The 243793-nt window shown below is 43.1% G+C and overlaps 19 protein-coding genes, 1 long non-coding RNA gene and 1 other non-coding gene across 30 annotated transcripts in view; 14 read left to right on the plus strand and 7 right to left on the minus strand.

Moving 5' to 3' along the window:
• LOC125006133 (G-protein coupled receptor 22-like) overlaps positions 1 to 16075 on the plus strand; it is a 16364-nt gene extending 289 nt beyond the window's left edge. Inside the window, exon 2 of the mRNA XM_047581892.1 lies at positions 12368 to 16075. Within this exon, the coding sequence (XP_047437848.1) occupies positions 12479 to 14029 (1551 nt within the window). The 5' untranslated portion in view covers positions 12368 to 12478 and the 3' untranslated portion in view covers positions 14030 to 16075. The remainder of the gene's footprint in view (positions 1 to 12367) is intronic.
• A 3077-nt stretch (positions 16076 to 19152) lies between these two features.
• trnaf-gaa lies at positions 19153 to 19225 on the plus strand. The gene has a single exon. It is a non-coding gene; the product is annotated as a tRNA-Phe (tRNA).
• Positions 19226 to 23941: 4716 nt separating this feature from the next.
• LOC125006792 (inositol hexakisphosphate kinase 2-like) lies at positions 23942 to 45940 on the plus strand. 2 transcript variants are annotated; one of them, XM_047583186.1, is made up of 7 exons: positions 23942 to 24026; positions 27904 to 27968; positions 40427 to 40913; positions 42431 to 42665; positions 43291 to 43475; positions 43873 to 44048; positions 44453 to 45940. In XM_047583186.1, exons 3-7 carry the CDS (start codon positions 40649 to 40651, stop codon positions 45128 to 45130), a joined length of 1539 nt encoding a protein of 512 aa, XP_047439142.1. In that variant the 5' UTR covers positions 23942 to 24026; positions 27904 to 27968; positions 40427 to 40648; the 3' UTR covers positions 45131 to 45940. The 2 variants fall into 2 exon arrangements, with proteins under 2 accessions (XP_047439142.1, XP_047439143.1); XM_047583187.1 differs by having other exon boundaries at positions 24022 to 24133.
• An 11378-nt stretch (positions 45941 to 57318) lies between these two features.
• Positions 57319 to 62271, plus strand: LOC125006818 (protein transport protein Sec61 subunit alpha-like 1). Its single transcript, XM_047583232.1, has 12 exons — positions 57319 to 57482; positions 58318 to 58385; positions 58498 to 58563; positions 58671 to 58749; positions 58962 to 59093; positions 59257 to 59366; positions 59618 to 59771; positions 59868 to 60028; positions 60121 to 60318; positions 60858 to 61049; positions 61133 to 61209; positions 61298 to 62271. Exons 1-12 carry the CDS (start codon positions 57476 to 57478, stop codon positions 61482 to 61484), a joined length of 1431 nt encoding a protein of 476 aa, XP_047439188.1. The 5' UTR covers positions 57319 to 57475; the 3' UTR covers positions 61485 to 62271.
• Positions 62272 to 63638: 1367 nt separating this feature from the next.
• Positions 63639 to 66254, plus strand: chchd4a (coiled-coil-helix-coiled-coil-helix domain containing 4a). The gene is made up of 3 exons (XM_047583566.1): positions 63639 to 63800; positions 64191 to 64289; positions 65052 to 66254. Exons 1-3 carry the CDS (start codon positions 63779 to 63781, stop codon positions 65414 to 65416), a joined length of 486 nt encoding a protein of 161 aa, XP_047439522.1. The 5' UTR covers positions 63639 to 63778; the 3' UTR covers positions 65417 to 66254.
• A 2-nt stretch (positions 66255 to 66256) lies between these two features.
• On the minus strand, positions 66257 to 71055 carry si:dkey-202e22.2 (netrin-4). The gene is made up of 10 exons (XM_047583565.1): positions 70183 to 71055; positions 69220 to 69692; positions 68879 to 69148; positions 68557 to 68683; positions 67986 to 68174; positions 67609 to 67825; positions 67393 to 67520; positions 67230 to 67298; positions 66977 to 67147; positions 66257 to 66828 (listed from the first exon to the last, which is right to left on the minus strand). The coding sequence occupies exons 1-10, from the start codon at positions 70298 to 70300 to the stop codon at positions 66692 to 66694; spliced, it is 1899 nt and encodes a 632-aa protein (XP_047439521.1). The 5' UTR covers positions 70301 to 71055; the 3' UTR covers positions 66257 to 66691.
• A 9487-nt stretch (positions 71056 to 80542) lies between these two features.
• dnah1 (dynein, axonemal, heavy chain 1) lies at positions 80543 to 107917 on the plus strand. Its single transcript, XM_047582303.1, has 77 exons — positions 80543 to 80549; positions 80685 to 80862; positions 80983 to 81133; positions 81227 to 81359; positions 81444 to 81605; positions 81720 to 81975; positions 82088 to 82242; positions 82333 to 82544; positions 83067 to 83365; positions 83537 to 83687; positions 83842 to 84035; positions 84212 to 84434; positions 84559 to 84678; positions 84776 to 84858; positions 84989 to 85130; positions 85343 to 85498; positions 85632 to 85830; positions 85941 to 86194; positions 86622 to 86834; positions 86939 to 87103; positions 87238 to 87359; positions 87462 to 87567; positions 87670 to 87849; positions 87964 to 88104; positions 88215 to 88378; positions 88492 to 88605; positions 88683 to 88871; positions 88969 to 89074; positions 89255 to 89368; positions 89453 to 89602; positions 89717 to 89803; positions 89916 to 90102; positions 90189 to 90280; positions 90372 to 90526; positions 90621 to 90798; positions 90897 to 91091; positions 91189 to 91308; positions 91772 to 91924; positions 92027 to 92128; positions 92226 to 92366; positions 92494 to 92654; positions 92758 to 92915; positions 93153 to 93326; positions 93439 to 93468; positions 93677 to 93855; positions 94095 to 94325; positions 94434 to 94630; positions 94923 to 95058; positions 95191 to 95399; positions 95488 to 95659; positions 96305 to 96496; positions 96579 to 96689; positions 96825 to 97010; positions 97117 to 97308; positions 97486 to 97653; positions 97741 to 97932; positions 98159 to 98290; positions 98365 to 98490; positions 98639 to 98758; positions 99419 to 99568; positions 99662 to 99822; positions 100317 to 100542; positions 100691 to 100886; positions 101007 to 101158; positions 101270 to 101466; positions 101562 to 101706; positions 101950 to 102108; positions 102597 to 102728; positions 102872 to 103042; positions 103811 to 103990; positions 104186 to 104362; positions 104777 to 104947; positions 105121 to 105251; positions 106195 to 106339; positions 106530 to 106736; positions 106936 to 107170; positions 107533 to 107917. The coding sequence occupies exons 1-77, from the start codon at positions 80543 to 80545 to the stop codon at positions 107652 to 107654; spliced, it is 12372 nt and encodes a 4123-aa protein (XP_047438259.1). The 3' UTR covers positions 107655 to 107917.
• A 192-nt stretch (positions 107918 to 108109) lies between these two features.
• Positions 108110 to 120165, plus strand: mapkapk3 (MAPK activated protein kinase 3). Its single transcript, XM_047583562.1, has 10 exons — positions 108110 to 108855; positions 113018 to 113157; positions 115474 to 115538; positions 116240 to 116319; positions 116418 to 116544; positions 116697 to 116772; positions 116880 to 117004; positions 117862 to 117947; positions 118052 to 118132; positions 119444 to 120165. Exons 1-10 carry the CDS (start codon positions 108553 to 108555, stop codon positions 119597 to 119599), a joined length of 1239 nt encoding a protein of 412 aa, XP_047439518.1. The 5' UTR covers positions 108110 to 108552; the 3' UTR covers positions 119600 to 120165.
• Positions 120166 to 122697: 2532 nt separating this feature from the next.
• On the plus strand, positions 122698 to 135927 carry LOC125007006 (6-phosphofructo-2-kinase/fructose-2,6-bisphosphatase 4-like). 4 transcript variants are annotated; one of them, XM_047583559.1, is made up of 14 exons: positions 122698 to 122882; positions 128239 to 128355; positions 128446 to 128542; positions 128616 to 128682; positions 128777 to 128851; positions 128936 to 128992; positions 129087 to 129208; positions 130468 to 130675; positions 130756 to 130902; positions 130997 to 131101; positions 131663 to 131792; positions 132842 to 132904; positions 132992 to 133056; positions 133657 to 134476. In XM_047583559.1, the coding sequence occupies exons 1-14, from the start codon at positions 122828 to 122830 to the stop codon at positions 133714 to 133716; spliced, it is 1368 nt and encodes a 455-aa protein (XP_047439515.1). In that variant the 5' UTR covers positions 122698 to 122827; the 3' UTR covers positions 133717 to 134476. The 4 variants fall into 4 exon arrangements, with proteins under 4 accessions (XP_047439515.1, XP_047439514.1, XP_047439517.1 ...); XM_047583558.1 differs by lacking the exon at positions 133657 to 134476 and adding an exon at positions 135146 to 135927 and having other exon boundaries at positions 122700 to 122882; XM_047583561.1 differs by lacking the exon at positions 122698 to 122882 and adding an exon at positions 126834 to 127119.
• Positions 135928 to 137654: 1727 nt separating this feature from the next.
• On the minus strand, positions 137655 to 140119 carry LOC125007008 (actin-related protein 2/3 complex subunit 4). The gene is made up of 6 exons (XM_047583563.1): positions 139968 to 140119; positions 139206 to 139324; positions 138828 to 138939; positions 138640 to 138735; positions 138300 to 138470; positions 137655 to 138192 (listed from the first exon to the last, which is right to left on the minus strand). The coding sequence occupies exons 1-6, from the start codon at positions 139968 to 139970 to the stop codon at positions 138187 to 138189; spliced, it is 507 nt and encodes a 168-aa protein (XP_047439519.1). The 5' UTR covers positions 139971 to 140119; the 3' UTR covers positions 137655 to 138186.
• A 326-nt stretch (positions 140120 to 140445) lies between these two features.
• tada3l (transcriptional adaptor 3 (NGG1 homolog, yeast)-like) lies at positions 140446 to 145578 on the plus strand. Its single transcript, XM_047584220.1, has 9 exons — positions 140446 to 140604; positions 140909 to 141150; positions 141254 to 141501; positions 141654 to 141759; positions 141864 to 141999; positions 142345 to 142448; positions 142549 to 142655; positions 144734 to 144925; positions 145020 to 145578. The coding sequence occupies exons 2-9, from the start codon at positions 140941 to 140943 to the stop codon at positions 145210 to 145212; spliced, it is 1296 nt and encodes a 431-aa protein (XP_047440176.1). The 5' UTR covers positions 140446 to 140604; positions 140909 to 140940; the 3' UTR covers positions 145213 to 145578.
• A 12620-nt stretch (positions 145579 to 158198) lies between these two features.
• LOC125007114 lies at positions 158199 to 162063 on the plus strand. The gene is made up of 2 exons (XR_007112654.1): positions 158199 to 159010; positions 160558 to 162063. It is a non-coding gene; the product is annotated as an uncharacterized LOC125007114 (long non-coding RNA).
• On the minus strand, positions 160837 to 170605 carry LOC125007113 (RNA-binding protein 38-like). Its single transcript, XM_047583715.1, has 4 exons — positions 170166 to 170605; positions 168065 to 168188; positions 167330 to 167384; positions 160837 to 162776 (listed from the first exon to the last, which is right to left on the minus strand). The coding sequence occupies exons 1-4, from the start codon at positions 170376 to 170378 to the stop codon at positions 162434 to 162436; spliced, it is 735 nt and encodes a 244-aa protein (XP_047439671.1). The 5' UTR covers positions 170379 to 170605; the 3' UTR covers positions 160837 to 162433.
• A 1379-nt stretch (positions 170606 to 171984) lies between these two features.
• On the minus strand, positions 171985 to 178913 carry rae1 (ribonucleic acid export 1). Of its 2 annotated transcripts, XM_047584065.1 has the most exons (13): positions 178762 to 178913; positions 178098 to 178216; positions 176992 to 177096; positions 176779 to 176871; positions 176603 to 176689; positions 176429 to 176515; positions 175026 to 175097; positions 174832 to 174939; positions 174618 to 174724; positions 174407 to 174482; positions 173320 to 173514; positions 173131 to 173216; positions 171985 to 172594 (listed from the first exon to the last, which is right to left on the minus strand). In XM_047584065.1, coding segments are annotated over exons 2-13 (1107 nt in total). In that variant the 5' UTR covers positions 178188 to 178216; positions 178762 to 178913; the 3' UTR covers positions 171985 to 172593. The 2 variants fall into 2 exon arrangements, with proteins under 2 accessions (XP_047440021.1, XP_047440020.1); XM_047584064.1 differs by lacking the exon at positions 171985 to 172594 and having other exon boundaries at positions 173127 to 173216.
• A 2511-nt stretch (positions 178914 to 181424) lies between these two features.
• On the plus strand, positions 181425 to 190521 carry LOC125007444 (bone morphogenetic protein 7-like). 2 transcript variants are annotated; one of them, XM_047584276.1, is made up of 6 exons: positions 181425 to 182017; positions 185427 to 185682; positions 188698 to 189053; positions 189144 to 189217; positions 189306 to 189416; positions 189508 to 190521. In XM_047584276.1, the coding sequence occupies exons 1-6, from the start codon at positions 181612 to 181614 to the stop codon at positions 189655 to 189657; spliced, it is 1353 nt and encodes a 450-aa protein (XP_047440232.1). In that variant the 5' UTR covers positions 181425 to 181611; the 3' UTR covers positions 189658 to 190521. The 2 variants fall into 2 exon arrangements, with proteins under 2 accessions (XP_047440232.1, XP_047440233.1); XM_047584277.1 differs by having other exon boundaries at positions 185499 to 185682.
• Positions 190522 to 190673: 152 nt separating this feature from the next.
• Positions 190674 to 195411, minus strand: LOC125007443 (ataxin-1-like). The gene is made up of 3 exons (XM_047584275.1): positions 195272 to 195411; positions 192750 to 193879; positions 190674 to 192270 (listed from the first exon to the last, which is right to left on the minus strand). The coding sequence occupies exons 2-3, from the start codon at positions 193773 to 193775 to the stop codon at positions 191890 to 191892; spliced, it is 1407 nt and encodes a 468-aa protein (XP_047440231.1). The 5' UTR covers positions 193776 to 193879; positions 195272 to 195411; the 3' UTR covers positions 190674 to 191889.
• Positions 195412 to 197486: 2075 nt separating this feature from the next.
• On the minus strand, positions 197487 to 200231 carry LOC125007445 (trichohyalin-like). 2 transcript variants are annotated; one of them, XM_047584279.1, is made up of 11 exons: positions 200096 to 200231; positions 199836 to 199994; positions 199464 to 199596; positions 199154 to 199204; positions 198845 to 198907; positions 198689 to 198745; positions 198512 to 198565; positions 198336 to 198400; positions 198191 to 198248; positions 197786 to 197805; positions 197487 to 197706 (listed from the first exon to the last, which is right to left on the minus strand). In XM_047584279.1, exons 1-11 carry the CDS (start codon positions 200140 to 200142, stop codon positions 197499 to 197501), a joined length of 915 nt encoding a protein of 304 aa, XP_047440235.1. In that variant the 5' UTR covers positions 200143 to 200231; the 3' UTR covers positions 197487 to 197498. The 2 variants fall into 2 exon arrangements, with proteins under 2 accessions (XP_047440235.1, XP_047440234.1); XM_047584278.1 differs by having other exon boundaries at positions 198336 to 198565.
• Positions 200232 to 204499: 4268 nt separating this feature from the next.
• si:ch211-253b8.5 (dysbindin domain-containing protein 2) lies at positions 204500 to 215919 on the plus strand. The gene is made up of 4 exons (XM_047582578.1): positions 204500 to 204787; positions 214739 to 214891; positions 214968 to 215111; positions 215189 to 215919. Exons 1-4 carry the CDS (start codon positions 204745 to 204747, stop codon positions 215443 to 215445), a joined length of 597 nt encoding a protein of 198 aa, XP_047438534.1. The 5' UTR covers positions 204500 to 204744; the 3' UTR covers positions 215446 to 215919.
• A 1391-nt stretch (positions 215920 to 217310) lies between these two features.
• cdh27 (cadherin 27) lies at positions 217311 to 223589 on the plus strand. 2 transcript variants are annotated; one of them, XR_007112591.1, is made up of 16 exons: positions 217311 to 217410; positions 217725 to 217847; positions 218015 to 218164; positions 218418 to 218559; positions 218648 to 218811; positions 219099 to 219230; positions 220094 to 220276; positions 220361 to 220728; positions 220815 to 220957; positions 221045 to 221269; positions 221350 to 221571; positions 221665 to 221786; positions 221866 to 221952; positions 222088 to 222188; positions 222895 to 222972; positions 223075 to 223226. XR_007112591.1 is itself a non-coding variant. In XM_047582574.1 (16 exons), the coding sequence occupies exons 1-16, from the start codon at positions 217387 to 217389 to the stop codon at positions 223288 to 223290; spliced, it is 2469 nt and encodes an 822-aa protein (XP_047438530.1). In that variant the 5' UTR covers positions 217312 to 217386; the 3' UTR covers positions 223291 to 223589. The 2 variants fall into 2 exon arrangements, 1 of the variants encoding a protein (XP_047438530.1); XM_047582574.1 differs by having other exon boundaries at positions 217312 to 217410; positions 222088 to 222177; positions 223075 to 223589.
• A 39-nt stretch (positions 223590 to 223628) lies between these two features.
• LOC125006502 (protein LSM14 homolog B-like) lies at positions 223629 to 227183 on the minus strand. Of its 2 annotated transcripts, XM_047582576.1 has the most exons (8): positions 225704 to 227183; positions 225437 to 225600; positions 225180 to 225309; positions 224889 to 225077; positions 224709 to 224786; positions 224401 to 224535; positions 224179 to 224305; positions 223629 to 224088 (listed from the first exon to the last, which is right to left on the minus strand). In XM_047582576.1, the coding sequence occupies exons 1-8, from the start codon at positions 225828 to 225830 to the stop codon at positions 223932 to 223934; spliced, it is 1107 nt and encodes a 368-aa protein (XP_047438532.1). In that variant the 5' UTR covers positions 225831 to 227183; the 3' UTR covers positions 223629 to 223931. The 2 variants fall into 2 exon arrangements, with proteins under 2 accessions (XP_047438532.1, XP_047438533.1); XM_047582577.1 differs by lacking the exon at positions 224709 to 224786.
• Positions 227160 to 241976, plus strand: LOC125006501 (transcription initiation factor TFIID subunit 4-like). Its single transcript, XM_047582575.1, is given in 16 exon segments — positions 227160 to 227183; positions 227185 to 227914; positions 228246 to 228379; positions 228669 to 228788; positions 231068 to 231157; positions 231306 to 231428; positions 231679 to 231768; positions 231879 to 232091; positions 234874 to 235015; positions 235104 to 235206; positions 235374 to 235543; positions 235629 to 235759; positions 236366 to 236491; positions 237159 to 237215; positions 237315 to 237437; positions 240634 to 241976. Coding segments are annotated over 16 exon segments (2529 nt in total). The 5' UTR covers positions 227160 to 227171; the 3' UTR covers positions 240799 to 241976.
• The last annotated feature ends 1817 nt before the right edge of the window (positions 241977 to 243793 follow it).

Genomic DNA, 243793 nt, shown 5'->3' on the forward strand with positions numbered 1-243793 from the left:
GTGCAGCTGTTTATTTTTGCGACGAAACGTTTTGGCGTAAAATGCGCAGCGCTTGACCAGCATTTGGGCAGCCTCCATCAATCCTTTAACTTCGTTTGGCAATTAAACAGTAACAGTTCTTTGTTATTGCAGTGATATAATATCACTTATTGGAGGCTCTGGTTAACTTTTGTAAATGCTTCAGTTGAACTTTTACGCAGCGTATTTTTATACATATCCGCAGCTTTTCTTTAATATACACAACTAATTACTTATCATATCTGTAACCACTGCGCGTAATGCCAAATTACATCCAACTTTATGCGTTCATTCGGTCCGGGTCTGGCTGTTTGCTGCCTTTTCTGTGCAGTGCACATATGTGGATCCTATAGCTCGTCGTTCAGCGCTTGGCACAAAGAGCAACACGAAATATCGATTTAGCAGCGGAATCTGGGTTTTATTAGAAACCTGGGGCTGTGTGTGGGAGTGGGTGCTTGACACAGTTACGGGCTCCGGTGCTGTGTATTTCTCCCACGCTCCTGAGGGATTCCTTACTGCAGTCCGCTGGAAGCATCTCACCGCGCACATCAAAGTGCGGCTGACTGTTGTGGTGTGTGCGTGTGTTGCATTTGTGCTTTGTTGCGTGTGCCAACAGCCTCGAGGACAAACATGCCTTAAAAATATCCTTAAAACGCGTTAAACACTCACAGTCACTGCCCGTCAGGGTGCGTTTAGCTCTGATCGTGGCTTCGTGATTTATGGTGGCGTTCACTGGCTGCAACATGAATTAGGATAAAAATAAGTAGTGACCACACATGTACAGTTTACCTTGATTTTTATTCTCTCCGCGTTATTTTCTTCCTTTAGGTGAAAAGAAAAAACGAAATATCTTGTTTCTGGTTTTCAAACATATATTAACGTTATTTTCTATGATGGTGATTTTGAATATGTTTACATTTGTTTGTTTACATCAATAATCTGCACATTAAACAGTGAAAATAATCGAAATGATCCATATTTAAGTATTTAATTAGGGCTGGCACCGGCCAGTGAAACAGATTAAACACATTAAGGTTTTGCCAGATGGAGCAATATGCTGCGTAGTGACAGAGCTGTAATCTGCCATGACAAAATAAATAAGTTCATGCTCATTCCACATGCTGGATCCAGGAGTTTCTACCTCAGCTGTTCATCTCAGACAACAATTAGTTAAAGAACAACTGAGAAGACGAATGAACAAAGGACTAAGAAAGTCTCTGGAAGTGACAGAAAACAAGTAAGAGGCATAGGACAAGATGAGGAGCAATCGGTGGCAACAGTGTGATGAAAGCGTTAGGTCTGAGCTGTGTCTCTGCTGTGCACGGCTTTGATTGTGAGTGTGAAGGTGGGAACCAGATCCTGAACCTCCACTGTATGTGCATGTGTGTCTCTGCGACTATCTCGCCGCTGCCAGATACCCAAATGGATTAACTGTCTTCTAATTGCCTCCTTATGCAGTTAAGCAACCTCATCAGTTTTCATCATGTGGCTCTCAGTCATTGTCAAAACTCACACCTTTCTCCTTGGCCCTTTTCTCTTCTTGCCTCCCACCCCTTTTTTTCAGCTTCTTCTCCCAGCTTAAGGTTTTCAACAGCTGGCTATTTCAGGTCTGTGTTTCATCTCTGCATATAAATAATTCAGGTAACAGGACAACATAAAGGTCCTCAGCGAGAACCTGAACGCTTTTCTCAAAACTGAATTGCCCATCTAGCCTTCCAAAAAATCCGCCTGAATAATGCATTTGTTTCCCAATACTGAGAGTATTCTGGTCAGTGACTGATATGGCAATAGGTGCACTCCCTAAGCGTGCGCAAGTTATCTCTTCCATCCTCCTCCTCCTGCTGTCGTTTAAAGATAGACATGCATTAAAGATGAGGAAGACGTTCTGAAGAAGCGAAAAAGACTTCTGCTCGAGTCTGTCTATAGCCTCTCTTGGAAACACTCTTCTTCTTCTTCTTCTTCTCGGTTACTCCTTTTCCAGCCTCTCCTCAGCTGCATTATGAAACGAGCCAAACGTATTTATGACTATGGCAGATATTATAAGTGGATTTTGGCATAAAAAGTATGGAGGCAGCTTTGACAACTGCCATATTTAAGGGTTGTAAAAGCCCTCGACAGGGGGTCAATAAAGCAATCAGAGTGAAGCAGACCCCTGACCCTGCCCTCGCGCTGGTGACATCGCACCGAGGCTTAGGATGAAGTATTTGTTTGTTTATGTTGTCATTTTCCTCTAACGCAGATTCGAAATTTAGTTTAAGTGTTTTAGCTGAGTATTTCTGCACATAAGAAGCATGATACTACTGTTTTTGATTTGTATTCCGCTCCTGATAAAGCCCACGGGGAATAGTCACATACCTTCAATTTACGACACGCACATGGTTAGCACACCATCAAACAATTTTGATTTCAGTGAGGTCTTAAGTCACCGGGAAGAGAAAAACATCTCTCATATCACGGTGTGTTAAACTTCTAATAGCCACAGAAATACAGTGCGGTGCTTGTTTTTCTACCTTCCCATGACTGTAATTCCTGATGGTGCTGCTCACACGGCGGTGCAGCCCAACACCAAAATGCCTGATATGATGCTACAAGTACGATCACATAATAATGAAAGTTTATTACTGACCATGGTAACGGCATTGGATGTTTCTCACTGTTTCACCATCATTATGTGGCGTTATATAGTTTTCATCATCCTGTGGCGTTGCATCAGTTGTCATGGAGATGCATGCGCTTGACCAGAAGACCTCATGATGCAGTTGAAAGCTTTGGGAAAAAAAAAAAAAAAAAGTGAGCGCTGAGTTAAGACTGTTAAGTTCAACTCACAAATTACTACAACCTGCATAACATTTTCCAGCTTCTCAGTGTCATATCTGTCAGTGGGGGGGTGGGATATTGTGCTCACCACAGCGTATCACCTTAATGTACCAGTCGTGTGTCGGTGGCGCGGCTGCTCTGGGAGGCCTCCCGCCGTTTTTGTGTCCATAACTCTGTATTAAATTGGCATACTTGCAACATCCACTGCCCCTGATAACACTTGACGTGATAATAATTCGAAGGCTGAAAATGTAGTAGTAGTAGTAGTTGTCCTTACATTAAAAAGGGCAGAGTCGTGACATGTTAACGGCAGCTGAAGTCAGATTCGCTAGGGGATCATGTGTTTGCTCTACATTGCTCCCGCCGGCGTAGAAACAACTCCTAACATTTACGCCACTGCTGTATACTCCAGACACTCATCCTCTCGGCTTTCACCTGCATGTACGAGGACCACTTTCTCTTCACTCAGCAGGTTTCCTGTCGTACAACTAACCGCGTGTGTGTGTACGTGCGGTGATACCGACGCGTGTGCCGTGCTCTCTCAGGCCACTTGTGCTGAGGACGAGCAGTTGGCTGAAAATGTTTTGCTCTGACATTTTGTCTCCGTCATGGCCTGGTGACTGGAGAGAGCGCTCAAATAACAGCTTGATGTCTCAACAGGGAGTCTGTTTACACCCGTGCGTGCGCACGCACGCACACACAAAGGAACACACGCATGCTGACAGCTGTTTATTGTACAGACTGAATGTACATGTCCTCGTGTTGGCTTCAGCCTTTCTGTTGTGTTGTTACTCACCCCCTCATCCTGCAGACTCTCAGGATTGATTGCTGTCATTTCTATTCTTCTATTCTGCGCTCCTTTGTGTCTCGTGAGGATCCAAGCTCTGCAAGTTTGTGGTGGCATTGTCAGAAGAAAGTGACTGAGGTTGCCCTTTAGCGCAAAAAAAAAGAAGAAGAAGAATCAGATCTACGGAGATCTCACATGAAACAAAGACGTCGTCCTTATGATTTTACTGGCACGGCCATAAAAACTTCTGTAATACCCTTATAATCTTATTACGTAAACATTAGAATAAAATATGACCCATTAACTGCCCATCCTGATTGCTCCTTTTCTTCTGTCCTGCCACCGCAGTGACATCTGACTCACTTAACAACAGTGCACGACAGAAACTTTACACTTTCTCCACAGCTGCCTTCGGTTGACTTGACGGTCTGATTAGATTTTCAGGAACCTTGCTGCATAACTTTGCATCCTAATGAAGAAACACAGATTTTTATTCACACTGCTATGAGCATCTGATCCTTTAAGAGATGGGGGGGCATGTCAACCAACATATGTTAGATGTGGAGAAACATTTATGTGTTGAACTTGCTTAACATTTTAATACAACAGGGATGATGGAATTAATTAGAGCTTGCAAACATCTAGTTCTGTTGATGAAGTGATGAATGTTTGAAAATGCAAACAAAAGATCATTTAGGAAACAAAATAAGCTAAGGTTGATTTTAGAAAACATTCTAGCTATTGTAGCACTTTTGCTACTTATTGTGCTTTACAAATAAAGTCTGATTGATTGATTGGGGGTGTGCATTGATGTCACTGTCGCCTGGGGCCTCGAAAAATTAAGCCGGAAGTGGGCGGAGCCTGCGGTCACCATGTTGGATGAGCTTTACTCCGCCTACACTCGGATACTCCAAATATGGATATGGGGGTCCTGTTAGGGCGGAGCTAAAGCAGCCTGAAAGTTGAAACCCGCCTACCCATCTCTGTGTTAGCTCAGGCTACCGAGCTATCGCTATCCGAGGTGCTAAACACAGTAAAACCACAGTGAATGTATCAGTAAATACAGCGAGACCGGGAAAATGTGGACTATCAGATCAAATTAAGGGCAACTTAAGGTATGACTTCATCAAAAAATATAACATAAATTAATGTTACCTGACACTAAATGTGAACCGCTGCCTGGATTTCTGTTTCTTCCTGATGCAGCGATCCATTTACTTCTCTTTTCTTTAGGAGTCGGAGATATCTGTAAAAATATATCTCTGACAGCTCTTTTGTCTTTTTTAAAAAAATTAATTCTACAATTTAAACGCAATTAAAGCCTGTGATTCAAGCTAACGCTGCTAATCTCCATGTTCAACTGTCACTTTTTGCCACTCAGTGGCCGTAACCATGGAGACTTCGCTTGCGGTGACGTCACGCGCATGCCCTCTTTAACAATGCAATGTAAGAGGATAATCTCCTGGTCAAACTCCGCATCCTAAAAGTTATATATTGCCTCCCCAGTTAAGGTAAATAAATAAGTAATTTATTCGACAAAAATAACGATGCAGTTAAATCGTGTTTCATCCAGTCAGACCGTCCTCTGTTACGGAGTCCAAATACCGTATTCGGAAAGGCACCCGAAGTATTCGTAATGTTATATCAGCTAGCTAAATGTCCTCATGTTAGCGTGGGCCTGCTAGCATGCTAACAATGTTAGCATTTAGTCTAGAAACACATGAGCATGGATGTAACCCATATATGTCATTATTTGATGGCACCTAATTCTAATAAAATGGATAAGTGGTGTGTATGAAAAGGTTTTCCAGTCCATACCATGATATATCAAAATGTTCCACATGTTTCTGTCGTTTTGAGTCCATGGAGCATGTGCCCACTCGGATCAAACAAATTAGAAGAATTTGATCATTTTGTGGGAGTTGTAACGTTGATTTATTCCTGGACACACTTGGGCGGTCACCCGTTCATGACAGTTTGGGTGGTGAATTTTTATACTCACTTAAATGATGTCAAGGCTTCAAGTAACGCGTCCTTAAGGGCAGAGTTGGTTTGAGTGACGGGTGGGTGAAGTCGCATTTTGCCTTGACGTCCACCTCCACCCATTTGGCCATTTTTGGATAAGCTAGGAGTTGGGTGAAGTCAGCCAAGCCAAGATGATGGACAGCACACTGAGTTTCAAAAGCTCTGTAAGAAACCAATCAGTTACATCCCCCAGGGTTCGTCCATCTTCATGTACAGTCAGTGGTAATTCACTGAGACTGAGACTGAGAACCTTCACAGACGTACAGTCAGTGGTGTTTACTCCTTAGATTTAACATTAAGATGTAATCACAAAAATGAAAGTAAGGAAACACTAATTTAATGGATGTTAAAGGATCGGGCCGATTTTATTGTTGGAGGTCACCAGTTTCACAGACATCTCTTGTAAAGTGGGGTCTCTTAATAAATCCATTAAAACCATTTGTTCTGCTTAGATCACCACTGGGAGCACAAGAGTAATGGGTCCAATTTTTGTTTGTCAATTTTAATGGTTTTTAACCATTTTATCTTTTCAAGTGTGCATCATAAAAGTCAACAGTGTTCCAAATAAAGGCCCACATAAAAATGTATCCCCCATTCGCGTCCTTTTCTTTCCTCTCCTCCCAGTCGTCATTTTGACAACCTGTTACATCAGCTTGTCTCAGGAACGGTGACATTATCTCCCCTGCCATTCCATCTTTTTAATCTTTGTGCTGCTGCTTCGGGGAAATGCTGATGTGTCTATAGCGGTTCAATTATAAATACTTGTCACACACTTTCTGGTTCTGTGCCCCAGAGGGGAAAAGGCTGCAGAGCAACATGTACATAATACAGTATGTGTGTGTGCCACTGGTGAATTATTTTGTGAATTCACTCCTCTGCCGAGGCTTTGATTCATTGTTAGAGTGAGAATGTGTCCATTGTATTGTCAGGTTAGTCTTTGCTGTTCAATACTTGTTTTGTGGCGACTTGGTCCTCAACATGCATTCATTTCCTACATTTCCCAAAATGACATTCAAAGTTAATATTTTGATAATGAAGCTCTCAGAAAAAAACAAAGAGAAACAACAAAGAGAATCTAACTTCTGCACTGCTTAAAAGTCATAACTTTCAACTTAATCTCGAACAAAGTTGGTCTGTTGCCAGCCATTACAAAATATTTACAAAGAAAAACACAAACATCACAAAGATGTCACATAAAAAATAACCCTTTTGATAGCAATTTACATATAAATGGAGCTAAAATGAGATTAAAAAACAGCCAGGGGGTGGCTATCCCAGAGGAATCAAAAACAAAGCATTAAGACGTTTAGAGAAATAATGTCATTTGAATCCATGCTCAGCGTTAGATGAGAGGATGGTTGCCACTCTCAGGTCTGCAGCCATCGTTGTTATCTTAGCATAGATTAGGAAGTTTAAATAAGGAGAAACTCGCTCACAAATTATCATGTTGTATCTCACTGGTATAATCTACAACAAACAGATTATACAAATTATATGTAATAAAACATGAGAAATTAAATGTTGTGATCAGAGGAAGCACAGGAATTGGTTCTAGAAAATCTTATAACCCCATAAAACTTTTTTGTTGTTGAGTTTTTGTATGATCAAATACAATATAACAATGGTGCTTTAATGGTGCTGGTTAGGAGATAGTGTTACGTTTGGGCAGAACCAGGTCAGCTGTTTACTATGGACTCAGAGAATAAAAGCAAGAAGAAATTTCTTTTGTTTTTGGACATTTGTGTCAAGATAAAAGCAGAAAAGGGTGCGTCAACCTCGGTGCTCTAAGTTCCCACAATGTGTGTGACTACGAATTGTGTACAAGATCAAACTGTGTGGGTACAAATGTTGACTTTGCCTTTACACCTGAATCTGACTGGACAACAACCAAACCATGAGGCAGAAACTGTCTGATCATGGAGCAGATGGTTCCAGTTGCCTTTTTAGTTCCTCTGCAGTGAAAGGTGCAGTATGTTTTCACAGTGGACTCTGAAGGTTCTTCCCAAGCAGGTTTATTATATGTAAGGTGAAGGCGACACGCTCAAAGGTCACAGGCTCCTCGTAAACTCAGTGTCACACACACTAGGTAGTTTCCACTACAGTTTTTCACACAATAAAAGCCATATTTCAGTAAAGTACAAACGACCCTTGTACGTGTTTCCATTCGCAAATGAGCTGTGACTCTCGTTAAGTCTCATCTCGCAATACCCCAATTCTCTTAAATTCACGCGAGACTTCCTTTTGACGAAGATGGGCTTCAAATGAACTGGTCACATGACCCTGTGCGTCATTTCCAGTGATGGGAAAATGTGATTCCACTGGCCTTTTGATATTGATATGTCTGAAAAAACACTTCATGAGAGCATAAAAGTGTATTTGAGAGTTTTTTTGAAATGTAGGCGTTTCAATTACCTTTTGTTTAAATTGTGAAAGCCCTTAAAGCAGCAAGTGATGGAACAGAATTTTATATATTATTTAGTTTTTTTGCTTCATCTTTGTACAAAAATCCAAATACATACCACACAAATTTTGCAACATGCAAAAGAGATTTCTCTTCGATATTTGTGGCTCAGAATCCAATCTGTTGTCATAGCTTCGTTTACAGCATCTATGCCGAGGTGGACATTAGAGCGGCGTCACTCTCTGCAGCTGACGCTTGTGAGAGGAAGACGACAGGTGTATTTCCCTCTAAATTCGGGATTCAGGCTTAAAAATGACATCACAGCATTCCAGGAAATGACCTCCAGGTTGTCACTCTCATCCTCATTACTGTCATTGACAAGCTGTTGCAGAGAAGGCGTTGCATAGAGAGAGAGAGAGAGTACAAGCCCTCATTCAATACCATCACCTTGAAATAACATTTTCCTGGTTGTCAGCATGTAATGGTCTAAGTGAGATTATTGGCTTCTGTAGAGCTAGAAAACTGTCACACGCATGCTGTCATCTGAAGCACCCCCTGCTGAAGATCTTCCACGTGCAGATGACTTAATTACCAAACCATCTTAGGAAATGCACCTAGTTTTACACAAGCCTGCTTTCGTCACACAGATAGTTAGGGTGGGGGACTTAGTGACAAGATTTTATCTGGATTTAAAAGTGGACAGAGCCTTTACTACGAATTCTGATTTGTTCTTGTTCTCAAAGAGAAAGAAAATTTCTTCCTAAACAGCTTGTGCATAAAGTAGAATGTGAAAAAGCTCATTGGTCTCCAGAGTCAGGCAGGAGGATGTTTAGTTGAAGAAGGGTCATAACGATTGATTTTCACACGTCTGTTTTCCCTTTAACGCCCTTTGGAAGTTAACCTTTTAATTTACAGAGAGATTAAACCGCTCTGTTTGTTTCGAAAAACCAATGTGCCCGAAATGTTTGATGTAGAAAGCTTAAGAGACGGCTCTAAAAAAAGAGCGCGTGGAAAGCGTGGATCTAGTGTTATAATTTGACCAGAATGTTTCTCTGCCGTAATATCCGTCCAACCTGAGAGTCTAACCTTTGCCGTGCTCCTGCAGCTTTCTCACAAAGGCAATCACGAGTGAAGTCTTTTGGGACAAAATGGTCTTTTGGGTACTGGAGACAACCAGCAAAGCAGATAGAGGAAGTGTGATGTAAGACTGTAGAGTGGAAAAAAAAAAACCTGCCACCTCTGCTCCCTGGGACATCTTGTTTACCAGTGCCTCTGGTTCGCCCCCTTCTTTCCCACTTCCTCCCCTCGCTCTGGCGCTCGTTTCAGACGCATACTTCCAGGTGATGCCCGCTCCTCGTTTTGAGCCGCTACTTCTCCCCGAAAAATCTACATTTCCATTTCCCCCTTCGTCCTCCGTCCTCCGTCCTCCATCCACAAACACCTGTTACCCTCTGGTGGCAATCAGACAGTTCGCAGATTGCGCCAGCTGGAAACTTCTAACAGGAGTCAGGAAAAGTGGCTGCAGGGCTGCGTTCAGGCACACCATCAATTCTTCACTCAGGGTTTTTTCTTACCCCATGTTTTTTTTTTTTTTTTTTTTTACTTTGCCCAGTGCCACTCCTTTCCTTTCTATATATATCCCTCTTTGACAGTTATTTATAGAAAGGCCCTTTTTGTTTCGATGAGATGAACTTTTATTACTGAACATAATTAACGGGAGACTGGTTACAATCATCAATGACTTCTGTTTCTTCTTTACACTCATTGTAATGTGGATCATTGAAGGCAACATGTAAAATATCTGTTTTATTTTTACGTATGTCTGTTTTAAATCTGGCTGGTGCATTGACTCTGCCACGCTGTTGTCTCACTGTTGCTAGCATGCTGCCACCAAAGAGCTCAGCATCACACACCTCAATGCTATGGTACCTGTGGCCTCATTAATCTAGTCCCTTGTAGTGTGGTTGCCTTGGCAACAGAGGCTGGTAAGGAAAATGAGTCCATCACTCAAGCGAACGTCGTCTTGTTGCTGGAACGGACTCGCGCGGAGGTTCGATATTTGAGAGCGGCGCCGCCCGAGTCCTGGGCTTCTGCGCTCGCACGTCCGCCATCAAACGCTTCAAGAAACCTGACGCTGGGAGTTTCATTCAGCAGTTATAAGGGAAAAGAAGCTGCTATTGTGATCATTCAATTGATTTCCCGCAGGTGCAATTAGTTCCCTCACCCCACCACCCCACCACCCCACCCCAATCAATGACAATCGGCTGTGTTTTACGTCCTGACTTTAACCTGTCGGTGTAACAGCCAGACACTAGTCCGTGTTTTTGATGAGTATATCTGAGGATCTCAGACTGGGTCTCACTGTGGAGACAAGAACAACTGTGATAAATGACAGCAGCTAACGCCAGGCGTGACTGTTCTGATCCCAAAAACAGTAGTCAGCATTTTTAAACAGGAAAGAGTGATTTTTTTCCACTCTCCATAATGTCCTTTATCTTGATATGAACTCGAAGATTACTTTTAGGTTCTTGTCTTCGACTTTGTCTTGTGACTTCGTCAGCCCTCCGACTATTTCTAGACTTGCGGTGCTTAGCGACAATAAGTCAGTTACAGCACATGAAAAACTCTCTGTCTCTACACAGTGATGCGCTAATGACTGCCTACAGCTAAATGTTAACAGAACAAAAGAACATCAAACACAAACTATTCTGGTCTGAACAAATCCATACGCAACAAAACTGAACCGAACCGAACAACAAAGTATCTTGGATTAGCCGTAAGCCCAGTTTTGGCTTCCAGTATCCACAAAGGCTGTCTGCGAGGACTCCCATCTGTACATTCGGAGCCTCTCCCTTGTCCCCCGCACTTCCTGCATAAAGCATAACTCGACCCATTCTGTCGCACAGAATTTTTCTTTCTTGCTGAGATATAGATGAGATGATCTGCTGGTGGCCCTCCTCATGTTTTTACTACACAAAGAAATATGGAATCGGTTGGTTTGGTTAGGAATAGTTATAGCCTCGCTCCTTCAAGACTACACATAAAACAATCTATAACCAAACATGAAAGTACAAATGTGTTTGCCTCACAGAGAAATGCAACTGTGTAATGTGTTGAAACTATTTCTGGACAAAATCCTGAACATGTTTGCTGTAAAAGTTGATGAGTTCATGAACAGTAACGCTCGGCAAAACTGCATATTGTTACCGGTACATTTTAGTTTAGTTGTACATATTAAACTAACAAGATACATGCACATAGCTAGTGCGTACAATCGGACGTAATCCATCGGGGGTTTTCTGTGTGGAGTTTGCATGTTCTCCCTGTCCCGTACAAAGACGTGTCTCAGTAGGTTAATTTGTGATTCTAAATTGGCTGTAGGTATGAGTGTGGTTTCCCTGTGTTAGCCCTGTGTGATAGACTGACAGCCTGTCCAGAGTGCACCCTGTTTCTCACCCGATGACGGCTGGGATAGGCTCCAGCCCCCCCGCCTGCCACCCCCTAGAGGACAAGCGGTTACAGAAAATTAGCGAATGAGTTGTTTTTGTTAGATTTACCTCTACTTAAAATTTTCCAATTTGCTATATATTTTTTTCATTGCATTAAAAGCCCTAAAAGCTGCATTATGATCAATAATCCTCTCTGTCCTCTGCAGCTTTTCCTTGTCATTTTTTTTATTTTTTTATTTATTTTTTTTTTAACAACCATACAATTTTTCATGATAAATTGACTCTTCTGACGCTAACGGAAATTAACTTAAGTAGTTATTCGGTTTGGCACGGACCCTCGGCGACACTTAATAAATATGCTCTTTTTGGCACGGGATTTATTTCTAGGCGGAAATATTTTAAACAGCGGTCAGCTGCAGCTGGCAGAGGAGAGATTAGAGCCAATTGTGTGTAACTTTGCTGACTGTGACGTTTTTTGCTGATCTACTGAGGGCGGTTGATTGCCTGCGGGTCTGATTACTTTGCTTCATTCAATTTGGCCGTTCCCCTGAGCTCCGGTACACATTAGTGATGGCCTGTTGTGGTGGCCTGTGGTCCTGACAGCTTGTGTGCGCGTCTCAAGCTGCAACTGTGCCAAAATGGTAATAAGTGATGCTGAAAGGAGACCGACTGAAGGATAGACAGATGCATAATGCAGCACCTGTTCAATCTGCAGATAGTAGGCTTGCTACCTGTATGCAAATGCTTTAGATAGATAGATAGATAGATAGATAGATAGATAGATAGATAGATAGATAGATAGATAGATGGACTTGCTGTGAGAGAGAATAATGTGTCAATTTCTCTTCTGTTTCCACTGTGTCTCCCCAGTGTTGTCACCAGGCCGTTTTTCATCCCTGCATCATGGAGGCTCAGCCAGGTGCATCATGGGAGCTCATCAGCGGAGTGACGGACACAATATATGAGGACTGAGAGGTCGTCATGGAGACTGGCAGCTACACCTCGGGCCCGGCCACCACCGACTGGGTCGGGACGGCGGGCGGCCTGGAGGGAATGGACATCCTTCAGGACCAGGAGGGAGGGGTTTCCCCCGGCGGCCCGGCGTCCTGGCACCTGCCGCACTCGCTGGGCTTCCAGGTGTCGCTCACCGCCTTCCTCATGCTGGAGCTGGTGTTGGGTTTCAGCAGCAACCTGACTGTGCTGGTGCTCTACTGCTCTCAGTCCAACTTGGTCGACTCCGTCAGCAACATGGTGACCGTCAACCTGCACGTGCTGGACGTGGTGGTGTGCGTGCTGTGCGTGCCCCTCACGCTGGTGGTGGTGCTCCTGCCCCCGGGGCCGAACCTGGCCCTGCTGTGCTGCTTCCACGAGGCCTGCGTCACCTTCGCCAGCATCGCCACGGCCGTCAACATCCTGGTTATCAGCCTGGACCGGTATGACATCTCGGTGCGGCCGGCCAACAGGCTGCTGACGACGCGCAGAGCGACGCTGCTCCTGGCCGCCGTCTGGGTCACGTCGGTCGCCGTGTTTTTCATCCCGTTCTTGGAGGTGCAGTGGTCCAGTGAAGAAGAAGAAGAGGAGGAAACGGGGCAGGTGACACCCTTGTCTCTGTCCTCGTATGGCGCCGGCGCCACTGTGGTGCCGGCGCGGCGCAACCGGACCTTCCTGTGTCTTGGCGGTCACGGCTATCACACGGGCATGAGTGTGTATTACCACCTTATCCTCCAGATACCCATCTTCTTCACCACGGTGGCAGTCATGCTGTTCACCTACTCCAGAATACTGAGAGCTTTAAACATCCGCATTGGCTCCCACATGAAAAAGAATCAGCGGTTTAGGGGCCCCTCCTGCAAGGGGCACCACAAAAGACAGAAAAACGGGAAAGCGGACCTTAAAATGAACGACGGCAGGGAGGTAGCGGGGGAGCAGTGCACCATCGACGGGACCAAGCAGCTCAGCCATCCTCCCCTCATCCCTTCCCTGTCTCCGACCCCAACAGCTACCTCCCCCCCTGCCATGTCCTCTTCCGCTCCGCTCGTCGCCTCTGACATAGGCGCCGCCACCCCCGTGCCGGCGACCATGGGCGTCCAGGCCTCCGTGTCGGCCATCATCGCGCTGCGGCGCGCCGTGCGACGACACCGGGATCGGCGAGAGCGCCAGAGGCGGGTGTTCAAGATGTCCCTCATTATAATCACAACCTTTCTGGGCTGCTGGGCCCCCCTCTCCGTGACCAACGTGCTCATCCTGGGCATCGGCCCCAGCGACGTCCTGGTCAGCCTGCGCCTCTGGTTCCTCGCCCTGGCGTACGGCACCACGGTCTCCCACCCGCTCCTCTACGCCTTCACCAGACAGAAGCTACGCCGCGCCCTCCGCGCCAAGGTCAAGAAGAGGGTGGTGTCCCTGCTCCAAGTCGACCCTTCGCCGGGGGGCACGGTGATACACAACTCCTGGGTGGAGAAGAGAAAAACCAGCCGGCAGGTGCGGCTGGAAGCGAGCGATGGTACTGACCGCTGCCTGGCAGAGGCCCTGTGAGACGGAAACACACACACACACAGTCGGGCTGGCATAATTAAAAACCAGGAAAGAGTCACAGGTGTGCTCCATTATGGAACTCAATGATGCGAGAGGCCAGTGTAGGAAATGTGAAAAACACATTTCCACCCCTGGGAGATGTTTTAATGTAACCACCAGCAGCAAACCTCTGATAAACACGGCTAGCGTTTAGCCTCAGGCTGCAGAGGAAGCGGGGTGCTGTCGTCACCGCGGAGCGCACAGCCTCTGCAGCTGAAGCCAGCCCCACAACAAACAGGTGTATATAATTTTTCACTTTGCGAAAAAAAACGGAAAGTCAGTTTAAATATGGAGCCGCGTGATGGTGCGTTCTCGGAGCCGTGTTTACATAACCGCTCCGGAGAATGTGTTTAGCCAGCAGAAATATATGATCTGCCTCCCACTCCAGTGCTCCAAGGCAGCTTTAAAAAAAAAAAAAAACGTTGATACACTTCAAGAACTTAAGCCCCCCTCTTTGAATGTATTTAATATTATGTCTGCCTTAATTCTTCTATGAAAGCTTGGCTAAATGTTATGTAATGTATTCTGAACAATACGGGAAACAGGTTTGATGTTCACAAGAGGGACGCGATGACTACTACGTGATTTTATGTTGATATGTTGTAAAAGCATCAGGGTGCAGAAGGGTCAGTCCACTGGGAGAAGGATGAGAGACGCGTCAGAGATCAATTAAAAGTATGATATTTTACGTTAGCATAAGAGATTATTATACTGTCAAATGTTACAGTGTTTACATACGATTTTGCAACACTATAAATGCAACTCTTTTATTCCTCAGTTTATATCGAGTGGTGTAAGATCTGACTTGGTCTTACGGACAATCTGTTTCTGCCAGTTTTCACATTTTTAGCTAAATTAAGCTAACCAGCCTGTAGCTTTATTTAGAGTCTTCTTTTTTTTTTTTTTTTAAATATGAGAAATTTCCTTATCTGACTATTGGGTCAGATGAGAGGATCATATTTCCAAAAATGTCAAGCTACATTTGTTTGGGGATTATATGTGTGAAGACAGCAAGAAAGTTAGAGAGACACTGTAAAATAGATAAAAATAACCAGATAAGCTGTTCAATATAATGCAGTGTAGTGCCACATTACAGTCTCTAAAACAGTCAAATAGTATTTATTAAAGGTCTGTTGTTCCGCATTACATTTACAGTTTCCCCCGCGACTCAGTCTGGAGGATGCAAAAAAAGCAACGTCCCTCATGTACATGTTGTAAATACTGACTGGATCTAAATTTATTACGTGTGAAATCTGCCGTACAAGTCACTTGGTGTGTATCGGGGTAATAGACTGACTTTTTAGCAGATCGGAGGAGCGTTTCCAGTTGCAGCTGCCTCATCTCTGTGTCAGCGCGCAGACATGTGGTCCCATGAGGTCAACGCATCCTCTGGGTCAGGGGTGTAACTGTCAGTAGGACCGAACATTGACATATTGCTGAGATTATTAATAGAAAGAATGTGTGTTGCTGCAAAGCTGCACTTAAACTGAGGGTCATTGATGTGGCCATGTGACTCATCACGCACACAATTACTGAATGTAAGCATGTGAAAATCTGCTATATTATTAATTATTATTATTATTATTATTATTATTATTATGTATGTACACCAAGGATATGCTATCTTTATAGTTTTTCTCCATTGTATGGTGAATGTATCACACAACAGTGAGTAAAAATCAATAAATATGAAACAGTGAGGTCTGAATGTGCTGCCTTTGTTGTGCGCTCACATTTGTATGTTTTTGCTTCCGGCCTTATGCAACCAAAAAAAGTCTAGGAACCCCTGGTCTCGATGGAAGCTGTGATAACTGCATGTTTCTGCAGGGAATTTTGATCTGAGAGAGAGAAAAAATAAAAAATAAAAATGTGCCGTGAGGACAATGTACAACTCCGTCCATTTAGCCCACATGATTATTATCTCACCACCTAAAGGGAGGACGCCAAGTGTAAACACACTTTATTTTGCACACTACATTGTTAATAAAATCAGAAATCAGCAAATCACATGACGTGTGGGTGGTGCCATTTGTATGTGTTAATTTTAGTATAATCTTGCCATGGCTGGTAAATAAATAAATAAATAAATAAAAATCTCTCCTGAACTGGCTATGCACGCTCTCATATGAAGCCACACTTCAGTGGGTGCAACCACGTTGAATGTGAGTGCCCCCTCTGTAGGCGCTCAGCTTCCTACCTCGCAGTGGCAGCTCTCCTATAAGCAGAAGCTCAGAAGATGCCGCGTGCTGTTGGGAAACTTTGCGTAGGCTTTGCTGCGTGGGAGGGAGGCGCTACGGACCTCTGCAGTATAGGAAAAGAAGGTCAGCTATGTGGGATGCATCCTGCAGGGCAAAGTAGGCCAATTCAGCAACACTTATAACCTAGAGAGAACGATCAAATTCATACTAATACTTAAGCTGGATGATGTATTTTTATATAGTTTGGACCTGTAAATCGTAAAGATGGGCTATGTGCTATTTTAAACATAAATATATAAATAAACATATCGATTTTATAGATTTAACTGAAGGGCGACCTCTACAGTTGTTATGTGACATTGCGTCACTCTTGAACCTCATCTGTTAGATAAACAAAGGTCGCGAGTTCAATCCCAGGTGCTTCCTTCGTAAAGCTTCAGCTTAAGGGATTTTGTCGGCATTATGTCACCTTTAAATTCAAAACATTTAAAATGTCAGCGCTTGAGAATGACATTGAACATTATCAAGTTTATTTGAATGCTTAATATTGTTTGAATTATGGTTGTGGGATGTGATATTTTTCGTGAGTATTGTTTTAGGTGTTTAAAATATTGTTTACCATTAGATTTTCTGAATTGGCTGAATAATAATGACGAAAATGGATAAAATGGAAAATAAATATTTTTTTCTTCATATATATAAAGAAATAAAGAAAAGTGTTTGTTCGAAAAGCACTTCTGTAAAATCAAATATGTGTAAGAAAGACTGAAAAAAATATAAAATTAAATTCAGAGGGCGGGGTGTTAATCTGTATAAGGACACGCAATCCTTGAACCAGCATCTTCTCGAGGGCACTGAGAGATAAATGCAAGCTGGAGTGGAGCAACATTTCTTCCATGAAGTTTAGATTAAACTGGTTTAACAGGGAATTTAAGGAATTGATGTTCTCAGCAAAAATGCCTTAAGGTCGAGGTTCACTCAAGCAAACGATCACAACTCCCCGTCTTTACAGCCTTGATGTCTGTGAATGGCCAGTCAACAGCTGAGAGCAATATGGGTACAGAACAATGGGTGCACCAGTAGCTATGTCACCCCAAAACTGAGCATCCTGGAAATGTTGTTTCAGAAATGGTTTGTTGACACATAATGGACACGGTTTATTGATGTGGAGAGGACAAGGAGCCATATTAGTAGTTTGATTTATGCTTGTGAGAGGCTCCATAAAAAATGTCACTTTTCAAATACTTGATTTTTTTTTTTTTTGACTGATTCCTTGAATAGTAAATTACACAACTTCAGACAAACCCCACTCGTTGTGTTGTTGCTTTGGGCTGTAGCAGCATGCTTATGAATGATATATTTCCTTGTAGTAAATTGAGTTTGGGACAGCAGAGCAATAAAACTGAATGATCATGTCGTATGCAGGAGTTGTCAGGGGATGGACAAGAGCCGGAGTACAAGAATCGGGTGAACGGCTTCGTCTCATGGTGCTCTTCTCGTCAATACAGCTAAAACCGAAGAGATGATGGTGGATTTGTGGAGGTCCAGGCCCCACCTGCAGCCTGTAACCATCCATTGGTGCAGATGGTGGTTCAGACCTGTAAGTACGTGTGTCTGCAGCTGGATCACAAACTGGTCTGGTCGGCTGACATAGAGTCAGTATACAAAAAAAGGTCTCTATTTCCTCAGGAGGCTAAGGTTGCTCTGGAAGAAGGTGCTGGACATGTTCCACCAGTGCTAGGGGCAGAGAGAATATGTATAAACTTAAATATCTTTCATATCTTTGACTGTTTCTATGTGATGAAGCTACTGGAAACCAAATTTCCCACAAGATAAATATAGGTGTCTATCTATCTGACTATACCTGGAGTCTCCTCTCGACTCCGCTCCACTCCGGCATCATGCTTGACGTCCTCCATAATCGCCTCTCTCCTCCCTCACCATCTGGAAAGACGTATCACAGCATCTGAGATAAAAATCCACACAGTTTCTCGGGACCAGAGATTTGGACTTTATGGTTTGAACATCGTGACTTGCAGAAGTGCAGCTTAAGCTGAAATGGATGTTTTCAAGATATTGTTGTTTCACCTGTTGGACATTACACGACATCTGTATAGGTATGTGTATAGTGTCACACTGTGTCATTCTCTCAATTGTGAAGTTGGGGTATTGTATGAATAATGAACAGACTAAAACGAATTTCACTCGAATGTATTAGGTTAGATTAGATTTACCTGTGTTGTCATTACGCAGGGTGCAGAGACCGAGACAATGAAATACAGTTAGCATTTAAATAACAGCGCAGAAAAGGTTTTATCTGCATAAAGTGCAGGTCTGTACAGAGGTGACAGCACTAGAGTTTGAGCGCTCCTATAGTATGTACACAGTCAATGTACAGACTGTGCAGTGTTGACACGATATTTACAGGGTATCTAAACATACTGGGGATTATCTGTTGCTTTCTAATTCGGTATTTATTGTTGCTAATGAGGAAAATAATGAAAAAAAATCTTTTTTTGTAATGATTGGGCCCGTGGTTCATATTATCTTGTGCTAGGCTGACCTCTGGTGGGCACAGTGACAAATTGCAACTGTGAGTAATACCAGAAGAGCTAAGGCGTGCAAAGCACGTGAAAAGTGCGTCCTATCTGTCTGTCTGTTAGTTTTCAATTCCGCTAAAGCAGTCAACTTCAAAATGTTAGATCGCTGTACAGTGTTATGTTATAACATGCATATACAAGTACTTTTAAGGTCTCCGACAATTTTTGCAGCAGTACATCGAAAAGCCGACAGATGGCAGGACGAGTCTAAAGTCCGACCACGACCTGTCGATCATCGGCCACGCCACGCCTACAAGTGACGTATCGACACCCTCGGAGCTCACCAGCCGAAATAGCTCAGTTGGGAGAGCGTTAGACTGAAGATCTAAAGGTCCCTGGTTCGATCCCGGGTTTCGGCAAAGCGTATGGGCATCACATTTTTGAACCAAATTTTTGTCTCGAAGTTTAAATATATATAATGTTGAGATTAACACTGAGAATTGTCCTGACATTTTTTTTTATTTAATTCCATTCAAATTTATTTATACGTTGTCAATAACAATAAAAATTGTTTCAAGATGCTTTTCAAAACGGTGGGAATTTTAACAGGAAGAAACCTTGAGCAGAACTAATATGGAGGGACCCATCTGCCTAAGGCTGGACAATATAAACATACATCTGTCATAGATACATACATCTTAAATCGGAGTAAGTTGTTGTTTCTTACGACTCACATTTAAGAGTAAACTAATTTGGTCACAGAAACAGCGCAGGAGGTAACAGATTGGCATGATTTGCTTCAACAGGTTTCTGTTAGGTATAGCTGAAACACTTTGGCACTAAATAGGAAATTATGCAACAAAATGTGGCTTCTGTCACACGTTTAGGTCACATGAACACAGCCGGGCTGCAGCGGGTTTCTAGGACCCCCTATAGTTCATTTGGAAGCTCTGGCTATGTCTCAGCTGTTCTAAGCTGTCTGCGTGCCAGCTAGGGCGTTTTGAGGCAAGAGAGCCTCGGTCCAAGCGAGCAGGTCCAGGCCAAGGGACACCAAACAGGTCAGGGATTTGCGTCATTCCCATTGAAACCTGAAAGTGGCCCGCTGGCTCTCTGTGGTAATGTGCTAATCAGCACTGCATTGATACTGAACAGACAACACAGGAGATTGACAGGACGGTACAAAAAAAAGGTGCAAACTGTTCCGGTGTTCTGCAGGCCTGTGTGTACACAACGTCCGCACACTTGCAAATAATGCCAAAGGTGTTAGGAAGAGAAACAAGAGGGAACTGAAACAGTTTAATGGGACTAAATGGGTCACACAGTTTAGACTTAGCCGTAAGCACAGGGCTTCCTGCTAAATGAAACACGCAGTTCGCTACGCTCATGTGTCTCGCTTGCTTGCTTTTAAAAGTAGGTAGAATCAGATAAGCCAAGATGACTGGTTGCAGATAAGCGATTGATTTCTTGGGAAATTACAGCTCAAGAAACAGACGAGATAAGAACATGGTGTGAGCAGACTAAAAAAAAAAAAAAAAAAGAAAATTAAAGAGCACCATATACTTAAATGAACCATTCTCTGACAGGAACAGTTTTACTTAATATGCATACAAAGTGAAGTCTGCCCTTTCTTTTGCTGCCATCATTTTAAAGCAAAACTTCTAAGAACACGAGTCCTGAACCTGATCGACAGCTGACAGTAGGAATGGACTCTGTTTACACCACAAACATATTGAGATACTACACAACAATATGGTTTCTGGTGGTGATATAAAAATAAAATCTTAATCTCTATCCTCTGAAAAGTAATACACACAACTTCCTGAAAATATTTGTTTCTGAAAGAAGTACATTTGTGACAAAGCTAAGGTAAAAAAAAAAAAGGTAAAAGGTAAACGGTACTCCTAGCTGTCAGATATTACAAACTAAGTGTGTCTTTCCCATCCCCCCAGGGATGTTTCACTCTCTCATTTGTTGCTGTGTAATGTGTTATTCTGAAATAGCCTTTGCTGTGGGTTATGCAAGCTTTCCCTCTCTCCCTCTTTTCATCGCAACTTGCTGCATTGGTGGTTTTGTTCCCGATGCTCTTGGAGAGCTACAAAGAATTCCTGGAAATGCCAGTCAAGCTCAAAGCCAATTCACTTTGGTGGCTGAATGAAACCTGCAGGTGGAGAGAGGTCCGGACAGCTGGACGGATGGACGGGCGCGGGGAGAGGATGTTTTTGCTCTAATTAATCAAACTCTATTCAGCTCCCACAGACGTCTCAGTTAATTTGGCATGGTCTCAAGGCTTGCATAACGGGGGCAGCAGTCTTCCCGGTAAACGAGCGACGCATACTTTTTGAAGATATGAGCAAAGTCTTATATTTATTTTAAATAGTAGAGTGGTTAATGTTATGAGCCTTGATTCAGACTTTGCAAATGTTATTTTAAAGAGTAAGATTTAAACTTTTATCCACAAGGACTGCAGAGATGTTCAAACCTCCCTGTCTCCAGCAACTTCCTTCATCTCCTCCCTGGGGAACCCCTGCTGCTCCCGGGCCAGCTGTGACGTACAATATAATCCCCCCCGAGCAAGTCCTGTGTCAGCCCTGGGGTTTCCGCTCAGCTACACCCAAACCTACACTGGATGTAACTGTCGCCTTTTCACTCATTAACAAAAGCCCGCGATGAATCGTGCTCTTGGGAAAGGCCCTTCTCCTTAATCTAAAAAGCGGCATTTCTCTGAGAGAAATGTGACCTCACTGTGCCAAAGGTCCGTCCCATGATAGAACCAGAAGAACAACACTGTCTTTAACGAGGCGAATTGTTTTCACCCAGTCTCCATGATAGATGCCTTAGAATCCTGTCTGTGTAAATCACAGATAAAAAATGCTGAAGGAAACGGGGCATGGCTAGAAATTCATCCGCTTGCAAAATTACAGATTGTACAAATGTATAATAGCAGACCATTTCAATGTCATGATATGAGCTTTGATTATTTCACAGGTGGAATGAATGCTAGTAACGTTATGACGTTAATAGCATTAATAATGACTTCAATCCATTTAAGTGAGCCAGTATCAGAGCTGCAATTCTGCGAAAGAGGTTGTCAAACAAGCTGACTGACTCCAGCTTTCGACAAGATAACACGACGCTGACGTGTTGCAGGGAATTCTTAACCTGTTTATCTTGTTCTAGAAAGGATTTAAAAAAGAAAAAAAAAAGAAGTCACTGATACCAAAACCACAGAACAGATTTTTTTTTTGTTTTCTAAGATTGTCTTTCTGAGGAGGCCTTCTGACATAACCCACCACGATGCATGCAGTCCCAGTGTGACAAAAGAAGGCTGTGTGTGGATACAAAGTGTGACCTCGCCTTTGTCCTTTGAGACAAAACGAGGCATTGTCTTCTCAGACCGACTGAGTAGAAAGTAACAAACCCACTCAATGTTCCTTGAACGAGCTCCAAGGACATTAGGGGGGGGACTCGTTTCTCTGGGTCAGTCTGCAAAGATGTCGTCGTCCGGATCGGTGTTGTTCTTTCCCTGCGCTGAGCTGACCTTCGCAAATGCCTGGGTGCCAATCGACGTCATTATATCAAAGCTGCAATTGAGAGAAGATTGCTGTCATTGTTCTTTTGTTCTCTGGGAAACAATGTTGCTGAAGAGGAGGCTCATGCGTGCTTATGTAACGAAAAGAAAAATTCTGCTTATGTGGTAAATTTGTGCATGTTTTTTGGACGATTGTACAAGAAATTTAAACAAATTAGCAAGAATAACAAAAAAAATGACATAATTAATAGTTTTCTGTGCTGCAGATTTAATATCATCAGAGTTCATCAAAGTTTATGAAATTGTTGCTTCCTTTTTTTTTTCCCCACTTATAGCCGACAGTGTAGCAATCTAGAGGATCACATGCGGGTCAGTGGTGAGAACGAATGTGCAGCTTACTGTCCTGGACTTTCCATGTTCCCAGCCAGATGAAGTTCGTTGACATCATCCTCTGCAGACTGACAGTACCAGGTGCACCGGTCCCCTCTGCGGACTTCCCAAGTTAAAATCTCAAACGCATCACATTCACATGTTCATATGTTCACAGAGGTCTCACGGGTTAATGACTTGTTACCTAACGCACCAATGCCAAGAAGAGCATTTCAGAGTTTTCCATGTTAAGATTTTCAGTCTTCCCCTTTTCTCTCGTGCAAATTGTGTGTGTGCGCCGCTGTGCACGTGCACTGTTTTTCTCACATGGGCAATGCATTGGTGGTTTTCCCACCATCTGTCAAACGCTTAGTAGATGTTCAAATTTAAAATAGAAGTAATACACCAGGGAGAGAATCTGAGATGAAGGTAAACACTTTCGGACGCAGAGAAAGTGTCTCCCCACCCCGTTCCTCACCCCCCCCTCTCTGTCTCACTCTCTCAGTCTCACACAGGCACACACACACACACATACACACAGCGTTTGTCTATTCATATCTGTCTGGAGCCTGGCTTCTTGCCCCACACTCTCTGCAGGCTCAGGTTCACGACCTGTTATGTAACTCTGCTCCTCAACCATTGTAATAGATGTCAGACATGATTGCCTCTAATATAAATATTGTAATACAGACATTTGGCTGTCACTTATAGGCAGTGTCGACTTATTTCAGTCCTGCATGTGTTGCTCATGTCAGTATTGACAATTAAGTTGTTTTTGACTTATTTGCCAGTGGTGTAACGTACTAGTTGATCTGTAGTGGAGAAAATACAGAAATACTTCATATACCACAGTTAATAAGTGTGTATTTAAAATTTTCCTTTTGCAACTTTAATTTTAATTTGTGCAAATACGGTTCATATTGACAATATGCACATACATAGACTCAGCATTTAAAAAAGAGCCGTCTCTATTTGCTTTTGACTATGTCAAGTATTTTTAAGTTTACAAATGCATTGTATCCTGTGCCAGTTTTTTATATTCACTTGGAATCTGTGAGATAACTACTGCAAAGAAGCCATAAATTGAAAGTACTCAAAGAAAATTCATTTATCCGTTTCCACCCACTGTCCTCCTCCTCACTTTTAAAAAACATTTTTTTTTTTTTTTAGCTCTGTGGTCTCTATGGCTGTTGTAGGCCCCGCCCCCTGGTTGCCATAGCATCAAAACAGCCACTTCCGGAGTAGGGGGCCAATCAGAATCATCCTGGCAAAACCGGAAAATGCACACGAGGAGGGTCCGTTAACCAACAGGGGGAGAAGAGGTAATGTTTAATTTGAGCACAGCTCGGCCTTCCTGTGTAGTTACACTGTTTGGAGACTGATCTGTTGTAAAAGTAACGTCATGGAAAATATCTACATATCGCCGAAGGTAACGAACAAAACGAGACCGACCAGTTTTGGGTTATTTACCTGGGCTGACACTTTCTCCGTAACCAAGGTTACTGGCTAATTTAACAACGGTTAGGTTTGTGTACTGTTAGCATTAACTGTGAAGACTGAAAAATTATTACTTTTTTTTTTTTTTACCCGTCAAGAGTAAGTTTGCAAGTACTGTATGTGAATGGAAAATATATGTGCAATGAAAGTTAGCTAGGGGGAGACTGTTTATGTAAGTGTGATAGTCTGTGATAGTTGTATTAATAAGTATATCTGCTAATATCTTCTAAGTTTCTAGTTGCTTAATTTGCTGTATGTTTATTCAATCAAAAAATAGATTGATCTCTAAAATACCAGACATCATTTGACATATTTTACATCTTTAACTGCCTTTTTTTTGTTAAATCGACCGTATAAAACTATAATGTATTCAGTTACAATAATAGAAAAGAGCAGAAAACTTTCCCTAAGGAAAAGTTCTGAAATCACATAGTAACACAAATTAATGGCCTTTTTCACGTGAGTCCATTAGAAATAATGGGAGCCTCCCTTAATGGATATGACTCCTGTTTAGCCCTTACATAACACAAGATATGCTGAGGGTTCCCTTACATGCTTATGGTCTTGCATGGCAGGCTTCCCCCCCATGCTGCGATAATACAGCCGGGTGGTTGCATTAATGACGACAAGCTCTCTTCAGTCTAAAAATAAATTTTAGCACGAGATATCTCTCAGTCATTTACTCATTTTCCTTTGCCACGGCGCATGTACACACACCGACACAAACATGTTTCATCATCTTTAGCACTGATGTAATTCAGTGAGTCACATAGTCATGATAAATGTTTTGTGTATATATATATATATATATATTTTTTTATATAAATCCTGCACCACACTGTGAAGAATGATTGTGTTTGATTTTAGTGATCTAACAGCAGAAATAGGATGTAGTATTCAAAATTATATTACTATTTTTGGTCAGTAGTGACCTGTACTAATTGCTGTGTTTTCATTAGCCTACAACACGCCCTATTTATCGATACAGGGAGCAGGCCTTCTCCATATATCAACAGTAGTGGCCCATAACATAGAAATGAGAGGATTTACATTCAACTGACAGCACCACTTATAGGTTTGCTCCATGTGCTGTCTATAAAACATGGCGCAATCCAACACACCCGTCCTTTATATTCCCTCGCTTGAAAACAAATTAGACTTGGACTTCGACAAACTTTAATGATCCACAACGGAAATTAATTGGTCGTAGTAGCTTAATTGTTACAAACAGACGAGCTGTTAAACAGCTGGACAGAGTAAGGAATAAAAGAAGTTCTGTCGTGTTCACTATGGGAGAAGAGCTGAATCAGTCTGCTGGGGAATGAGCTCTCTCTCTAATGTTTAGTGTAGTGGATGCGATGGATTGTCCATAATAGAGAGCAGTTTATTCAGTGACCTCCTGTCCTTCACCGAGACAAACGTCTCCAGTTTCCTACCAATCACATGTCCAGCCTTTTGGATTAATTTGTTGGTCATACTGATGTCTGTTTTTGCTGCTACTACTCCCGTAACAAACCTCAGCAAAATTGAGGAAGCCACTGAGTCTACGTTGTCTCTGCAGAGAAAATACCGGTGTAAGATGTCTTTCTGAATCGAATCATAAGGAACAAAGATAAATTGGACATAAAAGAATACAGATATTTTAGAATTATTTGACAACCCACCAGCTGGAAATTTTCCCCAGTGGCGTACATCCTGGATGAGGTCACACGCAGGAAACTTTCAGTTCTGGTAAAAAGTGATGAATAAATCCCAAGATGCTACATAAACTTTATTTGTTGAAAAGAGGTCATAATTGGGAGCAGCGGTAGTCTCTAATAGACTGTGCCCTGCAAAAATGCTTACGAGCTTGCTCACTACAAGGCCAACTTCATGGAAAGTCCAATTCTTTGATCACATGACACACACACAGCCCGTCCTCGCTGGACAGATGTGTACTTTACAGTATTACAATGTTGGGAAAGGCATTTATCCAGTTCTGGATCGCAAGTCATGGAGGGTAACCGTCCTAAGTCTCAGTTTGACTTTATTTTAAAGGAATTTCAACAATCCTTGCCTTTGTAGTGGCTTTTCTCCTTCGATTACCCTAACTCGTAAACCACAACACGGCTAGCATCTCATTCACTGATCCCCTAAAGGCAGACATCTTTTTTGGAGTTGTCATTCATCTCCTGTTAATCTCACAAACCCCTGATCTGGGAGCTCTCGTTACACGTACTCATGTAGCCACTGCTCTGTTCGTTGGCATAGTTGCTCACTGGGATTTGTGAAGTTTTTAAGGGCGCTTTTAGGAAAATATGTTTTCATTTTGTGTTTTAGGGCATCTTTCAATGTCCCTGTGTACTCTGAGTTGTGAGATGTGGTCACATACTTCACTGTTCAGGTAGATGTTGTCACGGTGAAAAAAAATGCAAGCGAGGGCAGATATATTTCATACTAATCAGGCTACTAAAATAATACCAAATATGCTTTTTTATCAAAGGCAGCGGTTGCATTAAAACCTCATACACAACACTGCACAGAAAAGCTTCCATCTAGGATAAAAAACAAAAAAAGAAGTAGGTAGAAACAGAGACTTGATACTGGATATGGTCAAGAACCATGTCAGGGAGAGAAGGCAACACCGTGACGCTGCTTCAGGCCAAAGAATCAAAGAAAGGTGGCAGCCTAGAGCCAACATTGCTTCTTTGACCCCCCTGAATAATTCAGGTACTTACCCTGATCCAACAGGGCTGCGTTCCCTTTTATGACTGCGACTTACCAGTTAGTCACCAGCTTTCAGTCATGGAACGTGTGACGAGTTTTAATCCTGAGACTGAACATCATAATCTCCTCACCAGCTTAATTTTTTTTTTGCTTACTTATTGTGAGAGCAGTTTGAAATGAGGACCGTGGTTCTGCAAGGTTCAGCATTGGGATGGATTGTTGGCCCGTGCCAGGGAAACCAGTTGGACAGAGAAGGTATTTGTCATTGAGAGGACACTGCATGAAGCCTTTCCATTCAAGTGGCCGACCTGCTCTGAGTGGCTATGGCACAATCCTGGGCCTTTGCCAGCGTCATTCCTCCTTCCACTTCACTCCCTGTAGCTCACATCCTAGCATTCAGGCAGACTTTTATTTAGTGCCCTTCTTTTGAGGGATTAATGAGTTTATATTTATCCGCTATTCCCACTGTGACTGGACTGCCCAAGTAGTTATTGGTTATGCCAGGTGTATTTATGTGGCATCTGACTAACATAATGTCCCACATCTCTCTACTGCGAGGACTTTTCTCCCTCTCGATAAGCCCGGGACACTCTTTTATCTATTTTTGCCACTGAGGGTCCTGGTTTCTCTTTGTGATAGCTTCCAGTTATAGAACCGGAGCACCCAAAGCATTGTTATTCCCTTCATTGTGTGGCCTACATCTGACCAGTTAGGGAGTCTTTCTTTCTAGCTGCATTAAGGGTGCACCTTTTGAGAGTCAGGCGGTATAAATAGTTTGATTTATAAGTTCTCACAATAATATCCCAATCTGCCTTTGTTTGCTCCACATGGGCAGATGAACAAAGTTGGAATCGATGTTGTCAGCACTGTAATAGCATCTACCATATCAAATATTTTTTGTTTTTAATTTTAACCTGGAAAAATGAAAAGAATTATTTGTAATTGTATTTGTAACAGTTTGTAAGTCTTGTTAATGTATTCGTGTGTGATTTACAGGTAGATGGAGCCTAGCCGTGGTTCTTTGTGCACACTGAACAACGCCACGGTTGTTACATCTTAAGGTAGGTCTTTGATTTTTAATATTTTGCCCCAAGTTATCATGACTCCTGGGACTCTTTCATCATCCCAGATCCGATCTTTAGGCTCCTTTGCCTTATGCAAAACACTAGATGTAAATGTCCTCATCAGTTGGAGTATTGTAACTTAACACCACGAGAAAAAGTTAATCAGGGTTTGGGTCAAAATAAATAGAACGATAAGGATACAGACCCTGGTTCAGGTAGGGGGTGAGAGATGAGGATACAGGACTGAACCACGACCTGCACACCCAAGTGCAAAATGAATCTACAAAGGGTCTTGAGGTTGCCCCGCTACATGCGGACTTGACCAGAACCCGGACCAAACCACGTAGCAATTACTAAAACTACTCAGTCAGCTTTGCCTTTAGTGTGCTTCCCAACCAGCATGTTCCCTCATTAGCCACAGCCACTCCTTGCTCGCTCTGCTGCCAGGGACATGTTGCGACCCTCTGGCTTTTCCAGCGTATGCCTAGCTCGCTTAGGAGAGCAGGATACAAAACTATCCCATTTCCAGAAACAACATAGAACCACACATCCACTATATCCACTACTTATTATATATTTTATATTAGTAAATATAGAATAAACAATCCAGTCATCCAATTGCAGTCGAAGTAATAATTTTGCCAGACTGGTATATTCTTATCCTTTTAAACCTTTACGATTCAATAAGCTAATGCATTTACTAATCTGTGCTAGTTATTAAGTCTAATTAAGTCACAGTCCGTTTCATCAAATAAGATACTGCACATGAATCTAACAAGGCCTTTGCTTCATCATGACAACTCAGCCCTCCATTTGTGTATGTGGGAGCTCTGAAAAGTAAAATGCCTTTTTTTAAATCATGTGCAGGAACTCATAATTCAACTCATTAACAAGAACAAAAGAGTAAATGTTCAGTGAGTTTACAAGTTGAATGCCGGTGACCCTGCTGCTGGTGTCTAAATGTATCATATCTTATTCTTTTGCTCTGAAATAACCTTGATAAGTTTCCAGTTTTGTGGGTACACTTCCTCTCACGGCCCTAAGCTGGTAACATGACATACAGACACGACGATAAATCTAAAACTAATTTTCATTAGGTTTCTATCTAAGTTATCTCGTCCAAGAACCTTATCTTACTTCATTTGGGAGTTTCTGTCTGCACTATCTATTCTAGCTACATCTACCAACCACTGATATATGTGATATTTGAATTATATTATAGTTGAATTATCAAACCACTGTCATATAACTGGAGAGACAGACTTATTGAAATGTGATCATTACCAGACAGCATTGTGTTCATTAGCCTTTGACAACACAGCAGACATTCAGAACTGTCTCTACATTACATACGTTTCTGCCTCTCAGCATTATTTATTGTTTTTTCAGGTCATTGTAATAGGCTAACCTGATTTACTTGATTTGCTTCCTAGTACCTCAACTGACATAGTCTTTTTTTAAACCCTGTTTACAGTTTTACCTGAGAAAGTATGCAAATGAAGCAAAAGTGGTTTAAAAAAAACAAACAAAAAACAAACAGATACAAGTGGGGTTGAATGATGTTTCTTCTGTACATCATCACGATGTCCTTTTTTCTGACCCTCCGTGGGCTTTGTGTGTTCTCCAGTCACCTCTTTGGAACAACATCAAACATACCCATCAGCAACAATTCAGAGACATTCCTCAGACACATCACCGCAAACCGCATGAGCCTTGCCACACTCTTGATAATCCAGCTAGCCTACCACCTGCGGTGCTCATTATCCAGGTGCACAGTTTTATCTCAGGACAACAAGCACACAGTAATGGGACTCGAGTCAGAGGGTTATTTCAATTTTAGGAGAACTAGGAAATGAGAGGTGAATAGTGGGTATTGAAGTTGACAACATATTTATATAACCCAATAACATATTTTGTTTCAGAACGGATGTTTCCTTCTTTAGACACCAGCTGCAGTGGACATATTTTGTGTGTTTGCTGAGCAGTCTGCTGCTTTGAGGGATGAAGTGCTTATTACAGTGGTTTGAATGCTGTGGTTTTGGAAAGATTGAGGACTGGATGTTCAGTTGTCAAAGGGATAGAAATGATGGCTGCATTAGTGCAGCAAGGGGTGCAGATTTTTGCCCGGAGGGGGTGGGGGGGGGGGGGGGGTCTTCAGAGGGGGATGTGGACGGACTCTTCTTAATCCTCTGACATGTGCGTTCTTCCTCACGTGCACACACAACCACTGCACTGCAGAGCTGTCTGTGGCACTTACACAGGCTGCACTGCTGCCAGCGCAGCCCACACTGCTTTATAACGGCCAACGTCCCTGCCCACTCAAGCCGTAAACCCACTATGCATTTCATTTTCTCACTCCGAATTTCTGTGCTGATAGTGGTAGGTGGCCATGGTAGATTGTGCATTGACCTACATATAGTTTTAATAAAAGTTGTTAAGTGCTTGCTTGCAAATAGAGCGTGTGTGTGTGTGAGTTTTAAAGCATACATCGCTGTAGAACATTTGACAAAAAAGTCGCTTGCTCGGCACCTGTATATGTGTATTTTGGTTGTGTCACCACATAAAAGGGGTCCAATATGTTTCTATTGGACTGCACCAAAGTGTAACTGTCAGGCCGGGACTCGAAGCAGCACTCAGGACTCAGTATGCAGAGATGACTAGGGACTTTAATTGGAATGTACAGAGATCCCTTACAGAGGGACAACAAATGGCCACAAAAATTCCTGGACGTAATTCAAATCAGGGAAAACAAAAAAACTCTCCAAAGGGAGGAAAATTCAAAATGAAGAAACAATTCATAAAATAAACACAAAACACTCCGAAAGGAGGAACCTCAGAACTGAGGAAAAAGGCTAAGAAAAGACTAAACAAATCAAAGTAATCTCTCCGAGAGGATTCACAGGCTTACATGAAAATTACTTGGGAAGAAAACGTGAAGTGAAGCACGAGAAGGTTGACGAAGACGACACTCTGGCACGAGACAAGGGGAACACAGACTACTTAAACACATGGAGGGAAATAGGGGACAGGTGGACACAATCAGGAATCAGGGAAGACAATCAGACTGGTGACACATGAGGAAGGGCAAGTGACCTGAAACAAGAGGAGAGTTACTTTTCAAAATAAAACAGGAAATGACATGACAAAACAACCCCAAGACAAGACACCCTCACCACGGTGTGACAGTAACCAGCCAACATGTCAATATTGCAGTGGTCCAGTGGACTTGTGTGTGATAACCTCTCTTGTGTCCATCACAGTAAATATATTTATGTATATGCTTGCTTGCAGCTTTTTAGAGACAGAGCACCAAGCTCCACGTTGTGAGGGCCTTACCATACCGTATTAAGTTTTTGCACGTGTGTGGGCTTTTTCCAAGGATTAATATTCATCTGGGCAGCAGTCACTAAAGCCAATGACTGTGTGCTTTCTTCATGCCGAGTTGGTTTACAGTATTAGGTGTCCTGGGAGAAGTCGCAGCTTGTCTTCTCGCTGCAATGATCATATTTCTTTTAATATGGTGATATTAGATTTCAAGCCGTGGCTTTGCTTTTGCCTCAGTCTGGGCTGTATTAGGCTTCACTCGTTCTAACAGTGTTCACTTCTTCCTTGTTGTTTCCTACTTTCCTACTTCCTAAAATATTTGCCCGGTTTTAATATAAGAGTTATTTTTGGCTTTGTTTGTATTTGTTTGTTGTGTGGTTGTTGTGTAAGCGTGGCTTTGTTTCATCTTTTGCACATAAATATTAGGCATGGTTTCATAGTGTGCTGTCACCATCGCCACAGCCTATCCTTTTTGGGTAAGAAATAGCTGCGTCCAAATTTTGTTTGGCTAGGCCAAACAATGTGAGTATATGCAAAGAGGGGGCATGCCGTTGTGTTTATGTCAGCTCCCTGCTTTTTATAGTCCGCGATAAGGTGTATGAGTGCTGTTATTTATTGTGAGAGAGGTGTGTGTGTTTATATTTGGTCTACGGGATGTGCCAGTGTGCTGGTGATTGCGAAGTCCCTGATCCAGTCGCCTCATATGGGGCGTTAGAAGGCAGGAGATGACAAACCTTGGATGTGAGGAAATGTCAAGGATACACGTGGACACAAGCACACACACATATTCCGAATAGCTCAGTAGCATGAGAATTTCTGATATGTAAGCCTCTGTGTCAGGTTGATATGAAAGGCATGGGCTTTGATTATTTTACCACCTTGACACCTTTCTTCCTCCTAAGACCATTCGTAGGACTCCGTCTCAGTTTCAAGAACCCTTTCAACTTATCTGCGGGGAGGTCAATCCAAACTTCTCTGCTATTTGCAGCTTTTATTTCCTTCACCCCTTCTGATCATTCACCAGATAAAAGTAAAGCCGTGTCCACATGTAAAGCGATCCGCTCATCTACCATCTCCTTGTAGGTGAAACAAGCAGAGCTTTCCTTCTCGTTGCTACTCTCTCTCTCCTTTTTTTTAAAAAAAGTCGTGGGAACCAGTCCAGAAATATGTGGGGAACTGTGTGCTTGTGTCACGAGTCAATCATTTCCATCAGTTGTCGCCTCAAGTTTGTTGCCTCACAGCTGACATTGGTTTGACTTGCTGCTCTGTGTTGTTCCTTCTCTGCATCATCAACATTCGTTCGTCTCTTGTCACTTTGTGTGTGCAGCCCTTGAGGCTTTCAGCATCTCTGTATAAACCTGTTTAGGTTTATATGGAAAACCCAGACACAGAAATCTATTTATTTGCTTTTATTTTATTAGAAAAAACTTTGCGAACAATGTCTCCTTTCAAATACTGACCTAGCACTGTCAAATAGTGTGACTAATAAGTGAGCGTGCACCGAATAATTAAAAAGATTCAAAACATTTTTAAATGATTTCTGTGTGTTAATCAAGACAGTTTCTTTTATTTCAAAACATTGTTTGCATCGGTTATATTTTTGTGGCTAAATTATTGTGAAGTCTGGCTTCCTACCTGCAAGGTTAAACGAATGCAGACTCTGAAACTGTCTCAGACATAGAGACACTCCACTTGACTGCATGATAACTGTGTCTGAAGCTGGTCTTGGACCAGAATTGTGATGCAAAATTTAAAGACAAATTACTAAGATGTAAAAGCAACTGATACACACGTTGTTGTTGCCTTTTTGCAACTGCAGCATCTGCTGCGTATTATCTTAGAAGGCTTTCAGCACCCGCACTGTTATGCCACTGCATGTAAAGCTAGAATGTGTTGAGTACTTGTATTGTTGACATACACCCAAGTTGAAAACTGTATCTGGCCTGGCCTGGCTGGGTGCTTGTGAGTGATATGTAAACAGGCTCCAACATGTAACTCACCTCCAAGCTTTTTGCCGAACATGAAGGGACAATAGTGAACATAAACTTTGATTTAACTTTTTTTGGACCGTGCTGGTTTGATTTTGAGAGAAACACATACATGCCCTCTACTTCTGAAATATCTTTTCCTATTCATGGAAATGACTGCTTGCTTAATTTCAAATTCTCTCGAAAGTCTGTGAAGAAAATAACTTATGTTTTCCTTAAGAATTGAAGACGTTTTTGTGCATGGTCCATATAACAGAAGGTCAGCCAGAGGTTTTCTTCCGCTAAAACATTGTATTTTAGGGGAAGAGAAGAAGCTTCTCTGCTGCTCTGTCTCTGCCCTAACCCCCACGCTTTGGTTCCTAGAAACTGAACTAAAGAGTGTGAGTTAGTTCTCAGCTACAGAGGAGAAACACAGCCAAACGACTCTGGAAATAGTCCAGTCGAGGACTGCGTCGGCCAAATCCTAGACACAAAACAGCAGACGGAATATGAGTTTAATCGGACTGTTCAGGCAGTTTGTGAAAATAATAAAAAAATGTATTCTACCAAAGTAATGATTGGTTTAACAGCTTAAGCTGATGTCAGTTTATGTTTAATATTTTTTTTTCGACAACAAAACCCACTGTGTGTATGAGGCATTCAGCAGTTCTGTGCCAGACTAGAGCTGATTAACTGTGTTGTGTCACTGGTATGGAGGCAGCTCAATCTCTGTCTAATGAGTCGGTGTGACAATGTGTGCATGCGTGAGACGGAGTATGTGGCGAAGCCAAAATCCAGGAAGTATGTGACGTCCACGTTCCTGTATCCTGCACAGTCGTTGAGCTTCCCATCTTTATAATACTGCTGTAATTCAGTGACTCATCATCCAGTCACTGTTGGATTAGCGAGTACTAAGAAGACCTCACAATGCTTTCAAAGAGAAGCATTAAAGCATTAGGAATCCTCTCGTCTTGTTTGTCAGTCCTGTGGGTTCTTTTTTTGTAGTAAATAAAGTAAAAAGAGACAGCCACCTCCTTCGCCAGAGTCTTCAGACTCTGTTTGGGTTGGCATCCCTTTGCTCTTGGCACCATTGCAAATAATTTGCCTTGTTAATGCAGCTTTGTTTTTCGCTGTCAGGAGATTGATGTCTTCCAGGACAAGTTCTCGCTTCTTCCTTAGAACACTCACACTCGCAGCTGTAATCCTCCTCCCAACTTTGTGCCCATAAGTTGTACCTCACCAACCGTCTTTATTTTTGCTCGCCTGCCTATCTTCAACCTTTTACATGACATATCTTCAGTTTTTCCCATTTCTATTACACTTTCTATTTCCCTGAACCAACAACAACTACACCCGGGCTGTAGAATGACAATCAGTGTTTGTTAGGGTAGACATTTTGTCATCTTAGAAAAAAAAAAAAAATACAGTTAGAACAAGATTAATGCTACCCCTCACATTTCAATTACCAGTCAACCTAGCCAGGACCGTGGACATCCCATACCTTAATGCAGTTCAGCCATTATTAATGCTGTAGCTGTGTTTTGAGAGTCAGAAAGGTATTTTTCAGTGCACTATTAAATGTTAATCCGTGCTCATCAAATCTCTCAGAGCTGTCCACCATTTACACTGCTTGCTTCCAGTTAAAGGCAGTGCTTCAGGTATTTAAACATGCAATAATTTATACAATGTTATCCTTTGTCTATAAAGTTGTTATTTGAAGCCGACCTGTCTGGAAATCGAGCCCAGAAATCTCCACACAGGTTATTTTGATTGCTGAGTTAATTTGACCAGCAACTCATCAAACCTTAATTTCACTTTACACACTGTGTGTGTGTGTGTGTGTGTGTGTGTGAGAGAAGACCTCATTGCTGATTGCTGATACCTCCTACCCATCGCTCACAGACATGCACATGCATTTAAATATCACACAGTAAGTCATAGTCACAGTGTTTTATCATGTATAGTGGCAGCCTAGCTCTGTGTTGAAGATATGTTTTGTCACTTGGTTTTATAATCATATCCACATTTATGCTAGTGTCTAAATGCACAGTATATTTCAGTGATGAGTAGAGAATAAACGGATATCTGTGACTCATCTATACAGCCGTGTTGTTTCAGATACCAGTGAGGGAAGCTGTAAGCTTGTGCCTGCCCTTGCTTTTCATAGTGGTAGCCAATACATTTTTTCCTTCCTTTGTTTGTTGCATTTGGCATGGCGCAGACTTCTTTTATTAATAGCTACTCTGTGTCCTGAATTGCCTATGGCATGTGGTATTTTTAGTGGGGGATTAGGTGTTTGGTGACCCACGAGGATTTGGTTAGCGGGTTTATCTGGCTTGATGTGATGTGAGGAGATCAGTCTGGAAAATGACCCCGCAAATCTCCACCCAGGTAAGATCAGTCTTTTTCCACTTCCCCCGCGCCAGCCGCCAGGCTAGGAGCGTCTATATGTGTGTGTGTGTGTTAGGGTGTTGAGATGATTTGGTCTTCGTATGCAATTTCTGCAATGTATATATTGAAATGACACACATGTCTGCATGTGTGTTGCCTTCTGAGTGTTTTCTGCACAGGCACAGTAGTCTCTTTCCTTTTTGGCCATTGATCCCGGAAAATCCAGACTCATGCCACCTCATTAAGATTATTTGTTTCCTCCTAAATCTTGTAAGACTCTTGTAGCATATAATGTGAAGAGTATAAAAACACCCAAAATAGCACTGTTGAACTTGGACAAAATTCTAAGGATGTGCCAAACATTCATTTTGTGCATTTACACATGAATGGGTTAGTCGTTTATAAGATTGTTTCTCTGTTTCCCCTGTGGTATCTTGAATTTCTTTTAGACCTAAATGCACACCTATATTAGCGTCCACCTCTAAAAACAATGACTACGTAAGGGCAAAAGAGAGACCTCACCCTGACCAGCCCAAAACCAGACCAGCACAAAATGTCCAGACTGTAAATATTAAGATGGTTTTATGTTTTCAGCTCTTTACGTAAAACAATTGATGTTATAATACCACGCCTGCTTTAATTTAAGTATGTCCGTGTACATATAATATTGAAAGATGATATTCCAAGTAAAAGATCATTAATTTAACGACTTTCTGAAGTCTTGTCCTCGGAGACATTAGAAGATGCCTTATATCTCCTCTCTGTTGACGCTCTCCCAGGCCTTCACTGGAGCCACCTTCAGCTCTTCCTCATTGTAAGGTCCATCTGCAGCTGAAACACAGGTCAATTAGATTGAGATTTGGTGACTAACTCAGCCAGTCTGCAAAATTTAACCTCTTTCATCACTTTTGCCATGAAAGATGACTGTCCTGGTGTATGATCAGTTGTCACCCAATGAGTTTTGTTGTACTGGGCTGAATCTGAGCCCACAGAAAGTCTCTTTTATATCTCCACATCCATTGTGTTGCTTCTGTCAGTGGTGAAGCCATTAGTGCCGGTCAAACCGAGCATCACCTTGTTTGTGTGTGAGTGAGTGTGAGGTGGTCATGAGCTGCACCGTTTTTGTCCTCGCTGTCAGCTTTCCATCACATTGATAGTGGCCGATTTTTTCTTTCACCTTTTTGTTTGTTTTTTAAACTGCAATCTGTCCTTTCTTTTATTGAGGTCTGCCTTATTTTGGCATCTCCGTATGGTTCTGGTCATGAAGATTTCTTTTGATTGATGAGAAGGAAAACATGTGCACTCAAAAAGGTGTTTTCTCAGTTGTTTTTAATAATATTCTCTTCAGTTGCATGGTCCTGTCTTTACTCAATTCGCGTCGATCCAATGTTTCAAAGTCTTTTACATATGAACTGATGTTTTGTCGTTTAAGAAACTTGGAGTGTCCAAGTTTCTAGCGACTGAACCTTCACAATTTTGGCATTCGGTGTTGAATGGAAATTAAATGTTGTACAGCTCTTTGAGTGTTGATGTAAATGTACTCAAACTAAAGCTCACAATTGGAGCTTAAATGCTTGCACTGCCTGGAGATCAAATAATGTGTAACTGTCCAAATACTTGCTGAAAAGCTGCCTGAAGGTGCTACAGCCTTGGTTCAACAGAACATAGACCTGCTTGATATGACACCTGCTTATATGCTGTCTCCTTAGCTGCTGTGTTACCACAGAATTAAGATGATCTTAATTACCTCCACGGGTCAAAGAGCGGAACATGCGTGAATAAAAGACCTTTGCAATAGCATGAGTTTCAGGATAAAATGTTTGTTCTAATAGTAGCAATTATCTCTCATTCTTTTCATATCATTGCCTCCGAGACTCAAGAGGTGACTATAGTGAACGTGTTTGTTGGCTTAACTGCCATCACCACTTCATTTATTACAGTAAGTTATATGACAACACCTACAGAAAAAGTGTTGAATACCAGTAACTGAGACGTTGGCCTTTATCTTTGCTATTCTCACTATTGACCGACCTTTCTACTCAATCATTGCACCATTTTTGTTTATTGTGTGTTTTATGGGCATTCAGAATGACTCTTCTTTAAAACTCGTCTTAAAACCCATTTTTATTCCTTTGCGCTCAGTCCAGTGTGAGAGTCTGCCCTTGTTTGGTGCTTTTAGTTCTTTCTTTTATTATTATTATCATTTTCTATTGTTTTTTTTTTAATGTTTTTTATTATTTTATTGCTTTTAATTGTTTTGTGTCTTATGCTCTTATTTTATTCATGTGCAGCACTTTGTCTCGGCTGTAGCTGTTGTTTAAAGCGCTATATAAATAAAGTTGACTTGAGGTGAGAGTTTCTTTCGTCAGGGTCAAAAAAGATCTTATCGGGAAGCATCTTCTAACCACACAGCTGTTGCGGCTGGAGTCCAGCTTCCTGTCACCTGCGCATTTCAGCGTCTTTGTTAGTAACTGTCACGTGGTTCAGCACAAATGTGAAAAGCCCTGCTAACTGCCCCGTGCCGTCGCCTACGTGGCCCATTTCTTTCAAGGTCACAGTGGCCATTCGACTCTCACTTATTTTTATTCCTGTCAGTGTCTGTGTAATTTCCTCCATGCGGTTATTATTAGTCATTTTCCAATTTGGGCTTCGGTTGCATCATGCGCCCGTTAAATCTTATTGGAAACATTAAAAAGTTTATTGCTTATTCCATTAAACATTTCAAATGATTTGCATACATCCATGAATCTTAATGTCCACGCCTGTTCGCAGTTGTGGGTGTCAGTTGCGGGTGTATTAAGGATGAGAGGAGTGCATGAACTCTGACAGCTCCAAAAAAGAGGTGACCTATGTGTTTAAATGCGGACGTACATAACGTTTATAGCGCTTGTTTTGCTGCGGCCAGACCTGTCCTCAACTGTTCGTCTGAATAGCGACACTCCGGCATCTTGCATTTAATCTCCTGCCAACTGTCAGTCATTTGCAGCTCTCTAATTTTAATATAGCAGGCAATGCAGGTGTTGACATTGACATTGTTTCGTGTTTGCACAGCAGGACAAACACATGGTCGTAAAATACTGATGTAATTAAGGGTCCTAATGCCACGGGTCAGTGTTTGCTTCAAGCCGTTAGCAGGTATTATTATAGAATATTACTATATCAAATCAGGCGTTAAATCTTGTGTAGCCACCTGACACACAAAAAAGAAACGTGTCAGTGACAGCGTCTGTGGTTAGTTTGGCTTTACTGACACAGAAATAAAGGATCACATGGAGTTGGAGATTACAGAACCAGCAGAAAATGTCCCTGATAAGGAGCGTGGTTAGAAGAGTGTTCGCGGGTTGCAAAGGTGCCTGTGTGCTATTTTTGAGATACGTGGATATTTAAGTGTAACGTTGTCTATTTTCTGCTTGTTTGCCGTGGCCAGTTTTGCCCTTGTGTTCCAAGAGGCAGGATTAGAGAGATTAGTGCCGACTCTGCTGGTGACAAACTACAGCACACACAAATCCACGTACACAAGTAAAAAAACAAAACAACACACACACACCACAAGAGATGCAAACACGGAGGCTTACGCTTAACCATCTTACATGTTTCTGTAACAATACACTTTGAATTTATCTGTGCTTTCCCACCAGCACTTTAAAGGTGGACTCTCTCGAATGGAGACAGCAGATAGCGTCTGGACTCATCAGATGTCTTTTGTCTGCCATGATAATCTGTATCAAGAAAAGACTGGGAGGGTGCTACATGAGGATTATAGTTTCCACCCTTGTCTGAGCACAAGCTCAGCCCAGCACGTCACCCCTGCTCACCTCATGTCATCTTGACCATGACCTGATATTTGAAAGAATCCTCGAAATTGAAAATGAGGATGTTGCTATTCCACCGCAACTGATTTTCTTGCTCTATCAGTGTATTTGTACAGTATTTAGCTACATTCGAGTCTTTTTTTCAAAGGTTAAAATATGAATTATTAAGTATTAAATTGCAGTTTTTAGCATCAACAGAATTGAATGATCGTTTGGTAGCTTAACAGTAATTCAATACACTAAACAATCAATTAGAGCTGTCGGTTAAACATCACCACGAAAGCACGGCCATGTTTGTACTATGCAGTGTAAAATGTGTGAAGAGCATTTCTAAGCAAGTTTCTCTCAGGGCACATGTTTAGTCTGTAGCTTTGCTCACATTTGACTACTGTTTGCATGTCTGCGTTTCCCTTCACCTGACTTTATATGAGGAAATAGGACTGCTTGTTCTGTCAGCTTGTTAAAGCCCTGCTGTCACACAGACAGAAACAGCTGAGTTCAGCTTCACCCTCCGCTCTTGTTTTCATTCTTCCTTCCTCTCTCCCTTCCCCCCCAGACTCCCTCCTCCCACCGCTGTCTTTGTTTGCTTGCTTCTTTGCCTCAAAGGGTTACCACCCAACAACCTGCTTTGGACGCGCGTGATTGGTGGACTGCTTGTGATGGGGCGGGTCGAGCGTCTGGCTTGTGAGGGCTTTACCAGTCGAGAGCCAGCTCTCAGCTGTCAGAAAGCGTTCGGTCTGCAGCGGAGCCACAAGCAGGATCTGTCTCTGTTTGCCTTATCTGCTGCAGTCGCGTATATGTCCATGCCTTAGAATTTAAAGGGCATAGAACTACTTTCTGTTTCCACTCAGCTACAGTAACCGCCGCACAAGGCGCTGAAAGGAATTAAATAGCCACCAAACCAGAGCTGTCTGTTCAGTCTTTCCTCCATTTCCTCCTTTCTGTCTTTGTTTTCGACCAGGCAGAACCCCTGACAGCACAAAGCAGACCCTCCTCACAACAACAGCCTCTGAAGACATCGTGGGAATAACTTGCACAAACCTGCCATCTCAACGCGACGCACCAGGACTAGTCCTCTAGTGGATCTGCAGCTTTCCCCCCGTCAGATACGGCCCCCACCGCATTGTGTGTGCGTGCGTGAGGAGGCTAATGCCCGCGGTAGTGTGGTCAGGGCCAGAGGAGGATGAGTCCGGCTGTCGAGGCTCAGGCCCAGGAGGCCATGGATGCAGAGGAAAAGCAAAAGCAGCAGCTGCAAAATCAGCTGCAGCACCAGCAGTGCTACATGGATAAAGGGGTGATGCTTGAGCCCTTCGTGCACCAGGTGGGGGGGCATTCCTGCGTCCTGCGCTTCGGGGAGCAGACCATCTGCAAGCCCCTGATCCCCCGCGAACACCAGTTCTACAAGAGTCTTCCTGCTGCAATGAGGAAATTCACCCCCCAGTACAGAGGTAATGAAATCTTTTATATTTCTAACCTTTGTGTTGTTGGTGTGTTGTGTTAATATGCATGTTTTTTTGTTAACCTTACACGCATGTGTGACAGGGATTTGATTTCCAGAACCTACTCATAACTCTGCAGGTTGTGTAGACTTTGAGATTTTTAGGAAACCGAGCTCCGAACAGTGTGCATACCTTAGTGTTGTTTTTATGAGGCTGTACCAAACTGAGCCACAAGAGGGTGCTGTAGCTGAGACCTTCAAAGCCTCCTATAAACTGTACAGCAAGTCCTCTTTGTAGAAGGCTGCACTAAGACAGGTAAGTCAGGTGAGCAGAGGGGTGCTACCGTTTTTTTTTTCCCAGCACAAGGCCGGCGTGGAAAAAAAAAGATGCAAATTGAAATTAGCCCTTGTTCTGATCCCAAAATAGGAACTGGAGGAGGTCGCCTAGTAGTCGACACAAGTAGCGCTTCCACTTTGTGGATTAGTCGACAGGTTTGACCGAGTCATCACCTCAGCTTTCAAGAGCAGTGGGCGACGTTAGCAAACAGGAGGGGTCACGGTGACTAAGAATCTGTCTCTGTGTCACTTTCCACCCCAGCGTGCTGTGGCACGTAAATGTTACCCAAGACACGGTCTCATGGCCCAGTTCAGCTGGTTCTTTTGTGTCCCCAGCAGAGAAATGTAAGATGATACACAGCAACTACTTTCCTCTGATGACCCTGAAAGCCCCGCTACTGCTTCAGACATTCCCCTCCGAGATACTGAGCTGCAACATGAACTCATGTAATCGTGGAATGATGAAGTCAAACTCGTGCCTTTCTCCTTCTATTGCATTATTATATTTTGTGGCATCTCAGCACAACATATAACAACACAAAATAATACATACGAAAACAAGAAAGAATAATGCATCATATCTACAATAAACAGATAAACACATACATATAATACCTAGGCACCTAGGAGTTGTCCCCAGCTTGTCTTGACTTCTCCTTGAGCCGCACTAGTGACACCATAAGGAGGAAAGGGTGTGGCTGTTTAGGACATAAACAAATGGGAAATCATGAAAATTTTTACTACGCTTGCTGGACTTACTGTGCTGTTGATCTGGGAGCTTCATTTTTTTCTCAGGCTTTGCTGTCACACTGATTTTAATTTGTCATGGTCTTTTTCGGAGCTGATACTAAGTTAACATCGGTGGTTTTTGGTGGTTTTTGCATGACGTGTGTTTCTGATCGTGTGGTGTGGAGGTGAAATTGATGGAAACGAATAAACATTATTCTGACCTCAATTTGGCATCCTTTTGTCTTTTGTGCTTGGACTGTTATTTGAATATACTCATACACACATACATAAATCCGTGTCTGTATTCACGCACTATTTGTCCAGGTGTTACACGAGCGCAGGTCGCTTGTCTCATCAGCTTTATTGTGCTCTGATTTTCATTTCGTTAGACATCTTTTTCTTCACTGCTCAATGAAACCAAGTCTGAAAGATTAGGACACTCTGTCTCCGTTCTCGCCTCAGGTGTGGTGTCTGTGAGCTTCGAGGAGGATGAAGAAGGGAATCTTTGCCTCATCGCCTACCCCCTACACAGCGACCCCGCGGCAGATTTAGAGAACAAGGACCCCTCGGCCGACTGCGAGGCCAAGAGCAAGGTGCTGACGTGGGGGAAAATGATGGCGTCCTCGCTGCTTGTGGACAGCGAACATTACAGCAAAGACGGCCGAAGCCGCCATTTCCGTAAAGACAAGGACAAGAGGTGAGACAAAATCAAATGGCCCAACACACATGGCTGTTGACTTGTTACCCATGATAATATAGAGCGCGTGGCTGATGCATCAAGTCATTTTCTTGTAGTTCACCTAAGTAAGATTTAAGATGATGCGGCCGTTATGCAACTGTGACGTATTTAAACTGATCTTTAGTTTTCCGTGAATGGTTGAGCTTTATTCTCAAGGCTCACGTTGATGCGACTAATGACGCACACATTGACTTACACATACATCCTAAGGCAAAACTGTCCCTAAATACACCAAAGCGCTGATCCTTGGCCTTGGCAGCCACAGGGATGGTCACAGTTTCAGGGTTATATAACTGCAGTAGATGCAAGTGCATTAAACTAAAAACTTTGACACCAGAAGTGAAGAAACGACTAGAAGAACAATACGGGTTTATGATTAAACACAGGAGACTGATGTTTGAACGCATGAGTGATTGTGAGAGAAACTACTTCTCTGAATGCCTCTTTTTTTATGCCATTATTTTTACGCTCTGCTCTGTCGTAGTTTAAATATTTACACATGCAATAGCTGAGACAGTTTTTTTTTTTTTTTGCTTTGTATGGAAATCTAACGAGGATCTTATTCTCTGTCTGTCTCGTTTAGTGTTCACAAGCTGCAGGAGGACATGGAGCTGGAGTGGCTGCAGCAGGCCGAGGTGCTCTATTACAGACTGGATCACAGTCACAGCAACGCCGTCCCGCAGCTGAAACACAACCCATGGAGCCTCAAGTGTCACCAGCAGCACCTGCAGAGGATGAAGGAGAACGCCAAGCACCGCAATCAGTACAGTATCCTTTTCGCTGACTGACGGCTGCACTGTTATCAAAACGTCTTCTCAACATTTAATATCGCAGTGGAGTGAGACGGCAATAACTTGAGATCGTGTCTGAATACATCAGAGTTTTTCCGAGCCAGAAGACATGACGTGTGTCCTGGGCCCCGAACGACCAGAACAATCCAACACCTACTTATTTAAGACAACTCAAACGGTTATATGCTCCTATCACTTCCTTCTTATCACTATGACTTGATATATTTTGTATATATACAAGTTCTAGCAAAATAAGAAAAACATAAGTAGAGGGAAAATCTTTTTTTTCTTTTAATCTGGCCTCAGATTAAAGTTGTAAGATGATTAGTGTGGACGAAAGCCATGGATTTCGGCTCCTTAACTCATTTTCACAGAATTCATTCTGCTTGAAAACCTGACCTGGCGACACACCGTGCCATGTGTGCTGGACCTGAAGATGGGCACGCGACAGCATGGAGACGATGCCACCGAGGAGAAGAAGGCCATGCAGATCCGCAAGTGCCAGCAGAGCACGTCAGCTACGATAGGAGTGCGCCTCTGCGGCATGCAGGTGAGCAGATTAATAACACCTACTTCTGTATATTGAATTTAAGTCTGCAGCCAGTGGAGAGTTGCCTTGTTGTAATACTAAGATCTAGGGGAAACTTCTAGACTAGGTCTAAAAAAAAAAAAAAATCCACCTGCCAGCAGCTTTCTGTGTTACACATTATACATTAGTTAATCTGTACAAAACCTACAATGTCAAATCAGCAGTTTGACTCCAGAAAGCAGTTTAGAAATTGTTGTGTATGTTCTGTATTTCCAAAGTTTGGAACAGTTCATTTAGTGATCGGATTATTTAGAATTTTACTTGCAACAAAGGACGGTGGAATGAATCAAGTTTTATTTAAATTTCTCTCTCTGGGAGTTTTTCTGCACCTTTTCTAACTCCTCCGCGTATTTCCACCACTGCAGGTCTACCAGTCTGACACCGACCAGCTGATGTTCATGAACAAGTACCACGGCCGCAAGCTGACCCTGCCGGACTTCAAGGAGGCTTTGTTCCAGTTCTTCCACAGCGGGCTTCGTCTGAGACGTGAACTCCTTTCCCCGGTGCTGAGCAGACTCCGAGAGATGCAGGCCGCCCTGGAAGCCTGCGAATCCTACCGCTTTTACTCCAGTTCCCTGCTCATCATCTACGACGGGGCGCCGCACAGAAAGCACACACGAAGACGCACTGAGGGTGGACTCTCTGAAGAAGAAGAAGATGAGGAGGAGGAGGAGGAGGATGAGGACGAGGACGAGGAAGCCGGACCAGAAATGGAAGAGGAGGAGGAGGAGGAGGAGGTGGGCGAAGTCGCGGGAGCGCTCGGCTTCCCACACAATCCCTCCACATCCAGCGACGCCAGCAGCAGCTGCTCCAGCAGCAGCAGCAGCAGCAGCGGGAGCTCAGGTATCAGCCAGACCCGCCTGTCCCGCTCAGACCCCCACAGCCCCATGGTGGACGTGAGAATGATAGACTTTGCTCACACCACCTGCAGACATTACCGGGAGGACAGCGTCGTCCACGAGGGCCAGGACAGTGGCTACATATTTGGCCTTCAGAACCTGATCACCATCATCTCCGAGCTGGAGAACCACAGCACAGACTGAAGACATGCGTTCAGACATAGAGGCACAATAAAAAAAACAAAAACTCTCTGATCCTTGGAAGAACAGAGGGGAAGCGGACTACATGAGTGGAGAGGGATTTCTTCTCTCGTCTATGTTGTAGCTGGTCTTTGCAGTGGACCCCTTCCTGTTTCTGTCATTGGTGCTTTTAGATGTTTCTGTCGTGTGTGTTCGTCTCCAGGACAAGATAAGGATCCTCAAGTAACAACAGACGAGCCACCTGTGTGAAGGATGCAGTAATTCACCCATTGTCGTCATTCGGTTTTAACTGACTCAAGTGTTTAGAAAAGGGCTCGGCAGCCAATAAAAGCAGTTTGACGTGAGACAGCAGATATGTTTTCCTTGTGTCTGATTTCCAAAGAAGGTGTAATAATTTTGCACACGCAGACATGCACTTAAAGACGTTTTTTTCTGAGCGAGTGTGTGTGTTTGGGCTGAGACAGGGCTATTAAAGAGAACAAAACGTGTGAGGACGGACTGGAAGGGATGAGAGGTAGTGAGCTCTTGTGTTTTACCTGCCTGTTCATCTTCATCCAAGATTCATATATATATTCATATAGCTGTCAGCGACAGATGATATAGAGCCATTTATTTATTTGACATGTTTCATAAAATAAACTAAAAGTTAAAAAAAAACAATGTGAATGGAGAGTACTACATTCCATGTTATTAATGTTACAATAATGATATTAATAATATTGTTATTTAACATGTTTGGATACCTCTATCTTGTATATCTGTGTTGTCCACAGTTTGTTGGAGGAGAAAATTAAAAACTCTGGTTTGTGTTAACATCTGTGTCGTCTTTCATCGCTTGTGGGAAAGGACATTTAGTCTCTGAGATATCGTCCACGTGTGTCCGACTCAGGTGGAATGTAAATGTCGCCGCAATCAAATTTTATGTAAATACGCGATGGCTGTGTTTTCTGTGCATGAAGCAAGTGACCTCTTTCTGAACGCCAAGCCCATGATGAAACATTAATTAATATCTCCACAGACACCCTGGAAACTATGATGGGCCTGTAACTCAATACGACCAGGCACCGGTGGGACACCCCCCACCCCCACCCCCACCCCCAGCACCTGCTTGGAAGAAAAATAACTGGCACACTACTGTAAATACATAATTTGGTGGAGTCCAGCCAAGAACCAGCACACAAACATATCTATAGCCTTGTTGTTGCCGTCGGTCTGGAAGGATTTCTGTTGCAGAGAGATAACAGGATGCCTCCGCGGGTCCTGCTCGCCTGAGGCCGGTCTGAGGCCACACATCTGCTCCGGTGCATGATGTAAGGATCACCAGTGGTGGAGAAAGGCTTGTTAGAAAGACATTGGTTTGTGTCACTGCTGTGGATGAACCAGTCTGTCCTGTCTGAAATATGCTACACGCTGCTGGTACTGCCACTCAAATATCAAATCTATATGAAGAATGAAGCACTGGTTCGTAATTTAAGTGCAATTTTAATATACACCGTTGTTAATCAGAACTACACACACTGTTCTCTCGCACCGTTTGAGGGTTTTTTTTTTAGTAGTTATAGTACAATATGTCTAGGAGGCCGTGTGCCTGAGTCGGATTCTGCTGAAAATAGTGACCTCCTGCATATCACCATCTGCCACATGCATGCTGGGTTCTGGCCCGTGAATACGTTGCTGTATTTCTGTGTGCAGACTCCTCGTTGCTGTAAACACTAACGGTACCGAAAGAAAATAGTGTATTTTTTTAAATTTAAATGACTACGTGTATTTAATTTGCATCATCTTAGCCAGCAATAGGGGATAACTAAGTAAAAATGTTTCCGTCCTGTCCTCAAACGTCCCGTTCGTTGGCGTATGCATATTCTTCACACGCCCTGTGATATTCTCAGTCAAGGACCTACTCCTTTAATCCCCTTGGAGTCCGGGACACCGCGGCGTAAGGTCGAGCTTTTCACCGTAACCCAGTAAAGGGCTTGTCCAAGCAGACCGACACCTAAATCTCCAAGAGTCAGTGAAGGATTACGGGAGGTTTATTAGCCCACGCTGTAGTTGCACTTGTGAGCCATTCAGTCTCCAGTGTTTGGTCTGTTTAATGGACTGTTAGAGATCAGCCGCAAGAGCCGCTGTCAACTCTGACCTACATGTGATGTTTCTGCGCGGAGTGACTGCGGTCGGACAGAGAGATTGATGGATGAGAGGATGGAGAACATAAGCTCTCCAACATGCACTGTGCTGGGAGGAGATGGGGGGGGGGCTGGTAACCAGTGTTACATAACAGCCTTTGGGTCAGTGGGCTGGTTCCAACCATGAAAATGATCGCATTCTTCCACGGTGTAGTGTGTGTGATGTGTTTGTACGTGACACTGTGCACGCATCCCAAAAATTCACCGTTATCCCATACCACGATTCTTGCGTTCCTCTCCGCGTGACGTGTGTGTTGTGTGCATCCCCGTCCTTGTAACCTGCCGCTTTGTGAAGGTTGCAGTCTTAAGTGGAGCGCTTGCATAACAGTGGTTAAAATCTCCATGGCAACAGCAGCCGTTTGCCCGGGAATGAAATAGTGTCATAGTCTTTCCTGGCTACCGGAGTCACGGCGCAGTTCATCAAAAATGTTTATACACTTTCTGTCGCGTGTTGCTCCGACATCGGTCACCAGACGCGGTTCATGTTTGCACAAGAATCATTCTGCAGTGGTTCGTGAATGACGTACAGACCAGTGACAAAATGAAGGAGAAGGTGCACTGCATATTACAGTAAAGTGCTTAGCATTATATTACACAGCATACCGTGTATAAAAAACTAAATCAACTGTCCAGACTCAAATGATTTTGGATTTGTACCAAAGTGACAAAGAGGGGAGGTCTGAGGCCTTTAAATGCCCTTAAATACTCCACTGGCTCATATTTCTATAGAAACAGTTCCTGATTAAGATCTGTGGGTAATGCATCAGCAAGAACAAACTGAAACGTTTAACTGGGACTGAAAAAAAAAAGTCATGCTTCCTCATATTCTCAACAAGTTGGTGAGGCATGTGATCGCCTTAATCCTGTGATGAAACATGTGATGACGGTGTTTATATTTATAGGGAGCACGGAGTCTGATGAGTATGAAAATGATGTGGACCCAAACTCAGTTAGACACGGATGGAAAATCTGACATGTAAAAGAAGCTGGACACACACCAACCCAACATAACAGAACGAGCAGCGAAGAAGGCTGAATGTGGCCGACTGTGTCGACAGTGTCAGGGCAGGTTGTGAGTGAACGCAGCACCTGCCAAGAGGGGAAGTGACTCTGTAGTCTGCATTGATCATTGCAAACGTGAAACAGGAAGAGCTGTGAGACTGTGGTTACACAAACTCATGGTGAGCTCAGTCTTAAATCCTGTCCATATATATATATATATATAATGTTCTGATAAACCTATCACATATTATGACTATTGCTGTGTTTCCATTACCCCTAGAAATGTCGGAATAAAAACAACAGGTAATGGCCTACATTTCGAAAAAAAATAAAAAATCTCTCAAATATCGCTAAAGCATTTTTATGTTCTCGTGATGTGGTTTTTCAGACGTACCGTAATTCGCCGATGGATAAAATTTAAACGTGTGGCTGAACCATTGACTATATGCGGAAAAAGCTGCCATTACGGTAATTTTGACGCACCGCTGCTGTCGGCTGCAATTTGAAGGGGGCGACGCAAGACCGGGGAGACCCAGGAAGAGAGGGTTGTTTGGAGGAGTATGTTGGTAAAAAAATAATATAATTATACCCTTGAGTTGTCACGAAGGTCTTCCAGGCAAAAGCGCAACTTCCCAGTGTTCATTTTGAATTTTGTCAATGGAGCAAACCACTGTGAGTTACGGTAATTTTACATACCGCGTGCTTTAACGGATCAGCAGCGATGCGTTCAGGCTTTAAAGGGTTAGGAGAAAGATGGGATGTCGTGAGATGAGACTTTATGAGAGTCACAGCTGGTTCAAACACGTAGAAAGTATCACAATTTCAGAAATATTGCTTTTATTTTGCAAACAACTAATTGAAATGCTACCCAGGAAAGTTGTGAGCTGTGGCAATGACTGTCAAAAAAAAAACGAAAAAAAAAAAAAAAACCTGTGCATGGAGGTTAACATTTTATGACTTCTTTCCCAAACGTTGCTGCCAGTCTCTATAATCCCTACTGCTGATGAATAAGGGATTATTTTATCTTCTTCATGCTCTTGTCACTTATGTTTCTCTACTTGTACGTGAATCCATTAACCTGGAATCAAAGTGATTTTTCTCAAGCGAATGCTCCACCGTAATTCAAGATGCTCAGTCAACGTACCAGCAATGCCGCCGGTCTGGCACACACTGCAAAAGTCTGCAGACGCTCACAGATGGGCCCAGGGCTGACCTACAGCTTTGGTGTCTCTGTCCTCAGATGACCCTCTCCACTTCTGTCAAAACCTCAAAGAGAGAATAACTCTGGGAAGGTGTTTAGCTGCTTCACTGGAGCAACCGAGGCACACAGAAGCTGCCCTGGCAGTGTGCGGTAGCCCCACACCTCACCAAATATGAAGCCATAATTCCATTACGCCGCTTTGAAGAAGTCATCCTACACCAACCGAAGCATGAAGTCACCCTTGTGCGTTTACTATCGACTCAGGTTCTTATCTCTTCGGGGATTACCCTTTCAGTAATCTAATAACCGCGAAGCACTTTCACTGATTACCCTGCGTTAAGGCTGCTAACTCTTCCACTGGCATTCAGTGTTCAAACTCCTGCAGCTCCACTTTCCTCTCAGCTGATTGATGTTTGCAGGCCTTGTCCTTGACTCTTAGTCCAACAGGGATACAGCGCACAAACATTGGGAAACACTCTGAGCTTTCTATTTTTATTCCCGAGTGTTTGATATGTAAGTCCTCGGATCTATTTTTACTTTCCCCCCCTCTTTTGAATGGAATCCTGATGAACTGGAAGTAATTCCTCATAAACTCCATCCACGCACTTTGTCACGTGCACACAAATTCTCAAATCTGGAGGTTGCTTTGTAATTAATGAACCCAACCGTCCGAGGACTCTTACATGTGATCCCAAGCATCTTATGTCTCACTGCGTCCTTTCACTGCCATCTCAGAACAGCTCCTTTATGTGTCACACAGTTCACGTGCACGCTGCAGCCCGCCGCTGCCTCGAGCTGTGAATTCAGAGAGAGAGGAGGTGGGGGTGGTGGTGGGGGAACTAGCAATCTGTTGTGGCCAAGGTACGCTGCTGGTATTTACTTGCACTAACCGGACACAGCACCAGTTGGAAATGTCAAAAATCTCTGCGCTGAAGCCTTTTCTGCAGGCACAAACACCACTAAATTCCTACTACATAATTCTAAGTAGGACTGGATGAAAACATTATTTAGTTTCTAGGCAACTTATTTTAACAAGAGGAAGCAAACTGGACATGAAATTCTCATTCATGCTGACATCACGAGGACAGAGAGCCAACAGTGCACCTGGATCAGCTGTTTTGACAGGTGTTAAACTGACTTTTCTTTGCAGTCTCTGCACAGGCATCTAGAGAAATGGGTCAGAAACGCGATGAGGGAGCGGTGGACCAAAGAAAGACCTTGTGGAATCGACCTCTCCGCTCTTTCTCGCTCAGGAAGATTATGCAGAGAAGAAGAAAAAAAAAAAAGGAAAAAAGATTAAGATGGTGATGGTTGTGGGGATTAAGCTGCTGACCTGCTTAAAAAATCCCTGTATGGTTTGATTAGAGTTCATCCACCAGCGAGGTATGTTTGTGTGCGTGTATATGTAGAGCACCTGCTCCTACAGACAACTGTGAAGTTCATCGCCAGGTTGGAAGAGATTAGAAAGGTGCGATTTGCTCTAAAGGACTGTGTGACGACAAGACAGCGGGAATAACTGCTGCAGGTGAATTCACAACACAGCTGTGTGTGGTGCTTTCTGTGCGTGTTTGATTCGATGTAGTATCTAAAAACTGGTGGCAGGTGGTCTAAAAAGACAGCTCCCGAGCTCAAAAGCTGCAGTCCGTCCTCTTCTTTTTCAATACACGCCTTAACAGTAGGACTAAAGACCTTTAATAAAGATGCTAAAAGTTCAGCTCTCCATCGTTGTTAAAGAAATTCTGAATTTCTTGTGATCAGTCCAACTCGTGACGTGTCATGAAAACACAAACGCGGAACAAAACTGGCCGTCTCGAGCTAAATGCTAATGCTCACGTGCTTCCGATAACGTGTCAGTCCTGGTCTGCTTCCCACGCTGTCTAACTTAGTTTAACTTGTGCTAGTAGCTATTAGCTCAGTAGCTCTCAGCACGGGGGCCAGCTGAGGCTGATGGGATTGCTATTAGATTTGTAGGAATATAGTGTCAAATCTTGAGCAGATGAGGACGCTAAAGACAAGGACAGGAAATCCAGTTATTACAGTTCGTCTTATGGGAATGTTTGAACGTTTATATATTAGCATTTTTAGGCGAAGGATCCCCAAACTGATGGAGAGATTAAGTGGGGACCCCCTACCTACTATATGTGTTCTATACTAAACTTGGGCTAGTGCCATTTACATATATACAGTATTAGTATCATTTTGCATGTAATATTAAGCTATCCTTTACTCCTTTACTAAAATTTGTTGGATTCATTTTAATTTGTAGGGGAAAGTTGAAAAAGTGTCTCGACGGACCACCTGTTAAAAACCTGTGCATTAGCAAATGTCTTATGTTTCATTTCTTGAAAATGAGTCCTTGTGTCTCAATGAGATTTACCTGTATAAATAAAGGTTGAATAATAACAATAATAATAATAATAACAATAAATTATTTAATCCTGGTCCCTCCAGCACTAGTTGAGATATCTTAGTCTGGACCAGAATGATTGTCTCTACATGTGGCCATAGCTTGGCAAGAAGTTATTATGTTTATGTGCCATTGTACTAATCCACCTAACCTTGATGGTTTTAGTCTTGTCACACTTTACTGTGGCATGCATTTTAAATCCTTCTCATGCAGAGACAAAAGATATAACAACAGTTTATGGATAAACCCAGAAACGGGTGTCACGGCGCCCCGTGGATGATTTATGAATTAATCAGAGCAAATATTACACCATGATGTAATAGAAACTAAAGCAGATTTATCATGCCAGAACCTAAATCATTCCATTAATCAAATCCTCACTCTCGCTTCATCCTCCCTGCTCGCACATACACACTGGAAGTTAAACCGCGTTAATGCTAACAGGACCCACGTCTGGTGGGTTTGCATCCACCAGATTGACTGAAAGTGACCCCTAGAGCACGAAACATGGTAAACACATGGCATAGAGGCTTTGATTCACTGTCCAGCCACAGAAAGAGCCAGAAAAATCAAGGATGAATGCAAAAATAGGGAAAGCAAAATCCGGCCAAGATGTAATTAGAGAGTTACATAACGGCGGCAGTGACGCTGTCTGCCAGGCACCGAGCCTCCAGTTGGCCTGAGGCTCCTGTTGTACCCTCGGCATGCCGGTCCACCCTGTCAAACCCATTTACACTGACCTCTTAATTACTGTAATGAACCATCGCAGGCTCAGATTAACACCAGACGCACTCTTTATTAAAGCTCACCCATGAAGGTCAAATAAAAAAAGACTTTCTCTCCTCAGATTAGTCTTTGGGTGTTACTGTGACAGCTACACTGCCACGGCCTCCACTGGATTAGCCCTGGATTACAGGAGTTCGGGCTTTCGGGAGAAAAATAGATAAATACTGTGACTGCGTAAAATCATTGTGAAACACTTCATTGTCAGGAGTGGTTGCCAAAAACTGCCTGTCCACAGCACTGGCGTGGTTTCACTGACAGACAGGTGCCAGACGTGGCGTTGTGACAAGATTGTTATGGAAAACAAGTCGCGCATTACCGCCAAAGATTATAAATCACCTCTTCCAGCTATATTGGGATTCACTTAAACCTCTGCCCATTATGCCGCTATAACTCTATCCGCAGTGATGGGTTTACGTAAGATCTTCACATACACTCAAATAGCTTTTGCGCGTACGTGTACATTTCGTGTGTAGTCCCAGCTGGCAAACAGCTCAGGACGGACCTTGAGACCCCTGTCGGACAGGAATGTGTCATGATTATCTACACAAAGACGGGCCCACATCTATGTACAGTATGTACAAAATGTAAATCTGTCCAGACAGACGGTGGACGCTGCCTGATAGACCACGGAACCCAGTTAAACTACGAGAGTTGTGAAAGCTTCATGTATGTGCATGAGTGAACCACATAGATTTATCGTTCCCATGCCGCTGACCTCCATTGTGTTTCGCTTCCAGCTGTCCTGTCGTGCCATTTCATTTCATTTTCTGCCGGGAAAGATAACCCACTAACTGCAGAAGCCCGTCTATGTTTACGTTCGCCCCGTCTCTAAAAATAAGGAAGGCCCGGTCTGACTCATGTGGAGCAGACGCAACTGAGCCGACCGGCCGCCGGCATCATCACCATGTAAGTGTTCCTGTTCAGATATCAGCCTCCCACACCTCGGGCGCACACATCTGTGTCACTACACAGCGTCAGTCTGTGGAGGCATATGTGTGCGCTTGTTGTGTAGGCGAAGATCAGTGTGCCGCGCGCTTTACTATGACAGTGAAGTTGAAGGGCGTTCCGTGGGGCTTGATGATATGAGACGTGTTTTATAACATGCGCCGTACAGTTTACATTTACGTACAACATTTCTTCGCTCCTGCATCTTCTTTTCCAGAAGGCATTATAACAAGAAATGTACTGAAGAGCTCTGGTTGAACAAAAAATAGTCAGTTATCCAGTTTACTTATGCTAACCAAACAAATTTATACCTCTCTGGGACTTAATCATCTTAGTTTCTTCAATAGACTAAAAATAAGTCAATTAACTGAAAGAGTAATGATACAGAACAATAGCAGCACTAAAATTACATAAAATTCCCAAATGCTCTTAACTGAGGTTGCATGGAAACATCCTGTGCCCAGTTCTGAGGATATTTAGCAATGTTCCTCATGACACTTTGTACATCACTCAGCCTTTGTCAGTGAGAAGCCTCACAGAGTTATATTTGGTTTCACCAGACACAATTATCAGCTGCTGGGAGATGGACTGAGGCTCCTCATCACCTTCACAGACACAGTTCATTCACAGTTGCAGTGAAAATGTATAAAGTTAAACATCCTTTACATGGTACCACTGTGCCTTATTAGATCTTTTAGTGTTAATGAAAGGGCTCACGCAGAGTTAGATTTAGTGGATTTAAAAGACACCGAAGCACCGGAGCCAGAGTCACGATGCGATGTGTCCTCTTACGTAGTCCTTATGCAAATTTAAAATGTAAATAGTACGGCCAGCGTCTTTTCCATGGTTTGGGGTTCGACGTGTTGCATAATAAAGGTTGCAGACAGACACGATGTCCTCCACGGGGAAACACAGGCACACTTTTACTGCAGGGGGGAAACATTATGAGCAAGCTACATCAGCATTTGTTTTTTTTTATCCTCCCGTCTGAAAGATGATAAATATTTGTTTTTGCGTTGTCACAGGTTATTTGTGTCGTCTGGAGCTGGGGGGCTGATTGCGCTTTTTTTATTTGAGGCCGTTATCGTTAAAGTGGCACCGATTTAATGCCAGTTTGCTGCTGATTCACTCATTTTCTCACAATAGATTCATGGACGCATGCAAACTAGTCAAAACATTTCACAGCATTTCAACAAATCAAACATTGGCCTCTTCGAGAATGACGGGAATAGCTGTGCACTGGACGAAGAATATAAGCTACCACTGAAAGCTGAAGGGTGTCTTTTGTGGTATTTGGTTGTCTTCACCTCTGAGTTAGCTCACAGCTCTCTGGCCATTATGTAACAACGTGAACAAATATCTCTTTATCTGAGGGCAGATGACTCCCAATTGTTTGCCACTGTGTGTGTGTGTGTGTGTGTCTGACTGTTTCTCTGTATGTGTGTTTTCTGCCAAAAAAAAAAAAAACAATCAAGTCACAGATGACAGTAGATTAGATAGTAGAGTTTAGGCTGTTTCAATGTACAGGTAGCTGACAGCCACGTCACCGTGATTCTTTCAATATTATGGATCAGTGGATGCATGTGCTACCAACACTGTCTTCGCCCAAACTACGTGCCAAGAATTTGAAAAAGTAAAAGAAAGAGATAAAATCTTCTCATTACACAGAAACGTCCCATTCACACAATGCAGTCCTCTCCTGAGCAGCTCTTTATTCTGCAGTGAGAATCATAACACAGGTGTCCTCTGCTTATTGACCTTCTAAAGAAAAGGGAAAGTTCACTTAAAATTTAGTCAGATGGAAACTGAATCTCTGGGACACTTTGGCAAGAAAAACGACTCATCCTGTTCCCATGTTGACGTTGTTGCTTTGTAGAGTGTTTTTTTTTTTTTTTTTTTTTTTGTATGTGTAGAGACGGCTTTTAGTGAAAGCAAACATTTTGAATTCAATGTATTATTAACAAAGTCCACCCAACTGTAAAAGTACATGCAGAGCAATGACCTCACTTTTATTGGATCATTAGTGTAATTGCATTAACTTGTGGTTTTATCTGATGGAAGTGGAGCCTTGATTCTTTACATTCTGGTTCCTGGAAAAAAACAAAACAAACAATGTATACATGTACAAATACACATAGGTCCGTAAAATAAAATGACATATCATATAGATCATAGATAATCTGGTCAACACAACACGCAAACAGTGTATAAAGACAATCAGTGAACGTTGTCAGTCTAATTGCGTATGGCTCCATTGTTATGTGAAATTGTCACGTCTTTTTGCACCAGAGTTTGAAGAGAGCGTAGGCAGAGTCGTTCTGCACTGAAGCAACACTGAGCTCTAGTGGTGAGCAGTTAACGCTGAAACACAAACATCCAGTGCGTTATTTCTTAGTTACTGGGTGTGACTTAGAAATGATCATGAAATGTGGAGGAGTCTACATTGGGAGTCCATGTCCTTATTAGAAGATCATGTTTAAACCACATACTTTCTACTATTGTGCTGATTTTTTTTTTCTCATTTTATCATAGAAACACAAACAAACAACAACAACAAAAAAGTTTATTTTTTTTATTTTTAGGGGGACAAACCCAAAAACCTAAGAATGGACTGGACACACCTATGGTTCACAGACATTATGATGTTATTGATCCACATTAAATGACAATAAAATCCATGTATTTGGCTTCATAGTCACTTCTCCCTCAGAGGGTTTCGGCTCACTGGAGGAGTTACAACAGCTTCCTCACTAAAATATTACCACACAATACGATGAATCCAAAACACACCACCAACTTTATTTCAGCAAATTAAGTTGCACAATGAAAATAAACAAATAATTAAAGTAAATTAAAGAAAAAGACAAAAAGAAAAAGATAAAAAAAACAAAATAATACATAAATAAATAAGGCACATCCATAAATATTATACAATAGGAATTTTTACAGTTCAAATGTTAGTAGCCTAATAAATTCTATAATTTTCTCACATTGAATTACCACTTTTTTTTAAAAAAAAAAAAAAACATTGTTGAAAGGAGGAGCGTGTAGTGTCCTAATTTCTGCTAGTATACTCATTTAATTTTGTAATTTTATTGTGAATATTATTTAAAAATAAATAAAATTTAAGAAGTTTTGGAAGGATGTGTGTTGGGGCTCTTTGACAGAAATAAGGCAAATCCTAATGAAACATTCACCATTAATCTCATTTTATCACAGGCGAATTTTTACATTCATAGATGTAAGTTTACACACAAAATGTCTACATCTGTTGTCTTTTACAGCGAGGTTGAGCAATATATTGTTTCCATTAAGTTCTCCCTTAATGTGTGTGATCAATATAATATTTTCCTGTAAACTCCTACGGCCCCGGCATCCTGTATGTTAGATTTTGTTTTTCGTATATTTGTGTTTTGATGTGATTTATATGTTCTGTAATTGATACGTTTGTTAAATAAAGTTTGAGTAAAAAAACTGAGCCAGTGACGCTGATGACGCAGTTCTGGGGCGCCCTCTGTCGGATGGGAGGACTCTGACTTTAAAGCGGTTAATTTATGAATATTATCAAATAAATTAATGTATTTTCTGAGCTGTCCGTGTTGTTTTATCACCCCGGACTTAGTGTGTCCACGGCCAGGGCTTACGTGGCCTGCAGAGAGCAGCGGGTGGGCTCCGTGAGTCCCGGAGAAGTGACGTGTTTCAGCGGCTGCTCTGGTGACGTGTCTCTCTCTCTTTTCCACGGAGCGGCTGGATGGAGCCACACTGAATCCACGCAGCGCTCAGACTGGTACCAAAAACACGGCCGAAGACGGACTAAGGACACCATGGGGAGTACGTGAGATCACTTTCTTGTCTACACGTGTCGCGGGTGATCTTAAACACCCACTGTCTTTTTTTTTAAATTGTATTAATTACGAACAATAATGGGCACAAGCTAATTGGCTAACCTTGGGCAGGTTAGATGGCAGATACCGCTAGCTCACAACAAGCGGCAAGTTTACTCTAATTGAATTAAGATTAGCCCAGACCGTTCACCCGTTATTGTTACCGTCTTATTTGTGTGTCCTTTTCAAGAGGATGTTTCTAAACTTCCTCTTTTAACACGATCTGTGATTGAATGCTAGTTAGCATCCCGCTAGTATTGGCCGGATACACTGGTGAAGTGGGGGATTTTCTGCAACGATAACTCTGGGGTCTCCTCGCTTTTATGGCGGCACATTTTGATGTAGTTTAGCATGCACGATGGAGTAGGTGAGTTGCTGAAAAGAAGTGAGAAGTGTGTGTGTGAAACCACTTCGCTGTCAAAGCCAGCTCCGGCTTTGATTGACAGAGCTAAAAATGGTCTGAAAGTGACTACACGCTGGTTACTAGTTGGCCTTAACCATGCTCACATTTAAGTTTCTGTATTCACATACTACTGCTGGAGCTCACTCACTGCTTGTTGCAGCATTAGCCATCCTCCAGACTGCCATGTATGTGTCTACAGCTTTGTTGGCAGCTGTTCAGCTGATGGCTAGTGATGACGTAGCATGCAAACTTACCTAGTTCTAGGTGACCAAAAGCGCCACTATTACTCACACGTAAAGTAAATATGCCAGTCTTAAAGTTTTGTGCCAATGCACCATCACTTTGGTTTAGTTTTAACATGTATGTTCTCTCTGTGCAGTTAAATTTTTGGAAGTCATCAAGCCTTTCTGTGCGGTCCTGCCAGAAATCCAGAAACCAGAAAGAAAGGTTTGTTCTTTTGTTCTAAAGTAGCTTTATGAATGCACTGTGCACACGTGATTAAATATAAATGTAATCTAATCTGCTCACTCTTTTTTTTTTCTTTCTTAAAACCTTGCAGATTCAGTTTAGGGAAAAGGTGCTATGGACCGCCATCACACTCTTCATCTTTCTTGTCTGCTGCCAGGTTGGTATCTGTTGACGACAACCAGCCTGCTTTTAATGCTCTTGATTGATGGTGATGGTTCTTTGTGTAACAATGAGTTTACATCTTATTTTTTCTTCTTCGTTCAGATTCCACTTTTTGGCATCATGTCATCAGATTCAGCAGATCCTTTCTATTGGATGAGAGTCATCCTGGCTTCCAACAGAGGTGCGTGCATCTGTTAACTTGGTTCTCACAGAGCTCTTTTCAGTCCTCTGCAGCTCTGAAATAATCTAGTTCCACTGTTGTTATCAGCAGTGACGCAATCCCATTATCACATGTCAAAGGTCAGCAGTTGTAGACGCATTTGCATCGGTTTTGATCGTGTTGCAGGTAGCGATGCGGACTGTGTCGTTAAAGCTGCCTTCTTTGTTCCCCAGGTACTCTGATGGAGCTGGGTATCTCACCCATTGTCACCTCAGGCCTCATCATGCAGCTGCTGGCTGGTGCCAAGATCATTGAAGTGGGAGACACTCCAAAAGACAGAGCCCTATTTAATGGAGCTCAGAAATGTAGGTATTATTACACTCCACGCTCGCTATTTTTAGAACATGCCTCACATCTTTTGAAACCTTGAAGATGTCTTTGAAACTTTGAAAAGTCCACATTCCTCATCGTCGTTCCGTGAAGCCGGTTTTGCCAATTTCAAAGATGTTTCTCTCTTTACTTCTGCAGTGTTCGGAATGATCATCACCATCGGACAGGCCATTGTATATGTTATGACTGGCATGTATGGAGACCCCTCGGAGATGGGAGCTGGAATATGCTTGCTCATCATCATCCAGGTTAATATAAAAGGCCACTGCTGCTCCTGGTCTAAGATATAAATGATACAGTGTTGATCAAGCTCTTCAGAATGTTTTTATATTTATATTCTCTACATTGATAAAGACTTACGATGAACAATATGACTCCTTTTTATTAATATAAATAGACTGTGATAAGCTGCAACATGATAGACTAGAAGATAATTGTTTCATATATTCTGCTGTCTTCTTGTCCTGTCGCGGTTCAAACCCCCTCTCTGTGTCTTTAGCTCTTTGTTGCAGGCCTCATAGTCTTGCTACTGGATGAGCTCCTCCAGAAGGGCTATGGTCTTGGATCTGGTATTTCTCTCTTCATTGCTACTAACATCTGTGAGACCATCGTCTGGAAGGCCTTCAGCCCCACCACTGTCAACACCGGCAGAGGTAAGCTCAAACATTTTGAAGCTGCGTGATGGCGAGGGTTAGTGTCTCTTCATCTGTTTTACAAAGCCTGACCCTGTGTTTTTTTTTTTTTTCCAGGTACTGAGTTCGAGGGTGCTATCATTGCGCTCTTCCATCTGCTGGCCACCCGCACCGACAAGGTCCGCGCCCTGAGAGAAGCCTTCTACAGGCAAAACCTGCCCAACCTCATGAACCTCATCGCCACCGTCTTTGTTTTCGCAGTGGTCATATACTTCCAGGTGAGCTGACAACGTGGCAAATGTAGTCATGCCCCAACCTGCTTTTATTGCACTGAAAGGAAAATGGAATTAAATGATTATTACTTCTACAGGGCTTCAGAGTGGACCTGCCCATCAAGTCAGCCCGCTACCGTGGTCAATACAACACCTACCCTATCAAACTGTTCTATACCTCCAACATCCCCATCATCCTGCAGTCCGCCCTCGTCTCTAATCTCTACGTGATTTCTCAGATGCTTTCAACACGTTTCAGTGGCAACTTCCTTGTCAACCTCTTGGGAACCTGGTCTGTAAGTACATAATCGATTTGATTTGTCTCTAACATATCCAGTCCATGTCACAGGAGACTATAATGAGGAATTTAACTGGTACTATTGCTATTGTAACACAAAAATTATGAAAATTAGACAAATTAGATGTCGGTCTTTGCACATATTTTTTGTGTGCAGCTATATAACTGTACAACAGCCTACTGCAGTCAAATTGGTGGTGGAAATGCATAAGAAAAACAATAATATCATATAAAGCAGTGACACTTCAACAGTGTTGAGCGTGGGGGAGATTCAAGTCACGCTTATGTCGATTGAGAGATCCTGTTTTGCAAATGTGGTCATCCAGTGCAAGGAAAAATTGATTTTTACTGTTACTGTGATACTGTTTTTGAGATTTTGAGACTGTGATATTAAATGCTACCAAGACTTTCCCAGTCAGAAATATCAAGATTCAGGATTACTGAGAGCCCCTTAGTCCCCAGGGAAATTTCCCCGATTACTCGACCCACCTCTGCTCTAATACAAGTTTATCTAACTGATAAAACATTTGTGTTCAGGACACTTCGAGTGGAGGACCAGCTCGGGCCTACCCAGTGGGAGGTCTCTGCTACTACCTTTCCCCTCCGGAGTCGTTCACTTCTGTACTAGACGACCCGGTTCACGCCGTCATCTACATCGTCTTCATGCTTGGTTCCTGTGCCTTCTTCTCCAAGACCTGGATTGAGGTCTCAGGATCCTCTGCCAAAGATGTAAGTGTGTGGCATCAGTTTGGGCAGTGAGTCCCATGTTAAAAAATATCCACTAAATTAAAACTCATTTTGTGACTCCAAAGGTGGCAAAGCAGCTGAAGGAGCAGCAGATGGTAATGAGGGGACACAGAGAAACCTCCATGGTGCATGAACTTAACAGGTACGAATCAAACTCAGAAATGCAATCTCAGGTATTGGATTACATCTGTGTTCTTCAATATTTATGTGTTTGTCATCTGTACCTTCAGGTACATCCCCACAGCTGCTGCATTCGGTGGGCTCTGTATAGGAGGGCTGTCTGTCATGGCCGACTTCCTGGGTGCCATCGGCTCAGGTACAGGAATCCTCTTGGCCGTGACCATCATCTACCAGTACTTTGAGATCTTCGTGAAGGAGCAGAGCGAAGTCGGCAGCATGGGAGCACTGCTCTTCTAGAAAAATATCATCGGACGCACATCAGACACAAAGAATCCACCCTCATATTTTTTTTATTTTGCATTGTTTTTGCAATTTGTACAATCAGTGTATTTTGCTGCTGGGATTGGTAATTTTAGTCCATCACATTTGTTATCCAATATACTGCTCTTGAGTCTCAATGTCGAGTAAACAGTTTAAGTTACTCCCAGGGCTGAGAACAGTATTGTTCTTTCTTTGGTCCTTTTTATTCCAGTAGCAATTACCCATCTCTCTGCAGGCTGCCTAAATCCCCACTGACTGTCTATCAGCTGAAGAATGCCTACAAGCACAAACGTGTGAGGTGCCGTCTTTAACTTACCTCAGGCATTGTTCATTGCATCATGTTATTTAAAGCTGGAAGCACTGTGTCTGGACATTTCTGGGGAGCTGAAAGAAAGCCATGTCGTGTTCATCACCTAGCCAACATGCTTGAGGTTTTTTAGTGGCCTACAGTAGGGTTTCTGATTATCTCAGACAAACTGTTTTTCACTTTTGATTTTAAATCATGGACTAAGTTCATCTTCATTCTGGTCTTATGTAGGGCACAGTGTTCGTCCTCCGTCTCTGGGTCCTCAAAGGAAAAGTGTTTGTCTGTGTCGTCATACTCTTTTATTCCCAGACTGATTCGCTGCACAAAACTGCCGAGATGGTCGGGATGAGGGTGGGTTTGATAGGGATGAAAAAGGGGTTTCATTTTCGTTTTTACTTTATGTAACGAACATAATTGTGTTATTAAAAAAAAAAAAAGGATTTGTTTTCCAACACATTTGGAAAGTGCGTTCTTCATTCTTTTGATAACTGCTAAAAGGAGACTACATGTGGGCTAGATAATGGAAGCAAGCATTCAAATTACCTTTAGCACAGGTTGTGCATGTCTTTTGATTTCGACACAATAAGACTGAATAAAATATAGCCAATACAAATGCTATTTACTTACAAGAGCTGCAAGTTCAGTTTTTAGTTGTGATTTCAGATTCAGCCACATTTACACTCATCTCTAATTTTCTACGAGAGTATGTGAGATTTAAGATGAACCAGATACAACCAGTGCTTTAAGGCAGTAGTTAAATTTAGTGAGAGCTGGTTCCTTTGAGGCTCCCCAGAACTTTACCATTAGAGGGCAACAGACTCATAGCACTGGAGTTATATTCGGCACCTACTGATTATCAACTGTTTTTCTAGCGAGCCAAAGCGCACACCCTCTAACCATACGAGCCATTAACAATAATAAGGGAAGCAGTTATTAAAGTTACTGCCGGTTTCTAAAGGCAAGGCAGCTTTGTTTATGTTGCACATTTCATATACAGGGCAACTCAATGTGCTTTACATTAAAAAGGTGAAGACATACTATTAATAAAACTAACACTGAAGAAAGGGTTATAATTAACAAGTCATGATAGGAACAACAAAAACACTTTGAGGGGGGAAAGCTACACTGATGTAGGGCATAAAATAAGAATTCAGAAATTCTTTGAAATTATGATAAAGGGGGATCCACTGTAAATATGAAAACCTCAGAATAAATAAGCTCAGCATAATTTTTTTAAAATTATTATTATTGTTATGATTATTATTATATAATATATATCTATTTCACTAAACTAAGTTTCACTCTGTATTTTCCTGTTGCTCATCCATGTCCTCACTGCTCTTGCTTTATGGTACCACGGAATCATAATCAACATTTAATGGACAAACTTTAGCCCCAAAACGTCATAAAAAATAACTGGTAACCAGAGCTTAATGAGCCAAAACCTCTTGTTAAATTTCATTTTAAATTATTCCCAAACCCAACGATTGTATTAATATATAATAATATATCATTAGCCTACTAACATAATTGCCTAAGCCGTTTTTTGACTAACTGTTACAATATCATTAAAAATACCAATGTTCTTGCTAAAAATATTTTTTCTTGTTGCAAAACATTGAAGGCAATTATGCTATCAGGCTAACGATATGTAAGTATAAGTAGTATCATTGTACTGTTTAATTAAATACATAATAACAATAATAATAATAAAGGCTTGTGACGCGTTCTTATGATAATTATTTTTAATTTGTTTTATTTGGAGTAAAATTGTTGGTTTATTGAATTAAAATAAGACGTGACGTCATATTTGTGCGCCCGGCGGGGCCGCATGTGAACAGGTCAGAGGGGCAGTCTGACGCCGGCTAGCCTGTCAAATGAAACCCTTGTTGAATAACTTCTCGTATTCTCGTCATTTGTTATCACAAAGGAGGGCGACCGACGCACGAAAACACCGGCAGACATGTCGTACTGTAAACAAGAAGGTAATTACTTCCTTCTTTAATTCATTTTTTTCCCGTCTGTAGTTTGGCAATGTCATAAAGCTAGGCTAACCTGCAGGAAGAGCGATCCCTTACTGTAGCTTTCAGGTCAGCCGAGCCTTACTATTAGCTGTCGTAACGACAGGTTTACATCATACTCTACTATTTTCTTTATAATTCAATATGCTGCACCCTGCACTACTTGGACATGTAAGCTTACAGATCAGGAGAGATGTGAGCGGTCATCCTGTTGGCGCTGTCAAGAAAATTAAAGCAAAACAGGCTAACCTCAGCTAAAGCGCTATCACGGGGGTCACTGTCAGCAGTAATGTAATTTGTAGCACTATTAAAAGAATGTCTAATCTGTGTATTTGTTGTTTATTTGTGTTTTAGGTAAAGATCGCATCATCTTTGTGACCAAGGAAGACCACGAGGCTCCCAGCAACGCTGAGCTGATCGCCGATGACCCCGACGATCCTTACGAGGAGCAGGGTTAGTCCTTTAGTTCTCCTGGACCTGGTTTCCAAACAGTTATTTAGTTATTTTACTGTTAGAAAATACAGGACGTTATAACAAAGTGAAGACTAGCATAACTTGATTATTACCCCTTTAAGTGAAGAGATGAGCAAATTCTTTATTTTCCGTAATGCACGTTGATCACAATGCTGTTTCCATTCCACCAAAGAGTTTTTGGTGCTGATGACAATGCCTATTTATTTATTTGTCATCTGAAAGCTCCGTGCGTATGAATGTCTCATGTTGGCCAAATAACATGTAATCAAATCTAATGTCATGAGTTATCAGTGCACAATATTTTAGTCTTCCTATGACCAATTCTGAAATCCTTCAGCTACATTAGACGCTCCCTGTCCACATATTTTAAACTTTGATCTTTGCTCTGTGAAGTTTGTATCCAAACACTGACCCACATATAGCCACAGAGACACTGTTATCTTTAGAAAGCTTCTTCCTAAAAAGAGAGAAGACCTTGTGGGACTTGCTACATGTTTAAAATTGGTCGATTGCCCATTTAAAGCTCCTTTGGTTACAATTCCCTTTCTGTTAATTGTGTGTTTGAGACGACAAGTATCACTCAGAGTTAAGGATGATTATTTAACCAATTCCAAATGGAAATAGCACTTTAGGAAGAATACACTGCATAAATTGCAAATTTGCACAAAAAATGGTAAGAAACTCACACAGAAAGCAAGTTTAAGGCCTTTAACTCGTATGTTTCTTTGGCTGTTTCTTTAGGCCTGATTCTGCCAAATGGAGACATAAACTGGAACTGTCCCTGTCTGGGGGGCATGGCCAGCGGCCCGTGCGGCTCTCAGTTCAAGGAGGCTTTCTCGTGCTTCCACTACAGCAAGGAAGAGGTGAAGGGCTCCGAGTGCATCGACAACTTCCGCAACATGCAAGAGTGCATGCAGAGGTACCCCGAGCTCTATCCCCAGGAGGAAGACAAGGAAAGCTCCTCCCAAGAAGAGTCCAGCTCTGCTTCTTCGTCCGCCGCCTCGTCTGACAATTCTGCCTTATCATCTGAGATGGACTCTTCTCAGGTCTCTTCAGTAGTCTCTTCTGACAGCACTTCACCTACAGACAACCACGCCGCCAGCTAAAGTCAAATCAGTCACCATCCGCAGGCTCTAGTTGTTTTTGTACAAACACTGCCCGGCATCAATGAATCTCCTTGAGTAGTTGCGATTGGTCCTTTGTCCCGTTCAAGCCTTTGGAGAGGGCTCACTGACACAGCTCTGACACTCGTGGGAAATATTCACAGGCCATCAGGGGAAGACTTGCTGAGAAATGTAGCGTTGGTACAAAAATACAGGGTGCTCATTTTGCTGAGAACTCAAATATTATTGAATGATATGATTACCGATATTGGGCCGCGCTGATGTCTGCAGGGACGTTGGCTAAAAGACTCACTTTATATGCAACAGAAATTTAATTTGCTGCTTGTTGTCATGTTAGTCAGGAGTGTGTTAGCATCCTGAATGTGTGTTGGCCGGTTTAATGTCAGCTGGTCAGTAGCACTTAACACTGCTTCAGAACTAATCTTTAGGGTAAGACGTAATCATCCTATGGTTTAAACAGAGTCAGCTTTTTACTTCAGCCAAATCCTTCTACCTACTTTCCGTCACTTGAGACCAAACACATGTAACTGGCAAGAATGAAAGGCTGCTGTCAGAATATCTGTGCAGTTTATATGTCATAATGTTTCTAGGAGCGCTCGTGGTCTTCTTCAGGAACTTCAGGGTATCCATCCTTATCTGTCGCTGCACGAACAATGAAGTTGTTAATTGGCCTGTTACATTCACCGCTGACTTCATTTGGTCTTTTTTCCTTGTCCCAACACTGTTTAGAGTCTTTAACTGTGGTTAACAACCAGTATCATCCAGGCCTTAAAGGACTGCGTGGTTTTCTCAAAAAGATTAAAATGATCATTTAACTGTTTCAACTTCTTTTTTTTTTGTTTGTTTGTTTTTTAAAGCCAAAGAACAGCATCCCTATAAATTTTGTGTGTGTATGTGCAAAAAACTTTGAGATTTATTAGATAGTGAACAAAAGAGGGATAACACATTGGAGAATAACGCGGAGAGCCCCAACTGGAAATGAACTGTTCACGGCCAGCGCCCCCGTATGTGATGTTTACGAACTAAACCTAAACTTTTCCAGTTCACATACAGTATATATACATATATGACAAATCGTATGTACTTGTTGATATAAAAAAAAGGTATAATATTCATAGCATATCTGCTCCAACCATAACAAATATACTCCCTGAATATCTTGGATTGCAGTGATTTTCAGTCTTTTTTTATTTTCTGAATTGTCCACTGACTCGTCAAGTCCTCTGGTGTGTGTCCTCTGTTCCTGGATAATATGCATCATAGGCATCCGTTCCTCAGGCCCTCTGAAATAAATAGACCAAGTCGAGGTGTCCATGGCACCACCACACTCTGCATGGTGACCAGCAAACGCCCTGTTCCATGCTCCTCTGGTCCTGCTAGCAGGTAGTCCACACCTGTTAAAAAGAAAAAAAGTAACCTTCTATAAACTGATTGAATCTAATAATAACTGTTTTTTTCTGTGTCAGTTTGTTGTCTCTGTTATTTATGTTTCAATGTATGTTATGAGCCCATTTTCACTATCATGTATAGATGATGTCTTACCTGGGTTTAGTATGGGGCAGGTGCAGCCACGACTTGTCCAGGACAGAGGGTAGATGCTGATTGTCCCCAAGGACAGCGGCACCTGGCCTGACTGAAGGACCTTGCGGATCTTGACCTGCACTTCTGCGTGGCTGCCTTTGTCATGAGCGGACAGCACGCTTGCCTTGATCACTGTCATGGGCCACAAAGAGAGAAGGCTGAGAAGATGTTCCCAAGCGTCAGCCAGGCTGCGGAAAATCATTTCATTTCTTACCATAATCATGTTTGTCCTTGCAGAGTTCAGACATGCTTCTCAGCTTTTTCTCTTTACACCTGCACTTCCCTGTGTGGAGACACAGAGTTGTTCTTTGATCCCTTTTGTACCCTGACACTTTGTGATTCAACAGTTTTAACCATCACAATGCAGATAAAGTCACCTGTGTGAAGCAGAGCGGAGACTGCGAGCTCCTTCGACCACTGTGCATCTTCCTCCGTTGGGAACATATGATCCAAATCGGGGATTTTCCCGCCAATGGGGACGTTTAACACTCGATTATTTGTGTAGCTGTAAAGGAAGAGCATCATATCACATAAGTCACAGCCCTTTTTTCGGTTAAATTTTCTTTTAGAAAACTGATTCCCGCCCATAATACCTGTCCAGACACTGGCCAGTGGTTGGATCACAGCTGTGTGGGCAGGCACAGGCTTTGCAACCCTCCTCTCCGAAGCCCCAGTAGCCGGGTGCGCAGTGGCTGCAGCTTGTGCCCCCTACACCAGGTTTACAGTGGCACTGGCCACTCCTGGGGTGACACCAGGGTCCTTCCTCTCCAGGTGGAGGAGGCAGAGAGCCCCTCGGATCACACCAACAGCCTGCGAATGTACGGGTTTGTAAAAGTTGTAAATTTCCCTCTTATTCTGAAATGAGTTTACAAAGATGCCAGCAGGTGGAGCTACGAGGCGTTTTTAAGCGTCCCTTTCTTTGAGCTGAGCACACATCAGGTAATACAAAATGACAATGAGTGGCAGTTACGTGTGCAGGCGTGGGGGGAGCCGAGGGGCTGGGACGGATGGCGGTGGTAGCCGTGGCGACACCGCTGGCACCTGCGGCCGACGGTGTTGTGCTGGCAGTCCTCACAAACGCCCCCGCTGGTGCCGCCGGAGGAAAGCCACGCCCGCTGAGAGAAGTGACACTGATCTGCGTGGCCGTGGCACTCGCACTCTTGACGTGAGAGAGGTGGCGAGGAGAAGGAAAGGGAGCAAGCGTCAGAATATGCAAGTCTCTGTGTTTAGTTTGTGTGTGTGTTACGTTGTTATGCAGACCACAATTTAAAGATCCTCAACAAGCTCGGGGTCACGTGACCAAAGGTGACCTAGCCTACCCACACAGCTGAAGATAATGGCTTCAGTGGGGTTCAGTTGTTTAGTCTGGTAGAGTTGCTTTACTCCTACTTACAGGACCTGATTTATGTGGTGCATCTTGGCAAAATGTGAAAGCGTTGCATAACAAACGAGCCCACGCTTTAAGCATATGATAATGGAAGAAAAAAAAAGTCTCTGTTTGCTGATCTGATGTCTGTGCAGTCCCGTTGGTGGTCGCTTACTCTGGCATGGGTTGGACTCCCCGCTGCTGCCGTTAGCCGGCCTCCAGGGACGATCATTGTAGAGCGGGGCACACTTCTCACAGTGATCTCCTGCTGTGTGGTGAGTACACAAACACCTACCGAACACCTGGGAGACACAACCGAGGCTGCTTAGTCACTGACAGAGATAACATGCACCCAGGCAGGTGGTGGAAAGTGAAAATCAAGATTAAATCAAGATACTGTAAGTAAGTTTTTAACTTGAACATGAATGTATAGTCTACGTGTAACTAACACACTTTCTGTCACAGTCATATACAAACACATGGGCTGATCTACTCACCACATTACTGTCCTGTATTTTGTCGTGACTGCTGTTGTATGGTACACAATGCTCAGCGTGCCCGTGGCACAGGCAGGTCCCTCTGGCCTGTAAAGTGTAAATAGCATAAGGTGCTGGAACTGGACTTTCTGTGGCACTCAGAGATGACGGACAGCGCTGAGCTTTCAGCAGTCTGATGCGGAGATTTGTGAGGGTCAGGCGGGCGAGGGCCTCTGGACTGTAGGGGTCGAGTGTTTTAGCGCCGCTGGGGTCCAGAGTGCGTAGTATTATCTGGGATTAGAAACAGAGTGTTAAATAGAACTGAATCAAACATTCTGATGATGCTTCACGCCTTCACTTACCTCCCCACCACTGCACGGCGCAGCACTTGTGTAACGCGACGTACACACTGAGCCTGGCTGGTCAAAGTCGTCGGGCAAACCAAACTCCACGCTGCAGTTTTGTGCAAAGACTTTGACGGGTCCCCAGGTCTTTCCAAAGTCAGCAGAACGTTCAATGGCCATGGCGGCAGGCCGTGGCGACTTGAACACCAGAACCACATGAGACAGACAGAACTGTGTCTCCAGATCCAACCGTATTTCATCCTGGTTCCCCTGCACGGTGGTACCTCCACCTGAAGCCCACCAGGTATCCGGATGTAAGAAAGAATCATCAGTCATGTGAGCAGGCGGGTGAGTGTCCTCCGGGCAGGGGTGGGGGCATAGGTGAGGATGGACGGTGCTGTTCCCACAGCAGCTTGAGAGAGTGAGCAGAGTCCTGCCACTGGCCAGGTTTCCTATGGGTGGACTACAAGCGCGGTCCGCACATCTAGAAACTGACAGAGAGGGTGAATGAGAATGAAATTCTCTGTAGCAGTGATTTATCAGATCAGTGGTTTTACATCCTGTGACAGAAATGCTTTCACTGAAGTGCTAGCACTTTGCAGCACTGACATCAGGGACAACACCAAAGTCCTTCTCTTTGTGCTTTCCATGAATATTTAATCTGCCGGACCATTGTGCCACAGCTTCTGCTGTCACAGAATCCTGCCCTCTCTCCACTGCACAGCATTACAACTCTCAGGTTACATGGAAATGGAAAAACACGAGGTATCAAGTCTAAGAGCTACGTGTATGGCTTTTACTTTTAAAAGAGAAACAGCAGTTGGGATCTCTCTGCAAAAGATGATAAGCCATGACTTTTATAGACAAGTAACGCAACATGGCATTATGACTACAAACATCGCATGCAAACAGCGAGAAGAGCAGCGTTCAACAACACAATTCGTTAAAATAACATCGACCCAGAAAGATGATGCGCCTCACCTGCTCCGCTCCAAGCCACAAACAAGAGCAGCCAACTGAGAGCCACCAGCATCCGATGCCGACTTGCCCCAAGCATATTAGACACCGTCATCCTCGTTTCTGCGGTGCTTTGCAACATTCACGGTGCGATAAGCGCCTTCCCGCAGAGATCAGTTCCAACATCATGTGTAGCCTATTTTACAGACAAACGCATTTCTCTGCCAGTGACGCAATGCGCAAAGTGTCCAGATGAATCCAGGATTGTATTTGCAACGTCCTCCCAGGGATAACGCGTACAGCTGAAGTTCAAACCATCCTCGGGGACACTTGGGGCGCCTATTCGCGCTCCAGGTGAAGCAAGAATGCGGGTCGTCGGTATGTCTAAGTTTGTCATTTGAAAAATTTTCTTTGAGAAACGACAATTTTTCATCTGATTAACATTTGGGATCCTCCGCTTTTGCGCCTACCTTAACTTTGTATGAGCTTTCCATGAACTGCCAGACCGCTCGAGGGATTTGTGCGTTCAGCGCCCTACGCGTTTACGCACAGGAGAGGAGTATGCGCTGCTTTTATATATGGGTCCACTCCGCCTACACGCACACACACACATACACACACGCACACACTGCGCTGTTGCTGTACACTTAGAACACTGAAACAAAATTACTCTTTTCTCCAGACTGCTCGCCATTCATCCATGGTGACTCTTCCAAAGGTCGTGCGTGCGGACTTGTGACTGGCACGGGCTGGTCAGCGCGGTTAATGTGAACCAGCCGCACTGCGCATACCAGCTAAACCAGGTCCCTCCACTACCTGGGGCCTCGTAATAGGCTAGGAAATTAGTTTATATGCTTCTGTCCTCCTGTTTTTCAGCTGCAGTAACTCGAAGTTACAATCCCCTTTGAAGTCAAGCACGAAGAAACCCGAGCACAAAAACAAAAATAGTCCTCTGAGCAGTTATTTGCAGCTTGATGAGCATTGTGGCACCAAAGGAATCTGGCAGGTTGGAGTTTCATGCAAATGACTGGGACGAAGAAAGGAGCCTTTCTCCTTTCTGTCTGCCTGCCTGGATAGATTACTGTGTCATTTCTCATTATAACCATGTATAATAAACACATGGTCGGATACATGGCAGTTCTACTTTTTAAATTATTTTCAACCACTGGAAACACACGGTCCCTTGCTGAGCTTGATGCATTTTCCCTCTGTGGTGCACGCATTCTCTAAGTTGGAAGGGTAAACACAACGTCTCTTCAGTTTTATGGCTTAACTTCAAATACACGGGCTCAGAAGATTGGAATAGACGCACGGAATTGGATTGGTTTCCATAAATGTCTCCACTGCCATACAAATTGTTTACAGACGTGCCTCCTCGGTTTTCCCAAGAGTGGAGATCAAAACCAGCATTACTAAAGACCAGCATGGTCTAACGGTGATGATGATCTGTGTCATCTGTACTCACAAAAGTACTATGTTGTTTTAGAAGCATCTGGCAATTTACCCACATTATTCAAACGTCATCAATCTGAATTTGGTTTGTGCTGCTACTAAAAGTTTTTTTTTCGTTCCACATTCTTATGCCTCCTCTGTGATTTCATCTATGTCTGTTTTGCCCTTACTGTTTCATCCCTTCATCTTTCTGTCCTCCTCCTTAACAAAGTACAGGCAGTAATACCCACAGGGCGGTCTTCATCTTCACACATGTCAGTTTTTCCCTTTTGTCTCACCTATATGCTAAGAATAACTTTATAGGGAGAGGGGTCATGCCGTTTACGAGGGATTGGCGGTTATCTGGTAATACAAGTGGCATACAGATATAGGTTCTGTCTCTGATTTAGAGTCTGGCTCAGTGGGATGCACTGAAATGAGATTCCCATGCTTTCACAGGTTGCACGGGGAGGACCTGTGCTCGCTGGTATGTCTAACGGGGAGTGCTAATGGACAAAACATAACGCGAGTCATCGGTGTGGTCCAGCTGCATTTTCAGGTTCTGGAGGAAGTTCATATATATATGTGTATATATGTGTGTATATATATATATATATATATATAGTGTTTTCTGATTTCTAAAAAGGCCACAAAATTGTAGGTTTCATTAAATGTAAGTGGTAGGTTTAAGGTCAAAATTTGCAGCAGAGCTGTAAAAACCTTTTTTTTAAGAGCAGCACGGGTGATTAGAAACGCCTGCAAATTACGTTTGGTTGCTCATTTTAGCTTCCAAATGCAAAGCACATTTAAGTGTGAGCAAACTCAATTGTAGTTAAATGTCACTGTCTTTGATACTGGAATGCACAACCATCCACATCTAATGAAGCGTTTAATTAAAACGCGAGCATATAAACAAATAACCTAAACAAGGGTTGCGCTCTGAAAGCAGAATCCAGTATCTTTCAGCAAACACGTTCTCTCTATATCCTCATCGAGGCTCCAAGCTGTGAGAGGTCAAATACCAGCCAGGAAAGGTGATGGGGATCTCCTACCTGCCCCATGACTGCCTCTCTAATTGCTCCTCTTTCTCTCATTTACAGAGCTTAATGGGGGCCAGGGGTTAGCGGGTCAGACGAACAGAGACCTGCACTTCCCACCCTCACTGTTCGTCTTATACGTTCATACGTGCGTGCGTCGCGCACACCGTGTCACTCCTCACTTCTCCGTTTTCATAGCTCCTCCCGATCTTCCAGTGCTACATGTCAACTCACATGTTTTCCCGTGGATGAAGAGGATTAAGCTTCCTTTCGTGACCCTGCTGCATGTAGGCCTCAAAGGCCAACAGGATCAGACCCTGATTTGTTTCTCCAGTCTAATTTAAAAAGTCTCTGTTTTGTTATGGCTTTTTTTTTTTTTCTCTCCTATGGAAATATTCAGTATGATCTCATGTGATGTTATCCACTGGCCGCAAGAGCAAACAGTAAATGCTTTGGCTGATACGGGCAGCTTGAAGTTAAGCGCTGAGCTCAGAGTTAATCGTCCTGTTGAGTTTTTGAAGATACACATTTATAATATTTCACAGGATGAACTACACAATATTGATGCCTGATACCGAGCTCCAAGAAATTCTGTATTGTGCACTCGAAAACGAGTCCTTAAAGCTTTAAGCTGAAAACTTTAGAAGTTGAAGGTTAAAGGGGATAGGTCAATAGCAAAGGTCTGTAGTTCAAGTCCAAATCAAAGATAAGGATGCATCCTCAGGATTATTTGAACTGGTCTGTTGTTTGAAGAGAAAGAAAAAAAAAAGACCTGCCTCCTCACTGCGGCCGTTCGTTTGCAATGATCGTCATGGCACAGAGTCGTGTTCAATAATAACCACACGGAAACCTTCCAGGTAGTTTGCTAACTCGTGCGCTCGCACTTTTGCTTGGAGTGTGTGTGTGTCTGTGCTTTTGGCTGCACGGTTCCTCTTTGATGTGAGAGAATGACACAGATTAAGTTGTCAGGCCAGAAAACTGATAGAGGCCAGATGAGGCACGATGACAAATCAAGTCCTCTCTGAAGTGCTGGAGCATGCTGCCAGACCAATTCTGGCTTATGTGTGGATTTGTGGGTGTATGTTCATGGAAATGTTACGGCTATAAACTCTCACACATGTGTACATGACAGGATACTATGCGGAGCTATCGCCATTTACTCTTAATTAATTCTCAACAAGAAAGAATTTCAGGAATGTTGAGTGGCTCGCTTGAAGAGGCTTCAGCTGAGTGTTGATGACTTATATATCGGCGAAACTCCTGCGTAACATTGGACAGCGTATTAACCTATTAACCCAGAAGCACGCATTCCTGCAGAATGTCTACGTCTGATTTCTTTATGCCCCTTTATAACGAGAGCAAGATTTACTGTTGTGTGTCACCATGTAAACACACTGTCACTCTGACAAACACAAGCATGGCCACGAGGAACAATTGCTGCGTCCGATAACTCGTTCCATCTCCCGCCCACATAAACAAACCGGAGATGCCAGCGCACGCACTAGTTTTGTCCCACAATAACACGAGCTGACATGTGTTACAGATTCCACCGCTCTCCTGTTCTTCCCAGCTTGTATTCACACACCCAGCTAGATGAAACATACTGGCTGAGTTTATATAATGATTTACGTTGAAGGTCCCAAACAACCTCAGTGTATCCAAAGAAAACTGAGTCACATGAAGAAGGAACACAAACTGAGGAAAGACAACAGAGTAATGCGGTGTGGACACATGACCTAATGTCTTACGCAAACATGGTTAAATAGACCTTAACAGTTGTATTAACGTTTTTTAACTCCACATCACTGAGAATCTCCCTCTCTGTCGAACATTTTTATGACTCACGGGGCCCGCCTTTGTTCCCCCTCCAAAAGTCACACTAAAATATGGAGCAAATGAGAGGAGAAATCTAATACAGCTGCCTGAGGTCCCAGGATGCAGGTCTGGGGTTCCAGACTGCTTCTCAAGTCTGGCCACTCTTCTTGCTCTGAGGCCCTTCTCAGCTCATTAAATGCGTCTTTATTGGCATGCCAAGTCCACCTGTGAGTCATCCAGCCCCGCGATGGCAGCTTCAGTGTGTAGTGCAAGGGTCGCGCTGTTTGACAACAGCTCCCTGCATGACCGAGGCAAGGTCAAAAACCGAATCTGCACGGAGGCCTTCGTGCACACGTTTCTGGTATCTGCTTTGCTCTTGTGAAGCGCGTAGTCACAAAACACTGTGACATTAATGTGACATTTGCTTCCCTTGTGGTGGTTCTGTTTCACCTATGAGTGACATTCATTGACAACAGTATCTTTGGCACTTTGAGCAGATTATTTCAAGCAAAGGAGCTTTGAAAATGGGCTGAGTGATTATAAGAGTAGATGTAAATGATTCTTGACGGTCTTCAGGAGTTTGAGCTCCTTAAAGTGCAAGGGTTCTTCAACGGGGACCCCTACCTTCCATGCTAAACATGACATAGTGCTATCTATAAATATATACATAGCACATTATTATTATTATAATTTTGTTTTCATTAATACACAAGAGGAGATGTTACAATCCCTCGTGCCATGATCTAAGGCAAAACTCCCTTAGAAGCCAGGTCCAACTGGACAACCAACCAGCAGACCAGTGGTCAGCTACTAACCATGTCAGAAACGAGATACAATTAGCCTAGCCACAGAAATAAAAAAACACCAGCTAATTAGCCTAGACACCAGCAGTAGGTAACAGAGATGATGGGAATGCAACTACACTCAGACCAGGACATCTCATCCTATTGCCTATGTCAGAAACGAGATACAATTAACCTAACCACAGAAATAAAAACACCAGCTAATTAGCACCTAGCTAGCCTTACCTTTAGCATGCTCCCCAGTTAGCATCCTTCCTCTGTAGCCACAACCACTGGCTCACTCATTCCACTGCCAGGGACATATTATTTACGGCAAGTATTCAGTATTAAGCTATTCAAATAATGCACAGGTTCAAATATTCATATTTGTTGTACTTCACATATGTGTAACAGTAGGGTGGCCATATATGTATATATGTAGACATATATATATATATAGAGAGAGAGAGACATATAAAGAAAGTAAAGCAAAGCCATCCATTTTGGCCTCATGGGAGTGAGCAGCACCCTCAGCTTGTCTTCTCTAATGTTACAGCGTACGTCTGGGATTTCACCTTGTGTGTAATATGCGACCCCGTGATTGGCTGGGCAGGGATATGGGCGGGGCCTAATGCGTACAGATCCACAGGTGTAGTGTGGCGCTCTGTGAGAAATGGTGCACTGTTGACACAGCTCCTGTATCACTGATTGAAAGATAACTTCTTCTGCCTCCATTTATCCCTTCACTAAAATATGTTGGTTTCATGTTAATGTGTAGTTAAAGAAATTTAAATTTGTGGGACAAAATTTTTAAAATATACATAAAAATGTCTAATCAGGCAAAGACTTTGCGACACCCCACCCCCCTGCAGTACCTCTGCAGACCCTCTAGGGCTCGCGGACCCCCTGTTGAAGACCTGTGCCTTAGAGTCTTAAATAATGAGATTTTAAAGTCTTGGGGAAAATAATGATTTGCATTTTTTTGTAGAAATCTGAACGGGTCTTTCCTGGAAACCGCTTATGCAAAAATAAAATGGCACTATAGCACGAGGGTGTGGTTGGATTGTGGGTTTCTGCAAAAGAGAAGAGGTATGTGGGGCTATGTGAAACCACTAAGCCATCCTGGCTCACCCAACAATGTGACAGTGAGAGAGGGGCATAGCCAGTGTTTGATCCTATCGGCCAACATCTGGCCCTCAGGAGGAGCTAAAGTTAGCAGCACATGCTGATGTCATTAGCGTAAAATAGGAGTTGTATTCATATAAACAACAGCTCTGTACTGTAAAAGTGGGAGAGAGGGGCGCAGAGGAGCGGGTAATTATTTAAGGACTTGACGATAAAGAGATGAGAGGTTTTACATCTGTGTGATTATATAAGTGACTAATATTGAAGTTCTTCTTGTTCTGCCAGATCCTTTGTGTCAGTATACTCCAGGGTAAATCAGTGCTGTAACATTTCAAAGTTTAATCAGTTCAATCACGTCCCTTCTCCGCGGTGGGCTCCCGGGTCCAGAGATGGCGGCAGTATTGTCAGACGAGCGCTGGTAGGAAACTCTGTTGTGAGCAGCGCTGCTTCATCAGAGACTTGTGGTTCTTGTGGTTTTCTTTGGAAGCTCTTTGGGGCCGGATCTCCTCACTCACTTAATCAATAGCACCGGCATGTGCTAATCATTAATAAATTGTTGCGGCCAGGAGGATTTAAACGCGAGGCCACTCTGATATGATAATTTCATTATTAGATGTGGGTTGTTTAGATCCTTGGGGAAGTCTTTCATTTCCATTTCCCCTTAGGGTGAGGTCATCGCTTTGGAGACCGAAGCCAACGAAGCGGAAGACGTCTCACTAAACATTTCAACAGGCACATCTTGATTAATGGCTAGACTCAGACCCAGTATTGTAACATCCCTAGCATCCAAGTGAAGTCATTTTGTGTACTTCACCTTTGCTCTTTGGCTTGGCTGTAAAAGCATTTGGTTCACGGCCTCCCTGACAGGGGTGAGCACAGTAATGAGAATCACCCCGTGAACCCTGAGACAAGACTACAGCCTCAGATTCACACAGACTCCACATCCTCCGCGACTTTCAGCTCCTCTCCCTCAAACTTAATTCATTCTTGTGTGCGTGGCAGGGTGTCCTTCACAAGCGACGTGAGCTTTCTGACAGTCGTTTGTGCTTTGGCTACCCAGTCTCCACAGTACAAGGTGCATCTGATCAGCTGTGGGAAACAGACAGAGGTTATGATGCCCTTGTGGCCCAAGAGTGTGGGGATCGCGTGGGTCAGTGAGCTTTTTTCCCCACCTTGTGGACAGAATCAAGCTGCCATGAGGGTGAAAGTAAGATTTGCACATGAAAGGGTGCACTCCAATTATCCTATCATTACTGCCATTGCCATCACTGTCCATAGCAAGGGCAGCATGGGATGTGAGTGTTCAGGTGCTTATCTGCTGAGAACGATGCCATGTGACGTTTCTGTGTACATTTACTCAAACGTTTCAGTACTAAACTCTCAGAGGCTGGAACTGTGTATTTTACTTTGTAAATACTGACATCATTACATTTTTTCTATTTCCACTTCCCTTATCATTGTCAAGACAATGCAGTGGTACATAAGTCCAGCTAAGGCTCAGAGTTGAGCAGATGGGTGGCACGGGTATGAAACTCTTCTTCAGCCTCTCAGTGTTTGTCCTCAGACAGTGGAAACACCGGCCTGCTGACAGTAGAGAGAAGAAAGAGAGAGTACAGAGGGGGGGCTGGGCTGTGCCGGGATGTTCTTGGCCCTTAACCTGCAGCGTTTTGTATAAATGTCTTGCAGGTCTGGGAGGGGGGTGAAAGTCTCCGAGGAGTCTGATGAGGTGGAGACTCTGTCTGGCCTTCTTCATCATGGTGGTCAGGCTCAGTTTCTTGTATACTGACTGGCCAAAAAAGAAAAAAACCACCTGGATTTAACTAAGCAAATAGGTACAAGCCTCCTATTGGATAAATACTGCATGGGTGATTATCTTTCAGCAGGCAACAAGTTGTTTAACCCAGCTGACAGGCAACAAGTAGCTTCTCATCTGTTAAACAACCATGTCAAAACGCACATTACCTCAAGCAGAGAAAACATCTAAAGAGATTGAAGCAGAAAGTACTAAAATTGAGTTGTCCAATGCATAATTTAAAAGTGGAGCAGGGATAGTTTTGAACCATCATCTTCCAGGAAGAAATGTGGTCAGAAAAAAGAAGAGAGGCAGATGAAGTGATGCACCCATCATGCCCTAGTGTCTACTGTACCAGCCTGTGGGGGCAGTGCTATGATCTGGTGTTGCTGCTGTTGTTCAGGTCTAGGTTCAGAAACATTATGTCCAAAGAATGAATGAAGAATCAGCTGATTACACGAATATACTGAACGACCATGTTATTACATCAGTGGATTTTTTCTTCCCTAATGGCATATTCCAAAACGTCAGGGAGCATGAGACATCATCATATCTGTTTTTTTTTGTTGTTGTTTTTTTTTAAATAGTCTGCACGCTTTGACTGGCTAAAGTGACTACAACTTTCAAATATGCAGTAGTCTGATATTAGTAAAATTATGGCGTAAATTAAAATAATAAAACGAGGCCTGGTTGCTCGGCAGGAGCATAGCGACACATCCTCGTCTCCATGACGACCGTTGCCGCGTCCAATATTTACATACCGGTAGTTAACTTCCACTTGAAAACTGAGATTTCCGAAAGCTTTCCTCCGCTATGTTTCAACGAAGGAAAATATACTAAGGGTTGCGGGTTGCAGTTCACCCTGAAATAAGGTAATGTTGTTGTTGTTTTCTGTTGCTCACAGCGCGTATTTATTTGTTTACCCACTCAGAGAAGTGATTTGTGGAACACGTAGGCTAAAGAGCTAACACTAGCTACACTATCTTACGTTTACCGATCAGTGTTAAAACCAGTAATAAAAAAAGAAAATCCTTTTTTACTACTATAATTTGAAAGCTGAGGTCACATAAGCTGACATGTTTTAGCCTTTAGTGGATACTGTCAACGTAACAGGCTTTATTTGCACCAGTAACATTGTTTTCCAGTGTCAATTCAATCTAACGCTAGAGGATAGAGGAAATCAATCAAATTTTATTTATATAGCACCGTCAAAACAAATAAATGCCATTCGAAATGCTTTACAATTTGATTTGATTTTGACAATTATGTATATTAAAAGTGAAACAAGTATTTGGACTAATGCACACTCATAAAGAAAAGGGTTAGTTTAAATAATGAAAGATCAGTACTGATATAAAGATCAACAGCCTCAATTAAATAAAACAATAACAAAGATAGAAACATAGTAAAATATAAAAACATTAACGATAGAATGAAATAGAATCAAACTCTCAGAATACATAGAAAATAAGAGAGGTACAAAGTAACAACATAGTAAGTAATAACATAGAAAAACTATAAAGCTGCAGAATAGAATAAAATGACTGAGACTAGAACTATGACATGGAAGCCAGATTGAAGAGATGGGTTTTTAACTTTTAAAATTGTCAATATTTATAACTCCTTTCAGATCCACCGGCAGGCTGTTCCACAGTTTTGGAGCGTAGTGGCTGAAAGCAGCATTGCCAAATGTTTTTATCTCACTCTGTCGAACAGTTAAAAGAGAGGAACCAGAGGATCTGAGAGGCCTTTCTGGTTCATACAATACAACCATCTCTGAGATATAGCCTGGTGCAAGTCCGTGGAGTGCTTTTAAAACTAATAAAAGAAAATCAATATGAAAACAGGCAGCTAGTGTAAAGATTTTAAAATAGGTAATGTGTGCTCTCCTTCTGGTCTGAGTGAGAACTCGTGCTGCAGAATGTCTTCGACTTGTAGAGAAGCAGATAACTAAATCCCTGACTCATACATGAAATGTCTTACTGTTTTACTAGAAGATGGAGAAGAAAGATTTGCCTGGTTTTGGGGCATTCATACCTCACCCCCCCAGAAAGCCTCCAGAGCCCAAACCTCCAACTGCACCTCACAGATCCAAACACACCTCGGCCAGAAAATGCTGTTTGACTGAACAGAAAGGCATTTATTCAGATGCGATCAGCACATTTAACCTCCAGGTAAAAGAACACTATGTTAGCACATTCATTTGCCTCTTCTGATTCTAACAGCTATTATATTGTGAGGCATATGTAAAATGTGGTGTTGCTGTTGTGACCTGATTAAAAAAGAAATAAATAAATAATCTAGGATTTTTTTTATGGTTTAGTCAGGTACAGGAAAACTTGAGAGCAAGCAGAATTCACTGGGCCAGACCATCCTCAAATTCACTCATCATAAGTCACTAAATGGTAAGTAAAATGAAATTATATTAGGAATACTGACATTTAAACTGATTATTTCCATATACAGAATGCATTCTATAAGAGTAGCATACTACACTCGTCTACAAAACATTTTTGTGCTCCTTGTAAAATCTGAAATGTGCAGGTAAAACTATCAAGACTCGATCTGACCAGCGTAAGCCCACTGAAAAGGATAACCATGCACCGCAGACTACACAGGAGTCACAGAATTCATACTTCTGCCCGGGTGGAGATGCACCCAAAGTCCAAATGCCATTCAAAACCATTTCTGGCCAAATCCCTCGCAAGCTAGAGATAGAGAGGTATGTACTGTTTGTGCAGTACGTTTGGGACGTAGCTGGTTCAATAAGGTCCTTTATTTAAATATTGCTAAATATAGCTGTAACTTAACTATGACTTTTATACTTCTTCTCTTTCAAAAGACGTCGAAGGGAGTACTTGAAGTTAGATATTGAACAGCTCCTGGCAGAAAAGGGCATAGACTCTAATCTCCTAATGATGGGACATCTAAAAGATGGTGACGAGGGTGTGACCACACCAGGCAGTTCTGTGTCGGCCTTCCTTCCGCTAGAGGTGAGTCAGCTACTGCTCCTTACCATTGCAATGCCATCTCATATTTTGGTGTTCATCGGTACCGATGCACGCATTTCTTATGTTTTTCTTGAGATATTTGACAGTGATGAATATGACTGCCGGACACCAGACGACTGGCTTGCCCTGGGCAAATCTGAAGGATTACCTAATTACAAACCTATTCCTGCAAAAGCCTTGCTGCCTACAGATGATGAGACTTCTCCTGGTAAAATGCCCCTATTTTACTGTGTAAACAAAAAATTTACATTTTATGTAATTTTTTGATGGTGCTCTCTCTTTTCTTTTGAAGATTCTCCAAGAAGCCCATCCACGAAGTACAGCTGGCATTTGGTTGGTGTTCTTGAGTATAGTACAGAGAAATGTCAGTACCTGGTACAGAAGGTTCACAGGCAGGCAGATGGAGAAGAAAATCATACTATGAAGGAACAACGCAAAAGGATTAAATCCCCAGGTTGGTTTTCATGTCTTTATTTTCATTATAGTAACACAGTGTTGTCTCATATATTTCTCCACTCTCCCTGTCCATAAACTGCACGTATGCTTTCTATCACCCTGCGCTGCACAGAAATAAGCCCCTTGCAAGGAGGTAGTAAGTACTGGGTACCCAGGATCAGACTGCTATTCTGTGCTGAGGACCCACGTGTCTTTGTTGAACGGATCCAGTTTGCCCTGCGCTACAGGGAGAACACAGAGGCTCTGCTGCTCTACAACTTATCAGTGAAATGCATGCCCATTTGGCAGGGGACACCGTCTCTCAGTGCCAACGACCTCCAGCGTATCAAAAGTGTCACCCTATCAGCTCCTGGCCTCAAACTGAAAGTGTGAGTAGTGTCTACGGCTGTAATTTTCTAGCAATTTAGCATAATTAGTTGAAAACGAATGATCTCTTGAGTCGAATTGAAATGGTTAACAAAGATAATATTATGTGTACAGTTTGGAGAAGTGTATAAGGGACTTCGAGAAGCAAATCAAACTGGAATACGACCGCACCATTAACCGCACGACCTTTGACAAAGTAGTGATGAGCTACCCTGAGCTTTCACACATCACCCTGCCACAGATCGAACCTGAGTGTGTAGCTCAAAAATGTAAGTTAACCATATATTAGTGTACAAGAAATGTTGAATCAGCCAATACGCCGCATTAACATGCAACACTGGTTTGTTTCATCTGCCCAGGGTGCCCTCCAGCCCATTACTTCACCTATGAGAAGAACAGAGCTGCATTTGTTTTCAGCTCCCTGCTGACAAAGTCAGAGGTGATCTCTGCTCTATCTGAGATACAGTCTGAGTGCAACAAAGTAGCAACGATGAAGCTGTTCAATATCACCTCGATGAAACCTCTTCGTCTGGACGAATTTGAAGTTACACAGTCTCAAGTGCATACGCAGGTACTGAATGGAGACTATGGCGGTTACTTTTATTCTGTTAATAATAAAATAATTTAATTTCTATGGCAGAGTTCATGCACATAATGCACGAAAAGAGAATAATGTAAAAGCACAAAATCATAGTGTATACAAGAGAACATAAAACAATGATAAATTAATTAAAATATGATCATCTGTTTATCTTATTAAATTCAAAAGACAGGACAAGACTATATGAAAGAATTTTCCAATGAAAAATACAGCTGAGAAATGTTTGTTGTTGTTTTTTTGCCAAAAAGTCTGTCAGCTGACTCAGGGCTATTAAGAGAATTAAGAATTAAGACAGGCCTTTTACTTTTTCATTTTTTATGCTAAAAGCACTTATGCTAAAACATCATGATTGTGACTTATAGCCATAAGATTAATATTTGTACTTGGGGAAGGGCCACACAATTGCTGCTGTCACCTTGGAATTACCAAAAGGTGAAACTTTCACACTTGACTGTCCCGTGAGTAAAATAGCCTCTTTTCCTTTTCCTCCAGATGAACATATATCTTAAGGAGACATGGATTTCCGCGCTGAGCAACAGCGTCCGTTTAAACCTGGCGATCGTTGGCAAGGGCGCATACAACATAAATGAGTCTCGCTGGGACATTTACAAGACTTCCAAGTTGTGCAAACTGATGGCTGTGGTGCGCTTCAAACTGCAGGACAGCCTGCGCTACCTTGTGCAGACTTCACTGGCCAGCCTGACTGAGTCGGTGCTGGACGCCTGTCAAAGTGTGATGACATGTCCTCAGGACATGGTTTGGGGAGACGACCTCATCACTAGTTCCTACAAGTAAGATAAAATACACCTGCCCGAATTTCCATATTTCCACATAAATATACAAGTAACATATGAATAAATTTACATACACTAACATAGTTAGCATGACATGAAAGATTTCTGTGCTTATATTATTCATTTGTCATAGTCATTTGTCAGTAATATTACATTATCCATATCTAGGCCAAAGAAGAATCCTTTGTTCCTGCTGGAGTTGGTTCTGGATCAGAACGGGGTTCATTACAGCACTCCTCCGGAGATCTTTCCAACAACTATTGTTAACCTGTTTGACAAGGGTATTCTAGCCACATACAACGTACCGCAAGTCGAGAAGGTGAAATGAAATCTGTTCTCTCCTAACTCACTCAGCATTAACAGAATTGAAAATGTAATAGGATGATGTAAAAGATCATAATTCAGGTTCTTGTATCCTGTTTTGGTGATAATGAGAGATTCAATCATTTAATTATTATTTTTCTCTCGTCCAGTTTGTGATGCAGAAGATGTTCATCAGCGCTGATCCGTTGCTCGACACGGTGAATTTGTGGGAAGAGGAAGTAAATGCGCTGAGAGAGAAGATTCGCAAAGCTTTGACACAAGCAGCTATACCTCTCAAGGCTTATGCTGCTGAATATGAGAAACACTTAGAGCTTCACAATTTGGACATGGAAACTTTTCTTGAGTAAGTTTTGTGTTTGAAATGACGTTTTTGCGTTTTCACAAATCCCCATGAAGTGTACGGATGTGAGCTAGTCAGGGTCCTTCAGAATGCATTCTTTATACTGCTAATCGAATGGGATCCTGCTCTCCTGTTAATATTTCATCGTTATTGTAAATCCTCAAACATTTTGTTGCCAGATCTCATAATGCAGAACAGACACCCCAAGAACTGAAGAAAGAGGCGGAGCAGCATCTTAAAGAAAGGGAAATGCTTAAAAGCTCCTTGCCATCCTCCATCGTCATTGGTCCATTTCTTGTCCGTGTAGAGGCTGTACGCACATCTCTCACAACAAAGAGAAAGGCTTTAGCTGAGGCACTGCTGGACCACCTCGCTCTGAAGCTGAGTAAGCAGATTGAAAATGTAAGTCCTTTGTTTAAAGGCCTGGAAACACTGGTGTTTTTTAAATATATTGTGATCATTTGTCATTACACATTCACATTCCCGCTTTTCACATTGCAATATGAATGTTGTTTTATGTGTTAAGGCCTGTGAAGAGTGTAACGTTATGAGCAGAAAGCTTCATGAGAAACCCAACAGCATGGAGGATCTGTCTGAAAAGAGGGACTGGATGAAACAAGTCCCAGAGCAGCTCAAGAGTTACACGGTACAGAATAAAAGGATGAAATGGATATTTTTGTTATACATATTATGTGAATAACTACTTGTAAATGCATCTTATTTTTCCCACCTGTCCTCTTCAGGAAATTCTCGGAAAGATCCTGTCTGACTATGAGCTAATAGAGGAATGTTTTTACAGTTTTTCAAATGAAGATGTTAACAAAAAGTAAGTGTAATATCATCATATGAAAACTAAATTGGGCTGTATTTTAGACTTTTAGTCTTTATTTTAGGATTTATAGTTGTTACACTGATAAGAGGGATCTGTGATGTTAAATTAACTGTTGTCTGTGCAGGTGGACAGCTATTGGGTGGCCTCAAAGGATAATCACCTTAATGGAAACAACAGCAAAACAGCATGAGGAGGATGAGGAGCGATTCCACAAGATCCATCTAGTTGATCAGAACAATCTTGAGGAGCACATTGTCTCTCTGCAGGTCTGAGACAACCACATTTTGTACAACAGTCACTTAGCACAATGTCTCACATCTGAGCTCTGAATCAATTGTGATTCATTTTCGAGATAGCCCTGAGTTTACAGCCTAATTTAGACATGTCTGAGGGCAGGCTGGTCTTTTTGTGTAGGTTCACTTAAGTATGTTGATGCTGCTACTGCTGATGAAGGTTCTAAAAAATTCTGTTTGTGTAGATGCTTGTTGCTGGGTTTGAGGGCCATGCAGATATCGATCGTGCCCATGAGATGGCCACTGAGGTCAGGCGTACGACCAAGCAACTTAAGGAGTGCCAGACTCTTGCCCAGACCTACAACACCAGAGAACGTCTGTTCGGTATCCCTGTCACAAATGTGAGTGAAGAGAGAAGGCGTCAGACAAACTGATTTTTCATGTAACTTACTTATTCCAGCAGGTTTCAAAAGGTAACAAGAACTTGCATTTACCCTGCTTTTTATAAGAGTGAAATCTAAATCTCTTTCACAGTATGATCATCTGCACAAACTGGTAAAGGACTTCCAGCCTTTTAAAGATCTATGGAGCACCACTTCTGATTGGTTCCGGTGGAAGGAGAGCTGGCTCAGTGACCCGCTGTCTTCCATTGACCCTGAGCAACTTGAGCGCAATGTCAACGATGTTTACAAGACCATGCACAAATGCATCAAACAGTTCAAGGACATTCCTGGTGGGTGACACATCTATTACCATTCAAAGGTGGCAAGGTGAGGTGCGACCGTTAATGTGACTGACCTTTAGTTTGCCTGGTCTGCTCCTTGTGTTTAACAAAAATACTAGATTGCCAGATGGTGGCAGCTACAGTCCGAAGCAAGATCGAGGACTTCCAGCCTTACATCCCTCTAATTCAGGCCCTAAGAAATCCAGGAATGAAGAGCCGTCACTGGGATATGCTTTCAAAACGCATTCAGATCAAAGTCAAACCCAAAGCCAACTTGACCTTCTCCCACTGCCTGGAGCTCGGCCTACAGAACCATGTGGATGACATAGCTCATGTGGCTGAGGTGGCTGGGAAAGAGTACACTATTGAACAGGTACCTTAGCCATACCCTAATTATGTGCTGTTTGGAATGGAGTGAGGTTAAGAAGTATTATGCTTTTGGGTTGTTTGTCTATCCATTTCCATGTCTCATTCTTGTCACTGTGGTGTCTTATTCCTCAAATTTGACACAAAGATTCAGGAACAGGATGCGCTAATTAGTATTTGGTGGGCAAAGGTCAAAGGTCAAGGTAACTTTGACTTCATAAAACACATCATGGTCCATGATCTTCCAGTATCTCAGGGAAACCAAACCAGCACAAATTAAATATACACTCGGACTGATGAATGAAATGATTAGGTGGTCATTCTTCATCAAAAAGCAGCCGTTGCTCCACTCACTTATGCTCAGTGATAGCGTAGGAATATCTTCACTTAAGCTTGTGCTGTCTTGTTTTTTTTTTTTACACCTTCTCTCCCAGGCCCTGGAAAAGATGGAACAAGAATGGGCGACAGTAATCTTCGATGTGCTGCCCTACAAGGACACAGGAACTTACATTTTGAAGAGCCCAGATGAAGCGTCCCAGTTGCTGGATGACCACATCGTCATGACACAGAGCATGTCCTTCTCGCCCTTCAAAAAAACTTTTGAGGGCCGCATCAATACCTGGGAGAGCAAGCTCAGAATGACTCAAGTACACGCACACACACCCTATGATGACACTTAACGGTCTTGTGTCTTGTAATGTGATGGTGTAGTGTCTTATGTTGTCCTGCTGCCCTCTTCTGGTACATATAGGACGTGCTGGAGGAGTGGCTGACATGTCAGCGCTCCTGGCTGTACCTGGAGCCCATCTTTAGCTCTGATGATATCAACCAGCAGCTGCCGGTCGAAGGAAAAAGATACCAGCAAATGGAGCAGACATGGAGGAGAGTCATGAAAAGTGCCTTTAATAATCGAAAGGTCAGAATTTTCACAACTTTTTCAATTTGATGATGATTTGATGATTTGGTGTGGAGTGTTTTGTAGGAGCGTAGGACTAGATAATAGAGGTGGTTGTGTTTTTTTTCCCTCTGTGTTTCTGTGTTTATGTCTAGGTGATTGAGCTGTGTCCTGATGCTCGTCTATTAGGAAAACTAAAGGAGTGCAACATACTTTTGGAACAGGTGCAGAAGGGTCTCAGTGAATACTTGGAGACAAAGCGAGGCTCCTTCCCCAGGTATGCCACTGTGAAGCTGCCCTTAAAACATTTTAGAAATCAGCTTCTTATGATAATGTATTTGTTAGTCTTTTTATTTATTATTTATTCATATGTTTGTAGGTTTTATTTCCTGTCAGACGATGAGCTGTTAGAGATTCTGTCCCAGACCAAAGACCCTACTGCTGTTCAGCCACACCTGCGCAAGTGCTTTGAAAACATTGCACAGGTTTGCTCTTGCCTGTTGTCTCCTTAATCACATCACTCATACAGTATATTACATGAAATGTAACGCACATTCCTCATGACTAAGACATCCGTTGGTCTTTAGCTTCGGTTTCAGGCAGACCTACAGATCACGCATATGTACTCTGGGGAAGGAGAGGAGGTGAAACTGTTTGTGCCAGTGAGTCCGAGTGGGAATGTGGAGGACTGGCTGAGGGAAGTGGAGAAGTCTATGAAAGTCACTTTGAGGGATAACATTGACCGCTCACTGAAAGACTACCCTGAGGTAAGGGAACCTGCCTTATGATAATATTTGTTATGTTTTATACTCTTGAACTTGTGTCTACGTAACGCTGAGGCTTTTTTAGTAAGATGTCTTTGTGTCCACTTGACCTCATAGCAAGCACGTGTAGACTGGGTGTTACTGTGGCCTGGTCAAGTGGTGATTGCTGGCTGTCAGGTCTTCTGGACTGTTGAGGTGTCTGAGGCTTTGGAGCAGGGAGATTTGGCAAACCGCCTTTATCCCCAACTACAGACACAGGTGTGGGCAAAAATAATAATAAAAAAAATCTATTAAAAAAGCTATATTTTTATCAAACATTGACCATTATTTTCTGTTTTTCTTTATACTGACATGTTTTGTCTGTGAAGCTGGGTGACTTGGTGCAGCTGGTGAGAGGACGTCTGTCCAACATGCAGCGAGCTGTGTTGTCTGCACTTATTGTCATAGAGGTCCATGCTAAGGATGTAGCGGCCAAGTTGGTGGAGCAGGAGGTCTCAAGCGTTAACGACTTTGAGTGGATCAGCCAACTTAGGTTAATTGTTTTCCTGTCCTTAGAGTCTGCTATTTCATTAAAATCTGACATATTGTTGCTCAGACAGTAGCGTTGCACTGATCTGATGTTTTTTTTTGTTTTGTTTTTTGTAGATATTATTGGGCAAAGGATGACTTATACATCCGTGCAGTGAATGCAGAATTTTTGTACGGCTACGAGTACCTTGGGAACTCTGGACGACTGGTGATCACCCCACTCACTGACAGGTAGTCCTTTAGTCAAATATGTATCCAACTGAATGCCATGCACTCCTTTGACGACGCCAATCTCTGGCTTTTTCCAGATGCTACCTGACCCTGACTGGAGCTCTACACTTGAAATTTGGAGGGGCACCTGCAGGGCCAGCAGGGACAGGAAAGACAGAAACCACTAAGGATCTTGGAAAGGCTCTGGCCATCCAGACGGTAGTTTTCAACTGTTCTGATCAGCTGGACTTCATCGCGATGGGAAAGTTTCTTAAAGGACTGGCCAGGTAGAAGTTAGTCTGAACGAATTTCAGAGTTGCTGTCGAATGTCACAACGCATGGCAACATTCAATTGTGATTCCTTTTCTATCGTTCATTTTTCAGCTCGGGTGCCTGGGCATGCTTTGACGAGTTTAATCGTATTGATGTGGAGGTTCTGTCTGTGGTGGCTCAGCAGATTACCACTATACAAAAAGCCCAGCAGCAAAGGGTAAGAATCCGATTCACTGAATATTCACACTATGTTATTCACTGTACAGTAAAGTCTTACTGGTATTTGACTGAAACACCACTCAATATTTTTATACAGCATGTGTTTCAGATAATTTAAAATCAGTTATTAATGCTAACTAATAATGTGTAACTTTTTCTGTGCATGTTGTTTCTTAAGGCGGAACGATTTGTGTTTGAGGGGGCGGAGATCCCTCTTGTCCCTTCATGTGCTGTGTTTATCACCATGAACCCTGGTTATGCTGGTCGCACAGAACTTCCTGACAATCTAAAGGTCTGAAATAACAGAATTTAAGTAGCTGTGTAACTCTGAAGATAAGCAGACTGGGCTTCAACCAATATGATTTATCTTGTGCAGGCCCTGTTTCGCCCTGTGGCCATGATGGTCCCTGACTATGCCATGATAGCTGAGATCTCGTTGTACTCATTTGGCTTCAGTGATGCCAAAGTTCTCTCCAAGAAAATTACTACAACTTTCAAGCTGTCATCTGAGCAACTCAGCTCTCAGGTATAAGTTAATTGTAACCTCTGGGACGTATGTAGGACGTAATGTGGTTTAACTGGTGACAAATGTATACGATTAATAAAATATGTGTTCACCATTGCTTTTATTTGCTCAAAGGACCATTATGATTTTGGCATGAGAGCTGTGAAGACTGTGATCTCTGCAGCTGGAAACCTGAAGAGAGAAAATCCCAACATGAATGAGGTCAGATATTTTTTCATCACCTATAGTAGCTATGAGAATCTGTGAGACACATTTTTAATGAAAATTACAATACTTAAAAAACGTATCCTTCTATGATCTTGCCGTCCTCCAGGAGCTGATCTGTCTTCGGGCCATTCAAGACGTCAACGTACCAAAGTTTTTACAGGACGATCTGAAGCTCTTCAACGGCATCGTGTCTGATCTTTTCCCTAAGACAAAACAGGAGCCAATCGACTATGGCTCACTGGAAGAATCACTGCGTAATGTGTGCACTGCAAAGAACCTCAAAGATGTGGATGGTCAGTTGTCTCTGGAATCACAGAAAATGTCAGCTTTTATCTTTCCGTGTGCAATGAGTACAATAACGGTATCGTGGTGGTTGCAGGGTACATTAATAAGTGTATTCAGCTGTATGAAACGACTGTGGTGAGACATGGTCTGATGTTAGTGGGACCCTCTGGATCGGGTAAAACCAAGGTGAGTCGTTTACATCTTAGTAAAGTGTATGCACAAATTTGACATTTATTTTCCTCTGCTCTCATATTTATATAAATGCTGTGTATTTAAGTGTTATGAGGTACTAGGTACAGCAATAACATCTCTGAAGGGCCAGCCCTCTGTGAGTGGTGGCGTGTACGAGGCTGTTCAGACGTATGTCCTCAACCCAAAATCAATCACCATGGGACAGCTGTATGGAGAGTATGACTTGCTCACACATGAGTGGTAAGAAAACTTTGACCTCACACAAACTACAGAACAAATGAAGAAGACAGGTTCACGGACATGACTTTTTTGTCCTTTTTTTTTTTTTTTTTAGGACTGATGGTATCCTCTCATCTCTTATTCGTGGAGGGACAGCAACTATGGACAAGGAGAAAAAGTGGTACATGTTTGATGGGCCAGTGGACGCAGTGTGGATTGAGAACATGAACACTGTGCTGGATGACAACAAAAAGTTGTGTCTTAGCTCTGGAGAAATCATAAAGCTCACTGATGTAAGATGAATGCTGACATTTCTCAAGCATGCATTTTCAGACAGTGTGCTGCCTTGTCTCCATAGCACATCAGCACATTTTGTGTTTTTGTCTTGCAGGTGATGACCATGATGTTTGAGGTGCAGGACCTGGCAGTGGCATCCCCAGCCACAGTGTCACGCTGTGGTATGGTCTACTTGGAGCCCAGCATCCTGGGCCTCGTTCCCTTCACAGAATGCTGGCTCAGGCGGATCCCTGAAGTCTTAAAACCATTCACAGAGCAGATGAACTTACTGTTTGCCAGGTTCCTGCAGGTGAGAGATGTCGGAATAAGTGGGCTTTTCCACCACAGACCATATATAAACATTGCACTGCTCTTATTTAATTTGTTTTTCTACATTCTTTACACAGGATGCCATTACGTTTGTCCGCACATCAGTGAAGGAGGTCATCACATCTCTGGACAGTAACCTTGCCTGTAGTCTGCTTAAACTAATGGACTGCTTCTTCAGCCCTTTCAGTGTTAAAGAGGTTTGTCTTCACCCTCTCTGTTAGTGTGACAAGATAATCAATAAAATAACTCATAGCAGTCGCAACAGTTTGTGGTAAATATTAAGTTCTTATAGTAAGATGTACATCTACTTTAAAACAAACTAAAAAAAAAAGGTCAGGTTATGTAAATTAATATCATCATTAGAAAGAAACTCTGCAGCTCAAAATCATTTCTTTTAATAGTTTACATTTTTTTATTCATTTTTTATGGCATATTTAGTCATATTATTTTCCTGATCAAATCCTATAAGTTAATGAAAATACCATATGTGCTCTGCACATGCAGAATGCTTTTTCTCATTCACAAAAAAGTTTGTCTGCTTATCGTGCTATTATTCTACATTATTGTGCACCTGAGCCACAGCTGCACTGTATGTACTTGCAATGCATGTGGGACTATTGCCAACTGTTCTCCCCTAACTAATCCTTCACTGGCTTTTAGAATCTACCACCTCAAAAGAAACTGAACCGTCTGAAGGAGCTGATCGAGCCCTGGTTCTTTTTCTCTCTTGTGTGGAGCGTAGGAGCCACAGGAGATGCAGCCAGCAGCCAACGCTTCAGTGTCTGGCTCAGAAACAAGATGGCAGAAGAACAAGTCAGATCACCACTTCTGCTTTAGCGTCCAAGTTATGATGTGTTTCAAATTTAATCTGTGTTGATTTCTGGTCTTGTTAATTATTATGTATTTGTCCTACAGATACAGTTATGTTTTCCAGCCGAGGGCCTGGTGTATGACTACAGGCTTGATGATGCAGGGATAAGTTATTCAGGGGATGATGAAGAAGATGGGGAAAGACAAGTAAGCAGAACATCTTTAAATATAGAGATTGTATTTAAACTGCAGCCAAGATTGTCAGATACGTTTTTGTTGCACTCATCTTTTGCCTGTGTTATAGGTCCAGTGGGTCAGCTGGATGAAAAATGCACAAAATGTTGTAATCACCCCAGAAACAAATTATGCCGACATAATTGTTCCAACGGCTGACACAGTGAGGATGTCTTTCCTAATGGATATGCTTTTGACCAATAAGAAACCTGTGAGTACTGTTCATTTTGATTGAATCTGTTTATTTCAAATAAATGATAGAAAACATGAAGTTGTTGTTCCGATACTTTTTTTGTGTAAAGGTTAAGTTATGTTTATTCTGGTTTGTGTGACTCTAGGTGCTGTGTATTGGGCCGACTGGCACAGGAAAGACCCTGACCATGTCAGACAAGCTGTTAAAGAAAATGCCTGACGAGTACATCACACACTTCATCATGTTCTCTGCCCGCACATCAGCCAACCAGACTCAAGATTACATTGACAGCAAACTGGACAAAAGGTAGGTATCCGCCCTTAACCACAGATGAACTAACTGTATGATTAGCAATGCAATCGTATGTTTGAGACTTGACCTGTGATGCATGCTTGTGCTTGTGTTTTAGGCGGAAAGGGGTATTTGGACCTCCTATAGGGAAGTTTTTTATCCTTTTCATTGACGACCTAAACATGCCCATGCTGGAGACCTATGGTGCTCAGCCTCCTATTGAGCTGCTGAGGCAGTGGATGGACCATGGAGGCTGGTATGACAGGAAGCAGATAGGTGAGAATACTCAAGTATTTTGCACTTCCTTGACATTGTTGTATTACTGTTTAAATGTGATGAAATAAACTGTCAGATTCTGTTATACTAAATGTACACCGTTGCTCTGTATTATACTGGCCCTACAGTATAAAGCACGTACGTTGCATGACCAAGATTTGTGTCTTGCTACACTATATTGGACATGTGTAGTACTCATGTGAATTTCTCTGTGTATTTCCTGCCATTTTTACACAGGTACTTTCAAGCATATAGTGGATATCAATTTTGCCTGTGCCATGGGACCCCCAGGTGGAGGGCGAAACCCCATAACCCAGCGCTTCACACGGCACTTCAACTTCCTGTCCTTCACTGAAATGGAAGATGCCAGCAAGAAAAAGATATTCTCTACAATTCTAGGAAGTTGGATGGGTGAGTCCAGGATGTGTTTGAATCTCTTAGTGTTCGGTCAGTGGTTGCAGGTTAGAGTCTACCTTTATTAGTTTGTGAAAAAGTTTCTAACGTAATCTTTGTTCTCTTTCAGATGGAAATATGAGTAAAAAGGAACCAGGCAGTAAGTCAGGGACTCAGAGAAAGGAAGTAAAGTTAGTGGAGTTCATTTAGTACAGGGGACACAAACAAGGCAGCGCAAAATATTTATGGCAGATATTAAGAAACAGCAAATATGGAACAGTGCTTGTGAGATGTCTCTGATAAATATTCTTTCCACATTTTACATTTTCACCAATATTTATCTCTTCAATCACTGTGTTTTTCATCAGGACCTGTGCCAGCAATTCAGCCACTGAATGAGTCTCTTGTGGATGCCACTATCCGAGTCTACGCCACCATTACCTCCCAGCTCCTCCCAACTCCAGCCAAGTCTCATTACACCTTCAACCTCAGAGACCTGTCCAAAGTCTTCCAGGGCGTCCTCATGGCTGAAGCTGGCATGATAGAGGTACTCAGATCGACCGTGGTTAAATAACAATTTAGTAATTAAATTAAAGGACCTTTAAATTCCCTATAGAGACTATTAGTGGTGAACTTTACAAGCAGTGCAGACCCAGGCAACAGGTGTGACAAATATATTTTTGTTCCTTGGATAATAAAAATGAATTATGGAATCTGAACGGAAGGAAAAAGATTGAAAAGATTGGAATCCTCTGTGTAAACGTAGCATTACTTTGGTATTTTTAGAGTGAAGTACAGCTGCTGCAACTCTGGTACCATGAAAGCTGCCGGATCTTCCAGGATCGTCTAGTGTGCGCTGAAGATAGGGACTGGTTCAACAGCCTGCTGAAGGACTGTATTCAGGAGTTTGGCTGCTCCTTTGAAGAGGTTGTACCCTGCTATCCTGTTTTGTATGGAGATTTCATGATTCCTGGAGCTGACCCCAAAGTCTACACATTCATAGATGACACGGAAAAGGTTAGTGATGCCTGCCATCTTGAAAATATTTTAGATACGTCTGTTTTTACATATGTAATCTTTTTAAACCCAGATTAATATTTAATTTCTTTACATTATACTGTCTAGTTGGAGAAAGTGATGGAGGAGTACATGGAAGACTACAATCAGACCAGCATGACCAAGATGAAGCTGGTGCTGTTCATGGATGCCATCCAGCATGTGTGTCGCATCAGCCGCATCTTACGGCAGCCCCTGGGCAATGCCCTGCTGCTCGGAGTGGGTGGCAGTGGGCGCCAGTCACTCACTAAGCTGGCCTCATTTATGTGAGATTTGCACAACTCTTTCAATACTCATGCTAACGTTCTTATTATTCTCATTTTCATTGAACAGTTCTCTTTTTGTTTGCATTTTTTAAAGGATCGTGCTGCTGATTTATGCATGTTTTCTATGCATTTTGTCTATTTGTATGCCCTTTACTTTCATTTCATGGCATTATTTATTAATTCAGAGTCTCTTTTAAAACTCATGCATTGTTTACATGGAATATGCAGAAACTCCGGTGTAGTCTAGTGATGTTTTGGACCAGTTTTTCACAATGCATTTGTCCATATTTAGATCGGAATATGAGTGTTTCCAGATTGAGCTGTCAAAGAACTACGGTCAAACAGAGTGGAGAGAAGACATTAAAAGCATCATGCTCAAGGCTGGCCTCCAGGGCCAGCAAATCACTTTCCTTTTTGTAGATACACAGGTACCTCTTTCACTTTCATACCCTCTTATTTTAAATAAGTGCAAATTGAGCTTAAACAATAATATGCATCTCTACTTGCTCCACAAAACACTGATGTATTTTTTATGTCACTGCTGAATTTTCCATCACCAGATTAAGAGTGAGTCATTCCTGGAGGATATCAACAACATCTTGAACAGTGGGGATGTTCCCAACCTGTATGCAACAGATGAGCAGGAGCGAATCCTGATAGCAATGAAACCAGTGGTACAGGACCTGGGCCAGCAGCCGACTAAAACCAATCTTCTGGCTGCGTACATCAGGAGAGTCCGCAGCAACATTCACACTGTACTCTGCATGAGGTTGATCACAGTTTCTGCTCAATCTTTTACGATTCTTATTCTCTCTCTTTTCCACTCCTAATATTTCTCTCCGTTTGTTCCTCTGTAGCCCTATTGGTGAGGTGTTTCGTGCACGCCTGAGACAATTTCCCTCACTGGTGACATGTTGTACTATTGACTGGTTCAGCGCTTGGCCAGATGAGGCTCTGCAGGCTGTGGCCACATCGTTTCTTAATGAGTTGCCGGAGCTAGAGGCTAGCCCTACGGCTTTGAGAGGACTGGTGAGGATCCTATGTGTGTCTGTCAGTGAGCTTTATTGACACATGTCCATGCTCTGACACATGTTTGTTACTAAATAACAATATGTAGACACAAACTTAACTGTTGCTTTCATGCATACATGGCAGTTGTCAAGGACCAACATTTGAGATAGGGAAAAGATTTTATGGTTTTCTGTTGCATTGGATAATTGGTTATGATACTGTGTAGTGTGCATAGACATCTTATTGTTTTATTTCTTAGGTTAAGTAATCAAATAAATTGAGTGTCAATTCTGATTCCTAGCTTGTTAAATCATGAAAGTGCACCACACTGTGCATAACAATTTATTGACCAAATTTGATGTGCATAAAGTATTTATTTATGATTCAAGGGTGGCCAGATTTGTGAATGACACAGAGAAGATGCTAAAAATGGACAAAAACTGTAGTAAAAAAGAATCACCTTAAGTGATTTATAAGGCAATAATATAGACAATATTAACACAATAATTACCAACATGAACAGAAGTTTATCTTTTTATCATCCATTTTATAATTATTTGTGTTATTATGTATGTATAAACCACGTATAAAGAAATAACTAAAATGCTGAAATTATTTTTTTGCAAGTATAATTCCTTTCTTATTGATTCATTTTTTTTTCAGACATTGATGTGTGAGAAGATTCACCAGATGGTAGCCAGAAAGAGTGAACAGTACCTCGCTGAGCTATCTCGATACAACTATGTCACACCTAAGAGCTACCTGGAACTGCTCAAAATCTTCTCAGATCTCATTGGGCGCAAGAAGCAAGAGTTGTGTGGTGCTCGTCAGCGCATGAAGACCGGTTTGGACAAGGCAAGGCACGGAATTATAACAATAATTCGATGTATGGTTTGGTTATAATTTGATAAATGTATGCTTTATGGTGGTTCTGTAGCTTCTTAGCACAGCTCAGGATGTGAGTAAGATGCAGGAGGAGCTGGAGACGATGAGACCTCTTTTGGAGGAAGCTGCAAGGGAAACTGAAGTCACAATGGAGACTATTAAAGTGAGTAGTAATAGTGTGAGTCACACAACATGCATGTACTTTGACTGTGAAATGTACTAGACACTAAATGTATATAATTCCTTTCTTTATAAAAAAAAATTGAAATAAATAATTTTGTCTTCTCTGTGTTGCCAGAAAGACACGGTGGTTGCAGAGGAGACTCGTAAGTCGGTGCAAGCAGAGGAAGCCAAAGCCTCAGAGAAAGCCCGTTTTGCAGGAGCCATCGCAGCAGATGCCCAGAGAGACTTAGACGAAGCTCTGCCTGCCCTGGATGCTGCCCTCACCAGCCTCAAGTCACTCAACAAGAATGACGTCACAGAGGTCAGGGAGTTTTGAGATGATTGGTCAAGATATCCTTCAAACACTACTGCAATGTTGGCTTTCATCATATGTACAATATGACTATAATTAGATCTTTTTTCTATAGGTGCGAGCCATGCAGCGACCACCCCACGGCGTAAAGCTGGTTATTGAGGCAGTGTGCATTATGAAGGGCATCAAACCCAAAAAGGTACCTGGGGAGAAACCTGGCACCAAGATTGATGACTACTGGGAGCCTGGTAAGGGTCTGCTACAAGACCCTGGCAAGTTTCTGGAGAGTCTCTTCAAGTATGATAAGGTAGAGCACATGTCTAGTGAATTTACTGTAATGATGTTGTACGTATAAATGTTGTAATAGACTCCCCAGGACATAAATAGTTGATTTAAAGTTCTGATGTTTTAAGTTTCAGTGGCCGATACTGATTGTGTCAATGAGTTGAATTTCAAACAACCTGTTCTTCTATGATTGATGCAGGAGAACATCCCAGATTCGGTGATCAACTTAGTTCAGCCCTACATAGACAATGAAGAATTTCAGCCAGCCGCCATTGCCAAGGTTTCCAAAGCGTGTACCTCCATTTGCCAGTGGGTGCGGGCCATGCATGTGTATCATTTTGTGGCCAGGGCTGTGGAACCTAAACGGGTAAAAGCAAAACTCCACATTTAAGCTGTGGTCTTGGTAGCAAGTTAGAGATTCATCAGAACATTAAAAATGTAAATATTCTTGCAGCAAGCTCTTCAGGAGGCCCAGGACGATTTAGCAGTGACCCAGAAAATCCTGGATGATGCCAATGAAAAACTGGCAGCAGTGGAGGGGGGCATTGCCACATTGCAGGCCAAGTACCAGGACTGTCTGGCTAAGAAGGAGGAGCTGGATAACAAGTATCAACTGTGTGAAGCCCGGCTCGTCCGAGCAGACAAGGTCAGGAAGAGGGAAAAGATTAGATAACACGAACATCTCTGATCTCCAGAAAGACCAGTAAAGCAGTTAGGAAGAGTAAATAAATTAGAAAAGAATATACATGGCATGTCTATTATGTTAGATACATTACAGGACCATAGAAAGTGCAGTGTAATAGTGTCTTTGACGAATAACTAAGCATATTTAACGTTTTGATAACTCACCACATTGCATTGATCTTCTCCAGTTGATAGGTGGACTGGCGGATGAAAAAGTGCGCTGGAAGGAAACTGTGCAACATCTGGATTACATGGTCAATAATGTAGCAGGTGACGTGCTTCTGTCTGCAGGATATGTGGCATACCTGGGACCCTTCACTGTAAGTCTCTCCCATCACCATTTTGCAGGATTGCTCAGTTTCCATCTGTTTACACATTTTTTTTGTGTGTTCAGGGAGAGTACCGGGCTGCCATGGCAGACGAGTGGATGCACTGTTTTAAAGAGTTGAGTGTTCCACATACTGACGAACCCAACCTCATCAACACTTTAGGGAATCCGGTCAAGATCCGCTCCTGGCAGGTCAGAGGATGATCATTAGCTGACCTTCACGACTGAAGCAGATTAAGACTGATGTCATCTGAAAATCTGAATCTCTTTGCTTGTGATTTCTGTCGCAATCCTTTCCTGTCTCAGTTGTAATCACACTTTTTCACGTGTCTATGAACAGATTTCAGGTCTGCCCAAAGATAACCTTTCGGTAGAGAATGGCGTGATTGCCCAGTACTCCCTACGTTGGCCGCTCTTCATTGACCCTCAGGGTCAAGCCAACACATGGATCAAAAACATGGTGAGGTCTTTTTTTCTGTGTAAGGATCTTGTGTAACTGCAGAGGGTGCCAGTGAGACAAAATGACCAAAAGCTTTTAGTGTATCCATTTACACAACATATACACTCACTAGACAGTTAACTTTGTGAAATCCAATGCACGTTAACAGTCCACAAATCTGTAGCGTCATGAAGGTTAGTATTCAGAATTTCTTTAAAATTGCTAAGAGACCTGATTCGACAGTGTTTTTAATTTGGATCTTGTAGGTGGTACCACTATTTATTTGTATTGTGTTTTACCAACGCCCTTCTTTTAGTCAGCAGGTTAGGTTTAATAGCAGAAACATGTTTAATTAAATGGCGTTTAACAGCACCACAAAGTACATCTTCAAAATTCATCATCCAGTTGAATAAACTTTCGTACACAGTTTCAACATAAACTAAACATTAGAACAGTAGAACATTTTTCACTAGAGTACCTATCAAGCTGACTTACGAGTATATAGTTTATAATGAATCTTAGTATTAAAAGTTGGTGCAGCAAGTATCCGGTGCACCTGTTTAATGTGTCATTAAAATAGATTAATTACCTGCTTTGGGTGTCCAGGAAACAGTAGTAGTTTTACACACCCACGGCTGTATTGAATGTTTATTCACGGAATTGCTTTCTGTTGTTGCCTAGGAGCGTGACAATGGATTGGAAGTTATGAAGCTCAGCGACCGGGACTTTCTCCGTAGTCTGGAGAATTCAATTCGCTTCGGCAAACCCAGCCTCTTGGAGAATGTTGGAGAAGAGCTAGATCCAGCTCTTGAACCTGTCTTGTTGCAACAGGTCATAAAACACACACATCTATTACAAAAATTGCCTGTTTCAACATTGTTCTCTGACTCATTCGTCTGATTAACTTCAATCCCCGGCTCATAGACATTTAAGCAGCAAGGCAGCATGGTTTTGAAGCTGGGTGATTCAGTCATCCCCTACCATGAAGGCTTCAAGATGTACATGACCACAAAGCTGCCTAACCCACACTACTCTCCGGAGGTTTCTACCAAAGTCACTCTCATTAACTTCACTCTGTCACCAAGGTAACACTCATTTCAAACAGATAAAAGAAAAGGTGTTTTTTCTGTTTTGTCATCCTTTCAATCTGCACTGGTAACAGTTTATTGAACCCAGTAGGTGACAAGACCGACCATCTCTGAGTGGAACATGTTGTTGCTTGGAGCTTGTTTTAGAGCTGTTTCTGTGTCTCCTTGTCTCAGCCATTAAAGTCTTGCTTAAGACCCACATCTGAAGAAACCTGAAAAATGATATAATATTTTTTTTTCAACAATTGTTTGTTTAACCAGGGATTTATCATTGATGTTTTATGTTCAAAGCATCCAGTAGTACCATGCGAAAGTATTAATAATGAGATTTGATATATTGTGTGTATTTGATTTACTGTGTTTGACAAGTGATAGCCTCCTCTTTAGGTCAAGTCTAATCTATTCAGAATATTTTACCACTTGTCGACTTGAATTGAATTTTTATGTTCATGCCTTAGACCAAACTGACTGTGATTTCTGTGTTTATTCAGTGGCCTGGAAGACCAGTTGTTGGGTCAGGTGGTGGCCGAGGAGCGTCCAGACTTGGAGGAGGCAAAGAACCAGCTCATCCTCAGCAATGCTAAAATGAAACAGGAGTTGAAAGAAATTGAGGATGAGATCCTGTTCCGTCTCAGCTCCACAGAAGGAAACCCTGTGGACAACGAGGAGCTCATTCAAGTGTTGGGAGCTTCAAAGATCAAAGCTGGAGAGATTAAGGTCAGACATGGGGAGAGGTTAATCTCTAATATCACAAAACAAGGAAGTGTTTTTTCGTCATAAAGTCCAGACTCCACGTAAATGATTCTTCGGTGACATACAGTAGCATGGTTGCCATTTATACTGAGATTTCTTGTTTTACTTGCAGGCTAAAGTGATTGCAGCAGAAAAGACAGAACAGGACATTGATGCCACCCGTCTGGAGTATGTGCCGGTAGCTGTGCGCACACAAATTCTCTTCTTCTGTGTATCAGACCTGTCCAATGTTGACCCGATGTACCAATACTCTCTGGAGTGGTTCCTTGGCATCTTCATGGCTGGCATTGCCAATTCTGAGAAAGCAGGTAGAAAGCAACTTTGGTATATAAGAATTGAAGAACTGTCATTGATGTATTGTACTAAATACACGTTTAAAAAAACACTCTCTGATTTCAATTTATTCTTTCTTGTTATGTTTCATACAGACACAGTGGAAGAAAGAATCATCAACATCAATGAATTTTTCACCTTCAGCCTGTACAGCAACGTATGCCGCAGCTTGTTTGAGAAACACAAGCTCATGTTTGCCTTTCTTCTGTGCACGCGCATCATGATGAACGAGAACAAAATTGACATGGTGAGCGAAAGGACGGACAAGATCTGTCATCTTCTTCAGGAACTTATACAATAGTGGAGTTAATTGAGAAAAAAGTACATATGATGAATCTGTGATGTGTCTCTGTGGCAGGCTGAGTGGCGCTACCTACTGTCTGGAGGAATGCCAGTCCAAGAGCTGCCCAACCCAGCTGTAGGTTGGTTGTCTGAGCGCGCCTGGCAGGACATTTTAGGACTCAGCAATCTGGACAACTTCAGCAGCCTGGCAGAGAGCTTCACCGAACATCTAGAGGGCTTCAAGAAAATTTTTGACAGTAACCAGCCTCACAGGCATGAAAGGACTATGCACATATTCAGTTCTTTACGTCGTTAGTACTTATTCATTATCTAACACTGTGTGGTTTTGTGTGTGTGACTGCATAAAGGGAGCCCCTCCCGGGAGAGTGGGACACCATGTTGGACTCATTCCAAAAGCTGTTGGTGCTGCGCTGTCTGAGGGCTGACTGCCTTGTTCAAGGCCTGCAGGACTTTGTGTCAGCTCAGCTGGGACAGCGCTTCGTAGAGCCTCAGGTAGATCTTCTACCCAAGACCAAAATGTCTACTGGTGACAAAGTCGTTCTTCTGTGACAGTAGCTTAAAACTGTGTTGAGACTGACATTGTAATCATAGTTTTCTTTATGTTAGCTTGTCTACGACACTGCAGATGGGTATTGCAAAAGCAACTATTATAAAATAGTAGAAAATAATTTCTGTTTTCCATACAGCATGCAACAGAAATATTTATGTTTTGTGTCTCACTACACTTTTCCACAGACATCGGACCTGTCTGTGGTCTTCACGGAATCATCTCCTTCCACCCCCCTCATCTTTGTCCTGTCCCCTGGTACTGACCCAGCAGCTGACCTCTACAAGTTTGCTGATGTCATGGAGTTCTCCAAGAAAATGAGGGCCATCTCCTTGGGTCAAGGCCAGGTCAGCATCAGTGGGAGGCCTGCAAGTTCTCACTTCCTTCCTCTCTTCCTCTCTTGCCCAGAGGGAAAGCTGCAAATCACTTTCTAACGGAGCCAGGGCATTTTAATTTTACTTGTTAAAAATGGACGCCTGGGTGCTAATTATTTCCTTTATTTCAGACCAAAAGCCAGGACAATGGATTATATTACAGATCCTAGATTCCAGGGTTCATAAAAGAGCTCTCAAATTACCGCAAAATATCTCGTGTCTGTCTTTAAGACAAATGCAAACTTACTCAAACCTTAAATCTTACTGGCAATATTCTCCTAGCAGCTATCTAGTGCGAGTAGTAATTATGTGAGAAGGCTTTGAATTTGGGATGAGAGCTTCATTCCATAATGTTAACTATTTCATAAATAAGTTTCAAACCATTGGGGTATCTTGGTTATCCATCTCCTCTTACTGTTTGGCCCTTTCCTTCATTCTTTGCTGCTGTTTGTGTGGTTCAGGGACCCTGGGCTGAGATTATGATGCACGCCGCCATGGAAAAAGGCCAGTGGGCTTTTTTCCAGAATTGTCACCTGGCACCCAGCTGGATGCCTTCCCTGGAGAGACTCATTGAAAACATCAACCCTGTAAAGGTAAGAACATACAGTATATTCAAATGAGCAGGAGTACAGGAAACTATTTTAGATTAGCCGAAAACACTAGAGCTTTCTAATCACAATATGAAGTACAACATTTACTACTGATGTGAACCACATGCCTCTTCTCCTTCCAATAGGTTCACAAAGACTTTCGTCTGTGGCTCACGAGTCTTCCCAGCAATAAGTTCCCCGTGTCCATTCTCCAAAATGGCTCCAAGATGACCATTGAACCTCCAAAGGGCATTAAGGCCAACTTACAGAAAACCTACCTTAGACTTACTGATGATTTCATCTCTACTTCCACCCAGGTTTGCATGTCCCTCAGTCACCTTCCCACGAGTCTACGTTGCACCTTATATGTAGTACCTCATCATCACTTATGGTTGATTGAAAAATATGTTTCTTTGGATCTGTTCTGATATGAAATAATCTGGTAAAATGTTATTGAATACACTGTATACACCGTTCAGGCATAGCATCATGACCCCTGACAGGTGAAGTGAATAACACTGACCATCTTGTGATGACACATGTACAGTGCTCTCCTGGGAAACATCTGGCAACATCTGGCATTTGTGTGGCTGTTACTTAGACATGTACCACCCACCTAGACCAGACCAGACACCTGCACCCCATACCAATGACACTCCTTGATGTCTGTAGCCATCCCCTGAAGGATGCAGCCTGACACAGACACACACACAAAAAAGGTTTAGGAAAAATTCAAAAAACATGAAAAACAACACAAGGTGTTGACCTGGCCTCCAAATTCACTAGATCTAAAATGACCAAGTGTTTGTGGGTAGATCCATACAGGCCCCTCCCCTCTGCCCATAAGACCCAAAAGCCCCCGCTAACAACACTCTCCTTCCACACATCACAAGACACAAGGCCCATGTCCATTCTCTGATGAGTCAGAATAGTTTTGGCATCAAAAAGGGGGACCGACACAATATTAGGAAGGTGGTCATAATGGTAGACCTGATTGGTGCATAATATAATACCTACATTTACAATAATTTATGTAATATGTCAACTTATTCCTCTCCTGATTGTGTCTCTTCTTTTTAATCTAGGCCGCACACTTCAAGTCTCTGCTGCTGTCTCTCTGTCTGTTCCATGGCATTGCTCTAGAGCGAAGAAAGTTTGGTCCTTTAGGTTTCAACATCCCCTATGAGTTCACAGATGGCGACCTCAACATCTGCATCAGCCAACTCAAAATGTTTTTGGATGAGTATCAGGACATTCCGTTCAAGGTGGTGCATCTGTATTTAATTAGCTGGGAACAGTAGCTCCACACTTCTTCTGATTTAACAGTTTAATGCCATTATGAAGAGTGGAAGTAAAAGCCATAAGCAGAAACACAGGCAGACAGGGGATGTGTGTGTTTGTATTTGTGTGTTGGATTTGTTCATCTGTCTGTCTACCCTTTTTGTCCTCCGCCTGTCCAGGTTCTAAAATACACTGCAGGTCAGATTAATTATGGCGGACGTGTGACAGATGACTGGGACAGGCGCTGTCTGCTCAGTGTGCTGGAAGACTTCTATTGTCCCGCTGTTCTTACTGATGATCACAGATACTCTTCATCTGGAGTTTACCGGCAAATAGACACTAATCTGGATGTCAAGGTTAGATAATCACTGCAGCATTTACAAGATTAAAAAAAAAAAGGGAAATCCCATAAGAAACAAGTTCCCAAAGAACAGTAAAGATTGCAGTCAGTGCATTGATAACCCATTTCAAGACGCCATATGACAGTGCGTATACTTCCCCATTGTGTGATTCAGAGTTTCCTTTCTTGCTGCTATTCACAAACAAGAAAATGTAAATACGGTAGTGAGACCGCAAGTATTTGTCGTGTCTATAGTTACACAGATGTAGACATTTTACAAGCCGCGTCGGTACGTGCGCATTTTCCGTGAAAGTCTTTAAACTGAGGCTATAAATGCAGCCCGGTCACGTCAGAAATGCTGCTTTAAAAGTTCAAATCACACCTTGTCAAATGCTAACCTTACCTGTTGTCATGGCAATTCTGATCCTAGGGCTATTTGTCATACATCCGTGGCTTGCCCATCAATGATACACCTGAGATCTTTGGTCTCCATGACAACGCTAACATCAGCTTTGCCCAGAATGAGACCTTCGCCCTGTTGGGAGCTGTGGTTCGTCTCCAGCCTCGAGCTGCATCTGCTGGAGGCAAAAGTCTAGAGGAGGTACAGATACAGAGGGACTGGACTGATTTTTGCTCTTCTGCTGTCTTTAATAGTACTTAAATAGTACTTCTTAAATCATATTGTTGCGTGTATTTATATGTTAATTAAATACAATATTGTGAGGTGCAGTCTATATAATGTGCTTTCTGTCTATCTGTCCGTCTAAACTATAGATAGTGGAAGAGATAGTGGGAGGCATCGTTGAAAAGATCCCTCAGTGTTTCAGCGTTCAGGAGGTGACTGAAAAGTACCCGGTCAAATATGAGGAGTCCATGAACACAGTGCTCATCCAGGAGGTCATCAGGTAACACCAGGCTGCACTATAAGGCAGCACCCAAACTACACTTTGTGTGTTAAACAAAACGTCATTCCACTCTGCTAGTGTGCAAAAGGGTCTTGAAGTTGAAGTTCAAATAGTGAACAACATAGAGATTTAAAATTAAGCCGTCCTCAATGGTAGAGTCTACTGTATTAGAATCAATAGAAGAGAAAAATATAGAACTTTGTTTAAGTTTTGAGCTAAAACATTTACATCTTAGGATGTAAATGTAGGATCAGAACCCGAGCTGTCAAATGTCACAGTTAGGAACCTTAATTATATTGACTGCATAAGTAATGTGCTATACTGTAATAATACCAACTCTTTCATTTGGTATAAGCCAATGTATCCTGTAATGTCAAATTGGAGGCCACTGCTGCTGAGTCACTGGTATCGACCAGTCCTGTCATCTTTCTGCAAATATTTTATGCTCCTTTTGTTTTGTGGTAATAAAAGCTTTTATTTTTTCCTTTATGAAATGTTTATGTCATATTCATGTCAAGCACTATTAGGATCAATGGAGCAAATGGAACCTTTTTCCGTCTTGCTTCTGTGTTTGGTTTGTGTATCTGCCAATAGATTCCATCAAGAGATTTGTGTATTGTTTTTACTCAGACAGAGAAAATCATTTATGCTTTGTATTTGTACATTTATGCACCTCATCTGAGAAATTCTTGCCAAGTAACCATTTATCAGAGGATAAGGAAAGATGTAAATGTAATTCCTTCAAGTATATTTTCCAGTGAAATGTGACATCTGTCTTAAACAAAATTATTCCACTTCTCCATTGTTGCTCATTTTCTGCATGACTTATGAATTGTTATGTATTTGTCTTTGGAAAACTTTGTTGTAATTATACATGAATAACTATAGTCTGAGTAATACTCAGCTATTAGTGCATTAAGTCATTCTATCTTCTGTCTTTCAGATATAACAAGTTGCTGGACGTCATCTCTCAGAGTCTCAGTGATATAGTGAAGGCTCTGAAGGGTTTAGTAGTGATGTCCTCAGAACTGGAGCTGATGTCCCGCAGCCTGTTCAACAATGTGGTACCTGATATGTGGAAAGCTAAGGCAAGACACGCACAAGTGTTATTTTACATTTGATTCCCTGGTGTCTGAGATTGTCGCATTTAAAAGCACCATCTTTTCATTTTAATTATAGAAACACAAATTACCACATAACTTTTCTTTACATTAAAACATTTCTAAAAAGCTGAACTGTGCTACTGAAGCGCGACTCTCACTCTCCCTCTCTGTCCAGGCCTACCCGTCTCTGAAGCCCTTGGCCTCCTGGGTGTCAGACCTGCTTCAGAGGATCAGTTTTCTGAAGAGATGGATCTATGACGGCATTCCACCTGTGTTCTGGATTAGCGGCTTCTTTTTCCCGCAGGCTTTTCTCACTGGAACCCTGCAGAATTACGCCCGGCGCTCTGGCACCTCTATTGACACAATTGGATTTGACTTTGAGGTCAGATAGTTGGCTGTAAACTATTTTTACCTCACTAGCTTAAGATGTGTTCATTTATATTTCTCAGCTCAACATTACAAATTTATCTATTAATGTCTGTGCGACCATAAACACATACTTTGTTTCTACCACAGTTGCTTTGAAACGTTAGCCTTTAATCGTCGCCACCGACTGTGGTTTCTAATACCTTCTCCCTTAGGTGGTGGTGGAGTCAGTGTCAGAGATAACAGAAATGCCAAGCACTGGCTGCTACATCCACGGTCTGTTCCTAGAGGGAGCTCGCTGGGATAACAAGGCAGGTCAGCTCACAGAGTCCCGACCCAAGGAGCTCTACACGCAAATGGCCGTCATCAGGCTGATCCCCGTGCCCAACCGCAAGCCTCCGTCCTCTGGAATCTACATCTGCCCCATCTACAAGACGCTCACACGAGCTGGTCAGTACATACAGTCCCCGAGAGCCATAGGACTCATCTATAATACAACGAACAGATTAGTTAGCTCGCGTCCTGCTTTTAATAATCTGCCTGTGAAAGGGCCCGGGTTATAACTAGGTGTTTTTGCTCCCTCAAGTGTTTGCACGTATCTCTTTTGGTGGTTTTATCACTCACCCGAAATAGACTGTAGTTGGAGTCGTGTTTCACGAAGCATCTGAAAGTGCAGCTCCGTATTTTCCACCCGCAGCACGAAGCCAACACCTTGTGCTGCCCCTTTGGGCTCCTCACAAACACTGAAGTCAGTGCAAGGATATAAAATGTTTTTTCTCTGTGTCACTTTACTGCTCCGTCTGCTTTTGTAGGGACTCTGTCTACTACCGGTCATTCTACCAACTACGTGATCGCTGTGGAGCTGCCAACAGACCACAGTCAGGGACACTGGATCAAACAAGGAGTTGCCCTCATCTGTGCACTGGACTACTGAACACACCCACGTGCAAAAACATAATGCTTGACAGCCCATAGGATTGATGACTGCAATTACAGTTGCTAAAACAAAACCAAATCCGTTTTATTCACTAAATAATAATTCTCTGAAACCATCCCCTAGTCTGTGTAATAAACTTTTCCCCCCACAGCATTAACCTCATATGATCTCAGATTATTTGTTTTGACAAAATCACTTGCTGCATCCTTTATGAGCATAGAGTCCTCCTCCTTACAGCAGCATAAGTGTTAATTTTGCTTATTTTCTACACAGCTGAAAATAAGAAAAGTTAAAATCTCTGTTGATCCCCGAGATGAAAACATGCGCACTGCTCCTTTAAGGGCGGCCGCTCAGGGGCAGTTGACTAAAAGTACGACTTGACTGAAGGAGGGTGGTGCTTAAACAAACAGTAACGGTGAGTGGCCATGTGAATACAACTAAAGGACTCAAGATCAACGGGAAACTGAGAACACCGGAGTCAACAGATTGCCGTCACCAGTCTTTTGAACACACCTGACTGGATTTTTTTTTTTTTTTATGTGATTTGGTATGCGCTAAATAATTTTAGATTTCTCTGAAGAGACAACACTGACCGGTAAAGTTGACAGGGCAATTAAAACCATAATAGGATAGTTACAGGGGATATTTATAGGAGTTAGCTGTAGCGAAGTTGAATCAAGTGTGTTCTGTGTTATAAGCCGCACTGAATATAGATCAGACTGTGTGGAGGTTTCCGTGCTCTGGACGGGCAGGTGTGTCGGTGGTCCTGATCCGCTCCGCTTTTACGCGGCACTTACCGGGAGGACAGCAGGAGTCATCGCTTTGTTGTGGTGAGTTTCTCACGGCTTTCTACCCCCCGTGAGCCGCCGCCGGTTGACAGCGAGTCGGCGTGAACATGCTACAAAATGGAAACGGAAAGGAAAACCCGGGGCAAGCTCCAAAGGCTGATGATGAGGCAGAGTCGGACTCCGCGGCTGTCGAGCCGAAAGAGGACCAGCCCGTCCCTGCGGACACTGACAAGAAGGACGCGGTCACCGAGTCCACGCACTTCCCCATGCCCGTTTACCCTAAACTGGAGATAAAGCGCAATGCAGTGACGGACGATTATAAGATCTCCAGTCAAGTTCTCGGCTTGGGAATCAATGGCAAAGTCCTTGAGTGCTTCAACAAGAAGACTGGAGAGAAGTGCGCACTGAAGGTACTGGAGTCACACTCACTGACAGTATAAGTACAGACATATTTACATGTCATGTCTAGAAAAAACCTGCTAATTAAGCATTTTGTTTGCCTATACAAACATTACTGATCCTTAAATGTATCTTTCACAATGTCTAGAAATTATAGCCTGTTTGTTGTCTTGTGTTCAACCTGATCAATACCTTTATTTATATTACAAGTTGTTCCTCTAAACTTTAATAATTATAAGTTGCACATGAGTTCATTGAAAAAAATAATTAATAATCCGGGTTGAATGTTCATGTTCAGTCTGTGGGTTTAAGAAAGAAGGGTTTGACATTTGCCTACGCAATGAATCGAGAACTTTGGCCTTGACCGAGGTCACATTTGGCTCACAGACATGCAGCACTTAGACTAAGCTGACTAATAAAACCCATCTCTGCGATGGTGTGTAATTCTCCTTTCATAGTGAAGTGGTGCATCTGTTTCGGACTCATACGCAGAGGTGTGTGTTCCGCTTTTACCCACCGTCGAGTCTGCCTGCTGCCCACTGAACTCACATGTGCTCCATGTGTGCAGACGGGGATGTGATCACGGTGAGGTGTTTCCTGGAAGTCCAGCCTAGCGCTGGACCAGCTACAAGTTCAGGGGGCATGTGGTCACCCAGCCATACAGGCACGTGGATTTCAACAGTGATGCCTTATTCTGGGAGCAGTGGAAACTCGGGCACCCTCTTTACGCATGCATAGACTCACGCACGCAGGAGTCGCAAGGCTGTCACCTGTCACCGCTGGGCCGCAGACTCAGAAAGATTTATGGGCTTACAGTAATCCATCTGGATCTGAGCAGCCAAACCAGGCAGCAGCAGTGTCACAGGGAGAGCTGTGGGTTAGAAATAGAGACAAACGATGACAACGGAGATAAACTTCAGAAGAAAATAGGGAATGAAGCAAAAGATTGAGGGCCAAAAGGGACAAGGTGCTTGATGGCATCATGTCAGTGTGGGACACTGGGAGATTAACAATTACTGCTTAGAAATATCTACGGAGGAAACAATTTAAAAGAAAATGTATGTGGTCGAAAAATCTGCAGACTTCTTGCTGAATTTAATCTCAGCCATTTTTCCAGAAATGCTAACAGAACGGAAACAGAGAGATGTTCACACAGGACCACGGCACAAAGGGGTGTCATCATGTAACGACTACTGTAACTACAATCCAGTCTGGCCTTCAGTGTAACCCAAAGTGGAGAGAAAGCACAACAAACCCACCCCTGAACCTCATCTGTTCTCCGAAGAACCTGAACGTTTGAATGTTTTAGAGAGGACAAATGAGACAGTTCGTTTTCTCTCTTCTCGTTCTTCTGCCGTGTGTGAACTGAATTGCGCTGTAAAGTGACAGGTTTGAGTGTGCACTGTACCTGTATCTCAAGGCAAATAGAAAGTGTTTAGCGTGCAGGGGGTTAAAAGTGTTGACCAACTCGCTGGGTTTCTAATTAAGCGTTGCTCTGAGCGCTAAACGTAATGGATGGTATAGGTTTAATCTACTTTGCAGCAGAGCTGGAGGGGAGCCATCTTTTTAATGTAATGCGGTTACAGCCATCAAGATTCTTTTAACTTGGATCCGTCTGACTCTGGGACGCACTCACACAAAGCTGTGTTATGTTTGAAAGGCCCTTTCGCGCGCCACCATTAACTCATGCCATTAGAAGCGCAAGTCTGGCCAGCAATTGTTCCATTTTAGCGCCCGGAGTGCCTTCCAGATTAGCAGTGTGAGCAGCACGTCTGCGTGAAGACTTCCAGTCGCAGAAAATTTGTCCTTATTTGAGTGTGATCACCTCTGTGGTCAGCCTCCTGGCATGCGTGGCACTCATTTCGGTGTCCACCAGAACCCACAGACCAGACAGACTCTCTGTATGGTATGGTTTGACACCACACGCAGAGGAAAACTGCTCTCAGATCTCCCTCCAGGCACCGGTGCTTCTAACTAATCACTGTCAGAGGTTTGGGCTTAAAGATTGCCGTGAATTCGTCAGGGGTTTGGGGAGGTTTTAAACCTCAATGCGGATACTTGTAGCATTAAAAAGAGCTGAAAGTTGTCATCCCCGCTGTTGTCTTTAGCTTTGACAGCACGGAGGAAGTTTATGCGTTTATTGGTTTGTTTGGACTTTCACTGGGGATCTTAATCACAGGGTTTTGTTATGAACACACTGAAGTCTTGGAAAATCTGTACACAAAAACACGCTTTGGGTATTTTTCTTCGCTTGAGTTGAATGTTTGTAGTCTAGCGACAGGCTTTGATCAGTGCTTTTTTTTTTTAGTTATTGTGACGCAAATGATGCGGTTCAAGGTTCTGCTGTTTTGGTCGGTCCGTCTACCACCGTGATCCAGTCGGTTTGATCAGTTTGCTGATATTAGCATTTAGCACACGGACAGAAGAATAGCGCTGGAAAAACTGCATATTACTTTCTGAACCACAGCACTGACAACTTTATGAGCAGTGCTTTATTGTAGAAGTTGTAAAGATAAATCACAATTTCATGGAGATAGAAGACCCGGCACTCTGGCATGCGCTAATATTTAATAGAGTGTAAACATGTTAGAGCAAATGAAGTGTGTGCTCAGTGAGATTCTGGTAAGGGGGTAATGTGTTGTTAAACACAATGGGCTTTATCAGACGACGGTGTGTGTCTCCCCGTGTGTTAAGCCTCCACTGACACAGAGTGTTGGGATGTGGGTGCCCGGTTTCTACGCCTTCTCACCTAAGAACAGAGTTCACTATAACCGTCTCATTCTTTCACGCCTCTGTCGGTCTCCTCCTCACTATTTCCGGTGTGTGTTTAATTCACGCAGTCCTTTTTTTTACGACAGCCAATTCTGGTTTCGGTGCCGGAAATTAAGGAAGCCGCTCACAAACTGTCATCACTGACTGAAGTCATAAAGCCATAAATGTCCCCTGCTACCTGCTCGCTGGTTCACTTTAAGTCAAGTCCAGTGCTCGGGGGCTGAAGAAAATAGGACACGTACAACAGACAAGTTAAGCCACCGGAAACCCTCGACTTCTTCTTTCAGCGCACCGCTCGGAGCTCCTCACTTCCTCTTTAATATTAGCCGGCTAAACGCGGTGTCGTTGCGATGTTTTCAGTTTTTCAACCCTAACTTTCACCCGCCGGCTAAATCTGAAAACGTGATGTTTCAAAGTGGGCACAGATTTATACGTGTGCGTCTGCCGTGCTTCAGTGAGTCAACCTCTCTGTGTGCGTTTTGTGCTCCGGACTTGGTCCGCGACCAGACCAGCCCTGTGATCAGCAGGGGACCACTCCATCACTGTCACATCCAAAAATACACCGTGACCGTGCGCTATGTCAAAGTCTAACACCTGCTGTGTGTCTGTGTGTGCACGTGTGCTGCATTTGCTTATATCAAACACACATCCTGCCATGGCACCGGGCTGCCTTAAAGACTACAAGTGTGTACTCAGCTTTCAGGAAGCGTAGAAAGGGTTTTTAAATGATTGGAAATGAAATGAGTGTAGTTACAGCTAACTTTTTGTCAGCTTTAACCAAGTCTTTTTCATATGTAACAACACGTGCTTCATCTACCACATAACTGACACAGACTTGTGCCCGTGAGGCTTTTTTAGATGCTATGAATGTTATGGTTTACTATTACAGAGTTAATATATTGACAGATAGTGGAAACTAATAATTACATCTGATTCCTTTAAAAGCTGCCGGTTTATCCATTGATCGCGGCTTTTGAAAGCCAAAATAGGTGTAGCCTGTTTTATCTTCATCCTATAACACGGCTATAACGTAGTAATAGTAAAATAACATAGTAATAAGAACACAACTAGACAAAACAAATGTTTTACGTTTTGTTCTTTTGAAATTCCTAGTTGCTAATCAGTTTATTGTCGAGCAGCTGTCTTTCCTATAATAAAAATGTACCACTTACAAGCCAGTTGTATTCAAAACATATTAAATAATCAAACCATATGTTCATGCTGCATTACATTAGACTAAATGCTCCATATTTATATGTATTTAGTTTGTTTTAATTACAGCTTTGCATTGAATCTTAACAACAGACACTATATTGTCACTGTATACACAAATAGGACTTTGCCAATGCTAAGGTTTCACCATTTATTAATTTGGTATCCACCGTTCTACGCTTCTCGCAGATTCTCTACGACAGTCCCAAAGCGAGACGGGAGGTGGAGCTTCACTGGCAAGTGTCGGGAGGGCCGTACATTGTTCGCATTCTGAACCTCTACGAGAACATGCATCACGGCAAGAAGTGCCTGCTCATCATCATGGAGTGGTAGGACTCACATTTCACCGCTTCACCAGTCCGTTTACACACCCTGACCTGCCCGCTTGCTTTCCAGGGCCACCGCGTTTTTCCTGACCGCAGCTTTCAAATTGACTTTCATACGAAGCTCAAAACAAGGCCGCTCCTCATTATTCCTTTTAAAGCTAACATTGGGTTGGGGAGACATGCTTTCCAGTGGACGTGACGATGAGTCATCTTAATGGCAGACGCAAAACTTCGGAACAGAGTTTACACTGAGTGCACATTCCCTTCAAGTCTGAGCTCTGAGTAGGAGTAAAGGTTTACAAATAATGAATGAAGATGATCTATATGCGGCAACAGAGCTCTTCTGAACAAAAGACTCCAGAAAAGTGAAACATACTTAGTATTTCCACTTGAGAAAATAGGTCAGAAGTTAAGCCAGCACACAGTTTTCCACTGGAAGTTTTGTCATTTGCTTTGTGAGCAAAATAGTAAATGAAGGTTTACAACACGCCCACGGGTTTTTCCAGCCAGATACTATCACCCTTACAAGTCAACACTGTTTATGATGCTTTAATCACGAAGACAGTCATGACACAAACTCAAAAATAGAACTGTTGAGGTTTTTATTGTGAGTATAAATAAAGCACTTGTTAGTTTCTGCTGGGAAAAAAATAAATTTTATCAGAATTTCCCGTAACTCTGGTACAAGGTTGCCAGATTTACTAGATTTGCTGTACATCGCCACGAAGAAACGGAGGCACACACACGTGTCTGGACTGACATAACATAAGCTGGTGTCACGGAGGGCAGAAGATTCATGCGAGCTGAAGGTCACTTCACAAGATCTGACGCTGGGGAGACGAAGTGAAGACAACGGGAGCAATGAAGAGACAGACGAGATTCCATCTGGGACTCGTGTGTCATGACGAACTGTTCATAACAATTGGCTGCGCATGTGTGTGTTTTCTCTGACACACATGCATGTCTTTAAACCCTCCACTTCTCGCCGTTCTAAAGGGGAAAACAGAATAATTTAGAGGAAAAGATAGTAACCACAGATAGTAACCACTAAAGAGAAATGATACTCCCTGCCTTCGTCGGAATTTTAGGCAGTGACCAAATTTTCTTCTCAGTTGCTGGCACAGCAGCTGCTTGTGTTTTACTGGTGAAGTGACCTTGTGTGTGTGTGTGTGTGTGTGTGTGTCTGTGTGTCTGTGTGTCTGTGCCTGCGCTCAGTACACAGGCAGTGGAAGATTCACTGGAGCTTCCTGTATGATCGAGCGTGACACTACAGTCCACTACTGACAGCCACACAGTCACAATCACCCTCGCATATCTCAGCTCTCTGTTAATCAGTCAACCACAAAAAGTACGCTCTTACTAAACGCCCATAAAAGTGCAGACGAATCTCGCTCGCTGTTTTCTGAGGAACAGAAGGGAGACTTTCATGTATCAGCGACGCGTGGTTGTGAATGTGGGGTAGTGGGAGTGCAGATATCTGAGTAACAATGCGTGTTTGGTGGCCGGACTCTCTGAACTATTAAATAATTAGGCTGTAGCCACAGGTGGGAAAGGTATCAAAATAAGTAGATGAGTTTCAGAATTAAAAAAAAACAGTTTATGAAGCTAACAACAGAGATGCTTTAATAAAACCTGCCTTCATGAAGGTTATGTTATTCGGTATTTTGTGACTGCACTGGTTCTACCTATGTAAACCCACTAAACTGTCAGCTGAGAATACGTCTACGTACTAGTAGTGTTGTTAAATATGTGTATTATTCCTAATTATTATATCAAGCCATACATAAATGTAACCACTGCACTCCTTTATCTACCTTATCTGCCTAGAAACTCAAAGCTTCAGCTCTGCTCGGAGAGAAACGTGCGTGTTCATGCAGTGTAAATGATTTATTGCTGCGGACTTTCTAAATAGTCACCCTCATAAATTGGTTAAATGTAATTAACACAATCAGATACATCCGTTTTTAAATCATCACGATTAAAATTTATTTAAACCAGTTATTGTTCTGGATGGTCAGAGTTTGAACAGATGGGATTTAATTAGTAAATCATTTATTTTCATTTATTTACGAATAAATGTTAATACAAATGTGAATTATTTGGAAGTCATTGTTCATTCAGTCTACTTTATACCGGAGGACTTTATTAATAAATTACTACACTGACATAGAAAAAAAAAGTATAATTGATTGGTATTAACTGTGGAATTAACCAGGAATATGTTTATTAAACCACAATAATACCCATAATTCATTGAAGATGTTATCAAGATTCCTACATGGATACATTTCAGATAACTCTCTGTCTCTGTGTGTTCAGTATGGAGGGAGGAGAGTTGTTCAGCAGGATCCAGGCCAGAGGAGACTCGGCCTTCACTGAAAAAGGTGAGGACTGTTGGCGGGTGGGGATGTGTGAAAACACACAGCGACATGAGACACGTGTCTTTGCCGAATAGGACGGCACATGCACGTTAGTTCCTGTCAGCCACAGACGGTTTAGTAGAAGCGAAGGAAGCAGCTGTTTATAAGCGGCCGTACAGCTGGATATGATGGAAAAGCTCTGCTCGCGGACTCTGAGCAGTGACACGGATTTTGCAGGAAGAATCAATCCCCTCTTACGTCCAAACAATTCCTCTCCTCTCTATTAAAGTTGTATGATGTTTACCACTTCCGCAATCTGCTGCCATTACTGTCAACTTTAAATTATTGTACGGTTACTTACTCTCTGTGCATCTGTACCCTACACATGATTTTTTCTTCGCATATGACAGTTAATTTAATATAAATCATAGATAATCTATTTGGATATTTCACTTACTACATACTGTTTTAATGTGTGCCTACTTAATAAATTCGTATCCGTGTTTCTGCTTTTAATTTTAACATTTAGCTTAGATTCCTACAGGAATCAAAAAGGTCTTATGATTCAAATCCTTCTACATGAACATAAATGAACCCTACCAAGGAGTTTATTCCTCTTTAACGTAACTTTCATCTTCTGCAACATAATCTGTGTTTTAACTCTTGTTGTGTAATATTAGAACTGCTTCTGGTTTGAGAGAGTGTCTTTATCTGTTTCCTCCCAGAGGCGTCTGAGATTATGAGGGACATCGGCACGGCCATCGAGTTTCTGCACAACATGAACATCGCTCACAGAGACATTAAGGTATGCAGAGATCACAATCAGCGCCCAAATCACGCAGAGTGTAATGCAGTTCTAGATAATTTAGCGAACTTCTTTTCCTCTTGAACCTCCCTCCGCAGCCAGAGAACCTGCTGTACACCACTAAAGACAGAAATGCCATCCTGAAACTAACAGACTTTGGCTTTGCTAAAGAGACTACACTACACAACTCTCTGCAGACCCCCTGTTACACACCATACTACGTGGGTAAGTTGCTTTACATTACACCTCCGAGGTTTGACCCGTTTTCTAATAAACAGATGTTTAGTTGTTGAGTAATTTTTTTTTTGCCTGTGCAGTCCCTAATCTACTTTTTTTTTTTAATACTCTGTGTGTGTGTGTGTGTGGCCATTGATAAGCTCCTGAGGTTTTGGGTCCGGAGAAGTATGACAAGTCATGTGACATGTGGTCTCTGGGCGTCATCATGTACATTCTGTAAGTACTGGGTGTGTGATTGGTCAGAGAGACGTCTCAAATGTTCATGTATCACTGTGTGCATGTGAAAAGTTGTCCAAAGGTTCTGAACTGTTCCGTCTCTGCAGGTTGTGCGGCTTCCCCCCGTTTTACTCCAACACAGGCCAGGCCATTTCTCCGGGGATGAAGAGGAGGATTAGAATGGGCCAGTACGAGTTCCCTAATCCTGAGTGGTCTGAGGTTTCACAGCAAGGTGAGAACCAAAAAAAAAAAGCCCGCGCCGGCCCGGCCGTCAATGGACAATCATGTAACAAAATATACTGGCACATGTGTTCGGATCTTTTTTCAAACCTGCCGAGACCAGCAGCGTGTCTAAGCTGCCAAAATGGTCTGTCCAGTTTCTAGTTAAAAGATAAAAGTGTTTAAATATAATTTGTCAGTTGGACGCTCAAGAAAATATGAAAACAACCGTGTTACTGAACCGTGTCCGACATGGAAACAGATATTTATCTGCGTCGATGTGTGCGTGACCTCATTGTGAAGCATGCAGGAAACAGGAAGTTATGAAGATGTAGAGTTGCAATGAGGCTGACTGTGCAGGTTTACTGAATGACCCAGTCATGTTGAGATCTTTCAAATAGGAAACCTCAGTGAGGTGGAGATATCACATCCTGTGGCCCAAACTTTGCTGCTTACTGCTCTCCTTTTCTATATTTCTGTACACAGTCGGTATGATTGGTTTATGGTTCACGTAGCCTGTGATCTGTAGTCATCGTTTACCTTAGATATAGATCTACTGTGGCTTTAACACCTCTGAAAGTCCCAGACTCACTATCTAAATTTGCTTCTTTCTTAGGTTAATACTGTTAAAGACTGTACGAACACATATTCACAAAACAGACCGCTGTGTATGACTCTGTACACACATATAAATCTTGTTTTTTTGTGTTGTTTTTTTTTTTCCTCTCATGCTCTCAAATAACCCTATTTGCTGTGTAAGCAGGCCGGTCTGTCCTCGAGACCAGGAAAAGTTTCACAAGAGACAACATTTGCATGTCTGTTTGTCTCGTTGCTAATACGAATCTCATTATCTTTGTGCCGCTCTCACAGCAAAAGATCTGATCCACCTGCTGCTGAAGACAGACCCCAACGAAAGAATGACCATCGCCCAGTTTATGAACCATCCCTGGATCAATGTACGTATGCGCGTGAAGTGGAGAAAGGCGTCGTACTCTTTCCGTACTGTTTCCCAGTCCACATCTTCATCTTCGTGTTTTTGTGTCTTTTTTCCACTCTGCAGCAGTCCATGGTGGTCCCCTCCACTCCGCTGCACACCACCCGGGTGCTGACTGAAGAAAGAGAGCTGTGGGAGGATGTGAAGGTCAGAAGCACAACAACACTGACCCCTTCTGGCCACTTACTGGCACTACAACCTGTCACTCACGGGCCACTAAATCTTTAGTTTCGTCCTCCGTGTTTTGGAAGACTCAGTACCCCAACTTTTAGATTGATTTAGACTGATCCTTTATTTCCCACTAGCCCAGAAGACGTGACAATTTCACACTCTTTCCCCAAGTTTGTTGTGTTTTGTCTTAAATGTTTTTAAGCCCGTGTTGAAGCACCTCCTTTAAAATTCTCCTCCAGAGGACTTAACAAACATAAATATATCCGTGTAGAATATTACTCTTATATACGACTTATATTCACATCAGATTTTCATGTTTAAAATCAGTGGCCCTGATCTTGATGATCCCCAGACTGCCACCAGGGGGAGAAAGTGGTCACAGTCTCCCCAGAGAGTTGAGTTCATACAAAGAAATAAGAACACCGTTCACTCACATCAAGTCACTCTGGGGTTGATTGACCAACACCGTTTCACCAGTCTCCATATTGGGCAATCCAGTTTTTCCAGTGACTAACAATGATAGATAAAAAGGAGCATTCCTTCACAGCAAGTCGGAGGTGATAACGTTTAAAAAAAAAGACCCACAATGCACAACACAATGCACCACAGCTCAGTTCACCAGTGGCCACTGCTACGTTGCGTAAAAATTTCACAGATTGCATTTGTAAAAGCTTCTCAAAAAGCACAAAAGCAAGAATAGAATCTAAACTTTTATTCGTTAACACAACAGTAAAGGATAAAGAGTTTGAGAGTTCGTTCTCAGCCGTGCTCTGGCTGTAGCTTAGCCTCCAGGCTGCTTGACCTTTCCTCGGCTCATTAACAAATCACCTGACTGGTTGTTGTCTCCCGGGGCCCCATCTGATCATTTAACCCTGATAAAAATTTAACTAATTTGCTTTCATGCCACAAGCCGCTTAATTTAAGAATAAAACTGTGAATCATTTTAGCATAAAGCCTCCAAACGGGTCACCTGACTGTCTGAACTCTCCCAATTAATCTTATTATTTTTATTATTATTATTAATTTTATATCTCATCTAATTTTTTAATCAATTCAAAGAATCTTAAGTTGTGGTTTTATCGGAGGTTATGTGTTGCAATGTTTCCCTTCCAGGAGCAGCAACTTCCCAAAATCTTAACGGGCTGCCTGGCAACTGTTCCCTTCTTAGAAATATGTCACATAACGTTCACTACAAAATGCAACTTCACCTTTTTATGTTTTTGTGTGGATAACAAAAACTAGTGAAGTGCCCCCGTCAATAACTTGACCCCGCTCTGACTCTCGCAGGAGGAGATGACCAGCGCTTTGGCGACCATGCGCGTGGACTACGACCAGGTGAAGATCAAGGATCTGGACACGTCCAGCAACCCCCTGCTCAACAAGAGACGCAAGAAGGCCGCTGCAGGCGCCAAGGGTGGGTCCACAGTCTGTCAGAGCCAGTGAGACAAGGAAGCGCCTCAGTGGTACAACCAGGCGGAACCTGCCAGCGACGATGAAGAGCAGCTCGCAGCGAAGAGGAAAATGGGAATTCATTGTTTTAAAGAGCTGGTCGGGACTCTTGAGAGACCAGACGTAAAGCAACTCGCATCCCGAATTAAAGGGACAATTTAAAAAAAAAAAACACCAGTGTCAAAGCTGGACATTAATGGGACATATCATATGTGATATCACCTGTTTCCTGTCAGTGGTAGAAATCGACAGCTCCGGCCACTGTCTGTTTTTAATCATTTTAATAATGTATGTCAGTCATTTTTTTGAGCTTGCCCGTTTGTAAAAAAAAAGTATGTGCAGTGGTAACGTTTTCTGTATTGGAATGCCTGTTTGACCTCTCTTTGCAAATATGCATTAGTGTGCAGATCACACAAAGACAAAGAAACCAACCGTGGACAGACTGTGAAACCAGAACACTCATTGCTACCTGTGTCGTCTTAATGTCGTCCCTCTTTCCCTGACTTTCTTTCAGGGGAAAAAGTCTAACATGGCGTCTTAAATAAAATGTAGCCTCCACAGTTCAGCTCAAGGGAGTATTTTTTTTTTTTTTTTATCATTATTGTGGCAATAATCAAAGGACCTCACACTCACCATCAAGTGAAACTAATTCCCTTTACTTATGTTTTGTCACAGCAACGTCTTGAAATGTTAGTGGAGCAATGTCAGGTTCCTGTCCGGGTCAGAGAGCTGCATGCAAACAGCCGTGAGGTAACAGTCGGGCCGCTCTATATGGATGAATTGTGACACTTTCCTTGAGAAATGTCTTGTGTGTGTTTATGCGGGTTGAGAGAACGCTTCCCGTAAATAGTGGCTGCAGTTATCGTTCTCAATGAAAACACGAGCGACGCGCTGGAGCCGACAAAAACAAGTCGTCGTCGTCCACATGCTTTTAAATCGAAGAGCAGGAGTTGACGTTCGTGAGCAAGACGTGCCTTTATGTGGGCCTATCGCTTTTGTACTCGGGCCTCTCAGGCTTTGTAAGGCTGCTGTAAATAGCAGCAGTGGAGTAGTTATTTGGGACGCAGCCATCCGACAGCAAAAGGTCAACATTATTGTGTTTAGATTATATGGAACCTTTCCCCCACTTTGATCACATGGTCCTCCTGGAGTATTTGGAGTGTGAGTTAAGGGAAGCCAATCATAAGCGCCTCTTTGATTTTGCACGTACGGAACGTCTGCCGTGATTAAAGCAGGATCCGTGAGTGAAGAACATGTAGAAGCTGTCGGAGTAGCGCAAACAATAGCAAAGTCTGACAGTGTTGGTGGGAATTTACAGTCTGCCGAAAGTGACATGTTTCCTTGTAGAGGCTGTGATGAGTTTTTCTGTGTTACTCAGACGTTTCGTAGAGACAAGTCTGGACTAGATTATACCGCACACACGATGACGACGTCACACAGCGTCTCCTGCACTTCCGGCTTACATCACTCCCTCAAAGCCACACAACCACTTCTCCTGCAGAGGTTTGCAAACACCAGAGAGCTCTTCAGTGACATTCAAAGAAAGTCAGAGATGGATTTATAAAACGTTTATTAGTTCATTGTTGCGCTCTCAGCCCGTGCGGTGGTGCACTGAGGGGTCAGACGTTCTGTGATTCATTCACTCGAATGCAGCAGTGGTGTAAACTCAGGAAACGGTGCAAATGAAAGCTACCGGAACATCCTGTTACGCTCAGAGATGAATCCCAGTTAAGCAGGTGCGACCAGAATACTACGCACGTCTGCCAGAGGCCCGTGAGTGGGACGGACAAGAGGGGAGCGTATGAAGGGTGGGACAGGGAGGCTGATAAGTTTGGCCTTTAGTCAGGATTGTGTTGAAGGTCAATGGAAAGGGAGCCGGCCTTCCGCTGTTTCTCCACCACGCGACGTCTCCGTTGTCCCGTTGAGTCACCGATGTGCAGTTACAGGCCTCGCTCGACAATTAGTGCCATCGCCGTCATGGGTTGGATAAGGATATCATTACTGCCACCGAAATAGCCTCAAGTCCTCACAGACGGGTCACATGACGCTTATATTATCCTCAAAAGGACACAGCCCTGGCAGCGGGCATGTGTGTTTGTTCCTCCTCCGACCAACCGAATTTAAGTGTGACACTTAAATGCAACATCTGTACTTTGTATGTTTTACATATATATATATATATATATATATTACTGAAATGGATTCTGTTGTGGTGTTTTTGACATAGGTAAATAAATAAATAAAATTACAAAAACGAGTCTGAAAACAAATGTGTCCATCACCAGAACAGGTATGTGGGTCGAATACAAAGGATATTTAATAGTTTTTCCTGCATCCTTCCCAGAATTCGTGTAGTAATTCTCAGGAAACTGTAAATTTACCAATTTCGTAATCACACACAGTGTGACGGCCTCCGTTCAACATATTGAAAAATACTTTCAAAGACCACATAGTCTGCACCACCAGTAAAAGGCCTTCTGGGTTGCACCCATTGCATTGCATTCACTTTCTGCGGATGAATTTGAGAATATATGCTTTCAGTTTGATATATTAGACACTGATAATCCACGTTAAAGCAAATGTTTTGCGTCATTTTTAACGTGTCAGCAGATTAGGTTTAATAGGCACGGCTAAAAAAAAAATTAGGAAAAAAAAACAGAACAAGTTCTGCCAGTCTGACTGTTCCTGGAAAACTACAGAAACTTGCATTCCTGACTAACACACGTTGCACCATTCGTGCTTTGTCTACTTCATTTGTTTTGTTTAAGGAACATCGTATATTGTCAGCATAAAAATATTACAAATTATGTAATATATGATGTTGCGTTTTATTGTTGTTATTATTATTATTATTATTACTATTATTATTACTATTAATTACTACACAGCTGTAAAATGCTTGTGAAATTTTTATTATACATAACTGTAATATGCGTGTGGTTTCTTGCAGTTCCTATACAGCGATGTAATGTGCAAACAGCAGAAGTCCAGCCCAGTCAAGGCTGGTGTGTGGACATTTCCCAGCAGTTCAATAAGGATGGGTGGGGTGTAGGAGGGGTGAAGAGGGCAGGTAGGCAGCCACCTCACTACATCCATTTTAGTCAAAAGCCTTCCTCCCGAATCCAAGTCCCACACACGCACGCTGGGTGGGTGGGTGTGTGTTACAGCGAGCATCAGCGCAGCGATCAGCGGGCTCACCGCGCTCCATCAGACCAGACGCCCATGATGAGAGGCTGCTCCGGCCGGTCCAAGTCCGCGCAGAACCAGGACAGAGCGGGTAAGGCGATGCGAGCAAGTTCGCGCCGTGCGCCGGCGGTTGTCCGCGTATATTAGACGGAGCCGGGGCAGCCCGGCGAGGACGTAAACAAGAGGCGACGTGCTCGAGCGAGGGTTGGCGCTGTCGCCGAGACCTTTACCCTACATAACAACAACCAGGCGTTAATGTTGTTTTCTTTTTAATAGTAGGCAGCCTGGTTCGTTTACTGTCACGCAGGAGGAAAGAAAAAGGAGGATGTCATTATTATTATCATTATTAATAATAATGATAATAATAATAATAATAACTGCTGCTGGAAATAACGATAATAAACAACACTGTTAAGGTTTCGTGTCTAGTGAGGCTGAGTGAGGCTCCCTGGATTCTTTCCACTCATGACTGGGATGTCATCATGATGCATTTCACTCTCTGGCCGGGAAATAAATGCTGTTGCAGAGATGGTGATGGTTTGGGTTTTATGGCTGGTTGTTGTGCAGTTCACACTGTGCTGCTGCTGCTGCTGCTGCCATGCTATGAATGTTATTGAGCCCTGATTGTATGTGAAGCTCAGTGAGCTCAGACCGTGCCTCAGCCCCGGTGACTGTGTCGGTTCGACTGCCAGCTGTAATCCTACCATACACTACTATATTGGGAGATGACTTGTCCTGTATGGTACAGGGCTGCTAAAAGCTTGCTAGCTGCAATCAGAGCCCCAGCTGCTGAGAGCACGGAGGAGGAGCTCAGCCTGTTTCCTGTTCATGTTCCAGTTTACAGTGTGCAAGACTGAGACTTAGCCTACTTCCTTCAAATCTGAGATGTCAGTGAGGACGATAGCCAGCCAAGACATTTCTCCACGTAGGTTCTCTTCACTGGCATCCTGTTTAATCTGAGCCAGGAATTAAAAATCCTTTGACCCTTGGTGACTCGGTCTTTCCTTAAATTACCCACTCAGTGCCGTATCACACCAGTACAACACTTTGCCTAAACGTGGCCTCTGTTTCCAAAAGTAGAATGGTGCAACCTACAGCTACCGAGCTCTTCTCCCAGTTTGATTTTAGGAGGCAGACCCCTATGTACGTCTAAGGTTAGGCTTGACCCTGCCTCCTTTTGATACGTCCCTGAACCGTCCTTAAGTTTGCTTCTAGGTGGCGGAGGAACTTTCCATGCATGCTAAATTGCATCATATTCTTTTTGTTGCTTATGATTCATCCTATATTCAGGATATGTACACGCCTACCCACCTGCAATACAGCGACTATCACCACTGACCAGCCTTTTCACCAGCCTATGAATACTTTGACTGATGGCGCCATCCATCCTTTTTATCCCTCTTATGTATCATGTGTCATGTATCAGGTACTCTTGTTTGTACCCTGTATAAATGCTGCATATATGCTTTACCCAGATGCATGTATGAATGAGCTGGGTTCTGCACCGTTGCCTCAGTGCTTTATCTGGTGTTTGAGTCTCTGGTATCTGTAAAGCATCTTGAGACTATTCCAATTGTTTCTATTGGTGAAGCTGCTGTTTAGAGTAATGGGTAAATAAAATCACTATACAGCATGTTCCACTGTTTGCAAGACGTTATTCAGACTTTGAAACGTATAACTAAAAATACATCCTTTAGCAGGAGTTCCTGTGCCATTTCTTAGTGCACCTGATGAACCTGACATATATTATAGTGTAACAGCAGTCAGGGAATTTGTCAGAGCGTTGGAGCTATTTAATTAGAAAACTTCCATCTCACCATATTTAGGTCACAGGCCCTGTTACTCCATCACCAAGACTGACTCTCGGCTAAATATAATCAGTACAACAGATAACAACAGAGGAACAAATAGGCCTACTAACCTCGAAATATCAAGTGGCTTTCCACTTATGAGGCGCTGTTATATAATCCAGTACGGCAGCTCTACAGAGGTCTTTGTTTTTGTTGACGCTCAGTGTGATGTGGATTAATCTCTATGGTAATGTCTGTAGCCATTGTTGAGTTGTTACTGTACTTGGCTGCGTTGGTCACTCTTCACCTGAGACAAAGAGAACATCAAGGGCACTTGTTAAAACCAAAAAACAAACTCTCAGCCACCTTACAAACAACAAAACAAAAATGGATTATATTGATTTAAACGTGTGGCATATAAACATTCTTTCCAAGGCTGCCAGTTCCAGTTTCGAATGCCAAATTTTTGCAATCCTGAGTCAACAACGCTCATAAAGAGGGTACGAAGGAGAGTGTAATGCTGCCATCTCATGGACACAGTCAGCTCACAAGTGAAGTGTAAGAAAATGCTATTAACAGACCAGCATACTTACTGCTTAACAGTAATATTAACGTGAATATTGACAACATTTTTCACTCAATGACTCTCACAGTCACATAGATAGATAGATAGATTCGACATTCGACATAACATTCGATTTTGCAAGCGCAATCTTATGAAACTGGTAAACCCAGCCAAGCATCAAGCCTTAAGCAACAAGCAAAGTAAGATAAGGCCAAGCATTGTGTTTCAGCAATCTGGAAAATGTGGTTTCTTAAATGCTCTGCACTCAAAATGGTGTTTGGAATTATTGTCAATGTCTGAAAAATTCACTTCTGACATTTATTTTAGGACATTTAAAGAAAAGAGGAACTCGCTACTTTAACACTCTTGACTTTCCTGAGAGGAAAATGCTCTAATTTTTCACATCATTATTCTGCCCATGAAAGACCAGTGTATAGGATTTAGTGGCGTATTGCAACCAACTGAACACCTCTCTCTTTGTAGCGGAACTTACAGTTGTCACTACTTCCACTTCAAAATACAAAAGGGCCTCTCTAGGATCAGTATTTGGTTTGTCTGTTCTGGGTTACTAAACATATGAAGAACTACAATAAAAACACAACAATTTTTTTGGTGACAGGTGATTATGCACAAATGCAGACATACAGTAATTACGAATACCATATTCCATCCCTGCTCTCCTAACTCTCATTGTCTTTTGTAGCACTGATGCAGGCTATTTAGACAGGTGCATACTGGCCTAAAATGGGCAAGAACATGAATTTTTCCCATACTTTTCTACCCTTAAAGCTGCACTAATCATTTTTATATATAAACAGCAGATCAACAAAAGTGGCAAACCCAGGAAATCCCCAGGAATTCTCCATATATATATATTTGACAAATATTGTACATACAACAACTACCTCATTAATATATTTCAATACACATACTATGAACCCAAGCACACCACCAGTCTCTTTCCAGCAACAGACATTGAAAAAGGAAAATAAATTAATAAGTAAATATTAAAGAGGAAAACTATAAGGCACATCGCATCCCGTTGAGGCACACTGACCTCTTTTCCAAGGGAAGCCTGACCAAGACAGCAACCTAAGAAAGTTGCAATCAAGAACCCTTCTTCAAGAACAAACAGCAACTCACACAGCAACACAAATAATATACATGGAAGATAAAAAACAACGGGACTAAGATGTTGTGAGTGACTAAGTGTGACTAAGGTTTACATTAAAACAAGGACAAGTGTGATATGTAGCTTCTCCAAGGTCTCTCACACAAAGCAGTGAGTACCAAGCATCAGGTGCAAAGTCAAACAGTGTTTACCAAATTCAGAGTCAGATTTGGGCACATTTAATAAGTACAAATCGACATATTGAATTGACTTGAGTGCCCAAACTTTTGACTGGTCGTGTAGGTACAGTAGACCAGATATGTTTTTTTTTTAAAAATCTAATCTTCCATAAACATAGATTTCATTTTGTTCAAAATGTGTCGTTACACAGCGGGAAATTATGAGGTCCGCAATTATGTTTGAAAGCCAATTTCCACTTCAACAAAACCTGATAATAACTACATTTATTGACGTACTTTATTTTAGTTATTTTTTGAGTGCGCACAGCATATGTTATCTACGGTCGCGCGGAAAACACGTTGCGCTCGTGCTGCGGCCATTACGGCAGACGGTCGGTTTTGCAGGGAGCCACGTGACAGCGGCACGGCGGAGCGAGACCGTACTCTAAACCCGTACCGTCTCCATCCTCGCGGAGCCGCGCAGATGAAACGCCGGTCACCTTCAGCGCAGCATCACGGGGAAGGGCCCCGTGTTTCCCTCGCGGCTTCCTGCGCTCCACCTGCGGACGGAATGGAGGAGAAAACACCGACGAACCCGCGGGAACTCACCCAGAATCCCCTGAAGAAGATTTGGATGCCGTGTAAAAACGGCCTCCCCGAAAAACACATTTCTCAAAGAAAGGGTGCGTATGACCCGACAATTGCTAGCATCGGCGTGTAGCCACTCCACGCGTGGTCCTCTGAGCAGATATGCGTAATTGTGAATAATTAACTCTGCGTCACCCCCGCCCCGGTATTAGCGGTGTGTTTTGATGCGCTGCGTAACGTTACCATGGTCATAGCAGCGGGGAGCTCAGGTCCCGGGGTCCTCGCTCCTGCTGCTGCTGCTGCTGCTGCTCCTCCTGCCATCTGGTCCCCACGGTTATGTAAGGACCCACACGGTGCTCTCACTGCAGACGAAGGCTGCTCTCGTCGAGGAAAGAGGACCGGGCTACCACCCGTAATGTCCCTCACATTGTTTGTGTCAAGTCAGACACCAGGAGTTGTGTCCCTGCGGTCATGTGAGTGATTTGCAGTGTGGATGTTTGGGCTGCATTGAATCTGCAGTCACGTTGACTGTCTGGGTCTCCTCAGTGTGGCCTCACCAACAAAAAAAAAAAAAAAAAAAAAAATGATTGAATCAGTTGTCTATAAAACCAGCCTCCAGGGAAGACGCCTCCGTGCTCTCTGACCCGGTCATCTGTGCACACAGTGTGGAAACCGGTTGTTATTTTCTTTTTTTTCCTCCGCACGTCTGGAGTCGTAAAAGTGCAGTATTTCAAAACACGCGTCCGCAGATGTCAGTTCTTTAGTCTTTAACATGCTCCAAGAAGAGTGATGCAACTTTCTTTGTCTAGCACAGGATTACACACACACACGCTCTCATCTTCTACTACCGCTCATCCTCACTAGGGTCATGGGGGTCGCTGGAGTCTATCCCAGCTGCCATTGAACGAGAGGCGGGGTACAACCTGGACAGGTCGCCAGTCTATCACAGGGCTAGGGTCAGTTTAGAGTCATCAGTTAGCCTAACGAGCATATCTTTGGAGGTGGAAACCAGAGTAAATGGAGAAAACCCAGGCAAGCACAGGGGGAACATGCAAATTCCACCCAGAAAGGTCTGTGCTGCCCCTGATAAGACTTTTATTAGACATAATCTTGATAAATTAGGAATTTTGTGAGTCTGTGTCAGGGAGATTATGAAAGTGTTTGTACACATGATCGGCACATGACCTGAGCTTCCTTGTCCCACTTTCTTCCAGTATGTATGACCAACTGTCCCACCCTGATTGTGACCGTGGGCCTGCCTGCCAGAGGAAAGACCTACATCTCCAAGAAGCTGACGCGCTACCTCAACTGGATCGGAGTTCCCACCAGAGGTACGACCCGTCGGCCGGCGAGCGGCTGCAGAAAAAGTCGACTCGAGGGGGGGAAAGGAGGGAAGTAATTCAGTGTGTCTTTTCCCTCAGAGTTCAACGTCGGACAGTATAGGAGAGAGTTCGTGAAGATCTACAAGTCCTTTGAGTTCTTCCGCCCGGACAACGAAGAGGGCTTGAGGATCAGAAGGTAAGTGTGGCCACCTTAACGGTTTATTTTAGCCTGCGGCCATGTTTGTGACTGTGATCCTTCCTCTTTACAGACAGTGTGCCTCAGCAGCGTTGAACGACGTGCGACAGTACCTCACGGAGCAAAGAGGCCAAGTTGCGGTGGGTTAAATGTTGAATTGTCAGAGGTGTTTTATGCAGTTAAGATGTACAGTGGTTTAATTGTTAAACTGTCCATGTCTTTTCTGTATCGTAGGTGTTCGATGCAACAAACACCACCAGGGAGAGACGGGAAACCATCATCCAGTTCGCAGAGCAGAATGGCTTTAAGGTAACTTGTGTCACAGTTGTTGGTGACGGTTTTCCTTTAATTGACCGTCATACTGAATCCATGTTCGCTCTCCCTTTCTCTCAGGTGTTTTTTGTAGAGTCTGTGTGTGAAGACCCAGACGTCATACAGGAGAACATCGTGGTGAGCGGCTGTTTTTGTCAGATTGTGTTTTGTTCCAGTGAAAACTGAACTTCTGTTGGTGTTGTACTCACTCCTCTTTTCTTTATCTGTTCAGCAAGTGAAGCTGGGAAGCCCCGACTACACAAACTGTAACACAGAAGACGCGGTAGAAGATTTCATGAAGAGGATTAAGTGTTATGAAAACTCCTATGAGACCCTGGATGAAGTTCTGGACAGGTGAGATGGAAGCTGCGTGTTAGTTATGACATCCAGGCTGTGTGAATATTTAATTTGGGGTCACGATGTTCTTTATTCTGAAACGCTAACGTGGACTAAACATATTAATACCTCTATAGAAAAAACAATTGTCTATTCAAAAGTTGTAAAATGTATGAAAATACCCAGATTTGAATAATTATTTGTGTCACATATGTTTTTCCATTTAAAAATTCTGAAACCCGTGATGTCACAAAGTGACCTTAAGATATAAGGTAGAGAGAAACTTTCCCTATGCTGTGGAGTAATGAAAATAGTTATAAATAACTGTTGTTTGCTAAATTTGTACATAAGCTTGTGAAATTTACACTTTAGATTTGCATTCTAATTTATAAAAAATTATTCTTTAAACATGTTTGTGGTTTTCACAGTGAAAAAAATGTAGCTTTTTCCTATTTGGATTTTATGGTTTTAGTGTGGTTTTTAGTCCAATGTGTTAATATAGTTTGTCAGAATGAAAAAAATAATTGTAAAATGACACGTGCTGAAGGTTGTGCTGAAAAGAATGACACCAAACAAGGCAACGTAAACCGTATTTAAGATGAAATATAAAGATAAAACCAAAAGCAGTCAAAACAACCGATTATACTTTGGACTCCAGAGGGTTAATGTGAAAACAGCCACTGTATTTACACCATTCTGCACAGTAGCTGGGATTAACATGGAGCCACATATTCTGATTATAATCAGTTTAGAAGCTCAAACCAAATGAAAAAGCTCCATATAAACATCTCAATCAGAACAGACCGAAAGAAATTTCATTCGGTTTCGCAGGGGTAGAATATTCCTTTTCCCAAACTGATTGAAAGTCACGTAAACGGTCACTGATAACGTGAATCGGTGACAAATTTTCCAAATTTTAGACTTAGATTTTAATGATCCACAAGGGAAATTTTAATTGATCATAGTAGCTTAATTGACACAAAAAGATGAGCTGTTATTCAGCTGGATAGAATAAGGAATAAAGGAAGATCTGTAGCTGAATCAGTCCACTGGAGAATGAGCTCCTCTGACCCTCAAATGTTTGGTGTAGTGGATGGGATGGATTGTCCATAATGTTGTTGTTGTAATAATAAAAGTGGAAAAAACAATAGAAACTACTATGTCACACGTCTGTAAAACGGCCGCTCTGATTAGAAGTAGTGGTACATGTAATCACTACTTCTGACGACTCATATTTATCTATTTTCTATCTTAATCCCTTCGTCGTCTCCCCTCAGGGATCTTTCCTACATCAAAATCATGGACGTGGGGCAGCGGTACTCAGTCAACAGAGTGTTGGACCACATCCAGAGCCGGATCGTCTACTACCTCATGAACATCCACATCACTCCGCGCTCAATCTACCTGTGTCGCCACGGAGAGAGCGAGCTCAACGTCAAGGGTCGGATCGGAGGAGACTCCGGCCTCACGACTAGAGGCAAAGAGGTGGCGGCAAACGTTACAACACGAGAGATGTGCTCTGCAGAACAGCGGGCGGGAAAATAACGTTTTGTCGTCTTTTTTAGTTTGCGAAGATGCTGAACCAGTTCATCCAGTCGCAGAACATCAGTGACCTGAAGGTGTGGACAAGTCAGATGAAGAGGACCATCCAGACCGCAGAGGCTCTGAATGTGCCCTATGAACAGTGGAAGGTCCTGAACGAGATCGATGCTGTAAGTAGTTCTCTCTTAGCTGCCAGGCAACTGTCTCTTTGTTTAACCCGTGCATGTGATGTCATTGTAATAATACTTTTTTTTTTTATTGTAGGGTGTGTGTGAGGAGATGATGTATGAGGAGATCCAGGACTACTACCCTCTAGAGTTTGCACTAAGGGACCAGGACAAATACCGCTACCGATACCCTAAAGGAGAGGTCAGTGGCTGCCGCTGTTGTTCTGCCTGTTTAAACCGTGGGATTTCTCAACGCAGAGTCTCATTCTGCAAACACAAAGCCACAGTCACACTGTCAAAGCATATCCAGATGGCTGCTGGCCACGTACGCTTTGCTAATGAGCCTCAGCTCGGACCAGCAGCTTCTCAGACAGATTTAGCTAAACACTAGCTCACAGGGAACAAAGACCTCACATTAATCCCTGTGTGTGTATGTGTGTGTGTTTGTGTGTGTGTTCCAGATATGTAGTGTCAGGTTATTTACTTTGAGCTTCAATGCCCACTGGTCTTTTCTCATTACCTCCTCATTAATATCACACAGAAAGATGGATATGGGCATTAGTTGTTACCCGGAGGGATAGTGCTGATGTGTGGTGTATTGTTCAAGCCAGTGTTAGTGTCTAGACGGCCTGTATGGATTTTTCCATTTGCTAAAATGTCAGTCTGTTTACCTCTGACTGCTACTTTATCAGATGAGTATTGGGGAATTTTTTATTTTTTTTTTCTCTGCATTTGTCTGATTTGGCTTTTTCAATGTTGTCAGTCCTACGAGGACCTGGTGCAGCGGCTGGAGCCGGTCATCATGGAGCTGGAGAGGCAGGAGAACGTGCTGGTCATCTGTCACCAGGCTGTTATGCGCTGCCTGTTGGCTTACTTCCTGGACAAGACTGCAGGTCAGTCATCAAACCGAACCTCAAATAGCCAGAGGGCAGAAACAAGCATAAAGTAGGAAGCAGTGTGGGAAATGTTACAGAAATAGTCTTAAATTCAGTCAATGGAAAGAATCCTGCAAATATCTGCTCATTTTTCATTTCACTCACAATTACCATTAGTTTATTGAATTGGGACAGTGCATATTAATTAACACTGATGCGTTAAGTCATCAGTGTAAATGTGCCGCACAAATGCTAATTTTCCGTCGTAGTCTCAAGGCAGAGAAGACTTTAAAACAACAATAATACAACAAACAATTACAGAACCAGACACAGACAGACGATGTCAAAACAAACCAAAAAGGACACAGACAGACAGTACTATGTATGTCTGATTCATTTTTAACCAGATTTTTTTTTTTTTAAAAGTAAGTAGTTGTCACAGTTTTGGATGTGTGGTGATAACTTGTTCCTCTTACATTTGGGAGGATTTAGTTCCACGCCTTGTTTCATTACAGTCACCTCCGGTTAGAGCCCCTGCATTTAAAGCAACGCAGTTAAAACGTTGAAGATGAGCCAATCATCCATAAAGATTTGATAGCTGTCTAGATCAAGAACATTATCCTTTTTTTAGGACATTACAACAATGAATGTCTTTTAGGTCAGAGCTTGGCCACAAGAGACAGTGATGCACTGTGTTTGGAAGATGAGGGATCATTAGTCATGTTTCATCACTTTCGGGACCTTACCGCTTTATTTATCAACCACGTCAGAAACATGAGATCACATCCCCTTTTCTGGGCTGGGCTACAAGTGTCATGAGGTATTTACACCTCGTTCTAAATAAAGCTAAAAGTTCTGCGCGCTGATGAGAAAAGTATAAACCCGTGACATACTTTTATTAAAGCCCACATATAGACGTGGTCCATTCCTGGCTGAGTGACCTACTTTCTGTGTAGCAAATCAGATCACTGTAAGAAAATGTTAAGTGGTGGGGGTATATTATATTATATTTATGCATTGAATTATGACACTGTAAATGTGTTTGCTGTTTTTTCATGTCCGTACAGAGGAGCTGCCGTACCTGAAGTGTCCGCTGCACAGCGTGCTGAAGCTAACGCCCGTGGCCTACGGTAGGACTGCTCTTCCGTTAGCTTGTAAGACGCAACATTTATAGTCCCGCCGCGCAAACCGATTAAACCCTCTGTCCGTACGCTTAGGCTGCAAAGTGGAGTCCATCCGCATCAACGTGGACGCGGTCAATACACACAGAGAGAGACCTGAGGTGGGTATAACGACACACACACACACACACACACACAGTAGAACCAACAAACAGGTTGGTCCAGTAGCTTCACAACATAATGGTGTTGTTGTGATGTTTCACTGCAGCGCTCAGACATAGTACAGATCATATTCAGAGGGCCGTGTTTTAATAATGAATGCAGAGCAGGTGGATCATAGCTGAACACAAACGATGACTAATGCTCCTACTGCTGCGACCACATTTTCACCTTCACGCCCTTTAGGTAAATACGCCCCAGGGGCACGTGTCACTCTGTGTTCTACGTGTTCTGGTAACGAATAACGTTGTGAGTGTGCGTAGTTTACTGTGAGTGGTAAAAGGCTCAGAAAAGCAGCTGAAAACATTTATTCACACTTTGGGATTTGGGTTTTTTTTAGATGATTGACTTTCACCAATAAAGTTTGTTTGTGGGTTTTTTTTTCTTTTTTTTTGTTTTTGTAGCAGATCACACAAAGACGCAGAGATGAAAACCCTCGCACGTGTTTCTTTCACCCTCTTGTGTGTTACTGTGTGCGCGTACAGTGTGTGTTTGTGTTTTGATTCCTCCTCCTCTTTGTTTGTTGTTTTTTTATCGAACAGAACGTAGAGGTGTCGCGGATGTCAGAGGAGGCTTTGCTAACGGTGCCAGCTCACCAATGAGGCAGTGCCCCCTCGACCCCACATCCCCCACACCCCCCCTCCTCCGACCCCCCTCCTTTCTCTTACGCTTCATTACGCACAATGAACCCTCCAGACAACGTACCTTCCTAAATCACTGATCGAGTCTCTCGCCACTGTTCTTGTCTTCTGTTTTGCCTCGACTTGTATCCTAAGACGTGCTGATGGTGGCAATTGACTGGAATCCAGTTTCTAATTTTCCGATTATTAATCCTGTCACGGATCTATGGGTCGCGCACGTTCTCCTATTTTTGGAGAATAAATGAAAAGCAGATGAAGTTTTTTTTTTTTTTGTTGCTTTTATTATAATTATTATTTTTTTTTTTTTTCATCCAACTGTGAAGCAATGAAACGCCAGCACCTTTTCTGTTGAAGCTTTGATTACGAGTAGCTCATGTTCTTATTGATCTGAAGTCATTTTTATCATCATGTTGACGTCTTGCCGGTGTCTCGTCACTTTATATTTTTGTTGGTTATTTGTCAAGAAGCTCTAATCTCAGTTTGACAGCACCGCACAACACAATAAAGTTGTGCCTATTCTTCTATTTTGCACATTAAAAAAAATGAACTGTTTAGTCTTTTTTAGGATGTCCAACATTGTCTAATGATGCTCTTGGATGTGCACATATACGCTGTTATTTTTATTGTTAAACAGTATATTCACATCAGACGTAAATAAGAGGAAGGTGTTTCTGTTCACTGTCTCTAAATAAACTCCACTCAACCACTTCATGATTCCTCACCACACGCTTTGTTGTGCATCATTTTAGAAAGCTTGGCATGAAAGCAGCGTTGCTGTTTAATAACAAGGACATGAACTTAGTAGCAAACGCTGGCCTGGATTGTTCTTACTCGAAGATCAAGCGACGCTTGCCATTTCCTCCACATCTGTACTTATCTGCACATCAAATGTTCAGTGCTCTGCCCTTCCTGCTCTCCTCCGCCGCACAAACACGAAGGCGCAGAGATTTTTTTCCCCCCCTCGTTCATTTACATGCAAAGACTCCACTGGGTTGAATAACAAACTGCTGCCATTCATCAGCCCGAACAAAACCCTCACTGTGCCGTGGCACAGATTTCTGTCCGCCTGGAGATCCTACAACGCTCGCTTTAATGTTTACGCTTTTAGACAAGGAGTTAATAATGATAAAAATGAAAGCAAGCATTTAAATATACAATACAAGCCTCGTGCTATAAGCAAATCCACATGACTCATGAAATGACATCACGTATAAAAATGAACAACACAAATATAGGCATGAAACTGCCAGCCCAGCAACAGAGTAAATAATCTGTTCTAGTCTCATTCAAAAAAGCTGAAAACTGGTGTCATGGAAACGGACTTGAAAACAGTGTTGACTTGATGTGTGTTTGCACAAGGCCTCTGACGCTGTTGCGTTCCTCCTTCCAGAATGTGAATATCCATCGTACAACTGAAGACGCCCTGCAGACCGTGCCTCCTCACTTCTGATGGCTCTGTGGACGCTCAAGTTGGACCTCTCCTCCTCCGTCCCCCTTACGCCTCCCTCCCACCCCCACTGTTTGGGTGATGTGCCTCCTCCTCCTCCTCTTCCTCCACTGCTGCCTCACACCACTCTGTGAACGTCCGTCTCCTCTAAGGTCTCTCTGAATCAAACTGCACAGAGAGGAGGTTGAAACACTCCAGTGTGATTCTGCTTGTGTTCACGTGTGTCCATGTTGTGCAACAGTAGATCTAACACTGACCGTTACCGTGAGATGTATCCGAAGTATTAACCATGTGGTTTCATTCACTGTATCATGTGATGTTCGTGCTACGTGTGTGACACGTTATCGTACTGTGCAATTTCACGTCAAGGTGTCTCCAGTGACCGTGTGCAATTTCTAGGTTACAGAACTGCTCAGAAAACAAAGCTTACTATTATATGTTGAACGAATCTTTTTTTTTTTTTTTAATGGTGAACAAATCGTCAATTAAATTTTTATATGGACGGGTGATGTTATTAATGAAAGCTTTCTTTAGCTACACTATTTAAATGTGCTGTGTCGGCTGATGACGATTCTACACAGAAATGAATGAATGAAATGAAGTCACGCCCTGAATATTTCATTGTGATCTGAACATTAAAATGCAACAAACACAAATCTTGAAGCTGTTGATGGGTCTCGATGTCCCAGCTCCACTCGAATAAAGACGTTATTTTTCTAAACCGACCGGTTTTCGTCGCCTGATTCTCTTTGACTTTCTGTTTGATCAAACGTGATGGGTTTGTTTGTTTTGTCGGGTTCCAGTTGGATTACTAAAGCACAAGCAGTGACTTTCTGCCATTAAAGCAACTGTTGGGATAATAAAATGTTAGCAAAGATTAAAATGGCCCTGATATTTCCTGAAAGTTGATTTGTTATAAAAAAAAAAAAATGATAAAATCCAATTAAGTCCGATGAACTCGTAAAATTTAGTTTGACGTCTTAGAGGAATAAATAAAATAGCAAATACATTTAAGTGGCTAGAACGTCTTTGGCATTTTTATTTAAGACAAAACAAAAAAAGTTTAATTATAAAACATGCAGTGGATGTTCAGGATGTGCAATGACACAATGATCCTTTTAGTGGAGTGGTCTAATGAGAAGGTGCGAGCTGATGACGGATGAAAACAGAAGGTTGTTTCAGATTAGCTTTGTTTTTGTTTCTTACTGGGACTGCAAGCAACTGGTGCTTGAATACTAGGGGTGGGAAAAATATAAATATGGCAATATATCGCAATATTTTTTCTTCGGATTCCATATCGATTTTGAATGTCTTAACCCTTTCATGCATGAATTACAAGAACCTTAGTCAAGATTTTTTCCTGTGTGTTTTTATTCCTCTTTAGCCGTATAAAAAGTGATACCATTGATTATTTTTTTTTCCAGGAACCCGTTAAGTTACGGAACTGTCCATGATTAACTGCAAATTTCTCCTAGCATAAAATAAATATCCGGAAACGTTAACAATTATATTAACTCTTTGATGTTACTTGATGTTTGCGGAAGTGCGTGGGGTGATTCACAAGCGTCCACTGTTTCGGATGATATGCACTTACAACACCAAAACCCATGCATATCCAAAAATGAACAAAAAAAAATTTTGAATAGCTGTCCACTATAGTGATCACTCTGCATGAAAGGGTTAAAATCGATTGTGAAAGCAGAAGTCGTGTTTTGGGCCGACCGTGAACGGCCTTCGCACAACAACTTTTTCTGTACAAGTGCAACAAATTGAAAATGGACCATTTGGATTAAATTGACCCGATCTGTCCAGCAAATTATCACTGTCATCTGATCATCTGGTCATAAACACAATGTGTATTTTAAGCTGCGTTCAAAATTTCTCAGTGAACTATGTAGAATATCGCAATATATCGCAATATCATAATATCGTCACTCAAGTATCGTGACACGTATTGCATCGTGAAGTCCTTGCCTAACCCTACTGAATACAACCGAACACATAAAGCAGTGGTGCACATTTATGCTAACAAACAAGGAGTAATCAGGAGCTTTCTACCTCGTTATTGTCATTAACTGAAACATTTGAGCCAATGTGGATATTTAAGAAGCAAGCTTTGCGTTGCAGGGTTTGTGTGCAACACCTCGCTCTGCAGGGAAACGCTACACTGCCAACGAAAGCAGGATTTAAAAATCACTTCTTTGACAATGCCACTTTCTTGTCTGCGCACTGTGAATAATTTAGATGACACACCGCTACAAAAAAGAACAGTTCAGACTCACATGTCACTTCCCCTTCCTCACAGCTGAAATAACACCAAATGTGTATAAAGCGAGATGTGACCGAAGTGCTGAGCGCAAGCAACTTCCTCAAACTGCACACATCCATTTATAGGTACAGGGCAGCGGCGCACACCGCGGCTGACACGGCATTTACACACAAACAGCACACGTATAAACAACACCTTTTTATTATCTTTCGTTATCTTCTTACATGGGTGATGGTGGTTTTTTTACAGACCGCTCTTGCTCCATGTCACTTAATGCAGCACAGGCCGTTTCCTCAAACGTGTAAAATGTCGAGAGTTTTGACAGAGACAGATTTAAAATAACTGTGACGTAACACACAGACTCACATACGCAAAATACAAAAACCTGGTTGTTTTATTTGCACCGACATGTCCTCTGCGTCCCTGTATTCATGGCTATCAACTTGATTAATACTTTAAGGACCCGCCTTTGCTTGGGGATTTGATCTAAGTGGCTGAAAATGAAACTGGTAAATATTTCATTATATACAGGAATTGATATTCATGAGTACAGGGAGACGCTCGGGACGTGTGCAAAGGGCGTCTCGGCCAGATTGGTCACGATCCTCCTCATCTCCCCTCTGATTGGCTGTCTCCTCCTTTAGTTCTCCACCCTTGTGCTGATTGGCCCCTAAGAGTGTTCCCAGGTTTGTATGGACCGAGGACAACACTGTCATCAGAACTGTGAGGAAGACGAAAAACTTATTATCATTCAGTTTTAGCACTAAAATCATTCGCAAGGTGGAACGATTCCCAGCGGGCTACAAGACAAGAGAAGGTATTGCTCACGTTCTTGAGGAATTCTTCAGCAACGATACGAGCCCTGGCATTGACGGACAGTTTCATCTCGCTGATCTCCTTGTCGATCTCCTCCATGAAGTGGATGACAAAGTCCACCAGCTTGTGTTTGTACATCTGCTCCGTGTGGAAGTTGGTGATCAAGAAGCTAATGTCATACCCCTGAGGACGCGAAGGACGACAGGAGTTAGACCGGTTGACACATTTGACAAAACTGTTTGACGTAAGCCATTTATAAAGGTCATACAGCTACTCATTCGTTTCTCTTTCTGAATAGTGATTCCTCTTTTAACATTTACTGCTGTATTATACGCAAACCTCCACCCCTTACCTCAACTGGTTTCCTCCTCAGAATGAAGAAGTTCTCCGCTCTCATCATCATGAAGCGCATGAACTTGTGGCAAAGGATCTTCTCAATCTCATCAGCCTACAGTCGATGAGAACAGAAGCCCGTTTTAGATCGTGAGGCAAAACTATAAATAGCCTGAAACAAGTCAAAATCACGTCATGTTCAATTACCTGCTTGACAGCGATGCTGACTCTGACAGAGTTGATGGATCCCTCGATGAGGACCTTCTCCTTGTCATTACGGCTGATCACCACAGGCTGGAGTAGCAGCTCCTTACTGCTCCTGTAAACACATAAAAAAACAACATTTTGTTTATTGGAAACTCTTCTGCTGGATACATCTGCAAGGGGAAGACACCTGCAAACAGGCCCCTGCTAAGTCATTTTAGAGCCGTGCCCATGCTTGTCGTCATTTTTTTCCTCCCTGCCGGATTTTCTCGTGCAAGTTTGCACAAGTCCGAGCTGGCGTGACAGAAGCAGAGGGGATCTGCACACAGCTTAAGGGCAGGAGAAACAGAAGGAGGCGTGGCAGAGGCCTGCCAAACATACCTGACCTCCACCTCAGGCTTGTTGTGACGCTCCACCACCTGAGAGGAGAAGTTCTCCAGACAGAGGGCAGCCTGCAGGGTGGCCCTCACAGCGTTCAAGTAGGGGCGCAGAGTCGCTGTCTGGGGACAAATGGAATAAAAATCAGTGGGTCACTTTGCAAAGATTATTTAAACCATAGTACGTGGAGTGAGAACCTAGCGAGGGTGGATCATGAAGCGGGATCAGTATATGAGATCAGGTTTCATCACGGTGTGCAGAGATCCAGTGATGACCCTTCATTTAAACGCTATTTAATAATAATAATAAAAAAGTAATACATTATATATTATATCTTAGTAATTAACCCAATAAGCACAAATCTAATGCAATGTAGCTGACTGTACATGACCACCAGTAGTGACCTGATTGGTGGACGTGATGCTTCGCGGCGACAAATATTGCAGCTTTACGCAAATTTACTCCAGCTTCATCATTTCGTCACGTCAATGCCGTTTTAACGTCAGCTTTGGAGCAGCTACCGATCATAGTAACGGGGAGAAAAGGGGGGCCGAGAGGAAAAAGACAGCTCAGCTCATTCACTCTAGTTCCTGCAAACCGTATCAAGGATGCCCCTCTTCTCATTTGACATGCAGACAACCAGAAACCACGTCTACGAGAAGCGCGGAGCTAGCTAGCTCATCTCGCCTTGAATGTAGCCTCGGCTAGTTGCGACAAAAGGCGAAATAATAACATATAAAGACACATTTAGTGCAAGAGACTCACCATTTTTGATCTGTAAAAGACGGAAGTTCCTCAGCCACGCCTGGGACGACTCTTCCGTAAATCCTACATACTCAAGTGAAGCTGGGGTGCGCTTGATTTTGTTTAACCGTCCGTTTGAGGAAACGAATGTCTTCGCACAGTCGTTGATTGTGGGCTATTACTCCGCCCGGGCGGATTACGTTTTTGTCAAAACGAGCACACCCTAAGGTGCGCCCATTTTTCTGCCTGAAAAGGGGAAAATGTACATCGGCCTTCTGTTCATAAGTAATTTTGAACTTTTGGAGCTGGGTTTAAGCACAGCGTTAAATAAATAAATCTTTAGCGCCTGTATGCTATAGTTTAACGTGTGATTTGCTGGTTAAGCGACAAACTATTTGTTTTAAAGCGCCTTGGGAGAAAATGGTTTGTTCCGATGATACCATTATAGCACCAGATCCATGCATTCACAAATCAATTCTATAATTTCGATACATGACGCAGTTTAAAACGTCACATAATTTCTGTTACATTTTGATAATCCAAGTGTGTTCTTTAAATCGCCATTTTGTCTTAAATAAGTAAAAAATTAATTAGAATGCGTTTCAGTCACCCCTTTCACCGTAATGGTGTTTTCCAACATGGAGACCATTCACTGACGGTAAATATCGTTGCTCTTAAAAAATTGTGAGGTGAATATGTGTCCTGACTCACCGTTCAACACATGCAGCCTCCAAATACCACAGTGTTAAACGTTTATGATCATATCATAAAACATATGCGACCGTAAGCAGAATTTAAGAGTAATTTTAGGCAGACCTGGCCCAGCGAGCTTGTCCTCTAAGATGCAGCTCGTGCGTTTGCTTGTGTGTTAAACGTGTGATGAAGGAATAACAGAGCAATAGATCCACTGTGTGTGAGTCTAATAATGTTTTAATAGCCGCGTTTTCTTGTGTCGGTTTAAGGAGACGCTGCAAGGTCTGTGGTGCACGACATCATGAGTGAGCTGAAGGACTGCCCCCCGCTCAAATACTACGACTTCAAGCCCGTGGAGCATGTCAAGGTGTGTCCCCGCTACACTGCAGTGCTGGGCCGCTCAGAGGACGATGGCATCGGCATCGAAGAGCTGGACACCCTGCAGCTGGAGCTGGAGACACTTCTGTCCTCGGCCAGTCGCCGCCTCCGAGCCCTGGAGGAGCAGAGACAGGTAACTTAGACCCAGATTAGGATTTGTGCGAATCCCACATAAGACACATTGTTATTGAGCATCACTGTTGATGTTGCTTTCATTCTTCTGCGCTGTGTCCCAGATCCTCACAGACTGGCAAGACAAGAAGGGAGACAAGCGCTTTCTGAAAATGGGGAAAGACCCCGATCCCGCCGCCTCATCTCGCCACAAGCCAAAGAAGCAGAAACTGGATGGCAAAGGAGGTCACGGGCCAGGCCCAGGTCCCGGCAGACCCAAATCCAAAAACCTGCAGCCAAAACTTCAAGAGTATGATTTTACAGACGATCCACAAGACATTCCTCGCACTCCCAAAAATGACGCTCCAAACAGGTTAGCAAAGCAACTCTAAACAGTCAGAGACATTAGTGTCATATCCATTTTTCCAATTTATTCATGTTGCATTTCATGTCTTAATTTTTAAGTGAGGCTGTCATAATATATCCGTGCTTCAGTAGGGTTCTTAAAATATTTTTGTTTTTCAGATTCTGGGCTTCAGTCGAGCCATATTGTGCAGATATTACAAATGAAGAGATACGACTGCTTGAAGAGCTTCTGAAACCTCCGGAGGACGAGGCTGAGTATTTCAAAGTATGATACTACGACGCTAATTTCAACTTAACTTGAACAAAAGCAGTGACTAAATTATGGATGTTGTTGGGTAAAATTGACCGTTCTGGGTGTGTTAATTGCAGATTCCGGCGCTGGGGAAACACTACTCTCAGCGGTGGGCTCAGGAGGATCTGCTGGAGGAACAGAGGGAAGGAGCACGAGCCAACGACAAGAAGAAGAACCTCATGGGAGGTCCGCTGTCAGAACTGGATGCTAAAGGTGAAGGACCACTACACTTTAAAATAAATAAATAAAATAAATAAATAAAATACAGTAATAATACAATAATCATTTAGCACAAAACACTTTGACATCTAGGCGAAATGCAGCAATTGTCAGAGTTCACACCTATTTTTGGCAATGATGGTTTTCATGCTTTATTTATTTATTATTATTATTATTTTGTGTCTGTTATGTTCTTATTGTGTGATTTGTTTTCTTTAAAGTGCAATTTTATTTTCCTTGCTTTGTTGTGGGGGATTGCTGCGCTATGTTATGCATTGTGTGCATATGCTTTTGCACAAGCATGTATCCACTGTGAACGCTCATGTTCAACTTCTATAGATGTGGACTCGCTGCTGAAGAAGTCAGAATCCCAACATGAATCTCCCGAAGATGGCTGTCCCTTTGGTCCTCTCACACAGCGTCTGCTGCAGGCCCTCGTAGAGGTCAAACCCATTGTTTTGTGTGTTAATTTAGTGTATATATGTTTAAATGTTGTGAGGGGATGACCGTCATTTGTTGACATGTTTTCTTTTTCTCTTCCAGGAGAACATTATATCCCCCATGGAGGATTCACCTATACCAGACATTTCAGGGAAGGATGCTAATGACGGTGCTGGGACTTCCCCTCGAAGTCAAGGGAAAGCATTTAGGTAAAGTGTATGCAGCTTCTTATCACTATGAGATATCGGGAACATATCTGTTTTATAGGACTGTAGACAATAGTTTTAACCCTAGTGTTTTAAGAGTAACACTCAACTCAGCAAAAGCAAGACGCATAATAGTCTGAAGAAAGGAACCCAGGGTAACTTATAGGAAACTTAAGATCTCTCTGGTATAAGCTTGTGTTAATGTTCATGAATCCACCACCAGGAGAGCACTGATGTAACATTTGCACCTATCTGCTATTTCCTAAACATCATGCAGAGTGCAAACAATTTTAAGCAGTGTCACAGAAATATAAATTAATCTTATTTCATTGTCATATCACCCAATTGGATACATCTACATGCATCTACATCAAGAATCAAGAGTCTTTATTGTCATAATGAGAACATAACAAAATGTTGCAGAGACCCACGACACACACAGATACACAGACATTTAAATAACACTTATGAATAGAAAAACCACGCTTAAAGTAAAAAAAAAAAAAATATGTACAAGAAAATATTGTAACAGAGAACATGAAGTGCAGCTTTACAACTTCACATGCCAAAAAACATACGCGCATGTGCAACATTATCGCATAGTGTTTTGTGTCCTGGATCCAAGTTATTTTCGGGGAGAACGAAGAAGCCCCCGAAGTTAAATTGGTTTCAGAGGAGGGGCCAGACAAAGCGTGAGTTATAGACCTCGATGTAGACGGCACCAAAGAGACTCTGAAGAGACAATGTCACTACGGTGGTAGGGATGGACCTCGGGCTGGTGTGGGAGGTGGAGCGACACCAACTGGATAAATTGATTTTCCGGACTATAGAGCGCACCTTAATATAAGCCGCACCCACAAAGTTTTTTTTTAAAAAAAAAAAGGAAATGTACATATATAAGCCGCTGATATCTACTGAACTGATTAGTTTAACTGAACATAACTGAACTGATCAGTTTCCAAACGGTGCCTGTAACATAAAAGTAAAAGTGCTGATCAAACAAAACAGTTATTGATTGGTTTATTCATCCTCCTCCTTCTTCAGTGTCAGAGTTGAACAGCCTCAGAAGAGCTTCGTCACATACCTTTTCTGTGTCTATGTCAGTGTTGCTCTCCGTGTCGCTGTCATCCCGGGGTAAAGCTGGCTGAAAATTATGCTTTTCGCATGCGGCCAGTTTTTGTGAAGAATTTATCGCAAAAAAAAATCCACAGAAAAGCTGCGTATTTTGCATAAACCGCATGGTTCAAAGCGTGGGGAAAAAATGGCAGTTTATAGTCCGGACAATACAGTAGTTGGGCTTAAGTCTTTGAGAGGGGCCGGACTCTCTTATCTGCGGACCGTTGGTATAAGTCATCTGTTCCGTATCCTTGGCATGAGGTCAGGGCGTCCGATATGGGAGCCTCAGAATCGCATCGCTGCTTTTTGTGGGTGATGTGGTTTTGTTGGCTCCATCAGACCGCGACCTGCAGCACGCACTGGGACAGGAGACCCCCGGGGTCTGGAGTGGACTGGAGGGGTTTGCTGGGGAGAGGGACGTCTGGTGTTCCACCATAACCTGACCAACGGATAAGTGGAAGGAAATGAATGAATGAGATGTGTATGGTTATTATTATACCTCACATCCAGAGTTGAAATAATTGTAAATATTAATAATAGTGTCCTTGACTGAAACGGCACATGGTGGTTTTGATCATTGTCGAATCTGTGTCTCCTTTGATTCCCCCGGATGCACACGGGTGGTGGATGTTTTTGACGGAGGCTGACTATTGGTATACACTACTCTGCTCTATAGTGGTTGTGTGTTTGGTTCACTGATAATTTCCAGAAGCACCGATATCCGGTAGGAATTAGATTTAAGGGGGGAGGAGGTCTCTGGTTTTGGTGTATGAGTGGGCATGCCAAGTAAACGTCCGTTGTATAGGTGTACGCTGGCAACACTGAAATCAAGACAAAGCCTTTACGCAATAGTTGATGCTCCCATATTGATTTATTTATACTTTATACTTTAAGTGTGCTGGACAGGTGTGAAGTTGCTGTTCTGCATCTACACCCCCCTTAATCGCTGTCTTTCTTTCCTCCAGCGTTCCTCACACACGTTCCCTGGAGGCACGAATCAAAGAGGAGCTGGTAGCTCAGGGGCTGCTGGATTCTGAGGAGAGACCTGGACCGGGAGGAGACTCCGAGGACGAGGTCCTGGCCGAGCTGCAGAAGAGACAAGCAGAGCTGAAAGCGTTGAGCGCTCACAACAGATCCAGAAAGCAGGAGCTCCTCCGGTGAGGCCAACGTCGAGACGTCGTTAAATGCACCAACTAAATAAGCTAAACGGCGGCGGTCTATAAAAGGTTTTTATGTGCTGCTGTGTCACAGGCTGGCGAGAGAAGAGATGCGCAAGCAGGAGCTGAGGCAGAGAGTCAGGGTGTCTGACAACGAGGTGATGGAGGGATTTCGGCGAATCATGGCAGCCAGGCAGAAGAAACGCACTCCGACCAAGAAGGAGAAAGACCAGGCCTGGAAGGCGCTGAAGGAGAGGGAAAGCATCCTCAAGTTACTGGACGGATAGAGGAGGCAGCCGTTAATGTGGGGTGTTTTCTGCCAGACAAAAAAAGAAGAAGAAAAAAACTGGCAAAAAGAAGCATCTTTTCCCACAAATTGACACAGATGATAAAGCTGGCAGTGAGAAGCTATATCCATAATGATGTAAGGTACAGTTCACTGCAGGTCTGCATGATGTGAGTAGTCATTTTTATGTCATGTACAGCAGAAAGCTGGTTTGATCAGTAACCGTGTGCATCAGAGACTTTTTACACCTTTTTGTTCTGCATTTTTCTTTGTTAGTGGAATTTTTATGTTGCTTTGTGATTCGTTTACTTATTGTAATGCTATGGAAATAAACACACAACAGTTTGAATAAATCAGTACCACTGAAGGACAGCTTTTTTTTTTCATGCAACAAAGAAATCAGAGGACGAGTTTGTCCTCTGCTACTTATCCAAGTAACAGTTAAACATCGTCAGATTGTTGGCACATGTTGTGTTCTCCTTTTCATCTGTCGTTTCCGCGTCAGCGTTAGCGGGCAGGCGTGTTTCTGTCGAATGCTAAAATCAACGCTCGTCCTCACGCTAATGCTTCTCCTCAAGTGTGATGCAACACTGCAGACTAATGCCTCAGAAGTGTTCTCGCTGAAGAGTACGATTCACAACTCCAGCCAAGGCATTATGGGATGCATTAAGGCTGGGGAGGTGGCGAGGTCCGACCACTCAGCAAACTGCAAGCACCGTGTGAATATGACACCAGGAACGCCCAAAATTAAATTATATTTTCAGTTTAAATTTTGAACTCCAGGGTGTTTTAGTGTTTAAAAAAAAAAACTATAAAAGCAAAATAATCTCTTCAATGGATGTAGCATTCAGTTCCACGAGACAAAATCTGACTGTGGGATAAACTGAGCCAGATTCTTCAGGTAAGACGAGGGTCAATCAGAACCATCATCTATGCGTAATATAATTACTGTAATATTATAATTACTGCAATGAGCATCCAGAGAGGACTAGAGAAAGGGAATTTCCGGTGTGTTCCTCCTATTTTTCTTTTTGAGAGGCTGTACTTTCATTTATAAGTGTTAATTATTAAGCCCCTTGTCCCACTGACAAATGGAAATATTCGTTTTGTCTATGTGCTGAGGCACCACTAGATGGCAGTCACTGCCTTCAGACTGACCACGCTGGCAAAATTTACATAGATGGGACCTATGGTTGACACTACCCCAACACAGAGTGTGTCATTGTGCTGTACGTCTTCGCTTGAAGATACCCTCACTGATCTTGGTCCCGAAGATAAAGCAGGAGGTTGTGTGCCTCACAGTGCGCAGCTGTGTGCTGGGGGGTCACGCAGTTCATCCTTTACAGTGACAGACCAGCACATTATTCAGAGGGGGTTCAACAATGGACAGCGCTCGGACGCACTTCTTTTTGACCCAATCGTCGCACTGGGTCACAGCAACAACCACCGCACCGCTGTTGACCTGACTGGATTTGGAATATGAGTTCATCATGTACTGAAAGGAGGAAGGACATGTTCCCGTCAGTGCTTTAGTTTTATTGTTCTCGTCGGTTGGGAGTGGTTCCACACTGCTTGTACCTGATGTTTTTTCCTCTAACATCAGTGGCAGAAGAAAAGCTCAGGTCCTTTACTTTAGCTTTAGCTAAAGCCTTTAGCTTTAGCTAAAGTAAAGATACTCTATTACAGGTCCTGCTTGAAAACACACGTGTCAGTATAAGTATTTGCAGATAGATGTAGCTAAAGTATTAAAGTTTTCCTTTGGTCCCTGTCCCTGATTATCATATATGACAGGGCCAGATTAATAATCAGTGTGTGAGGAGCATGTTACTGTTACAGCTGGTGCTATTTTCAGCTTTTGTCGGGGATTCATGGGTTGATTATTTACAGTTTTGTAAACAAGTTTACAACTTGTAAACCTGATGATAAGGTGATTGAAACGAGAAGAAAGAAGGCTCATCTTCTTGTGTGATCCGTTCCATCATTTAAACATTTAAACAGTGAGGGAAATTTAGAGCGGGAATCTCTGTTTTGTTGCCGCCTGTTTAAAACTCGTGGACGTCTGAAATGTGAACCCTGACTGCGCGCGGCTGTTGCGCGACGGCGGCGGCCAAAAAAAAAAAGTTTGGAAACCACCAGTTTAATCTTTAACGTCGAGTTGTGCTCTAAAAGCCCGTCGTGTCACACGCTGCGTGAAATCTTAAAAGTCAGACAAATGCAGCCCACGCGTACATCAAAAAAGCATGAAGTGGAAACGCGGTCGAGTCTGTCGATGATTCCAGTCCGTGTCCAAAAATGCTGAAAGGTGTATCATAACATACAAGTAGCATGCATCACGCTACCAACACTAACAGCTTAAGCACAGAAATGATTTCCTTTCTGATGCAGTAACTTGGTTGTGCAGTTGAGTCATGATGTCTAAGCTCTCCTGTTACAAAGGTTAATAAGCCCTTAAAAAACAACAAAAAAAAACCTGCATGATGACACAGTGATGCCCGCACAGTGCAGACAGCATAGAGGCTACAGGTCAACTCTTACTGTAACTATCATCACCAAAGTTGGCATGTCTGACACTACAGATGCCAGCCTTCCTGTTTATGTTCTGGACAGGAAGAGGCTACGCTGTCTGCATACATCTGTCAGACGTACATCTATTTTCAAATTCACGTGGGTTCGCACTTTTAATGATTTTTGCTTCCTGTCAAAAACAGAACTGTGACTGCAAATCAATCTCCTCCTTATTAGCATGTTGTTTATGTGCGTACGGGGCCGATATAAAGACGAGTGTCCTCTGTGGACTAAATAACACAGCTACCGTCTGATAAAAAAGTAAAATAAATAAATAAACAAATAAAAGCTCAGTTCAGTGTCCTTGAGCACAGTTCAGTTTGCAGCCAGGCTCAAAGCTTCAACAATGGCCCAATCAGCCGTTCAAAAAAAAAAAGAAAGAAAAAAAAAATCCTCCGATTAGGCCGGCATCCTCTACGCAAATTCATACAGCAATCAGCCCCGTGTGTGCATGAAAGCATTTAATGACATGCAGACCTATTGAGCCGCAGGTGAATGAGAGGCCCCTCGAGGCTGGGTGTATCACTCAGGGCTTTTGTTGCAATTTGTTGTCATTAGACCTAAACTGAAGGGCAGGTGGGTTTTGTGTTGTGGCACCGGTCATACAGGCTCAATGGTGCTCGTCCGCTGTTTGCACATCCCACATTTAAAAGGCTCGCCAGGTCTACCCTTTAAACAGCCCAGGGGGCGCGTCGCTGCGCCGAGGCGGTTAATGACCTACGAGGTTCTAACATCGGCCCCACGGCTCGGGTCCGTCACGTAGCTGCCTCTTTTCCCCCCGTGTGAAATTCAGCCATACGGTGAGCTTCTTCACTCCTCCCTGCCACGGCCCGTAAACCTTTACAGCTGTTTGACGAGGAGGGCTCTCCTCTGGCGGACAAATAACTTGAACTCAAGTGTTGCGCGTCACACGAGCAGCATGTAAATACAGCGCTGTGATGTGGCCAGACTGTGAGCGGGCTGTGTGTCCGCATGCACACTTATTAATGCAGCTATCATCCTAGATCAGCGCTCTGTCCATCGGCTCTTTGTTTCGCCACTGTGTGCAAAATATGTGTCTTTCTCCGGGGCTCCTACTCCACCTCCGTCTCTGCGTTCCTGAGCTGGAATGGAACAGAGTGAGGCTGACACACACATACACTCACACACACAAACACACACACACGTGCGCACACAAAGAGATATACATACGGGTGGAGGGCTCGACCATAAATCTGTTGATCCTTTGCCCTAATGCCATGTCAGCTTTTCATGGCGAATTGAAATTGTGTGTGTGACAGAGATACAGACAGAGGTTGAGACAGCTGCTGAGCCCGGCCGGTCCACTGAGAGGCGCCTCTGTCCGGCCAGGCCACGCCTCGGCCCTTCTCCTCCACAGAGGACTATTGTCTTCGGCTCTGCTTCCACTATTCTGATGTCATGGTTTGTCCTTCCCCGGAGGGCTGCTGTTGCTGCCGTGGTAAAAAACCTGGCAGACCTTTTAGCCCTAAAGTCAGAATCAGAGTGCCGTTTCTCCGAGCACCGCATAACACGGGTACACAAAACACTGTGCCACGCGCTCACTTTTTCTGACCACTCCTTTAACTCTGTCTGGTTTGAATTTCAAATTTGCCTCTCATTTGAATGGCAGTTGATGCTTTTCTTGCATGACTCCTGAATTTGGCAGCTGGCATGCAAATCAGCCTCTTCTGCTTCGTTCAGTCCTGTCGGGTCCACGCTCACTGGTGAGGTACAGATCTTGGGCTCATGTTCCAGCATGTCACCCACGCTGTAACTCTGTCAAAGACAGCGCACAGGGAACAATCCCAGGCTTGCCTGTAAACTGTAGGGGCATTATTTGTGGGCAAGTAATTATATTTGGAGGGCAGAGGGAGATTTCACGGACTGAATATGAACACAGGTCAGTGACTGTTGCACCTGAGTTGTTAATATTTGAGAGCAAATCCTTAATACTCTGAGACCTTTGTTGTGTCTGGGCTCAAGTCATTTGAAGTTTGCAGCCGCTTTTAATATGATGCTTTATGTACCAATACTTTTTTCTCCTTTTAGTAAGGCTATTGGCAGCTTGGGACAGTAATTGGGCCATCAGTCCACTTTGGTCCAGACTGAAACACTTCAACTGTTGTTAAAATTGCTATGAATCATTGCTCCTTGTAGGTTTGGTCACTTTGCCTCTGGTTTGGTCACTTTGCCTTTGGTTTCCAGAGGCATGATGGGTTTTTATCTCACTAAAAGTTCATTCAGGAAGACCCCTTTCCCCCTCTCCCAGCTGACTCGGGGTGTTTCTAAATGTCCATTCAGATCCTTCCCCATTCTCTCTCATTCTTACTCATCCATTCACATCATTGCTCTCTAACTTGAAATATATTCTCTTCCGCTGCTGCCAGATGTCATTTCAGGTCAAGTGATGCAACTCTCTCCTCCACCCTGTTCATCTCCTGTCTTCCCATCCAGGGTCCAGGTCATCAGAGTCCACTCCTCATCCCATCCAGCCAGTGTGTAGACCCTGGGGGGGTTTCTTATAATAAACAGCATGACCTTCTCCCCCTTTAAATCTTGATGAAGTCACGAACAGGTCTCAATTGTCATTTTTCTACTGATCCCAATATAGATGGCGCTCAGTTGTTGAATCTTGAAGTCTTTGGTGATACTCTGACATTTGGCCTGAAGTTTTCTGTGAAATATTCTGCATAATTGTCTTTTCTTTCAGTTTAAGTTTGTAATATTCCGTTTATCCTCAGGTATACTCTGTGTATACGAGTGTTTTGCAGCAAATGTTACCACAAGATGATGAACATTTCAGCACTGTTGAGGTGCAACGCCTGAGTTTTAACCTCCTCAGTGCCCTGCAATGCCTAAAAACTGGTTATGTTCATGACATTTGAAGGATCCAAATCTGAGATGAGCCATGGGTTTGATTGCTATTGCCTCCTACAAGATCTACAAGGCAAACCACAATAATTAGTTGCTGATACTCAGGAGCCCATGCTTGTTAGGGTTAGGAGTAAAGGTTCAAGCAATGGGCTCATAACTACCAAAGCTTTGCCTTGTAGGTAGTTTAGACCTAAATTGCTACTCCATCTCCACAAAATCGATTGCTTTGTATCAGCAAAGATGGTTAATGGGTTAACTGAGGAGGTCCATGGATACAAACGTTTGTACGACTCGTTTTAGTTTTTCTCGCCACTGTTGAATGTGAAGCAGGAAGTAGTGACAAAAGTTAACCCGACTGGCATAAAAATTAGATTAGATTAGATTAGATTGAGCTTTATTGTCATTACACATGTACCGGTACAGAGCAATAAAATGGAATTTAGCATCTAACCAGAAGTGCCATAAGCAGTAAGTGCATGCTGCATGAATAGTTTGGTATATAAGTGGTATGGCACAGGTTGTTTTCATAGCATATGGCCAACATTTACAGGTGAAAACCTTTGTACAGATGAGACCATATATACAGGTGGCATATACGCAATGACTGATTGAGGTACTGTGAACATATTATACAGATGGATTTTTTGTGTTGAATATAAATAGACATCATTTACACTAGAGCAGGTTTCTTCAACGTTTTTCAGGCCAAAGATCAAGTCGGGACCTGCTACTTTCTATATGTGTTCTAAAGCCCAGTGCTAATTATAAATATACATTATTATTTTTATTTTGCACCCAGTATTAAGCTATTCAAATAACACACAGCTTCACATATTAATTTTTTTCACAGTAGGGTTCCAATAACGTCTTCTATTCCTTCACTAAAATATGTTGCATTCATGTCCCGCGGACCCCCTTGGGGTCACGGACCCCCTGTAGAAGACCTATGCACTGGAGGAAATGGCGGATGATAAATCTGGCTACACAAAATACATGCAAAGTGGGCATTAAACATAGCATAGCATATAAGCAGTAGCTACCTAATGTTAAAAGACACAGTGCCAGACTAGCGGGCACCAGTATAAAGAGCCATCAGCAAAGCTGGCTTTGTGCTTAAGTCTATTTCCCACTCTAAGGACCAGATCTTTGTTAGACTCAATCATGATGTTTTCAATCAGCGGTACTTTTGAAGCTAATGTGTGCTAAAGCTTCAACACTATATCTGTAGCAAAGTTTGTGCCTGTTTCCAGAGCGCCTTATTAGAGGGCTGTTTGTCATTGACAGTAAATTTGGACAGCGGAGGTCAAAGCTCTTGTGAAATACGCTTTGCTCTCGAGATAAGGCGTGATAGCAGAGGTATGTAGAGGGGACCTATAAGGGGACTGTGTGCATATATACAGTTCGCACATATGCAGCATTGTCTGCCACCTCTTGCTTGTTATTTAGTGGTAGTAAAGTAGAGCAGTGGGGACTGGGAGAGGCCCATCCTGTTGGTTCCAGGGGACCGGCAGTCTCCTCCTCATATGGCTGGATGAATAACACAGCCCTTTTCTAGGACTTCCTCCAAACTGGAGAGAGGACATCACTGGCAGAGTGGATAATAGTTGCAGAGGAGCAAATGAGACACAACGAAAAGCGTTTCTCTCACCGCCCACCACATCTCTGTCGTCCTCCCTCCGTCCTCTCCCCATCTCTCTTTCGTTTCCCCCCTCTGTTATTATCACCCAGATCATTATCAGGCGTGCTATCCCCTCACCGCGATGGAGAGGAGGGTCGGCCTCCCACATGGTGAGAGATTTCCAACAGCAGCAGCAACAGCAACAGCAGGGCAGGAGGAGGGGATAGCAAAACGAAGACAAGGGGCCTAATAAAGTCCATCTAAATATAGAGGCAGCGGGACCTTTTTTTCCTTGTCCTTATAAAGAGCTGCTGGTGAATCCGGGTAGACTAGCCTCCCTGCTGTACCGAGCGCTGATCACTCCCTCCAGGGTCGGGAACATAACTGTCGGTGCATGGAAACACACACACACTCGTGCACACGAACCCACAGGGTTGTTTTACGAGAGAAAGAGGGCTCAGTGATGTTTTCTTTCTTTACACAAGAGGGCGAATCCTGTTCGGTGAAACTTACTAAAATAGGAGAGGTTAGAGGAAACGTCCAAGAAGAAATGATGGGAGAAGTTTTGTGATCGGGGGGGAGGTTCCTGCCCTGAGAGCTGACTTGCAGGAGATCGGGAAGAAGATACGGATGAAGAGCCAAAAATATCCCAAAAGATGGATTTTACTATACATTTTAATTTGTGGCAACATGGTCGCCATGCTCTGTCCATACAGTGCCCTTATTTGGCTCTAGGAAGCAGCTCGGCATTTTGGGGGTATATTCGTTTCTTGCCTCGCATCATTGTAGAGACACTGCACTCATGTCTGTGTGGTAAAAATAAAACTACAGGCCACTTCAAGACAGAAAATAGAAACAGTTGGCTCCGGAACAAAACCCATCTCATCTACAAATGCTCTAATTAACACATGATGTATCTGTATCTGTATTTATACTGTATACAACAGTTATACAACAAAAAATATTGCTGTTTGTCTTTTTCATTTAGGGGTTATTGCATATCATTAAGACATTATTAAATCCACCTGGAAACTGCCTCACATCAGTCTCTCAGTGGATGGAGTAAGCAAATAACTAAACAAATTAAACAAATGATGTTGACTAACCTAACAGAGCCGCACAAAGATTTTACTGCCTTTAGATAAAGCCCGGCTGTTCTCCTGCATGCAGCCTTATTGCTAAGCTAACTAGCTGCCAATTACAATACCAGTGTGACAGTAATGCGACAGTAATGCCATATATAAATATTTCTTTAAATATCGTTTGACTGCTTTGTTTCTCTAATGATTGCGTCCTCAATCCATTCTGCATTTGCATCTGGACTTAGAGGAACAATTGTGCAAATCACGGCCTCTTTTGCTCCCGAAAGCCCGAAGCCTTTATGCCATTTGTAAACAATCCGACTGCAGTCAGCAAACATAAAAGTGATCTCTTCACTCAGGGCTCTCGCCACATGACAGATGAACAAATTCAACAGCTGGGTAAGTGAATAACGTGATTTACTTCCTCGTCCTGCACACTGTCGCTGTCTGTCTGTCTGAGGTGCTGTTATCAGTAACTGCCCGTCCTGTGCGTGACATCAGCAGCTGCCTTTCAGGCCCCTGCCTTTGATGAAATAACAGTCTGGGTATTGCGCAGGTCATGTGCTGGTTAACACAGACCACAGACCCGCATGCTTTGGCAGGAGACACACAAGCAGATCATCTGGAGCTCACTTTTTTTTTTTTTTGTGGCACAGATGTAATGTTTGCTGCACTCTGTGTGAAACAGGTCATTTTTACAGCTGTCCCCATACGCCAGCGGTGACAGCAAAGGTCCAGAAGTCAAACGGGAGGGGGGAAAAGGTTCACTGCGTGTTTAAACCCCCTTTATTTTCTACACCTGTTGCTCACTGCCTCCTATAGTGTGTGGTCACACACTAAGACACGTGGATTTTTTTTTTGGTGTTGTAACTGTCTGAGCTGGGATCGTGCACCAAAGGTAGAAAAGGCGCAAAATAAGAGTCATGCAGACCCACGCACCGAACATCAGAACTTGTTACATAACAGCTCCCGTTGCACAGAGACAACTCAGCAGAACAGTCGCACACAGTCAATGTCAAACGTTTTGTGAGACAGAGAATGGGCATAATTTGTGGTCACACTGGGTGTGAAGCTGAAGCGGATCGATGTGTGTGTGTGTGTGTGTATGTGTGTCAGTTTGTGGTCATGAAAGCCCCACTGAGAGAGGAAACTCAGCTGTCAGTAGCTGTCAGTTACTAGGCCCCTCTTTGTTGCTGCTCCTGTTGTAGTTAACCTCAACCTCCTTCTCTTTCAGACTCTCCCTTCCTCCTCTTTTCTGCCCCCCAACAGTGACTGGCTGGGTTTGAGGTCGAGGTGGAGGCGCTGCTCATTAGTACAAGCATGTTGGTCAGAGATAAGAAAATATGGCAACCAACCAGCCAAACCCCCTGCGCCGGGCTGGACATATTACTAACACACACTTAGGGCAAACAAGTGTCAGAAACCCGGCGACAAAAGGTCAAATCATTTATTCTGCTTTGTGCTGTCTACAGCTGGTTATGAGGTTGCTATTAAAAGCTGGCTTCAACCTGGCTTGGCTCTTGGAATCACCACTTCTCGCCTCCTTGCTTCCTCTCTTGTCTTCTTGCACCGCACGACACCCAGAGCTCTATCTCCCCCCCATGCAGGGTGTTACCCATGCTACATTAGCTGCTCACATGCAGAATGACACCGAACAAACAGCTTAGCTCCGAAAAGCTTGCTCCACACTTGGTGCGAGCGCACGCCAGTGCTGCCAGACCAGCATGCGGCGTGGTGTGACATGGACACGAGGGGAGGCTGAAAGCGTCCGTGGCGCCTCGGCTCTGCTTGTTGTGAGTCGTGGGGGCGGGATGGGGGCTGCTGTCGAAGGGAGATTGCGGGGTGTCTGAGTTTGTGATTACAGGCCGGCTCTGATGGACATCTCCCGGGTCTGCTTGAGTAAGACACACTCAGATCAAATTACAGGGCCAGAAATGTGAATGAGCGGAGGGAAGACAATGACTACAAGACACACACACACATGCATGCAGATTGATACGTAAACTAAAATCCACACTTAATACAACCTAACCGTTCACCACAGCCGGGGTTCACTTTTTCCAGCTGCTCTTTTTCCCCCATTCCATCAGATAATTAACCTCTCTTCATTCCCATTTACTTAGATAAACTTTTCTACATATCAGTTCTCTTTAAGTCTATCTCCTCAGGCCCATCTCATTATCACCAGCCTCAGTGGATGTGCCAGAAGGAGCAGGAGGTGTGAGAGTGCCATGGCAGGGCCGTCTAACAGCAGCTGATAGGATACAGGCCTGCAGCGGATAAACACTTTTTTTCTCTTTCTGCCAGAAAACTCACACTGATCCACAAATATCTCGGCCTTTATCAGACTCCACAGTCCTGGCTATGACCCTCGCAAGTCACCTTCCAGAAACTTCCATGACTCATTTATATTTCATTTACATGTAGAGGAGATTGTATTTGTTGGAGATGTGTCCTGTCTTACTGGCTGAACCAGCTGAGTTCTTGTGCACTACTTGATCAGCTTGTTGGAGGTTATTGGCAACTTTTCAATTGGTAGAACACCTTTTCATCCTCATTTCCTTGTTTTTCTTTGTCCATTGTTCGAGGCTGTGGCATCTGTGTGTGTGAGATGGAAGTTGCTTTTGAGGTTTAATTTCCCTCTTACATTCCTCCTCCTACACCCATTGTGAAAACGTTAACCTTCAACACAACACCAAGGTTACCCATACCTCCATCAACGCCTTTCTGTGTGTCCTGGCGGCAACACCTTCAAACACTGCACAGCTTTAGGTGTAATACGCAGGAAGTGTTAAAACAGATATTGTCCCAACCTTCGATTCTTTTTTAGCTTCACTGACTGCTCTGTGTTTGCTTAAAATGGACAGAATTCAAAGGGATCTATTTGCTGAAATGCAACCAAATAATGGGCGTATAACTACAAAATAAGAATATTAGTTGGTTTTGTCACCTTACAATGAACCCTTTACATACAGACCATGTCTCTATAGTAGCCACAATGTTTTGTTACATGCTTTGAAAGGCAGCGGTTTATTTACATGCAATAAACACCCTCACCACCAGATGCCATTAAATCCAATACGCTGGTCCTTTAATGCAAACCACACTTCATACCAGGACCTTTGGGCCCCGTCAGACCTCTTGTACATACAGGTGCATACAGGTGTGAACACACCCTGGACGCAATGAGGATGTATTTGAACAACATTTAACACTCACTCAGCAGAGTTTATAAATATAAATCACCTGAAAGGGAAAAAACGCACAATTGATGTCTTTTCATTAGTGGTAAGAGCCTTTTAAAAAAGTCTCTCCACGTAGCTGTTAACTAACTAAATAACGAATACATCAAATCCAGAAACAAATGAAATGATTCAATAGGAGTACACTGTGCATGATTTTGTCATTAAAGCCGTATTGGGTTCCGTTATGTTTTTCCTCAATAATCACTGATGTGTTTATTTACATTTATTACTGGAGATTTTACTGTCAGGCCTTCAAATAGCACAGCAGTGTTGTATGAAAGTGTGTAACGACCTTTCAGGGGTGAATTATTATTTGAACTTTGTGCAGGTCTGTAAAACAACTGACGCCAGCGAGATAAATAATAACTTAGTGCATGTGTGCTTGTAGAGAGTCAGAGACACTTCTCAACTTGTTCCAGCGTATTTATCTTATTCTGCTGCTCCCCAGATGATGTCAGTGTTTATTTGCATGCAGTGTACCAAAACCGAGATCAGATCTCGAGAGCTGGTTGCGGACACACATGTAGACGCATGTAGATGTAGATGACCACAGGTCCTTAATTAAAGCAGGCAACCCGCGATGAGATTGGATGTTACCGAGTGCCTCTGACTTACGATTTAAACCGGACTCTTTCCAAAAACGTCCATGTTATCTGAATGAGTTGTTGGTGCACAAAAGAGCCACGGGAGAGTACACGTGATGGGTATTTGTGGTCTGGCAAATTCTTATGAGAGTCAGGATAAATATAGGCAGTATCTTATCTGATGCTGCAGCGCCGACACTCCCCAGGCCCCTGACAGGTCTATTGGGCCGGTGGCTGATGAGCCTCAGAGACGCTAAAAATGGGGCCAGTCGGGTAAAATACATATGGGGAAATTTACGTGAAAAGCTATGATTATACATATACATGGTCAAAGAACATTACAAAATAAATAAAGTTTAAAAAGGGTAAAATAATTAAATATGAGTGTCTATTAAGCATTAACTTCCCAATGGGGGCTCCCTGATTCAAATGAAAATTGTACATCATACAAATTAGTGTAAAATTAGGTGTGTAACAGAATACAGCCTGTAGAGGTTCTCCGCCGAACGCAGAGGTTTGGATTGGTCTGTTTATTTACAGACCTTGTAGTCAACCCTTAATCTGATAACCAATGTTTTTGAATAACAAAGCAGGAGCATTAGTCATACTACATATGTATACATCATTTTATGGTCACTGAGCGTATTTCACGGAGTTGAAAAAAAAAAATCAAGATGAAAATAAATTATGAGTTAAAGATTTAATGTACAAAATTACCTTGTTTCACGTAAACTTTTTTTCTTGCCTCAGCGTTAGCGAGCAGAGTAGAGGTACTGTAAATTCATAAAAGTTAATATGTGCTTGGGACTGGGGCCCAAATAGAAAGTAACAGTCACTGAGGCAGTTAATTTTAGGAGGACACATGCTGTGGTCATATATAAAATCGGACTGTATCTCACGCTAACTCTTGCAAATGCAAACCCGTCCTACATGATGTTCAGGCCACGAAAACAAGAGGTGCCTTTGGCAGGTTGTGATTAGAGTTAAGCCAAAGGCTGATAAGGTGGGACTGCTTCTGTGACAGTTCTGAGAAATCACTTGACGTCACAGTTGCACGACAGAGCGAGAAGCATGTGGAGAGTGAGATTTGACTGAACCTACTTTGTATGTGCATGTGAAAGAGAGACCGGGGGGTGGGTGGCTGAGAGAGGCCCTATGGTGACTCAGCATAACAAGGTCTGCTGGGCCTGTATGACCTCGTTCATCAAGATGACACTCGGCTCTGTTTCTGCCGTGTGATTCACAATGAGAACGGGACGACGAGAGGGAGACAGAAACAGAAGCATGTGAGGAGAAACAGGACCTTGAGCATGGACGTGAGGAAGACAAGAGATGTTACGGGAAGAAAAGGCACAAATGACAAGCAGAAAAGTTGAGTAAACAAACGCGTGAGGGAGATCACAAACAGAGAACCGGGGGATGAGATAGTGAAAGATAAACAGTGACAAAGTGAAGAGAAGAGAGGGGGACCAGAGCCGCCTGACTACAGTAACAGTCAGTAAACACAGCAACAGCAGAGACATCCATTCTGCTGAACGTGTTTAAAAAACTGTGACAAGATTCAGCTATTAAAAACTGCAGTTTGTCCTCAGCGCTGGCATCTTCCACATCACGTCCCAACACACAGCACATCAGACTTCTCTTTTTGCTTTCAAGCTGTAAAGCTTCTTCCTAAACACAGCTCCCGAAACACACTCGTCACACTCTGTTTTTACACACCAAAACACGTTGAAGGGACACCGCCAGCTTCGCTGATCATCCGTTTGCTCGCAGTGTAACACAAAGTCACGACAAAAATCAGAAAATAATGGGATCCTGTAATTGTTTGGCAGTGAGTACTATATCAATTAGAATTAGTGAAGTACTTCTTTGTTTTGATTTGATTAGATTTTTTGATTACTTTAGACAGGGGCACGATAAGTTGTGACAAGATTTCAGAAATCGTTTGCCTGATAGTATAATTGCCTAAGTCATTTTTTGACTTGACAATACCAATAAAAATAACAATGTGTTCACTAATATTTGTGTTTTCCAAAAATGTTCAAATGACTTAGGCCAGGGGGTCTTCAACGCTTTTCAGGCCAAGGACCACAAACTGATGGAGAGATTAAGTAGGGACCCCCTACCTACTAAATGAGTCCTACATTATTATTATATTATTATCATTTTGCATTCAATATTAAGCTATTCAAATAATACACTGTTTTTTTTTTCAAACATGTGCAATAGTAGGGGGGAAATTAAAAAGATATACAGTATGTATGAAAAATGTCTAACCAACCAAGCCTATCCCAGCTGTCATCAGGCGAGAGTCGGGCTGCACCCTTGACAGGTCGCCAGTCTATCCCAGGGCTAACAAACAAACAACCATTCACCCTCACACTCAATTTAGAATCACCAATCAGCCTAACGAGCATGTCTTTGGAGGTGGGTAGGAAACCGGAGTACCGGAGAAAACCCACACAGACACAGGGAGAACATACAAACTCGAACCTGTACCTTCTCGCTGGGAGGGATCAGTGATAACCACCGAGCCGCTGTGCCACCGAAGGCACTTCCACTTTGGTTATTTCTAAAAACGTCTGCATAAACATCACATCAAACTTCAGTTAAGTCAGTTGTGCGCAACACAAGTGAGCACCTTGAACACAACAAACACAACTCCATTTGAAGGCAGTCATAAGTAGGAAAGAATACTGCCACCGAATTACAATTGGCCATATCTATTATTAACTTATTATTAACTGAGACAAGTCACAACTTGTGACAGGTACACGCGACGCCATTTGAAGGCGGCAAATGCGCTCACATTAAGTTAACCAGTCATTAGTTTGCTAACCAGTAGCCTCGCTGGCTTCTAAGCACCAAAAAGTTGCCTAGCAAGTGTGCATCCACGCCAATGTTTTGCCTTCGTGACTTTACGTGTCACAGCCACAGTCACACGAGGGAAAAGAAACTCACTGAAACAATGGCTGAAAGGACAACGTGTCTGTATAATTAAGTAGCAAATTTCTGGAGTAAATAATGTCTGAATGGATTTCAATCAAAACAAAAGCAACACAAAAACATCAATTTGCCATGTTGTAAATCATCACTGGGTGGATAAATTACACCCTGGGTGGGGACGAAAAGATAATGGATGTGTTTTTGTTTCAACCTTGCCTGCGCTTGGTTCTCTGGGCCTTAGTGGGGTTTAGAAGTGACACATCTTGAGAAGGAGCTGACGTAAACACAAACACTCTGGGAAACAGAGCTAGCTAAGCTTGTCTAGCAAAATAAAAACTAAAAAAAAAAAAAAAAGGTTACTTGCAGCTGTGAGTTGTAATGGAGAATCTAACTTCAAAACACTTTCTGGCAAACCCCTTTCATTTTCTTTAGAAAAAACTCTCAGCAAGGGAATGAAAGCAAGTGTGTGGGCCAAGGGAACACCCAGCACCCCTGGCAGGTAGTGGTGTTGCGGCTTGATAAACGTCGGGGCCCCTCTCCGTCATGCAGGATCCAACAGCACACACAGCCTTGATAACAAGCACACGCTGAACTGAACCCGCAGCAGGATCCACATTTCACTTTCATTAATACAATGACAGTGCAATAACACACACTGTAAACACGTCAAACACAAATCCACGAAAGCCGAAGGAAGACGGGGACAGGAGGTCTTTTTAAGTACAAATTCTTTATTTTGTTTTTTTTGGTATGGCTTCTTTGAAGGGACTGTAAAAGACATTCTTTAAAAAAAAAAAAAGTAATAATAATAAATAAAAAAATCCTAGTGAACTTCCAATGAAACCAGTCCAGGAGCTACAAACGAGAGCTCGTCGTTGAATCCCCCGACGTGGTCACAGGATAAACAAAATGAATACGACACCTGTAGAGCTGCAGCTATGCCGAGTTAAAAGACATCAGCGCCACAGTCATAGTAACAAAAAAAAAAAAAAAAAAAACTATTTTAACTTAGTACCTCTTATAAATACCATAAATATTTAGATGTACTTGAGGACTGAAGACATTTTAAAATGCTGTACATGAATGTCCTTTTGAGAGCAATGGTTTTTAAACAATCTCAGTGACGATAAAGACTAAACAACGACAATAATAATAGTAATAATGATAAAAAAAACAACAAAAAAAAAAAAAACACTGGTGTTTGAGCTCAGTGTCAGCTACCTTTCAACAATGATATATGAAGCTCCTTGGTACCCATTTGTCCACATACTGCTTGTGATTATCTACATCCATGTGAAATTACCAAGACTCAGATTAATATGACTTTCCGGACCCAGTCGGGTCAGTAATAAGAGACTTGCTGCGTGCAGCTCTGTGGAGGGAGGAGCACTTGAAAAATTAGGAGATCTCTTTTTCTTCTTTATTTATTTATTCATTTTTTTTTATTTATTTATTAAGGCCTCTTGATTAAAATAATAAAAATGTTTGTAGTCTTGACATTGACGTCTCAAAACAATGCAACTCCCATGGTCTTATACTGAAAACTTTTGTCCGTGAGGTGCAATCTCTCTTCATCCTCCTACGTGGACGCTGTAGGTTTGTTCATGTCGCAGGTCTCCGCCTCTCCGTGCACCGGGATGGGGACCACGCCTGGGACGCCAGCTGTATGCATCGCCGATTGCCTCCACCACTTTGCCTTCACCCCGCACTCCCATCTATGTCTGTCTTTCAGTGTCCTAAAGCAGCGGCGCCCCCAAATAGCCACCCCCCAGATGCTCTGTAAGCGGGAGGAAGGAGGTGTTACGTGTCCCAGACAGCTCTCCAAACATCAGTATGTACCACGGACATACATAGCTTTCACCGATTGAGCCAAAAAACATGCTAACATTGATAAGAATGGCATACAAACGCTGACAGGGACATTAATACGATAATAAAGGAAGATAAAAATAATAATAATAAAAAAAAAAAAAAAATGAAGTGTCAGCTTCTGGAAGCCCTTGGAAGCAACCACATACTTTATGCTGTTTAGCTTCCCAACCTGATCCCCAACAGCACCCCCCCTGCCCCTCCCTCCCCCGAGCTTTCACCAATGAGCAAACGGCTCATTCTGATCATATAGTGCAATAGTCCCACTCTTTTCCTGAAAGCTGCTGCTGACAACAGCAAGGTCACCCTACAGGGTGTTTCACCATCCTCTGTCCAAAGGTCCTCAACCACCACTACTACTCGCACCCTTCCTCCTCCTTCTTCTCCTCCTCTTATCCTTCCACCTGTACTGCTCCCTCTCCTCTGCCTCCTTCCTGGTTCACTGCATACGGTCCGGCTGGATGTGCTGCTGTGGGGCGTAGTGCAGGAAGGTCGGAGCTGGGCCGGTGGCCGAGGGGAGGGTGGGGTGGACGGTGGCCGGGGCCGTGGCGGCGGCGGCCGGGCCGGCGGTGGCAGTGGGGCTGGTGGCGTAGTTGTAGCTCAGGAAGCCGGCCGGAGAGGCGGCGTACGGGTACTGCTGATCGAAAGCGGCCTGGGCGTACTGGGAGTAGGCCGCACTGTAGTCCAGGTAGGGGCTGCTGCTGACAGACGAGGAAACCTGAGTGGGCAGCACCAGGCTAGGCTGCACAAACGCTTGCGGGTAGACGTACGGCTGGGCCAACCTGCGCGAAGACACAAAGGGCAAAAAAAAAGGGGAATTAGGCTGAAGGGGTAGAAAGGCGTAACAGAGAAATCCCAAAGCCTGGCTCCCATTGTTTACATTGCTCTCACAGGGTAAGCATGCTGGGAATATAAACTCTCTGTAGGTGCTCTGAACCCAGAGAGTTCTCACCCGGATGCCCACTGTTATTATATACACACACACTAAGACTAAATAGATGACTAAAAAGACAAAAGGCAGATGAGGTTAGGAGGCGAGGGTGAGTCAACCCTCTGCCTGTGTCAGTTAGTAAAACCTACAAAACCTGTTAGGTAGGGCCTCCTGTGGTAGACAGGGGAGGAGTGTAGGGGGTGAATGATAGAGTCAGCCGTTACTGGCAGGTTTTCAGGCTCAGGCATCAACAGAGTGTTTTAACAGCTGCTGCTCTTCACTCACTGAACACACACACACACACACAAAAGACGAAAAAAAAAAAAAGGGGAAGTGCACGAAGGGAGTGCAGAAGTTGCAGCCCCTTACTTCTCATTTGGTTTTTAGAAATCTCACAAAGACTACGCCAGGTGATGATGTCGGCTAGGGGAGGTAATGGTGGCAGGGGAGCTCATCAGGGCTGGGTTCAGGGCTCGGCCAGGCCTCGTGGGCTGACGACTCAGACGTGGCTGATTAGGGTTGTAGGGTCTGGGGACTGTACTGTCTTCACCACTTTATCCACAGAGAAAATGGAAGGGGAGTAGGTTTTAGATTAGTCCATTTTTTACTTAGGATTGTGAGTTTGTTGAATAAAAGGAAGGTTGATGATGGTGGCAGCAGGCAGAGGACAGCCCTCTTCATAGTAAGGGTGATTTAAATCACTGTTTTGGGAACCTTAACCCTTGATGCGAGGGAAAACACACACACACACGCGCGCACACTCTGGGACATAGGTAAAATAAAACAAATGTCACGTTGAATTACGTCCTACAGCTGCATGATCAAAGTCTTCCTCTCATGGACTGATGAGGGATTCACTCCATTAGAAGAAGATCAGTAATAAAAGGCAGCTATGAAATGAACACAGCAAAAGATGGAAGCATGCATGGATAGGGCCGTCATCTCCCTTAAACTCTCACAACACACACACACACACCCTCTCCAGTACCGCTACCCTCCCCCTTTTATCCACACTCACACACACCAGTTACCACTGCAAACCCCAAACCATGCCATAATAGGGAAAGAGTCACACCACAATCAGCATAACCTCTTCAGTTCGTATCACACAAAAAAGGGGAAAAGATAAAAAGGCACTCCAGTCCATCACAGCACACTGCACTGCACTCTCAAGCCATCACTGGCACCTTGTAGAGAGGCTGGCTGAGGGAAGGAGCAGGGGGACGGGGGGGCAGGGCAGATATTTTCTGTCATACCCCTCCTCGGGGTTAGTCCTGCACTGTGGGCATCTTCCGATCGTCTGCTGGTCGCACCGGTCAGCTGGCGGCACAGAGCGACCCCGGCATGAGGGTGGACAGGAGGATGGCAGTGATTATTGTCAGCAACAACACAATGGTCCTACGGCATCACATTAAGTTTTCATGAAGTGTGTGGAACGACGGGACAGTGTACTCCAAACTGAAAAAATGCGTGTCCAACAACCATGAAATGAGGAAGAAGAGAAGAGCTTTTCACACGACAGCCAGCGTAACACAAAAGCCACAGAGGCTAAATGAGACGTCTGTCAAGTGAAGGGGAAATAAAGTCATAGTGTCAGAGCCCTGAGCGAAAAAAACAACAACAAAAAAAAAACAAGACAACAGCGGCTTGTAACGAGTAAACGTAGGCAAATGAAGGCAACCCCCGCACACCTACGCAATCTACGCTTTGCCCTCCTGTTCGCTACTTACTGCACAAAGAGGCATTCACTCTCGCATGCGGCTTTCAAAGATGACCATACATTAATGCTGCGGGGCGTGTGTCCTTTCACCCGCGTCACATATTATGAGTCTGCCTTCTCCGCGGCCTTTGGAGCGCGCTGCCACGCGTGACCTCGCGTAGGTACAGCGAAACAGAAAAGAGGCGAAAAGCACTACTGCGTTACAGCTTTAATGCGTTCAGTGGACCGGAGGGGACTGTCGCGTGCTAACCGTGCTACCTAAAAGGCACGTTAGGGACAGTTGTGGGTCCTGGGGGTCAGATTAGTGGGGGGGGGGGGGGGGTGTGTCGTGGCAGGGGACAGGGATGACAGCTGGAAGCTCATAGGTCAGCTGGTTTTATGCTGACAACCAGTCTGTGTGTGTGTGTTTGACGTAGTGCCACTCAACAAATGTCAAGCTGAGATACAGAAAAAAGAAAAAGAAAAAAACACTTGCTGGAGTATTCACAGTTAATGAAGGCCCCATAATGAGCTAATGCGAAAAGCCCGGACGATATCGCACCAAGCAGCTAAATATTTCTACGCGATAACACGTATGACCTTCAGTGAATGACTCAGAACGTGTGAACGCAGGACGGGACGGGGCTGGGTGGGAGAAGTAAACAACACCTCAGAACACTTGTAAGAGGACTTGATATTCATTCCTTTGTTTTAAAGGAACCGGGGTTTGTTCTTTGAAAGCCTCCGAATGGGGGGGGGAAAGGTGTTTTGTTTGACACCTGTGGAGGCGAGTTTCCTAGGGAGCACACTGCCTCATTAAGCATTAAGCCTACCCAGCTCCTCCTCTTCCTCCCCCGCTTATCGCCAGCACTCACCCCTCATTCTCATCTTTAACCCCCCACCTCCCCCTCGGTCTCACAGAGGTGTCAGTTTTCACCGTCTCCATCTGACACGCTCGTACCGCGAGGGGAGAAAATGAAGTAAAAAAAGAAAAGAAAAGAAAAAAAAAACACAAAAGAAAAGAAAAAAACGGATGTATGCGACACGCGGGAAATTAACCGGGCTCGCGACGTAGCGGAGGAGGTGATGCATGAGAAGAGATGAATCTGCAAGCACACGCTGACAACTCCTCCCCTCCCTCAACAAACAATGTTTCTGGCCTCGGTGACCCCCCCTCTGGCCCTCACAGTCCGCATCTGCTGACCACAGCTACACACACACACACACACACACACACACACACACACACACACACACACACACACACACACACACACACACACACACACACACAGCAACAAACAGACACATCAACACTACATGCAAAAGCTCCAGTACTGTACAAAACCCTACTTCACATCATCCTCACGCCATATGTTGTCAAAGGGTTTGGAGGGGGGTTTGGAGGGGGGGTGGCACTTGTACGCTCTGCATCTTAGGGAGGCCTGCGTCTGTCACCCGCCGTACAGAGGAAACTCAGAGAGAGGAGGACAGGTGCTGTGTGGGGCTCTCTGGGGTGGTGGTCATGGGAGATTAAGGGGGTGTAAAAGGCTGTAATATGAACCAACACCTGTCAGGCACCAGGCCTCAAAGCAGCGCCGCGCGCCGCATTTCAAGACCCTCGGGGTTTTGGGTACCGTCGAAACTCGGTGTGGCAAGTGGGAAAACGACCTGCGTCCTTCTAACGTTTTAGAAACACGATGGGACATGTCCTCCAGTGGACGGTTAAATGTGTAATTCAGACCCAGTGAGATACTACGGACGTGTCTTTTTTTGGGCTCACTAAACTCAAAAAAAAAAGAAAGAAAGAAAGAAAAAAAAAAAAAAGGAACACCACATGCTTCTTATTTTGTCCTTGTCCCCGTGGACCGCCCCGGGATTTCCACAAATCTCACATGCTCTTAAGTCATAAAGTGCACAGCTATAGATGACTTTCAAGCTACATTAATGTGACAGTTGTATTTATTGTAAAGTCCACAGATCCCTGCAGAGCTGCACTGAAGACATGGAACGGCAAATGAAAATGTCTAAAACACTGGTCAGTGACAGCTGCATAAATTTCACTTTGTACGCTTGTATTCTTGTGGTTGATAAATTACTCTCCAGTCATCACTGGCCCCATAGAAAGACGCTTAATAATTAACCGAGCATCAATCTTGTTAATGTTTGATTGGTCGTACATTAAAGAAACTTCCAGTTTGTGTTCTTGTATAATTTGACTGGACTTCTGTTTGTTTTTACTCTTCCAGGGAGATTTCGAGTGTAAAATTTTGAACGGCGCTGATTTACAGCTTTAAAAAGCGTGATATTTGAGAGGTGGGGAGGAGAGTCCTATCGTTTTACAGTGAAGCGCTCATTAGCTGCTTAGTGGACCGTGGCTCCCAGACGCCATCCAGGCCGTTTCCACAACACAGCCACTTCCACCAGCTCCAGTCAGGCAGGTACACGAGTCAAGACGCTCCTGACAGAAGTTAACAAGTGAGTCACACATTCACCTCTGGAACGCGCTTCTATTACCACGGACATGTGAACCATCTCCCAGCCCTACAAAACCCAAATATGCTAATGGACGACTTGTGGAGTTGCACGTGGACACAGAAACTGACATGTACTTTCTAGAGGCCCCCCCCCGTTTGCCAAAGAAGTGGCGTTGCACAAAGCATAACGCAAGAGACACAACAAGCGCCCACTCCCCGCTTACTTACCCATACTGCCTCTGGATGAGGGCCGGGTGAATGGGCTGCACTCCGATGGATATGCCTGGAAGAGAAGAGGCTGGCTGTCAGACACACACACACATCTGCATTTACAGAGGAGGGACAGAGAACAATACACAGAGGGCGCGGAGAGACAGAGGCAGAGGTTGTTTCCAACCTACCGCTGAACAACAATTTCGAAATGTGCAGTAAGCGACAGTAAAAACATGAGGCCACATGGCAACCTTTGTAAATCAGATTTTTTTTTTTTTATCCCTCTGGGAATGGTGGTACAACCAGAAGTTTGTACGGAGGAGATTTCATTCGAGCTGTCCAGGGACACAAACAAAGAAGTTCAAATCACACTCTTATGGATTATTCAGTCTTGTCTTCTCACATGTTTAGTACAGCTGTGTTGGCTGCGTAGAGTTTTTACTCTATGGCATGGATCTTAACAGGTACCCCTATGTACTGCAGAGGGGTCCCAAAATCTTTGGTTGATTAGACCTTCTTATATATTTCTTTTTTTAAATTTCCCTCCACAAATTTTAATGTCTTTAAATACACATTAACATCAATCCAACATATTTCAGTTAAGGGGTAAGGGATAGCTTAATACTGAATTCAAAATGATAATAATAATGTATATTTTTAAGCACTCGGCTGAGTTTAACATAGAACACATATAATAGCTGCTCTATCATTTTGTATTATGCTGACTAGGATGAAATCCCTGTAACTCACCTGTCTGTATGCTGCGAGGCTTGGCGCCCAGGTAAGCCAGGTTGACGTTGGCCTTCCTGCCGTCGATGATGGGATTGGGGTCCTTGCAGGCTCTCTCCGCTGCGCTTCTGTCCGTCATGGTCACCTGGAAACATTGTGGGGACTCGTCAAATAATTAAATCACCGTGTCATGTTGTAAAAAAAACAAAAAAAAAAAACACTTTAAATAGGCATTGGCCCGAACAAGCTTTTTCCCCTTTCGTGACCAATTCTCAGAAGAAGAAGAAGAAGGAGAAGAAGAAGAGAAACTACAAACAAAGCACAATGCTAAGCTTTGAAACTGCCCACAGCAGCAGTAGCCGGCCGCTCCACTGCCACACAGCCATGGGCAGAGCTGCTGAAATATGGATCTGAGAAGAGCAACAAGGAGCTTATCCAATTAGGGCCAAAATAAGGAGATTGGCATTAGTCCACCCCTCCTCTTTCCCTCCTGGCATTAGAGGAGCCCTTCTGTTTTGATTGCCATGTTCTGCCAACTCAGAGTCACCTCTGTGCGTGGAGCGAGCAGCGAAGTAGGCCACGGCTCGCATTGTTTAAGAGGACGTTTTTTTTAAAAAGCAGTAGTGCCTGTTCGTAGTGGAAGGAGTCAGAACAAAGCCCACTCCAGGGCCTGTGTTGTGAACACACAGGAAGGAGCGAGGCTGTGTTTACACTGAAGAGACTTGCTGTAAGGGGGGGTTCTACTAATCCACCTCTGAAGTGTGTTTTAAAAAAAAAAAAAAAAAAAAAAAAAAGGTGCGCTCAGCTTAAGGCACCTCCCAACCTCCCCTCCTGCCAGAACAGCCACTTCTGCGACTGGAACGCACGGAGGAACGAATTAGCAGGTTGCCACACAAAAAAGTGAGCCGAGCATAAAGCGCTGATCACCCACACCGCCCCGCAGCCTGTTTAACCTGAAACACCAGCCGCCGAACGCGGCCGCTCGATACCAGCTAGACTCACAGGACAGCTTTCCTCTGGTGTGTAAACACAGAGAGCAATTGTCTTACGATTCTGCCGTTAGACGTAAACATGCACACATAACAGTTTTCCAGTCCTTCTTTGGTCTGATACTACATTTGTGCTGATGTGCCGTTCCAAGCATCTGGTAAATATTTGCATTTCTTGTGCTACTCCTGTTCTTTGTGTCAAAGAGAAGAGCCCGTCTCGCTCTTTCACCGGAACGGATAAGTCACCTATTAATGTGTAAATTGAGCATATTTATCATTAATATGAGGCCAGGCGCGAAGCTGACGCTAAACAGCTTCACTCTGCACCGTGCGTCGAGATCAGAGGGCAGACTGCACACACCATAAATAATCCAGAGTAGAATTTCTGAAGTTTAAAACATCTCGTATGATGGTTTGGCCTGTCTGAAACCTCAAATTGTTGAGATCAAAAAGGAAGATCGATTCGTAGAGCAGGGTAGAGCCATTGTGCCGTTGTTGGAAACCCTCTCTGTGGCCCAAGATGTGATGTAAATCATGTGCAGTGGCCCGACTTGCTCCGGTCCTGACAATGTAGGTCACGGTGTGCAAGGTCAACCTCCCCACTGCTCCAAAATAACCATATAAAGCAAATAAGATGTGGTGCGGTCGTTCCCTCACACACAAACACACTCCCAAAGCCATAAGCTGGGGCTGATCAAGGGGTGAGTGGGGGGGAGAGGGAGGGGGGGACTTCATTAGGTGGGTTTGGGAGGGGGGGGGGTCAGGGGGGGTACATCAGGCATATGTTGAAATATAATCTTCTTAGTTACCCATCAACTTGTGTGATCCCTCATCCTCATTAAGCTAAAATAACAGCCAGCCAGGCGAAAAAGGAGATGTTGTGTAATGTGTGTTGGAGCCTCGGTGTGAGAATTGCCTTTGAGATGTGTCCGAGTGAGTGTGCGTGTAGTTAGCAGTTCACCATATAAGTTCACATAGTGGAGGAGTGGGGGGGGCGAGGAGGAAAGACTCTCATGTAGACTCCAAGTAACTTCTAACCACAGTCATATGGATCTAATTTGTGCGGCGGACTTAACAAATGCTTGAAACGCGGTTTAATAACATTAAATGTTATGGCGCATGTAAATACTTACAAAGCCGTATCCTCTGGATTTCCCGGTCTGTCTGTCCGTTATCACCACAGCTTCGTCAATGTCCCCATAGGCCTCGAAGTACTTTCTGAGTGAGGCATCGTTTGTGTGGTACGGCAGGCCGCCGACAAAGATTTTGGTAAAAGTAGTGTCTTTCTGCAGCGAGGTGGGATGCATGACTTCCAGGGCTCCGTTCATGAACTGGTGCAGAAGCATTGGTCAGCCGGAGACAAGACCGAGGCACACGGGACACTACACTAAGCGCTCAACAAGCTCCCAGCATCAGTGAAACCGAATCTGTCTCGATGCGTCGGTTTACTTTTCCGCTCCGGTTAAAACTTTTTCAAACTTGTAACAACCTGATGACATCTACGACTCCCGCAGCGTGGACTCCTCCTGGTCTCACCGGTCTCCTCGCTGTTTGCTTCTAAGCGGCCGTGGCTGAACGTGCCGGGAGACTTTATACACTACAACACAGGCCCCGCCCATGTATACATACGGACCAATCAGCGTCGATTCCGTCGTTGGCTCCGCCCCCTCGCGGCGCTGTGCTGCACCTGCTTTTGTCTTTTTAGCACACAAAGAAAAAAAAAAAAACGACGCACTGTGCGGCACAAACCGCGGCTCTGCCACATGGCGCATTGTGCCACTGTAATGAGGAAGTTTCCCCAAGTAATTTCCCCAAGTTTAATAAACAGGACTTTAAGTGAGCTTATTTAACTCTCGCTTCATTTTTCAACCGTGACACGGCAGATGTAGCCTGAGAAGAAAGCAGAAACACAGGAGTTGTGCAAAGCACGGACTTCACAGTGCTGATGCAACACGGCAGCCGAAACCACAGTTTCGATAAAAATGCACAATAAACTGCCAAGGCCTTGCACCGTCACTGACACAGTAACCTTCACACTATACAATAAAAACATAAAACAGAGAGAGCCCACGCTACTGGGGGATTTACCAGTCTCCACACATAACAAAAGTATTGAGACATTAATAACTTAAAACAACCAGTCATTTATGAAGTCAGTGTGTCTCATATGGCTATGTCCCTTTTTTTTTTAACAGCTATGACCACTATTTATATTAGCTTACAGATAAAGAATATGGGCAAAAATAAAGTGCATTGTATGACTCTTGTATACTCCCAATTGTTTTTTTTTCCCAACAGTGGCAACTTCAAGGGTTCACAGCAACAGGTTAATCCCCAACCCCAAAAGTTTTGCTACTACCGGTACAAATACTTTTTTGTATTTATAAGAACTGTGGAGTCAAGTGTGTTTGTGATCCTGGGGGAGGTCAAGCAGAAAGACTTTTTGTTCAACCGACAGAAACTTGGTGCAGCTTGACTGAACAGTTGAGGGGCCGTCGGCTCAGAGAAGCGACACCGCTGTCACCCCGTGAAAGCTGAGAGGAGCCGGTTTAGCTGCGGCGGGAACCCAGCTTCCCGCCCTCGGTGCCTTGGAGCTCCGCTGCTAAGTACCGAGGGGTCAGGCTGACGGTGAGGTGACACCCTAATGACCTCAATAAACAGGCATTTAATTCACACCTCCTCCTCTACGAACTGGTTCACTTTTCACACGTGACCTTTGTAGCTGGCCATGCCACCTCATTCATATCCTCATGATAAACCCCCCTAATTTCCAGCTGTGTAGTGCTGTCAAAAGAACTGCAAGAAAACCCCAGTGTCCTGCTTTGATCTCATTTGTCTGGCCTCAGCCTCTGGTCTTTCTTCAGGTAACAGCTGGAATAAACACTTGTGGCCAAAATGCTCCACCTGCTGGTTAACTCGGATAAAAAAAAAAAAAGCAGACAGGAGGAGTCATTAAATGCAGATGTTGTTCAAAGTTTTATCTTTTGGAATTCGCAAGGATTCCAATGTCAGACAGCACAATGACGGCGAGATTAACACCTGAAACATGAGTCAGTGGTGACGCCCCGATGGCGGTGCCTTTGCATGCACAATACTTGTCCCTTCTCTAAATCGATTGCAAATATTTATACTCCCTCAAGTTGGAATAAACATGTTCAAATCTAGGAGTATGCACTTATTTATTTTACATCCCAGTTTCATTTATGGAGTTAAACCATGACGAGTAACAGCAAGTCATCAGTGAATGAAAAGCCTTAGGAAAGCTGTAAAAAAAAAAAAAAAAAAAAAAAATGAAGACACATAAAAGAATCATCAAACAATCCAGATGAATGACAAATAAATCCCTCCCTTTCTATGATGAGCTCTAAAACCAAATGTCATGCAGCGGTCATCAATGCCAGGTTGGGTAGGGCCGTCTGATTGGTCCATGCACAGTACACTGCATCACGGCATTGGTCCAGGTGTTTGCCGAAAGGAAGGAGTCTGTCTCGAGCGTATACACACACTAAAGCAGCAGGTCTTCCGCAATTCCCCACAAGAGATGCGATTTGGCACGACGAATCTGGAGACAGGAGGGAGCAGTCAGTCACAAAGAACATTTTTCCCAGGCTTTTGTTTCTTTTTTGTTTATTCCTTTTTTGCACAGAATATAGAACAAAAATCCCTATTTAGCAGGAAAAAAATCAATCCTTACACAGGAAAGTTGATCTGCTTTCTCATGCATGTTTTCAACATGTTATTCCGTAGTCTATAAATTAATAAATAAGTTCTTAAGTCCCTTTTTCAGGACAGGATTCACTGCACAGGTTGAACAACAAGCTAAATGCTGTGGCATGTACATGTGAAAGGAAGCGTGTATACACCACTACAGCGTAAACCACACAAGCCTTCAACATAACCCCACTAAGCTCAGTACTATTCCTATACAAAATGACTACTCGGAGCAGTACAGAGCAATACTGAGATCTGACTCGATATCCTCACTGCCCACATCCATGCACGGCCTTGAAAGGCCCCAGTGAGAGTCACATGAGGAAATGGGGCAGCCCCGTCCAGTGACCACGGTCTCCAGGTTTACAGTGGCTGCCCCTCTCTCACCATTTCTTGTTCCGAGGTTTCAGCTCCTCTGCAGCGTTCCTCAGGAAGATGTAGTTCTTTTTCTGGGGGTTGTAGTACTCGTGGCCCTGTGGGATTCAGTTTAAGACTGTGAGCGACTTTGACTACAGGTAAACAACACTGAAAAATAAAATACAACAACAACTTATGGAAGGACTTTACACCTCCTACCTTTGACCAGTCGTAGCTAGAAGCGTATGCGAAGATGTTGCCGTTGTGGTTGAAGCAGCAGGCTGTGATGGGCTGGTCGAGCTGCTCTGAGGTCTTCAACTTGGTGCGGGCGTCTTTGTCCCAGAAACTGAAGCGTCCATCTGAGCCCACAGTAGCCAGTGTGCCATGGACAGGATGGAAGGAGATGGCATTCACCTGATGGGAGATTATATTATTATAGAAACATTTTGCTAAAATTTCACTGCAGCAACTCAAAATGCTACTCAGTAGTTTCTAAGGCCGACCATGTGCATGCATGCTTGGAGTATCTGCTCCCAGATCTGGACCAGAATAGTCTGAGGTACAACTTGGTGGCATCAGATGGACCAAAAAAAAAAAAACTAACGTCCCGGAGGACTGGATTTAGGTCAGCATGATGGCCAGTCGAGGGTATCAGTTCCTTCATCCTCCAGGAACTGTCTGCATACTCTCGTCACATGAGGCCAGGTGTTGTCAGGGTGACGTTGTCAAGCGCTTAGAGGCCTGTGTGTCCCTCTATGGACATACGTCCTCAGACCACCACCAAACCGGTCATGCTGAACAATGTTACAGGCGGCATTATTCTCCACGGCCTCTCCGGTCCCTTTCACACCTGTCGCATGTGCTCAGAGTGAACCTGTTCTCATCTGTGAAAAGCACGGGACGCCAGTGACAAACCTGCCAATTCTGGAGCTCCACTGTGACGGGCAGTGAGCACAGAGCCCACTAGAGGACGTCTCCTGGATTCCCCTGTACGCTCTACTGTGCAGGGTTAAACAACATGTTTTCCAGGTAAAGGCACGTATTGACGTACCATCCTGGAGGAGTTGGACTGCCTGTCTATAGGGTCCAGGTATTGACTCATGCTACCAGTAGTGATACTGACCCTAGCTAAAAGCAAAACTATGAGGAAAGAAGAAGTAAAAATGTCAGCGGCCTCCATCTGTAAAACCATTCCTGTTCTGAGGGTCGTCTCAGTGTTGTTAATTTCATTAACACCAAAGCAGCTGCTACTTAACTGACCATTAATCTTAATTATTCAGATCCTTAGAAATGAAGGACAACTTACAGCATAGATGTCCTGTGGAGTAGTTGTGTTGGTTCCATTGGACCTGTGGCACTTGAAGGTGAAGTTATCTTTGGCTCTGAAAGGGATCAGGGAACACATTCATGTCTCATGTTGCAAGAACAGTTTCTTTTTGACACCATGTAAACAAAATAATAATCAAAAACATTAGCTCTTGACTGAATCTGAGAGGTGGATCGCTTCGGTCACTCACGGGTTTGGAGGGTTGATATAGTGGATCGCCACTCGGCCTTCAATGCTTCCCAGAGCAAAACCTGTAGGTTTGTTCTGCTTGTCCTTGAATATAGCGACACAGCGGTGCTGCAAGACGTGACAGTGCAATGAAGTAAATTAAGGTAAATCTGGAAAAAGGGTATTTTTAAAAATTAAGAACGTGAGACGACAGTTTAAAGTGGAAGATGTTTCACCTGATGTTTGAGAGGAGAGTCTATTCTGCGGAACTCGGAAGGCTGGTTCTCTAGCTGGTACACGATCAGGCCTCTCTCAGCTGTGGCAACCACTGCCATGGGATACACCTACAAATCACAGACAAGGAGGTGCGTGAAAGAAAACAATCCACTGTGTACTCGGCAAGCACTGGAACTCATCACGAGGCACTTACAACATCTGCACAGTAGCATCTTTCTGGCATCTGCAGCGACATCATAGGATTGGGAGAGCGGGTGTCCCAGAACTGGAGAGGAAAACAGAGAAGCCATCATGTTTCCTGTTGCTACTTTAGTTATTTCAACAGCACAAGTTGTGTTAAGCAATCCTTGATAAAACCAGATGTCCAAAATAATATGTAAATGACCGAATAGTTGGTACTACTGGACTGGTAAGACGTTGATGGTCCAGAGAGAGGTGAAACTGAACCAACCAATACGTCTAAGATGTTTCTGAAGTTCAATGTCCCACATAAACTGTTGGCCTCTTCTCAATGAAATCAAGGCAGCAAATAAAAATAAATTAAAAAAAAAAATGCAGCAACCTAATTATTTTAATGGAACGAGTACGCAGGCACAGCAGAATACAAGCACAGATGGATTTGGGGGAGGATATAAAAATAATTGAAGCGGAACCCCAAAATGTAATGAAGATCATCTCAGTGGTTCAAGTTACCTCATGTTAGTCACACACAGCTGGTAGATGCACTGAATGCTACTGAGGTGTTTACTGCTCTCCGTTTATTGCCTCACTATTTTGACACATGTGGACTGAGGCGATGGCTGCCACATTTCTTCAGTGGGAGTTTGTGCTCAGAAAGGGTGAGATGTGTATGGCTAAATCAGGAGGAGCTTGTCTGTATTCAAGTGCAATGAGGATATTCCACATTATTTTAGGCGTTAGGTGGAAATACGTATCACAAGATCTACAATCAAACCATAAGCAGTAAGACATCACACAGGGGTAAACGCATCTTCTGTTGACGTCCACTGGAACATGGTATTTACGTTAATACTTGTGTTTATTTCCATTCATTTCGCCAATTAAATCTGAACTTGTACTGGAAAAGACATTCATTAAATTTGTTCACATTTCCTCCACTTTGGATTTGAACAGTTCAAAACCATCTTCATAATATAAGTGTAACCTGAATATTATTTGTTAAACATCTAAAATAACAAAATATGTCCAAAATACATAGTACAAACTATTTCACAACGTAAAATATGTCATTTTATCCTTTCCCCAACACCCGCAGAAACTGATCTCGCAGCCTCATTGTGTGGACCCTCACGAGCACTGACCTAATGCAGCCTTTGTCTGATCTCAATGTGATATCGCCTGGCAAGGAGCCACATCAACCAATCAAGTTCAAGAGGTTACTTTGTGAGATGAGAACCATTTTCCTGCTGCTAGCTGCTGCCTTAATAGCTCTCTAGAGTTGTAACTTAAACAAGACGTTCGGGATCGTGTTTCGCAGTTCAGGGTTTTTCAGATGTTGTAAAAGGCACGACTAAATCATTCAATCAACTAAATCGAATCATCGTCACTTTCACTCATTAAAGTACGGCTATCTACCTTCAGTGTTTTGTCCCAGCTGCCGGTCATGATACAGCTGTAGTTCGGGGCTTTTATCCAGTGGATAGCTTTAATGGGACCATCATGCTGTGAAGAGAAACAATGAGAGGTATACAGTAAGATGATTCTTCCCCATTCACGGACACATAATTGATCTGTCAGCTCTCATCTGACCTGTGCAATCTGCATTGCCTGGTTGCTGTTAAGATCCCACATCTTTGCTGTTTTGTCACAGGAAGCTGTGAAGACTTTACTTCCATCCTGATAAAAGAGAATAGCACATCATACATTATTCCACAGCCCAGCCGCTGCCAGAGCAGAGCTTATATTACTCTGTCTAATAAACTTACATCGCTCCAGCATACATCCAGCACTGGGCCTGTGTGCATCTGTTGGGCTTTGGGGACAGTCTGTCCATTGTCCTGCACCTCCCAGCACCGTACCTGAGGTCAGATGATAGAACAGCGTTGATCTGTGTAAACTCGTGAGCACATTACAAACCAAGTATCTAGTGTCTGAACTTAATCTGTTACTGTGCCTGATATGGTGCATAAATAACTCACGTCGTTAGCCCAGGATCCTCCAATGAGGAAGTTCCCTGGCATGGTGGGGGGACTGAAGGCCAGACAGCTGATGCTGTCATCTGGGGGTGAAGTCACTTCAACATCCTAAACAACGAACCAAAGCATTAAGATGTCAGGCAAAAAAGATGTCTTTGATGATGTCACTTTGTCACCAGCAGCCCCTTTAGTGCCCATCATTGCAACTTATACTCTAGCTTCTAACTTATACCAATTCATTGACAAAACCAATTAAAACTACGACAGTGAACATAACTTACATGCCAGTAACTATATGTGCAGAGTTTGCATGTTCTCTCTGTGTCTGTGTGGATTCTCTCTGGGTACTCTAAAGGCATGCTTGTTAGGTTAATTGGTGATTATAAATTGTCTGTAGGTGTGAGTGTGTAAAGCTGTCTTTTTGCCTCTCTATAGCTGTGTCTCCATTACAGTTTTTCGCAAAATAAAAGTGATATTCCTGAAAGGTCGTGTTTCCATTAAAAGGTGTTTTGCAAATGAGCTGTAAGGCCCATAAAGTCTAGTTGCCAAATATCCCATAATTCTCTTAGATTCTCATCACATGAGCGAGACTTCACATTGAGGAAGGTGAAGTAGTCACAGGATCTCCTGCATCATCTCCAGTGACACCAGTGATGGGGAAACATGAAAAAAAAGTGTTTCCAATGCACTTCTGTGATACACTTTTATATCAATACGTCTAAAAAAAAAACACCTCACAAGAGCTTAAAAATGTTTTTGTGATATTTGAGATGTTTTTCGACATGCAGACATTTCCATTACCATTTTTTTTTATTGCGATATTTAGGTTTTGCACATTTGTAGGGGTAATGGAAACGCAGCATGTGTCAGCCCTGAGACACACTGGAGAACTGCCCAGGGTGTACCCTGCCTCTCGCCCAATGACAACTGATATAGGCTCCAGTCCTCTAGGGCTAGAGGAGGTTATAGAAGATGAGAATGAGAACTGTGCAAATTATGTGTACAAGTACTTTTCTGTGTTTGTTGCCTCTGACCCAGGTCATCATTGCAGTTTTCAGTGAGCTATAATCACAACTTCTCAGATGTCTTTCTCCTGATTCTTAGTTTACCTTCATGGGGTTGTGACTGTCTGTTGTCGTGCTTCCGAAGACACCTGTTCCTCCTGTTCCAAAACCGGAGCTTGTCCCAAACAAACTCATGATGCATTAACCTTATTCCCAATGCCCGCCTGGGAGAGAAGACACACAGAGAGAAAAGGGCAAGGTATATTTTACATAATGACAGACACACATCCACACATCCTACCAAAACAAACTGGACCTGAAGTCGAAGAAGGCGTACCAACGAACCTAGACCTTATTAGATAGCTAAGGTAACGGCATTCACCTGGTAACACTAAATCTGTTTTACTACCGGGCAACTGTGCTCATGTTGTGTTTTAACAACCGATGATATATAAATGTCGGGAAACCAAGACGTAGCTTAGCTTAACAGCTAACGTAGTATCGATGCTAGCCTACTCATGTTAGTAGTTTCGCTAACACAGAGATAAATGCACAGTTTAATTATGCATATTATGTCCAAAACTGACCATTTACTCCTATATTTTTGTCAATGTGTGGTCCATATATTAAACATGAGGCAAACATTAACATAGCTACCGTTAGCTAAACACGTCTACCGACCGTATCACTGTGTCGCCATTCCTGTGCGGAAATCACCCGCGCTGAAACACTCAACGGTACCGACTCTTAAAAATATACACATACATACCCCAAACTGGTGTAAATGTGGCTGTAAACTTGAAACGCTGGAAATGCCAAAACGATTTCCCTCTCGGTAAAAGTGTGGCGCTTATTCCTTGAAGCGCATGTGTCGCAGGTTGATGACACATTAGCCGCAGATTAACAGTCATGCAATCTCACGTATAAACTCTAGGAGGCGTCCTTTACCTCCCCTCTTGTCCTCAGTCAACTCTGAGCGTCCTCCTGGGTGAGTTGCAAACCGGGCAAAAGTTTCTACTTCCTCCCACTCTTTTGCAGTTATGTAGAATACGTAATTTTCAGTTTATGTTTACTTTATTTTATTTTTCATTGTGCTATTTATGTTCATTATGTCCATTTGATTATTTTGTTTGCTTTTTACATGTTCAAAATAAACAAGACTAAACTACTTTAAGTTTAGTCTCTTGATGTACCTATGCATCCTAACTGAAGCTTATTTTCCTTTTAATATTTGTTTAGATTCGAAAAATTAAATATAATACCGAGTTAGATTATGAGATAGTTTCACAATCGCTAGAAAGTGTTATGAAACTAACCTCACACGGGCTGGAACACTTCGGGTTTAACTTATTTCTTTAGAGCCCTTGTAAATCAGTGACGCATGTACAGCCTTTGATACAGAGCAAAAAGAAACAGTTCATCAGTTCAGCATTTGTTATTTTTCAATGAATAAAATAAATAAGCAGTTCATGTCCCCTGTTTGTACAACACAAGTTTACGTCTGTCTTTTCCAAAAAGCTGAGCCTTTTATTTCAGTGTTCAGTATTTTATTTGAGATTAAAAAAAAAAATGTAATCATGAGGTATTTACCCCTCTAAGTGTATATATATAGAAATATAAAATAAGGGGAGTGTCATCATGTGGTGAGACAACTGTTTCAGCTTCATGTTCAGTTTGTTAATGCTACCACAGACAACTTCCTCTGTCTTTAACAAGTGTGAAAAAAACATTTCACTTGTCACCTTTGGGCAGATAAACTCACTGATCATTTCTAGATATTTATTGAACCACGTCTCCTCTCTTGAACAAGTACAAGACACTGTTTCCCTGTGTTTAAAAGGAACCATTGAAGTACTGGACATAAATAAGACTAATAATGTTCTGTCTTTGTTCTCTCTTATCTCTCTCCTCTTATGTCTTTTTTTCTTCCTTGTTCAGCTTCTTTTCATCCTTGTTCATGCTTGCCTCATCACTGACTGATATTTGGGTAATATTTTGGAGACAAGGGTTCTTAATTGTTACCAGATTTTTGGCTACGGTCTCCATCACCACTTATCGGAGAGCTTTTTTTTTTTCCTGATGTCAAATTAAGGAAGAGATCAACCTTTTCCACGATCACCATGTTTAGCTTCCCTCCATGAACCTCCTCCAGAGTCTAACTTGGCGCTCACCTCTCAGGATCGTTGGCGTTTGCCCCCGTAAAGGGGCCTTGGGCCGGGAATCATGGAGCTAAAGGACATGTTGGTATCCATTCACTCTACTCAAGAGTCCTCATAAAAGAGATGTTTACAGACTTTTAACCTCCAATAATATTTTGAAGATTTGTAGGCCGATGACGTGCCGTCTTTGACAGCTTTGTATTTCCCTGTCAGGCCTACAGCTGTGTTTGTAAATAAAAATATAAAAGATACAGTGTGTACAGAAATCTTCCTAAACAAACTGAAGTGAACCTAGAGGGTTAAATAGTTACTAAAGAAGCAGTAAGATTTATAAATGTTTGTAGTGGACATGGAGGACACTTGAGTTTATGTAAGTTTGCAAGGATGAGTCATGTAAAGCGACCTCTGCTGGGAAAACATCTCAAGTGACCGGTGTAATGTAACTTGAATTTACATTTTATTTGGATACTTGGAGTGTGAATGAAATGAATGAAGAGTCGCTGCAGTGATCTCCTTATTTCATAGACGATGAGGAGCAGAAACGCTTGTTTGCAAACTGACATTTCAGTTTGTTGCTGGACACTGACTCATTCCCTTTGGTTTTATGAGCTACTTCAGTCAAAGAGTGTGTAAAAAAAAGATTCTGTTTTTAAGGGATCCTTGCTTTGTTTCATATTACCTGCCCCCATCCTCATTAGCTCTATGCTTTACACACAGTTGTAATCCATTGAGGCTGTCTCTTCATGTATATGGGTTGCTGCTGATCACTTAAAAATTACTGTGGGCTTTATTGTTTCAGTTCAAATGTGTCTGCATTGGAGAAGGGATTGGGGGGGTTCTCTTTTTACCTTTAGATCGATCATTGAGGGTTGGAGTACCTCCATGTGCCCTCCATGTGGTTCACGTAACAGTAAGTATATAAACTGTATATCCACTTCAATAGATGTATTCTTTTAATGTGATCTTTAGAGAGTCTGGCTGCCAAGCTACTGTATTCAGAGACAAAGAAGAACCCGTCAGCTCCATAAGTAGGTCCCACTCTCATCAATGACCAAACAATCTCGACTAAATGACGCACTGATTGCACACTTGAGTTTCAAAAGTCCACAGCCATCCATCTAATTACCAAGACAGTGTGCTTCGCGATAGTCGCTCTACTTTCCAGTGCCTCTCCCCCCACACGCTGCCCCAATCCACGGAGTTAACCTGAACCGCTGCTGCCCCTCCCCGACGCAGCTCCTCAATAAAAATCCAGTCTCCAGTTTCCATCAAGGGGAGCGCACGGCTGGATCCCACGGGCAAATGATGGGGGAATGAAACTCGGCGTCGATAACGTCTTTTCCCTTTTCCACATGTAACGGGTCTTATTGAGAAGGACTCGCACATCACACAAGTCGTCCCCCAAAGCGCAGACATTTTTTTTTCTTGCAGTAGAGCCGCGCGTAAAATTGTGAGTAAAAATGGTGATAAGCGTCTTGGCAACGGTCACCGTCCTCCTGTCGTGGTGTCACTTCGTGGTGGCCACGCGAGTCGCTTTCTCCAACTTCTCACTAGACAACTCGGTGGACAGCGACGCGCGCTCCAGCTTCATCCAGCGGCGTCTGCGGAGCCAGGAGCGCAGGGAGATGCAGCGGGAGATCCTCTCCATCCTGGGGCTGCCCCACCGTCCGCGCCCTCTCGTGCACACCAAGCACAACGCCGCGCCGATGTTCATGCTGGATCTGTTTAATACAATCTCCACGGACGCAGAGCCCGGGTATCCATACTACCAGACCGTTTTACCGACTCACACATCTCCAGCAGTGACCCCGCAGGACAGTCGGTTCCTGGATGAAGCAGACACCGTGATGAGCTTCGTCAACCTAAGTAAGTGTGTGACTTATTTTTTAATTTGTAGTGAAACAAATACTACAAAACAACAAACCATTTAATCAAAAATGTTGCGTTTAAATTCGTGTACGAGGTTAGTATAACGCGTCATAATCTGCTGACATCCAAGGGCCTCAAAATTTCCCCTTCCCATTAAACATGACTTCAGGGACTTATTTAGGACTTTACTGTGGGTTGTACATTTTCAATGATAGAGTTTTTTCCTTATGAGACTTCACCTTTAGCTCATTCGAGGCATTTTCACCTTTGTTATTTGATTGAATCAACTTGAGAGTCAAACCTTTCAGTGCTTAGGCCTACAGTTCAACCACAGCCTCTACCAACTACTAGTTGTTGTTTAGTTAATTAAGCCGCCGTGTCTGACACTTTGGCATTTGGGTGAATTTATTCACTTGAAATCAAGCATTATCCAGGCTGTAAATGTTATGACAACATGCATGTATCCGATTTCCCCACAATCCCCTCAAAGCTCTGGGGGAGAGGCTTAAGCGTGGCTTTGTCTCGCATGACTAGAAGTTGAACAGGCATTGTAAAGCCCTAGGGGGGGAAGTGGAGACCAAGATCAAGCTACAAACTGAACGTAAGCGTACTGGTGCTGTTGTAATCTTGCTCCGCGCAGGTGCCTGTGCATTCTTGCATCTGTCCCTGTTAACATGTTTGTTCGGGGGGGTTGCTCGGATATTCCTGGTTATTATTTTGTACGAGGAAAGATCCTACTTTGTTTCCCCTGGAGATCCTGTGGCAACTCTGATACAGGAAAAACAACACGGTGATTGAGAGTGTGTGCCTGTGAAGATGTGAAGTTTGTTCACCATGGATGCAGCACATCTCCAGGAAAGCTCCAACATTCCTGTGTGATTGTTTGTCACCAGCAAGCCCCCAAATAAACAGCCATTTTGAGTTTTTTTTTTTTTTAAATCAGCACATGTTGTTAACACAAAACATTTGGAAGCCGTAAGAAAATATCAACATTTTATATCCCCACTCATGAACTTTAAACTGACAGACTTTTTGTTAATGAGATGTGGAAACTCTGTGTCTGGAAACCAATAGCAGATTTATGTGGTTTCACATTGGAAAAGTTTGATTATAAAGAGGAAGGAGGGGGAAAAAAAAGACACAATGAGTTTGTATTATTTCTCTCCCAGAGCCTGCTGGGCTGATGATTGGATCGGATTATTGAATTTTTTTTATTTATTTTTTGCCAAGGCTCCTACATTCTGCCTGAGCGAGTCTATGGTCTGTCTTGGTGGTCTGTTGATGATCATTCCAAGACCGAACTGGAACGTAAATCAGCCACACACTCGCTGTATCTTTAGAGAAATGAGCAGCGTAAGAGCGCCTGGAATGATAAACTCCTGAGATCATACTCAGGAAGCCTACGTTCGCATTGTCTCATCGCCATGCGCCGAGGCCTGGCTTATACACCGTCTCTCATAGATGACCCGCAGCTCTCGGCTCTGCATCTCCTCGCGCCGACCTCCTTGTTTCCTGCCGCCGAAGCCCTTGCCTGGAGACGTGTACACATGCGTTCAGTTTTGGGCCTTCCTGCACTGACCACAGCACACCTGCGGAGCATGAGAAAACAGCCTAATGAGCAGAAATGTCCCTGGCTTTTATTTTCAAAACAGAACGAGCGCACAATGGTCTCAGAACCGAGGGAACGACCGTGGCGATGAAGAACAGAGGGATTATTGTGCTTTTTGAGAACGGGCGGGAAGAAATGTGCTTGTCCTGCTAAGCCGACCCGTAGGTAGCGTAAGGAGATCATGCTAAGAAGCGCTTTCGCCAAGCTAGAAAAATCTCATTACCCCCCTTTTTCTGCGCTCATGTGGAAAACAGTCGCTTTCTTTTCGCCCCGTCGTAGCTGCGCCCCTGCTCTTTCTTTGCTTTCTTTTTAAAAGGTGTAACATAGGCCGTGAAAGCTGGCAACACGTGCGGATACTCGCGGATTTAGAAGAAAGTGAAATACCGACTTACTTCTCATAAGTTGAAACCCATGCGTGCCACGAATGAATAGACAGAGTTTCAGTGCTCAAAGCAGCTCTCATTTTCATTACTTTTTTGTGCTGATATTGTGACACATCTGAAACCCCCCAGGTTGAATAGTCAAGAACATATTTACTATAAAATTGAAACAGGTTAATTATAGCGTCGTGGCTGTGTGGCCCTGCAGTGTCAGGAGAAAATCTGAAGTGCTGAAAAGCCTCCCAGGGGGAAGTTTGCATATCTGAGGTCAGATCTCTGCAGCTAATGGTCCCTAACGTAAACACACCAAGTCCTTACAAGCAATTATTGCTTTCATAAAATCACCCCTCGTTCCCTTCCAGCATTTAATTGCGGTCAAACAAATGACTCGCAGGGTTCAGAATGCACTGCTCTTAACGACAAGCGGCTTGTGTGTGTGTGTGTGTGTTTTTTAAAAGTGTTTTTAGTAGAAGACTGTGAGCCAGCGTGTGTGTGTGTGTGATCTCTGTAGCGCTCTGCTCTCGGCGCTGAGCTCCACGAACACTGAAACAATAGTGGGCCGTCGGTGGGAACACAGAAGGATGTCATGATGATGTCATGGTGTGTGCCAGCGGGCAGGATGTGTTTAAGGCGGCTAATCATTGCTCCGCTCTGCACACCTTCACCAGAGACTGCTCTTTCCAAGGACAAGCGCGCTGAGTAATGCTGTAAAAACATGACACTGGAAAGCTCCAGGAAGCTTTGGGGTCTTTCTGACCACCATTTTTCTGGAAACTCTGAGTGAGCTGCAGCGCCGATCAGCACTGGGCGGAAACCTCGCCGGCGACTGCTGCTCCACATCCACAGTCAGAGTGAAACCAGCGGCTGGTGATACACTGCAGAATGGCCGCGGAGGTATGGTGGCCTCAGACTCTGGTAGTAAAAGCACACATGAATTTGTGTGGCTCTCTCTGCTTTATGTGAATGTGTTTGTAAAAGCATACTGGCTGCTGTGGTTTTCCGGGCTGTGCCTTAACGGGCCTTTTCTTGTGGTCAGCACATGTGTGCAATTTAAACACGGAGCCAAACTGAGCCATGAATGCGTTTTTTCTTTCTCCCCCACATTGGCATGTATGGCAGACCTGACTTTAAGTGATGTTTAGATCAATCACTTCAGTTGTTGACGCAGAATTCTTTCCTATTTCTGACAAAGTGCTCCCAAGCTGTGGGCAGAGCAACGCACTTCAGAGAATCACTTAAATCAACAACCATCTCGACAGATTCCGCAACCGCCGGCCCGTTCGCCATCTGATTGTACTGAGTGATTTGCCGTTTCCGCGTATGTCCTGAACTTCCAGTTCGAGGGCTGGAAGGACCTTTTACTGTGTGCATCAGTTGAGGAAAATAAACCATTTATCACGGTAATATTTCCACGCAGTGGCCTGTGGACGGATCGCCACCTGTTGCTTGGGTTTGATCAACATCATTCCGTCATGTCTTCTTCTGACAGTTGATCACGATCTCCAGTCGAAGGAGCACGCGAGGGAGTTTCGATTCGACCTTTCCCGTATTCCAGAGGGAGAGACCATCACGGCCGCAGAGCTCAGGATCCACAAGGATTTCATGCAGGAGCGCAGTGAGAATGAAACGTTCAGAGTCAGCGTCTACCAGGTCCTGCAAGTGCCACCTAACAGGTAAAGGTGTTTTTGTTCACAGTTTCAGTTCATTTTTGCTGCTGCTCTCCCTTCCTTGCATGACCCCGTGTCGTACCTATCAGCTCTGTCCACAGGGACGTATAGGATGAAATGAAGTTAGGCATCTTACCAGAAGTACAAATAGCAAAAAGTGAAAAAGTTAATATTAGGTAACAAGCTATGACTATTATACAAGTTTTAATTATTGTATTAAGTAAGCTACCATTTTACAGTAGTATAATGCAGTTTAGTATTTTGATGTTGATTTAACAAGTAGCTGAAGAACCTTTTTGTCACATCCACCTCTGCATCAGCATGACTTTTCGCCTCACTGTTATCATAGCTGTGATGAAGGCCATTTTGGTTGGTTCGTTATACAACCGATCCAAAGTTTTGGATGCTAAGATCTAACTATCACCTATTAGTTGAATTATCGCTGTCTGGTGATGTCCTGATCTTTGTTCTAGAAACAACAAGAGGTTGGCATGAGGTTAAACGATCATCTCAACTTGCTTGCAAGCATTTGAGGCCTGAAAAGGACGAGTTCTAATGAAATAAAAGAGACTGTTAATCAGGTTCTGCCAGTTTTAACTGCTGAAATTTAATTTTTCTCACACAATAATGAAAAGCTTTTATTTTTATTACAGTACATTTCAACACTACCAATGAAATCCCATTCGTCTACATCATCTTGAGGTCGTTGCTGAAATCTTTGGTGATCTGACCCTTTAAAGCATTTCCCTGTCTCGTAACTCTTCTCCTTTTACCAGTGACACGGTTCAAGTTGACTTGTGGTTGAGCTTAAATCTTTAAATAGGCTGTATGCTTTGTGCTACCGTGCGCCTGTCAGTGAAAAGTGGTTGCGGGGCTACATTTCCCTGACAGCTCAGTACCCCCGATGTTAGCGTCTTCGCCGACGCTGTTTACACAGACATTAGTCTCAATTACAGAAAGCCAGTGGTTCTCTCCAGAGCAGTTTACCCTCACGCGGTCAGAGCAGGACCGTCCCCAGGAGACCTGCATTTATATCGAGCCGCTCCGACCGCAAATAACACCAAACCTGCAAGACGCCGCCCTTTCTATCAAACAGGTCGCCATTCCTCCATGATTCTGTCTGCGCTTTCTCCACCTACCTCTCTGTCTTGCTCTCATGCTGTTTTCCTGTTAATAAAAAAAAGCCACACGTGAAATTACAACTTGGAAGAGATTGCCGTCTTCCTCCCAAATCAAAGCAAATAGCAAATCTCCGACTTGACTGAGTCAGCCTCGCTGTTACACGGCTGGATGAACCGCCCACGAGGTGTCTGGCTCCTCAGGGCCAAAAGACCCCGTAGAGCCCCTAATACGCCTCATGCATACGTCAGTCTTTGTATATTTTCCTTCCAGACACCCACAAAATAAACAGTCCTCTCTCTTTTGTTGATAACCGATGAATCATTCGCATCATAAAATCCTCTACAAACATTTCGGATCTTAATATTTGCTTGTTTTTTGATTTTGCACAGATAAAACAAGACATTTGTCTGGGTTTACTTGGACTTTGCTCGGACTTTGGGAAATTTATCTCACAGCCTTTCAATAAATAGTTGAAGGGAATAATTGTCGGACACAAGTTAAGGAACAAAATTATACAACATATAAAAGGAAACAAGACAATTTTCCATTTTCACATGGTTTCTCTCTGCAAGTTCAGAACCTGAAGGAAGAAGTGGTTGATATTCCTAAAATGCATCTATAAAACTTACTCTTAATGACTGTCTGATTGAATTCTTCCAGCCATAAGTTCAATAAATCCACTAGGATTCAATATTACAACCGTTTGAAACACGACCCCTTTTTTCAATAGACAAAGGTCATGCCAGCAGATTGAACCTTTATCTGTGCCGGTGGGGCCGAGGACGGCGTTAAGGGCAGCACCATTGTCATTCACAGACACACAAAGGCCAGACAGACGAGCAGGCAGCGGGACAAAAGACAGACGTCTGCCTCACATCTGAAGCTCCGTCCGCAAACAAAGCAATTGTTTGCGAAATCTGCCCTGAAGACGACACTCACCAGTCTGGGGTTTTCTTAAGGGATGTTAAGAACGCGCTGCTTTGATAGTGGTCACAGCAGGGGGGGACACATGGTCCCGGGTATTAGCTGTCAGAGGGAATTTATCCTGGATGCTCAGGCTGCTCAGCTGAAATGATTAAAAATTGAAATTTGGATCGGAACTAAATAACGTAAATCAAAAGCACATTGCGTTGTAAAATTCTGATGCACAGCCAGCCTCCGCCCACAGGACACAGACGCACACAGCAGATCAGCAGACGCGAGGTATTTTCCCTGGTCTGGTGAAGCCCTGGCAGGACTGTTATACAGAAATTCATGTTAATTTTGGGGACATTTCGCCTTCAGTTTGTTTTTCCAGAAGACGAAACACGTTGCCGATTTAACTGATCTCTGGTTTCTCAATGTGTTGTGTTAGCATCTTCCTGCTGCGTTGGGTGAATATTTTGCGAAATGCTGCAGTTTCGAATTTCTCTCTGTCTGGGTGTACCCTCAAGCACTAGGTTCAAAGTTAGCGGTTCAGTTTAACAGCTTAGCTTCAGATCCACTGTGCTGGTGTGTTTAACCAAAACACCATAAAACAACTTGTCTTGATACATTCTAACTGGAACTATTACAGGACCACACATGTCGTTTCCCCACTTTCAGACCATTAAATACCCATCTTTTATAATTTGCATGACAGAAAAACAACATTTTCCTAAGCATTCCTCTAGATTGTCTTCATATGTTTCCGGAAAGAGCGTTCATTTTAACTAAGGAGGAAATCCATTTGTGCTGGAAAACAAGCGACAGATAACAACATCAACGCTGCGCTTTGCACAAGTCCGGTTATCTTTGGTGGAATCGTGTCGTGACTCAGATTTTAGGCTGCAGCCAAACAAGTTTATGTCACTGAAAAAACTGTTTTGACACGGAGTGCATTTAGCCTGGAAATTTATTTACATTTTGTGCTCTCCTCAGTGAAGTGGAGCTGCTGCTGCTGGATCAGAGAGAGGTCTGGGCTTCAGAGGAGGGCTGGCTCGTCTTTGACTTGACCACTACGAGCAACCTCTGGCTGGTCAGCCCTGAGCACAACCTCGGCCTGCGCCTGGCCCTGGAGGACGGCCATGGTCGGAGGAGGAGCCCCCGGCTGGCTGGGCTGGTGACGGGCGGCGGGCCTCAGGACAAGCAGCCCTTCCTGGTCGTCTTCTTCAAAACAAACGAGGTGCGGTTCCGCAGCGTCCGCTCGGCCCACGGCCAAAAGGGACGCCAGCCTAACCGCTCCAAGCCTCAGAGGACCGTCCAAGATGCACTGAAGGCGGTAGAGGCTGCAACAGGTGCCTGAAAAATCTCATCACCATAGAGCTTCGTAGTAACTTCAACCAGCCAGTTTTGACATCACATCATGTGTAAATTCTCAATTTCAGATAATCTTGGCATCTCTAAAGAAGGATGTAAAAAGCACGAGCTGTACGTCAGTTTCAGAGATTTGGGCTGGCAGGTATGATACAAGATTTTCATTGCCTTTTTGATAAATTTCTTAAAAAAAAGTTATCTGACAGTTTGCCTGTGTTTTTCTTTTCTCTCAGGACTGGATCATAGCACCAGAGGGCTATGCAGCGTATTACTGTGAGGGGGAGTGCGCCTTCCCTCTTAACTCATACATGAATGCAACCAATCATGCTATTGTGCAAACTCTGGTAAGCCCCAAACAGTCCCTGATCAAAGGCACTTTCACTTCAACCTCCGCACTCTTTGAGGATTTATCTGTGCTTCTTCTTCTCACCACAGGTGCACTTTATCAACCCTGAGACAGTGCCCAAGCCCTGCTGCGCTCCCACTCAGCTCCATGGCATCTCGGTGCTCTATTTTGACGACAGCTCTAATGTCATCCTCAAGAAGTATCGCAACATGGTCGTGAGAAGCTGTGGCTGCCACTGACTGCATGCATCCCCTTCACTTCTACAAATCCTGACAGATGATGAAGAAAGACAGAGGAGGAGTAACCAGAGACAAGAGAGGACCGACTGGCTGGTCACAAGGGAGCTCTTGACACAGAGCAAAGTTTTATGCTGCGAGTCTGTTTTTATGACCAGCAGCTGAGCTGGCTATAACCACTACCACAGGCCAATAAGAACTGGACACAGAGAGAGACTGAACAAAGGATTTTATTTTTGTTTTCCTTTGATCGCGACTTAAAAAAAAACGAGGGTGCTGCAGAGGCTTTATGCAGTTTCTTCACAAGCTGAAATAGAACTCTTATTGCTAAAAGCCCAACGCAAAAAGATCTTATCACATGTAACACATATCTGCATTTTGAGATGAGAATATAAATTATTGCCCGCGTGCTAATGCGTGCTCGGTGAGAGATTTCATAAAACGTTAGACCTCCGTCTTCGTATTGAACTTCTGCACCGTGGCTTTTGGAGCAGCTGGATAAACCTGTGTCCAGCAAAAAAAAAACAAAAAAAAAACATCTGGACTCTCCAACAAACTTCGCTGGTGCTCAGCAGGCCAGGCGGAGCGGGTCAGGTGTAAGACATCTGGCAGCTCAGTGGAGAATGACAGCGGAGTGGGATTCACATCACAGTGAGGCTGCTGGGTCTTACTTCCTGGCGCAGATGCATATCACCACACCTCTGAAAGGCTCGAAGTCAGCAAGATGTTGATGATTCATCGTGGTGTGCGCCGTCGCCTCCACTGCAGCTGCCTTCTGGTGTCAGACCAGAGCTGCAGGTGTGCAAAGATAGGCTTCAATTTTACTTTGTCGCGTTAAGCGAGCTCAATAAATGATGGAGAACCTGGCCTGATGAGTTTTCCTCCAGAACTAACTACACCCCGGGCTTAAGTAATGAACGGGCGAGGAATAAGATTGACACAATGACATGTTTATTTCTTTAACTTTGTTTTACAAGTTAAAGACTCAAAATGCGTGCGCTGCACCTAGTTTGCTCTAATTTCACATTATCCACAGCGTCCACAGTCAGTGCGTTTACATGCGCAGCTTAATCAGGCTGTGCTCGAAATTCGACTATGTCCAAGTTTACATGCAACTGAGAAAATCGAATGACTGATGTAAATCGATTTCCAATCTCATTATCTGGGTGTCTTAACCGGATAAGGAACTCTGATTTATCGTGTTTACATGCACTTATGTCGTCCAGTTTAAGTCAGATCAAGGCAGTAATTAGTTTTTTTTTTTCATATGCATGTAAACGTACTGACTGTCTGCTTGTTATACTGAAAAGAACATCACATCACAGAGAGACTGCGCCTTTCAAGTACTTAGAATGGCATGAATGGTCCCCGCTCTTGACGGCGGGACATTTAAAAAGGTACAAAAAGCAAAAGCATATACAACATGTGCATTTAACAACCACCAGGCAGATAAAGACATTCACCCTGACTTTCACCACCACAGCATATAACACCACGCCCTATAGCTGGTTACACACAGACACGTAGAATATAACTGTAAATAGAAAACAGAGGTAGAAGCGTAAATCTGACTCATACAATCAAACACGGCATTGATTGTCAACATGAAACTCCCTCTTTATCTGAGAAAGAACATTTTCAGGCTTCTAACTTGGAGTGGAATTTTCTTTTGTGATCACGAAAAACTCTTACATAACGTTAAGCAGAAGAGAGATAAACTTTAAACGGTATCATCAGCAGTGAAAGACCTGAGGGAGTAGTTTTATGTGCTTTTCAAGGAACGTGGGCTGATTTAGTCAGAACTGCCAGAATATCGTGAGGACTCACTCTAAAAGAGCTAAAACTCAGAAGTATATTTTCTCGAATCTGCAGGATTCCCCTTCAGATGTCAATGAATCGGCTTCCCCTGTAGATTTATACTTTGGTGTGACACGTTCTCACAGAAATTGTTTTTCATAGCCTGAGTTCCCTCACGTGGATACGATCTGAATTCTGTGTTTTTACAGACTTTTATCATTGAAGTTTCCAGTGTGTGATCCCTGACTAACCTTGAGAAATACAGTATGTGCAAATTTACCTCCAGGGGATCCTGAGTGTTAATCGTACTGCGTCTTCCCACTTTTACTCTTTAGATCCAAATCAGAAAAACAATCAAGCACAAAAAATGTGATCCAGGAGGTAGAGAGACAGCATATATAGGCTGATTACAGCACAGCTTAAAATAGACCCTGTTCACTAAATACAATTTGTCCCTGGACCTCTCAGCTCAGGGGCTGAATAGTGTCTCCTGCGGACCGTCTCCGCCCCCATCTTTTGGCCCCCTGCTCTCGGCTCTGGCTCCCCGGAATTCTGGGCGGACGGGGCGGCCTGCGGGTGCGGCGCCTCCAGGCCCTCGCCCCCCGCCTCCTGCGACTGCTTGGGCGGGGATTTCGGCTCCAGGGTGGCCGGCAGCGTGGGCTGGGGAGCTGAGACGGGCGTAAGAGCCAAGCAGACGTCCCCCACGCAGAGCTGACGGCACTGCAGGCCGCAGAGACGCGCCGTCCTCTGAGGGCTGCAGGAAGACCAGCCCTGCCCACGCACAAAGAACGGGTACTCAACATACACATCCACCATCTCCTGGAGGAGGGAAATACATACAAACAACATAATGAGACACAGCTTAGACGCTCACTCGCTAGGGGTGGTGTTTAAATTTGCGCTGAAATCTAATAGCGAGCGTTTAAAGATTTTATCTTTCTTTAAAACCACCACATTATTCTATGCGTGAGCCAAAACCATACATCGCTCTATAGCACAGAGGAGCTAGTTTATTTTTTTTGTATTTTCATTTAATTTCTTGTAAAACATAAAAGGCCCTCAGCCTTTAACATGACAGCATTTCTCTTTAAGAGCTGTTCACAAAACAAAGCCAAGGTATATGTATAGCATTTGGATGGATGGATGGATGGATGGATGGATGGATGGATGGATGGATAGATAGATAGATAGATAGATAGATAGATAGATAGATAGATAGATAGATAGATAGATAGATAGATAGATAGATAGATAGACGAAATGTTGTGAATAATAATAGCAGAGGGATATTCATTCACCTGGGACTGCTGGTCGTGAAGCAGGATGAGGAGGCGGGAGATTGATGATGATGATGATGAGGAGGAGGCGGAGGAGGCGGAAGAGAAGATGCTCTGCACCGTGCAGCAGCTCAGGCGGAGGTCTGGACAGGCCAGTGAGCCAAGCAGGAAGTCTTCAGTCTGCAGGTGCTCCACCCTTCTCAGCCGCCCGTCCCTGAGTTCAATCAGAGAGCCCGCCACAAAGTGAGGGAGCAGCCAGGGGAAACGGCTCGGAGAGGCAGACGAAGAAGAAGAAGATGAAGAAGAAGAAGCGCGCTTAGAGGAGGCGACGGGAGACGTGTCCTCCTTGGCGGAGGCGCGTGTGCCGTCAGAGGAAACTCTCACGAAGGAATGTCCAGGAACGGGGACTTTGGCAGCTTTTATGGATTTGTGCAAGGAATCGTGTTGAAGCTTAGGATACTCGTGTGGAAAAATAGATTTTTCAACCCGGGGAAAATATTCAGTTTTTCTGTCTCCGCTCCTCACATATGGACCCTTGTGCCGGCTGTAGCTCTGCCTCTCTGGGTTCAAACCCTTGTCTCTTAATGTCCTCTCCCAGCCGTACCCTCCACTCGCTCTGTGGAAATCCTCGGCTACCAGGGAGACAGCGCTGAATCTGGAGGCGTAGTGCGGATGGGCCGGATGGAGCACAGGAGTACCAGACAAGCTTTGGTGCTGGCATTGTTGGGGAAAGTCCCACCCGGGGTGCAGGGGGCTGAACTCTCTCCATTCCGCCCAGCCGTGATGCTCCTTGAACGCAGAAAGGACGTGAGGTTTAGACCTTGTGGGCGTCTGCATCCAGGGCTGGTACAGTGCGGGGACTCGCCTTGGCACTGGCTGAAAGGGGCTGGAGTGTTTAGTTTTGAACTCACTGTTGTTCTTATATGGGTATGGTGCCTTGAAATTTGCCGCATCACACAGCTGTTGCTGCTGCACTGGTGAGCATGATCGCTGGTCCCTCTTCTTAAGCGGGAGGTTGTCCCTGCCTGGGACTAGAGCCGGGTTCATCCTGAAGCTCACTGACTGCCTCCAGCTGAAGTAGAAATGGTGTTGCGATCACGTGACTCCATCAGTCGCTTGGCAAAGTGTTGCAGATCCAAGGTCTTCAGGGTCTGAGCAGAAGAAACAAACACTGTCAAGCTCGAGAATATCTTTTCATTGGGTATTTTCTGGCATTTACTTTAATCTTTTCTCAATAAATAACTTTCCCTCTCCCTTCTGAAAGTGCCATGTGGTGAGACCACCGCCTGCAAATATCCTCTCGACATCCGAACAATAACTTCACCATCAGCTTCAAATTACAGCTTTCCAACCGCCAATTGCTATATTGACACGGTTCAGTTTGATGGACATCTACAAACTCCTTTGTGTAAAAAAAAAAAAAAAAAAAAAAAAAGAGGAAAAAGTTACTATGGTAACAAAGTAGTGCACAGTGTGGTTGGTGAAGGAATGAGTGTTGTGCGTACCAGGCCAAGTGAAATGTTGCTGGTGGGTGTAAAGTTGGAGGTTAAATTTTGTCAGTAAATTCCCCTCCTTTGAGGTTAATAATGTCTCTCAGTGGAGTTTTTCACTGCATTCACCACTACAAACATAGGAAAATATGTGTATTCACTGACTAAACAGGTGCAGGATGGTGAGCACACAGACCCGCCTTGAGCCTCTCGCATGGCACTAAAGTGATCTCCAACACTGCGAGCTGCTGAAACGCCACCATCCTCCTCACATGCACGCACAGCCGTGAGTCAGTTCACTGAGGTGGGCTAAATATAAGCACCTTGTGGCCTGACATGCAACCAATGCACTCAAAGGCACCGAAGACACACATTTTACGCAATGTAAAAAAGCAGCGGAGGACTTGAGCAGCCTGTCAGTGCGAAAGCTCACCTCATTATGTCACCACTGTGGCTGAGGCTCGCTGCTGAATGGACCTCTTTTATGCCTCCTGACAGGCTTGTCTCTGATATGAGCTGCTTCTGTATTATGTGTGTGGGATCAGACGACACCCTCACACCGACATTCCTGTGCGAGCTCTCAGACATAAATAGATAAGTGTTTGTCAGCCGAATAAATGGAAATAAATTCAAATGGCATCGAGGTGTGGGGCCACTTACTCACAGTGACCTACACAGCTATGGTCAGATCATGTCTCAGACAGGCCTGTGCTGTGAGGTTATTTCAGACCATATGAGGTGTTCACTACAGGCTGCTTATCTATGGAAATGAAATGTATACACAGCAGTGTGTTTGCTGCCAACATGATAACGACAATCTGTACTGAGGGCGCGCTTATTTGCATATCAGTAGTGACAATATTGCACTTAGTCATCTTGATGCTTCTTTCTATGAGGCTGTAGCATAATAAAGTTTAACCCCTGGTGCTACAAAGAGTTTCCCAGACATGCATTTAGAGCTTCTGTCACGACTCGCTCTTTTGTTCCAGGGCAAATGTGATCATTTTCCCCACGCATAAATCAAGACGAATAGGTTTTTAAAAGATGACTTACTTGCATGTTGCCTCCATTCACCCGTCCATGTCTCCCCGTGCAGCCATCTTCACAGTGCACCTCGGTCCATGCTCACACCACGAAGACAGACGCTCCCCTCGCACCTGTCTGGTTTGTGTTGCTCTCGCAGGCTGCAGGTGGAGGAGCAAAACAGAGCAGGATGAAGAGAGGCATCCAGACTAGCTCAACAGACTGCCCATCAGACACACACTCCTCCTATTCTCTTCTCTTCTCTTCTTTTCTCTTCTGCTCTCTCTCTCTCTCTCTCTTCCCTCCTACTCGCTTTTACACTCCCACTCTGCTCAGCCAGTCGGTCCTGTTAACCTTTCTCAGACAGATTTGATGTCTCTCTCTCCTCCTCTCTTTCTCTCTTACATCTGAACTTGTTCACCCAGTGTTTGTCGCTGAGTAGCCTCTCTTCCATTTTATAATCACTCTCCTTTCCCCGTCTCCACACACACACACACCACACACTCTCTCACCAGCTCCATAGCTCTCTGTTGTTGGGTGTATAATTAGAAATGAGACTGCTGTGCAACTCCTCAGCGGATGGTAGGTGTATGGCTGCCTGATGACTTTGGTGTGTTGGCTGGTGTGGTGATTGTAGGAAGCCGTACCAGCCTCTTTGACCAGGCTGTGCAAACGGGTACGGTTGCAAAAGCAGAAATCACACAATTACATGTTTAATCTGAGAGCCCTGTCATCTTAGCATGCTGTTAATTCTTCCTGCTGTTTCTCACTTCCTGCTTTTCTTGCCTCAGTGGGCAGATGTGAATTAATAATGTTTCATCCTGAATGAAAGCACCAAAGCAAAGGTACCCAAGGTTATATCAGTGGTTATGTCTGCAGGAAAAGCCACACGGCCTTTCGGGGGTTGCACAGAAAACATGTGCGTTTCATGTCATTTTTAAAAACACAAGAGAGAGGACATGGCTTTTGCTCTACACCAAAATTCAGAAACAGCAGCACAGCAGCTGGGTCTCAGCTATCGATTTTGCAAGGCCTCAGCAGGTGAACCCCCAGTCATGGGAAAGCCTACGCGTAATTTACTCTGTGGTGGAGAGGATTTCTCGCTTTGAGTCACATCATACTTCCTCTGCCCACTCTCTCTTTCTGTGTCTGTCTCTCGTGTTCCTCCACTGATGTGCTAACGCACAAACACACGCATGGCGAAGAAAGTTCACGGCATGCTAACGCATTACACCGCATGCTTTTGCCGCGACTAGCATACTTATGCTAAACCACCACAACCACTGACATTTGCAAAGAGTGTGTTTTTATTGATAGAAATCGCCACTCACTCCCACCACTTTCCAACTGCTACTTTACATTGCTTGTATTTGCAGTTTCGCTTTGCAGCTTGGCACAGGCTAAAGTGTGAGTTTCAGTAGTGAAAGTTTCCGTGCTGATGCAGTTGAATGTTTGTTGCTCTCTGATATGTGGATAATTTTGTGCACAATTCATGATATGGATTTCAAATGATTCAAATGGGAAAACGCAGAAACATCTGCTGATCACTGTTATTGTGGAAAACAAAGAAAGAAGCACCCTTGTGCTGATTCTTGACTGAACATATTCTTGTAATGACTCACACCTGAATCTTTTCCCGCATGTATGTGAAACAAGACGCTCTTTGAAAGCCTCTGACAAGTGGCGATGCTGTGTTTAGGAAAAAGGCAGTGATGTAATTCTGCTCTGTGGAGCCTCTGCATGCAAATATTGTGTAATCAGCAAGTCCCGCCGAGAGAAGCAGGAACTGACGTCTCTTGTCCACTAGATGGTGTTCAGGACACTCAACCGTCTGATAATAAAACACTGTACTCTGGTGGTTCATTTCCAAAAGATTCCCACGCAGTATATGTGTTTGTCCTCAACACTACTAAAATGATGTTAGAAATGAGTAGAAAAAACAGAAGAATCTTTAATTTTTTGGAGATAAACTTTTCTATGAAACCACGAAAAAGAAGAGCATTCATGATCACACTCTACTAACAAGGCTAAAATGACACATTTTATTATTATTATTGAGTCCCCATCTATCATTTAATTTATATGGAAACGTAACTTCAGAAATACCCTCAACAGTACCAGAACAACTGACCAAGTCTCTGTGTAATGCTATCTTTGTCATGTTTAATTGTGCTGCTTAGCTTTGCAGGTGTACGTTGAGGAGCTTCAGGTGTTTCATCCACGAGTGCACAGTCATCAGTCGCACAAGTCAGACCCGCTAATAAACAGGACCGCCTGTGTAACTGAGTTCACTGTAGGGCTCCAGCACCTCGAAAACAATGTCCCAAAGGCTGCAGGTGGGATCTGGGCAGTTGACGACAGGAGTCACAGAGGTCAAGACGCCCAGAGAAAGGACAGCGCCAAGGACGACACCTCCTGATAACTCCAGTCCTTTCCACAGACCGTTTGCGACATAGCAGCGCCAACTAAACGCAAGACACACATTCAAGTAAGTAAACGTCCAGAGGAAAAAGGGAAAGAGTAAATGAAGTTGGTGACAAGTACCTGCTCTCATTCTCCGCGCCCTACAAAGATAATAGAAAGTTTCAGTTCACATCTCGCACACATCAGGCCTCGCAGAGAGAATAAGTTTGGCATTGTGGGAAATAGTTATTTTTTTCTGAGAGTTAGATTAAGAGGATCACTACCACTCTTTTATCCGCTGGCTATCTATAAATCCCCAACCAAAAGCTGGTTAGCTTAGCTTAGCACAAGGCTCGGAAAGGAGGTCAAACAGTTAGTTTGGTTCAGTAGAAAAGGAACAAAATCCACTTTCCAGCATCTCTTAAATCCAATTAATGCACTTAATTTACACAGTATGTCAGATTCATTCAGTCTGTAAGAAGATATAAATGGCATTATCGTGCATAAATTCAGTATTTTAACTACTGGTGGTTGTGTCATATTAACCGTTGCGGAAGCATCTAGCGGATCTCTTAAAGACTCCTTTAGAAGTCTCAGTGCAGCTCTGTCAAAGCAAAAAACAGAGAGATGTGAGAAAACCACAGACTTCACGCCAACACATAAAACTTAATGGGTGCAGCACAATACTGACAATGTCTGCTTCTCCTGAAAGTCACTGAGCTGGTTTTCAAGTTCATGTTTTTCCTTTTTGAGATCCTGCAGGAGACGGATGAAACACCAGAAAGGGGCAGTGACGACCACAGCAAGGACATACATCATCATCATCATCATCATCATCATCATCATCATCATACACGTGGTAGATACCTCAAAGGTTTTCATTTGCTCCTGCTGCATTTTCTGAATCTTCATCTGGGAAAGCTGGCAGACACACAAATACGCATTCTCATCAATTCATCAAATACTGCAATGCTGAAAGTAAAGTGAAACGGGGAGACACTTCATGGAAAACACATCTTCAAGATTTTATGATCTTGGTCATACCCTCGCGATTTCTTCGTCCTTGCAACGTAGAGCTTCCGCCGCCTCATCCAGTTTGTGCTACAAAAGTCATTCTGTTAATTTTTGCTTCTATGATGGGACGTTAAAGTGATTTAGCAGAATGCACATCGTTCCATTATAAATGAAGTAAAAGTTTACCTGAAATCCCTGCTTGTGTGTGCTCAGTTTGTGCTCTTCTCGCTCTCTCTTGAGATTTTCCATCTGAAAGACAGGCGGCTCAGACTGGGATTCAGTGGAGGATGCTGGGAAATCAGCAGTGGCTATGTTCGTCTTGTTATAAATTAGGGACAGATTTTGTTTGCAGTCATTTAGGCTACACTGGCATGTATCCACTCATTAAAATACTTTTCAAGATCATTTGTTAGAAATGATTTTAAAGCTCAGAGTCCGGTTGTGGAATTGTCACACTAGAATAGAGGTTTTATAGAAATAAACAGAATGTAATACCTTAGCAGACAGCTCTTCATTTTGCAACCACTGATTCGCATTCTGTTCTTCCTGCACAAAATAAAGGCATGAGATAAAAAGGTGATCTAAATAGCACGATCACCAGCAATCCTCAACTGTAATTTCAAGATCAACGTTTTTTTGCACGATGTTTCATATGAATATCAACTTATTCTCAGAATGATGACTCTTACAGTATGTTCATTTGACCTGCAAGTGCAGATGTGGATGTTTCACTTCCACCTCCCACAAGGAAGAGTCATAAAAACACATGAAAGTGCAGAAAGATCAAGTTAAGAACATCACCAACCATCTTCCATATTAGCTGGGCCATTTGACTGTTTTCCTCCTCAGCCAGCATCTCCTGTTGCAGAGCTTCATCCTCCTCCTCTTTCTCCTCCTCCTCCCACCTTTTCTTGATTTGTTCCTTCTGCTGATGTAGGCTTTTATTTAAAACATACAAGAAGAAAGTGTCACGGCGGGAGTAACGTGATTATGATGATGATGTGTGAAATTTAACAGCAATGTGTAGATGTAGAATAGTTCTAACAGATTCCTTCTTGCTGTGATCCCATTACAAGGCAAAAGAGAAAAGGAAAGAAAAGAAAAGAAAAGAAAAGAAAAGAAAAGAAAAGAAAAGAAAAGAAAAGAAAAAAGATAAGAAACTAGTTAGGTATCGTACCCTTTCTTCCTGTTGGCTAAGCTCCTGTTTTCAGCTTCAACCTCATTAATCAGCTCCTCAATTATCAGTGCATGTTCAAACAGCTTGTCATGGATCTCCTTCTTCTCTCTGTAGCCAGCTAGAGTTTGATAAAGTCTTCTACTGATCTCTTCCAGTTCACTACAGACACACCAGAATATCACATTAATACCGTTGGCTGTCTTCATCACATATTGCCAAACAGGACAAAACTGATCTGCGCAGCGCCCTGAAACACTCACCAGCTGTCTTGCTCCACTTGATCACTTGTAAAGTATATTTCTGCCATCTCGCTGTTTGCTTACACTTTCCGTAAGAGTCAGATTTTTCAGATATGGTGTCTGGTTTACGTTTGTAGTAGCCAACAGTTGTTGTTCAGTCTTAGAATCGAGTGAAATTTGTCTCTGGTCTTGACAATGAAACATTCTACATTCTAAATGACGTCACAGCCAGAGATGTTTACATCATTCCACTTGGTGACATCATCACAACCTAGACATAACAAAAACATGCTGATGCTCCTAAGATTTCAATATTTTCATCACGTACATCTAACTATATTCAAATAATAAGTGTATGTCACCTGTATTAGGGGTTGTACCGACTAGTCGACTTTAAGCGCTTTAAGCGGTAGGTCAATTAGTCACTGATCACGTGACAATAACAACACGGAAGACAGGTGAGGAGCCCAGTGGGTCGTAGCAGCGGTTAATCTAGTGGAAATACGTCACTAAAGATAAAGCCCAGACTACCGCGGCAATGACAATATGTAAGTCAGTCCTGATATACAATATACAGATATAGTTATTGTTATTATTACATACAAGGCATCTGCTAACGCTACCAGAGGAACGGTCCAAATCCTCTCAACGACAGTCAATTAACAACTTCACCTGCGGTAACAGGGAGGATTTGCTGGTTAAGTTCATTGTCCAAATTTATTAGACCTTTAGCTGCAGTTCACGGAAAAGTGTTTGGAGATATACATTTTTCCCCGGCAGCATTGTCCTACAAGCACATTACAACACGCTGTGAATGAATAAATACTGTTGAGGGTGCCGATTAACAAAGGCTATGCATATCTGCGGCACCGAACGTGTGTAGGTTTTACTTTACTTTTACAGAGTTTGACGTGTGTTGACTTGTGCTACGTGATGTGTGTTTCAGCTGCTTCGACTATCTTGCCGAAAAGCCTCTGTAGTTTCTTTCATACATATCTACGATATGTATTCAGGTCAAGAATATAGATTTTGCAAAGCATTACTTTCTGCTGTGGTTTCGTGTGCGACGTCATCGACTAGTCGAAACCGACGTCGTTGAACCCCTCGTGCGTATGCAACGGCATCACAGCAGGCTATGTTGTGTCTTTCTGGACGTTTCATTCATTGCTGACTCTAAGTGTGAGCGGGGAACTTCAGGAACACTCTCACAAAAACAATACAGCAACATAACTGTAAAAAAAAACCCAGTTACAGCCACAAGAATTTTATGAGAACAAGATTTGGTTTTCCTCACCTGGTTCCACTTCCTGGCCCCACTTTCCAGTTTTACAGATATCCAGACCAGGCTACCTGATAACTGAAGAAGCTGCTTGGACGGGCGAGGACACATATGTTCAGTTGTTAGCTTTGGCACTTCGTTATTTGTTTCTTTCAGTCTTCCCATCATAGTCCTTACCAAGACTGCACTTATTTCTTCTGTGTATGTTACAAATACAATACAAAGTAGATGGGATTATATTCAATAATTTCTCTCTCCGTTTCTGTATTTCATTAAGTTATTAATTATACGAGGCCACAGCAATACATGTAAACATTTCATCAACTAGACTGCCTGGAGCGTTTTAATTCTCTAACAATCTTTGTTGTTATCAGTATTCTGCTGTTGTAGTAGGATTAAATTCTGTGGCCCTTTGCATATTTTCTACACCTTCCTGAGAATAATTTTAAGTATTAGACCAAAACAAGGCTAGAAGCTGATTTATTTTAATCTTCTGCAACAAAAACCAAAAAAACAAAAAAGCTTGTTACATTTCTTCCATCCCACATCCATCTATCCAACATTAAGAGCGGCGTCAAATGCATGGCTTGCAGATTTAATGTTGACGAGGCAGGGACTGCTTTTAGCTTCAAGTGCATACGTAGCAATTTGAAACACCTACTGAAATGCTCATTTCAAGATGTTACATTTGCGCAGAGAATCTTCGCCTGTGGTTATCTCTTACAAGTGGGAACAAAGGAAATGAATACTGCTTCACACACTAGCTGATATCAATGAAAACAAGCTCGGCACACAAGCAGGGGAAGGCCTCCGTTTTAACGGGTGGAAATCTTGACCAGAACCCAGTGCATACGGATATTAATATAATAATATTAATAATTATATTACTACTACAGTAGATCAATTAATATTAATATCATATTATATTAATTAATATAGTCAATGTTCATATTAATATAATATAATAATATTAGGGTGCATTGTAGGAATGCACATGCTTTGAGTTAGAAAGACTGGGACCTTCCTGCTCATCTTAATCACACTGATTATACAGGAAATTAGAAATAAAAACTTTCTTAACCTGAGTTGCACAACTCTGACATCACGGCAACGATGATCCAGGATAAACTTTAAATATGATAAACTTTGAATTTTGATCTTCTGGTGCTGATTTGTGATTGCGCAGATTCTCACACTTCATCTAATCATGCAGGCATCTGAAACAAGGTACTCTTCAAGGTACCTCTATCAAATGCAAATGTGTGGTTCTGGAAAGTCTTAGTTGTAAGTTAAAAGAAACCTTTGCATGGAAACAGAGTACCAGGAACTGACACCTGTTGTCCACTAGATGGTGTCCAGGACACACAAATGATCTGTTAATACAGTATACTGATGGTTAATTTCCTGACTGATTCACTCAACAGTATACTTTGTGTGGGGAACACAGTGTTTTAACCTAGTTATATTCCGTAGACTATTTGTTCTCAGCCAGCAGAAAACACAATCAACATCAACACACAACCAATTTCCACAAAAAAAGAACAGAAAACTGAAAGCGCAAGACTTTTAAAAATTTGTTCTGTTCTCTTTAAACCGTGAAGGCCCTGCAGTGCAGTAATACTCCACAACCCACAAAGCAATTTACTCCTGTGATAGACTTCGCTAGATTGGAGTGGGAGGATAGCCTCTCCGTTTAAATATCAACATATCACTCCAACGTCATTGTTGTAAAAGCTGGCATATCTATCTGCTAAAAAGTGAGACTGGATAGAGTTTAAAACTGTGGAGTCAATGAAAAGCAATCATAGAAAATTCCACCAAGTGATTGAGGACCATACTAAGGAGCCTGGGGTTTACTATGCATCCCTGCCTGTCTTGTAAGCAAGCTCAAACAAATCCAATTCTGTCTGAAGCACCTTGAATCTCCACTTCACAAAGGGTTCTATAATGAGAGAGGAAAGTGCCTTAGGCCTACTGTATATCTCAGGAAGGGAATTTATACAAGTGTGTATCCACCCGAAGCTGAAAACATAATGTTTTCCCAGGGGATGATCCTCCTTGCAGGGAGTTGAGAAAACAAATTAAAGAGGAATTTAAATGTGTTCCCCAATAGGACAGTTGGAGTTATTACACGAACACTGTTGACATGCGTGACCTACACAGGTGAATAGAACTAAACAACGACAAATAGATTGCTAACACTGATTTGACTTTTCCTCATTGTACAGGACTGAAATAAGAGACGTGGCGGAGGGTAGATCTGGAGGGTGCCTTACTGCTCTTGGACAGGTTGATATTCATAAAAGGTTTGGTGTGAGATAAATAGCTAATAAGATAAGTTATGGACGATTGTCGTACTGTCCAAAGCTATTAGTGTTATGTGTGATTTTGTCGTAGCCTCGCTAATTTTATTTTTTAGATTGTTTTTCTGCAGAGTTTCATCATCCAAAATCTTTTCTGGATGCTTCCATGTCTTTTCAACCATAGACTGTGCCAAACTTCTAATGGCCGTAGCATATTCAGCCGCTAAATGGGTTGCTACTGGCGAATTAGCTCCACATTATTGCCGTAGACTCCAGATTTAAAGATACTGTGAAATGCAGAGAGATTTACAGGCACTGACTCATCAGCATTGCATGAGTTAGTTTGGAATGGCCTTGAACATAAAGGATCCTCAATATAGCTTTGACTATAGGGTAAAAATAGAAAACCTGTGGTTGTGAAGGGTATGGTGAGTATGCAAACCCGTGCGTCTTTTTCCTTGATGGCATTTTCCACTTCTCAGTGAATTTTTAATAGTAATTCTTTTAATCTAATAATCTTCCATCTCCAAGTTCTTCCTGGGATAAACGTATCTATCGCAGTATTTCTGACTGACTGGAACCTAGAGGGGAAACTGAGGAGTGAATGTTTAAATCTACTGTTACTACAAAAAAAAAGAAAAAAAAAGAGGGGAGACGGGAAACAGGACACAGAAAGGGAGGGAGGGGATGATGGGGAGGGAGGGAGTGTAAGGAGACAAAAATAACAAAGGCATGTGTCTGTCTCTCCTTGGTATTTTCCATTCCATTACATAAAATCCCTCCTTCCCGCTTCTCAATCCCTTCCTCGCTCTCTCTCCCAGCTCCTCCCTCCTCCCTGTCATTGGTCAGCCGGCCGTCTCCACAAAGCCACCAAACTCATTCTCATCCACGAGGCTCGGAGTCGGCTGTGAGAAAGAGGGAAGTGGGGAAGGAGAGCGGCGGGGTGGCACTCCTCATTAGTCGCTTCGGAGCAGCTCGGGTGAACAGGGGAGCCGGGAGATGCTGCTGATCTCTAACGGGACCGACCAGCCACCACTCGCTCATCACCTGTGACTGATTGCGCCTGTTTCCGACACACTTCCAGCGACATGAGCTCCTCATCGGCAAACCTGCACGGCAAACGCCTGCCCTGTGAGTGATTTTAAAACTTTTAAACAGCCTCTGCTATGTGTAGGGGCTGCCACGTGTTTGTCACCTTAACAGAGCTTTTATTTTGGACATAAGGGGGAATAAGAATACTGTCAGTGTTTGATTGTCAGAAATAGATCATACACAGACTGAACACTTGAAGGAAGCTTGTGTGTCTGTCATTCTTTCCCTTTTTTGGTTCTGTGATGTGCCGTTGAGATAAAACCAACCATTCCTGGCTCATATCCACATGTTCACTACAATATAATCATAACTACTAATCATAATTTAAGTCAGATTTATATTAAAGTAATCTAAGCAAGTGAAGAAGTGGCACTGTGTGTGTGTAATGTCATTACTGAAATGCCTTTACAGCTGTTTCACTAAAAGGCATAAGCAGTGCTCATGTTTGTGTGTCAGATGCATCGTGGAAGCCGGCATGACAGCTCAGCCGGTGTGTTAAAGTGTTAAATAGCTGCCGTTGTGTTGTCTGAAGTGACTGGTCCGAGTGCTGCGCTCGCCAGAAATCGGACAGGAATGTTGAATCATCACCCTGAGTAATGCTCACTAATACTGAGTGATTAGGTCACACTCTCATCGCACAGGAATGGGGGTGCATTCCCACACACACACACACACACACACACACACACACACACACACACACACACACACACACACAAAAACACACAAACACTTCTATGCATATTGAGGCAGGCTTGGATTGGGGCCACATGCACACGGCTCCAGACAAAGATCTCTTATTTCTAATGGGATTGCGCCAGCAGGTCTCATCAGAGCCGAGTCACCGCAGTGGGGTCTGCAGCTCGTCTCGTAAACACACCAGCCCAGATAGGATCTGAAATTGAATTAGTCCCAGTGAGATCAGTGATTTCACAAGGCTAAAAAGGATCAGGGCTGTGACTCCAGAGGTGACGGCTCCCATCTGTTGCTCTGCCGCGGCCTGGGTAGTACACTCTGTCACGTTTAGGTTGTTCTGCGAATGTGCCAGAGAGTGTCGGTGTGCTGTGGAGTGATGGACTGACCAGCTGCGGTGACCATGTTACAGGCAGAAGTGTGCACCTGGCGAAGAAGGAAAAGTTTCTGCCTTCATGTTCCATTAGCTCAGTCCCGTCGGGCATGACCCAGATAAGACCAGGGGGGGTAGATGTTGTTTAACTGTCTGTATCTTGCATTGATTATATTCTGAGAGATTGGCACCAGCTAAAAGGAAAACTGAAAGCCCTCAAGAATGTGTGAGTCAATGTGTGTTTATTTCTCAGCCCCCTTCTCTGGAAAAGTTGGTTGGCAGTCACAGTTTGAGTTATTTAATCCTCTTTTGCAGGGCAGCAACAGTTGAATAGACAACAGATCATGCTAACATGCTAACCATGGTAATGCTAATGTATTTTTAAGGAGTTATATTGTAACGTTTGCTATTGATGAGAAGCAGGTAACCTTTGACACTTTTGAGGATGTGTCAATCTGGATCCAAGTGTCCAAGTAACCAACTGACCAACCCACTGTCACTGCATTCATTGGAGCCACAAGCTAAACATTGCTTATTGCCTAAATAGTATGCGTACGTCATTCAGAAACAGGATACACGATGGGTAAATGAAACTAGATTTTTAGAGTTATTATATCTCAATTAGTCAAATAATGTGGATCATACAGATAATTACAGACATCATGATGCTAGTTCACTAAAAAAAAAAAAAAAATGATGTCCTATGATCAGTGCACAGTATGAGAAGAGCTCAAATTTACAGACTGTTCAATCACAAACAATGCTTTGACTGTGTTTGACTGTGTGTTTTACCAAACATCCTTGTATGGATTCCAAATAGGGCTCCCATCAATCCAGCAGACTAAGCTGTACAGCCACGGGGACACAGCCCAGCTCATCTCATTAGGTCTCTCAACAAATACATCTGCTCGGTGTGCGAGCTGAATCCTCCGTGTACGAACAGAATAAAGGCCTTCAGTGTTCAGAGTCCCACTGAGAAAGACGGCAGTGATCGATCATGTGAACCCTCTCTCCACATGTGTAAAGCAACACGTTCTTGTGGGAAATATAGCTCCACATGTCTTTCAGATCATGTTTTTTTTTTTTGTGTTTTCCCTGCGCAGCTTTTCGGGTTGTGCTTATTATGTGAATGATTTAAGCAAGAGGTGAAAGAAGCTGACCATAGACTCAAATGTGAAATAAATCCTTTAAAGAGTATCAGGTTTAGATGGGTTTAGCATAGTGGATTTGGGACTGATTGCTGCGTCAAACAGAACTGGAATTTGTACAGGTTCCAGTGTCAGAAATTGTGAGAGCTGTATTTTATTTATTTATTTGCTGTATTTATTTATTTTACATCCCGAGCTTTAAAACCAGCTGTCCACTAACCACACAGCCTCACAAGGCAGGCAATAGTGAAGCTTTCAGCAGCTAGAGTCGATTATTCCCCACAGGAGTTGGTGGAGACCAAAAACAGAACATTTATCATGTCAACACTAAGGTGACTCCAAATGACTGCTAATGACGCTCTTTGTGTGCGTTGGATGAACTGTTTACCAGAAGCTTCAGTTTAAGACTTTACAGCCATTGTCTATTCACACAGCTGTCTCGGATTGACTGATCGAACCTGCCTGATGACATTTTCATGCGTTGTGTATTCAGAGAACACAAAATACTGTGGTGTTATTGTTATTTCAATACTAAACTAGAACTAGGGCTCAGCTCAAAAAATATGCCGTGTCTATTTTGTAGGCAGTCAGTGCTACAGTGTTTCATGATGACATTACACTGAGTCTGGGACTGTACGCCAGCTGCACGCAACTCTGCTTGAGTTTCAACAAACAGAGGAGAAATGTCTGAGAGTCTGTGTCGACTTTAACCAAACAGCCTTACAGTTCTCCCAGCCGGGATGAAAATAGCTTTGAACCACCCTCACAAATATGAGGAGAGGCGGTGCAGCCTTTACTGGAAGAACAGGGAGCGGTGAATGAGGTTATCACAGTCCGAAAAGACACTATTGAGAGAAAGAGAGGAGGTACTCAGTCTGGCTTCAGTACACAGTCAGTACGTTTACATGCGCAGCTTAATCGCGCCTTGCCCAAAATTCGCCTTTCTTAATGTGGTCCTTATCTGACGGGAAAATGTCCTCCTCCACACTAGGTGGCGATATGTGTCTTTTCAGCGGGTTAATACAACGTTATTATGGCCCACTTTCTGGTTGACATGTTAAGTCATATAATAGACAAGAGTCGTTCATGCGGCAGACTGGCATTTCAAACAACAACCATAGGGATAATAGTACTTTTTTAAATCTCGTACGTAATGTTCGCACTACTTCTGATGCAGATAAGATGCGCACTGTCCCTCAGACGGTTCTTCTACCGGCTCCGTTTACCATCTTCTTCCTCAGCGATTGGCTTTCTTGGATTTTTTTGTTCTGTGGTCACACGCCAGTGAAGCGGTTGTGGAGCATGTGCACACACGTTATCTTGTCGTAGTAATTTGTTTGTTTCACGTGCATGTAAACACAGTGTACATGCACGTGTACGTGTGTTTTTTTTTGAGTGTTTGTTTTAGCTCACCTCTGTCAGCCTGTTGACAATCATTCCACATGCAGCTTGCTTTTAATTTTAATTTACTGACATCTGAGCATTATTGGCTGGTTGAGTTACTTAGAAAATTATTTTATTCCACTGTTTGTTAATGACCATTCTGGATAAGAGGATTTGTCAGTGTAAAATAAAACAAGGGTGCGCCAGTACTTTGTCATCTGCTGATGATCTGCTGAGCCTATTGTCCTGATCAGAACTCATGATTGTCTGCTGTTGGGCCTATGGAGGGCAGTGGGACAGGACGCTGATGACCTACAAACAGTCCTATTGTCAGTAATCCAGTGGGAAGGATGGGAAGGGTTAACACTGATGTCATTGCTGTCTGTTGGTGCTTGACTCTGTTTTGTCCCTGCAAACAAACACACACGCGCACCCACACACACACATACACACACATATTTGTATGGCTATTTTTGCGAGGACACTCAGTGACATAATGCATTCCCTTGCCCTTAATCATCTCAACTAAACACCAAACCCTAAGCCTTACCCCAACCCTAACCATAACGCAATTGTAACCTTTACCCTAAAACTGAGTTGTAACCCTCAAACAGCCCTTGTAAAGAAGTGAGGACTGGCCAAAATGTCCTCACTTTGCACAAATGTCCCCAATCTGTCTTAAACTGGTCCTCGGAAAGACAGCTGAACAAGCGCACACACACTCGTAGTAAAAGACAGACCAACAGATGCATCAACAGCCGTCATAAATAATTCACTGTCGTTGCAACTGGAGCCCAGTAAACGTCAGCTTATGGAGATAAAACGGGGAGTGAGAGAAACTAAAAATAAAAGTGAGAAAACCGGAGCCACTGCACAGTCTCCAAAGATATTATTCTTCATTTCACAAGTGGGACCGTCTGTCCGTTCCACTCCGGTTTAAAGCCCTCGAGGAAAGGAGCACAATGTTTTTTTTATAAGCTGCAGTAGACAACTGAGGGGGAATGTAACTTCACAGGTAGCTTCAGCTTGTGCTGCTCTGGATGGGATGGGTTCTTATATAATTAGTGATAAGATACATGAGAGCTGCAGTTTAAGGCTGCATTTGTGCTGCAGGATAAAGACTCTACCTGTAGCCAAGCAGAACCTCGAGCGTTCATCATCATGACCACGGAGACGCCATTAATTGCTGCAAAGCTCCACTAATTACCAGCTGTAGACTGTCAACAGCCTGCTGCTCTGTACTGTTAAGGTTAGTGTTGCGCCGGAGGGTCCAGAAGATGCTCAGTTAAAGTAACAACTGCAGCAGATGTTTCTCTCTCTCCTCCTCTCAGTTCTTCTCCCACATTTATGTTTTAAGACTTCCTTCTGCTCATTTCTAGCCTTCCTTCATATGTACCACTCTTCCCTCTCTACTCTACCTCCAGACTTTGCTTCTGTTGTCGCATTTGGGAAAAGGTCCATGTGAAACAAAATCCCTGCTACAAACTGTTTGGGTGGACCGGGTAGCTGGTCTATTTGCTCTGGCCTCAGCCCAAACAAGTGGTACCTCGGGTCTGTCTCATTGTGCCTCGTCCACACTAAAAATAAATCAATAAATTAACTAAATCAGTAAATTAAACATCCCTGTGATAGACTTGTTGATGGTGTACCCCGTCACTCGGCCAATGACAGCTGGGACAGGCTCCTGTGACCCTCCATAGGTCAAGCAAAATATGGTTAGACGGGTGATAAACAAGTAATTAAATGGATAAAATAGGGATGACATCTGTTTATCTGTATGTACAGTATAATAACATTAATTTGTTTATGGTCATATATATTGCAGATGTAGATTTATTTATATGAGCAATATTAATCAATATCACACACGACAATAACACTCACATTTCATAGACTGGAACATGCACTAAGCTGCACTTTATGTACATTGTAACAGTATTCACATTTTCTCTGGACATATTTTTTTTTACTTTAAGGTTGTTTTTTATTGATAAGTGTTATTTAAATGTCTATGTGTATTCATGTGTGCCTTTAGGCCATGGGTCTCTGCAAGATTTCGTTATGTTCTCATAATGACAATAAAGACTCTTGATTCTTAATCATTTTATATTAACATGTAGCTTTTTTTGTTATTTATTTATTTTATATGAATTATTAATGATTCCATTTGTTTAGTTTGTTTATTCATATATTTGTTTGCACTTATTAAGTCTAATATCTCAATCACAAGAGGAAACTGGCAAAAAGCAGGAAACTAGGATTTTCTATTATCTTTTTGCTGTATTTGGCTTTTAAAATCCAATGATGGGATGGTTTAGGCGTTACACGGATGTGTGCACCACCGTTTAAACTGGGATGACTTCATTTTTAGAAGGAAACCGCTTCTCAGAAAAAGCCTGGCCTCGGCTGAATGGAGTCAAACAGAGAGAGCCTGGCAAACTGCTTTGCAATCAAAGCAGATGAGGAAATGACGGTTCCCACAGGGGTTTCTGTGTAACTACTGTTTACTGAGAGGATTTAGCTCCCTGCTGCTCAGACAGTCGAGAACAACTGGATCTTCTGAAGAGGCTTATTTCCTTCTCTGCCCGTGAGCCCCTGTCTTCATTTAGCACGGCGACGGGCTAATGGTGACCCGTGGGCGGCACTGAGTCCTCCCGTGCCTTCACTTAGCCTCCGGATCAATGTGGTGCCTCTGCTGTGCATGCCTCTAAACCGCCGTTTCGCAGAGTTGTCCTTGAAAAGATGACAGTGGGAAGAGGCATGTGATATACGGATGCTAAACAGACACAAAGGGTGGCCTGATTTATGCGTTTACGCACTTGACCAGAACATGGACTGGTGCTATGTTTAGATGATGAGACAAACAAAGCAGCATTGAATGGTCTTTCATCATGTGGGGATGATGCACTGGATGTGTTCGAGAAGTCTGTCTCATCGTGACACACTTTCGTGGAAATTAACAAAAGCTGAGTGCAGTCTGCAGTATGCGCAGATATACCCGTGTCAATTATTTAACATTCTAATCACGGCCCTTCACTGCCTTTAATGTTTTATGTAACTAATTACAGGACGAGATTAGGTGTAGGTCTGTTCACCCTTCAGTAGATCCAGTGATTTCCTGTAACTGGCATCATGTCTAAGGAGCATGGGCCAATCCCGTTCCCGTACATGTCCGCTTTTGTCTGGCTCTTGAATGGGCTCTTTCTCTCACCGTGGCCTGAGCGGAGGATCTGCGTTTGTCTTTATGTGGGGAGGGGGGGTGGCAGCGTGCCACGCAGACGTGTCCGACCAGCTCTTGTCTGTCGCTCTGCATGCCCAGCTGGTCCTGAGCCGCGACCTGTGACCTCCTCTTCCGCGAGGCCCCGGGCTCTCAGAGGAAATAAGAGGAATGACGGACCGGGACAGAGGGCAGGCGAGAAAGAAAAGAAAAGAAAGCAAGACAGACAAGCGGGCCCTTTGGACGTCTTGTGGTGTGAAACTAGAGATCTGGGGTTGTTGAGGTGCTGCAGCGGACGGGACATGTGATCCGAGCAGCGGTGCACACAATGTAAGCTTTTGTTTTGGCAGATGATTTTCCCGTGTGAGTACTTGCGCCGATCTGAGGTCACCGGGGTCGTCTGCGGCAAGGGAAGCCGTATCGATCAAGGTGTGTTTAGTGGAAAAAAAAAAAAAGGAACTGGATAGGGAAGCCAAATCAATATGAGGATATACATCTGTAGCTAACCTTTAGCTCTCCGAGGGCTTCAGCCTTAAAGTAGAAACAATCAATGTCTTGATCAATCAGTGCTTTACTGAGTGGTTAAAAAACAGGATAAGAAATTCACTTTAACCTATAGCCTCTGCTAGAAAAAAAGGCACAGTGCAAATGTAGTATTTAACTGCTGTCTAGTTCCATTCAGTTAAATTCCAGGGTTTTATCTGAAACAATGTCCTAAGCTGTTCGCATTAAACATGGGGCTCTTTACAGCTGAACACGCACATGTCAAACAGGCAGCTCCTGATTGTGACTGACATGTTGCTTTGTCAGCGCTGCTCCCTTCGCTTCCTTGAGGCTTTGTAGGACAATAGCATTTGTGATTGTGTAACAGTGCAGCAGACTCCAAACCTCACGTGAAAATCTCAGAAATGCGGCGTAGACACAACACTAGAAAAATGACTGACAGAAATTTTGTGAGACCTCACCACATCTCTGGATAAGGTTGCAGGAGGGGACTATTGTGCATCTGCCAGTTCTGTTCACTGCGCTGTCTGGCTCCTGCATTGCATAATCATAATCACTAACCTCGCATCCTGCAGGGGGAGACCTGCTTTCTGTCCCTGGTAAAGAGTTGATTCACATTACCTAAAGTGGTCGTGCGCTGATTTTACAAGTCAAGCTCCATATATGAGCAAATGCAGCTGGGAAGCCGAATAAATAAACGTGTTGCGTAGCAAACGTCTCTACTGGTGGGAAAATGCACGTTGACCCGATACCATTTATTCAGAAGTGGTTCCCGTCTGCCCAAAACAAGCACAAGATGTGGAGTGCTGAGCTGTTTTACCCTTTTAAGCTTTCAGTATTGGCAATCAACAAATCACTCAGTATAGTTTAAGGGTCATTCATTGGCTCTGGATTCTGAAAAAAAAACAAACAAACTCAGAGGAGATATCCCAATCTTTGCTTCGATACAGGCTGAGAAACATGTCCCAGGACTTTTCGTTCCAGTGTGGTCTTTCTATTCTTGGAATTTGCAACTTGTGGTGAACCCCCTTTTTTATTCTCTCTCTCTCTCTTTTATTAATGATGGAGGTGGATAATGGCACGCCTACTTCTTGGAGATTGTTCCTCACTATGCTGGATCTTGAACCGTGAAGAGATTTGGAAAGGGTCCACGGGAAGGATGCATTGTTGCTTTCTGTGAACATCCAGACCTTTTTATGTTGCGCCTTCTCTCTTCTCCAAATGTACTAAGCTTGACATAATGTCCTTGGTAACTCTTTGACGGTAACTTCAGGCCTTTTCCAGCTTAGTTGATGAAGAAATAATAAAGGGAACCACCAAATCTGTCCAGGAAAAAGCTTTATTAGTCAAGTGTCTGATTAGGTCCTTTGAAAAGGCAAAGCTATAATCGGTATTAACGAGCAGAAATTCCTGTAAGTCTGAATTATAAGTCAATGCTCTGTTTATGGCAGATGAAAACAAAGTTATCCAGTGCAGCTATGTACGAAAATAATATTAAGGCACACAAATGTTAAAATTTAATGACATTTAATGTAATTGATTAAAAAATACTTAAATGTGAGGTTTTTGATAGCGACTCATTTGATATTTTTAGCTCTATGACGGTTTGCTTCTACATTTGCCGTCTTTCAGTCTACATTTCCGAAATACTGTATGCCTACAGGTGCTGTCAGTTGGGACCTGGGGGCTGATTTGTCCTCTTCCTCTGTTCCCTTCAAAGCCGTCTGATCCCACAGTCACCTCCATCTCTGTACCCGGGGTGCAGGCTGTCAAACAGAGCAGAGCTGTAGTGACAAGCTCGTGTCGTGCTGCCACCACAGGACATGCGCCTGGGCATGAATCTTGGGGGAGCACAGTGCTGATGCAGCAACTCCACAGAAGGGAACTTGTTGCTACTTTCAGGCCAGCGCGCAGTTTTTGGGATTTTGCAGCAGTTATCAAATCCTTCCTAAATCATTATGAGGACATTACAGTTTCCTTTCTTAGTGGTCTATGCTGGGCTTTATGTCTTTTTATTCTCCATCACTAACTGGTGTATTCACACAGCCACTAGACCAGATAATCTTCATCGTTCATCATTCCCATGGCTTGAGAACTCATCAAAATAGATCTACCCCTGCTTTCATGTCGTAATAGTTCTAATGACTGTCCACGGGAGAATGATGGCCTATGCAACAAGTCTTTGTCAAAAACAATCATTAAAATGTTTGTTGATGAAAGTTGACCCTAACCCCAGTTAAGAACTCATATGTATCTGTGGCTCATATAGTTGTTTTCCTGAGTCTATAGTCTAGCAATCCAGCTACACATTTAGCATAACATCTACTCTTGATCTTCCCATACAACTCTAATTTCTTTATGTTGAATGTCTTTTGCCTTATGCGCTTCTGTGATGCTCCTATATTAAGTTTCTTTCCCTTATACTCTACAAGAAATCACAGACTGTCTCCTTAATGCTATGAGGAATTCCAACAACTTCATCAGAGTCAAAAGAAAAGTCAAAGGCACCTTTCTTTATTTGTCATTATTAGCTCTATGTCTCCCCCTTCTGGCTACTAAGGTTTGACCCTGTGCTTCTAAAGTAAAGACAACATGAGAGAGAGAACTAGTCTGTGAACTCTCCTTGTGTATCACATATGTATTTTATCTTGCTGTTATCTAATGTTTGCCAGCGGAGGCCGAGCGTGGCCAGAGGCTGCCAGATGTGGAGACGGCGCAGCAGCTCAAGCTGAGGGAGCGGCAGCGTTTCTTCGAGGAGGTCTTCCAGCATGATGTGGACGTCTACCTGTCCTCCGCGCACCTCTCCATCAGGGACTACAAGAGGCGTGAGTTGGGCTGAATTTGTGTGAGCACCCGCACATTTGTGCACACATGATGCCACTTCTTTCCTTCTCTTTGCAGCTCCTATTGGCAGCATCTCCTCCATGGAGGTGAATGTAGACCTGCTGGACCAGATGGAGCTGATCGACATCTCTGACCAAGACGGTTTGGATGTCTTCTTCAGCTCTGTGGGAGACGAGGGAGTGCTGACCTCCCCACTGCCAGGTATAGCAGCTCCAAATAGGACAGAGATAATAAGAAATTCAATTGCATCTCTGACAGTGTTTTTGTCTGACTTTTAGTCCAAGGAAACAACAACAACCACGAGGAAGCCGTCAGTAATGGACTCTTTCGACATGTCATTGAGAGTCTTGACGCGAAGTCCCGCATGTCCTCCACATCTTCAAATTCATCTTCTGACAGCCAAACCGCCAACGGGGGAGACACACCCTTGGTGGGGTCGGACGATGAGGAGACAGACAGTGGCACAGTCAAGAGAAGAGCAGCGTCTTCAGAGATTGAGAATGTCAAATGTCAGAATCCGTCTTCTTTATCATGAGAGGCCACCTTTTCGCTTGCAGCACTGCAGGGAACACCTCAGCTGGGGGCAAAAGTGATAAACTTGGAATGAGAAACATGGCTGCAGTTGTCTTCCACAAACTCTTATGACTGCTTTCAATCCTTCCTTCTGACTTATGAACAGTAACTTGAGTCCTGTGTGTGTTTTGGAGGAAGGGCACGTGGACATGGATATGGTGATTTCCTTTTAACGCTCCACTAATATTTTGGCATGTTTCAAAGCTTTGACCTCATGTTTCTGTCCTCACGTGACTTGTATTTCATGGGCTTTTGTACAGTACTAACCCAACAGAAGAGAGTGAAGCACTAATTTGATTGAAGCATTCATTAATTTGTTAAAATATGGTTTCTGATTACAAAATGTGTTTTTGATGGCAACACAGTGTCCCTCTCTTCAGTTTTCCCAAACCTACTTTTGACTTATTTTCACCTTGATTTAAAAATAAAGAAATGACAAAAATGTTTTCATGTTTTTCCCAAGAACCAACACAACATTTCCTGGTTATAGCGCTCCAGCGTCACGTGACTTTTTTGTTGATGCCGCCATATTGGCAGGAAAATGAACGGCGACCAGGCCTGATTTCAGGCCGTCAGTGTTTACTGCACTTTAAACGGATAGAAAATGGCCAGTACAAAGCAAAAATCAACAGGTTATATATCACGGACTAATACAGTTGATAGGGACAATGTTCCTGACCTGTTGTATCCGGATATATCTAGAACTACCTCATTAATTCCTTCGTCCTACTCCGGAGTGACTGAAATCATTCAAGAGTCTGGAGGGATCCAAATGGACAATGGCAAATACACATCCAGTTTTGGAGTTTGTCGGTTAAAATCATCGTCACTGTTATACTATCGTAAACAGTCTCTGTTATATGCCAATCTTTCAGGCCGTTAACACAGTTTAAATGAATGTTTAAATGCACCACAACATACACGAAATTATTATTTTATTTGTATTCATGATACATTGCAATCACAATAACAAGTAACTGTTTAATCCCGAATTTATTTCTTTTTAGTGCTGAATGAGTAACATCCCTTTGCAATCCATGTTATAAACATTAGCCCAACTTGCCTTTATGAAAAGAAATCCATGTTAAATAACATGCCAAATAAACAAGACATTACGCTTGGAAAGTCAACCCCGTCTCTCGAGGAATCTCACCGTACCGTTTTCTTGTTTTATTGCATTAATCCACATCTGCCATCTTGCGGGATCTTTGGGAAACTTATAAAACGATTTCCACTTTGCTTGTCCCCGAATTTTCCGGCATCCTGGGGCACAACAGCCCCACGTTAACTAGTTAGTTGCTTGCAGTTATCAACCGAGTAGTAATTAGAGGAGCGCACTTTCTTGCCAATATGGCGGCGTTGTGATTAACGGCGCAGAGTGACGTCAGCTCCCGCATGTCTATCGCATGTCTTTCGGGAGGTGCAAATGTTTATGTGCTCCGCAGCTACCAGATATAGGGAAAAAAAGAACGAAACATGCCTAAGGGGAACATGGAAATGTCACCCACCCACCACAGAGCACACCTGGACAGCGTCATAACAATTTGAAGTTGGCACTGACTCCATATAATGTTGCGTAACAAAAATCAAATTGTAATAATGATAATCAAACCGCCTCATAGTGATAAAGAGACTATAGCATTTACTTGTTATGCTTTTTATAGAGGAATTTATTGTTAAACAAACGTAATCTTGTGCCCTGGTAAGAAAAGCTGAGAAAGACTTATGAGCGAACTTGGACAAGTTGAAATTTGAGTAGGCACACACAGTTACAACCTGTGATTACTATATTTGTGTGTGTGCGTGTGTGAGTGGGTGGGTGTGGAATGCAGAGGGCAGGGTCTTATTTGTCAGATAAAGACAGCCCTCACCACACACTCACTCTGATCTCAGTACAAGCATCATGCGCTGCTGCTTCTTCCTCCTGGTATGTAGCTGCACTTTTCAAAATAATTTCTGCATTTACTTTAAAAAGAACTCTACGGCTTTGTTGTACTGCTTTATTCGTGACATATTTTTAGGTGTAATAAAATTTTCTTTTTTTCTCGTGAACATAAAAGTGAAAAAAAAAAAACAAACAAAACAACATATTGTTTAACTGTGTACAATGTATTTTTTTGATTACTATTTATAAAATCAGTTGTGAACTTTACTTAAACGGTTCCTGGCCACACATTGCGACACATTTTCTCTTGAGAAATGTGTCCACACTTAATAAGAATTGGCTCACCTGTCTTTCAGGTTTATTGTTTGTCAAGTATGACATGCTCAGAGCTGCTGAGCCGTCATAAAAGGATGTGGATCATTGATTCCTTTGAGATGGAAGAGGAGAATCCAGGTCCTTTTCCTTATGTGCTGGGCAGGGTGAGAGATAAATTGTATTCACACTAAAAAATATAAATTTTAATATGTTATACTACAAAGAGCTTAAGACAATGGTTATTTGATACGTTATATCTGACTATATTTTTCATGCACATGCATCAAACAAAATGTCCCAAGAGCTAACCCTAAAGATGTTTATACTGTAGGTTAACATTGATCGGAACTATCGAGTTTTCTTTGAACTGTTCGGGGAAGGAGTGAATCTGGAGCCAACTGGAGTTTTGTCCATTCATAAAGACACCGGCACATTGTACGTCCACAAAGCCGTGGACTATGAGACGATTCAATTACTCAAGGTTGGGCCATTACATTTTATATACCAACATCTAGAGTTGATAATATTGCTGTACAATTCTGCACTACGATGCAAAATCTTTCTTGTTTTCTAGTACTAACTCTATGACATTGAAAATGATTTCATATCATACATATTTTTAATTTCATTAATCTTTGTTTTACCACATCTCATATTACACCTAGAATATCCAACAAGTAATCCAACTCGCTTTGTGCTGTGGCTAACCATGCATGATGAATTCTGATCTGTAGCTCGGATTTAACTCAGTAAAAACGGATTCATCGCTTGACACCAAATTGGGAATCGAGATTTCCATACGAGACATCAACGACAACCCACCGCGCTTCCAGAGGGACTTGTATGAACTCAGCGTCGATGAGGCAGACACCCAAGGTGCGGGACTCTGCCTCTCATTCTTAACCGTGTCCCAGCATTGTTTGTTGAGAACACTTTGTCCTTTTGTGTTATCATTTCCAAACAGGCTCCCATCTACTGACTGTGCTGGCATATGACAGAGACCAGAGAGGAACGCCGAACTCAACTTTCCATTACGAAATCAAATCTGTGTCTCCGAACTCTCCAGACACCGAATTCTTCATTGATGGGTCTGGAGCGATCTCATTTAAGGGATGTTTGGATTATGAGGCAAGAGACATATAAATGTGTCAATGTGTCAGTCTCGTCAGGTGTAGAGTTGTTACTTAAAGAAGGAATGAGAATCTTTTATTGTTCAGTTAGATCTTGCTTGTATGCAAGCACGTACAGTTGACTTACATAATGCGTAAAGATTATGAGGAAGAAATTAGGAGTATCTGCTGTGATGAGTAGAACACACAACAATAATTAATTGTTGATTAAGCCACTTTGGAAGAAAATGAGCACTTTCGATATGGATGAGCACAATGGATGTAAACACGTTTGTTTTTATTAAGGTGGCCGACATGTTTGAAGTACTGGTGGAGGCTAAAGACCACGGGGAAGTGGTCAGCCTGTCCAGTTCAACCACTGTCATGATTCATGTCCAGGACGGCAACAACTACCTGCCCATCATCACTGGTCAAACAGTAGGCAACAAATTTTTATATATATATATATTTTTTAACAGCATCACATTGTGCTTTCTTCTGCCCACGTTTCCACAGACGCACACAAATAAGAACGTAAAAGATGAATCAGAATCAGAATTACTTTATTGATGCCACTGATTTGGCTAAACCAAAACAGGGCAAAGAGGAGGAGTGTGAGAGGAGCTGAGGCAGGCACCAGACCATTTATACAAATACCCGAATGTTTGCTGTCACTCAGCCATTCAGAATGACTGATCGTAGTTGTATTTGAACTTGTCAAACCTGATCCACCAAAGTTTACGTGTTTGGTATTCAAAAACACCCTTAGGCAGACAGCTAGCGATTGAAATCATAATCCACCTGTTACTCAAAGCGGCCATACCGCAAGTTATGCATAAGCTTTTTCAAAATCTTCCAGACTGTAAACAAGTTTATTAGTGCTGTGAACATAAACACTTTAGCACGGAGGTCTACGAGGACTGTCTCGCTCAAGTGGCGAAGGATAGCCGTGTTTAGTACCTGGCTCTATTTTGCAGTCCGACATTCAAACTCAGCACTGTATGAGTGGTTATCAAGGCAATGCCACTTATTAATTCATAAACAATATCTTCTCCTAAACAACTGATCGCAAACTGGGGGGAACTGGGGATAGATTTGAACTTGTCAAGCCTGCTTCACCAAGTACTCAAAGTATGAAGTTTGCGTACTTGGTATTCAGAAACGCCCCTAGGCAGACAGCTAGTGACCTACAGCAGCACTCCAATTTATGCTCATGTGTTGACCTTTATCGGGCAGGTTAACTTTTTTAGGAAGTTCTTGTACAAACTTTTTTTCAATACCCTGGATTCAAACAACAACAGGGTAGCCGCAAAGTGAAGGAAGATGAGACTGGGTCCTCTCCTCTGCGGCTGCACGTGACGGACAAAGACAGTCCAGGCAGCCGAGCGTGGAGAGCCAGGTACACCATACACGGAGACAAGGGGGAACACTTCAGGATAGAAACTGACCCAGCCACAAATGATGGAATCCTGACAGTAGTAAAAGTAAGTGGTGTTTAGCTGCATACTTTACATTTCAAGACACATACACACACACACCTGTATTCTGACGCATATGTACAATTTCAGCCTTTAGATTATGAGAAGGGACCACAGAGAGAGCTGTCCATATCGGTGGAAAATGAAGCACCCTATTTCTCCTGTAAAGTGAAGGAGAGGACGCGCTCCGGCCTCTGGAAAGTCGACATCAATAAAGAAAGCGACGCCGGTGCAGGTCGGCCTCACTCTGCAGACGACGACACTCACAAAGGAGGCGACGCCGGTGCAGGTCGGCCTCACTCTGTAAAAGTTGTCATCGAGGTGGAGGATGTCAACGACCCCCCAGTGTTTAGCGTGGACGTCATAGTGGCCACGGTGGAGGAAAATGCACCCACTGGGACCTGGGTAAAGAAAGTGACTGCTGTGGATCATGACACCATTCAAGCGAAAGATTTTGTGTAAGTGTGAAGTTTAAACCGTCAAATATAAGCTTCGGTCTTTTAATGGCTCCTTCTGACTTAAATTGTTTCGCATTTGTCCCTAGTTACAAGATAGGAAATGATCCTGCAGGCTGGGTAACGGTAGATCCCCACACAGGTGACATCACTACAGTGAAGCCACCGGACAGGGAATCTCCTCATGTTGTTGACGGCCTCTACACCATCTTATTGCATGCTGTTGATGATGGTAAACACACACTCTGAATATTAAAAATTAAAAAAAAAGCCTATTTTTCTGACTTTTTTTTTTTTAATTTTTATAAATCCTGGACAGGTAAGCCTCCTATGACAGGCACAGCTACGCTGCATATGTACATTGCTGACCAGAATGACAACATCCCACAGCCAACAGTGGACTATGTGACCGTCTGTGTTTCCGACGGCCCCTCGACTACCAACATCACAGCTTTTGACCGGGATGATGATCCCTTTGGAGGGCCTTTTTCGTTCGAGCTGCTGGGGGATGTCGAAGGAGAGTGGGAACTGAATCCATCACATGGTAGAAATGGCCCCACAAGGTAGTCAGATACTGCAGGAAAAAAAAGCCCAGATGTTTATTGTTGTAATTATTTCTTACAGGTTACACAGCTGGCCTGGTGAAGCAGCCTAATGTGTACGCGGGTCCGTACACAATTACTCTGAAGATCTCTGACATGCAGGGAGAGTTTGGTGTTTACAACCTCAGTGTGACTGTGTGCAGCTGCTCTGTGTTGCCCAACTGCTTAAGCCGCAGACACACTGCAGAAAAAGCCGACTCCGCCGCTATTGGCATCGTGTTTGCCTCCTTGTTTTTACTTTTGCGTAAGGAATACACAATTGGCATTTTGTTCAGTGTTGGAGGATATATAATAGATTTGTATGCTCACTACAAGGTGACTTTTTATCATCTGACAGTTGCTCTGCTGGGGACACTCTTTATCAGCCGCAAAACAGAGTTCACCCATCTGCAGAGCGACAGTTCCTGTGGAGACACACTTGTCCAATCAAACACAGAGAATCCAGGAACAGATTGCCAGGTAACTGCTCTGCCAACTAGACAGTGACACGTTTTATTGCATATAGATGTGACCATTTATTGTTTTTGTTTTTTTAAAGGTACCTACCAGTGCTCAGGCAGTGCCAGTTAATGACAATCACCATGATCGGCAGGACGGACAGCATGAGACAGGGTTTTCAACAATGGTGGGTATGCATGGCACTAAAAACCTTAGGCCAAACTACATTCTTTTCTGGTGCATGCATGCCTTGTAAGAAATATTTAGGATTGCTCTTTAGACCGTGAGAACGAAGTGAACTTTAAATCATCTGCTGCAACAGGAGCATGTGAAGCATGGATTCATCTATCAGCGCACTGAGGATCACTGGAGGAAAGATCTTTCCTACCAGTTCAGCAACAGATGGAACCAGGTCAGTGCGAGGTATTCAGATCATTCACCTAATTAAAAGCAGCAATGCTGCAATGTTAAATATTTCACATAAAAATCCTGAGTGAAAATTAAAAAAAACACATTTGTTTTCATACAACATTGCAAAAGTATAAAAAACTAAGTAAAATGCAGTACCAGTTCAGTGCCTCTGACTATATTATTCAGTATGTGACATGACTAGATTGTCAGAATCAGTTCTTACAGGAAATTGTTTTGTTGCCGTTGCTCCCAGCAAGTTACGGTTCCAAGGTGACAGTCAAATACAAATAGGATAGATGCCTTAATGATTGATGTAAGCAGTATGTTACTGTCGTAGCTGAAGAACAGTCACAGATGACTGTAAAATGGATGATTAGGTGAAGCCAAACAGGCTGAAGTTTGACTGGATTCATATCCAACATTGTGTTATACTGCATTATCCCCCAGGCATAATCTTTAAAATAAAACAAAAGTTGTGGATTTAAGTAGATTTGAAATGTACTGATAAGCAAACAAAATGAAAACAAAGAACCTCAGAATTGTACTCAAGTATATGAGTAAATGTACTGTACTTCACAGCTCTAAGCCAGGAATATGTAGACATTCAAATATTGATTTTACCTGGGCTCCTCTTTTTAAAAAAAAAAAAAAAAAAAAAAAAAAACGCCTGTAACCAAAAACACAGCAACCAGATGGATTAAACTGTTTTTGCGTTCAGGTTGAGGATGCGAGCACCATGAACCTCCTCTACAGAACATACAGCAGCCGTGCAGGTCTCCTCGCCTTACTTCATTGGGTTAGTAGTGTTACGTCAGTCACGCACGCCACTTTAGAACGCAACTCCATGTTCGAATCAACACTAAAATTGATTTAACGTTCAACTTTTACATCTCTGCAGAGACTCGCTTCTCTCCAGGACACAGAAAATGAATTGTTGGACTACGAGCCTCACGTGTATGCAGAGGAGGGGGAGCCCAATGAACCCGGGGGGAACTCTGAGCTGGAGAATATTGCCATCCCCGATGACGAGTCATTTCAGAAAGCACTAAAAAATTTGGACGCAAGATTTAATCAACTGGCTTCAGTTTGCAAGCCACCAAACTTACAAAATTGAACCCTCTCATTTTTGTTTACATTTTCTTTGTTGCGTTTTCACTTAGTTTAGGTGACATTTGTTCTCAATTGATGAGAATTCAGTGATACGGTTTGTTAATCACATGTTTGTTTTTTTTAATAGCAACTGTTAAGTGTTTTGCTGAAGTTTTCATTTTACAAGTGGGGAGGGAAAAAAAAACAAAACAAAACAAAAAAAAACAATAAAACAGAAAGGTACTGCTGTCTGGCCATTCAACTCAATTTGAATGTCTTCTAGGGTCAACCTTGAGTTATGTCTGGACAGCTGAGTAGACATGTTAAAAAAAAAAAAAAAGGAAAAAATAAATAAAACAAAGGCATGTCTGCTTGTTTGTTCAAAAGAAAAGTTCCACAATGCATGCTTCTAAACTACCAATGAATACATTCATTTTTAAGTACACAGCTGCTGGATTAAAAAGAAATTGCTCTCCCATTTCATACAAGGATCCAAAGTAGAATATTCCCCAAATGCACATTTGGGGTAAAGGGGGAAACAAAAAAACAAAAACACACCTTCACTTGAAGTGCTTCAAATGGGAGGAAAATAGGGAGGTATTTTTTTTTTTTAAATGAGTAGAAAACTATTTTATATTTACAGTAGTGTTAACCAAAGAAAAGCATTCACACCCTCCCACTGCCAATTTTAGGGAGGACTCGCTGCTCAGTGGCGCTCTGCCCTTTGCGTCCACGTCCCCTGAATCCTCTACCTCTCAGGAAGCGACCCGGCACACCAAAAGTTTCTATGTTCAATTTTTTCTCTTCTGCCCAGGTGGTTCTCCTGAGGGCACAAGGGGAAAAATAAAATTAAAATCACAAACTTTCAGGGGGAAAAAAAAGAGCAAACAAATAAAAGGTAATATAAAATCACCTGGGTTTAAGATCTGATGAGATGTTGTCAAAGAAGCATTTGGCTTTGTCGTAGTACTTCTCGACAAGAGTTTCGTCCTCCTCCATACCCTGGTTCTCCTGGGCCTCTCCGGAATCCGACTTCTCAACTGCAAACAATTTTCAAAACAGGCATTTATATATATGCATAAAATTCATACACAAATTGACAGGAAAAAAAAAATAAATAAAAACACACACACACCTATAACTTCCTTTGTGAGATCGTCTTTAAACTGAGCATTCGCCGTTTCAAAATCAAAATCCGACTCAAACTCCAAAGTTGAAGCCTTCGAGTTTTTCACTAGAAGCTGGCCTCTACTTCGGTTCCTGGACCTGCCTGCAAGTAAGCATCAGAGAAAGAAACAAAAAAGTTAATGATGACCAAGAGCAGGTTCCTCAGGTCTCACATTTTGCTGCGAGATCCTTTTCTTACTGACCAATGAACAAAATTTGCCTAAATATTGCAATTTTGTCAGTAAGCTTTCATTTGTGCATTTTTACACTTGATACCTTGCTTTTGCCTTTTTTTCTGGTTCTCAGCGCTTTGGCCTTGAACCTTGGCTGCACTTGGCTGAGATGGTGCTCGACCTAAGTACAGGTCAAATGTGAAAAAGACACTTATTCTTATTTGAAAGAAAGGCAAGAAGTAAATGGGTCATTGCACTCGAGCTGTGGTTGATGTCAACTTACTGGTGGGAACGTTCTCCTTCTGAACCTGGGAACCATCCTGACGAGAGCGCTGGGTAGGACGTACGAGCTGTCTGCCCTGTGGCTGGATTGGAGGCTTTCCCCTTTTTTGTGCAGCACTGGCCAAAGGCATGGTCTGGACTGCCTGCTCGACCATTGGGGCTCTTCTGGCTGGGCCATGAAGTCCCGGTACTGAGTGAACAGAACAAATGGTTACGCTTGATGGAACTGCAGAAGCATGGTAGAAAACTAACATGTAGTTATCATACGTGACCAAGAGATTATTATCTGTACCTAGGCCCAGTGCTGCATTGTACTGCTGGTTGAGAAGAGAACTAGCAGCCAGTGGGTTGTAGTTGGGCATCATGTCCCTGTACGAATTCCAGCGTGGGTGATAGGCAGCTGAGGAGCTTCCAAGGGATGACTAAAGTCACACCGATGAAAAGAACGAAATTTGTTTAATCAGTTTTAAATACTTAAACTTGTAATGATGCTCAACACATTTCTTCGTGTGGAAATAAGTCAAGGAAATCGCTTTGTCCCACACACACCTGAACAATTGCAGGGTCACGAGGCAGTCCATGGTGTGGTTTTGGTGGTTCAGACACAGTTATATCCTTGATGTCACTCCCTCTGAAGATTATGTATTCATAAATTTCATCTTTGGGTGGCACTGGTCTATCAGTGTACCGGTCCTCTGTCCCATAGGACTTAACTGGCAGAATGCAAAGTTGATTAATTGAAGGAAAAAAATAAATAAAATAATGTAGAGTAATGCGTTTAAGAGAATGCACACAAAGCCAAATTTAGCAACTTACCTTTAGCTAAAGCAACCGTGGACCTGTCTGTGTCCACAGAGGAGAGGATTCCCTCATAACGAATCTGTGCCTTGGATATCAAACTTATTTTGCTGCCAATGTAAGGAGTTCCTCCTCCGGCGCTCATGTTTGCAGCAAAAACGTGGTTGCGGATTGAGAAGCAGCTAAGTTACAGAACGCTAAAGCACGGGCACACGGGCATTAATTAATCAACATGTGCACAATCAGCGAGCACCTGTGCGCTTTATAAGATTGGCAGTGACGCGCCTCTCTGCAGCTGGCCGAATCAGCTGGGTTAGTTTCTTTAGCCAGTCGGCGTACACCGCCCAACGATTGATAATACTAATAATCGTGATAATTCATAAAAATACGAAATATACTTCACAATTGTCCCATTTAATTAAAAGAAATATCCTGTTTGCCTATTTTAGTCGTGGGCAAAAATCACACATTGTTCAGTATATTATGGTGGGGGCAGCTTCAGCTGTAGCTCCTTTAAAAATAAATTATATACTACACAACTGGATCTTTATTTTAGCCCGTGCACGAGAGTAAAACAGAAAGTATTTGTAAAAAGTTGCAAATGCGCAAAGTTACACCAAACTAATCTCGCATAGTACACTTCCTCTCTACGAAGGGTGGGGCTCCCGTCCCGTGAACGCCTCTTTAAGCGGAGACTTCGCTTGGCTATAAACACTGCAGCCATCTTGCCCAGCGCACCGAGCGTGAATAAACTCTAAAATTAGGGTAGTTCGCTTGCTGCAAACCACGTTATTATTCAACCAAAAGTCGCACGGTAGAATTCTGAAGCGAAATAGTTGTCGTGGAGGCGTAAATAACACAGAAGCGCTGTAGTGTTTGATGAAAACAGTTCGTCTCCGGTACGATGTTGATCGCTCTCACACTTCCCCAGGAATGACAGCTGGGGCCATTGGTTCCGCCTTTTAGAACGCGGCGCAGCCAATCACAGCCCTCAGAATCCCCCCCGCGCCTGGGCTGTGTGTGTTGTGCGCATGCGCACGTCATTTGGTAAGTACCCCACTTTTCTCACAAGCTCGCAGGAGTGCGAAGATGGCGGTCTGCTACAACCCGCTGGACGAGCTCTTTTCACACACAGGGGTGAATAAAGCGGTAGTTTGTCATCCTGAGCGGTCCGTAGAGTCACAACTGTCGTTCTTGTGTCACAACAACCACTGGGGTAGGCACGGAGCAGCCGGTAATTACATGGTTATAGTTCCGGGACAAGGGGGTAGCTCGAGCTAATGTCCAGCTGGGACTTGGTCAAGACGATTGCAGGTACGCTGTAAATACTAATGTTGCTTTCCTCTTTGACTCTGCGAGTATACACGACAATCAAGCGCCAGAACTGACACAGCAAAGCAGTAGCCGTGCCATAGTCTCGCCCCATCACATTCAAATTTTGTTTGTGCTCCTTGTTTAACAAGTTGACTTGCAGGGGGGTCTCTCCATGACGAGCTCCCCGCGGTTCAGCTATGGACGCATCGACGGCCAGCACGGACTCCGGCACGGGACATGACCCTGGCAAAACACTCGATAGTGATCGTGCAACTTTTCTCCCTAATCACCGGGAGAAAGCAGATTCATATTCCGCGCAGACTTTCAATGGGAGCCAAACTATGAACTCTCACAATTCAGGAAGCGCTGCCCCTCTCGGGGGGACAACAGTGACAAGTGGCACTGCGATGTCTGTCACAGCTGTCAACAGTGGATCAGTGTTGTCTAAAGGGCTGTCCGGTGCGACAATGCCCCCCTCGTCCAACAGTGTAATCCAGACGCCGCTCTTGAACTCGCAGAGTGTTGCGGCTTCTGCAACGGGACCCACCACGGTGACCCTCGTCAGGCCGCCTATGCAAACCTCAGGGTCGGCTGCAACTTTGAATGGGAACAACGCTGCGAGTCCGGTGGTTCCTGTCAGCACGACGAGTCAGACGGGTATACAAACCCCAAACAACGGCCCGCCGCCGGTCAGCTCCGTGTCCCACATCATTAAGGCAGAGCCACCGACAGCAGGGACGGAGGCAGCTCCGCAGCCCGCTGCCTCTCCGGGATCCGTCGCTGCTCCCCGGGTTCCTGCGCCGGTGGCTGTCAGTCCTGCAGGGATCCGACCCCAGACCCCTCAGATGCTGGCCCCGAGACTCCCCCAGACCTCCCCGGCACAGCCCAGCATACAGAACATCCAGCTCCCTCCGGGTGAGTGAAGTCAAAAGCTTTTCATTTATTTGCGATTTTTTATTTTTTATTTTTGTGTGATCAATAATTAATCAATAATTGCAAAAGTATACTTGAAGGAATTATGTAGTTTAATGTTATTCTATAATGCACGCGCTGATAATTCCCAAAATTTAAACTGAACTGTGAGACAGGGACTCATCATGTTGATTAAACTGCACTTATTTAAAAAAAAAGTGTTGTTTTATCGTTCAGAAATTAAAATAATTATGCTGCATTATTTAATTTCTAATTTTCCTTTCACCGTATAATTATATTCAGACTGTTGTGTGTATTTTCTGACCTGCTTCAGGCATGGTGCTCGTACGCAGTGAGAGTGGACAGCTGCTGATGATTCCTCAACAGGCTCTGGCCCAGATGCAAGCCCAGGCGCAGGGAGGAATGGCACCTAGGACTGCTGCACCAGCCACTGTGACTGCAGGCCAGGTAAGATCCAGGTCTACCTGAGAAGAACTTTATATATATATATTTAGGTCTGTAGAACAGGCAATGTTCAACCTGTTGACAGCTATGAGAAACACCTGTTGAGTGTAATACATCATCAGCTTGTATAACTTACGTTGGTGGGTATCGGAAGCAGTGTGGTTGTATAGCAAATTGGGTCAGTAATCTTAATTTTTACAGAATGATAAAGTGTTTAATTTCGGTTTTGAGGATACAGTAGGTATTGTCTCTGTCAGTATGAAATGTGTTGATAACATTTTCCTCGTCGCAGGTTCCTGGAAACGCCATCATCAGCAGACAAGTTGCACCCGGCACCATCATCCGACAGAACTGTCCAGCTCCAACATCACTCACTGCATCCACCACTCTTCACAGACCGCCTGTCTTTCAGGTCTGTGGTGCTCAAAGTATTTCTGATGTTCATGTGGCTTTTTTTTCTGTGTTTTATGGCACAAACTGCAGATGCTCATACTGGCAGCTCAACATTTCTTGACACTGTGATCTAAACCTGCTTGCAATTCTTAGGTTTAGTTTAGTTTATTTATTTCAAACATAAAAAAAAACAAAACCAAAATAATCATATAGAAACATAAATAACAGTAAATAAATATACAATAAAGTAACGGATTAAATATTCCGTCTTCTTCATGTCCGAAAAGGTGTGGAAGAAAGTGTAAACTTATTTTATAAATTATTATTTGTTCTTAAGTTTCTATATATATGGTATTTGATGTACAGTGGGGGAAATAAGTATTTGATCCCCTGCTGAATTTGTAAGTTTGCCCACTTCCATAGAAATGATCAGACTCTGGTTTTTATGGTTGTTTACTGGTTATGGGTATAGACAGAATATCAATCGAAAATGCATAAAAAACACACAATCTAAAAGTTATAAATTGTTATGTATTTTATTAAGGGAAATAAGTATTTGATCCCCAACAATTCACTTAGAATTCAGGCTCCTACAGATTGGCTGGTGCGCATGTGGCACACAGCTGTGCTCAGTCAACTAATTACCAATACTCCTGATCTTAACTCGTCATGTATATAAAGCACACCTGCTCTAAGAATCAGTTTCTTACATTCCAACTTCTACAGCACCATGGGCAAGACCAAAGAGCTGTCAAAAGATGTCAGGGACAAGATTGTAGACCTGCACAAGGCTGGTATAGGTTACAAAACCATCAGCAAAAGGCTTGGTGAGAAGGTGACAACTATTGGTGCCATTATTCGCAAGTGGAAGACCCATAAAAGGACCATCAACTGTCCTCGGTCTGGAGCTCCCCGCAAAATCTCGCCTCATGGAGTGAGGATGATGATGAGAAAGGTGAGGGAGCAGCCTAAAACAACACGGCAGGAGCTTGTTAATGATCTGGAAGCAGTTGGGACCTCCGTCACCAAGAAAACAGTTGGCAACACACTGCGCCGTTATGGATTGAACTCTTGCAGTGCCCGCAAGGTCCCCCTGCTCAAGAAGGCACATGTACAGGCCCGCCTTAAGTTTGCCAGTGAACATCTAAATGACTCAGAGAAGGCTTGGGAGAAAGTGCTGTGGTCTGACGAAACCAAAGTTGAGCTATTTGGCATTAACTCGACCCGCCGTGTTTGGAGGATGAAAAAACGTGAGTATGACCCAAAGAACACCATACCCACGGTTAAGCATGGAGGTGGAAACATCATGTTTTGGGGCTGTTTTTCAGCAAAGGGTACAGGGAAACTTCACCGCATTATGGGGCCAATGAATGCAGCCATGTACTGTAACATCTTGGACAAAAACCTTCTTTCCTCAGCAAGAACACTGAAGATGCCTCGTGGGTGGGTTTTCCAACATGACAATGACCCAAAAAATACTGCCAGGACAACAAAGGAGTGGCTCAAGAAGAAGCATATTAAGGTCATGGAGTGGCCTAGTCAGTCTCCAGACCTTAACCCGATCGAAAACCTGTGGAGGGAGCTGAAGCTCCGAGTTTCCAAGAGGCAGCCAAGAAACTTGAAGGATTTAGAGACTGTCTGTAAAGATGAATGGGCCAAAATCCCTCCTGCGCTGTGTGCAAACCTGGTGACCAACTACAAGAAACGTCTCATCGCTGTGCTTGCCAACAAAGGTTTCTCTACAAAGTACTGACTTGTGTTGTGCTTGGGGATCAAATACTTATTTCCCTTAATAAAATACATAACAATTTATAACTTTTAGATTGTGTGTTTTTTATGCATTTTCGACTGATATTCTGTCTATACCCATAACCAGTAAACAACCATAAAAACCAGAGTCTGATCATTTCTGTGGAAGTGGGCAAACTTACAAATTCAGCAGGGGATCAAATACTTATTTCCCCCACTGTATAGTGTGAAGATACAGTATGTCATCCCTCGGTTTCCCTGGGATTTATTTTTAATCCTGTTTGTTGCACTGATTATGGCAGAGTTGAGATCTAAACCTGAAGGAATTATTCTTCAGGACTCAGGAGATATAGTCAGCCCAGTATGATGCTATTTATTGAGTACGTACTACAAAGTATTAGGAAGAAAGATGTGTATAAACTTGTTACTGTTAAAAAAGAAATAATAATAATCTAAATAATATTTATAGGAGCAGGACAGAATGAATCATCGATGAACAGACTATGGAAAACCCCTATGACTGACATTTTGATTGTGTCGTCTACTCAGAGCTCAGTTGCGGCCGCAGTACCCGGAGTGACACAGAGGACGGTTACTCCAACACCAGGGACCACAGTTACCTCAGTAACAGTGAGCAAAGTGAGTTACTCACATCCCAACGGATCATGCAGAGTTTCAGATGCTCCAACAATACATAGTATAACAACACAAGGCAAAGCATGCAACATAATGATTCACAAATGAGATGTGAGTTTCTTAATCCAGATATTGTTTTTTTTTTTGACAGGAGACAATAGAGAATGTGAAGAAATGTAAGAACTTCCTGTCTACATTGATTAAGCTGGCATCCAGCGGGAAGCAATCCACAGAGACTGCAGCCACTGTCAGGGAGCTGGTCAAGGACCTCCTGGTGAGTGAGCCCTACAAACAGAGGCACACTTTTTTTTAATGACTGGAAATAAAATGTTTTTCATAGCACTGGGTATAGCCGCTAATTTCCTGATTCATTTAAATATGTCAGTTTCAAAAAAAAAAAAAAAAGTTGGAGAGATCTCCACAAAACTAATGACGGCAACTTCTGGTATTTAATATTTGAACTGTACCATGAGAGCACCTATAAATATGACAGTTATCACTAACAGCTATTTGTGATTTACTAGGAGGGCAAACTGGAAGCTGAAGAATTCACCAGCAGATTGTACAAAGAGCTCAACTCCTCACCCCAACCATATCTTGTGCCTTTCCTCAAGGTAGGGAAGCTTATTTATTTATATTTATTTCCAATTAATCACATCTTTCAGCAGAGATCATGACAATATATGGTTTTCTACATGGTCCATTCATATAATGTTCTTTGCAGAGGAGCCTCCCAGCCTTGAGGCAGCTCACCCCAGACTCAGCCGCTTTCATCCAGCAGAGTCAGCTCCCCCAAGCGGCCTCAGGTCCAGTTTCTTCCCCCTCGCCCACCTCCACCACAGTGGTCCTGGGCACCACTGCCCCTCGCCTCACTGCTCCAGTCACTAGACCCCAGCTCCTGCCGGGTGTCAGCAAACCAGGACAGACTCCCTCTCTGGTAACTAATGAAGACAAATGTCCAAGGTTGAGATACATTTATAGACATATTGTTTTGGTAGTTTTTTACCTCACCGAAACAATGCTCTGTTCTTTTTGGCTAGTGTTAAAAATAAAAGCTCTCAGTATGACGTACAATACAATACAGAACAATATAATGCAGTACAGTGCAATAAGAAAAGAAAGCTGTAATAGATAAGAACTCTTGGCTGTTCTGCAAAGGTCTTTGAAATGATAAATGCCACTTAGAATGAACATTTAGATGAGGAGATAAATGAAAGGATTGTAATGAGTCTGATACTGTAGTGAGGAAAAGATAAAAATACTTTTCTGGAAACATGTTGAAAAAAGTAATGGTCAGAAGTAAAGAATACAAATTAATTAACGTCTATAATAATCCACCTGGGTTGTGGTGTTAAGAAGAAAAAACAACCCATACTGAGCAGAAGGAAAGTTAAAGTGGTGGGAAAAGACTCATGGAAGCTCACCTCCAAGATGAGACGTCTGTCTGTCTGAAAAGAACAGTGCTGGAGAACCAAGCAGACTCCATATTTGAATCACAGAAAAGCCAGACGGGGGTTAAAAACTTTAGTTGAGAAGTCACAAAACCAAAAGATTTTTTTTGAGTGGTTATAAAAATGGACAGATAGCTGTAGGAACATTCTGCAAGTCCTGCATCCAGCTGAACATAGAAAGAGCCAGTCAGTGGAAAGAGCACTTTCTTTTTGTTAAGGAGTTACCACTGCACCTAAAGCATTTGATTACTTCAAGATGATGAAGCCCTAAATATGAGGGAAGGGATCCGGGTATTTTTGTCCATGCCTTTTTTGTTAGTAGTATTAGCAGTATGAATTATACATTGAGAATGAAAAACAATGTTTCTGCTTTGTTTCTACCAATTACTTTAGTCAGTTTTAAAACTTGTGTATGTTGTTTCGTAAAAGAGTATCAATCATTTTAGCGACATCTGCCATATGAATCAGTTTTTCACCAAGTACATGTACAGTGGGGGAAATAAGTATTTGATCCCCTGCTGAATTTGTAAGTTTGCCCACTTCCATAGAAATGATCAGACTCTGGTTTTTATGGTTGTTTACTGGTTATGGGTATAGACAGAATATCAATCGAAAATGCATAAAAAACACACAATCTAAAAGTTATAAATTGTTATGTATTTTATTAAGGGAAATAAGTATTTGATCCCCAAGCACAACACAAGTCAGTACTTTGTAGAGAAACCTTTGTTGGCAAGCACAGCGATGAGACGTTTCTTGTAGTTGGTCACCAGGTTTGCACACAGCGCAGGAGGGATTTTGGCCCATTCATCTTTACAGACAGTCTCTAAATCCTTCAAGTTTCTTGGCTGCCTCTTGGAAACTCGGAGCTTCAGCTCCCTCCACAGGTTTTCGATCGGGTTAAGGTCTGGAGACTGACTAGGCCACTCCATGACCTTAATATGCTTCTTCTTGAGCCACTCCTTTGTTGTCCTGGCAGTATGTTTTGGGTCATTGTCATGTTGGAAAACCCACCCACGAGGCATCTTCAGTGTTCTTGCTGAGGAAAGAAGGTTTTTGTCCAAGATGTTACAGTACATGGCTGCATTCATTGGCCCCATAATGCGGTGAAGTTGCCCTGTACCCTTTGCTGAAAAACAGCCCCAAAACATGATGTTTCCACCTCCATGCTTAACCGTGGGTATGGTGTTCTTTGGGTCATACTCACATTTTTTCATCCTCCAAACACGGCGGGTCGAGTTAATGCCAAATAGCTCAACTTTGGTTTCGTCAGACCACAGCACTTTCTCCCAAGCCTTGTCTGAGTCATTTAGATGTTCACTGGGAAACTTAAGGCGGGCCTGTACATGTGCCTTCTTGAGCAGGGGGACCTTGCGGGCACTGCAAGAGTTCAATCCATAACGGCGCAGTGTGTTGCCAACTGTTTTCTTGGTGACGGAGGTCCCAACTACTTCCAGATCATTAACAAGCTCCTGCCGTGTTGTTTTAGGCTGCTCCCTCACCTTTCTCATCATCATCCTCACTCCATGAGGCGAGATTTTGCGGGGAGCTCCAGACCGAGGACAGTTGATGGTCCTTTTATGGGTCTTCCACTTGCGAATAATGGCACCAATAGTTGTCACCTTCTCACCAAGCCTTTTGCTGATGGTTTTGTAACCTATACCAGCCTTGTGCAGGTCTACAATCTTGTCCCTGACATCTTTTGACAGCTCTTTGGTCTTGCCCATGGTGCTGTAGAAGTTGGAATGTAAGAAACTGATTCTTAGAGCAGGTGTGCTTTGTATACATGACGAGTTAAGATCAGGAGTATTGGTAATTAGTTGACTGAGCACAGCTGTGTGCCACATGCGCACCAGCCAATCTGTAGGAGCCTGAATTCTAAGTGAATTGTTGGGGATCAAATACTTATTTCCCTTAATAAAATACATAACAATTTATAACTTTTAGATTGTGTGTTTTTTATGCATTTTCGATTGATATTCTGTCTATACCCATAACCAGTAAACAACCATAAAAACCAGAGTCTGATCATTTCTATGGAAGTGGGCAAACTTACAAATTCAGCAGGGGATCAAATACTTATTTCCCCCACTGTATGTGTTTAAGAAACTGGCTGCTGCTGGTGTCAGAATACGAAAGTAAAGGTATAAGACAGCATTCAAATATAAAGGAACTAGAATAAGTAATAAACATGGCTGCACCATAATAACATCTAAATATAGTGTCCTCGGCAAGGCATAATCTTTGTTGTAATCCTTTCCCTTTCAGGTTCTCCAGCCTCAGCAGCAAAGAGCAATTTTGAGACCTCAGGTAACGTTATCAACAACGCCCATGATAACTGTCAGGAATCAGGCCCCTGGACGCATCGTGCTGGGGCAGCAACAGGTTCAGCTTAAAGAGCTGCAGCCAGGTGAGATGTCAGTCTAGCAGCACCTCTGTCTGTGTGTCTGTACGGTGAGACGAGGTCTGTGAGCTGAGGTCTGTTTTGTCTCTCCCAGTTCCCTTGAGGCCAGGGGTGCCACCTGCTTCTAAACAGGTCTCTGCTGCAGCCTTGACCCCGGCTCTAAAGAACAAGCTCAAAGAGGGAGGAGGCACTTTCAAGTACGTATCATTCAAACGTGATTTTTTTTTATCAATAATTAGCTGCATTTTTGTTGCTTCAGAAATATTCTGTGGTTGATACATAAAGAGAAGGTTTTAATATAGCATGCCGTATTTCATCTTCAGTGTAATGAGCTAATTTTTCCTTATTGCATCTGTGTTCACAGAGATGAGGATGACATTAACGATGTGGCCTCGATGGCCGGAGTGAACCTATCAGAGGAAAGCGATAACATCCTAGCCACCAATTCTGGGCTCGTGGGAGCGGTGACACATTCGTGTAAGGACGAGGCTTTTCTCTCCTGCGCCCTGCTGCAGAGGAGAATGTTGGAGATAGGTGAGACACCAGCATCCCTGTCAGCTGTACAATATCCATCTGTTGATCGGTGTCTTATAGAACTGTTGTGGTGCATCGACTGTAGGTAGGAGGTATGGAGTGACAGACCTGGGTGCTGAGGTGGTTAATTACGTGTCCCACGCCACTCAGCAGCGACTTCAGAACCTGCTCGAGAAAGTCTCAGAGGTAGCCCAGCAGAAAAACGGCAATTTCAAGGTTTGTTTAGAGACATAATGTGGAAAAAGTTAAACTAGAGTGTTTTTCTCTAAGTTTTAGATTAACCCTTTATAGGGCACAAATTGAAATACTTGGAAGTTTTAAATTGTGGCCCTAGAGTGTTATTGTAGGACATCAGAAAACTGTTTTACTTTGGTGAAATTTTTTAATTTTCATAAAGAAAAAATCAAGATGAATGAATTTAACATATACGGTTGCTTTTAAACATGTATTTAGAGCTTTAGAACATAACTATTGATTCAGGCGCTTGTTAACTTTCTCATTATCACATTAAACAGCACGAGGCCACTTTTTCGTGGTACCTAATAAATTAAACTCATCGTTCATGCAGAAGTGGACCTTGAAGGCCACATTTGAACCTGATTTTACCTGAGAATTTTGCCTTGATCTTCTCTGTTTCTAAACCTCACTGAGAAACACAGGGACACACACTTAAAATGTGTGCCGAAGTTGCCAAATATGGTTCCTTGCCCCATAAAGGGTTAAGCATCAACTAGGTTGTTCCAGACAATTAAAAATAATGTGTGTCTTTGTAGTGTTGTGCTTGTTTGTGGGATAACAGTGTATCATTCTGTCCTTTGGCAGGAGGATGACAACTACGAGCAGAGCAGTGACGTCCGTGCTCAGTTGAAGTTCTTCGAGCAGCTGGACCAGTTAGAGAAACAACGAAAAGAGGAACAGGAGAGAGAGATCCTCCTGAAGGCAGCTAAGGTACAGCGTCCCCGACAGACGTCCAAATACGTCTAAGACTGGTTGTCTTCGAAAGCAAACATTTTCATAATAAACTGAGATGTAATTGACCAAAGGTGGGTTTAGGAAACGAAGCAACTCATGTAACAGTCAAAACACGCTCTTTGTCGCCTTCATGTATTATATTTAGCACGGATGTCAGTGAAGATCTAATAGACTGAGAACAGTTTTTAGGTTTTTGTTATTATTTTTAGGTTCCACACTCTCTTACTTTTAAAGTTTTTAGGTTTGACCTTTAGTTATTTGGCATCCCTCAGATTGTCTCTTCCTCAAAGATCATCTGTGAATGATTTTGACTCATCATTAGGATGCTTGGAGGCAACGACTTCTAAGGAAAATACTATGTGACTCATCAAATGGCACTAGAGATGAATTTATAACACCAGATTTAACTGTGCACCAGTGAGAGTGGAATGAATCAGGTATTTCTGACAGCAATTAATAACCAAAAAGGCTTCGTGGAAGAAAAATGTAAATTCAAATCTTTTTAGATAAGACAGTTTTCTCTGCCTTTCATCTTGAATTCAACCCGCTGCCTCGATACCTGCAAATTTCTTCAGCCTTGAAACTTCGTGTGCTTTGCCAGTTTGGATTATTAATCAATTGTCTTCTTCTTTCGGCCCTGCAGTCTCGAGCTCGGCAAGAGGATCCAGAGCAGCTGCGTCTGAAGCAGAAGGCGAAAGAGGTAGGACGAGAGGAGGAAGATGGCCAACAAGTCTCTGTGTTTCTGTACATTTATGTGCTCTGTGTCTGATTGTGACGTTGGTGTCTGTGCGTTGTCCAGATGCAGCAGCAGGAGTTGGCTCAGATGAGACAGAGGGAGGCCAATCTGACGGCTCTGGCAGCCATCGGCCCCAGAAAGAAGAGGAAGAATCTGGACTCTCCATCCTCCTCTGCTTCAGCTGAGGTAACATTCAATACAGTAACTCCCCCACGTACAGTACTGTGTAAAACCTTAAGGCAGGTGTGGGAAAATCGTGTAACCTAAGATGCTTTCAAAAATATAAATAATGATTGTTTATCTTTATCAATTTCCAAAATGCAAAGTGAGTGAACAAAACCGTATTAATATGATAAATAGCTAAAGCACACAGTCCCCCTCCTTAACGACAGGTAAGTTCCCAGCCGTTAATGGAAATTAGTGGCACCAGTTTCTGGTTATTACAGAAACATGTCAAGCAAGTCTCTGATGGGCTTTACCCACAGAGTTTTCCTATTTAAACCTCAACTTCCCACCAGTCTAAGCTACTCACATGAATGGTGAAACATCTTCAAGACATTTCTACGAGTCCGGTTGCCTTCCTTGAAATGCCTTTTGGATTACCATGACCTGGATGACTGAGAACCTTCACAGACATGAATGAACAAAAGAAAAATCGCGTTGATATTTGGTTTTACTGCCCTTTGCCTTCAAATCAACATCAAGTCTTATAGGTACACTTGCACAAAGTCGGGGATTTTGTAGGATCGCAGACACAGTGGTCGGCTATGGAAACGTAGCGCAGCAGATGAAAAACAAATCAAGCTTATTTCCATTGGAAATCAGAAGACGTCCAGCAGAGTCATCAGCTCAAAACTGGTGGGGACCCAGGTACACTCGTCTACTGTCTGGAGAAGTGTGGATTGAAGTGGTCTTCATGGAAAGTTTGCAGTCAAAAATCCATCCCTCTGACACGGAAACAAGGCCAAGGGACTCAACTATGAATGAAAACAAGGGAACTAGGGTGCAGAAACATGGCAGCAGGTGCTCTGGACTGTCGAGTCAAATTTGAAATATTTATCTGTAGCAGAAGGCGGTTTGTTCACCGAAGGGCTGGGAGAGCTGCAGTAATGAGTGTCTACAGGCAACAGTGAAGCCTGGTGGAGGTTCCTTGCAAGTTTGGGGCTGTATTTCTACAAATGGAGTTGGGGCTTTGGTCAAGATTAATGGTGTCCTCAATGCTGAGAAGTACAGGTAGATACTTATCCATCATTCAATACCATCAGGGAGGCGTAAGAGACAGAAGGATTTGAGGAAAGTTACATCCACAGAAGATCTGTAGTTAGTTCTTCCAGATATTTGGAACAACCTACCAACCAAATTCCTTCAAAAACTGTGTGCAAGTAGAATTAATGCAGCCTTGAAGGCAAAGGGTGATCACACCAAATATTAATTTTTATTTTAAATTTATTTTGTTAATTGATGAAAATAAACTATTAACACTTCCCTTTTTGAAAGCATTCTTAGTTTACGGCATTTTTTTTTTTGCCTAAAGCGTTTGCACAGTACTGTGTATCTTGTATAGTCTTGTTTTTATATGTAACCCTGTCTTGTTTTTCATTTACTTTAACTGTTGTCCCCATTAACCGCCTTTTATCACCTGCTTGTTTTGTATAATTACTTGGCAAGAGCAGTCGTTGCCTCTGTGGTTGAGCGGGGAAAGAACTGAGAACCACATTACTCACACTTGCGGATATTTCAAAGCCTTGCATAAATGCAAATAGAAGTCAGTTGTGGAACTTCTGTTATGCAACTTCAGTTTAAAATGTAACCGATTGCAATAATAAAATCAGGTTCCATAACCCTGACAGGAACTGTCAGTCTCCTGTACATGACTATAATAAAATGAAGCCTCTCATCAGATCGGGCAAGAGCACTGTACTCGTGAAACTAGTCTCTCCCGTACTCTTATAACCACTGATCACATTTTAATAAAGATATTTTAGATGAAAGTGCACCCTGCCCCATTCTTTTATTATAGTGACGCAGAGCCATTGTAATTTCTCAAATTCAAGATTGAAGTTCAAAATAAACAAGAAAAACAGCAAACAAGACTGGAGCTGACATGGAATGCCTTTCATTTCATTTCTTTCATTATTCTACAGCTGCTGCTCAGGTTTTATCCTTCTTACAGTCTTCACACATTCGCAGGTTTTCTTCTAAAGCGCAGTCTATTTTCTCCCGTAAAGGAAAGGTAGTTCCAACAGCTTGTGATAAGGAAGAGTTCATTGACTGACATGAATCAATCCTTTCATTTTTCCAGCTGCTGATTGTCTGTTGTAAAGCAGCGTTTTCCACCGACAATTTAAACTCTATTTTCCATATGTTACTGCTGATTCCACACATGAATATATTTTCAAATTGAAATATATAATTCTGACTTATAATTAAGCCCCCCCCCCAATCAATGACTGTGTCAGTCTCTGTCTCTTTTCAGACATTTGTCCGATCTGCTTTACTCTTTGGCGGGTATTGCTGAGGACCATAAGTGCATTGTCAACTTCAAAGTAGTTTGAATGAGTCATCACATTTTGGCTTTAAGTGTCAGTTTAACAGACCATACAGGACAGACAGGCAGCTGCAAACGGCCACTAAGGGCTGAAAACCTTTACTTCACAGCAGTGTCTCAAAATGTGCCAAGTGCGCTGATGGATGATCAGCAGTGACATCTAAAGGGTCACCCTTCTAGATAGCTGGCTGGTGAATTGCTGCCATCCTAGTGTGTGTGTTCAGACACTAATCTCAATGTATATGCAAACCTGTTTCTGGTTGATGTGAAGTAGTATCGTTTTATCACTGGTTTGGTTCAGGCGAGGCCCAAGTGAAGCCCATAAGTGCAAAACTGTGCTAAAGCCAGCCACATCCTGAATTTAATTTCAAGTAGTTACTACAGATGTGAGGATTTCATTCCAGCGGGGCTATGGTTTAGTGCCTGCTTAGGGAGGCATCTGTGTTATGCCAGGTGTGTTGCTCAGGACCCAGGGGGGCGCAGTGTCTCTTTGGTTGAGCGGTTCTCGAAAAAACTACATGGGAAAACACCCTTTCCAAATGTGCACAAGTTGATTTAATTGTGAAAGCGTCAAAACTGTGTGGATCGTGGAAGCTCATGCATTTCTTGAGGCTTAAAGTTTTTAATTCACTCCTTTGGGAGCTGATTATATGCCGGTGTAGGTACCAGATCTGCTCGGGTGAATATTCGGCGCTTCTCTATGAAATCCCAATGGCATGTTAAGAACTGAGTCGAGGCCAGGGTTAAATGTGCACAAATGAAAATGATACATCTCACACACATACACTCAGTACTGTTAAGTTCCCTGTCTCATGTTTCTCTCTCATCTTGCAGGGATCGGGAACAGGTTCCTCTCTGTCTGGTGGACCTGGTTCATCAGGCTCCAGACCCACACGGCAGCGCATCACACGTGTCAATCTCAGGGACCTGCTCTTCTGTTTGGAGAATGAGAGATCTACCAGTCACTCCCATTTCCTCTACAAGGGCTTTCTCAAATAGGCTTGATGTCAGACAGGAGAGGGGGGGGAGGAGGAGGAGAAGGAGCAGGAGAGGGGAGACAAGTGTGAACACTCCCACCACACAGAGAGTATAAGAGACTCTCATAAATAAAGAGGAGGAGAACGTCGACTTGGCCCATTTCAAGGTGATTCAGATCCACCGAATACACCTGAAATAAAATAGCAGCCATATTTGATAGCCTCTCTACCTCCCTCCTCAAATAATGCCTACTTTCAGGAGTCACTGAGTAATGCCCCTTTATTTACCCCATTTAACTTCTTTTTCAAAAAGGTGCAAACATTCTGTGAGGAAGGTTTTTATTTGTATGAACAAATATTACGTATTGTACAATTATGCACCGTAACATAGTACAGTATATTTTCTAAATATTTGTGTGCACAGTAGACTTTCAAAGCAATTAAAGCTGTGTGTCCTATTAGGACACCAGCTAATTTTATTAAAACAGTTGTTTTATTGTCGCTTATAGTTTGCGGGATTAGTTTGAATTAGTTGACTCCGAACTGTGTAACCTACTGAGTTGCCTTCCTAACTATGAATAAGCCATACAACCATCTATAAGCAATTAACCCTGCTGTAACTCACTCAGTATCAGTCATCTCTATTACTTTACTTGATTTTATTCCTCCATATTTATTTACTAAATTCAAGCTTCGATGCTTAGTTATTTATTTAATTTCATGCAACACCTCAGTTGTTTCATGTAGTGTAAACTCAACATGTGCATCAACCTACATGTTTAAAATTAGGTTATAGATTTTGAAGCGAGAAGGCGAGTCTGTTCTTAATTTTAATCCTTTTAATGTTACCTTCTGAATTAGCGTCACCTGTACTGATTTCTAAAATTTAAGCATTTAAACCTGCATCGCTATACCAAACATACATCTACCTAAAACTCTATTTTTGTAGCTACCCACCAACACACATTTTTACTCTTGTAGTGGTGAATAATATCATCCTCATACAGTTATTTCTGTACCTGCTTACATTTTGGTGTGCTACTGGACAGCCCCTTTTAGTAAGTTTAACATAAGAAACTGAAGTTTCTTCCTGTATATTTGTAAATGTTACACCTAAAGTTTTACACATGGTTTTGTATAGAATTGAAAAATCACATTTTCTCTATTGAAAAGTTTGAATAAATAATGATTTTGCAGTAACTGGTTTGGTTGAAGAAACTTCAGTTGGGTTATTATTGCATCTTTGTGTTCAGTTGTATCTCACTAGGGGGCAGCATTGCATTATTTGAACATCTGGATGCGAGGCGCGTCTGGCACAGAGGACTCTGAGTGAGGCTTTGTACGTGAATGAGCTGAATGCCTTTAATTCCTTCTTACTCTACCTGCTCACAGATAATTCTACTTAATCCTGTAGCATCTGTAAAGCCACATGTAATACACAGTGTGTCTCCCCTGGGTCTATGCAGGCAGCTATTGAGCACGGCACTCAGCTCTTAACCCAAACGCACATACACACACAGTCTGCTACCAGTCTGTCTGCTCCTTTGTTGGTCTGTATTGTCGAGTCCTCTCCATTATCGGCCCACACACGATGCACTGGCAACAGCTGCCACATCAGCTGCTAACATTCACCATAAACCAAGGGCTGGAAATGATTAGGCCATTCTGCCACTGGACGTTAGCCTCATGTTACAATGATTAGGAGCAGCTTTTGAATCTGTGCCAACCAAAGAGGAACAATTACAGTGCTGACGAGCCAACGTTTCATTTCTTACAATGAAAGTGCACATTTGGAGCCACTAGGTGGCAGTATCTCATTTTCACCTTTATGTGAGATTCTGGTGTATCAGACACGGAGTCAGACTACATTTTCGTGATGCTTAATGTCCTGGTTATATTTGGCTGACTCTAACGTTTATATGTTCACGTTTTCTTCTGATCAACACCCACAGGACAGACTATTACATTGACCTTTCAGTGACTCCCATGTTAGATAGCGCTTTGCAAAGAAAAAAAAAAGGAAAAGCACTCTGTCGTTACTAATATAAAAGCATTGTGCTGCTGCATGAAGCCACACACGAAAAAAAACGGGCTTTTAGCCATGAGTACAGAACCAGCATGGCCCGACAGTCTCTCATGGCGTCTCGGTGATTCAGGTAAGGCCTCGCCCCTTGTGCCTCAGCCCAATCCAATATTTTTCCTGGTAATCCCCCTTCCACTCCTCAACACTGCTGCTCTTTCAGAGTTAAGTCCACATAAGCTCCCACTTGAGTGCCAGAGGCAGAGCAACAACACGGATGGCGCGGTTGCCTAGCGACGTCTCAGTCACTGCACCTGAGGGTGTTGGGTAAACACCGTAATCCTGCCAAAGGGAAGAGGAGAGAAGTGACATCACTGTTTCGTTTCGTGACATTTATTATAGGAGGCTGTTATTAATTTCCTACATTCGTTGTTGTCATTTCCGCTTTCGCACCAGAGAGAAATTAGACAAGAAATTAAAACTTGAGTTTGTGTCTGTGTGTGTGTGCAGGCCTTTGCATCAGGACTGTGCGTGTTTAACTGTTTATCTATACTTAGCTATGGGTGCTTTTGTCATATTCCGTGATGGGATTTGACTAATCTGATAGTTCTTCTCAGCAGGGTGTTACTCTTGCACTTTCATGATAAGTCTCTGGTCTAAAATATCTTTGCCTGTTTACGCTCAGAGAGGGGCTCAGTTTTAATGACGGTTAGAGGCTGATGAAAGGGCCCCCAGTCACTGTTAACAACATGAAGTGGAAGGTTACGAAATTCTTTATTAAGGTAAAACCCCTATAGCTGCACTAAGAGGGTCCTGGCATTTCCTACTTTGCCAACCAATGAATTCTAAATTCCATTGGTATTCTCTGTGCATTCATGCTGTGAGACAAATGCAACAGTAAAAGTCAGTTAATCAGTTTGATCCTTTTCACTGCCTCCTTACATAATTAAGGTTTCAGCTTATGAATGAAGCTCCCTCCAAGGATGGACACGAGGAT

This window comes from Mugil cephalus, chromosome 4 (assembly GCF_022458985.1).
Source record: "Mugil cephalus isolate CIBA_MC_2020 chromosome 4, CIBA_Mcephalus_1.1, whole genome shotgun sequence".
NCBI lineage: Eukaryota > Metazoa > Chordata > Actinopteri > Mugiliformes > Mugilidae > Mugil > Mugil cephalus.

Bases quoted from the DNA above. Each gene is read 5' to 3' on its own strand.
- si:ch211-253b8.5 (XM_047582578.1), top strand. From the start codon at position 204,745: ATGAGCTCCTCATCGGCAAACCTGCACGGCAAACGCCTGCCCT. The intron at 214,892-214,967 runs GTGAGTTGGGCT...TTCTCTTTGCAG, and splicing joins CATCAGGGACTACAAGAGGC to CTCCTATTGGCAGCATCTCC. The intron at 215,112-215,188 runs GTATAGCAGCTC...TCTGACTTTTAG, and splicing joins GCTGACCTCCCCACTGCCAG to TCCAAGGAAACAACAACAAC.
- LOC125007006 (XM_047583561.1), top strand. From the start codon at position 126,921: ATGAAACGCCGGTCACCTTCAGCGCAGCATCACGGGGAAGGGCCCCGT. The intron at 129,209-130,467 runs GTGAGATGGAAG...GTCTCCCCTCAG, and splicing joins CTGGATGAAGTTCTGGACAG to GGATCTTTCCTACATCAAAA. The intron at 131,102-131,662 runs GTCAGTGGCTGC...CAATGTTGTCAG, and splicing joins ACCGATACCCTAAAGGAGAG to TCCTACGAGGACCTGGTGCA.
- dnah1 (XM_047582303.1), top strand. The intron at 80,863-80,982 runs GTATGTACTGTT...CTCTTTCAAAAG, and splicing joins CGCAAGCTAGAGATAGAGAG to ACGTCGAAGGGAGTACTTGA. The intron at 84,036-84,211 runs GTAAGTTTTGTG...TTTTGTTGCCAG, and splicing joins GACATGGAAACTTTTCTTGA to ATCTCATAATGCAGAACAGA.
- LOC125006502 (XM_047582576.1), bottom strand. From the start codon at position 225,830: ATGAGCGCCGGAGGAGGAACTCCTTACATTGGCAGCAAAATAAGTTTG. The intron at 225,601-225,703 runs GTAAGTTGCTAA...GCATTCTGCCAG, and splicing joins CACGGTTGCTTTAGCTAAAG to TTAAGTCCTATGGGACAGAG. The intron at 224,787-224,888 runs GTAAGTTGACAT...ACCTGTACTTAG, and splicing joins GAAGGAGAACGTTCCCACCA to GTCGAGCACCATCTCAGCCA.
- LOC125007445 (XM_047584278.1), bottom strand. From the start codon at position 200,142: ATGGCAGAAATATACTTTACAAGTGATCAAGTGGAGCAAGACAGCTG. The intron at 198,908-199,153 runs GTATTACATTCT...CCTGTCTTTCAG, and splicing joins ATGAAGAGCTGTCTGCTAAG to ATGGAAAATCTCAAGAGAGA. The intron at 197,707-197,785 runs GTACTTGTCACC...TCTTGCGTTTAG, and splicing joins GGCGCGGAGAATGAGAGCAG to TTGGCGCTGCTATGTCGCAA.
- chchd4a (XM_047583566.1), top strand. From the start codon at position 63,779: ATGTCGTACTGTAAACAAGAAG. The intron at 63,801-64,190 runs GTAATTACTTCC...TTTGTGTTTTAG, and splicing joins GTCGTACTGTAAACAAGAAG to GTAAAGATCGCATCATCTTT. The intron at 64,290-65,051 runs GTTAGTCCTTTA...CTGTTTCTTTAG, and splicing joins CGATCCTTACGAGGAGCAGG to GCCTGATTCTGCCAAATGGA.
- LOC125006792 (XM_047583186.1), top strand. From the start codon at position 40,649: ATGAGTCCGGCTGTCGAGGCTCAGGCCCAGGAGGCCATGGATGCAGAG. The intron at 40,914-42,430 runs GTAATGAAATCT...TTCTCGCCTCAG, and splicing joins ATTCACCCCCCAGTACAGAG to GTGTGGTGTCTGTGAGCTTC. The intron at 42,666-43,290 runs GTGAGACAAAAT...TGTCTCGTTTAG, and splicing joins CGTAAAGACAAGGACAAGAG to TGTTCACAAGCTGCAGGAGG.
- LOC125006818 (XM_047583232.1), top strand. The intron at 58,386-58,497 runs GTTTGTTCTTTT...AAAACCTTGCAG, and splicing joins TCCAGAAACCAGAAAGAAAG to ATTCAGTTTAGGGAAAAGGT. The intron at 59,094-59,256 runs GTAGGTATTATT...TTACTTCTGCAG, and splicing joins ATTTAATGGAGCTCAGAAAT to TGTTCGGAATGATCATCACC.
- cdh27 (XM_047582574.1), top strand. From the start codon at position 217,387: ATGCGCTGCTGCTTCTTCCTCCTG. The intron at 218,560-218,647 runs GTGCGGGACTCT...ATTTCCAAACAG, and splicing joins CGATGAGGCAGACACCCAAG to GCTCCCATCTACTGACTGTG. The intron at 221,572-221,664 runs GTAAGGAATACA...ATCATCTGACAG, and splicing joins CTCCTTGTTTTTACTTTTGC to TTGCTCTGCTGGGGACACTC.
- LOC125007444 (XM_047584276.1), top strand. From the start codon at position 181,612: ATGGTGATAAGCGTCTTGGCAACGGTCACCGTCCTCCTGTCGTGGTGT. The intron at 189,218-189,305 runs GTATGATACAAG...CTTTTCTCTCAG, and splicing joins TCAGAGATTTGGGCTGGCAG to GACTGGATCATAGCACCAGA. The intron at 189,417-189,507 runs GTAAGCCCCAAA...TTCTCACCACAG, and splicing joins ATGCTATTGTGCAAACTCTG to GTGCACTTTATCAACCCTGA.
- LOC125007008 (XM_047583563.1), bottom strand. The intron at 138,736-138,827 runs GTAATTGAACAT...CATCGACTGTAG, and splicing joins TCAGCATCGCTGTCAAGCAG to GCTGATGAGATTGAGAAGAT. The intron at 138,471-138,639 runs GTAAGGGGTGGA...TCGCGTCCTCAG, and splicing joins TGAGGAGGAAACCAGTTGAG to GGGTATGACATTAGCTTCTT.
- si:dkey-202e22.2 (XM_047583565.1), bottom strand. From the start codon at position 70,300: ATGTTGCAAAGCACCGCAGAAACGAGGATGACGGTGTCTAATATGCTT. The intron at 67,826-67,985 runs GTAACTGCCACT...GTACATTCGCAG, and splicing joins CTCCCCCCACGCCTGCACAC to GCTGTTGGTGTGATCCGAGG. The intron at 66,829-66,976 runs GTAAGACATCAT...TCTTTTTAACAG, and splicing joins CTGCCCCATACTAAACCCAG to GTGTGGACTACCTGCTAGCA.
- LOC125007443 (XM_047584275.1), bottom strand. From the start codon at position 193,775: ATGAACCCGGCTCTAGTCCCAGGCAGGGACAACCTCCCGCTTAAGAAG. The intron at 192,271-192,749 runs GTGAATGAATAT...TCCCTCCTCCAG, and splicing joins TTCACGACCAGCAGTCCCAG to GAGATGGTGGATGTGTATGT.
- mapkapk3 (XM_047583562.1), top strand. From the start codon at position 108,553: ATGCTACAAAATGGAAACGGAAAGGAAAACCCGGGGCAAGCTCCAAAG. The intron at 116,320-116,417 runs GTATGCAGAGAT...CTCCCTCCGCAG, and splicing joins TCGCTCACAGAGACATTAAG to CCAGAGAACCTGCTGTACAC. The intron at 117,948-118,051 runs GTACGTATGCGC...TCCACTCTGCAG, and splicing joins TGAACCATCCCTGGATCAAT to CAGTCCATGGTGGTCCCCTC.
- rae1 (XM_047584064.1), bottom strand. From the start codon at position 178,187: ATGAGTTTGTTTGGGACAAGCTCCGGTTTTGGAACAGGAGGAACAGGT. The intron at 176,690-176,778 runs GTAAGTTTATTA...CTCTTTTATCAG, and splicing joins TGGATGTATGCTGGAGCGAT to GATGGAAGTAAAGTCTTCAC. The intron at 174,483-174,617 runs GTGAGTGACCGA...GATCCCTTTCAG, and splicing joins TATATCAACCCTCCAAACCC to AGCCAAAGATAACTTCACCT.
- tada3l (XM_047584220.1), top strand. From the start codon at position 140,941: ATGAGTGAGCTGAAGGACTGCCCCCCGCTCAAATACTACGACTTCAAG. The intron at 141,502-141,653 runs GTTAGCAAAGCA...TTTGTTTTTCAG, and splicing joins AAAAATGACGCTCCAAACAG to ATTCTGGGCTTCAGTCGAGC. The intron at 142,656-144,733 runs GTAAAGTGTATG...TCTTTCCTCCAG, and splicing joins AGTCAAGGGAAAGCATTTAG to CGTTCCTCACACACGTTCCC.
- LOC125007113 (XM_047583715.1), bottom strand. From the start codon at position 170,378: ATGCTTCTGCACCAGTTCATGAACGGAGCCCTGGAAGTCATGCATCCC. The intron at 168,189-170,165 runs GTAAGTATTTAC...CAATGTTTCCAG, and splicing joins AATCCAGAGGATACGGCTTT to GTGACCATGACGGACAGAAG. The intron at 162,777-167,329 runs GTAAGTAAGCGG...GTCTTCGCGCAG, and splicing joins CTCATCCAGAGGCAGTATGG to GTTGGCCCAGCCGTACGTCT.